Here is a 288358-nt window from a genome sequence, read left to right as displayed (position 1 = left end):
GCCCCGCTTTTTAGTGGTATCGGATGGAACTCTAAGAGTATTCATATTGAACAATACATTAGGTAATCACTCTTAATTGCGAGTCCTGGGCCACAATTTTATCAAACATGAAAGAATTTGACTACATGACTTAATTATAAATTTCAACCCTAGGACTCAATGGAAGAAATCTCCACATTGATTCATGTCATCTTATTTAATATCTACACAACTCATCTCATAGGATTACCATACTGGCAACGAAGAAGACACAGGAAGTTAGGCAAAACAGGTACAAATGGTCAATTCACAGATAGGTTGGGTGGTAGAAATACTGTTTCAGGTTGAAACAAGAAGTACTTGTTTCAAGATCATTTCAGTACCTAGAACAATGTCATAAATTGTTATTAAATTTTAAAATTAAAATGTTTGTAGGTGGGCTACTTGATAAAAATGAGAAAGACCTAGTAAGCCAGCCTCCAGCAAGGGCTCTGCAGTGGTAGCCATCCATGCAGGCTACTGCAAGCCCATCACAGGTGAGGGTCATGGAAAGACAGGCAAGCCGAGGCAAACCACAGTCTCTGATGCAGGAAGACGCCTTTGATTTCTTGACAGGATAATGACACAGCATGGGCTAATTTCCCTTGGGAATGATAACCAGATGTGTGTTTGAGTGTCAGACCTAAACCCCGTGTGAGATATGATTGATAAGTTTATTCTAAACACCAAAGAAGCTAATGAAGTGGGGTAACGTTCAGTCCTCCCCCCAGCTCCCAACTCACCTCCTCCCAACTTGTTCCAATCACAATTCTCCGTTTTAGACATCTGTATTTCTCCACCAGGAGATTAAAACAAACAAACAAAAAACTTTCAAAGGTAGTCCCTTCTATCCAACCTCTATAATAGAGAAGAAACTTGATTTTGATCTGAATCTCTTCACTTGGCCCAAAGGACCTGGAGGGTTCGTGATCCCTGGTGCTTCTTCTAGTAACTGGAGCTGCCTCTCTCCCCTCTTCTTAACGGTTTCTTCCCGTCAGAATAAAGCTCAGTGACCTGGGGAAAGTTCCACCTTCTCCAAGGAACCACTCCTCCTTATTTGAGGAATACTTATAAGCATAATGTTTTACACCGAGGATACTTGAACTATGCCAGTTGCAAAACATAGTAAGATTTTATTCTTGTGATGGTGATGGCTATAATGGTCTGTGTGTGTGTTCAAGTGACAAATCTCTGCTATGAATTTTTCTTGTGATTTACCTCTCTTCTAGAAAAATCAAAAATTGAATGCAGAGATTCTGGTTGTTGTATGTTTCAGATTCCTATACTGTTTTATTTCATCTTACACCAAATTTACTGCAAACTAACTAATCAAGGTTATAAATTGAGACATGTTGTTACTAAGATGTGATATCAGTCTTTTCTCTACCCTGTGGGAGCCTGGTTTGGGTACACATTCTATGAAAGCTGAATAAGGTGACCTGAGGGCAGAACTGAGCAGATTGTGATTGTCTTTATAAGTAATGTCAGTACCTAGAACAATCCTGGAAGAAGGAAAAATTAACAATTTCTCTTTCTCAATGAATTCTGCTACGCATGTGTCTCCATAATGATTAAAACAATGTACAGTGTCTGCCGGTCAGACTTATGATTTTAATTAAAGCAAGAGAACAAAGAAAGAAATAAAATTCTCTCTGAGTACCCAGAGGATAGGGAAACCATGCCAGTTTGATTTCGGTGTACTTAGCACATTTGAGAATACAAACGTGCCTTCCTATTTGGTTTCTCATATTTAAAACAATTTTACCTGGATAGCAATTATCTCTGCCTCTAATTTGAATCAGGAATTCAAATGAGATGATGTCACTAAACTAGTTTTAATAGGTAGGATATTGGCCTTTTATTAAAATGATTGTCTTTGCTAGTAATATTTCCACTCGAACATCTCTAAATGGAATCCATTCTGTTCTTCCTGCGCACTCCCGACACTCAAAAACTGTTCCTCCCGCCTGAACAGGTGGTGGCACAGTGGATGCCGAGGACCCAGTTTCGAAACCCTGAGGTCACCTGCTTGAGCGTGGGCTCATCCAGCTTGAGCACGGGCTCACCAGCTTTAGCACAGTGTCGCTGGCTTGAGTTTGGGATCATAGACATGACCCCATGGTCACTGGCTTGAGCCCAAATGTCACTGGCTTGAAGCCCAAGGTCGATGGCTTGAGGCCAAGGTCAGTGGCTTGAGCAAGGGGTTACTCAGTCTGCTGTAGCCCACCGGTCAAGGCACATATGAGAAAGCAATCAATGAACAACTAAGGAGACTAAGGAGCCGCAACAAAGAACTGATGCTTCTCATCTCTCTCCCTTCCTGTCTATCTGTCTCTATCTGTCACTCTCTCTGTCTCTGTAAGAAAAAACAAACAAACAACTGTTCCTCTCAATGTTCCTATTTTAATTAGTGACACTGCCATTGCCCAGGTGATAAGGCAAGAAACTTTATAGTCACCTTCGATCTCTCCATCTTAATTAGGAAGGTTTGGTGAGCAAAAGAACCATGTTCATTATTTACTCTCACAAACAAGCCATTCTTGATACATGTTGAAGTGATTTTGTGAAATGTTTAATGTGAAATGTGAAACGTTTAAGTCATTTTCCTGGGAATTAGCTCCCAGTAAAAGATATGATATACCTTGAGTACTACTGCATGAAATCACCTTCAGAAGTAGCACAAAAACCTTTTATTAAACTAATCTACCCATAGTTGCTTTTCTAAAGAGGATAAGAAGTTAATAATATACTGCATTACAGGAGTATATTTGTCTGCAGCTAGCTAAGCAAAATGTCAAAAATTCTTTCAAGTCTAACGCAGAATTATCACCCACTTCTGCTGAAATGCAACCCCTTCTAGGGTAAAATATCACAGTGCTTAAACATTTTATTATACTGTGTGCTGGGATTACAATTACCCATGAAATAACACTCAAAGGTGTTCTTTGTAGAAATTTTAATTTGTAGAAATCACAAAATATCCTTTTTGCCCTTTATTCAACTCACAATATCATATTATACTTCTAACATCAGGCTATATAGCAGCCTACTGTCTCATTACTAAAAGATGAAGAGTTCACATCCTATAAAGCACACCCTATAAAGCATGACCCTCGTGGAGAAATTTCTCAGTGATAATTTCAATTATTTCCAAGCAGATGGTGTCTCAAGGAAAAGAAGCAATCAGTATGCCCTAGTGTTTCTAGACTTGAAGATTTTAAGAACATACAGTCATATAGCTTTAATAAGTGCCTTCCCACTGTCAGTAAAATTATATTTTGTTTTTTCATTTGCTTAGAAAAACTAAAAATAGCATATACAATACTGTCAGTCTATTTATACTTAAAATCAAGTCGCCTTTTATGAGACTTAACGCTATCTTTTACCAAAGCATTCTTGAATTTGAGGGAAAGTGTAGAGCTAAAGACTGATGGAGGCTTCTTTTCAGGTGGCTATGCCCACACTGGGTAAGTACAGATGCCAGGGGGCCGCTCTTGAGGTCACTAAATGAGGGATATGCTCATATGTGCACAAAGAGAGGCCACTGCCCAAACACCAACCATCTGAAGCTTCCAAACCTGAAATGAATCATTTTAGATCCATCATTTAGGAATGAAAACAATAAAGACATTGACCCTGGAAGTACCTGGGAAAGCAGCCTCTTTCCTCCTGGTCATTCTGAGCCTCTGCCCTACAAACGTGTTTACATAAGGACCAGTTCTCCAGATGACTCTCTGGGATTTGATTTAGGAACTGAATAGGACTCCGCCACAAAGAGCCACAGGATCACAGACAGTGTGTTCTTTTAATTTACTTCCATAAACAGGCAAAAATTGAAATCAGCTGTCAGCAAAGAGCAAATTAAAGAGCTGAGTGTCAGAGTCACAGTTGAATCAAGATCATTTTTTTTTTTTTTTTGGTGGGGGTTGTGGGGGAGGTGGAGTAGATTTTTAAGCTTCCCAAGAAGATACGTTGTTAGGTACAAAGCTTAGACTTTCACTTCAACTGTGCTTTAGATGTACTCTTCATTGTTTACTTTTCAAAAATTAAATTTAGACTGAAACTAATATCGTTCCTAAAACCTTTCCTTACTTAAATGATGTACATAATCTCAAATATAATGCAATAAATGTGCAAACCATAACCATCCCTCATGTAATTAAAGCAAATATAGCTCAGTCTGCAAGTGCTTCTCTCAGTGATTTTAATGATTACTCGAATTCTGTCCCAGTCGGTTTTGCTCCTCTTGTTATCTCACAGTGACCTTGGTCCTGTGCTAGACTGCGGGGACAGAACATTGCACGTGTGATTGGGGAGGAAAGTAAGCACAGGCTCAAGCCTGGAACATCTGATAATTCAATCAATAGTACACACATTTATCATGTCTGTTACAGTAAGTGCAGACATCCGTGGCTACCTATGATGCCTTAAAATTTGGTGGACACAGGTATGCATTGTAATTGAGAGCAATATGGAATAGTGGTTAGAGTACTCTGGCTATGGAGTCAGATTTGGATCTAATTTTCCACTTGGCCATTTAATAAGAAATTAGATAGTTTCTTTGAATTTTAATGTTCTCATTTTTAAGATAAAGAAAATAATATTTTATAAGGTTGTTCTGAAATTATATATAGTAATATATTATATATATCATATATTATGCTTATATAATATATATATATTATGCTTACATAAATCCAGATATAAAGATGGCACCCTATAAAATAGTTGTCCTAATTATTTTTTTACTATCTCAATTCAGTGAATAGAATGTTAGGACCTGCACTGTGTCCAGAACTGGGGGATACAACAAAAATGTATAACATAGTGTTCCTGTCCTGAAGAAGCTTATGATCTAGGTATAGTTTTAATGGTGAAAATAAGGTATAGTGCCTGGAAAGAGTACTGTAGGGAAGTATCTAAGTGAGTGTATGTGGGGGGGGGGCAAGAGCTGCCAGGGATCAGAGAACGAAGGGGCCAGTGTGAGTTGAAAGTGTGGAGGAACATTGCATGGAAGATGTTGAAATTATGATGAGTCCTGAAGATTGGGCCTCCCACACATGGAGGGATTGAAAAGTATAGAAATGAGCACAGTCTCTTTAAGGAAAAAGAAGCTTCATCAAAGCAGTGTTGGTGCTGGGAGTAGGGAGGATCAGGTCCAAAGAGATTGCATTTTCCAAAATGTGTTCTAAGAAAGGGTCGTTTAGCAGGATAATCAAAGGTGTCTCATCTCTTTCTTTTTCTCTGTCTCTCTGTCTCTCTGTCACACACACACACACACACACACACACACACACACACACTGATAGTACTTTATTTCTTGATCAAATGATTGGAAAATGTTAGGCCAAACAAAGTGAAACACCCATCTCCCTTTCCTCCTTCTAGGTCTTCTCAGAGATTTTTAAATGCTAACATGTGTAATAGAAGTGTAACTCAAGCCTGCCCAGTGGTAGTGCAGTGGATAGAGCATTGGACTGGGACACAGAGGACCTAGGTTAGAAACCCCAAGGTCACCAGCTTGAGCGCAAGTTCATCAGCTTGAGTGCGGGGTCACTGGTTTAAGTGTGGGATAATAGACATGACCCCATGGTCACTGGTTTGAACCCAAAGGTCACTGGCTTGGAGCCCAAGGTTGCTGGCTTGAGCGAGGGGTCACTTGGTCTGCTGTAGCCCCCTAATCAAGGTACATATGAGAAAGCAATCAAGGAACAACTATGGAACTGCAACAAAGACTTGATGCTTCTCATCTTTCTCCCTTCCTGTCTGTCTATCTCTACCAGTCCCTCTCTCTGACTCAGGCTCTGTCTTTGTCAAAAAAAGAAAAAAATATAACTCGTGGTAGTATTGAAGTATATAGGTTCTAATTGGGTCCTAAGTGTCATAATTTCCATCATGATGAGATAGATGGTATATGCTTTTTTCTTGTCCTTGAAGGAAATATGAGACTCAGAAGAGAAGAACGGAAGTTAATGAAGTGCGGAAATGACTCTGAATATGCAGAGAGAAATTGTGTTTGAAATTTGGTGGCAAGGGTTGGAGAGGGCTGGTTTACTCTGAATGTCTTTGTTTAAAACTTTGCAGAATAAGAACAACATGCTCAGAAAGCTGAACTAACTCAGTAGAATAAAAACCTCTGAGCCAAGAGTGACCATGAGAATATAAGCCATTTGTGAAGTCATCAAACAGTTGGAGGGAGTATCAAGCTTCCTATAAGTCATGGGATGTGGTGCTGAACCAATTACTTAGCACGTAAGGGACTCTGACACCAAGTCAGAGGTACCTTAGAAAACGATATTATGAATGTCCAAAAAGTTGCTAGTTACTATAGGATATGGTGTGTTCCTGATTTATTTGACCGTAGAAAACTTCTCTCCTTCCTCTCTTCTTCCTCCCCTTCTTTTCATCCCCTTTCTTTTCTTCCCTCTCCTCTTTTCCTCTCCCTTCCCGTCTCTTCTCCCTGCTTTCACTTCTCATAAGACTAAGAAGTGGAAGTAGTATGGGAAAGGGCTTAGAATATTAAAATGAAGCATTTGACCCAAGCTTCTCGAGATTGGCCTGTTGTTGAAAGATGTGGGACACAAAGTTTACGATTGAGTTTGGAAGGATTTATCTTTGAACACTGTTGTTTTGTAGATCAGAAGGAAGTCCTTGTTATTGAAAGTGGGAAGCAAGTTACATTAGTAACTTCTAAGAGAATTAAGACTGATATAAAACTAAGGAACATCTGCCTTCTTGTATTCAGACACCCAAAACTGTAGGAATATGCTACAAAAATATGCAGAAGTAGGATGACAATTAGAGAGAATGAGGCGCCCTAGGGCAAAAGCCCTGAGTGAATGAGAGTCCAGGGGCCTCTCTGACCCGGTACTGGAAAGAGTGCATGCTGAAAACAGCAGGATTAGACTCAGCAACAAGAAATGTTTAGGCTCTCAGAACAGAGATTAGGAGTCAGCATGTTCCTTGTCTTTTACCCCTGAGAACTTCTGCTGTCTGCTTTCTTGAGTTATTTGTAGTTGCTAATAAATAGCTGAGTAAGGGATTCAGTTCTTCAGTCTTCTGACCAGGACTGTTGCCTCCCACGGCCCCTTGGAGCATTTCATCTGGTCTCCAAGTAGCTCATTGTCACCACAACACAAAACATTCAACAAATGCTTAGTGGCCTACTGCTCTGAGAACATCCATGTACTTAGATAATTTTCAAAGGGACTCACCTAATAACAGGCTCAAATCAGGCTTCATTTTGTAAGAATGTTTCCCATATCCTGTATGTTTTTTTCTAGACATCAGAAACATGAAGTAAAAGGTCAATTGGATCCAATTGATTCAGATATATATTTTTTAATGATAAATGAAAGAGTCTTTTAATTTGAGATTTCATAAATAGAAACAAGGAAAGTAGATAAGAATGACTAACCCCTCGCTATGGAATGGACTATACAGAGTTAAGTGAATAGTTAACATGAACACACATAGACACACATCAGAATAAGCAGTTGCAACTGCAGTGTAATGACTAATCCCAATTACCCATTTTTAGGATATTGGTGACTTTAAGCACTAGACGTTGTCTTCTCCAAAGCAGTGTACTTGATTGCTTTATTCCTGGTCCCTTACTTATCTTGGTTGGCATCCATCATTGGTCATTCTGTCTCTCATGATTACCCACACTGTTCCATAAAAAATCTTAAAGAAGAGTTGCACATAGGCAAGAATATAAGAAGACATTCTTAGTTGCTTTGTCCATACTCTTCAAACAAATAGAATCTATATCAACTTTTTTTTTTCCAGTACACACCATTTTGTTCCTATATTGCTATTATACAGACATGCACTGGAAACTCAAGCCCCATTCATTCTGCATGTTACATGTGTGGTGTCTAACCAACTGCTCTGAACTGGCCTGCTACAAAATGTCTTTACTTTAGTAAAAGAGTTTATAGACCATTCTGCATTTAGGCTGCAAAGACCCAAAAAAGAATTCTGTTGTGGGCACTGACTTCAAAAGTTTCTCTCACCTCATTTCCCCCTACATATGATATTTGTAATTCAGTTTCTTCATAGTTATTTTCCTACTGGAACTCTAAAACATACCCCATAACCTCTCCCCAAGCAACCACGGTTACAGGTTTAAAATAGCAATACACTGTGATCAAGTGTCACAGGAGCAGCTTTTTGGTCCCTTGCTCCCACAACATGGCCTTCAACTTTGGGGTTCTCTCGGGAACATCTGCACCTACTGCAGCCCCCAGAAGATTAGTATCCATTTCTTTACGATACGCAATTGTAGAAAGAAACCCAATTCTTTCCTGGAAGGTTTAAGAAATGATAAGAGAGCGCAATTTAATTTATTGTCAGTGTTGAGTTCTAAAGATGGGTTTGGAGGACTTGGGACAACATCTGCAACAGCAGTTTCTGCATTCAGCTTTTCTGCTCCGGCTAACAAAGGCTCCACTGGACTCTTTTGTGGTACTCAGAACAAACATTTTGGATTTGGTGCAGGTTTGGGCACAACTAGAACTAGTGCTGGTTCAGGTACTGGTTTGGGAACTGGACTGGGATTTGGAGGACTTCATACACAGCAGGAGGAGCAGCAACAACACACTATACAACATGTTCTCTGCCGTCAGCCTACGCAAGCTCCTGCCCAGTCCAACCAGCTGATCAACACTGCAAGTGCTCTTTCTGCTCCAGTGCTGTTAGGAGATGAGAGAGATGGTATTTTTGCAAAATGAAACCAACTGCAGGGCCTTTGGGGGAACAGGAAAAGGATATTTCAACAATAACATTCCACCAGTGGAATGCACACAAGAAAATCTCTTTTGCCAAGGGAAGGCAGTAGGTTGTAGAGGTATGCCCAATAATAAGATGAAGATTGGTTAGTGCTTTTAGTTTTCAACAACAACAAAGAAGAAACAGATATTTGAAGGCAGCAACAGCAATTGGTAGAATCATTGCATAAAATTTTGGGAGGAAACCAGACCCTTTCAGTAAATGTAGAGGGTATTAAAACCTTGTTAGATGACCAGACAGAAGTTGTCATTTATGTTACTGAGTGTTCTCCAAATGACATTTCAAAAATAATTCTAGCCTGAACAGGTGGTGGAGCAGTGGATAGAGCATTGGACTGGGACATGGAGGACCCAAGTGCAAAAACCTCAAGGTCGCCAGCTTGAGCGTAGGTTCATTTGGTTTGAGCAAGGCTCACCAGCTTGAGCCCAAGACCCCTGGCTTGAGCAAGAGTTCACTCCATCTGCTGTAGCCCCCAGTCAAGGCACATATAAGGAAGCAATCAATGAACAACTAAGGTGCCACAACGAAGAATTGATGCTTTGCATCTCTCTCCCTTCCTGCCTGTCTGTCCCTATCTTCCCCTCTCTCTGTCTCTGTTACACACACACACACACACACACAAACACACAAAAAGAATAATTCCAGCTACAACACTATATGTGTATTTTGAACAAACTAATATACAATCTCAACTGCAGCAACTTGGTTTAACCCTCTCTATCACTAGAACAGAACTTTCTCCTGCACAGATCAGTTTTTACAGAATTCTCCTGCTGGTATGTTTCTATACTCAAAGTATTGATGATATGAAAGACTTAGAAATTTATGCTTCTTATATTTTGGAAGGTGTTGGATGGTAATTAATGTTAATAAAACCATTGTTAGCCAAAAAACATAGATACATAGATTAGTTTTTTAATTATTTCATGTTTATTCTAGGTATTGCAGACATTTATATATATATATAGTTAATAAAAACCAATAATTAATAAGAGCAAACATTTATTGAGAGTCATCTGTGTTTCAGGAACTGTATTAAGAGCTAATTTAATATATACACCAAACTTAAAGTTCACTCCTTTAGAGTCATCTTGTAAAAGAGTAAATCTACCAATCAACCTGCTTAAAATAATTTCAGAATAAAATGTAACTTTGTTACCATGCTCTACAAAGTCGTCCATAATTTCCCTTTGCCCATCTCCCTAACTTTCTCCTATCCCTTGTTCATACTAGTGTTCTTTCCCTTTAACTTTCACCTGCGTTTGAATCTGACTTTCCATCACTCTGGAAATCTTTTCTCATAAGATTGCCTCCTTTGCATCATTTAGGTTTTTAGCTCGACTGTTATCTCTCTAGAGAGGCTATCTGAGACCACCATGCTATCTAGCTCTAACATATACCTTCTACCCATCACTGCTTTATGTGTAATACAATATAGGATTATTCATATGTGTATTTTGTTTTTTATTTGTTTGTATCATATTTTTAATTTTTATTTAGAAAATTAACTTTAACAGGGTGACATTGATCAATAAGAGTACATAGGTTTCAGGTAAACATTTCTACAGCAGATGAACTGTTTATTATGTTGTATACCCATCACCCAAAGTCAAATCATTCTCCATCACCTCATATTTCTCCCTCTTTACACACTTCTCCCCACCCCCTTTCCACATCCCCCTCCCTCACATCCCCTCCCCCTGGTAACCACATCACTTTTATCTGTTAATGAGTCTGAGTTTTATATCCCACCTATGTGCCTATGTGTAAAATTATATAGTTCTTAGCTTTCTCTGACTTATTTATTTCACTCAGTATAAAGTTCTCGAGGTCCATCCATGTTGTTGTAAATGGCAATATGTCATCATTTCTTATGACTGAGTAGTATTCCATTGTCTATATGTACCACATCTTCTTTATCAAATCCTCTATTGAGGGACACTTTGGTTCTTTCCATGTCTTGGCCACTGTGAACAATGCTGCAATGAACATAGGGGTGCATGTGTCTTTATGTACCAATGTTTTCAAGTTTTTTGAGTAGATACCCAGTAGAGGGATTGCTGGGTCATATGGTAATTCTATTCTTAAATTTTTGAGGAATCACCATAATTTCTTCCATAATGATTGTACTTATTTGCATTCCTGCCAGCAATGAATGAGGGTTCCTTTTTCTCCACATCCTCTCCAACACCTGTTATTACCTGTCTTGTTGATAATGTCAATATAACAGGTATAAGGTGATATCTCATTGTAGTTTTGATTTGCATTTCTCAAATAGCCAGTGAAGATGAGCATCTTTTTCTATACCTGTTGGCCATTTGAATGTCTTCTTGAGAGAAGTGTCTGTTCAGGTCCTCTCCCCATTTTTAATTAGATTATTTGCATGTTTGTCACTGAGCTTTGAGAGATCTTTATATATTTTAGATATTAAACCCTATTGGAGCTGTTGTTTGCAAATATCACCTCCCATTTAGTTGTCTGCTTATTTCTTTTGTTATCAGTTTCTTTTGCTTTGCAGAAGCTTTTCGGTTTTATATAGTTGCATTGATATATTTTTGCCTTTATATCCTTTGCCTTTGGGGTTAAATGCATAAATAATTCTCTAAGACCAAGGTCCCTGAACATAGTACCTATGTTTTCTTCTATGTAATTTATTGTTTCAGATCTTATATTTGATCTTTGATTGATTTTGAATTAATTTTCATGCAAGGGGACAAACTGTAGTTAAGTTTCATTCTTTTGCACGTGGCTTTCCAATTTTCCCAGGACCATCTATTGAAGAGGCTTTCTTGTCTCCGTTTTGTGTTTTTGGCTCCTTAGTCAAAGACAATTTGTCCATATATATGTTGCTTTATTTCTGAGCTCTTGGTTCTATTCCATTGGGCTATATGTTTGTTTTTCTGCCATTACCATGCTGTTTTGGTTATTGTTGCTCTGTAGTCTAAACTGAAGTCAGCTAGTGTGAGACCTCCGCCTTCATTCATTTTCTCAGGATTCCTTTGGTCACTGGGTTTTTTTTATGTTTCCATACAAACCTGGTGATTTTTTTTTCTATTTCTTTAAATAATGACATTGGGATTTTGATGGGGATTGTGTTAAACTTGTATATTGCTTTAGGTAATATGGCCATTTTAACTATGTTGATTCTTCTAATCCGTGAACATAGAATATTTTTCCATTTCGTTGTGTCTTTTTTTAATTTCTTTCAATAACATTTTGTAGTTTCTAGTATATAAGTCCTTCACATCCTTTGGTCAGTTTATTCCTAGGTATTTTATTTTTTTTAGTTGTTGCAGTTGTAAAAAAGAACTGTGTTTATTTTTTTAGTTCATTTTCCGAAGTTACATTGTTAGCATATAGGAAAGCAACAGACTTTTTGTATATTGATTTTGTATCTTCTTACTTTACTGCTTTGGTTTATTATTTCTAATCTTTTTTTGGTGGAGTCTTTGGGGTTTTCTATATACAGAATCATGTCATCTGCAAACAGTGATGCCTTTACTTCTTTTTTCCTGATATAGATGCCTTTTATTTTTTGTTCTTGCCAAATTACTCTGGCTAAAACTTCCAGAACTATGTTGAATGGAGTGGAGAGAGTGGGCAGCCTTGTCTTATTCTTGATTTTAGAGGAAAAGCCTTCACTTTTTCATCTTTTAGTATGATATTAGCTGATGATTTGTCATATATGGCCTTTATTATGTTCAGGTATTATCCTTCTCTTATTACTTTACTGAATATTTTAAACATAAAGGAATGCTGTATCTTATTGAATGTCTTTTCTGCGCCTTTTGATAGGATCTTATGGTTTTTTCTTTGTTTTCTTGATGTGGTATATTACATTGATTTTTTCTATATGTTGAAGCATCCTTGTGCTCCTTGTATTTTTTTTAATGTGTTGTTGTATTTGATTTGCTAGTATTTTGTTTAGGGTTTTTGCATCTGTATTCATAGAGATATTGGTCTGAAGTTTTCTTTTTTGTGTTGTTTTTGGCAGGTTTTGGTATGAAGGTTATGTTGGCCTCATAAAATTTGTTGGGGAATATTGCTTCTTCTACTTTTGGAAGACTTTGAGAAGAATAGGTACCAAATCTTCTTTAAATATTTGGTAGAAATCACTAGTGTAGCCATCCAGTCCTGGAATTCTGTGGAAATTTTTGATAGTTGTTTCTATTTCCTCCCTGCTTATAGGTCTAATTAGGTTTTCCACTTCTTTGTGACTCAGTCTAGGAAGATTGCCTAGTTCTACGAATTTATCCATTTCCTCTAAGTTGTTGAATTTGGTGGCATATCATCTTTCGTAATATTCTACTATGATCCTTTGTGTATCTATAATATCTGCGGTAATTTCTCCACTTTCATTTTGGATTTTGTTTATATGAGTCCTTCCTCGTTTTTTCTTAGTGAATCTAGCAGTCGTTTGTTGATTTTATTAATTTTTTCAAAGAACCAGCCCTTTGTTGTATTTATTTATTCTATAGATCTTTTGTTCTCTATTTCATTTAGGTCTGCTCTAATTTTTACTATTTTCTTTCTTCTACTAACTTTGGGTTGCCTTTGTTCTTCTTTCTCTAGTTACTTAAGGTGTAATGTTAGGTTGTTTACTTACGATCTCTTGTTTATTGTTATAAGCCTGTAATGATATAAACTTCCCTCTTATTACTGCTTCTGCCGCATGTGAGAAATTTTGATATGTCGTTTGTCATTTTCATTTGTCTGTATATAGCTTTTGATCTTTGCTTTTATTTCTTCTTTGACCCAGTCATTTTTAGAAGTATGTTGTTTAATTTCCACATTTTTGTGGGTTTCTTTCTTTCCTCTTTTGCAGTTGAATTTTAATTTCTAAGCCTTATAATCAGAAAATATGCTTGGTATAATTTTAATCTTCCAGAATTTGTTGATGTTAGTTTTGTGGCCTAACATATTGTCTATCCATGAGAATGTTCCATACACACCAGAGAAAAATGTATAATCTGAAGTTTTGGGATAAAATATTCTATAAATGTCTAATATATACATTTGATCTAAAGTATCATTTAAGGCCAATATTTCTTTATTTCTTTATTGATTTTCTGTTTGGATGATTTATCTAAAACCATCAATAGTGTGTTGATATTTCCAAGAACGATTGTATTTTTGTCTGCCTCTATTTTTAGATCAGTCTGTAGATGTCTTATATATGTTGGTGCTCTCTGGTTTGATATATATATAAAGTGTTATGTCTTCTTGCCTGACCAGGCAGTGGCACAGTGGATAGTGTGTTGGACTGGGACACAGAGGACCCAGGTTTGAGACCCCAAGGTTTCCAGCTTGACAGCGGGCTCATCTTGTTTGAGCAAGGCTCACCAGCTTGAGCCCAAAGTCAATGGCTCAAGCAAGGGGTCACTCAGTCTGCTCTAGCCCCACCAGGGTCAAGGCACATATGAGAAAGCAATCCATAAACAACTAAGGTGCTGCAACAAAGAATTGATGCTTCTCATCTCTCTCCCTTCCTGTTTGTCTGTCCCTATCTGTCCCTCTCTTTGACTCTCTCTGCCTCTGTTACACACACACACACACACACAAAAGAAGTAAGTGTTATGTCTTCTTGATACAATATCCCCTTTATCATTATGAAATATCCATCTGTGTCTCTGGTTACCTTTGTTGTCTTTTTCTTTTTCAATTCAGTGAGTGGGGGGAAGGCAGAGATAGACTCCCACTTGCACCCTGAGTGGGATCCTCCTGGCAAACCCACGAGGGAGAAATGCTCTGCCCACCTGGGGCATTGCTCTATTGCTCAGCAACTAATCTCTTCTTAGTGCTTGAGGCTGAGGCCATGAAGCCATCTTCAGTGCCTAGGGCCAACTTGCTGTAATTGAGCCATGGCTGCAGGAGGTAAAGAGAAAGAGAGGAAGACACAGAAATGAGAGGGGGAGGGGTAGAGAAGTACTTCTGTGTGCCCTGACCAGAAATTGAACCTGGGACATCCATATTCCAGGCCAACACTCTACCACTGAACTGACTGGCCAGAGCCACTTTTGTTGTATTGAAGTCTGCATTCTCAGATATGAGTATGGCTACACCTGCTTTTCTTTGGATGTTATTTTCTTGGAGAATCATTTTCCAACCTTTTACTTTATTTTTTTAATTTAATTAATTGTGTTTACATAGATTCTAGAGTCACCCCAAATGCATCCCCCTCCCCCATATCTCCCTCAACATCTCCCTTGCTCCCCTCTCTCTACAGCGCCCTCCCCCCTTCCCTTCAGGTTTATCCCATCCTATCATCCCCTTTCCCTCTGTCCTCTTTTCCTCTGGTCCCTTTGATCCCTCCTCTGTCTCAATTCCATTCCTCAGTTCTCATTATTCCTTGGATTCCTCAAATGAGTGAGGTCCTATGATATTTTTCTTTCTCTGTCTGGCTTATTTCACTCAACATAATAGTTTCCAGGTCCCTCCATATTGTTGCAAAAGGTAATATTTCCTTCTTTTTCATAGCCCCATAGTATTCCATTGTGTATAGGTATCACAGCTTTTTAATCCACTCATCCACTGATGGACACTTGGGCTGTTTCCATATCTTTGCTATTGTGAACAATGCTGCCATAAACATGAGGGTGCATTTCTTTTTTTCAGTTGGTGATATGGTGTCTTTGGGTTATATTCCTATAAGTGGGATGGCTGGGTCAAAGAGCAGTTCCATTTCTAATTTTTCTTTGCAGCTTTGATGTGTCTTTTTTTAAAAAATATATTTAGAGAATGAGAGGATGAGAGAGAGAGGAAAAGGAGGAGAGAAGGGGGGGAGGAGCAGGAAGCATTAACTCCTATATGTGCCTTGTCCAGGCAAGCCCAGGGTTTCAAAATGGCGACATAGGTATTCCAGAGCGAAGCTTTCTCCACCTTGCCACCACAGGCCAGGCTAGGTGTGTCTCTTGAAAGTAGCATATGGTTGGGTTTTACTTTTTGATCCAATCTGCAACTCTGTGCCTCTTTATTGGTGAGTTCAGTTCATTTACATTTAGGATAATTATTACACTTGAGGATGTCCTAGAGCCATTTTATATTTGTTTTCTGGTAGCTCTGTGTCTTGTTTCTTGGTTCTTCTCTTTTGTGTTTCAGTTGTGTTTGTTTGGTGGTATTCCATAATTCTTTCTCCTGTTTTGTTTTTTCAGCTGTGTGTTTCAGTAATGGATTTTTTATGAGTGGTTACCATTAGATTGTTAAGAGAAAAGTTGTCATATGTAGAAGAGTTCTTTCTCTTATGAGTGCTTCTGCACTCCATCCTTCTTTGCTACTGCAGATCTTTATCCTCTCCTCTTTTATGTTATTGTTGTCACAGGTCATCTTTTCTTTTATTGTAACCTTTTACTTGTAGATTTGATTTGTTCTTTGAATCTGGTCAAACAACCCCCTTGAGTATATCCTGTAGTTGGGGGTTTCTGGTGATAAATTTCCTCAGCTTCTATATGTCTAGAAAAACATTTATTTCTCCTTCATATTAGAAAGATAACCTTGATGGATATACATAGTATTCTTGACTGGCAATTCCTCTCTTTCAGTACTTTGAATGTTTGGGTCCACTCTCTTCTGATTTGTAGATTTTTCTGCTGAAAAGTCTGATGATAACCTAAAGGGCTTTTCTTTATATGCTATGCCCTTCTTTTCCCTAGCTGCCTTAAGGATTCTTTCTCTGTCATTGATTTTTGACAATTTTATTATTATGAGCCTTGGAGTAGGTCGGTTTGGGTTTTGGTAACTTGGCATTCTGTTTGCTTCTCTGATTTGAGGTTCTATCTCTTTCTATAGGGTTGGGAAATTCTCATTAATTATTTGTTTGAATAGGCTCTCCATTCCGTTCTCCTTCTCTTCTTCTCCTGATATACCCATTATTCTTATATTGCTCTTTCTGATGGAGTCAGACAATACTTATAGAGCTCTCTCAGTTTTTTTTAATTTGTGAGTCTCTCTTCTCTTCTCTCTGTAGCATCTCTAGCTGCCTGTCTTCAATGTCACTGATTCTTTCCTCTATCTGGCTTGTTATATTAGCTAAACATGCTATCCCATTTTTCAATTTATGTATTGAGTTCTTCATCTCTGTTTTTAAAGTTTCAATCTCATTGGTGAGTTATTTATTTTGTTTATTAATCGATTTTCTGAGCTCATTAAGCTGCCTATTGGTATATTCTTACATCTTGTTATTTTCAGAACTTCAATTTTGAATTCTTTATTTAACACCAAAGTTTCCATGTGATTGAGATCTTTTTCTGGAGATTTTTTTTATTTTCTTTCAGAACTATGTCTCTGTCTTGTGTAGCCATGGTATTCTATTCCTTCCTCCTTGATGGCATTTGAAAGTGGTATTGTTAAGAATCCTAACAAAAATAAAGTAAAAAAATAATAAATTAAAATAAAAAGTACAAAATAAAATATAAAAATTTTTAAAAATTATGACAAGAAAGAAAACCACAGAAAAAGAGTTTAAAGGCAAACAAGAAAATCAAACAAAAAACACCCACAAAAAAGAATAAAAATATAAAAAAATTAAATTCAAAAGAGAAAATGAGAAAAAAAAAGAATAAGAAGAAAAAAAGAGAAAAAGTACTTTTCAGTTTGAGAGGTTTCTTCCAGTAGGTGTCATTGTATTACAACTTTTAGCTCTGTGAAATTCCTGGGCTGCCCTCTGCGGAAATGTTGCTGTGAAAATGATATACATGGGGCCACAGTTACTCTGAGTTTCCCTCTCTTACCCCTCAGGCAAAATCCAGAGAACCAGAGCTTCCCTCCTCCCATAGTCCAGCAGAGAAAATAAACCCAGTCACTCCAGGTTTGTCTTCTCTCCTTTCCAAAGCCCACCGTGAATGCATTTTATCTTACTACCCCCTTTTCATCCCATCCCACCTTTAGTTCATTCTGTGTGTGGATCTTTCAGGGATACCTCCTAGCCCAGCTGGGGTTCCTTTGCTGTGTTATAGTTGTTTAGTTTGTTGAAATTTCAAGGAGAGAAATCAGGAATATTACTCATGCTGCCATTACTCTTATGTCATTCTGAGTGTATCTTTTGTATTCACTGACTGACTTGCTTCTCTCTGTCCCTTCCCATTCAAAGATTAAGCCCAATAAAGGGAGGATTTGTATCTGTCCTCTGTACCCAGAACAGTAAATATTGTTTTTATTAAACAAACACGAAGTGATGACAGTAAAATTGGTTTTCTTCTAATCATGTCTGTACTAAGTAAGTTCACCATAGTTACACAGATGATGAGTTTGATTTTGAGCAAGTCGTTAAGCCTCAATTTGAACTCAAGATTTCTCAAGTCCAAATCCTGTGCTTTTAACATCTATGCTCTCCTGTATGAAGTTTTAATACTTCTATCCTGTATATAAGCTGAACATTGATACCCCACTCTCCTTTCTGTAATGAATACATTGGTATAAAAGGAAGCTATTTTACTGCCATATCTTATTATGGGTCTGAAGAGAAGAGGATCCAAGTACTCTGGATGGTAATAAAACTTTGCTTTTATTCAGGGGAATCTGCCAGGAAGGCAGGAGAAGAGGGAAGAAAGCAGACTCAGATATTCTGAGCCCTTGCCATTTGTGGAGCATGTTGTATTATAATGATTAACACTAAGCTGTTTGTGACAAACACCACTGTATAGACCAGTGGTAGTCAACCTGGTCCCTACTGCCCACTAGTAGGCATTCCAGTTTTCATGGTGGGCAGTAGCAGAGCAACCAAAGTATAAATAAAAAGATAGATTTAACTATAGTAAGTTGTTTTATAAAGATTTATTCTGCCAAACTTAGCAAAAATCCGACATAAAGCACTTGGTAAGTAATTATTATTATATGCTTTAACTTGCTGTAACTCTGCTTTATAAATTTTATAAAGTAAAATTACTTCCCTACTTTATAAATCACCATTACTGTGGAACCAGTGGGCGGTTAGAAAATTTTACTACTAACAGAGATACAAAAGTGGACAGTAGGTATAAAAAGGTTGACTACCCCTGGTATAGAGGAAGAAATGCTGATTTGGAGAGTTAAGAAATACACGCAACTTGTAATAGTAGAATATGAATGTTGTTCTATATAAATCCAAAGTCCATAAATTTTCTATTGCATTACTGTCTTAATGAGTGGTAGCAGTATTCTTAAAAGTAAAATGTGAAGACTTTTACTGTTAACACCACCTACATTTCTTCTTTTTCACTGACATTTTAATAGTCCTAGAATATAATACGATATTTCTTTATCAAAACCCTGACTTCCCTCTTGTTTAGTAAAAACAGAAAGTTATGCCAAATTAAATAAAGCCACATTACTTAAACAGGCTCACCAGAAACAAGCCAAAAGGCTGGACAATGCTCAGCAGTAGATGCAATTTTGAATCTCCAAGGCAACTGAGGAATTTATTTTTCCCCGAGGCGATATAAAACATGAGCTGTCTTCTCTTATAAAATGAATCAAGCCAGATCTATGTGGCAATTTTACCTAGAACACAACAGCTGGTCCCAAATCAGTCAAGTACCTTTTTAACTAAAGCCCAGATTTGAAGCTCCTCCTATTTTTACAGAATGTGGATCAAGAAACAATACGTGTGTCACGTGACCAGCCAAGAACAGTCAAAACTTGAAAATGACATGGAGGAAAATTCTAATTGAGGAAATACTTATATTTTTTTTCTGGTTTCTCAGGATCTTCCATGAAGTTTTCCCTGAATTTAGAGATAACTGAGCACAATTTGGCCTTCACAATGCCCAAGCTCCCCACAGAACCAGAGCTGTGGACAGTGGCAAGGTGAAAGTTATTTCAATAACTTTCCTTAGAATTGTTATCATTGGAAACAGGGTTGTATGAGAGGAATCGGCTTGCATTTGACAGCATCTCTCCCTGTCAGCAACTTCTCTTTTCCTGATGGAGCATCTGTTCGATCCTCCTTATGGGAGCAAGTCTCTTACTTCATCCACAAGGTCTATCTTTTGGCAACCTGCTCACCCTGGACTTAAACACTTTTGAAACTGTTTCCCTTCCTCCTCATATTTCCAAATGAAACAACTTCCCTGCAAGTGCTCTGCTGGCAGCTTTTCTCTCTTACTTTAGGAGACACATTTAGACACTCTGTTCCAGCCAGAAGGTCACCCGTGACAATAAACAGCAAACAAAACTCACATATGAAGGCACAGAGGAGTGATGAAACATGACGTTGTTGGCTGCCTCCTGCCAGAGCCGGCTGTTCCCTCCATACAATCCACAGCCACGCTGATAGCTAACAGAGAACTCTCCCGAGCACTCTGCCTAAAGCCAAGCTCAGGGTTGTCTGGTGCCACAGAGCAGCCAGCCCATCCATTAAAGCAGGATCGTTGCAGAAACAAAAAGATACCATATGCTCTCTGCTCCTTTCAATACAAGATTCTCCTTTCTGAGGTTCCTAATCAAACAAATTCTACAGTTGAGTTCTTAACAATCTTGCCTGATAGAAAAATTCATGGGTTTGGTGTCTGGAAAAGTGATAGGGCTCTGCTTGTGCCTCTATGAAATCTAGTCTTGATTCTTCTTATCAAGCATGGCTTCATTTTGATCATGACTTAAAAGAAAACCCCATGGTACTTAACCCCTTCATTACCATCCATTCCTGGTTATAAACTGAAAACTGTCCTCTGGGAGGCCAGACTCAGCTCCTGACTTCTGAACAACCTGAAAAGCACCTGGATCCCTTCTTCATGAACAAACGCCCATCTGACTCTATCACGCCCATCCCTCTGTTCCCCTCTCCTCCCTTGGCTTTGGAAAAAGGTGTCGGCCCTTGATTCATTCTCTCAAACATTTGCCCTACTCGGCGGAAGGCCATGGGCAGTTTGACCCTGAAAATGGCACAGCTCATCTCCAAACAAATTATGCTCTCTGTCTTCTTCTATAGTTTTTCTAAATTTAAAGTCTAAAGTATGTTGCTAGACCAGATTACCCAGATGTTGGATACTATGCAGTTGTTAAAAATTGTTTTCAGTCAACAGTGTGCGTGCTAGTGTAGAAACATGCCTGAGATAAATGAAGTTCAAAAAATAAAAGGAAGTTGAGAAAAAGGAAGTGGCTTATATTGTATTTTTATCTAATTTGTATTCAAAATATACACTTTTAATTATGAAATTGTGATGTTAATAAAAAAAATTAAAAACCACACTTCTTGGATGGTCATGGATGGCAGGGAAAATTTTACTTTTATTTTGCATAATTTTGTTTTTCTTGAATTTGTGTCATACACATGCATTTTAAAAAAAGAATTAGCAATAATAATAATAAATTGATGGGGAACTAGTCAGATGTCATTGTGGCGATGCTTATAGACTAAAGGAATTTTAGCTTTGTTTTTTCCTCGGCTAGTAGTTACATATTCTCTCAAAGTAGGCCCTTGTTGGTAAATGCCATCCCATGTGTGACCTTGATCTGCTGTGCACTTCGATCAACCACAGTGTTTCATTTCCCCTTCGGATTCTGTGATATAGCATTCATCGGCACCAAAGGTGCTGCCACACCACCTTTTCTCTGGCTGATTAGTCCAATTCCCTCTCCCTCTGCGCCATGAATGCGGACCATGCAAGTCAGTCTCTATCAACATCCTACTCTTGATCCAGGACCCCGTTTAGAAGGAGAACAAGCAGGGACCTTTTCTTCTTCTTGCCTTTCCTACTGTGTTATAAAGATCACACAGGCTGGTGAGACGGACCATTTAAAACCAGGCACCTCGTCTCTGCCATCAGGGAGAGGCAGCATCATGAGTGCAGGAGCTGTGGAGAGGAGTAAGCAAACAACAGGGTATCCAGAGCCACTGCTGATCGTGGACAGTGTGGGCGGTGAGTGAACTGAGAAGGGTGAGTTGTGCCAGAAAGTCAGGACCCAGGAAGACTGAAGTAGAGACTGAGCTCTGGCACAAGGTGCAGGGGCAAAATATAAAATAGGGCTCTGGCCCAGAAAATGTACCATTTCAGTTTATTATTATTATTATTTTAAAAAAAAGATATGGGTGAGGGCTCAGTTATCAGAAGAAGAGCACAAGCTCAAAGAAGCACAAATAAGCCTGACAGGTGCTGGTGCAGTGGGTAGAGCATCAGCCTGGGACACTGAGGTCCCAGGTTCGAAATCCTGAGTTCATCAGCTTAAGTGCAGGCTCACCAGCTTGAACATGGCATTGCCGGCTTGAGTGTGGGATCATAGACATGATCTCATGGTCTCTGGTTTGAGCCCAAAGGTTTCTGGCTTGAAGCCAAAGGTCTCTGGCTTAAGTAAGGGGTCACAAGATTGGCTGGAGCCCCCTCCCCCCGTCGAGGCACTTATGAGGAGCAATGAATAAACTAAAGTGCTCCAACTACAAGTTAATGCTTCTCATCGCTCACCCTTCTTCCTCTCTCACGTGCATGCTTAAAAAATGTATAAATAATAGAGCTGATTCATGCTAAGTTGCCTCATTGGCCAGACTCAGTCCCCTTTAAGTCCTTCCAACAGAGGAAAGATGGGTCCCTCCGCCTGAAGTGAGACATTCTATAGGTCAAGTGGGCCAAATTGAAAGGCAGGTTAGTCAATACCTCATAGCAACCAAGTAGAGGAAGCAGGCCTATTCAGGGTCATTTTCACACAGTGGGATCAAGGTGAGCCTGCTGCTGATATTAATTAAAAAGTTAGCAAAAGATAAACTCTATTCATTTCACCTGTCTTCTGCACATTCACTGGACATTGGGAACAGAAATCCAATGCATGTACTGAAAGGTTTAAGCTATGAAGCAAAACAAACAACCCGATACAACCAACTGAACCAATAAGTAAAAACACCAGGATGACAGTTTGTAATCTTTGATGGGAAAAGTGATGACATGTGTGGAGCCCACCATGAGGCCCATCCACAGCATTTAACTCTGGTTGCAATTTTCTCTTTATGTCTAGATTAGAGGAACACACCCATTTTCCTTAAATCGCATTTAATTTGTTTCTTGGAAATTCTAATGTGTTCCAAGAGAGCAACTTCTCCATTGCCAAACTCTCCTCTTGGCCTGATCTTTCTCGTCTCAGGTTTAGAGGCACTGTCCATTTCACATCTCACACAAGGTTACTCACTTCTGGCTCAGAAGGCCTGGATAAATTGCAATATTTTCCTATTTCAGGACTGAACTATTACAGTAGGCTGATTGCTGGAAAGGAAAGGGTGAAAATGTGAGGTGTGGGCAGTGGTGGGGTTCAAATAATTTAACAACAGGTTCTCTGCCCTAATGACCATCTTTTTTTGTTGTTGTTGTTTGTTTGTTTTTGTGACAGAGACAGAGAGAGGGACAGATAGGGACAGACAGACAGGAAGGGAGATGAGAATCATCAATTCTTCTTTGCAGCTCCTTAGTTGTTCATTGATTGCTTTCTCATATGTGCCTTGTCTGGGGGGCTACAGCAGACCGAGTCAACCCTTGCTCAAACCAGTGACCTTGGGCTCAAGCTGGTGGGCCTTGTTCAAACCAGATGAGCCCGCACTCAAGCCAGTGACCCCGGGGCTTTGAACTGGGTCCTCTGCAGGAGGATGCTCTGTCTGATCCTCTGTCCACTGCGCCACTGCCTGGTCAGGCCCTAATGACCATTTTAAGTATAAAAAAACAATATATCAAAAGGTAGTTTATTATTTCATGCATTTAATACTTATAATAAGAACAATAAAAGAAGTACACAAAAATAGATTATAAGAGTTTTAAAATATTAATGGAAATATTAAATAATACCTGACAAAAAACAATAAAACTGTTGTTTAAGATATTTCCATATTGCTTCTTGATGGGCATCCTCACTTGCTATTTTTTTCACCTATGGATGGAATGAACATTACTATGGGCACTTAGAATACTGTTGTGCAGATGAACATTAAAAAAGAGTAAGGAATGTAAATTTGTGATTTCCACAGTGGGCGACTGCCCAGGCAACCACCTTAGAGAGAACCTTGATTACAAGTGCCATTTTAACAACCAGATCACCAAACTCAACAAAAAATTAGGTATCAGTTCTGCTGCACTGGTGCAAACCAGCCGAATCCCACTACTGGGTGTGGGCAGAAGAAAGTTAAACCACTACATTCTCTCTGGTAGCTGCCAATAAAAAGTGTTGAACTATAGATGGTCCAATGGGGCCCTGTTAGAAGAGTTACACTCTGGGGCCACACCAAATGAAGTTCAAACTTTTGCTAATATTTATTTCAGTGATACAAATTGCAGGTGAAGAGACACAAAAAACAGCTTTGGACAAATTTAGTAAGCCACCTTTAGAGGTATTTTGAATTAAATACCCAGTGAATAGAAATGCTTCCAAATTTAGCCCATATTGGAATTTGGAATAAAACTACATTCATTTAGCAAGAGTGCCTAGTTCTAAAAGGCAATCTGCATTTCTGTTCAAAATCTGGATAAATACATTGAGGGCTCTCATTCCTAAGGTGTCCTTGGCTGAACTACTATTCTGACAGTACCTCCCAGGACTTTTTCCCAGTATATTTCCAAGGCTACAGATCTTCAAGAAAAATTCCCAAGATTTTTCTCCCAATCCTAATCTCATGAGTTAATATGGTTGATAAACACATGGTGGACTGACCCCTAGGCTACTTAATGAGCTTATTCTTCACTCGTTTTTGCTACTATCTAGTAAGCCATTTTATAACATTCATTTCATAAACACATATCAACTGCTTTGCATGGCATGTGCAATTATGATGCTTGGAGCCATGAAACCAAGATGAAAAAGACAAGAGTATTTTGTACAAGATAATCATAATAAATATCTAGTGAGTGAATAATTATAAATTAGGCAGATGAATATAGCACTTTCACTGGTAAGGCAAAATGAGAATAATCACCTCTATTTTAATGGGTAAAGAAAGTATTTAGAGATAAAATGCTTGAAAGTCTTGAAGGATACATGTGTTTGACAGACCTACTGGAAAGGTATTATCAACTGAATGTATTCTTCCAAATTTCATGTTGAAGCCATAACATTAACTCAATGGAGCGGGGAAGTAATTAGGTTTGGAAAAGGTGATGAGAGTGGGACTTCCAGGAGGGATTAGTGTCCTTATAAGAACAGGAAACATAGATTTTAAAGAGAACAGAGAGAGAAAGAGAGATGGGATAGGAGTGGGAAGCATCAACTTGTAATTGCTCCTCATATGTACCTTAACTGGGCAAGCCTGTGGTTTTGGAAGCTAAATTTGGAAGCATTTCTATTCACTGGGTATTTAATTCAAAATACCTCTAAAGGTGGCTTACTAAATTTGTCCAAAGCTGTTTTTTGTGTCTCTTCACCTGCAATTTGTATCACTGAAATAAATATTAGCAAAAGTTTGAACTTCATTTGGTGTGGCCCCAGAGTGTAACTCTTCTAACAGGGCCCTATTGGACCCTGAACTAGCAATCCCAGTGTTCCAGGTCTGTGCTTTATTCACTGGGCCACCAGAGGTCTGGATTAAAACAAAACAAAAAAAAAAAACTTTAAGAACAGGAAGGAATATAGCCCTGGCTGGCTGGCTCAGTGGTAGAGCATCAACCCAGCATGTGAAAGTCCTGGGTTCAATTCCCAGCCAAAGCACACAGGAGAAGTGCCCATCTGCTTCTCCACCCTTCCCCCTCTCTTTTCTCTCTATCTCTCTCTTCCCCTCCTGCAGTCAAGGCTCCATTGGAGCAAAGTTGGCCCAGGCACTGAGGATGGCTCCATGACCTCCACCTCAGGGTCTAGAATGGCTCTGGTTGCAACGGAGCAACACCCCAGATGGGCAGATCATCGTCCCCTAATGGGCATGCCAGGTGGATCCTGGTCGAGCGCATGCGGGAGTCTGTCTCTCTGCCTTCCTGTTTCTCACTTCAGAAAAATACAAAAAATATTTAAATAAATAATCAAACAAACAGGAAGGGATGGCAAAGTTCTCTATCTCTCCCTCATTGCTGTTTGAGGACACAGTAAGAGGGTGGCTAGCTGCAGGCCAGAAAGAGGACTCTCACCAGTAACTAAATCTGCCGGCGTCTTGATCTTTAACTTCCTGGCCTCCCTAACTGTGAGAAGTAGATTGCTGTTTTTTAAGCCACCCCATTGATAGCATTTTGTTAAGAAAGTCTGTGTTGACTGAGACAAAAGGTTAGGGGAAAGGCGTTCCCAACAGAGGGGACAGTTCAACTTTACAAGGTGCAGTGATTTGCAGTGGTGCCACCACACGGCCAGAGCACCCGAAGTCTCTCCAGCTGCAGTCTCAGGGGGCGTGAGGATATCAGAGGCCACTCTGCCCTCCAAATTCAATGAACAACGTCACAGGGGAAGCACAGCATTCAGCCTCCCCCAGCCATAATTAATTATGTGTCCTTACAGACGTGTGTCATACCCTTCAGATTAAAAAAATAAGGTGATTAATAAAAATAAAAGCAGAGTTTTCCACTTTAAAAGCAGTTTCTACACATTCGCTCATTTGATTTCTTGCTGCAACTCTGTGGTGATTGGAATTATCCCCATTTTTACAAGTGAGAAGGCTGAGGAGTTACGTGGCTGGCCCAAGGCCACGTGAGCACCGGTCCTTCCTCTCTACCGTGTTTATGAGGACTTGCTCCGCTATATGCGACTTCCCACGCTACTTCTTTCCTCACACAGAACACAGTCTGCCTCCCTGAGGGCCAGCACCATTTCCTATACTCCTTTTTATAGCCGGTACAGAGTTCTGTGACAGGCTCAAAAGAAGATGCTTAGTGAATTACTGTGAAGAGAAGACTGTCTTTTTATTCCAAATCCTATGTTTTTGCCACTGATTCTCTGGAGGGCTATCACACGTAAGTGAAGCCTGGCCTGCTTCCTGTGCTGCGCATGCGCGCTCCTGCGTACCTTGCCAGGACGGCCGCGTTCCATCACTAGTTGATTGATTTCTTCATATTTAGCATAGAAAGGAACTAGCAATCATTTATTAAAAAATTAAATTTGCTCTTTTTTATTTAATGACCAAAAGATAATGACTAATAAACCTTTTTATTTAATGACCAAAAAATAATGATAAATAAACCTTGACTAATACAGTTACTACATGTGTAGGTTTTGGGTGGAGCTGCCTGTGTGCTGTGTGACCACACTGCTTAGAGAGGGTCGCTGGGACCCTAGATACCAAGACAAGGTGACGTTGACGCCTTGCCGTGACCACACCTGGGAAAGCTTAGTCATACTGACTCGGAAATTCCGTGTGTATTCCCGGTTTCCATAATAGCACTCGCATGCCACTTAACATTTTATTACCGCCCCTTCTCTCAGCGCTCTTGATAATTCAAAATCATCTTACTCTGCATAATAGGCACCTTTCTGAGAATGTGTATGTAAACCAAATCTGAACTCTTGTTCTAAGAGAGAACACTTGATTTTAAACAATGTTCTAATAGATATAAGATAAAAATAGCTGAATTAAAATTTTCTAACATGTAAATTACCACTTATGATGGTAAACATGTTATTCAAATATTCAATATATTGAAATATATGTTATTATTAAATTTTATAGATTAAAACAAATTTTAAAAGAGGAAATTTATTAATTTTTAGCTTACATTTATAGATAAGAAGTCAAGTTCTGGAGGGGAAATAGGACAATACCTTAAGGTAAGAAGTATGTTTTTTTTTTTAGACTGGCAGTCTTAGAAACTTTTCCAAAAGCTATTTTTTCTACCTAGATTATGAAAAAGGGATGAAAAAAGGGCCCATCACACTTCCTTAGTAGGCTTAACATTTAACATACAGGTGACCAAAGTATGCAGAAAAATAATTTCTTTATTTTCTTTAACTAATATCATCTTGCTGATGACAGAAGAAAAAAACTCAAATTGACCACTTTAAGGCCACTCTCTCCGTTTAAATAGTTTCTTTTTTATTTAACTGTTTAGTTTTATTAAAATGCAGACAATTCAAATTTCAAACGTATAAGAACTGAACTAATATTTACAAGGTTAGAACCAATAATTATGCATAAATGATAAAAACAACACGGAAAACATTGGGACATGCCATGTGAAAATGGCCCTTTCTGACACAAGGACTCTCCCACATGGCCACACTTCCTCCTCCCAAGTCCAACGGAAGCCACTTCTGCATCCTTCCACTTCATTGGCTCTGGAATATGGATTCAAAATTCCAAGGTTCAAATCCTTCCGACTCATACATCTTACTAACAGGGCAACCTTAAGCAAAATTTTTCCACTCTCAGCTTCCTCAGTTGTAAAACGGTCAACTGTTTCATAGGAATTAGTGACAAGGGTAAAATTAGATCACACCCATAAGGGGCTTTGATTGCACTGATTTCACCAGCTATGGTGAAATTTTTAGGAACTTTGAAATTCCCAAGCTGTTGTGGGAGAGACTTTTTAAAATGCAATAAAATGAATTAGGCAACCCAAAGTCAGCAGGAGAAAGGAAATAGTAAAAATTAGAGCAAACCTAAATGAAATAGAGAACAAAAGATCTATAGAAAATTAATACAACAAAGAGCTGGTTCTTTGAAAAGATCAATAAAATCAACAAACCACTGGCTAGACTTACTAAGGAAAAAAGAGGAAGGACTTATATAAACAAAACCCAAAATTACCACAGACATCATAGATATACAAAGGATCATAGTACAATATTATGAAAAATTATATGCCACCAAATTCAACAACCTAGAGCAAATGGATAAATTCCTAGAACAATACAATCTTCCTAGACTGAGTCATGAAAAGTGAAAAACCTAAATAGACCTATAAGCAAGGAGGAAATAGAAACAACTATCAAAAACCTCCCCAAAAACAAATGTCCAGGACCAGATGGCTACACTGGTGAATTCTACCAAACATTCAAAGAAGATTTGGTACCTATTCTTCTCAAAGTCTTCCAAAAATAGAAGAAGCAATACTTCCCAACAAATTTTATGAGGTCAACATAACCTTCATACCAAAACCAGTCAAGGACAATACCTAAAAGAAAATTACAGATCAATATCTCTATGAATATAGCTGCAAAACTCTAAATAAAATACTAGCAAATGGAATACATTACACATTAAAAATATATATATCACAATAAAGTGGGATTCATTCCAGAAGCACAAGGATGCTTCAACATACAGAAATCTATCAATATAATAAACCACATAAACAAAACAAAACACAAAAATCATATGATCTTCTTATCAGTAGATGCAGAAAAGGTTTTCGATAAGATAAAACATCCCTTTATGTTTAAAACACTCAATAAAATGGGAATATAAGGAAAGTATCTCAACATAATAAAGGCCGTATATGACAAATCATCAGCTAATGTCATACTAAATGATGAAAAAGTGAAGGCTTTTCCCCTAAAATCAAAAACAAGACAAGGCTGCCCACTCTCTCCACTCTTACTCAAAATAGCTCTGGAAGTTTTAGCCAGAGCAATTGGCAAGAGCAAGAAATAAAAGGCATCTATATCAGGAAAGAAGAAATAAAAGCATCAGTTTTTGCAGATGACACGATCCTATATATAGAAAACCCCAAAGACTCCACCAAAAAAGTATTAGAAACAATAAACCAATACAGTAAAGTCACAGCATACAAAATCAATATACAAAAAGTCTATTGCTTTCCACAATAGACACAATGAAATAAAAAAATATTTCATGTTCATGGATTAGAAGAATCAACATAGTTAAAATGGCCATATTACCCAAAGCAATACACAAATTTAATGCAATCCCCATCAAAATCCCAATATCATTATTTAAAGAAATAGAACAAAAAATCACTAGGTTTATATGGAACCATAAAAAACTCCAATAGCCAAAGCAATCCTGAGAAAAAAGAATGAAGCCAGAGATAGCACACTACCTGACTTCAAATTATACCAGATCCATGATGTAATAGAGCCATGATAATCCAAACAGCATGGAATTGGCAGAAAAATAGAAATACCGAACAATGGAATAGAATCAGGAGCCCAGAAATAAAACCATATATATAGACAAATCATCTTCAACAAAGGTGCCAAACCACACAATAAAGAAAAGAAATCCTGTGCCCATTTGCTTCTCCACCCCCACCCCCTCCTTCCTCTCTGTCTCTCTCTTCCCCTCCCGCAGCCAAGGCTCCATTGGAGCAAGGATGGCCCGGGCGCTGGGGATGGCTCCTTGGCCTCTGCCCCAGGCGCTAGACTGGCTCTGGTCACGACAGAGCGACCCCCCAGAGGGGCAGAGCATAGCCCCCTGGTGGGCAGAGCGTCGCCCCTGGTGGGCGTGCAGGGTGGATCCCAGTCGGGCGCATACGGGAGTCTGTCTGACTGTCTCTCCCCCGTTTCCAGCTTCAGAAAAATAAAAAATAAATAAATAAATAAAAAGGCAAAGAAAAGAAATCCTCTTCAATAGATGGTCCTGGGAAAATTGGAAAACCACGTGCAAAAGAATGAAACTTAACTACAGTTTGTCCCCCTGCATGAACATTAATTCAAAATCAATCAAAGATCTAAATAGAAGATCTGAAACAATAAATTACATAGAAGGAAACATAGGTACTATGTTCAGGGACCTTGGCCATAGAGAACTGTTTATGAATTTGACCCCAAAGGTAAGGGAAATAAGGGCAAAAATAAATGCATGAGACTATATCAGACTAAAAAGCTTCTGCACAGCATAATAAACTGACAACAAAAGAAATAGGTAACCACTAAATGAGAGATGATATTTGCAAACAACAGCTCCAATAAGGGGTTAACATCCAAAATATTTATATATAAAGAACTCACAAAGCTCAGCAACAAACAAGCAAGCAATCCAATTAAAAAATTGGGACAGGACCTAAACAGAAACTTCTCCCAAGAGGACATACAAATGGGCAACAGGTATAGAAAAAGATGCTCATCTTCACTAGCTATTCGAGAAATGCAAATCAAAACTACAATGAGATATCACCTTACACCTGTTAGATTGGCTGTTATCAACAAGACAGAAAATAAGTGTTGGAGAGGCTGTGGAGAAAAATGAATCCTCATTTATTGCTAGTGAGAATGCAAATAAGTATAACCATACTTATTTGGAAGAAATTATGGTGATTCCTCAAAAATTTAAAAATAGAATTACCATATGACCCAGCAATCCCTTTACTGGGTATCTACCCAAACAACTTGAAAACATTGGTACGTAAAGACACATGCACCCCCATGTTCATCGCAGCATTATTCACAGTGGCCAAGACATGGAAACAACCAAAGTGTTCCTCGACAGAGGACTTGATAAAGAGATATGGTACATATAGACAATGAAATACTACACAACATAAGAAATGATGACATATTGCCATTTACGACAACATGGATGGACCTTGAGAACTTTATACTGAGTGAAATAAATAAGTCAGAGAAAGCTAAGAACTGTATAATTTTACACATAGGCACATAGGTGGGATATAAAACTCAGACTCATTAACAGATAAAAGTGATGTGGTTACTAGGGAGAGGGGGATGTGAGGGAAGGGGATGTGGAAAGGGGGTGGGGGAAAGTGTGTAAAGAGGGAGAAATATGAGGTGATGGAGAATGATTTGACTTTGGGTGCTATGTATACAACATACTCAACAGTTCAAATGCTATAGAAATGTTTACCTGAAACCTATGTACTCTTATTGATCAATGTTACTGTGTTAAATTAAATTTTCTAAATAATAAAAATTTGAAAAAAAGAAATCATATATGTACACACACCCATATGCATAAAGGCCACACACATACACACACACACATACATACAACACTTTTCTCTTTATTATATATAAAGGCAAATATATACACAGTCTAAGCTGAAATTACTACAAAAGTTTCTAGGCACTTTAACTTTTGTATATTTCTCTTCTTCAACACTTGCAGCAGTTGCATGCTCTGGTCTGCTGGCCACACTTTGAATAACACTGCTTTACACATGCCTCGCACAAACAAACACACAGTAAATGTTAGCTGTTATGATGTTTATTGAGCCCCAGTGGAAAGGAAGCAGATAGAGCTTCCAGTAGTGTGCACATTGACTCAAGGTCAGTGTCATCAGTTAATAAATAATCAGCATTCATTATAGATGGAACAAACATGACAACTTCCAAACTACAACCACATGCATAGTCTGTAACTATTGAATTTAATATAAGAAAAATTAAAATGCTTTAGACAATATTTCATTTTATAAATGAGAAAACTAAGACTTAAAACTAGTAAAGGTCTAGTCTGGCCTGTGGTGGCATAGTGGATAGAGCATCAATCTGGAATGCTGAGGCCACTGATTTGAACCCCAGGGGCTTGCCCAGTCAAGGCACGTGGGACAAGAAACCAAAGAACAATTAAAAGTGAAGCAGCTATGAATTGATACTTCTTGCTCCACCCTCTCTCTCTCTCCTCTCTCTGTAAAACCAATAAATAAATTAAAAAAAAAAAAAGGTAAAGGCACCTGAGAGAGCTTTTAAAAACTATTTTTGCCCAATAATTTTTCTTACTAGTTAAATCACAGCACTGGTGCTGGGACGTGGGCATGGAGATTTTTTAAAAGCTTTCTGTATAATTCTGACATGCAGGGAGGGAGGCTTGGTCAAGATTTCCTGATAGAACTAACGACTGGACAAGGCAGGACTCAGGGATCCCCACCTCCTGTCCACAACACTGCATCGCAGTTACATGGGCACCTTGCAAGCAGGGAGAGTGTCTGTCTTTCAGCAATTGAAATGAATACCTAATTTTGTGAAAATTAAATTTATGGTTGAGAGAGGTCTCTATTAAACAGCTGACTAATGAATCTAACGTATGACCAATGAAGGCACCTCATTTGGTTTCTCTAAATGCTGCCTGGGGTTGGTGTTTTGAGAACCTCCAGGGGAAAGATTGATAAGTCTGATTAGATGGGTGAGAGGGTGTACTCTGCATAACCTTTTAGATGCAGCAGGGTTTTCAAGGCACAACTTTTTAAAAATAAAATATCCTATTTCACCCCTATTTCCAGAATTGTAATCAGAACTCTGGCTTTTGTGATGTATTATTTTTCTCATTTGGTTTCCCCTGGAAGAGAATGGAAACTTTTGAGTCTTGGCCACTGTTCCATTACATTGTGATTTTCCCATTTACTGGGCCAGAGCGCTTCATGTACTCTTTAATATCAATGGAATTAAAAATTCATTCTGTGGAAAATGTACAATGGAGATTTATAGACTTGAGAAACATAATAAAAATTAAGCTAAATGTTGATGTTTTGTTAAAGGTAGAGGTGGTATATTTGATGTGCTTGCCAATGTTTAGCTTGGGGGAAAAGCATTGAAACTTTCCAAGGCTTCCTTTATTTTGTTTGCATTCAAAATATTGGTTGGTTCCTAGACCTCCCCTGCCGTGTAGAATTCGTTCTGAACTAGTTGGGAAGGTCTTCAGGGAGACAATAATGAGTGGGGCAGATTTGATCGCATCACCAGCAAAATTGTTTCTGTAACCGGCTAGCACAGAGGACGATAGCCCAAGGGAGAAGGACTCGCGCAGCAGTTCTGCTGCCCATTTCTTGCTCTGCCTACCCTGCATTGCTCATTCAGTCCTACCTTAAACTCACTGTTTTTTGAAAATTCTTTAGTAATTTTCCAAATTAGTTTGCATCTGTGTGTAATGCTATGTATTTTTAAAGAAAACTATTCTCAGACATGGCACTTATCGCAACTGTATTTGCTTAATGTATTTTCCCTGCTAGATTGTATCTTGTTCTATTCCCAGTACTCCAGTACCGAATACAGTGTGTGACATGGTAGTACTCAATAAATTTTATTGAATGAATGAATACGCCTCTTACCACAAACACCCTTTATACACACACACACACACACACACACACAGACTTAGTGATTTTAAGCATTTGCCAAAAGATTAGTGGAGAATATACTCATACTAAAACCTTTGTGAAGTCCTTAAGTTCTGCTTTATAAAACCCACAGACCACTTAAACTTTCTCCATTGTTACAAAATCAGAAACCGCTTTTTAAGATGGTTATAGATGGGCTGGAACCGTAAACTTGGAATCAGACTTGGGCTCAAATCTTGAATCTGCCACTTGCTAGCAATCTACCTTATTTCACAAAGCCTCAGTTTTCACGTACATAAAGTGGCAAGCAGTAATGACAATAATGAATAACATACTGCAGACCATGGTTGTGAGGATGGAATAAGATAATGTATCATTTAAAAGCTACCAGAGTTTCTGGCTAAGGGTACATCCTCAGTTAATGCTTGTTGAATCTGAATTTCAAAAAAAAAAAAAACAAAAAAAAAAAACCTGGGCAATTGTGGATAGAAGGTTTCCAGGTGGAGCAGGCTGCTAAAAGGTGGAGAAGGCTCTGAGAGTCGTTTCTCACGACTGCTTCCTCAGGCTCCTGAGCCACAGTTACTGCAGCACCATCCTTCATTCTACCTGTGGTTTCTGGAGTTACATCAGAGGTTTGGGGTCATTTAAATTAATATTCCCTCTATAATAATATCAGGTAATCGGAAACTTCTATATTTTTTTGTCCTGATTATTTTTAAAAAATAAGCCTCAAAATTATTCTGGGAACTACCATGTAAAATAATACATCGGTATACCGACTGTTTTTTAAATTGGTCCTAAAATGTTTACCAATTATTTTACTTAGGAACTCACAAACTTTGGTTTACGTGGATCACACAGCAGTGTGTTGACAATCTTTAAGGCACGAAGAAAAAATAAAACCTCTCTGCTGTGAAACCAACATTAACAGTGCCATATAAGCCGCTCAGGCAATGTCTCAGGACTTCGACCCACCACAAAGTCAAGTTGATCATGCTGGGTGCACTTAGTTTTCCCTGGGGTGGGGATGTTCCTAGGTAAGGGTTGTGAAGCCAGAGTGCCTAACTTTATTCAGGGCTTCCTATAACCTGTCACGCTAAGTTTATAGCTAGCACCCAGCAGTAAGTTGGAGGGAACTCAGCTGTATTGGAAATATCTCGCTTACATATTTTAAATACTTATATTACTCAGGAGTCTGAGAGAGATTACTGCAGGCCATCGCACCCTGGTTCCTCACCAACTGATCCCTCTTAAAGTGCAACATAGCCCTGGGTCAATCAGAGGTTTGTCAAGAATAGAATATAAGAGGAGCTGCAAAAGAAAGTCATAAGTATATAAAAGAATAAAAACACAGGTTAGCCTGACCTGTGGTGGTGCAGTGGATAAAGCGTTGACCTGAAACTCTGAGGTCACCGGTTCAAAACTCTGGACTTGCCCATTCGAGGCACATATGGGAGTTGATGCTTCTATGCTTCCTGCTCCTCCCCCTTCTCTCTCTCTTTCTTTTTCTCTCTCTCTCTCTCCCTTCCTAAAAAAAATCAACTAATAAGGTCTCAAAAGGAAAAACAGGTTAGGTAGATAAAATTGCTTGAAACAATCCTCTTTCATGCTAGGTTGGCCTAGGAAATCATAAAATTTAAACTCGGCAAAATACACACATTTTTATAACACAAATATCAAACAGCCTGACTCTCATAGTGAATAATTTCTATTCATTTATTCTTCCTATCCTCAGGAAGAGATTTTCTTCTTACATAAAAGTATCTTTGTTCTTATCTGAATTGACTGTAATTTGTTTAGACACAAGCAAGTGAAGAGAAAATATAAGACACACGCTGAGCTTTCTTCAGCTCCTGAGGTTGCTCTATATTTGAGTAAAAAAAAAAAAATAGGAGGCACATTTCATTTGTATTTTTCATCCCTAACTGAGGAACGAGTTTCTAATGGAAGAACATGAAGCTGAAAAGGCGCCAATGAAATAGCAGGGTTTCATGAGCCACGGGACTGCTTTCTCGGTACAAATAGATTTGTGGTTTCAAACAGAAAGTCTCTGTGGCTGGGATAAGAGAACAGCAACTCCATTCAAACTACATGTAGCTGTTCTGATGAGCAGAAAATGTCTAAATATTTTCAAAACCACCCAAGACTGTCAGGTAAGGGGATTGCCATGCTTCTATTTTGCCACAGAGTGTCCCCATCTTCATTCCTTATTTACCTGGTCAGTTTCCTCAATTCAGACTGTAGTCATCTTTCATCCTAGGACAAACCTTCATTTGACATGTTATGCAAATTATAATAAATCACACATATACACAAACCAAAAAAAATTATTAGGCAGCCCCATTCCTAATCTGAGCTATTACTTTGCCTTTCAGCTCACTGAAAAGACCTTTAAAAGATAAAAAAGTAAAATGAAAGAAAAGAAGGAAGGAAACGAGAGGAGAAGGAAGGAAAGAAATGAAGAATGGATGAAAATGGAAGGAAGAAAGGAAGAAAGGAAGGAGAAAGATAAGAAAAAAATGGGGTCTTCAATGAGATGGTAAACAGAAGTATTAGGCCACCCTACAGAATATCCTTCTATGTGCCTCAAGTGTGCTCATTGTATTAAAGACAGACTAATTTTGTGACAGACAAGCCAATACTGATTCCCAAGTTTCAGCTTTGGGACTCTTCTTGCTCCTAGCCATCTCCCGCTGGACCATACAAAGCAGAAAAAGTGCTCATTTATTGCTTTATTATGACTGAAACCAGCACTGTTTGGCAGTTACTCTCCAAAAAATTTAATGTCAAAATTTCAATTTCTTGAAACAACAGGTTTGGTTAAGGCCAAATGCTTTGAGAGTAACTTTTTTTCCCTCATGGTATTTCCATTGCTCGTACCAGCCAAAACTCAAACGACATGCCCAGATGAAAATAAACATAAATCAAGAAACCTCAGAAATAGTCTGAGCTTAGTGTGAAGAGTAAGGACTTCGGTTAGTTTGAATTTTATCTGAGCTAGATCCTTGATTTGTTTTTGAACAAATCAGTACAAATAGATTTGTGGTTTCAAACAGAAAGTCTAAAGGTTAGATCAGGATTTCTTTTTATTGTTTATTAGTTGAGATTCTTGATTTTTACATGAATAAAACTGTTATTATACAGGTAAAATGAAAGACCACCCCCAAGAAATATCCAGAATTCAACCCACTCTATTAAGTATTAGGCAAATTCCTGTGACTGATGATATATTATGTTTATTTCCTCAGTTATTCCTGGTAAGTGGTCCAGCTAGGAATTGAATTTTCTCTATAAAATACAACAGAAGGAAACCTTGAGTCTCTGACTCCTCCACTCATTCGTCCTAAAGGGAAAATGGTAACACCTTTTGTGAATGAAATTTTAATGTTAGAAGTAACCTTAATGTTAGTTATTACCAATTTATTTTTTGGTGCACTCCGTGTTCTTTTTTTCTCTAATATGGACAGGATGAAGCACATAAAAGCATTTATTAAAGGACATATTTTTGCCTGAAAACAAGCCCTGTTTCTGCCCCCACAGGATATTGGTGCTCTCCACAGAGCTCGTGTTGATTACCCTCTGTGGGAAGTAGCGGTCAACTCTAATTAACTAATTTACTTTCAACAAGTGTTTAATTAGGGCCTTTGCCCATATGTTGAGCTCTTTTGAAGATTCTGTGCAATGTAGGAACTTTATTAAAAGACAAAGAATTAATCTGGTTCTCTGACATGTGAGGCCTTCGAGCACATAGAAAATAATCTGAAACAGTTGACAACTATTAAACTCGATAAATATATATTGAACAACTTAGAAAGGGCATTGAGCCAACTACCATGGGGATACAATACTGTGCCTTCAGAGGCGAGCACTAAAGAGGAGGACATGTAAACCAAGTGCAATATTCAAAAGAGGGAAAATTATCATCACTGATGGGAGATTGAGAATAATAAATTTTTTGACTGTTAACTGTGTGTTAGATGCTTTCTGCACTCTATTCCATTTAGTATGCACAAGAATTCTACAATACAATCTAAATCATCCTTATTTTGTAGGTGAGGCAACTGAGACAGAGAGGAGTTAAAGATCTGGCCAAGGTGACAGCCGGCAGGTTGCAGACTTGGGATTCAATCCAGGAAAGTCTTAGGAAATTGCAGAGATACCTGAAAGAGGTATTTCCCAAACTTTGATGTCCGTAGGAATCCCCAGGTCATCTGGTTATGCTGCAGATTCTAAATCAATGAGTTATGGATAGGATTTGAGATTCTGATTTCTAACAAGCTCCAAGTAAAGCGCACATTACTGATCATCCAACCGCACTTTGAGTAGCAAGGATTTGAAGGGACAGTGTGGATTTCAACAAATTAAAAATGTGGTAGAGAACATGCTAGAAGCTATTGAGAGTCAGAAAGGGTCAGCAAATTAATCAATGACATAGAGTTGGTAAAATTATGGAGGCAATTCTTAAGCCCATGTTCCAGGGCCAGTCACTGTGATTCTAAACCCCTTACCTTTTGTCCCTTGAGCACTAAGACAATATAATTATAAAATGTGGATATAGAGGAGGTAATGATTACAACTGGAGTTAAACAATTAACTGCCTCTTCTTGGAGTCATGGTCTCATTCCGGCTAAAACTGATTCCATACCACATTGAATGCCATCCTTGAAGACCAGAGCATAGGACTCTTCTTTTTTCTTTCTTTTTTTTTTTTGTGACAGAGAGAGAGGCAGACAGAGAAAAGGACAGATAAGGACAGACAGACAGGGAGGGAGAGAGATGAGAAGCATCAATTCTACGTTGCGGCACCTTAGTTGTTCATGGATTACTTTCTCATATGTGCCTTGACTGGAAGGCTACAGCAGACTGAGTGACCTTGGGCTCAAGCTAGTGAACCTTGCTCAAACCAGACAAGCCCGCACTCAAAATGGCAACCTCAGCATTTCAAACCTGGGTCCTCCGTGTCCCAGTCCGACGCTCTATCCACTACACCACTGCATGGTCAGACTAGCATAGGACTCTTAAACCCTGCAGTTGTAAAATATTCACCCTATTAGCAGGGCTGAATAGGAAGCATCACTGAGATAGGCTGGTATGCTCCTTCCACAGAGGAGGCAGCACAGGAGCTGAGTACAGAGTCAGACCCTCAGGTTTGAATCCCAGCATCACCCACTAGCTGTTTGATCTAGGCTGAGTAACTTAACTGTCCTGTGCTTCTGTTTATCTGTACATGAGCATGATAACAGCACTAGCTCTGAAGATTTTTCTAAGTATTAAATGCGATATCATTCAAAAGTGCTTGAAACAGGTTCTAGCATGTCATAATGGCTAGGTATTCCTCTTAGTCAATCTAAATTTGTTCTGGTTTGTTGAACACAGAATTAGCTCTGACACAGCAGTAGAAAAGTCACAATGGCAAAAATGAACCACACTGAGGATAGAGAGAATATCACTGAAACTCAGCTCTGACACCAATTTGCTAACATTGGGCAATTCAATAGATTTCCCCAAGTCTCAGTTTTTGGTTTGTTTTTTTTTACCTGTAAAGAAAAGGAGTTGAGTGAACTGGGTAATTTTAAACACTTTCCCCAGATTTAATAAAGTAAGCATTTATGATTCCATTATTGAATGGGAAAAGAGGGGAGGGACATGAGAATAAGGATCACCTGCAGAGCTTTTAATACGGCGGCCTGATCTCGCTTCCCAGACTCCTAGGCACCCCCGCCAATTTATTAAGTATAAGAAGACACATAAACATCTGCATTTTAACAAGTACATTGTATGATTGTGATGTACGTGGTTCCCAGTCTTTGAGAAACACGTTCTAGGTAATAGATAAAAAAATCGAGTCTAGAATCACAGTTTTTTCATAAATAACCTTTATATATGTGATCCAGATATGTATATACAGAAGATAATACCCAAAGTAACAGCAGCTCCTATTTACTGAGTGCACACTCTGTCACACATGCAATAAATTACATAGTTTATGTATGTGTATGTATATGAAATACCTAGTTTTCACAAAATCCCTGCAGACATTTTTGAGCTGAACTTCAAGTTATGTAAGCCTATTAATTTCCATTTCACTTAAGCCATGCTGAGTTGGGGTTTTGGTTCCTCAAAGTCAAAAATACCCTAGCCAGTTTACATATTCTCCTCCAGGTACTGTGGATTTAAAATAAGCTTCCCCAAAAGCTCAATGACTTGTGCTAGGGGGGAAAGGGTGTTAGACTAGTAAAGTTGTGATATGTTTCCAAACAGATTGACTTAAATGCTATAGAACCACTGGGGAGGGAGAGCAAAGCTTTAAGAAAGGAGAGAGAGCCTGAACTAATTCCTAAAAAAATGAGCCAACAAAATGGGTGAGGAGGGCATTAGAGGCAAGGCACAGACATAGGAGAGAAGGGGTAATGGGGGACTCAGCCCGAAGCTGGTCTTACCTGCCAGGCTAAGTGGTATACGTAGATTATCAGCAGGTCTGTGCAGGCAACACAGAACGGTTTCATCTCCTCGGAGTCCGGTGTGGAAGAATGTCTGCGATGCTTCTACCCTGAATCTGACAGAACTGGCTTCCATCTCAACTTTGCCCTTGGTTAGCTGTGTAATCCTAAATTATTTAAACCCTCCAAGCCTCCATTTCCTACTCTGAAAAGTGGGGTTAATGACATCTAATTTGAAAGTTGTTTAAAGTTGGAACATAATAAGTATGATGTGCCTGCAACAAAATTTTTATTGTTACTTCAATTATGATGACTATGTGCTAAAAATGCAGAGAAAAAGACATCATCTCTATCCTTGAGATGCCTAATAATATAAAAGCAAATAGTTTCCTGAGAATGGGAATGTACAGGGTAATATGAGAAGCATACGTTTTAAAACTTAATTTGATAAATTTTAATTTGAAATTGATATAAATGAGTGATCCGGTTTCTTTTACGATCATGATTTCCATTGCTGCATGCAGACTTGATTGTAAGGCCAGGCAGTGGGAATGGTTCAGAGACTGTTACAGGTGACGAGAGAGGGTGAGCTGGGACACAGCAGCTGCTTGAAAAAAAAGTAGGTGGATCTGTGAGATATTTAGGAGTAGAATTGACTAGATTCGGCTCTCGTGCCTCAGCTACAAGTCCAGGGTGATGCTCACATTTCTAGTTTAAGAATATTTAGCTAGGACGTCAGAGTAATGGCGGGGTAGGAAGCGATACCGATAAATCTCCCCCAAAACTCAACAAGATCTTCAACCAGAAACAGAAAAACCTATACTTGGAGCTTCCAGATGCTTCGCAATACACCCAAAGGTATGATTGAGTGAAAAATTGGCTAAATATATAACCAAACCCCGAAGGAAATAGGGAGTAAGAAATGCTCCGCCTTCCTCACTAACCTAAACAGGGCGGCTTTCTCTGGTAACTGTGAATATAGAAACTGAGGCGGGCAAAGGGGGTGAATAGATCCAGGCCGCCGCGGCACAAACGGCCGAACCAGGCTGTAGCATAGAGATCCAAGCCGAGGAAAATCTGATCCTGTGGCAACCTGAGCAATACAAGCTAACACTTGCGCCAAACCCAAACAAAGAAAGAAAAGCAGAGCGGCCATTTTATCCGGTCTCCTGGTCGGTGCGCAGTTAGTGGGCGAGAATTTCTTCCTGGGAAAGCCACGCATGGGAGGGAGTGAGAACTAATTCCAACGGTGGAGATTTTCCGTGCTGGAGGGTGTTTCACTCAGAGGGAACCGCGGCCGGCCTCATATCCTGGTTTGTGCACGCAGATAAGGAGTGAGCGATTCCTCCGAGTGCCTCGGCAGTGCGCGCCCGTGTTATCGCACAGAGGGGCAGAGTCAGGGGCCTTTGTGTGGGCCAAAGCGGAATCTCGAGCCGCCCCAGCGCCTTGCAAAAGCCGCGCACGGGGACGGAGTGAGACTCAATTCCAACGCTACAACTTTTCCCTGCGGTTGGGGGTTTCACTCAGAGCGTGAGACTGCTGGCCGGATATCCTGGTCGCAGACAGTGAGTGAGAGTTTCCTCCAAGCGCCTCGGAAGTGGGCGCCCGCTTGTGTTACCGGACAGAGTGGCAGAGCCAGAGGTCTTTGAGTGGGCAGAAAGCCCGCCTGATTATGCTAGCAGCTCTGACTGACTGAGCCTTACCCAGAGCCCTGTGCTGAGTGGAAATAGAGTGGGGAGTTGCCAGCTCTTTGAGCCTCTTACTATCCAGGCAGAGGCAGCAGCAACCCCATAGCTGGATTATCAGGCTACTAATTAAGGAAGGAAAGACTAGGAGAAAGGCTCCAGGAACACGGACTCTCTCACTGTCGGAGCCTATAAATGCTATTGAGCTTCGACTGCCAACGAGACTAAAGCACAATACATGACATTGCCATAGAGACTTATCAACTGCAAACCTCTACCTGAGCGTGCCAAAGGGGCAGAACCCGGTGTACAGAGTCACCAACCAGGAAGAGGGAGAGAAAAGAAAAAGCAAGAAGATAACCTCTCAAAATCAAGAATAATCTGCAGACTTTATAACCTATCTCATTTTATTATATTTGTTCGTTTGTTTCTCTTATCTTCATTCTTGATACTTTTTTTTCCTCCTCCAATTTGGCCGATTAACTCTCTACCGGTCTTACTCTCTCCTCTCCTTGAACTACACTACCCATAAGTGTTACATCTCCCATTATCTTTTCTCTTCTCTTCTCTTCCTTTCTCTCTATGAGGGTTGCACTCCAAAACCCTTAACTCTCTCTCTCTCACTCTCCTTTCTTTTTTCTTCTTTTAGTGGTTACCTCTTTTTTTTCTCTCTCTTTCTTTTCTCCCTCTATATTAGTTTCTTCCTTTCTCCTTTACATCTCCTCTCATTCAAACCTCAATAACAAACAAATTATCTTATCTGGGACTCAAACCTATGTTTGTGGCATTTTGGGGGGTTTTTACTTCACCTTTTTAACTCACTAGCAGTGCTCTCATCCCTGGCTCTCCATATTATCTAGTTCTTGTTCCACTAAATACAATAGTAATTTTTTAATTTGTCCCCCCATTTTTCCGTTTTCCTCTTATTCCTCTCATCATAACTCTTAGACAACCAACACCTAAAAGCAAATCATTTCATTCTTGACCCAAATTTTTTCCTTATTTGCTTTTTGTGGGTCCATACGCTCTTTTTTTTCTTTTTTCTTTCCTTTTTTTTTTTTTTTTTTCTTTTTTTTTTTTTTGCCCCTTTATTACTTTTCCCCAATTCAGGCCCTCCATTACAGGCATTGTTTGTTATAATTCACAGTCCACCACAAGATTTTCTCAAAAAAGAGGGGAGAGGAGAGGAGAGGAAAAAAGGAGGGGGGGAATAATTTCTTTTTTTAATTTTTATTTTATTTTTCTTTATTTCATTATTAATTTTATTTAAAAAAAACAACTCTTTTCGATTTTTTATTTTTTTATTGTTATTTTTTTTAACTTTTTATTCTTTATTAAATCTCATTAATACTATCAACAAAACCACCCTCAGATGCCATTAAGGAAGAGAAAATCGAATATCATGGATACAAAAGAAAGAGAGGTAACACAGCTAGATGAGGAAAAATCTATGGAGAAAAAATTTAATATATTGGAAACCTTGGAGCGAAATGACGGAGAATTCAAGATAGAAATACTAAAAATCCTCCGAGATATACAAGAAAACACAGAAAGGCAATTTAGGGAGCTCAGAAAACAACTCAATGAACACAAAGAATATATGTCCAAGGAAATTGAAACTATAAAAACAAATCAAACAGAGATGAAAAACTCAATTCACGAGCTGAAAAACGAAATAACAAGCTTAGCTAATAGAACAGGTCAGATAGAAGAGAGGATTACTGAAATAGAAGACAAGCAACTTGAGGCACAACAGAGAGAAGAAGAAAGAGACTCAAAAATTTAAAAAAATGAGATAGCCCTACAAGAATTATCTGACTCCATCAAAAAGAATAACATAAGAATAATAGGTATATCAGAGGGAGAAGAGAGAGAAAATGGAATGGAGAACATACTCAAACAAATAATAGATGAGAACTTCCCAAGCCTGTGGAAAGAACTAAAGCCTCAAGTTCAAGAAGCAAACAGAACTCCGAGTTTTCTTAACCCCAACAAACCTACTCCAAGGCATATCATAATGAAATTGACACAAACAAACAGCAAAGAAAAAATTCTCAAGGCAGCCAGGGAAAAGAAGAATACAACATATAAAGGAAGGCCCATTAGATTATCATCAGATTTCTCAGCAGAAACTCTACAAGCTAGAAGAGAGTGGACCCCAATATTTAAAGTCCTGAAAGAGAGGAACTTTCAGCCACGAATACTATACCCATCAAAGCTATCATTCAAATACGAAGGAGAAATAAAAACATTCACAGATACAGAAAAGATGAGGGAATTTATCATCAGAAAACCCCCACTCCAGGAATTACTAAAGGGGGTTCTCCAATCAGATACAAAGAACAAAAAAAAAACAGAGCCACAAGTAAAAGCTCCAAGAAGAACACAATAAAACCAAATTTAAACTGTGACAACAACAAAAAGAAAGAGGGGGAGAAGATGGAGATTAACAGTAGCAAAGGACGATGGAGTGCAAAAGTACTCACAAAATAGTTCGCTACAATGAACAGGGTAGGGACCCTTTTCATTACTCAAAGGTAACCACCATTGAAAAAACCACCACAGAAGCACATGAGATAAAAAAGATAGCAACAGAGGAAAGATGTATGGAATACAACCAAATAAAAACAAAAGATAGAAAAACGAAAGAGAAGGATCAAACAAGACACAAAACTAACAGAAAGCAAGATATAAAATGGCAATAGGGAACTCACAAGTATCAATAATTACACTAAATGTAAACGGATTAAACTCACCAATAAAAAGGCACAGAGTAGCAGAATGGATTAAAAAAGAAAATCCAACTGTATGCTGCCTACAGGAAACTCATCTAAGTAACAAGGATAAAAACAAATTCAAAGTGAAAGGCTGGAAAACAATACTCCAAGCAAATAACATCCAAAAAAAAGCAGGTGTAGCAATACTCATATCAGATAATGCTGACTACAAGACAGGAAAAGTACTCAGAGACAAAAATGGCCATTTCATAATGGCTAAGGGGACACTGAATCAAGAAGACATAACAATTCTTAATATATATGCACCAAACCAAGGAGCACCAAAATATATAAGACAGCTACTTATTGATCTTAAAACAAAAACTGACAAAAATACAATCATACTTGGAGACCTCAATACACCGCTGACGGCTCTAGATCGGTCATCCAAACAGAGAATCAACAAAGACATAGTGGCCTTAAACAAAACACTAGAGCATCTCGATATGATAGACATCTACAGGACATTTTTTCCCAAAGTGACTGAGTATACATTTTTCTCCAGTGTACATGGATCATTCTCAAGAATTGACCATATGTTGGGCCACAAAAACAACATCAGCAAATTCAGAAAAATTGAAGTTGTACCAAGCATATTTTCTGATCATAAAGCCTTGAAACTAGAATTCAACTGCAAAAAAGAGGAAAAAAATCCCACAAAAATGTGGAAACTAAACAACATACTTTTAAAAAATGAATGGGTCAAAGAAGAAATAAGTGCAGAGATCAAAAGATATATACAGACTAATGAAAATGACAATACGACATATCAGAATCTATGGGATGCAGCAAAAGCAGTGATAAGAGGGAAGTTCATATCGCTTCAGGCATATATGAACAAACAAGAGAGAGCCCAAGTGAACCACTTAACTTCCCACCTTAAGGAACTAGAAAAAGAAGAACAAAGACAACCCAAAACCAGCCGAAAAAAGGAGATAATAAAAATCAGAGCAGAAATAAATGAATTAGAGAACAGAAAAACTATAGAAAAAATTAATAGAACAAGGAGCAGGTTCTTTGAAAAGATCAACAAAATTGACAAACCCTTGGCAAGACTTACCAAGGAAAAAAGAGAAAGAACTCATATAAACAAAATCCAAAATGAAAGAGGAGAAATCACCACGGACACCGTAGATATACAAAGAATTATTGTAGAATACTATGAAAAACTTTATGCCACTAAATTCAACAACCTAGAAGAAATGGATAAATTCCTAGAAAAATACAACCTTCCTAGACTGAGTCAAGAAGAAGCAGAAAGCCTAAACAGACCTATCAGTAGAGAAGAAATAGAAAAAACCATTAAAAACCTCCCCAAAAATAAAAGTCCAGGCCCTGACGGCTATACCAGCGAATTTTATCAAACATTCAAAGAAGACTTGGTTCCTATTCTACTCAAAGTCTTCCAAAAAATTGAAGAAGAAGCAATACTTCCAAACACATTTTATGAGGCCAACATAACCCTCATCCCAAAACCAGGCAAGGATGGCACAAAAAAAGAAAACTACAGACCAATATCTCTAATGAATACAGATGCTAAAATACTAAACAAAATACTAGCAAATCGAATACAACAACATATTAAAAAAATAATACATCATGATCAAGTGGGATTCATCACAGAATCTCAAGGATGGTTCAACATACGTAAAACGGTTAACGTAATACACCATATCAACAAAACAAAGAACAAAAACCACATGATCTTATCAATAGATGCAGAAAAGGCTTTCGATAAAATACAACACAATTTTATGTTTAAGACTCTCAACAAAATGGGTATAGAAGGAAAATATCTCAACATGATAAAGGCCATATATGATAAACCATCAGCTAACATCATATTAAATGGCACTAAACTGAAGGCTTTCCCCCTTAAATCAGGAACAAGACAGGGTTGTCCACTCTCTCCACTCTTATTTAATGTGGTACTAGAGGTTCTCGCCACAGCAATCAGACAAGACAAAGAAATAAAAGGCATCCATATCGGAAAAGAAGAAGTAAAGGTATCACTTTTTGCAGATGATATGATCCTATACATCGAAAACCCCAAAGAATCCACAAAAAGACTACTAGAAACAATAAGCCAATACAGTAAGGTCGCAGGATACAAAATTAACATTCAGAAGTCAATAGCCTTTCTATATGCCAACAATGAAACAATTGAGAAGGAACTCAAAAGAATAATCCCCTTCACGATTGCAACAAAAAAAATAAAATACTTAGGAATAAACATAACAAAGAATGTAAAGGACTTATATAATGAAAACTATAAACCATTGTTAAGGGAAATTGAAAAAGATATAATGAGATGGAAGAATATACCTTGTTCTTGGCTAGGAAGAATAAATATAATCAAGATGGCTATATTACCCAAAGCAATATACAAATTTAATGCAATTCCCATCAAACTTCCAATGACATTTTTTAAAGAAATAGAGCAAAAAATCATCAGATTTATATGGAACTATAAAAAACCCCGAATAGCCAAAGCAATCCTAAAGAAAAAGAATGAAGCTGGGAGCATAACAATACCTGACTTCAAACTCTATTATAGGGCCACGACAATCAAAACAGCATGGTATTGGCAGAAAAATAGACACTCAGACCAATGGAACAGAATAGAAAGTCCAGAAATAAAACCACATATATATAGTCAAATAATTTTTGATAAAGGGGCCAACAACACACAATGGAGAAAAGAAAGCCTCTTCAATAAATGGTGCTGGGAAAACTGGAAAGCCACATGCAAAAGAATGAAACTGGACTACAGTCTCTCCCCCTGTACAAAAATTAACTCAAAATGGATCAAAGATCTAAACATAAGACCTGAAACAATTAAGTACATAGAAGAAGACATAGGTACTCAACTCATGGACCTGGGTTTTAAAGAGCATTTTATGAATTTGACTCCAATGGCAAGAGAAGTGAAGGCAAAAATTAATGAATGGGACTACATCAGACTAAGAAGTTTTTGCTCAGCAAGAGAAACTGATAACAAAATAAACAGAAAGCCAACTAAATGGGAAATGATATTTTCAAACAACAGCTCAGATAAGGGCCTAATATCCAAAATATACAAAGAACTCATAAAACTCAACAACAAACAAACAAACAATCCAATAAAAAAATGGGAAGAGGATATGAATAGACACTTCTCCCAGGAAGAAATACAAATGGCCAACAGATATATGAAAAGATGCTCATCTTCTTTAGCTATTAGAGAAATGCAAATCAAAACGGCAATGAGATACCACCTCACACCTGTTCGATTAGCTGTTATTAGCAAGTCAGGTAATAGCAAATGTTGGAGAGGCTGTGGAGAAAAAGGAACCCTCATCCACTGTTGGTGGGAATGTAAAGTAGTACAACCATTATGAAAGAAAGTATGGTGGTTCCTCAAAAAACTGAAAATAGAACTACCTTATGACCCAGCAATTCCTCTACTGGGTATATATCCCCAAAACTCAGAAACATTGATACGTAAAGACACATGCAGCCCCATGTTTATTGCAGCATTGTTCACAGTGGCCAGGACATGGAAACAACCAAAAAGCCCATCAATAGATGACTGGATAAAGAAGATGTGGCACATATACACTATGGAATACTACTCAGCCATAAGAAATGATGACATCGGAACATTTACAGCAAAATGGTGGGATCTTGATAACATGATATGAAGCGAAATAAGTAAATCAGAAAAAAACAGGAACTGTATTATTCCATACGTAGGTGGGACATAATAGTGAAACTAAGAGACATTGATAAGCGTGTGGTGGTTACGGGGGGCAGGGGGGAATGGGGGAGGGAAAGGGGGAGGGGGAGGGGCACAGAGAGAACAAGATAGAGGGTGACGGAGGACAATCTGACTTTGGGTGGTGGGTATGCAACATAATTGAACGACAAGATAACCTGGACTTGTTATCTTTGAATATATGTATCCTGATTTATTGATGTCACCCCATTAAAAAAATAAAATTATAAAGAAAAAAAAAGAATATTTAATAGTGATGTCATTTTTCAGAATCTGGAATGGGAGAGGTCGAACTAGATTTTCATCAGTTTTCCCATTCTCTTTTCCCTCACCTGATCAATCCAATGCTTGGCCAACAATTCATTATTCCTTCCCCCGAAATCTGTGTTATCAATACAGGCATACCTTGTTTTATTGCACTTTGCTTTATTGACTTCACAGGTGTTGCTTTTTTTTTACAAAGTGAAGACAAGACCCTCCACCCATAAAAAGAGTATGACTTGCTTTATTGCGATACTTGTTTCAGTAGGGTGGTCTGGAACCAAGACCCTGTTACTTTTGAGGGATGCCTGGATGCAACTTTATACCTGCCACTAATGTCTAAACTTTTCTCTGTGCAGCGCTTCTCAAAGTTCAGTCCGTAAACTAGTAACATCAGTATCATATGAGGACTTGTTAGAAATGCAAATTGTTGGACTCAGTGCCAGATGGACTGAATCAGAAAGTCTGAGATTCAGCTGTCTGTGATTGAAGAGCCTGCAGGTGATTCCGATGCACGCTATAGAAACATGAGTTCACACTAACCTTAAATGCACCAGGTGTTTTGGAACATTCTGGTTTGCTTAAGAGGAAACAGCCCCAGCAACCTTCTGCCCATCCCAGGAAGAAGAACCATGGCTTCCCACGGAGGGCAGTGTGGCCCTCAGGATGGAGCAACCTACCAGCCCTCATCACAAATACAGGTGAGATCCAACTGGGAGAATTACAGTGACTTTGGGCAGCTATTTAGCTGATTTGGTAAAAGCTGGGTGTTCTTTCCAAGTCAAATTGCAGTGGTCGAGTAGCCATGGTATATACAGCAAAACTACCTAAGGATTAGTCCCATATCAAAGCTACCAATCCCACTAGAAGAACTGGGCCTAGTGGAACATGTGAGATGTAATTAGAAGAAAAACTACCCCTCAGACATGTTCCTCCTGCATACAGGGCCATTCCACTGCTCTCACAGACAAGGCCACTCAAACTCCAAGAGACAAAAATGCTCATCATGCCAGGTCAGTAGGTAGAATTTCAAGGGTCAACAAGCCATAGTCCTAAGGGCTCCAATTACAACTAGCCCACCAGACAGATGCTCAATTGTCTACTGGCCTCTGTGGCACAACTCAATGCTTCTTGGGGAGAAGGGGGAGGGGACCTTGACTCTTTCTCAGGGAAAGGGAATTAATCCTATCATGACCCCTAGGTCTCAGCCTCCAAATGCCCATTAACTGTCTGACTAAATGGCATCCCTGGGTGGGCTGCAAAGTTTGAGAATTGCTATAGAATAACTTCCCGACAGTTTTCAGAATGAAATCCTATGTATAGAAATCTTTTTTTTTTTTTTCTCATGAAATCATTTATTACCTTACCCAGTGAGCTCTTTTATGGAAGTATTGTTGAAAATTTAATTTAAACTGTCCCATCCCTGATAATAGAAAAACTACAGTTCCAAGATCTTCTTTGTCTCATGACGAGTGGCTGTGCTGGACTATCTAGCTAAATATCTGCAGCTGCTGACATCAGAACTGCTTAGTTTCTTATAGTTCATCTCCTCCCTGACCCACTGAAGCTAATTACACTCCCAGTCCTGCTCACAGTCATCCAAGGGCAAGATCTAGATATGCAGGACTCCCCAGAGGTCAGATGGGAGACTTTTAATCTGTTTGCTTTTCTCCAGTTTTAAAAGGAATTAAGTGCACATAGCAAGACAGGAAAGGCCCCACAACCTCAGCTTATTCTCACTGGGCCCTTTGGGACCCGCACAGCATTGTCCTCTATTCTGTTGTCTTCTCTTCAACACTGTTGCCATCAAGACCTCTGGATGCTCAAAATATATTAAGCTCTAAGTGACTTTGGGCAAAGTTTTCATCTCTGCACCCCTCACTTTCCTATCTGGAAAATGGGGTAGTTGTGAAGATAGAATAAGAGACGCATGTAAAAGCAGTGTTGGATCTAGTGTGCGGTGCTGAATAAATGCCAGTGTGAAGAAATGATGGTGATGATGATGATAGTGGACAATTTTAGTGTGCCTGCCAGATACCCTGGGATCCCTCTATAACCATTTCTCTGTGCTTCCCCCAGAGGCTTTAAACCAGTGACTATTGGGTGTAGGACTACGAAAACCCCAGGAGCCATTTGGGACCACAAGGGTGCTCAAACAAAAACAGAACTGAGAGAAAAGATCCTCGTTGCTTTGACAGGTGGCTTTGGCATACTTGTCTGTTGATGCTCTTTGACTTGTAATCATTAGCAGTGTCCACGCTAATAGCCATGCAAGTGCCAGAGCACCAGCTTCACCTCGCGAAGGAAGCCGCAGGCCCAGGAGTGGGCTGGTGGCCTCAGGAGCCTTGTGGGGATGATAGAAAGGTAAACCACTGACCGCTACAGGCAGTGTGAACAGTTGGTAGAAGTTCAGAGGACTATATCTGTGAACTCGGTAGATTCTTCCAGAATAACTAGGGAGGTTTTTTTTTTGTTTTTTGTTGTTGTTTTTTTTTGTATTTTTCTGAAGCTGAAAACGGGGAGAGACAGCCAGACAGACTCCTGCATGCGCCCAACCAGGATCTACCCGGCACGCCCACCAGGGGCGACGCTCTGCCCACCAGGGGGCGATGCTCTGCCCCTCCGGGGCATCCCTCTGCTGCAACCAGAGCCACTCTAGCGCCTGGGGCAGAGGCCAAGGAGCCATCCCCAGCGCCCGGGCCATGTTTGCTCCAATGGAGCCTTGGCTGCGGGAGGGGAAGAGAGAGACAGAGAGGAAGGAGGGGGTGGGGGGTGGAGAAGCAAATGGGCGCTTCTCCTATGTGCCCTGGCCGGGAATCGATCCCGGGTCCCCCGCACGCCAGGCCAACGCTCTACCGCTGAGCCAACTGCCAGGGCACTAGGGAGGTTTTGAGGTGAGCTAAAAGTCCATTAATAGTAAGCAAAAGAAAAACAAAACACGATTAATGTAATATGTAACATACTACTGAATCAGTATGCATTTTCTTCATGACTTTGAAAGTATAAGAATGGCAGCTATAGAGCTTCCTACTTCCCACATCTCCCTCAACCCCCAGGACCACAGGTGAGAAGCAGAAGGAAAGGCTAGGACTCCTGGGTGGGCTGGCCAGAGGAGAACTGTGAGTTCCTTGCCTGGTTCACATTCTTCCTGTCCAGCGTAACTTAATGGACCAGGCATTGGTCACCAACAGCCTCTGGTCTGAATTCGGCCCCTCTGCAGCCTGTCTTTACATCTGATACTTTCATCTTTCTCCCTACTTCCTGTCCCTCATCCCCCATTGTAGAATACTTGTGTGTGAATCATCAAGCCCACGAGTATATGATATTAGAGAGTTTGCCATAAATTATTTATTCTAATACTTTATTTTTCTAAATCAATTCGCTCGAATTCATCCCTGTACAACTTGTGGAAAATATAACTGGTTATTTTTGATGAATCCCTTCCCTTCCTATGGTGTCCTGGCCCCTTCCTGGTAAAGAAGTCTCCAAGCCTATGGAGACTGTCCATAGGCTTCTGCCAGTCATGATTGATCAGGCCCTTGTGGCTCACTTGAGGGCACTTTGCTACAGCAAACCTAGACTCCAGGACCACCAACCAAGCTCCCAAAGCCATGGTACCCAATGCCACGGTACATTTCTTTTCCTTTTTAATTTTTTTAAGTGAGAGGAAGGGAGATAGACAAACTCCTGCATGCACCTTGACCGGGATCTACCCAGCAACTGCCGTCTGGGGCCAATACTCAAATCAACTGAGCTATATCCTCAGTGCCTGAGGCTGGCACTTGAACCAATGGAGCCACTGGCTGCGAGAAGGGAAGAGAGAGAGAAGGAGAAGAGGGAGGGGGAGAGAAGCAGATGGTCACTTCCTATGCATGCCCTGACTGGGGATCAAACCTGGGACGTCGACACACCAGGCGGACGCTCTGTTCACTGAGCCAACAAGCCAGGGTGCCACAATTCTAATACTAGTCACTAAGCACTCACATGGTTACCTCATCTGAATTCCTGTCATCTTCAGGTACCATGTTCTCGCTCTCTTTCCTGCAAGAGTCAAAAAATTTCATTCACCCTTAAATCGAACCATTCTCTGTCAACCCTCTAGACCGCCTAATCTAGGAAAATCCAGGTCTAATGTTTAACAATAATAGCAACAACAACTTTATTAAACATTTTCAGTACTGTAGTAGAAACAAAAATTATAACCATGAACAGAGCATTACTATAAAAACAGAAAAATATGGAAAGAATTATACACATAGTGCTAAGTTCTGTGATGGTAAAAATTAATATAGCAAAAGAACTATCATGTCCATTTATTGAGAATTTACTGTCTACTACGGATTGTGCCACGCATTTCCACTTATTTCCTAGTTATTCTGGGAGAACCTACAGAGTTCACAAATACAGTATTGCTTGTTAGGTCATTTTGTTTATTAGATTCCAAGTATAAGTGAAATCATATGCTACTTATCTTTCTCTGATGGCTTATTTCATTTAGCATTATACTCTCCAGGTCCATCCATGTTGTCACAAAAGGTAAGGTTTCTTTCTTTTTTATGGCTGTGTAGTATTTTGTTGTGTAAATGTACCGCAGATTTTTTAGCACTTTGGCTGCTTCCAAATATTTCTATAAGACATGTCTGAGGTTTTAGACAAGTCTTTAATTTATTTTGAGTTTATTCTTGTGTGTGGTATAAGAAAGTGGTCCAGTTTCATTTTTTTACATGTATCTATCCAATTTTTCCAACACCATCCATTAAATGAACTATCTTTACCCCATAGTATGTTCTTTTCCCCTTTCTTAAATATTCATTTACTATAGAAGTGTGGATTTATTTCTGGGATCTCTACTCTGTTTCATTGATCTGTACGTATGTTTTTATGCCAGTACTGTGCTGTTTTGATTACTACGGTCTTGTAGTACAGTTTGGTATCAAGTAACATGATTCCTCCAACTTTGTTCTTTCTCAAGATTGCTGTAGCTATTCATAGTTTTCTGTGGTGCCACATAAGTTTTGGGGATATTTGTTCTAGTTCTTTGAAATACACCATTGGTATCTTGATAAGAATTGCATTGAATCTATAGATTGCTTTGAGTAGTATGAATATCTTAATAATATTCGTTCTTCTGATCCATAAAGAATATATATACACTTCTACTTATTTCTGTCTTCAATTTTTTTCTTCAATATCTTACTTTCTGAGTACAGGTCTTTTGCATTTGTTGTTGAATTTATTCCTAGGTGTTTTATTCTTTTTTAAACAATTGTGATTGAGATTGTTTTTTTAGTTTCTCTTTCTAATAGTTCATTATTGGTGTATAAAAATGCAACTGATTTCTGGGTATTTATTTTGTATCTTGATACTTTACTGAATTCATTTATCAGTTTAGTAGTTTTTTTGGTGGAGTCTATAGGATTCTCTATATTCAATATCATGTCATCTGCAAATAATGACATCTTTACTTCTTTCCAATGTGAATGCCTTTTATTTCTTCTTTTTGTCTGATTGCTGTGGCTAGGACTTCCAGTACTATGTTGAATAGGAGTGGTAAAGCAGATGTCCCTATCTTGTTCTTGATCTTAAAGAAAATGTGTGTAGATTTTGCCCATTGAGTATAATGTTGGCTGTGGGTTTGTCAAATATGGCCTTTATTATGTTGAGGTATGTTCCCTCTATTTCCACTTTGCTAAGAGTTTTTATCATAAATGGGTGCTGTATTATTAAATGTTTTTTCTGTATCTATTGACATGATCATGTAGTTTTTGTCCTTCATTTTGTTAATGCAGTGTATCACATTAATTGATTTGTAGATTTTGTATCAACTTTGCATTCCTAGAATAAATCCCACTTGATTATGCTGTGTGATCTTTTTAATGTATTGCTGTATCCAGTTTGCTAATATTTTGTTGAGGATTTTAGAATCTATGTTCATTAGGGATATTGGTCTGTAATTTTCTTTATAGTGTTTTCATCTGATATTGGAATTAGAATAATGGTGATCTCATGAAATAAGTTTAGGAGTCTTCCCTCCATTTAAATTTTTTGGAAAAGTTTGAGAAGGATTGGTGTTAGTTCTTTTTTGTTTGGTAGAATTCACCTGTGAAGCCATCTGGTCCAGGACTTTTGTTTGTTGGGAGTTGTTATTCTTTTTATTTATTTTTATTTATTATTATTATTATTATTTGTATTTTTCTGAAGTGAGAAGCAGGGAGAAGTAAGACAGACAGACTCCCACATGTGCCCGATTGGGATCCACCCATCATACCCACCAGGGGGCAATGCTCAACCTCTCTGGGGCATTGCTCCGTTGCAAACAGAGCCATTTCAGTGCCTGAGGCGAGGGCCATGGAGCCATCCTCAGCACCCGGGCCAACTTTGCTCCAATGGAACCTTGGCTATGGCAGGAAAAGAGAGAGAAAAAGGAGAGGGAAAAGAGTGGAGAAGCAGATGGGTGCTTCTCTTATATGCCCTGGCCGGTAATCAAACCCGGGACTTCCACATGCTGGGCCAATGTTCTACAGCTGAGCCAACCAGTCAGGGCCCATGCTGAGAGTTTTTAAAGTTAAATTTATTGTGGTGACATTGGTTAATAACATTTTAAGTTTCAATTATATAATCCTTTAATACACCATCTGTATATTGCATTGTGTGCTCACCACCCAAAGTCTAGTCTTCTGTAACCATATAGTTGACTCCTTTTACCCTTTTCATCCTCCCCTCTACCTTTCTTCACCTCTGGTAACCACCGTACTGTTGTGTCTATGAGTTTTTTTGTTTGTCCTTTTTGTTTTATATCCCACATAGAATGAAATCATACGGTTCTTGGTTTTTCCCATTTGACTTATTTCACTTAGCATCATATTCTCAGGTTCTATCCATGTTGTGGAAAATGGCTGTATTTTATCATTTTTATAGAGGAGTAGTATTCCATTGTATGTATATGTATACCACATCTTCTTTATTCAGTCATCAGGTAAAGAAAACTTAGGTTGCTGCCCTGTCTTGGATATTGTAAATAATGCTGTGATAATCATAGCAATACACAAATCTTAAAAGCTATGGTACATATATATATAATGGAATACTATGGGGCCATGAAAAAGAAGGAAATCTTACCTTTTGTAACAACATAGATGGACCTGGAAACTATTATGTTAAGTGAAATAAGCCAGGTAGAAAAATAAAAATATCATATGACCTCACTCATTTGAGGAATCCAATGAACAACGTGAACTGAAGAACAAAATTGGACAGAGGAGAGATCAAAGGAACCAGAGGAAAAGAGGACAGAGGGAAAGAGGATGATAGGATGGGATAAACCTGGAGGGAAGGGGGGAAGGCACTATGCAGAGGGGGGCAAGGGAGATGTTGAGAGTAATACAGGGGAGGGGGGATGCATTCAGAGCAACACTAGAATCTATGTAAACACAATAAATTAAAATCAATTAAAAATTAATTAAAATAGAAATAAATGTGCCCTGGCTGGTTGGCTCAGTGGTAGAGCATCGGCCTGGTGTGCGGGAGTCCCGGGTTCAATTCCCGGCCAGGGCACACAGGAGAAGCGCCCATCTGCTTCTCCACCCCACACCATCTCCTTCCTCTCTGTCTCTCTCTTCCCCTCCTGCAGCCAAGGCTCCATTGGAGCAGCATTTGCCCAGGTGCTGAGGATGGCTCTGTGGCCTCTGCCTCAGGCGCTAGAATGGCTCTGATTGTGGCAGAGCAATGCCCCAAGATGGGCATGGCATCGCCCCCTGGTGGGCATGCCAGGTGGATCCCGGTCGGGTGCATGCGGGAGTCTGTCTGACTGCCTCCCCAGTTCCAACTTCAGAGAAATACAAAAAAGAAAAAAAAAGAAAAATATATATATATAGAAATAAATGCTTTTAAATTTTGAGGGTTGATACCTAGAAAAGGGATTCTTGGGTCATATGGTAGCTCAATTATCAATTTTTAGAATGGAAAGTAATCTTAATAATGCAAAAAATTATAGTTGTTCTCAACCTTTAAAAATTGTCAAACATTAAAAATCCTCTTACTGCTTAATATGGATGTTTAGGATAACAAAAACAGTAAAACGAATACCTATTTAATACACTATAACTTAAAACAGAAACATTGAGAATAAAAATGTTTTATTTATTTGTTAAAAAAAATGCCCAAGAATAATTTGAACAGTTATTGCCTCCTTGTTGTGTAACTTACAAAATTGATAGAGCATCTTTTCTATGCTTTGGTGAGTTTCCATATTCCCATTTATCCTTTTTACATTTTATCCTTTGTACTTAGAGTGTAATAAAATCTCTGAGGGTTCTTTCAATGCAATGCATTTCAATCCTTTTACAGTTGAGGATCAGTGAAAATATAATTATTTTGGGATCCACTAAATCAGAAATCAACTTGAACATAAGCAAATTCAACTAAAATCATTGGGTCTACCATCTTCATACAATATCAGGGAGGTTAACTGTTTCACATACCAGCACAAAATTTCTGGTAGACAGGTGCATGGACTGGCGGTTGAAAAACACTGCTTTAACATGATTGGGGGGAGGAGGGTTAGCATCACTTTCTCTGGAATTTCTTCTTCCTGTCACAACTGCTTCCCTCATTTATGGGAATGAGTTTTCCTGCAGTAAGTTCCTCCTACTACATATCTAGAATCTCTCAAATAGCAAAAAAAAAAAAAAAGGTCAGCTATTTTTTCTATCACTGAATTTCACTTCTAGAAGTTAGCAGGTTTTGTTTCTTTGTTCTGTATCCATCTTTGTGGACCAATTCCACTTTTGTAAGAAGTCATGGGGATTTATCACTGAAAGACAAGGAGGCAACAAATGACATATTTTGTGTGAATGGAATAACAGATGAACAGTGACCAATCACTGACAGACTGAAAGAAGTTACCTGATTAGGCACTGATCATTATGAACATCTATTACTTACATTGTGATTTGTGGACAGAAGAGCCAGCAGTAGAGCCTGTACTTCCTGCAATCTCTCATAGTTAATACACTATAGCAACTGAAATTTGAATAGTTGTTGAGGGACTTTGTATTTCAAGTGTGATAACTGAAATTCTTGCATATCAGAATCATGCAAAGTGACTGATAATAACGTTTTTGTTAACTTTGCCTGGAAGCACAGATAGTGTAAGGTATAGGTCTAGTCTGATTTTTAGGTGTGGTTTGGCCATTTGGTCAAAGACAAAGAAGAAAGAATTTTTGCAGATTAGTGACAAAAGTTTGGGGAAGAGTTATGTGGATGGTCCACTCGGAATGGGCCAGAGTGTTAAAATAATTTATCTGAATGTTCACTAACAGTCCCCTTTAAAGAAGAGACTCTCAATAATAACATGAAAAAATGATACACCCTGTGTATCTCAAGTCAACCGAATTGCTAGTCCCTATAATGTTTGATCAGTGAACTCATGAACAATGTTCCATTATGGCAGGGATGTATTTTATGCATAATCAATAGCATAGACTACTCACACCAATCCTGGTCAGTTTACCACCAATTCTGGGTACACAGTGTTCTAAAGACACCAATACCGAGTCCCTGAAGATCCAGCTAGGTGTCTGGTTATGTTGCAGCCCTGCCCTCACTGGGTTAGTCTTTCTGAGCTGCTATACCATAATACCACAGACTTGGCAGTTTATAGACTATAAATATACTTCTCACAGTTCTGGAGGCTGAAAGACCTAAATCAGGGTGCCAGCTTGGTTGGATAAGGCCCCTCTTCTGAATTGCAGGTTTCTTGCTGTGTCTTATGGTGAAGAAGTCTAGGGGATTCTGTGTGTTCTTTTAAGAGTTTTTTTTTTTTTAATTTTATTTATTCGTTTTAGAGAGGAGAGAGAAAGGGAGAGAGAGAGAGACAGAGAGGGAGAGAGAGAGGAGAGAGAGAGACAGAGAGAGAAGGTGGGGAGGAGCTGGAAGCATCAACTCCCATATGTGCCTTGACCAGGCAAGCCCAGGGTTTCGAACCGGCGACCTCAGCATTTCCAGGTCAAAGCTTTATCCACTGCACCACCACAGGTCAGGCTGTGTGTTCTTTTATAAGAGGCCAAACCATGTCCTAAAGGTCCCACCTCCTGATACTATCACGTTGGAGATCAGGATTTCAACATATGAATTTTAAGGGGACACAACCTTTCTAACCACAGCAATCATGGAAAAGACAGTGATTTGTCTTTAAAAAATACATATCCCTGGATTTGGATTTGCTCTCCTTCCCCCCCCCCACACACACACTCGTCATGCTTCTGGTACAAATAACATCCTGTACAGTTTTCTATATGGCATAGCTTGACCAAGTAACATATTTTTCAGCCAAAAAAGTGAACCAGTGGGCTGAGCCTCACAAAGCTCACTAGTTTTACCATGTACCTCATTAACCATATTAAATACAGTTGATCAAAGATTCAATTACAGATTCAGTTGGCAGTTACCACCTTGCAAGTTTGGGTTGCAGCATACACTCTGAGCCAGTGAGATGCTATTTCTTCCAAAGTTAAAACTCATGGGTCTGAAAACCCAGGTGTGGATGTAGGCTTGACTTCTCCCATTATTAGACCTTATTATTCACTTACAAAAAATGTTCTCCCTATGTCCAAAATGCTGGATTTGGCTGGCTGAAGAATTTAACACCCAAGAGAGAAATGCTTTCACAATGAGGCATAGCAACTGTTGTATGGAATTGGAAGCTGACCTTTTGCCATTTTGGACTTCTTGACAAATAGGGAGAAAAAGGTATCTCTGTGCTTCTTGGGTGATTGATTCCGATCAGGCGAACTCTTTCCATAAAGGTATAGATAATATATACATATTTGGCTGTGTGGACCATGTGTTTTCTGTCACAATTATTTAACTCAGCTGGTATGGTATGAAAGCAGTCACACTCAGTACTTGAACGAGTGGTCATGGCCATATTCTTGCCAGGTATTATCAAGGCACTGAACCAAAAAACAATAGGGTTTCTTCCTCCTCCTGAGTCACCCCCATTCAATACATAAAAGTGTAAGAGCAGATACCTTTTCAAATTTTTCATGTTCCTGCCTGTGCCAATAAAAAACAGAATTCCTACCCTGTGAGAAGTATTGGGGAAATTTTTCTATTTCTTTACCTACTTTTTTATTTATACTTTTCTTTAGATTTGAGGAATAACATGACTGTCATCTCTTCTGGGTTCTCTCCCTCATTGGGGGAGTTGTACACCTATATATCCTTCCATGTTCAGTCTTTATTTCTCTGATCTCCTCTCTGTAGTAAGTTCAGTGAAGTCAGCAAGGACAGATAGTTGTGAAAGTGGGGAAGTCTGCACTTTTGCAGCTGCTTTAGCCTGTAACTGGTGAGTAAGCTTAGCCTTTTCTCTAATATCATCAATTCTTATATAAGCATCCCTGTTTTATCCATGGATTTCCCTCCAAAACCTCAAGGCATTCCAGAATACCCAAGAACAAATTTAAGACTTCTTGAATGACCATTTTCTACGATACATATCTGAAAAGTCTTAATATTCTGAATAACAGTGTCTATAATGTCTAAACCTCAAGGTCATGAGCATCCCTTAGAGTGAGAATGGGAGAATATAAATTTAAAAAAAGAAGGTCAGGGATTCTGGAAGGCCAGGGACCCAATAGCAATTTTCAATATTGTTCTAGCTATTGAGCTAGGCACTTCAGATATATTACCTCATTTAATCCTTTCACAGCCGTTTAAACTATAACAACCTAAATATTATTTCCCAATTTAAATGAAAAATGGGTAACCAGAGATTTGAAGTAATTTGGTATTGCTTATATAAACTAGCAAGCAAGAAAACAAGAATTTATTTATTTATTTATTTATTTATTTATTTATTTATTTTCATTTTTCTGAAGCTGGAAACAGGGAGAGACAGTCTGACAGACTCCCGCATGCGCCCGACCGGGATCCACCCGGCATGCCCACCAGGGGCGACGCTCTGCCCACCAGGGGGCGATGCTCTGCCCATCCTGGGCGTTGCCATGTTGCGACCAGAGCCACTCCAGCGCCTGAGGCAGAGGCCACAGAGCCGTCCCCAGCGCCCTGGCCATCTTTGCTCCAATGGAGCCTTGGCTGCGGGAGGTGAAGAGAGAGACAGAGAGGAAAGCGCGGCGGAGGGGTGGAGAAGCAAATGGGCGCTTCTTCTGTGTGCCCTGGCCGGAATCGAACCCGGGTCCTCCACACACTAGGCCGACGCTCTACCGCTGAGCCAACCGGCCAGGGCGAAAACAAGAATTTAAACAGAGGTGTCTTAGACTACCAAATACATGCTTTTAATCACTGTGCTATATTAATGATTAGTAGAGTGAAACTCAAACAATAAGCCATAATTGTTTGTTGACTACCTTTCCCAAGACAGGAAATAATGCTGAGTAGCAAAATCTACACAAGAAAGAGAGGTAGCTTATCTGTGGCCATTACTAATTTAAGATTGAATTTTACATTAATCAGTCATCTTCTAGCTTTTAGAGATCTGAACTTGGGTGTATCCTAATTCATGATTCCTTATCAGAAGTGCAGTTCCTATTCTTACCCACTAATGTGTTCTATTCAGGGATAGTAGAACCCATTGATGAACTGACAGAATAATAATAATAATAATAATAATAATAATAATAACAACATAGAATTTTGATGTAAAGAAATCCAAGAATGGAGAACTTTCATGGTCCAACACGTCAGGGTTACCTTTTACACTCTCTCTACTTTGTCTGCTTAATTAAAGCAATATTCTCAGGGTTCCTTTTCTCTACAATTTCCATAATGATATTTTTCTGAAAAAAATTATAGAACCTTCATAGTCTACTGAAAATTCATGGTATATAGATTTTAATTGATATTCCAAGACTTTTTTACACATCTTTTACTAGTTCTTAAGAATCCTCCTCCACAGCCATTATACACAACTTTTAATCTCCTCAAATATTTCCACTCAGAACAAATAATTCCACCTACTTTTTTTGAGAAGAAAGCCATGTGAGGCCCTGGATGTTGGTTCAGCAGTAGAGCATTGGCCCAGCATGTGAAGTCCTGGGTTCAATTCCAGTTCAGGGAATATAGAGAAGTGACCATCTGATTCTTCACACCACCCACTCTCTTTCCCTCCTGCAGCCATCACTCAAATGGTTCAAGCAAAGTTGGCCCCTGGCACTGAGGATGGCTCCATGGCATCACCTCAGGCACTAAAATAGCTCTGTTGCCAAGCAACTGAGCAGTGGCCCAGCCAGGCAGAGCATCACCTGGTAGAGGGCTTGCCGGGTGGATCCTGGTCAGTTGGGGTGCATGTGGGAGTCTGTCTCTACTTCCTTGCCTCTCAGTTAGTTAAAATGAGAGAGAGAGAGAAGAAAGACATGTGACACCTTTCCTCATTTATCTTTTTCAAAATGTCTCTGTCTAGATATTATATACTAAGAGGATTTTCTTTGTAAATGCAAGATATTTACCTTAGAAAATAAAAAGACAGGTAGAGCTACACAACAGACAATGATGATGATTAAAATTACTGTAGTTTATATAGCTAAAAATTCATGTAACTGTCTGCCATCTGGCTTACACATGGAAGACAGTAGACTTAATGAATCTGCTGAGAACACAAGAATAAGCATCTAATCATCTAACAACCATCACTTGAGTGCCTATTCTGTGCCAGGAACTGTAACCAAGATCGAAGATCTTGGTTTGGTCACATGGGGCTCAACACAACAAAGGCTTTTTCCGTTTGAATGTCCAAGGAATAGGCTATCTTGAAAACCTATAAATACTCCATTTTTCAACCAGATACCTACTGACCACATCAGATATTATAAAAAGTTTTTCTTCCCACTGCAGAAGAGATTAAAATAATTGAATTACTTTTAACTCAGTGCTTGTATGGTATGACAGTCCTGGGTTCCTTTCTCCAGTATTCATTTTCTACTCAGCATTGTTTTTATTTCCCAGTTCCTTCAAAAATGTATCTATTCTGATTCAAATTTTTGCTGATGACTCACAAGTGGTTTCTTCTAGTCCTGATGACTCCTCTAAGCATCAGTCATGCTTAGCCTTACCTACTGCACATTTCCAGTTGAATGTCTTACTGTCTGTCCAAAATAAAAGTATTTAATCAAACTTATCCTTAACTGAAAACTAAGTACACATTTCTATCAATAGCACCATTTTATTCTTTTAGTAATTTTGGCACAAAAGTTTTATAGTCACCATTGATGTACTTATGTCTCGTAGGTTTTAGAATTCATTGATCATCAATCATGTTGGCTCAATATTTCCAACGTTCTCTAGTCCCCATTTTTTTTCATTCCATATACCCTTTATGACTTGATTCCTAAGAGTGCCTAAGGAATATGGTACAGTATCCCTAACTCTGTCTTACTTGACATTTCTCAAAATAAGCACACGTACGTTTTTTATTTTAAAGTTTTGCTGTGTTTTAATAATAGTGTTTATCAAAATGTAAAATGATTTGAACCATATTTCTGAACAGCTACTGTGAGAGAAACTCATTTATTCCTCTGCATTTTGAGTAGCAAAAAATATTTGTAGATAGTTGATAAAATGGAAGAATTAAACTAAAATACTCCAGTTATTTCCAATTCAAAAAAAATTTTAGATAGTGTGTCCTATTTTGTTGCTTCTTGTTTTCACACATGACAAGAAAAGTTAGGCCAATCTCTATAATGTTATTCTGCCTGTGGAATGCCTTTAAATGCTCTGGCCCTGCAAAAGATGGGCCATGCCTTACCTGCACATACAATCCCCACTTCTAAGATGTGTAGTAGACTAACATGTAGCTAATAGTAATCCTATTTCCATGCATTGGGCAATGGTAGTCCTTCATTATACTAAATAGTTAAGCAGCCTGAAGTCAGGGACATTGTTTTCAAGTAAGCATCTGAATCTTTGATCCTAGCAAAGAGTGTTGCATTTAGTGAATTTGTTCAATAAAGGAAGCCTGATTTTTTGCTCATCAAAGATATTATTAAATGAAAAGACAAGCCATAGACTGGGGAAATCAGTGGCAAATGAAATATCTCAGAGTTTGTATTCAGAAAATATGGACTCCTAAAACTTAAACCCGAACAATCCATTAAAAAAATAGGTAAAATATTTGAAAGGGCATTTTACCAAAGAAGATATAATAATAGCATATTTTCTAAGTACAAGAAAATATGCTAACAGCACACACATTAAAACACAATGATGTACTTTTACATACCTATTAGAATATCAAAAATGAAAAAGACTGACCATATCAAGTATTGGTAAGGATGTGAATCAACAGGATCTATACATTTCTTTTAAGAATATAAAATGCTAAAATCACTTTAGAAAATAGTTGGTCAGTGTTTTAAAATCTTAAATATTTTCCTATCATATGACCCAGCTATTTCATTCCTAGGCATCTACTCCAGCGAAAAGAAAGTATTTGTCCTCACACAGATTTACACATGAATTAATGTTTGTGGCAGATTTTTTGTAATAGCCTCAAACTAGAAAAACCCCAAATGCCGATCACATGGTGAATAGATAAATAAATTATGGTATACTCATACAATGAAATACTCCTCAGCAATAAAAACGGATAAACAAATATGGCAACATAAATGTCTCAAAATAATTATGCTGAGCAAAAGAATCCAGGCATAAAAAGAATACATTCTGTATTATTCATTCATATAAAATTCTAGAAAACTTAACCAAGTCTATAGTGACAAAAAAGTCATTGATTACCTGTGGACAGATGGGTGCAAAGAGATGTTACAAAGTGTCACAAGAAAACTTTTAGAGGTAATGAATTATAGTTATGATTTTGAGGGTGTTTGCCTATGTCAAACTTTACCAAATTGTATGTCATTTATACCTTAAAAAATCTGTAAAAAAATAAAAAAGAAGAAAATGCTTTCCATTTGAAGGCATTAATCATATGGATAAATACAGTTGCAGAGGAAGACTTGCATTTTTAAAATGAAAATCTGGCTGAGGATTATAGCTGCAAATGTAAGATGGACTCAATCATTAATTCACTCACTCAATGAATACTTACTTAGGACTTATTCTCTTATAGGCATCTTTCTGGGCACTAGGGATATATATCTGTGGACAACATAGGTGACATTCTTGTCCTCTCAGAGGTTCCACTTTATGGGGGAGAAGGGGACGAAGTGCTTATCGCAGCCGAATATATTCTATGTCATTGTCAGGCAGAATCAAGCAGAGAAAGGAGATAGACAGGAATGTGGGGAAAGAGGCTGCTACTTTGAATGGTCAGGAAAGATCTGACAGATAACATTTGAGAAGAAACCCCTTTTCCTAATATTAATTCATAAATATTCATAATTTCTTATTTTATACTATTTTTTTGAGATTTTTGATAGTAAAATAATGTTCTGGATAGTAACTTGTAATTCTTTATGTGATTCACCTCCTCAATGGAGGGGGTGAGCTCTAGAGAGTTAAACATAATATATATAAATTAAAGGCCTGTGTGATTTCTAAAAGCTGAACACCAATTAGGAAACCAGTTTCAAATTAGAATCATCTCCCTAATTACCACTTTGAAGGGAATTACCTTGGCCCCATAATAGAACATGCAGCTCCCTTTCATTTTGTGGCTGAGCCTAAGCATTTTGTTTTTGATTTACCTTTTCTTGTCTGTACTGCCTTTTACATGTTGAAATCAATACATTCAAAGCAATGAATGATGAACTGTCTCTGTATGATCACACTGACCTGTCGATGGTATTATCTATCATTCACCCACCCATCTGGTGTGCACTAAGTACCTACTATGCTCTGTACACTGACTACAGCATGAAGGTATGGCAATGAATGAGGCGTAGACCTGGCACTTGAATAGCTCATTGTCAACTAGTAGACACATGTAAATGAGAGAGGAAATTATCAGAGGTGTTGACTTATAAAGCAGAAGGAGGAAGGAGCTTGTCAGTCTCACTCTTATGGGGTGTCTTCAGTCATCTGTATGTAAACTGGAGCTTTTCCTCTCTTCCTAACATGTCCTATATCTAATGCTTTGAAGCCAACTAGATGTGGTCAGATCTCATTTTCTCTCTCTTTTTAGGGAGACAGACAGACAAACAGGCAGGAAGAGAAAGAGCAGAGAAGCATCAACTTGTAGTTGCAGCACCTTAATTGTTCATTGATTGCTTCTCATATTGACCAGGGGCTCCAGCTGAGTCAGTGACCCCTTGTTCAAGCCAGTGACCTTGGGCTTCAAGCCAGTGACATTTGGGCTCAAGCCAGCGACCATGGGATCATGTCAATTATCTGACACTCAAGTCAGCAACCCTATGCTCTAGCCAGTGACCTTGGGGTTTTCAACATGGGACCTCAACATTCCAGGTTAATGCTCTATCCACAGCACCACCTTTGGTCAGACTCATATCTCTTATATTCTTAAATATCTTTCATGTACTTAAAATTCTTCCATCTGGGCCCTGGCTGGTTGGCTCAATGGTAGAGCGTCAGCCTGGCGTGTGGGAGTCCCGGGTTCAATTCCTGGCCAGGGCACACAGGAGAAGTGCCCATCTGCTTCTCCACCCCTCCCCCTCTTCTTCCTCTCTGTCTCTCTCTTCCCCTCCCTCAGCCAATGCTCCATTGGAGCAAAGTTGGCCCAGGTGCTGAGGATGGCTCTGTTGCCTCTGTCTCAGGCACTAGAATGGCTCTGGTTGCAACAGAGTGACATCCCAGATGGGCAGAGCATCGCCCCCTGGTGGGCATGCCAGGTGTATCCCGGTTGGGTGCATGTGGGAGTCTGTCTGACTGCCTCCCCGTTTCCAACTTCAGAAAAATACAAAAAAAAACAAAACTCTTCCATCTGTTCACCTATAAAATGGGGAAAATAGCAATGATGATTAAAGGGTAGAACAAATATAAGGTGTCTAACAGATTAAATGTCCAATTAATGTTAGTTCCTTTTCTTCATGCTTACTCACCCTAGAAATCAAGTGTGATTTTATACTTCAAAGGCTAAAAAATTATTATGAAATATTTTCAGATACAAAGGGGTTTAAGGAATAAATGAATAAACAGCTTCAGAAACAAGACATTCTCAACAGAGTTAACTTTGAGATACCTGACTCTCTTATCTCTCTCCCAGCAGTAGCCCTTACCAAAAGGAATAAGTTCTGTCCTGAATTCACTATCTGTCAACCCCATGTATTTCTTTATATTTTTTATACATTTGTACACATATATATTACCTGTGTATATGATGTTGTTCTGTGTGTTTTTAAATGGCATAATAGTCTAGATATTCTGAAAATCAGATTTTCCTGCAAATGTGTTTTATAAGGTGCATCTTTACTGATATGCTTAGAGCTAGTTCAATTCCTTCTCTGGCCATACTTTTCCATGTACATATTTCATGACTTATTTATGCTGTACTTGGCAGACATTTAAAAATGCTGCTTCAACAGAGCTGCCACAAACGTTCCTATTCAAGGTGCCATTTGCAAATGTGCGAGAGTTTCTTGGGGGTATATATGCAAGTAAAATTGTTGGTCATTGAATACACAAAATTTCCATGTTATGGATGTTACCAAATCACCCCCAAAATGTTGTAGTAATGCAGATTTCCACTAGCAGTATATGAATTACTAATTTTCTGCATTCTCATTACATCCTGGCATAGCCATACATAAGAATGTTTTCAAATGAAAGGGCATGAAATAGTACTTCAGTGTGGTTTCAATTCACGTTTTCTTTTCTACCAGAGAAGTTGAGCATCTTTTCACGTGCTTAGTGGTCATTTGGGATTTCTCTTCGATGAGTAATTTTTGCTTATTTCCTATACCCATAGCAGGATAACTCACATTTGTTATTTTCTCCAGCTTTAAATTCATTAAAGTCTTGATAAAATGCATTTAAACCTATTGAAAAATAAAAAACACAAACATAAAGATTCTCCTTACTAACCTTGTCCCCAGTCACCCAGTTTTTTCTCTTTGTAATTAACTTTTCTTCAAATTTGAAGTCTAGAAGCAGTGTATCGAGCAGTGATGGGCAATCTTTTGAACTTGGTGTGTCAAAATTCGCCAAAAAACCGAGCATAACTTGGGTGGTTGTCACTTCGAGAAAAAACCCATAATTTTGCGGTATTTATAGTTTAAATAACAAAAATATATAACTGTAATATATAATATAACTGTATTTAATAAATCAAAAACTAATTATTTAACTTACCTGCTTAGTGACTTCTTTGTTCATCTGTCAGTTGGTTTCTTTTGTTGGTCTTGATATTATTTAACTTGTGTGGGGTGCTGTGAACTAAGATAAGTGAGGGGGAGGGAGAATTCTTTAACTAACATGCCTATTAGTGACTTTTTTGTTGCTGAATTTCATTGGCTAAATCTTCAATTGAAGTTTGGTATTTTGTACACTTCAAGCCCAAGCAAGCGCTCTTAACTTCATGTCAATCTGTTTCTTTTGTTGGTTTTGATATTATTTAACGCTGAGAATAAGGTCTCACAAAAGTACATAGAGGGAAAAATTGTGAGTAAAGCCATTGCTATATTTTTTAGGGTGCTAAAAGTGTCTGGTAATCGGTTCCAGGCACTCCACATTTCCTGTTTGTAGTGGCATTCCTCTTGATTCTCCAAGCAGCACCTTTCCAGATTCTCAAGCTTTGACCTCAAGTCGACAAGCACCTGAGCCCAGATGCTCAGTCTTGAAATTCTGCAAATTGCATCTTATATAAATTAAGATGGCCACCGCTATTTCTAATGGCGGGAAATGGCACCCATAGCACAGACCCTCGCCTCTCCTAGCCTCCTCCTCACTTATCTCAGTAATGATGGTCAATTAGAAATCCACGACACCCCAGAACAGTAGATTGGATGATGGTTGCTGTGGTTATGTGGTTGCTGGTAATGGCGATCACAGGACCCCCAGAGATGCATACCCCGTGGCTTTCTGCTGCTCCCTGCTCCGCCGGCCGGAAGTGAGGTAAAAGATCCCCTAACAAACTACCTGGAAGTCCCAGAACTAGACGCTCTGTGCTGGAGTTCTGATGTTTTGGCCTACAGATCTCCAGCACAGAGTGTCTACACTACAGCAAATGTTTTATTCTCGGCTACTGCACCTGGCCATGCAGGTGCCAAGGATGAAACATCCTTCTCGGCATGTGGCCCCATACTTCTCTGGTATGCGGCTGCATGTGGCCGCATGTCATCGAAAATGGCTATGCGTGTCAGTGCTGACACACTTGTCATAGGTTCGCCATCACAGGTACAGAGAGTGGTATTTTCTTAACTCTGTCTGTGCCTTGAGGTGAAGTATATTAAGTAGAGTAAAACAGAGGGTCTTATGGCAATTCTTAAAGAACTAGAGAAACTAAAACAGTCGCAGGCGTCCCCAAACTACAGCCCGCGGGCCGCATGCAGCCCCCTGAGGCCATTTATCGGGCTCCCCACCGCACTTCCAGAAGGGCCACCTCTTTCACTGGTGGTCAGTGAGAGGAGCACTGTATGTGGCGGCCCTCCAATGGTCTGAGGGACAGTGAACTGGCCCTCTGGGTAAAAAGTTTGGGGACCCCTGGAGGCTTTTATTACCCCTGCACAGAGAGATTAAATGAAGAAAAGATAAGAATCACTGATGTTTGAGGGTCACAGAAACTCGAGGATGAAGTCTCATACCAGCAGAGGCTCAGCCTAGGGCTGCCCTTCACTACAGCAGTCCCAGGAACCACTGGCTTATGTATAAACCTGTCTGTGCCCATACAGGGTAGTGAACACTGAGTTGTATGGAGATGAGGGAGTCAGCACCCGCTAACAGAAGGGTCTTTATGAAGGCTGTTGAGTCATACGTAATGCTGGATGTTGCTTCAATGTTCTCGGACATTCTAATGAATAATATGCCTACGGTTTGTATTTGTTGTTTGTTTTACAGGAAATGCTTTACACACTAGTTTAGTAGATTTCTGCATACTCCTAACAAGTTGTTAAACCATCTCACAGATAAAGAAACTGAGGTTTCTCCTGGGGAATAATTGACCCATAGTCACAGTTGATATGTTACAGGTCATAGGTAGTGCATGCCTTGTGATAAAGTCTGTAGACTTACTTGAAATTGATGGGAAGGAGAATTTTCTTATGTAAACTCAAGTTCAAATTGTATAATTATACTCCTGGAGTTGAACATTGCCAATTTATTTAGATATATCCAAGTTATTTTATACCTCCCTTCACATGATATTTCTTTATAATGAAGTTATCATGTGTTCTGAGTATATAAATCTCTGAAAGGCATATGCCAGGTCACTACTGAGAAAGACCTGACTGGAAACACAAGCAATTGGGCATTTCTAAATATGCAGTTTCTCTTCCCTATTGCTGTCATCCTCAACTATCTTTCCCTAGATATTGGTAGGGAGAATATGCCGCTCTTATGTAGCAACTCATAAAAATTTATCATAAAAATTACACAGCCTCAGCTTGATTAGTGGTGGTGCAGTAGATAGAGTGTTGACCTGGGATACTGAGGTCCTGCGTTTGAAACCCAGAGGTCGCTAGCTTGAGCAAGACATCACTGGCTCAGCTGGAGTCCCCCAGTCAAGGCACATATGAGGAAGCAATCAATGAAAAACTAAGGTGCCGCAACTACAAGTTGATGATTTTTATCTCTCTCCCTTCCTGTCTGTCTCTGTCTCCCTCTCTTTCTCGCAAAAATAAAAAATAAATTATATAGGCTCAGATTTAGGCAATTTGTGAGCCATTTCTGCAGGGGGAAAAAAACGAGCTCTAGGATCCCAAGCTTTCATATACTAGCCAAAATGGACGCCTCCAGGATTTTCTTCCAGAGCTCCCTAAAACAATTGCAACTTTCCCGAGGTCTCTATTTTCAGAGACTGTGAGCAGTAGTCCAATATGAGATTGAGGGGACTAACTGCTGGCGCTGAAAGGCAAGTTGTTACTTGGAGATGTTTCCCAGATGAAAAAACTCAGTGTATTTTATAAAGAAATTAAACATGTATTTTAAAAGGTGATGTGTTCCCCTTGAAACTCTTTGTGCTTTCAGCACAGTTCATCCAAGCCAATTTTGGGGGTTTTATTCAGCCTTAAAAGTACGGCCACTAATCCACAGAAGCTGCTTGCTTCTTTGAAGTTTCCTCTCGCTCTAAACTGACAGGGTTTTAGCCAAGCTTGGCTTCAGGAGACCTGCCGAGGTTGTTCTCTGCCCAGGTTGTGTCCTTTCTGTATGGTGGTTGAGTCCTTGGCTTCAATTTCCTAAAGAGGACCAAGTTGCTCAAGTACAAGGCAGAGCAGATAAATGTTTCCAGCCCAGGGAGAGGTCTGTGAGGAGTGTGTGCAGGGGAGCGTGTATGGAGTGGGTTTGGGTGTGGAGTGGGTGTGGGTAGGTTTTGCTGAAATGAACCCACGATATGTATATTGAAAAGTAAAGTAAAGTGTATACATTTACATTTATCAGATCTAGAAATAACTTTGGTAATGACTATACAATGGTTTTTCTCTCCATATCATTATTTTCCCAGGTAATTATTAGCTAACGAGATAATGAAGACATATTCTTGGTAAATGGGCTAATAAAAACTAGTGTCGTGTCAAATTGACCATGAGCAGCAATGAAAAAGTAGCACATGAAAGTGTTAAGTGTATTACCCAAAGTTCCCATTACTGTATTCAGCCATCTCGCCTTACGATGTACTAATATTTCTCTTAAAATAGGGTCATGGATCATTAATTCCCTGGCCTTGAAATCTCATTATTAAAAGTGTTACTTAGCAACTTTTAGACATCGAAGTTAATCCAAATAAGAAAAGCCAAAAGGTCTGTTGGTCTGTTCACCCTTATTGTAAAAAAAAACGATTGATGTCTTAAACTGGAATATTTTTCATTTGCTTTCTTAGAATCATATTGTCTTGACTGGGTTAGGGGAAAAAAAGTAAAATGTGCGTTTTCTTGGCTCCTATATCAGGAACAAAATCACAAACATATTTGGTGTTCATATTTTTCACACATGAAAATGAATCGCTTCTCTCCTCCAAATGTTGGATTCAGTATTAAAACAACAATGCTGTCTAATATTGAATTAGGTGATGCAGCTGGCCCAAATATGTCTATTTTTTTCCCTGAACATTTGAATCATTGTCTGCATTTTTCTTTTTTTTTTTTGCTAAAAACAGTCATGTTTATTTTGATTACTGCATGCTCATTGATGGAGCTACTAGAACTGTCTAGAATGAGACCGCTACCTCCATTGTGTTCCTGCTCTGCTTCTGCATACACTTGAATTTACGCACTGACCATCCCATACCAGACACTTAGGCTTATATGCAGGACTGACTTTGCAGGTATGTGACCTGTATAATCATGCATGGACCAAACTTATCAGGCCCTACTCATGGTTTAATGCTGCCCTGTGGCTCTCTTGAAATTCTTGCTTTTTGAAGAAGAGGCTCTGAATTTTTATTTTGTTCTAGAATCTGTACATTTTGTAGCTAATCCTATGTCCATGTCTATCTAATCTTCTGCAGATAGCTACTTGAAGGCAAGGATTATATTTTCTGGTCCAGTTAAATGCATGTTGCATGGATTAAGTTCCATGGAAAGTTTAAAGTTTTGATTTCTCATAATACAACCTTAAAATACATTATTATTTTGTTTCAACCTTTGGATGGAAACTTTTTTTTCTTTTTTTTTTAAGTGAGAAGAGGGGAGATAGTGAGACCTACTCCCACATGCACACTGACAGGGGTCCACCCAGCATCCTTGTCTGGGGCCAATGCTCATTCAATGGAGCTATTTTTAGCACCTGAGGCAGAAATACTGGGACCAAACAAGATATTCTCAGTGCCTGGAGCTAACACTCAAACTATTGACCCACACTGGTTGTGGGAGGTGAAGAGGGAAAGAAGGGGGAGTTGGAGAGGGAGAGAAGCAAATGGTTGCTTCTCCTGTGTGCCATGACCAGGAATCAAACCTGGGATGTTCATATACCCAGTGTTATAACCAGAACAGAGAGGGCCAGAAACTTCTTTTTTCAAGCTGGAGTTTATGTCTACATAATTCAGTCAGTGCATTTGTTTCTTTTTTTTTTTTTACTGAATTTATTGGGGATGGGTCAGTGTATTTTAAGTATTTAAGTTAATGTCCTTAGAATGCTTTAGCATGAAAAATTAAGTATCAAAACAGTTGTTCCAAGAAGGGGCTTAGAGCTAAGTGTGATAATAATGAGAGAGTAGAAAATATATTATTATTATTTATTTTGTTTTTAGAGCAAGAGAGACTAACAGAAAGAGAGAAAAGGGGAGGAGAGAAATGAGAAGCATCAACTCATAGCTCTTTTACTTTAGTTATTTTTATTTGATTGCTTCTCACATGTGCCTTGACTCAAGCCGAGCCAGCAACCTTGGGCTCAAACCAGTGACCTTAAACTTCAAGCCAGGATCCTTGGGATCATGTTATTGATCCTGCACTCAAGTTGGCAAGCCTATGCTCAAGCTGACAGGCCCACACTCTAGCTGATGACCTTAGGGTGCTCAGTCCACTGCTCCACCACAGTGTTTTGTCAGGCAAAACATCATATTATTAAATTTTTTAAAATATCATATAGTTATTCAATTCAAATAATTCTAGTAAACAGTGTCCATAAGCTACCATCACTCTATTCTCTGTATTCTACTTATGTAATCATACTTGTTTTTGTTCATTCTTTTCCCTTTCAATTAGATCTCAGAATCTATTTTCAGGGCATTTTCAAGAACTACTAATAAGAATAGAAATTATGATAAATTTTTATAAGGTAATTTGGATTCACAATAAAAAAATCCTAAAAATATGCAGATCTACTTACCCAATGTTATCTTCTGAAGTATTTTGCACCTATAACAGTAAAACAGTGGAATTAGTGTCTAATAAATCAATTGTTTTAAAATGATATATTATTATATAACTATAATTATACAGAAAAAGACTGATATAGTATATTTTTTAAATAATTACATTTAAGTCAGTATGATTCCAATTTTTAAAAATATATAAATGCATTAAGAACTAAAAATGAACGTCAAAATGTTAAAGTGATGTTCCTTTGGAAGGAGAAACTATAGATCATTTTCATCTTTTTTATATTTCTATACCTTAAAATGATTTTAAAATAATTTAAAAATACCAAGTTTTGAATATTTGAGAATACTACCATCTTTCTTAAAGATAATAATCTAAAATTGCATACATATATATTAAAGATTAGATATGGACTATCAAAACCATTAAATTGTATTTAAATTTTCAAAGAAGATGTGTCAATTCCAGTGAATCCTTAAAAGTGATGATGTTGAACATGAAAAGTGTTCCCTTAGCCCAGTGTTTCAAAAAGTATCACTTGGGAATCAGCTTTATGGGCAGACACACAACCGTCCAACTTCACAAACATACTGCACCACGTTGGGGTGCAGGATACAAACAAATCATTCCTGGAAGTGGGGGAGGAATTTGGAGTAGCAAGTCCCAAAGTAAATGCTTAAGACTGGCACTACTGAGTTTACAAGAACAGGTCTCATTAGAAATGGTGGCAGAGTCGTTCCATGCTTGAGCAGAATACTTTCATAGCTCAGCTTTAACACCTGTATTCAAAGTGCCTGATTGTTTCTTTGCAGCTGTTTCCATTACTAAATTCCATGCTGTCTGAAGGCAAAGAGCATGCATTTTGTGTGTGTGTGTCCTCCCTCCCAGTGTGTAGTACAGGACCTAGTATATAGTTAGACAACATAAATGCTTTGAGAATAATGAAGAAGGTGCAAAGTCAGATCTTATTTCTCTTAACATGGGTCATATTGTGTGACATTCAATGTTAAATATGCTTGATAAGTGCTTCAATGAAATTATTTGAATTAAATAGAACCAAGTTTGGAATCAAAACCTTGAGATGATGGAAACATGCCTTCAACTTGGTTATGACAGCCATTTAGTCTGAGAGGACACACCTTTGTCAGATATTTTCACAGAACATTTGGCTGACAATTTTAGATTCCATTATTACTGAATAAGTGTCATTTGGTAGCTGGTACCAAAAGAACTGTAGGGCTTGGGTAAATTCACTTAGACTCGCGTTAATGTTCTTTCAAATGAGAATATAACTACTTACTTGCCATACCTCACAGTTTTGGTAGGGGCCTAATTTATTTATACATAGATATACTAAGTCACTGTAGAAATCCTAGATATTGTATGCAAAGGGCTTGCTAAGTGATCTGGAAACCAGTGGTTTAAACCCAAGAGCCTTGTCTCCAGGGAATTTATAGTCTAATTACAAGTATGAATTGTTCAATTTAGCAATAGGAGTAACCAATGGTTGTTTGGGTCACAGAGCAGAAGCACCACCATGACGAATTCATCAAGCTTCCCATTCATATTGTAGACTTTAGGAACCTGAACTTTTTGCTGCTCAGACTTTCAGATAGTTTGAAACCTTAATTTTGGTCAATTTTCACATTTGAAACAGCGACAAGGGACAAGGATTCTTATTGTTCTTTTTGTGTTTGTTCTGCTTTGAATAACATATAATTTCCAACAAAAATCATGGAACATAACTTTCCCTGAATTGTATTTCTCAAGTTGAGACAGATTATGGGAAAAACAGAGCAGGAAGGAGGCAGAAAAACAGAAGTACTGATAGTGACAGATAAAGAATATGAAGATCAGGGAGGGAGGAAAGCTGGGATGGACAGAGGATAGAGTCAGGATCCTGCAGGAAGTTCCATCAGCATCTCATCTTCCCTTGTCTTCTAGGCTTGTAAAAATATTTGCTACTCAATATAGTTCCTGGGTGAGGACACATGTTAAAGATTTTAATATCTTTGTATAAAAGGTTTAAAAATTAAACTCTCCCCCAAATCATCACTACCACCAATCATAAGCTAGAGAGAGATTATATTTAAGAACTAAATCCATACAGTAATATACAACTGGCACCCTTAAGAACTTCTGCCACTTTGGGTAAACTCAGGTATGGCCAAGATGTGAATCAAATCTGCCTTTAACTTGGACAGTGTGGAAGAGCACAGAAGAAATTGCTTAAGTAACAATAGCCCAGTGGTATATGCAAAGCAGATGTGGATGGGATGGGAGTAAACCAATCCTGTCCCTCTTATCTGGGCCCTGATTTCATATAACTCCATTGTCTAAGGAGTCCAAGTCAAATTTTGGACTTGCTATAAACTTTACCCAATCTTGGAACTATACAATTTTTATGTAGTTTTATATTTAATCATCCAAGGCCCTCACAGAATCATAGGGTGAGTTTGCGGTAGCTTTCCCCCAAAATTATTCTGGGATGTGTTTGGATTGGCATTTGAGCACCAGTTTTATTTGTCCCAGAGTGTAAGTCAAAGAAACAATCATTTCTGGGTAGATTCAGACCCAAATATCTCCAATATAGCCCAACTATGTATCCAGCAGTAGAATGTTTTATATTTTCGTTCATTATAAAATACTGTTTGTACATCAAGAAAATGTTTTAAAATAAATCCTGTTTCAGACTCTGGACTGTGGAGTTAAAAAAAATCATATAATCTGGGAATATATATTTAATAATTGGTGCCAATTTTTAGATGGTGGTCTTTTGAATTTTCTAAATTTCCTAATTAGGGTGTAGCAAATTTAATGACAAAGAACTACACACAAGCAGCTAATTACAGTGGAACACCACTGATATTGAGGAGCTAAAGAAAGGGTAACTAACATACCATCCACTTTGCTTGTTGCTATTCCACAAAAACACATCAGAGTTCAAAACTATAAGATGAAACACATTCAGCCAGCCTATTTTCCAAAGCTCAAAAGTCTGTGTTTTTGAAATGCACTAATTTAAATTTAAAGACACATATTTAATGTTCCCCTTTGTAGGTTTTCAGCAGCAAACACATATGGAGGCACCATCTGTTTTTAGCCTGGTTCATTACCAATTCATGCCCTGTGCTGTATTATCAGATCAAGAGGGTGGACATAAACATGGCCACCTGGGCACTAGTGTCATTAACGTGCACCCAGCCACACACTCATAAAGTGGTTTTGCTTGGAGCTGTAACTTCGTGGTGCTTCCTTTTTCCATTTGATCAATGTTGAGTTTTGCTCAGTAAGCTCTTAATAATGTAATTTTAGAAGAAAAAAAAAACTGGAGAACACCAAGAACTTTCAGGGGTATTTTGCCTGCAAATCCAGGAGAAAATGATTTGTGTTCTCAGGGATGGACACAAACTGACAGAACCAAGCTGGCAGAGGTAGAGTGAGAAGAGAGGAGAAGAGGAAGGCAGGAAAAGAAATGTAAAGACACACACACACAGAGAAGAGCACATAAGGTCCTTCCCCTTTTTTACTTCCATGAGTATGTCCATGTATAGAAGAGCTCAGAATGTTTTAATACGATTCAGAGTATGGCTCATGATTGAAAATGGGTGAGCCCACATTTTCTTTGTTGTGAAGGAAACCCCGAGCCATTCATCTCAAATCACTTAGTTCATCACAAAATAAAGTTGTCATATTTAAAACAGATGTTTTACTTCACTAATTAAAACTTGAACCAACCATCACTTTGCAAACTACACTGAATTGAGAACTAAAATGATAAATTATGAAGTCAATTAAACAGTTAAATTGTCCTGATTTTTTTCTACCCCTAAACATTGAGCAAAAGCACAGAAACACACTTATCTGAGAAATATTACCTGAAGCAATTTATAATATAATCATCACATTTTGTAGAAATTTAAAATTATACTTGAAAAATCTTATAAATAATATTAACAATCTCACCCTGGACTCATAAATTTTCTTCTTGAGATTCTGGGCTGATTCTGATTTTAATAATAAAAAAGGAAATATTGGACCATTAATAGAATCCTCTGCTGAATAGCTACTGTATATGCAGTTGTAAGGAATAAAAAGATGAGACACAGAGTATGAACTCTCATCTCAAGGGATTTACAATCCAGTTGGTGAGATAAAAACAATTATTCAGTTGTTGAGTAAAATTTAAAGCATTTTATTTAAAAGCTTGATTAAGTCTCAGAGTATATTAACTGTAAATATTCAAAGAAGTAAGACTACTTGGAGAGGTAATAAAAAAAGGGGATTGTTGTGAAGAATGGTATATTAGCCTTCTAGGGCTTCCATAACAAAATACAAGAGATCTGGTGGTTTAAACATCAGAAATATTTCATTGTGTATACCACACTCTGATCTATTTATCCATTGATGGACACTTAGGTTGTTTCCATACCTTGGCTATTGTGAATAGTACTGCAATGAAAATGGGAATACTAACATCTCTTCGAGATAATGATTTCCTTTCCTATAGCTATATATCTAGAAGTGGGGTTGCTGGATCATATGGTAGCTCTATTTTTAATTTCTTGAGGAGCATCCAGGCTTTTTTTAAATAGTTACTGAACTAGTTTACATTCCAACCAAAAGTGTATGAGTTTCTTTTTCTCCATATTCTCACTAGTATTTGTAATGGTTTGTCTTTCTAGTATTAGCCACCTAAACAGTGTGAGTTGATGTCTCATTGTGGTTTTCAGTTGCATTTCTCTGATGATTAAACATGGTGAGCACCTTTTTATGTGCACGTTTCACAGTTTTTGATGGCCGTTTGTATATTCATTTTCTGGGAAAATGTTCAGGTTCTTTGTTCATTTTTAAATCAGATTATTTGTCTTTTTGCTATTGAGTTTATGTGCTTTTTATACATGGTGGATATTAACCCCTTATCAGATATGTGATTTGCAAATATTTTATCTCATTCCATAAGTTGCCTTTTTATTTTCTTGATAGTTTCCTTTAATGTGCAGAGGTATCTGGATTGATATAGTACCATTTGTTTATTTTTATTTCCATTGCTTTTGCTTTTGTTATCAAATCCAAGAAAGTATTGCAAAGACCAGTGTCAAGTTAGTTTACCCCATTTGTTTTCCTAATTTGTTTTTTGTTGTTTTAATTTTATTTTTAAATTATTAAATTTTTAAACTTATTATGTTAACATGGATTCAAGGGTCCCACTCAATATAACACCCTCACCACCCAACAACATGCTCCCCATTATACCCCCTTGCCCCCCTCCCTTAACCCCCCATTCCCTCTGAGATTTGCTATCCTGATATCTATATCTGTTATGTATACATAATTTCACTAATCCCTTTACCTTCTCTGATCCCATCACTTCATTCCCCTTCCCTCTGACAGCTGTCCCTCTGCTCCCTGTAACCCTGTCTCTGCCTCTATTCTGTTCCTCAGTTTACTGTTATTCATTAGATTCCATATATAAGTGAGATCATATGATATTTTTCTTTCTCTGCCTGGTTTATTTCACTTAGCTTAATAATCTCCAGGTCCATCTACATCATCACAAAAAGTAAGATTTTTCTTTTTCACAGCTGCATAGTATTCCATTGTGTATATGTATCACAGCTTTTTTATTCATTCATCCACTGTCGGACGCTTGGCCTGTTTCCAGATCTTGGCTATTGTAAACAATGCTGCAATAAACATGGGGGGTACATATCTTCTTTTGAACCAGTGTTTTGGGATTCTTAGGATATATTTCTAAAAGTGGGAGAGCTGGGTCAAAAGGCAGTTCCATTTTTAAATTTTTGAGGAAATGCCATACTTCCTTCCACAGTGGCTGTACAAGTCTGCATTCCCACCAGCAGTGCAGGAGGATTCCCTTTTCTTCACACCCTCACCAGCACTTATTGTGTGTTGTTTTGTTAATGAGCACATTCTGACTGGTGTGAGGTGGTATCTCATTGTGGTTTTAATTTGCATTTCTCTGATGATTAGTGACATTGAACATTTTTTTATAGGTCTTTTGGCCATCTGTATGTCCTCTTTGGAGAAATGTCTATTCAGGTCCTTCGTCTATTTTTTAATTGGATTGATTACCTTCCTGGTGTTGAGTTTTAGAAGTTCTTTATAAATTTTGGTTATTAACCCCTTATCAGGTGCTCTGGCAAATATGTTCTTCCATTATGTGGGTTGTCTTTTTATTTTGTTAATGGTGTCTTTAGCTGTGCAAAAGCTTTTTAGTTTGATATAGTACCATTTGTTTATTTTGTCCTTTATTTCACTTGCCTATAAAGATATATCAGCAAAAACACTGCTATGAAAGATATCAGAGAGTTTACTACCTATGTTTTCTTCCAATGTTTTTATAGTTTTGCAACTTTCATTTAAATCTTTTTTTCCATTTTGAGTTAATTTTTGTGAATGGTATAACTTTGTGGTCTAGTTTCATTTTTTTGCATGCACCTGTCCAATTTTCCCAACACCATTTATTAAAGAGACTGTCTTTACTCCATTGTATACTCTTTCTTCTTTTGTCAAATATCAATTGACCATAACAATAAACAGTGTGGGTTTATTCCTGGGTTCTATGTTCTGTCTTATTAACTATATGCCTGTTCTTATGCCAATACCAAGCTGTTTTGATTATAATGGCCTTATAGTATAACTTGATATCAAAAAGTGTGATACCTCCCACTTTGTTCTTCATTTTCAAGATTGCTGAGGCTATTCAGGTTCTTTTTTGTTCTATATAAATTTTTGGAATATTTGTTCTAGATCTGTGAAGTATGCCATTGGTATTTTAATAGGAATTGCATTGAACTTATAGATTTCTTTGAGTAGTATAGACATTTTAATGATATTTATTCCTCCTATCCGTCAACACAATATATGCTTCTTGTCGGATTGCTGTGGCTAGGACTTCCAGAACTACGTTGAATAAAAGTGGTGAAAGGGGACACCCCTGTCTTACTCCTGATCTTAAGGGGATTGCTTTCAATTTCTGCCCATAATATGAGTTTGAGAGTCTCCCTCCCTCCTGAATTTTCAGGTTGTTTTTTGAATATTTAGGTGTTAATTATTCTTTGAATATTTGGTAAAATTTCACCTATGTAGCCATCTGGTACAAGACATGGTATGAAGTTTTTCTTTAATTACTAATCTTATTTTTTTATTTTCTAAGAGTTATTGATTTGAAAGAGAGAAGAAGGAAGAGGGAGAGAGAGTGATTTGTTGTTCCACTTAAGCATTCATTGGTTGATTCTTGTATGTGTTCTGAGTGGGGATCAAACCTGCAACCTTGGCATATTGAGACAATGCTCCAACCAACTTAACTACCTGGCCAGGGCTCCTGATTTGATTTTTTCATTCAAATTTTCTGTTTCTTTTACATTTAGTCTTGGAAAAATTGTGTGTTTCTAAGAATTTACCCATTTCTTCTAAGTTGTCTATTTTGTTGGCATATAATTATTCATTGTATTTTCTTATCCTTTGTGTTTCTATGGTATCAGTTCTCACTTCTCCTTTTTCGTTTCTAATTTTATTTATTTATTTTTTTGTGACAGAGACAAAGAGAGGGACAGATAAGACAGACAGGCAGGAAGAAGAGAGATGAGAAGCATCAATTCTTTATTGCAGCTCCTTCATTGTTCATTGATTTTCTTATACATTCCTTGACTGAGGGGCTACAGCAGAGTAGAGTGACCCCTTGCTCAAGCCAGCAACCTTGGGCTCAAGCTAGTGACCATGGGGTCATGTCTGTGACCCCACACTCAAGCCAGCGACCCCATCCTCAGCTGGTGAGTCCACACTCAGGCTGGTGACATCAGGGTTTTGAACCTGGGTCCTCTGCATCCCAGTCGGACACTCTATCTACTGCGCCACTGCTTGGTCAGGCTCATTTCTAATTTTATTAATTGAGTCTACTCTCTTTTCTTGATGTGTCTGGTTAAAGGTTTATCAATTTTGGTTATCTTTTCAAAAAATCCAGCTCTTGGTTTCATTAATCTTTATTTTTTTAATTCTATTTAATTTATTTCTACTCTAATCTTTATTATTTCCTTCTTCACACTTTGAACTTTGCTTTTTGTTTTTGTTTGTTTTTTAGTTCATGTCATAGTCAGATTAGATGGTTTATTTGGAATTTTTCTTGTTTCTTGAGGTAGAGATGTATTGGTAAGCACTTCCATATTAGAACTGCTTTGGCTATGTCCTGTAGATTCTGTGTAGTGTTTTCGTTTGTCTCAAGGTATCTTTTAATTTCTTCCTTTATCTCACTGTTAACCCATTCATTGTTTAGTATTATTTGGCCTCTATGTGTTTGTATGTTTTTTCAGTTTTCTTCTTATAATTAATTTCTAGTTTTATACCATTGTGAACAGAGAATATGTTTGATATACTGTATTTCAATCTTTCTAATTCTATTGAGACTCATTTTGTGGCGTAGCATATGGTCTATAATGAAAAATGTTTCTTGTGCACTTGAAAAGAATTCTTCTGCTTTGAGGTAAAATGTTCTAAAAATATCAATTACTGGTAAGTCCATTTGGTCTTATGTGCCATTTAAGGTTGCTGTTTCCTTGTTTATTTTCTGTCTGAATCATCTATCCATTGATGTCAGTGGGGTATAAAAATGACCTCTCTATCCACTGATGTCAGTGGGGTGTACAAATGAACTACTATGACTGTATTACTGTTGATCTCTCCTTTTATGTCAGTCAATATTTGTTTGATATATTTAGGTGCTTCTACATTAGGTGCATAAATGTTAACAAGGGTAGTGTCCTCTTTTTGGATCCATCCCTTTATTATTATGACATGTTCTTCTTTGTCTCTTGTTATAGCCTTGGTTTGAAGTCTATTTTTTGTCATCTTTAACTATTGCTACAGCAGCTTTTTATTGTTGTTCCCACTTGCATGAAATATCTTTTCTCTTCTCTTTACTTTCAGTCTGTGTTTCTTTTGATCTGAAATGGGTCTGTTGTAGGAAGGACAAGTCTTGTTTTCTTATCCATTCAGCCACCCTTCATCTTTTGATAGGATCATTTAATCTGTTTACATTTAAAATAATTATTGATTGATATGAAGTTATTGCCATTTTATTATTTTCTGATTGTTTTTGTAGTTCTTAACTGTTTCTTTCTTAATCTCTTGCTCACTTTGCTTGTACGTTCATGATTTTCTGTAGTGTTGTGTTTAGATTTTTTTCTCTTTATGTCTTCAATATCTCTAGTAGGTTTTTTTATTTGTTGTTATCATGTGCTTCCTATATACCAAGCTATGGTTATGGCAGTCTGTTTTAAGAAGATGGTTGCTCAAGTTTGAACACTTTTTAAAATTACTGTTTTTACCCCTTCATGTTTACATGCTTGTCATTATTTTTTATTTCTTTTGTGTAAGTTTGTATTTATCCCTTAGGTTACTGTTATAATTAACTATGATCTTCCTACTTTTAGCTTTTTTTAAAAAAAAGATTTTATTTATTGATTTTAAAGAGAAGATAGAGAAAGAAACAGAGGGAAGAGCGGGAAGCATCAAATTGTAGTAGTTGCTTCTCATATGTGCCTGATTGGGCAAGCCTGGGGTTTTAAATCAGTGACTTCAGCATTCCAAATCGATACTTTGTCCACTGCGCCACCACAGGTCAGGCCCTACTTTTGCCTTTTAACCTTTGCACTAACTTGATAGTGGCTCTGACCAGTGTTTTAAACTCTATATTGAGTATGTTGTTCTCCTCCATTTTGTTTGTTCTTTTTTTGGAGTTTTATCCTGTTGTTTCATTTGGGATATGTTTCTTCATCTTCTCATTTTGACTGCCTCCTTGTATTTTTTTTTCTATGCATTAAGTTGATCTGCTGTGTCTCCCAGTCTTGGCAGAGTAACCTTATATATCAGGTGTCCTGTAGGGTTCAATGGTGCAATCTCCCTGATCATCTGAGCTGGATACCACAGGGCTGTCTCCTATGTGGGTTGTGCAAGTCCTCTGGTGTCCTGGAGCCTTGATTGATGTTGGCACTTCAGTGGGTGGCATTGGACCCTCAGGATGACTGACTGTGAGGACTTGCTGTGGTAACCAATGATGAACTGTTGTGTGAGGGCTGACCCCACGGAGCAGGATTTACTTTAGCAGGCCTCTGGTGCCTTCTGAGTGCACCCTTTAGGTGTGTCATTTGTGGCACTAATTGAGTGGTGCTCCCAGGTGATCTGAAGCCAGCCACCAGGTTTGTTTCTTCTGGGACCCCTTGGGAGGGGCTCCAGTGCAGGCCAAGGTCAGCTGCTGCCTGTGACTGGCCTGGGGCCACATGGTAGGAGCTAAAGCGTGATCTGTCCTGGGTTTGGAGGTACCTGGAAGAGGCTATCCTTTCAATTTAGGCAGGCTCCATTAGTGCTGGTCTTGGGGTTGCTTAACAAGAGATACAGGGCATGCTGAGGTCTGCTGCTGCTTGTTTGGGATTTGTGGACTTTTGAGAGATTTTAGGACACTCTGCAGCTTGGGCCAAGGTAGGCTGCTTGTGAGAAATAGCCACTGAAAGAGGTTCCTGCCCACTATGCAAGTTGGGTGAGGCAGAGTCTAATGGAATTACCAGGGGGAGGTGAGGTGACTGCTTGTTAGACAGGTTGATGGACACTCAGATTGGGCATTTGCCTACCCTTGCTATCTGTGTGTGATGAAGGCTCAACAAAGGAACAGTGGTGCTTGCCAGCACTTCCATCCTGTAGAGAGCTGACCCTCCAGTACTCATCTTGAAGGCAGACAATTCATTTCCTCCCCATATATCCCTCTTGCTTTCCAAGCTGCCCAGTGTGGGTCTGGGACTCCTAACCACTCAGGGTGTACTTCTGCAGCCAAGATGTCCTTCTCAACTAACTAATACATGTGGGTAGGGGACTAGCTTGTTTTGTGTCTCCATCCCTCCTACCAGTTTCAATGTGGCTTCTTCCTTTATAGTCTTAATTATAGGAGTTCTGTTCATCTAGTCTTCAGATAGTTCTCTGCGGTGGTTGGTCTGTGATTTAGTTGTGATTCTGATATGGTCATGGGAGGAGGCAAGTTCAGCACCTACCTACTTTGCCATCTTAAGAAGTGACTCTATATGTTTTATTCTAGGAGTTTTATGATTTGGGGTCTTACATTCAAGTCTTGAATCTATTTGAAGTTTATTTTTGTGTATGGTATGAGATGGGGTTTAGTTTTATTTTTTTGCATGTGGCAACACATTATCACACCACCATTATTGAAGAGACTATCTTATGCCCCTGACTTGGCTCCTTCGTTGTAAATTTATTGACCACATATGCATGGGTGTATTTCTGAGCTCTCCTTTGTTTTGTTGATTTGTGTGTATATTTCTGTGCTGGTACCATACTCTTTTGATTACTGTAGCTTTATAGTATAGTTTGAATCAAAGAGTGATGATTCCCACTTTGTTTCTTTTTTCTCATGAATGTCTTAGCTATTCAGGGTCTTTTATGGTTCCTCAAAAACTTCAGAATTGTTATTCTATTTCTGTGAAAAAGGCCATAGAAATTTTGATAAGGATAGTATTGCATCTATAGATGGCCTTGGCCAGAATTACATGATATTCATTCTTCCAGTCCATGAGCATGGAGTGTTTTTCCATTTATTTGCATCTTCCATTTTCATCAATATCTTAGAGTTTTAGTGTATGATTAAATTTATTCCTAAGTATTTTATTTTTTTCTGTTACTATTACAAATGAGGTTTTCTTTATTTCTCTTTCTGACCCTTTGTTAGTATATAGAAATGTGACTGATCTTTGCATTTTTGAATTCTGCAACTTTACTGAATTTATTTGTTCTAACATGTTTTTGGTGGAGTCTTTGTGGTTTTCTATCTGCAATATTATGTCATCTGCGAAGAAAGACAATTTTACTTCTCCCTGTGCAATATGTTTGCCTTTTGTTTCTTTCCCTTAACTAATTGATCTGGCTAAAACATTCAGTAGTATGTTGAGTAGCACTGGTAAGAGTGGCATATTTGTCTTGTTCCTAATCTTAGAGGAAAAGCTTTCTGTTTTCCATCATGGAGTAGGATGTTAACTGTGAACTTGTCATAGATGGTCTTGTTTATGTTATGGTATGTTCCCTCTATACCCACTTTGTTGAGAGTTTTTACCAGGAAGTGATGTTGAATTTTGTTAAATGCTTTTCTTTTTCATCTATTGAGATTATTATTATTTTTAGCCTTCATTTTGTGAATATAAAGCATCACATTGATTGATATGTGGATGTTGAACAATTTTGCATCCTGAAATAAATCCCACTTGATCATGATGCATGATCCTTTTAATGTATTATTGCATCCGGTTTGCTAATGTTGCATTGAGGACTTTTGCCTCAATGCTCCTCAGGGACATTGCCCTGTAATCTTCTTGTTTCATAGTGTCCTTTTCTGGCTTTGGTCACAGGGTAATGCTGACCTTAGATAATGAGTTTGAGAAGGATTGTATTCTTCAGCTCTATGATTTCTCTTTGGCATTTTTTTTATTTTCTACCTCCTTGTTGAAATTCTTACTTTGTCTCACATTGTTCTGACCTCAGTAAGCATTTTTATGATAGCTATTTAGAACTCTCAGGTAAATAGTTCAGCTCTATTTTATTAAAGTCTTTCTGGAGATTTATTTTGTTCTTTTGTTTAGAATATATTGTTTTGTTTCTCTATTTTCCTTGACTCTCTGTGTTGGCATCTGCACATTCAGATAAAACAGCCACCTATCCCAGTTTGACAGAGTGGTCTTTTATAGATGTCCACCATCAATCTGTTTGGCCTGAGCTCTTGTTTGTCTCTCAAAACCTTGTGATTGTCCAAGCTGACTTCTTCATTCTTACAGTAGTAGAGAGTGTGACCTATGAGAGTACCTAAGGGAAGGGTCACATTTGGCTCCTTGATGCAAACTGATTGGAAGCCAGACCCTCAGGAGGCAGCTTAGAGAGTATATAGTTAAGCCCCTTCCAGGGAGAAACTGAAAGGAGGATATTTTTGCCTGTTCTCTCTGTGCTGCTGGGTATATAGCTGGTGGGGGTTGCTTCTAAGGTGGTTAAGAACTGCTTTGTTTGATGCAGTTCTGTGGGACTTGTGAATGCTAGCTGCTTTGGCTCTCAGAGCCAGGCAATTGAAGGCCCATCCCTCCACAGCAGTTATGAAAGCTGGGGCATGAGATATAGGTAAAAACTCCTTCCAGGGAGATACTGGTAACTTGTGGTGGGCTACAGGGAGAAGATGGGGGAGGGTTCTGCCTGTTTCCTGGTCTCTGGGGAAGATCACAGACAGCCCCTAAATGTGCTAAATTAGAAGCCTGAACCTCAGGCAGCAGATTTCAAAGTATGCACCTGGAGGCTTTAGGAAAAGACTGGAAGATGGGCAGGTTGCAGTTCCCTCTCCACTTACCCTTGGGGCATAACCATGGGAATGCTCCCATTCATTAACTGGTTCTTATTCTATTTTCTTTTTTAAGTTAGTCTTATGAGTCTCCTGGATGCAAGCCTTATTGGCTGTCAAAGCTAGGTATTTGGAGGTCTCTTCTCTCAGGTGATATTTGGAGGTCTCTTCTCTCAGGTGAGAGTCTTAAAGTTGGAGTGCTAAATGTGAAGCAATAATCTTTTCCTCCCCAGGGAGAAGCTGGCAGTTGGGAGTTTCCTCTCTATTGGCACTGTGCCGGGGAGGGGGGGTGGAGATTAGGTGAGAGCGTGTCTGTCTTTGCTACCCATTCAATGTGGGTATTTTGCTCATACACCCAATATGTAGGAGTTACACAGCAGGTTTCTGGATCTCACCCAGTGGTAATTGCTCCCTGTGTCACTGTACAGTCATGTGTCTGTGGAGGGGAGGGAAGGGGAAGAATCTTCATCTTGGTTGACTTCCCATTAATAGCATTCTATAGGTTGCCTACACTTGCTCATAGGGTAAGTGTGTGGAGAAAACCTATGAAGATTATGTGTACTTTGGCCATCTGACAACACTATAGAAATCTTTGAAAAAGTTTGATAATAAATTATTTTACCACTATTATCAGAATGCCAATTTCTTTAATCCAGATGTGAGAGGTGCTTCATTAAGAGTAGATGCCATTGTTCTAATTCTAAACCTATGCAAATTAATTATTCCCGTTAAATATCACTTTGAGTTTTCTGCTTTTCTTTATCTATTGCTCGTGTTTCAACTAATAAGTAATATACTTTCTTGATCCCAATAAAAAGCAAACTGATAAACTATATTACAGAGTAATGTCAGGCTATGTTAGGGTAACAATAACCCTGGAATCTCAGTGGCCTAATAAAATGAAGGTTTATTTCTTGCTCATGCAAAGTCTAATTTAGGTTGGACAACCACCCAGGGTGACTCTTTTCCATGCACTGACTCAGATCCAGGCTGCTTTCAACTTGTCACTCTACTTTTATGGTCCCAGCCAAATAGAAACAGAAATTGTTTAGAACATACTCATGCTCTTAAGTGTCCCAGCCGTGCAGTTTCACACAATTTCTTTTGTTAAACCACAAGGCTTCATCTAACTACAAGAAAATTTAGAAATGGGATGGTGTTTGGTGGTCAGAAAGGAAAGAAGTACATGTAACTAAACACTCTTGTTTCCAGGTGGTAGATGTAGGAAGCAGAACTTGGGAGAAGCATGTGTGATGGAAAAGAAAAAAAAAAAGATTAAGGAAATAATTTACTTAACTGAAAGCTTAAATACAAGTACCTAAAGTGTTAGTTATCCTATTTTACACAGTAAACTCTGAAAAAATACTTTTAACACTTACCTTGCTTGTCAGTTAAATACCATGATTGTATTTGTCTCTGTTCAAACATGTGTGCTCTGACATCAGAGGGCTGCTACCAAAGTATGTCAATAATTACAAGTTTTAAAAATCATTATTGTTGTAAATTATAAACCCAAGGACCCATAATTCACAGAATGCTAGTTTTGTTGTTCACTTGATATATTTTATTAAATTTGAAAGAAATCAAGGGAAATTCTTGTAGGGTCATTGAGATAATTATTTCATCATAAATGTAGATAAAATTAGTAGGTGATATGGTAACCTGAAATTAAGTATCATTATCACATTTATGTGAAGAGTAGTTTCCAAAGTTTTTAAGCATTGACTTATTTAATGTTCTTTTTACATCAAAACCATTTTAAAGGAGCTTTTAAAAAGTATTGGTAAGTTTCACTCTTTTAGTGTACAATAAGGAAGAATATTTGAGAAGTCTAAACTCCTTAATTATTGCAATTTTTTCTTAATTGTTCTTCAATTATTCTGATATTTTTATTCTCAAACAAGGGGCAAGAGAACTATGTAAGCCCTGAATCCCAGCTCTTGGTCACTCTTAGTGACTACTTGTTCCTGGTTTTGCTACCTGGACACTTTGTCATAGTCTCTTTACTAGTGCCTCCCACTCTGACCAACATCTAAAGATTAGTGCCTCTAAGGTTCTTTTCTCCCTGTGTATATTCCCTCTCTGGGTCAGGCCATCAAGATCCTTGATACTAAGTGTCATCTATATGTTGATCTCCCACAAGTAGTATATCTCTAACTCTCACCTTTTTCCTAACATCCAGATCCAGTTGCCTGAATTTCCACATCAATCTATACAGGCATCTTTAACTTAGCATATGGAAAATGGCTTATTTTTATTTTCTAGCTTTCCCCATCATTCTTATATGTTCTGTTGCTTAGGGCAAGAAACCTAGAACACATACTGGTTTCCTTTTTTTCCTTCACCACCACCCACTACATCCAACTCATCTGCAAGTCTTTAGGCTCTTCTGCCAAACTATATCCCGAATCTGAACTACCATGCACCAGCCCAAGTCACATTAATTCTCATCTGATTACAACAATAATGTGGTCTCTCTGCCTTCATTCTGAAAATCCACCTCCCACAAAGCAGCCCAAGTGAATAGGACAAAAGAATCAGATCACATCACTAATCTCTGCTTAAATCCTCCATTGATTTTTGAAGCACTTAGTAGATTAAATCCAAGTTTTCAACTTCGTTGTTCTTCATGACTTTGTCTTTGAACACTTCTGACCTCATATTGGTTCTATGGTCCTTCTGCCTACACATGAGCAACTCTTCCCTTTTGTCTGTGCTTTGATCATATTGACCCTGTTTGTACTCAAGACCTTTGTACTGCTTGTTTCCAGTGTCTGGGCTACTTCTCTCCCTAATCTTCATATACCTATCATTCAGGCTTTCTGCTAAAGGCCACCTCCTTGAAATGGCTTCCACAACACTCCTGCCATCATCATATAACCTGTTCTACTATATACTATCTCCATGCTCAAAATGATATAAAACATTGGCCTAAAATTTTTCTTGCAACAAAAATGAACAATTCAGAGAACAAGGGCACTGCAGTAATCATCTACAGGGTTTTATTCTTAGAAGGCATTCAGAAAAAACTGAGTTTTTATAGGTTAAGACAGAAAATGGAGTCCAAACTCTAATGGAAGGGAAATGGACTAAATAATGGGGACCAACTAAAGAATTATGAATCCCAGAAGTAAAAAACTCAGTAAGGGTAATCAAATAATCATTTTAAAACATTTTCTTGACTTTTAGAATGAGTCATTGCAGTGATTCATGTAGATTAGGACAATGGAAGAGTATACCAGTAACACATATTACAGAAAAGGGATGTGGAGGTCTTGATGTTGAAGATAGAGAGGAGAAGGGGGGGGAGTATCAGATTCTCTGAGAATGTAGGGACGTTGGTATGATAAAATAAAGTGGTGCTGCTTATAAAGAAGTTAGAAAGGAAAGAATTTACACAGAGGAAAGTAGTTATGCTTTTAGAGTTTTTACATTTTCACCTTTAGGTTCAGGCCACAAATAAATGTAATATCCTAATGTATATAGATTTATTTGGGTAATATTGGTTAATAACATAGGTTTCAGGTATACAATTTTATAATACGTCATCTGCATATTCCATCACGTGCCTACCTCCTAAAGTCTAGTTGCCTTCAGTCACCATATATTGGATCCCTTTTGCCCTTTTCATCCTTTCCCCTACTGACCTTTCCCTTTGGAACCATCATGCTGTCTATGTCTATGAGTGAGATTGTTTTTTGTTCATTTGTTGCTGTTTTACATCCCACATATGAGCAAAATATGATTCTTGTTCTTTTCTGACTTATTTCACTTAGCATGATACTCTCAAGATGGATGCATGTTGTAACAAATGGCAGTATTTCACCTCTTTATGTCTGAGTAGTATTCCATTATGTATATATACCGCTTCTCCTTTACCCAATCATCACTCAAATAACACTTAGGCTGTTTCTACATCTTGGCTATTGTGAATAATGTTGCAGTGAACATAGGGGTACATATATCTTTATGAATAGGTGTCTTGAAAATTTGGGGTAGATATCCAGAAGGGATGGCTGGGTCACATGGTAGCTTGATTCTTAATTTTTTGAGCAACCTCCATACTGTTTCCACAGAGGCTGTACCAATTTACATTCCCATCAGAAGTCTATGGAGTTTCTGCCTCCACCTTCTCTCCAACACTTGTTATTTCCTATCTTATTGATAATAGCCACTCTAACAGGTGTGAGGTGATATCTCATTATGGTTTTTATTTGCATTTCCATTATACCTAGTAAAGTCGAGCATCTTTTTATATATCTGTGGGCTGTGTCATCTTGGGAAAAGTGTCTGTTCAGACTTTCCAGCCATTTTAATTGGGTTATTGGGGGGGAGTGGTTGGTGTTGAATTGTATGAGTCTTTATGTATTTTGGATATTAGTCCCTTATCAAGGTATTGCTTGCAAATTCTCTCCCATTCAGTGAGTTGCCTTTTTGTTTTGCTGCTGTTTTCTTTTGCCATGCAGAAGCTTTTTAGTTTGATTAGTCTCATTTTCTTATTTTTGCTTTTACATCCCTTGCCTTTGATGTCAAGTTCATTAAAAAAAATGCTCTGAGATAAAGTTTAGTACCTATATTTTCTCCTATATATTGTCAATAAATGGTATTGGGAAAATTGGAAAGCCATATGCAAAAGAATGAAACTAGACTTTCTGAGACCATATACAAAAATTAACTCAAAATATCTAAATCTTTAATCCACACCTTTTCAGACTATTGAACCTCTTAATCAGATTTAATGTTTACCATCTAATTTCAAAGGCATAGTTGCCATTACATCTCTGTTTTCATGATTCAAGGGATTTCAACTAATATGTTTACCAAAGGAACCCTTGGATATTTTATAATGATGATAATCCCAGTTCATTCAGGTTTTTCTTGAACTTACAAGATACATAGGTAAAGAGGAAATTAAAAGAGCACTGTTTTCCATGTGAAAATGTTTAATATTGTCTTCCACAAGGAATAGGATGGTATTTAAACAGGAAACTAGCAGAACAAATATATTAATAAAAAAATTAATGGAAAAGTAAAATGAAAAATTGGAGTGAGTAAAACTGGGAAAAGAATATGTAGGATAATAATGAAACAGTTCAGAAGAGAGAAAAAGAGGGCCAAGCAGGCTTAGGACAAAGCAAGTAAAAGGTAGAAAGAAATTCAACAGTTGCCTGAGGTAGACACACTAGAATCTAGTAATAGTTTAGATGTAGGGAACAATGAGAACAGATAATGATCTAAGGGTCTTTGCTTAACCAACTAAGTGGGGAAGGCAGGGAGAGAACTTGTTTGAGGGCAAATGTCTGATTATGCTGATCATTTGCTTCTTTGCTCTGGGATCAAATCTGCATTTCTCCTGTGCTTCTCAGCAGTACAAAGAACTACATTACCCAGGCTCCCTAGTTTCTAGGCAGGTTTGAGCAATGTCAAGTGCTGGTGGGACTCTGGAGGTTGGACTCTACAGAGAAATAATACTATTTCTTTCTCTCTCACTTTGCCTTGGGCAACATTTCTCATGGTGACCAGATCTCTTCCAGAATTTCAGCTCCTACCAGACAAGCTTTATGTCTTTGGTGCCAGTTTCCTCAGCGGTCATAGCTCTAGCCCCAGCTATTGTTCTAGCTCTACTCAGGTGGTCTTGCCCTCTGGATTCTGGACAACCTCACATCTTCCTGTTATTCTTGCCCTACGGGTGATAGGCTTCCTGCTGTTGCTAATCTCTGGGTTGTCTTATTCTCATGATAGCTTCTTGTCTGGTTTATCACCTATATAATCAATTCCAAGTATTAAATTCCCTGTTTGAAATACCTAGACTAGTATATTTCCTTGAATAGACCCTGAATGATACAGCAATAAATTCAGTTTTAGATACATCGAGGTTGAGATAAGTGTGGTGTTTCCTGGGCAAGATATTTAGAAGCAGCTTAGAAACAGCTACCAAAGACCCGGCTTAGAAGTCAACAACATGCAGATGATATTTGAAACCATAAGGTTAGACTTCCCAGGTGGAATGAGGAACTGAAAAGATTAACCCAAGATTAAATAGAGAGCTAACCCCTGAAATGTCACTATTTTGAATTTAGGCTCAGAAATAACTTGACAGCTGAAAAAGGAATATCCATCCAGAGAAGTGGAAAATCCATAGTAGAAATGTCACAGAAGCCAAATGAAAAAATTCCTAACAGAAAGGGAAGAGTAGAGTCAAACTCGTGGAAATAGCAGATAGGACACATACAAAAGGACCTAGGCAATTAGACAAACATTTTTCTTGAATTTTAAAAGGGGAATGTCACTGCTACTTTTGTCAGAACAATTACAATACAGCTGTGGGGAAGAAATAAGATCAGGAAGAGTTAAGGTGAGAATGGGAGAAGGTGGAAGACATCAATAAATGCCAGCTACTTTTTCAGGATATTGGACAATGAAGACCTTGAAAGAAAGAGTACCTGAAGTTGAAGGGAGAGGAAGGGCTGAAGAAACGAAAGGCATGGAAACTGAAAACCCCACAAAAGTAAGAGGGAATGGGATCAAATGTAAAAGTGCAATGCATGGTTATTCCTTCTGAAAGGACAGGGAGGATGATGAGGTTGGTTAAGACAGAGATATACTCACAGAGTTACTAACTCTGCCTTTTCCAACCTGGTATTATCAAGCAGTATTCACTGTGCACAAACTTCTCTAATATGAACAGAAGTATTATATATCTTGCTTATATCAAAACAAAAAAGTTGGAGAAGAAAACACATCACCTTTATATGAACCACATGTTTACTTGAGACTATTAACTCTTCTCCAAAAGTCTCAAGCAAAACATGAAAATTCCATGTTTACAATGATTCATTAATTAGCATCTTGAAAAAAAACAAAGACATTTATAAAATTTGCTCTTCTTAAGTGCTGATCTGTCAAATTTTCTTTTCTCATGATGAGGATATTTAAAATGTATAACCTTAGCAACTTTCATATATGTAATTACTATGTATTCGCTATAGACACCATGTTGTACATTAGACATTTATTTTATAACTGAAGCTTTGTACCTTTTGATCACCTTCTCTCCTTTCACTCATCCCCAGCTCAAACTTCTTGAGAAAACTGCAATCCCATCTTTGACTTTCACGGATGCTAATCCACCTGGAAATATTGGGAAGAAAAGCAGTTTCATATATTCTACTTACATACTTTGTATGCAGTATAGGAACAGTGCTATCTGTTTGTGGAAAACTCATATTCTGAAGCTCTAAATTACACTGTAGTGTGTGTTATGGCTATAAGTTAATTCCTATACAAATAAAAGGTTGGGCAAATAAAATCCAGGCACCAAGAAGTAAATTGAAGGGAACTGATTGATGCTTTCATACACATTCGATTTTTTTGATAAGGAGAAATGCATATTTTTGAAATAGTTTAACTAGCCAAGGAGAAGGGTAATTAAAGGATAACAGGTAACAATTTGTGAAGTTCTTAGTATATATCATGCTGTGCTGACATACCTTATACACTTTACCTGATTTTATCCTCCAAACACAATCCATCCCTTTAAAACACAGTCCTGCAGGTAGGTTATATTACCTCCATTTCACAGATGAGGCAGGAGACCTGGAGAGATGAAATAATTTGCCCCAGGCTATTCCCAGTCTAGACTGGAACTCGGGCAGTCTGGCTCTAAAATCCCTACTCTTAATCACTCCACCATCATGTAATTTATTGAAATCCCTACTCTTAACCACTCTACCATCATGGAATTTATAGCTAACCTGGTTAACATCTTGGATGTAGTTACTAACGGGCTTTAAAATTTTTTATCTGCTTTTCTTTTTAAAAAAACCATCATTTTGGGATAGAGTTTTAAAGTGTTGGATGTTTTTCCTAAATACATCTCTAAAGAAAGAAAAATATCCACAAATACTTTTGAAGTTTTTTAATGCATGAAAAGAACATCCCAGAAACAGAACAGGTATTGACGTATTAATGCTGAAGCACTATATAAGAGCCCCCTCCCTGCTTAGTAATAGGACTATAGTGTAAATAGGTGTGAAAGGAGGTGAACACTTTAGGATGAAATGCAAATCCTAAAGTTTTATACAAACATTCATATATGGCTTATCTCACAGCAATAATATTTTCATAACGATGTATATGACATTTATACTTATTGGTAAGCTGCTTTTGACTCAAAAGTTAACCAAAATGCTGAAGAGGTAGTTCTGCCAATGCAAGGCGAGAGAAAGGCTTTAACCTTGCTTTGTTTTTGTTTTTTGTTTGTTTTCCCCTCAAAAATCTGCAACCATTTCTTTTTTTGTTCTAATTTTCTTCTGGATCAGCCAGGAAGATAATGATGTTTTTAGAAGTAGCCAATTCAAAACCCTTTAAGAGTTGATTTCCCCAAGAGGACAAGAGCATTTTTGAAACCGCTGCTCTGAACGTCCTCCCCTGGGAAGCTTCCACGGTGTTCCTCCCTGTCTTGGAGAGGATTCCCACTCCAAGGAGACCTGTTAAGATCTGACCAGTGTTTGTAGGAATTCATACTGTTTTCTCCTCAGATTATATGAACAGTCTCGTGATGGTAACTGTGGCCCGAGAATATTGGTAGGTGCCCTGTCACTGTAAGTCAGGTGCTGCTTTCAATGATCCACGGACGTATAGCACATTGGGGAGACTTTTCTAGCTGGCCTGCGACATGGCATGATGAATACTGCCAAGTGCCTGCACGGAATCCCTCATATGTTTTCAGTTGTTTCATAAAGTCATCACATCTTAGACTCAAAGGGAGTTCTGGCTTCCGACTGCCACATGCTGCTCTATCTGTGAGGAGATACTCAAACTCTTTGTCATTGGTCATTTGACCCTATGTACAAACTAGCTTATCCTATCCTTACACTGAGAAATAAGCCCACAAAGAAAAAGAAAAAAGGTAAGTTCCAAGGGGCAACAAAACATTTGTCAGTTCGCAAAACTAGAACAGCCATTTACCAGACAATGGTTAGGAACCACTAAGGACAAAGTGACATCTATTAATCAGGTGTGACTTGTTACACATAAGAGAGCATAAATATACAGTAAATGAGAGGTTTATGCGAAGCCCCAGCAGAATATGTACATATTAGAGCTGCTGCGAAATTGAGCAGTTTGAAGGGAACAGACGCTGAGAACCACATGTGGTAACACTAAGCAGATATCCACATGCATTGATCCTTGACACCGCACAAGGTGAGACATGAAATGCACAAGTGGAACAGCACTCTGCCTGCTGGTCTTCCTTCCCATAAATATGCACAAGTCCGTTCTCCGGTGGTGGTCTGCAGCCTCACACCTCCCGCCTCCTCGGGGCGCTGCCAGGGTCTCGGGGCACGCACTGAGCCAAGTCCCACCCTGGACGCTCACCGCTGCTTCCTCCAATTCAGGTCAGGAGCTCCCACCTTCCATCTCCAGCTGCAGATCAAAGCATAAATAACACGGAGAGCACACCGTGGCTTCTCCTTGCACAATGTCACTGGGAACAGATAGTGGCTGGAGCAGCGCAAACACCGCACACCAGTGTCCGGGAGTGGAGAGGAGCTTTGTGCACTTTTGCAAAGAACAAAAAACCCTCAGAAATCCACCCGATGTTGTCTCTGATTTTACTGGTTAGCCCTGTCTGTAGCTAGGAAAACACTGTGCTGCTCTTGGGCTCTTTCTATCAGCTTCCTCTTCTTCTTCTTGTTCTTCTTCTCCTTGGCCTTCGGCGCTCTCTTTCCTACAACGGGGCAGAGGGAAAGAAAGGAAGACGTGTCAGAAAAGGCTCTTTCTCTAGGAAAGAAAACGTAAAGCATTAAGAGTTTTACACAAAGCCCATCTGGAAAACATCACCTATGGAAAAAGCAGCCTCAAAGAGAAAATTGTTCACATTAATTTTGACGGAATAATAATAATTTACTAAATTGGATATGCTGTCTAAAACAGAGACTGATCTTCCTGTTACAGGGAACTGGCATATTTAAACACCTCCCAGCGGCCTGATCAGTCTTGCAAATATCATCCTGCCACAAAAATTCCACTTATCCCCTCCTACTTTTAACAATGCTACCCTTTACTAGACATCTTTACATCTTTCTACTACTCATGTCAGGGGGTCAAAACAAAATAAGCATCTATCTACAGAAAATATACCAGAAATTTCAAACTCCCCTCACCCTGCCCCATGGGAGAAACAAATGTCTTGCTTTTAACATTATTCTCTCCATGTTCTCCAAAGGCCAATATCTGAAGTGACATATGTGGAATACTTCTTTTACTTTCTATAAAAATTCATGAAGCCATCATTCATTATGTGGCTTATGGCTTCTTAGAGAAATCCCATTGACAAGTTGTTCTTATTCACTGAGAGCAAGAAAACTGCTTCTTTCTGAAGAACTGGTCATATGCATCCTCCAACCAGAAAAATCACACCATGTCATCCTATTTGTCCTCTCTGCCTTAGTCACTAGGAAGCTCGGACCACAAGCTGACTAGCTGAGGTTTTCCTCCATCAGGAGTTACTGGATGCAGTTTTCCCTTCTCCTCTGCTGTAGTTTACTTCTTGCACCTTGTGGTTCTATGCATCACAGTCTTTATAAGGTCTCGGCATTTCTCTGCAAGTATGTATACATAAGGTCACAAGAAAAAAAGAGTAAGGAACATAGACATTCATGTTAAGTCCACTGCTCTCTTTGGGTTCTAAACACCTAGTAATCGTGGGATTTTTAGAGTAGAAAATAGCTTTAAGCCCTGGCCGGTTGGCTCAGCGGTAGAGCGTCGGCCTAGCGTGCGGAGGACCCGGGTTCGATTCCCGGCCAGGGCACACAGGAGAAGCGCCCATTTGCTTCTCCACCCCTCCACCGCGCTTTCCTCTCTGTCTCTCTCTTCCCCTCCCGCAGCCAAGGCTCCATTGGAGCAAAAATGGCCCGGGCGCTGGGGTTGGCTCTGTGGCCTCTGCCTCAGGCGCTAGAGTGGCTCTGGTCGCAACATGGCGACGCCCAGGATGGGCAGAGCATCGCCCCCTGGTGGGCAGAGCATCGCCCCTGGTGGGCGTGCCAGGTGGATCCCGGTCGGGCGCATGTGGGAGTCTGTCTGACTGTCTCTCCCTGTTTCCAGCTTCAGAAAAATGAAAAAAAAAAGAAAAGAAAAGAAAAGAAAATAGCTTTAAATGTTACCTGCATTTTACAGAAATAAGTCATCACTATACATCTTCAGTACGGAAAGTATCCCTTGCCAGTTCTCCTACCCGCCCTACATTCATTTCTGTTGTGTTGTGCTACAAAACTTTTCTCTTCCTGTAAGACACCATCAATCAGTATTACAACTAGAACATCCGGTTAAAATCCATGCTTTCCAACTTCCCACACCTAAAAAACTCAATATCCCAGACCTTTTCATGACAGGGATATAGGTGTCCAGTTCTCAGTGTAGGCAGTGGAGAAGGTGGCTGATGTAAGAAACGAAGAAGAAACAAACCAGAGGTTAGAGAGGCAGAAATGTGCCTTAGGCAGCCAGAATCATGTAAGACTGAGAGGCCATGAGAGTTCTGCATGAGGGAAGGGTTTCTCATTTCTGCTCTTTCTATTCAGAAAGGGTCTATTTTATTTGAGAATGGAAAACAGTCTCACTGGTAAGACTAGCACGTGGTTGCCACATACTCAATATACAACAAGTGTTTTCTGAGTAAAACTTATCACAGGAAAAAGATTTAAATAAAAGAATAACTTACTTTTAATAGGACACTGCAGTAAAATAATCAGAATATGATCATACCCTCATATTAAATTATAAAGGTCCTTGAAGTTAACTTCTGGTTCTCATTAAATTCTGGCACTAATGTTCTAATGGCATTTTGCCATCTTAAAACATAGTTAATCCTACCCAATGAAACTTTAGTCCAAGCCATCATTAATCAAAAAAAAAAAACTGTAAAGTTACAACTATTTAGTAGCAATGTATCTAATAATGAGACTTTCACCTAGTAAGGGCAAAGAGATAAAATATTTAACATAAGATAGCATGTCTAAAAAGAAACTTCAATTGTCAAGTTTTATGAAAGTTCTTCTTAGTTCTATATTTTATCTAAGCAAACAAAAATCCTTTAAAAATCATTGCTGACTACATTGTAAAAATTCAGTTTATGTTTCATTCCTTTAAAGGCTGGAGTTTTCTTTAAAAGCAAATCAAAATTACATGAATGGAAAATAATGCCAACATTCCTTGATTTTAAAATGTATTCTATTAAGATAAAAATATAAAGAATATATGTTATTTAAAAAAAGCTTTCCATGGTCACCATTTTAATTCTGCTTATAAATGATTAAGTGAAAATCAAATGTGCACTATTTTCACTAACAGCAAATCTAAGCTAAATTACCGGAAACTCATTTTAAGAGAGGGTCAATTTCATGTCATTTACCTAATATATTCTTCTGATGTAATTGTCAACATCAAATGGTCTTTGGGGTTTGTTGGCTGATATAATATTGTGTGATAGGGAAGTTATTCAATATTTGCATAAAACCGTTCATATCGTGGCCAAAACTTCAGCAATGCTTCTAAAAACATATCATTTTTCAAAATGTACGACTATTCTACTGGCCATAAGTCACATGGTACCAGTTCCAACTAGAGATGTTTTGGGAGACCTAATTACAATTCTAAAATTTTCCTCAACAATCTCTTCTGAATGACGCGTCTGCGCTATTGCTTCATTGCTTGGGTTTGTTCTTGGTCGGTCCCATTTCTCATATAAGACATATTGCAAGTACCAAGGAATTAAGATGGTTAGCCGGGATCTTACCATGGATAAGCCCAAATTAACTGAAAATATTTTGTGGTCCATAGGTGGTTGTTTTGACTTGAAGCCCAACTCAAAAGAATATTAAAACATATCCTAACTTAAGGAATCAAAGAGCCTGCACATATTTTCTTCTGAACTCTTCTAAGATGTAACAAAAGAAATTGGTAAGATTAAATTCAACACAAATATATATCTCTGTTCTTATTTATATATTTGAAAATAACATATTGAACATAGAAGCATGCTAATTTGTTTTAATGTAACTTCTTTACCTCTGTAGCTATGAGATTAGACTGAGAATTACTTTTAAGACTTTCAGATTGTTTCACATTTTTAAGGCTATTCACTCTGTACAAGGAAGTATTTAAAGGCCAGTTTGATGTCAGTCACCCAAAGAGTAATTCATCTTACGGGTTTAACTTTCTTGCTTTTTAGTTCATAAAAGAGGACTTGGAAAAAATACTCCCCATGACCAGCAGAAAATGACTGAGTTTTATGAGGAAATTGTCAGCCTGCAGGTGTGTCCAACATTAATGACAGATTATGTATCTCTTCGTCCTGAGCGCTTGAAGACTGCAGTTACCTTGAAAGATCACTACTGAGTGAACCTCTTCAGGATGAGGGAGAGTCTGGGGTTCAGAGCAGATCTTCTCAGCACTGTTGCATGAACGCAAGAAGACAGCCAGCCCAGCTATTGCAGCTTTGAAAGAAAGCATATGGTTTCATAGAGAAAGGCCTCCTTTGGGAGGAAGGAAACCTGGCAGGTGGCACTGTCCTGTAACAGAGGTGTCTGTCAATGTTATATTTGTAACTCTCGGTGTCCATATTTATAGAAAGAAGATGCTATAGTCATCTTTCCCTAGAAAGTTATAAGACACTATGTGCACAGACTGTGTTCCTGGGATGAAAGGAAGATGTGTGAAATACCACCGGCAAGACAAGATGATCATCAAAGTGAACAGAGTTAGAAAGGTATTATCAAAGCCACACTCTAGCCAACATAATTACATTGATTTGCACACATGTGGAAATGGTCCAACAGGATAACCTATCAACTCTTCTACAGAGAAAGGTGAACAGTGCCTTATGGAAGTACTCCTAACGTCCAGCTGTAGATTACTGCTATTAGAATCAGAAAGAGGATAGATTATTTTGAACCAAGATATCAGGCAGCCTCACAAATTACATGAAGCTGTGAAAATACTGACTCCTGTGCCAGTCAGACATGAATTTCATTCTTTCTTAAGCTCCCAAATGCAAGGAAGGTCTTCGGGTGTTTTCTTTTCCTCTTAATTAGGTTTTGATACAAGTCTTCTCCTCATTGGAAAGATAGTTCTTGTGCACCCATCAATGAAGCACAAAAGTTGTGAAGAGTTTCCCTAATGATTACTAAGTGTTTTGAGGAAGACTTTCTAATGGTAAATACAATGAAAAAAAAACTGAAGAAAGAACTCAGTAGCTGTGACTAGCAATAAAGGTAAAAGCTTCTCTTTCCATATATATACACACACACAGGGGGCAGTGAGCCACAACTATGACAAATACAGTTAACTGTAATTACCACTGTTAGAGCCACAACTAGGATGACAAAGGCTTTCACCGGAAATGAGGACCAATTTCTATTAAATTTGAATAAGTTTGTGATGTTAACCTGAAACCTGGGCTTCCTAGTATTTGGTGAAATTCACCATGGAGACTTGGGGATCACCTCAAAGAGACTGTCATCCTTCAAAGCAGCTAAAATTTAGAGACAAGAAGCCTGTGTAAGCACCAATCGGTGAATCTTGTCATGCTTCAGAGGACACAGTGTAGGCAGAGCAGAAAAGGTTGCTTCCATATCTAACCTCACAGTAGACGATGAATAGCAATTGGGCTGTCCCTTTCACTTGTATAGGCAACTTGAGTTTGCCCAAGAATGAGTAGCAACAGGAATTTATTTATTTAAGAGTGATTGATGATTCTCTGGGGGAAAAAAAAATGCCAGCTAGTTCCTAAAATATTTTAAAAGCTCATATAAAAATAGACAAAGGACCTAAATACAATTCAGAAAAGAAATAAAAGTAACTAATAAATATATTTAGACAATCGAATCTCACAATTAAAACTGCCAAATAAAACGAGTTGCCACTGCCAAGATTCTTAACAGGGATAGGATCGCAAGCTAGTGAGAGGGTGAGGGGACAGGCATCAGGATACAGTGTGAGAATATAAAACTGACACGGACAACCTTTCTGAAAAGCCATTTGGCAAGTGTAAAAGAGCATTAAAAATGTTCATAACTTTTGACTCAGACCTAGGAATCTATCCTAGGAAAACAATCTGAATTTGGACAGAGATTTTTGCATGAAGATGGTTTACCATAACTCTGAAAAACCTGTAAATTACTTAAATGCCCTTCCACAATTTTTATGACCTCTTCTTTTTTTTATGATTACTGACGCAATAAAGTGTTTTCCACTATGAAAAAGCATTTTGTAATCTAAGGCCACACAGCAATTCAATTTATTTCCAGGAAAAACTGAATGTCCGTAAAACTTATCGTCAGTAGGTATAAGGAAAAGCCTATGATACAAAAGCATCCCTACTGCACTGGTAAGCAGGTTCTCTAATGGAGCAGCCAGTCATAAATGAATCCAAGGTATAAAATTTTAAAAACTACTGACCTAAACACTCAGGCATGAAGAAGACGAAAACAATCTCACAGAAACAGAGACGAAAGCCGGAGGGGGAGGGGGAGGGGTGAAAAGGGGAAGGGGAATATAGTCAATACTATTGTGATAAGTTTGCACGGTGACACATGGTTACTAGAATTAGTGGGATGATCACACTCTAAGGCAGTGGTTCTCAGCCACCACGAGTCCACGGACCGGTGCCTGCCAGAAATTTCCTGCTGGTCTGCAAAAGAGTGAACATTACAATCTTCATACAACATCAGGGTGGTTAACTCTTTCGCAGACCGGTGGGTGCAAGCCACTGCTGTAAGGCGTAAAAATGTGAACTCTCTATATTGTACACCTGAAACTATATAACTAATATAATGTTATACACCAAATGTATTTAAGTTTTTAAAAAAGACTAGGTCCTGGCCAGGCAGGTCAGCTGGTTGGAGCATCATCCCGACATGCTGAGGTTGCGGGTTCAATCCCCGGTCAGCGGACACACGTGATTCAACCAATGACAGTATAAATAAGTAGAGCAACAAATTGATGTTTTTCTCTCCCCATCTCCTGCCCTTCCTCCCTCTAGAAATCAGTAAAAGAAAAAAAAAAGTTTAATTAAAAAAAAGAAAGAATAGATGTTAGTTTAGGAAGTTTCTAGAATGGAGTTGAAGTAGGCAAGAACGAAGAACATGACTGGCATCTGCCACAGACTATTCCACACACTAAGATAAAATCTTCCCACTGTCCATAGGAGTTCAGGACAGAAGATCTTCCCGGTTATTTATTTGCATTAGCTGAAAGTCAGAGAAGAGCTTTAGCTAGAACTCTGAGGAAAGCAAATGAATCATTTTTGGCTCCCTATTTATAGTAAGCACAAAGTTCCTTGTCATTTTTAGTAAAATGTGTCTTTTTTTTTTTTTAAGAAGTAACAATCTTTTGACTAAAAACATTTCATAGGTAGACAGATGTCTTTAGAAAGGACTGGCAAATACTTCAATGGTTTTATAACTGTGATCAAGTTTTCTTTCAGGAAAAAAATAATCTAGAGACAAAATAATCTATTTTAAAGGGCTGAAAAATAGCAAGCTACTACAAAGACAACTTTACTGGGCATGTTGAATTTCCAGTCATAACCTGAAAAGCTTTTCCAAGCGGTCACTTAGTTATTTTAAACTATCTTTATAAAGGTGCATATGGGCTTCAATAATCTACATACACTCTGGACATAACTTACAAGTAGTTGTTTGTTTACAAGGCTATTGGTGAAAGGTAACAACCATCCAAATTAAAAATAACTGACAAAATGCACTTTTCTAAACACACAAACATGAAAATCATCCAAAATTCAGGATAATTACTACTATTCAGATTTATACTAATTTGTAAAAATGAATTCAATAATCCAAAATTCTGTGTCTTACTGTTCTATCTGTATAACTTTGCCATATTTTTATTGTAAAAAAAAAATAGCATTAAATCGCTCTCTTTGTCTTTAAGACCACTCAAGTTATATAACACATTTTATTAGGCGTGAGGTCTGTAACCTATTTTGTTGAAAGGAAGTCAGTTTGGTTTTAACATCTTGTTTCATGTTCAAAACAATGAAGCTGGAGAAAAAGCTAATTCTGAAGATCACCTGAACCTTTGTAAGTTAATTATACCACCACTGAGATTTCCTGTACAAGAAAATTATTGTTCTTTGGGTATATAACAAGACTTCTAGAGAGGCAGTAAGATATTCCCAAGCCCTTCCCAACTCAGGTGACTTGGTAAAGGCTACAGAAAAGTAATTTCAATGATATTTGTGCTTGTTCCATATAATGTTGGTCACTCCTGTGATTGTTAACATAAACTCTTAGATATCTGGTAACTGAGAGGGGAAAAACATTTCAAAGACAAAATTCTATGGAGTTTAAAATAAGTGAAAATAATGAACTAAAAGACGTTGTTTCAAAAAATATCCAAAGTTCTTTTTATAAACACTTCAGGTTCATTGTAAAGGACAAGGAGTTTCAGAGTAGTGAAGACTACTCAGGTTCACTTGTGAGAATAAATATACAACTCCACCACAAGGGGGCAATAACTCGCTTTTACTGTAAGAGGTTTTTATTTATTTATTTATTTTTAATGTATCAATACATGTGAAGCTTTGGGGCTCTAACTTCTTACATACTTTAACCTCAGTTGGAGGCTTTTTATTTTTTTATTTTTCTTTCTTTCTGGCCAAAGTTAAGCTCTGTAGTAAACTAAAGAATAGTAGCAAGACCTAAGTGCAGCACAGGGAAAAACATAATTGCAAACTGCTGTTAAAGATGTTTGAGAGTAAAGGCAGGGAATAATGAGAGAAAAGACGAAAAGTACGATGAATCTGCTAGTCAGTGATTTAAGGAAAAACACATTATTATAAACCAAGGTTGCATTTTCTTATGGGGAAGGTAACATAAACTATCTGTAAGTTCTTTCCTTGGGTCTCTTATTTGTAAGAATAAAATTGTAACCATAAAAATGATATTCACTATTATCTAGTCTAGGGAGGGCAGTTAGATTTGATATCAAGTATGAAAGCTGATTGTTAGGTAGTGATTCCTGACAAAGGTTTCTAATCAAGTGGGCTTCCCAGCACCAAAATCAGTTGGCGTGTTGAAGAAGGTAGAGAGACAGAGAATATGCCAGACATTTCCTACCCCTGCTCTAGTGCACTCTGCTAAATGATCTGGATATGAATCAGTGATGCACAGAAAACTAGAGCAACCTACCCAAGTTCCTACAGCTAATTAGCGGCAGACCTGGGCTTGGAATTAGGTATCAATGTCTCTTTCTTAGATACTTTTATAGTTTTAAAAGTCCCTGGATAAAGGCACAGTTATAAAGTGGTTTTTTCAGAAAGGCAAAAAGACATTAGAAGACATACTAGTACTCTGACCAAATTCTAGAGGAAAAGTCACTAGCCTCATCATAACTGTGAAAAAAACATAAATAACTTATCTGTACCTTAGACGTTCTGTAACCTTACACTGTATTGATTCATTGCTTATTCTTTTTTCTTACCTTTTAGCAAGATGCAGTCTATAAAGTTTCCTAGGTTGGGTAACTGAGAAGGTGGGCATTCCTACTATGGACCATGCACTCACTGTAAGTGCCTTATACACATTCTCATGTAATTGAATATAATGAAAAAAAAACTTAAGTACTCCAACCATCGGCCAGAATGTCGTGCAGTTATGCATCCTAAAATTACTCAAGATAAATAAAATTTGCAGAAAACCATCAGGCTCATTTGACACTCCTAAACTAAGTCAGAAAAACATCAGGTTTAGCAGAGAAAATGATACAACTGTGTTCATTTGATTAGGGCTGATGGAATAATCAGAGAACAACTTCAAATTTCTCTATAGCTGACTTCATTCTATAACAGTAGATACCTTTTAGGGTAATTCCATTAGAATAAGAGGATTTAATACCTTCTCCTTGGTCTTCAATCAATAACCATTAACTAAATAACAAAAAAAGTCCAAGAAATTATATTTAGGGCTATAATCATATTTAATTTGGATTCAACACAATCTCGATGGAACCTGAAGACACACAAGTGAAAAGAAAAACAAATGGTTTCTCCAAGACAGTGATGTCAGGGCATGGGTCTTTAGTCCAAGCCTACAGCTCACCTAAGTGGCAGGCCTTGCATGAAGAGAGTCAACACAGAATAGCATAAAGGGATGCATGTTCCATGAAGGATCACAAATTCATTCCTTCTTCTCTGCCTGTGGAGTGCTTAAACCTCCCTTACTAAAAAAAAAAAAAAAAAGTACCATCCTCTGTTCTAATGTTATGTTTGGTGACATATCATGCAATGAATATATTTGTGAATAATTACTCCTAGCTACAATTAAGGCCAATGTATGCCACAGAGTCCTATAAAGAGTCTTTCCAAAGATCAAGCTACAGATATTCACTGAGACTTAACAAGGGGAGTCAGAACAAAGCTATATGGGCTAGCTGGAGACACTGAATGTGGTCAGAAACCAAAGCCATATCTTGTCGCCCGTCATAAAATGAACTTTCTTGTTCTTCCTGGGTGCCACATGTTTTCTGTCCTCAACTTCAACTTACAAACGGTCTATGGAAGTGAAAGTGATCCTGGCTCTGAGTAAACGCCATGACCTTTCATCTTACCTCCCTCCTTCATCAGAGCCTCATTCTCTTTTGCCTTCATTGCATATTCCTAAGAAGGGAATTCCACGTGCCTTGGCCCCCTTACGAGTTAACCCACACAGTTGTGGATGGCCTGGCCAGCCCAGGGACAGGTCACTCCCAGGTCTATCATAAAGAAATGGGAGAGTCATGTGATACTGGATGGTAGGCCTCTAGGACACATGGCTGAGAACATGGGCTTGGGAATCAGACAGCCCTAGATTCAAAGCAGACCTCTGCCTCTTAGAAGCTAATGATCTTGGACCAGTTATTTACTTTTTCTGAGGTTTGGTTTTCTTATTTCTACACGGATAACATCAATAGTGCACACCTCAGCATTTCTGTGAGGGGTAAAGACAATGTGCTTAAAGTTCCAGATACTACACCTGGCACATACATGCTACATGAATTCTAGCACCAAATGAGGTACCTCACATGCATTATTTTTAATCCTTATGATGATCTGCAAGGTAAGCATTATTTCCATTTTGCCAATGAGGAAATAAGTTTAGAGAAGTTAAGTAAATAACTCAAAATCACATAGCTCGGCATAGATTCAAACCAACATCTGGCAGATTCTAAAACCTGTACTTTTTGGATCCCTTGTGCCCAGCAAAACCTCTTTGATCTCATAATCATTTAAATGGCTGCTAAACAAACAAATTAATAATACTAGGCTGAAGAAAGGCATCAACCTCTCCACCCACTGCCCAGTGATATCGGGGCTCCCTTGGGCCACATTAGCTCCCCAAAGAGCCTGGCCTACAACCTATATTCTTCATATTAATTATTCAGTGGGGTTAAGGCATTCAAAGCATCGGTATCCTGAGGTCAAGCCATACATTTAGCATTTCCAACTCAGTATCCACGGTGAGCCCTTAGCCAAACCCAAGGGAAGAAAACAGAGGATGCTTCCTTTTCAGCTGGGACTTGGGAGAAGTTTAGAACTGTGATTCCGAAAGCCAGTTCATGGACCAGAAATAGTAGAAGCTTCCAGGGAGCTTTATCCAAACATAGGTTCCCTAGCCCTACACTGACTCCTGAATGAAACTTTCAGGTGGGAAAATCCAGTTTTTTTTCTTTTAACTTCAGAGATAATTCAGTGCAAAGTTAAGAGGACATGGACCTCTCTATTGAGGTGACAATGGACAACAAAATTATACAGGTTTCACGTGCACAGTTCTACAACACACCATCTATAAACTGTATTGTGTGTTCACCACCCATATCAGGTCTCCTTCTGTCACTATTTATCCCCCTGCACTGTCCTCCACCTTCCTCAAGCAATTAACACATTGTTGTCCATGAGGTTTATTTGGGGAGGGTGGGGGGTCTGTTCTTTGTTCAATCCCTCCACCCCCTCACGCCACCAACAACTGTCCCAAAAATAAATAAATAGAAAAAAAAAGATGACGACATGGAAGTCTAGAGCATAACACTCTTCTGAAAAAGGTGTAGGCAAGAGAGAGAAGGGGAGGAAGTTCTGGGTGAGAGCACTTCAGAATGAATTGTAACCTCCTGCCCAGTTGAGCTGAGAAGTAGCTTCCAAATTGTGAAATGTGGCAAACCTCTTTGTGCCTGGGCTCCCTTCCCCAGCTTGGTGGCGGTGATGCCCCACGTAAGCAGCAGGGACCAGGTTGCCCTGGGTCCAGAGGAACATGCATCCCCAGGAAGAGGGCCCTTCTCCTCATGCGCAAGCGCAGGAGTTGTAGATCACCCGTGTGACAGCAGATCACTTCCTCCTGTGCTTAGATTCCAGAACTAGGTTTACTGTTCAGAACCTATCAGTTCATTCAATTAACAGGTTCTGTTTTGACAGACAATCTAGTTGGTTTGCAGAAATTCTAAAGCAGACCAAAAAATAAAAAAATAAATAAATAAATATATTTGCAGCTGAAAAGAAAATTGTTACCAAGTTTGGCGTTTCTTTGTAACTAGGATATAGAGTTTGGCTCTTCGAAAATTGGAAAGACAAAAAAACTACCCCTCGGACCAGATGACACAAACACCAGAGGCATTAAGGTGGTATTAGTTGTATTACAAACAGAGGGAGCATATTGCAGGGCCTTTTTCCTTCTCTCAAAAAGGTGCTAGGAGTTTCTTCTAAATTATGAAATCATCTGTGTGCCAGGCTCTAAGTTAACTAATTTCATACTAAAAAATATGCCTATGAAATAGAATCGTCAGCCCCACTTCCCCGGAGAGGAACACAGCTCAGAGAAGGAAGGAAACCTGAGATGATGTGGCCAGTGTGTGCAGAATTCAGATTTGAACTCAGTAGTCTGGTCCCGTGACTCAACCTCTTACCCACCACCTGTGTTGTAACCTAAATGTGATCCTCTTAGAGAGAGAAGAGGGAGGAGGCCAGTGTTACACTCTTTCCTTTAACCACAGACTCCCACAAACCCTAGAAATGAGACCTCATTCATTTGGTTCAACTGCTGGACCATTAAGTTCATCAAATGGAAGCTGGATGTGATGTAAGACCAGGATGATCCAGGGCATATTTTCTCTATTATTCTTGCAGAACAAGGAAACTAGACATTTTCCAAAATAGTCTCTATCCACAAGAGCAGATGAACATTTTGGTTTGTGTAGAACCTTCTATCAACTACCCAAATAGCAGCAATGGATTTCAATCAGAGGAAAAGTATTTGACAAGGGACTCTAAAGAACACATTCAACACACCAATGATTCCTAGAGACCTCACATTTCTAAGGCTTCAAAAAGACTAAAACCTTTCTGAGTCATCTTGAAACCTAATCTTAGTCTGTGATCACCAGATATTAAAAGGGCAGAACCAATCCTGACTGGGTGGTGGCACAGTGGATAGAGCGTCAGACTGGGACGTGGAGGTTCCAGGTTTGAAACCCCAAGGTTGCCAGCTTGAGAGCAGGCTCATCTCATTTAAGCAAGGCTCACCAGCTTGAGCCCAAGGTCACTGGCTTGAGCAAGGGGTCACTTGGTCTGCTGTGGTCCCCCAGTCAAGGCACATGTGAGAAAGCAATCAATGAACAACTAAGGTGTTGCAACAAAGAATTGATGCTTCTCTCCCTTCCTGTCTGTCAGTCCCTATCTGTCCCTCTCTCTGTCACACACACACACACACACACACACACACACACAAAGCAGAACATGGCTTCTTTTTTTTTTTTTTTTACAAAATATCCTAATGTTTCATAATATGGATTTATTTTCCCTATTAAACCCATTAAATTATGGAGAGTAATATTTTATTAAAATAGAAAGAAAAATATATGAGCTCACTCATTTGAGGAATCTAATGAACAATGTGAACTGAGGAACGGAATAGAGGCAGAGGCGAGATCAGAGGGACCAGAGGGAAAGCGGACAGAGGGAAAGGGGATGAGAGGATGGGATCAAGAAGGGAAAGAGACTGGTGAATTATATACACATAACACAGCGTTAAAGAGAGCAGGAAAGCAAACCCTGGAGGGAAGAGGGGGGAAGGTGTCGGGGGGAAGGGAGCAAGGGGGATGTCGAGGGGAACACAGGGGTGGGGGAGATATATTCTGTGGGACATCTGAATGTATGTAAACACAATAAGTTAAAATTAATAAAAAAAATAATTTCACTTTCCAAAATAAGTATACAGACTATTAAACATACAAACTAAAATCAAAGGAAGCTACTACACATGTGTGCGCACACACACACACACACACACATATATAATACATATACATAGACCTTCCCAGGCATTGCTGATTGCCATTTTGTATCACTATGTTCTAATTAGTTTTATTTAATTGAGGTGTTAAAGGAAAAGATGAGAAACCAAAAGTTTACAAATAATATAAAAAAAATTAAGACGTAATGAAAATGATTTAAAATAAATCATCGCTGAATCAGGCATCTAAGAGAAGAGTCTCACTCTAAGTTCCTGTGATTTCAGTGAAGGCGTCGCCTGGTGTTGGATGAGAACACTGCACAACGAACATCAGTGAACTGTAGGTTTATATGATATAAAACGACAAATCTCACTATCTTAGCCAGGCAGGCTCAGGGGTCTGTGCTTTAACTGAACAGAACCGTGCAATCGCGTTATAAATTAAAAACGCCTAATAAGAACCATCTGATTTCACTCATCTGTGAGATATAAAACAAAGCAACAAAAGAGCAAGACAAACAAATAACCTCATAGAAACAGGCAAAAGTGTGGTGGTTACCCGAGGGAAGGGGGGCAGTAGTAAAGGGTAAAAAGGGTGAAAAATATGGTGATGGAGAAGACTGGACTTTGGGTGGTAGACACAATGCAATAGACAGATGATATGGTACAGAACTGTGCATTTGAAATCTATAGAATCTTATTAACCAATGTCACCCCCATAAGTTTAATATTTTTTTAATGCCTGATAACAGTGAATGAGCAGGAAGTCAGGGACAGGGCAGAGGAAGTAAGCTGTGGAAAGCACTGTCTGTTTACTGTACTTGAATACCGCGTCCTACTTGGCTTTCAACAATTTGGGCCAGCATGAACATACAAGGCTACCAAAAATGAAAATGTGAATCAAAAGAGAAAAGAAAAACACCTTTGAGGAAAAACTACCAAGAATGCTTTTCCAAGCAACAACAACAACACAAAGATGTCAATGCTCACAGAATATCTTAAAAGTTATACTTTAAAAATAGAGCCTGACTAGGCGGTGGCACAATGGGTAGAACATCAACCTGGGACACTGAAGACACAGGTTCAAAACCCCGAGGTTGCTGGTTTGAGTGCGGGCTCATCCAATTTGAGTGCAGGCTTACTGGCTTGAGCATGGAATCATAAACATGACCCCAAGGTCACTGGCTTGAGCAAGGGCTCACTGGCTCAGCTGGAGCCCCCAGTCAAGGCATGTATGAGAAAGCAATCAATGAATAACTAAGGTGCCACAACTTACTAGTTGATACTTCTCATCTCTCTCACTCCTGTCTCTCTCTCTCTCTAAACAAAACAAAACCAAACAAAACCTGCTTTCGACCTTTTGTTATGTTGCTAATTAAAAACAAAATTTAAGCTACAAAGCTCTGTAATACAGCCCTAATAACGCTTTGATCTAGAGGAGTTATAATCTGAGCTACTGAGAATAGACATGATAAAGCTTTCCTGCTTTATCATTTTCAAAAATTAGATAACCACTTTTCTGACAGTAGCTTGAGTAGAACTCAGAAGACAAGGAATACACTAAGAAACTTCTGGAAATTGCTTCTAATCAGTTTAATTACAGTACAAAACAGATAGAATGTGTGGGTGATGTTGAAGATTCTTATATTTTAGTACTTTTTTAGAAGTGATAAATATATTTTCAAACTACCTTAAATTAATGTGTTTTCCAAGTCTTCCTATAAAAAAATTTTTAAATGCTACCAAAATAAATGCCCAGGGATCAACATCTAAATGCTTTATTAAAAGTTAATTGATTATAATATAAATCAAGTCTTTCTTTGAAGGACAACTACAGTTTTAAATTGTAATGATCATTCATTTAATCTTAAATTCTGGGTCACTGACATTTTCAGTAACATTGAAACAGGCCATCCGACAAATGGCTGTACACAATTTGTCTGAGATGTGTATTTGCAAGAGCATGGGTGGCTCCATAGACTACCTCAGGTCATACTGATTGAGAGGACAGTTTACTTTCACAAAAATATATGTGTTTATCTTATAGCATTATATTTTTTAGGACTATAACCAAGGATTATGACCAACAAATTACAAGTTTCTTTATAAATAAGACTAAAAATTCTGGGGAATTAAAAATTGTAAATTCCAGAAGAGTTATGCCTGATCAGGCAGGGGCACAGTGGATAGAGCGTCGGACTGGGACGCACAGGACCCAGGTTAGAAACCTCCGGTTTGAGTGCAGGCTCACCAGCTTGAACGCAGGGTTGCTGACTGGAGCATGGAATCATAGACATGACCCCATGGTCGCTGGCTTGAGCAAGGGGTCACTCACCCTGCTGTAGCCCTCCTGTCAAAGCACATGTGAGAAAGCAATCAACGAACAACTAAGGTGCTGCAATGAAGAATTTATGCTTCTCATCTCTCTTCCTTTCTGTCTGTCTGTCCCTATCTGTCTCTCTCTCTGTCAAAAAATAAAAATAAAAGTTGCAAAATACCTATGACAAAAATAACTTAGTCATTACTAATCAATGCTATTTTTCTGTTCTGACAAAAACATTTTGCACTAAACAGAGTTCTTTAATAAGAGTTCAGTTTTTACATCATAAAATACAGGAAAATAATTCCTATTAACTAAGAGAAGAACATGAATTAATATCTCTCTCATATTTACTGTCTTTATAAATAAAAGTTGAAAATAACAAAAAATCTGGTTGAGGGTAAGCTGTGTGGTGATTAAGAAGGAGGAAGGAAAGGGAGGGATGGAAAGAGAAATGATTAATTATTATGGTTACCACTCAGCTCAACTGCAAGTTGGTCTAGGGGACTATTTTATAAATATCTGCTTATTTAGAACTCAATCACTGAGGTCACCCAAATACAGGTAAACATTTTATTCATGCTAGGATTTGATATTCAAAGTCTTGCTAATAACACTACTTATTAGATATTATAAACTAATATAAAGATCTCAGCCACAGACCACATCCTAAGAGTTTGCATTATAGAAACACCAAAGTAAGTCATCAAGTTCTAAAAACATGATCCTCTAGGGAAGTCCGCCATAGAGATGTTACAAAAACAAAATAGGAACGTTTGGCTCATAAGCCATTTTGACATAAACATTAAAAGTTAAGGTAAAAAAAAGACAGTATGGTGACTACAGTCAATAATTTTGTATTCAATACTGGGAATTTGCTAAAAGAACGGATTCCAGGTGCTCTCATCACACACACAACACAGGTAATTATATGAGATGTCTTAATTAGTTTGACTAGTGATTGTTTCACTATGTATATGTACATCAAATCGGCATGCTATACACCTTAAATGCACACAATTTTTACTTAAAAACTGAAATGAAAGGGCCATTTAATTGAGTGGGCAGGACATCATCAATGACTTTGAAGAGAAAAGCTCAGTATTGCAGAGACAACAGGAACGAGCCTGCGGGCAGAGTGAAGGCTCCGGCAGAGCCAGCTGCTCCTAGAGACCACGGGGGAGAGAAAGGGATGACTGAGGATGGGAGATCGAGGTTATGAAGGTGGAGGAGGAGAACCAAACAGAAGATGAGAGATGACTTGCACTGGAACTGAACTGTGTCTGGCCACATTCACACAACCAAAGGAATCAAGAGAAAAAACAAAGAGAAGGGATTTTCTTAAGGCAAGAATATGTATATTAGCAGCTTATCTGGTAACACTAGATTCAGGCAATCTAAACTAGTTAATTCTTGTTGGACTCATTCTGCATCCAAAGTGCATGGACATCAGAAGCCACAGACGTGTTCCATAAACTTCCTTGATTCCTTATTCCTTTCTCGTACTATCTTTCCTGGAGCTCTTCACATGGAAAAGGCAAAAAAATTAATGCTCTTTCCAGCAGGAAAAATTAGATAAATGCATTTATTCACTGTGCCAAACTTTGATAATAAAATAAATAGTTAAAATGAAAAGTATGGGTATAAATCCTTTCCAAATTCATTCCACAAATTGAGTGCACCGGTTTCCTGAAATATTCAGTCTTTCCTTCTGAGTAATGAATGTTCCCCAGTGCCAGTAAGATCGTTTTAGTGTAGAAATTAGATCAGTCCCCCATTAAGGGTATCTGAGTGCATTCTGTTATGTGGGAATAGAGTTCTTTCCCCAAGTGCTACTGCATGTGAATTTTATACACTGTCTACTACAACTGTTATACACCTGTGCGTGGAAACATTCAAAATTAAGTGTGATAAGTTACAACATGAAGTAGATGAAAAAATAATGAATTACTTACATATCTGTCTGGTTTAAGTGCAAAGCAGTGTAACCTTTCTGAAAGGAGTTTTTTCCCTAAATTTTCTAGTTTCTAGTTTTTTCACTTCAGTCTTTAATGTATTTTGAGTTCGTGTTTGGATAGGGGTCCCAATTTGTTTCTTTGCATGTGGATATTCCATTCTCCTGACACCATTTATTGAGGAGACTAGCCTTTCCCTATTGAGTATTTTTACATCTCTTGTCATATATTAGTTGATCATATAGGAGTGAGTTTATTTTGGGCTCTGAATTCTATCTAATTGGTCTATGGGTCTGTTTTTATCCCAGTACCATACTATTTTGATTACTGTACCCTTGTAGTATAGTTTAAAATCAAAAAGTGTCATGCCTCCAGCTTCGTTCTTTCTCAAAACTGCTTCGGCTGTTTGAGGTCTTTTGTGATTCCACACAATTTTAGAATTGTTTTTATCTATTTATGTGGAAAATGCAATTGGAATTTTAATAGAGAGTACATTGGATCTTCAGGTGTCTTCGGGTAGAACGGACATTTTAGCAATATAAACTCTTCAATCCCTGAGCATGAGATATCTTTCCATTCCTTTATGTCCAATTTCTTTCTCATCAATATCTTATAGTTAGTGTATGTAGGTTGCTCACTTCCTTGGTTAAATTTATTCTCTAAGTATTTTATTGTTTCTGATGCTTTTATATGTGGAATTATTTTCTTTATTTCTCTGCCGACAGGCCTGTTGTGTGCACACACTGGGCTGCAGGGAGCCAGCGGCAGGTGCCTAGGTGGTGGGCCAGTTCCAAGCACACAGGTAGTAGTGGAACCAGGGCAAGCAGCAAGAGCTAGAGCCAACTACAGGTGCAGTGGCAGCAACAGGGGCCCCAGCTGCCCGGGTGCACTGTGCTGTCTTCTGGTGTTCTTGTCACGGGAGCACCGCAGTGAAGGTCAGTGTCAGGAGCCAGGCCAGGGGCATGCAGATATACAGCTGGAGGGGTCAGCAGCTAGTGAGCACAGTGGTACAGGCCGGTGACAGGAGACAGGGCCGTGTCCAGGTCCACAAGCAGCTTTGGGGATCCTGGCTATTGGTGTGCCTTCCTGTGGCTGCACGGAGCCCAGTGACAGAGGTCGGGCTCGAGGCACGCAAGTGTGCAGCTGGAGGGGCTAGCCCCAAAACCATACGCAGCAGGGAGGGCCACCAAGGCGGCAGGTGTCTAGACTGACATCTTGTATGCTCACACAGCCACAGAGGCCTGGACTGGCTGCTAGTGTGGGTCCTGGGCTTTGGCAAGGTGGGGGCGGGGGGGGGGAGGCTGGAGTGGGGAGGAATTCAGGCAACTGGCATCAGAAAACATGAATAGTTGGGGGGTCACACCGGTAAAATCTGCAGGGGTCTGCGCTGGCCCTTGGCTTCTTCAGTGGTGAAAGCTACTGGTGTCATCTGCAGAGAACGTCACTGGCAACTGAGGCTGCTCCCACTGTGTGGCAGATACTGGTAGCCCCTGCTTTTCTTCCTAGCCGTCTTGATGTTTCAGCTCTGCTGGTCTCTGGATGGGTGACCAAGGTGGGTCCTTCGTGCAGTGCCTCTCCAGGCTGGGGAAGCCTGCCCCATGGGAGAGGAAGTCCTTCCCACCAGAGAGCTCGTTCTCAGCTCTGAGCAAGGCTGACTCGGAGGACGGGCTGACGCAGGCACAATGAAGCTGTTCTTCGCTTCCTTTTGTGCGGTTACCGTCCAGCTTTTTGTTCCACTGGGTTGCTGAGATTTCTTAAGTAGACTCCAGAGCACTCCCAGAGCTGTTCTTGTTTGTAGATAGCTAATTATTGATCTTTGTGTCAAGATGGTGGCTGGGCTCTCCAACTCTGCTGTGTTGGTGACATGACCAATAACGATCTACTTTATAAACTGAATGGTAGGAATAGACACAATTTTTTTTTATTATTGTTCTTTAAACTATACATTTAAATTATATGTACTTTTTGGTAGGTATGATTTTTCTTTAAAAAATTAACATAAAATTACCGTAAAATACTTAAGAAAAAAATACAGAAAAACTATCCCTGGAAATAACCATTTTTAACCAGATAGATGATAGATAATAGACAGATAGATAGATAGATAGATAGATGGATGGATAATCTTTGAAACAAAAATGTTACTAAATCATAAATGCTAATAAATTACTTGGTTTCTTCATTAAGATATTTTGCAAAGTGTTTTTCAAGGAATGACTACATTGGCATTACACTGAAATTGTTGTATATTTAAGTATCTTTTTGTCCTTTCATTACAGGAACCCTCATTATCTGAATTTAATTTGTTCCTGGAAACATGCTGGGTCGCAAATTTTTGAATAGTCATGCCTTGTCTTCCATTTTTGAAATGGAAAAGGTAACTTATTTCTAGTTTATGAAAATACCCCAACTTATTTCCCAGAATGTCTCTAAAATACTTGAAAACGTCTATGTGATGACCCAACCAAGGGTTTCTGACTCAATCAACTCTTTGATCAGTGTGTTCGCGTTAACCAAGCAATGGTAGCTTACAGGATTGGAAACCTACCTTCGGAAGTGAAGTAAGCAGCACAGGACACTGAGGAAGCCTGACAGCTGCCGTCACTGTCGTCCCTCCCTGTCCCCGTATGCTGTCCTCTCACCCAGAGGCCAATCCCTCACCTCATTCCTCGGCTCCCTGCATCTGGGCTGGCCTCACCAACCTGCATGACAGCAATCATCTTCCAGGACTTCTTCCATAAGAAGCCTTGCAGCTTCATCTGAGTCTCCCAGGCTGTGAGAAAACCCATGCTAACCCCACGGAGAGAGACTCTGTGAATAGAGACATGCTCCACCAGCACTGAGCGTTCCTGCCATGCCAGCCCAGGAGCCAAATACGGGAGTGGGAAGTCTGCCGATGAATCCATCCTTCAGCAGTTAACTGACAAAAGAATGCGTGCCCCCAAGATACAGCCTCCCAGCTGCATCCTGTCAACTCTCACATCCATGTGGAACGATAATAAAATTCTTGATTTTGAACTACTTCATTTTGGAATGTTTGTCATGAACAGCAGATAACCAGAACATACGCTATCCTACTGGGAGGACTACTGAAGAAGGACTGAAATGCTCTGCATGTCCTTCTTGCTTAGACTCACGTCCTAGTTAAATGTGTTTGCTGGCAAGTGCGTGTAAACCCATCCTAGTGGGCTGGATTTCTAAGTTTGGAGTAAAATTGTTTGAAACTGTTACCGCAGATAGTGACAAGTCAGGTGGCATTGTACATTATACAGTTACATTCGTCATCTCCCAAAACTTCGTTGCTATTCCACTACCCCCCTTTTTTGGACCTCAAAACTAGAAGTCTGAGGACAGCTTGATTTTGATTTTTTGTTGTTTGAATATAAAGTGCTTTTCTTATGGATGCATCTAGAATTGTCCTTATCCCTTTTTTTCCTAATGTTTTTGCCAGGCTATGATTCTATGGATGCATCTAGAATTGTCCTTATCCCTTTTTTTCCTAATGTTTTTGCCAGGCTATGATTCTATGGATGCATCTAGAATTGTCCTTATCTCTTTTTTTCCTAATGTTTTTGCCAGGCTATGATTCTATGGATGCATCTAGAATTGTCCTTATCCTTTTTTTTTTTTCCTAATGTTTTTGCCAGGCTGTGACTCTATGTTGATCTCTCACATGTTGACTTGTTTGGCTCTATAAACCCAGACCATCTTTTGAATTCAAGTGTTTTTTTTTATTGTTAATATTTATCTCCTTTTCTATCATCAGTTGCAATTTTCCTGATCTTCTAAAATTCTACTAGTTTCTCAAGTTTTTCCTCAGTAGCATTATTCTAGTTTCCAAATAATGAATTCTGTACTTGACAGTCTCTGGGGAAAGTTTTCACTGTGTTTAGGTTGCCTTCAATTCTGTCTCTCAGCTGAACTCTCTTAACCTGGTGACGATGTCCCTTTATCTGAGCCTATGCATTATTGCATTTTAACCTATACTTTCAATAATATGTCTTCCCTGCATCCTATGGAGGATAAAAATTTTTCCTGAATTTTTCTTCTGTTCTTAAAATCCAACAACATCAGGAGTCAGCTCTGAACTTTGCTGAGTTTTAGATGATTTCTCTCTTACTCAATAAATAATTATTCTATAAATTAATTTTTTTCCTCAATAAAAGAAATTTACTCAGATCAAACAGATGAATTGTAGGGACTGCCTTTGGAACCCCTCTCTGGCCACCTGGGTGTGACTAAATTCTATTTTCATTCCTACACATGAATAGGACTTGATTTGCTCACCGCCCCCAACCTAATCCAATGCTTAGGTGACTCTGCTATGATGATACTGAACTAAAATGGAGCCTTCTCTTAGCTACTGTCTGGATTTCTAAGACAGTGAAGGGGAAAATATTCAATTATAATCTTTAACAGTCATTCCCAGCTCTGGCCGGTTTGCTGAGTGGTAGACCATCAGCCTGGTGTATGGATGTCCCAGGTTCAATTCCCAGTCAGGGCACACAGGAGAAGTACCCATCTACTTCTCCACTCCTCTCCCTCTCGCTTGGAGTGAGTTGGCCCCATGAGCTGAGGATGACTCCATGGCCTCTGCCTCAGATGCTAAGAAGAGCTCAGTTGCTGAGCAATGGAGCAATGCCCCAGATGGGCAGAGCATCACCGCCTAGTGGACTTTCCAGGTCGATCCCAGTCAGGGTGCATGCAGGAGTCTGTCTCTGCTTCCCCTCCTCTTATGGGAACTACATTTTCCGGGACACAATATACAACCTTTTTCTAATGTGTTTGTTTTCTGGGTGTTGGTGAATATTTATAGAAAGAGCCATATGAATAGGCTTTGGAGAGAGATTTAAGAAAGAGAAATCTGGCTAAATAGACAGTTTATCCTTGTCATTAAGAACACAAGTCCTGAGGCCAGTCTGAATTCAAATCCTGGCTTCATTACTTAACTTGCTCAAACCACACAGAAAATATTATCTCTATGGTTCTATTTCCTCATCTGGAAATTGGACATAATAACAGTACCTGCCCTAGATAATAATTATAATAATTAAATGGATTAATATACTGAATACAATATCTGAAATCTAAGTATCCACTGTCAGTTATATTTATCATTCTATTTTGTTATAAAGTATAGGCCATACAACAAAAGGACATCTACCCAGGTTTCTAATAGACACAGAACTTTCATTTCTGAATAAGGAGCCAGCTGGCCGGGATCAGGGGAAGTCAGTTCTACCTTTCAGGTAGATAGTTATCAGTGGCTTAATGTTAATGATTCTCCACTTACTTTTTTCAACTCAGTGCTTTTGATTTTTAGTTGTTGGAACTTCCTTGTGGATTCTGATGACAGCTTGCCTGTTGGTTTCAGTTGACAGCGTTATCCACCTTGTCCTTATACGTATGTTAGGGAGAAGTCAGGAGAGTTGGTGGCAAGGGCAAGTCCATCTAGATACCATTCTAAAACTAATGGTTATTAATCCTCAGTATGTTAAAAATGTTTGTATTAGAAAGAAGAAACGCAACTAATGTTTATATGACTAAAGACAGTTCCCAAGTCTGGTTCTGTTTTCTTTACACCAATGGAAAATGGCAGATTCTAAAAATCTCCTGACTAATCAGAATGATTAAATATGGGCCAAGAAAGAAAATCACCATGTTGGGCATGACTTGGAGGGCTCATCAACTCCATCCACCTACCTTAACATGTGTCTATGTCCATTTATCCTAGAAAAAGTATCTGACAGACCCAAGAGATTACTTTAGTAATCTTAAGTATGAAGGAGCTCTTTATTCTTTGAACCCCAAACCTTCTTCTGTGGTTATTTAAGTACAGTTTCTTGGGGAGAGAAAAATAGTTGGCCACCAGGTACTACGTAATCTTTATGTTCTTTAAACCTTATTATATCACCCTTTACTACGCTTTAAAAGTATATATAGTTGACAGATGTACCGCTTATCTAAGTTTGCATCAATAATAAACTTTACATAAACACACACTGCCTATTCTTCTTTTGAAATGTCATATTTATTTTAAACAAAAACTAAAAATTTAATCTTGCCAAATCATGTAAAGATTTCTCCAACGCTGCTTCTAGCCTAACCTTTTGACTCCCTTTACTGAAGGTACTTATATTATATACAAGTAAAGGAACTGGGAGAAATGCCATTCCAAATTTTTATGTATGGAACATTTAAAAGTGGTGAGTTCCTAAAGCGAATACTTTCCAGTAATCATCTTGGCTCAGGAGAGCAACACGGCATCGAAGGTAAGAACATCTCTTTGGGGACGGACAGCTTTAGTGGAAATCTTAGCTCTTCCTCTGTACCTCTTCCAAGGTCTTGTAGCCTCAAGTTCTCATCTATAAAATGTTCCTACCAGATAAAGTTGGTGTTATGATTAAACAAGAAAAATCAAGTAAACGTTTAGCCTAGTTCATGTCACCTAGTAAGCAATGATATATGTCAGTCATGGTGTTAGAAATGGTGGTAATGGTGGTGGTGGTGATAATGATAATGATAACAAAAGAGACTATCAATGAGACCAAGCGAGCAAGAATAGATCTTCTTTGCCTTCCTCAGACCAACCTCATGAAACAGTCTAACTCAGAACCCCAGGGCAGGCTGGAGTGCATGCCCTGACACTGTTGTAAGCCCAAGTATGGCTGTGCCGGCCCAGCTCAGTTGCGATGCAGACTGCTCGTTTTCTGACTTGTTTTAGAAGTGGCTCTTCCCAGCTCAGATGAAGGGTAAATGTTGGTTTGGATGGGATTGACTTTCTATCCTCTGACTTGAAAAGCTTCACAAAAGTAATTTTTCATTTTTCTCAAAGGATGAGTAACATTACAGAAGGACTCGTGTCCAACAGAACGAGGATCACACAACAAAAGGAGAATAAATGCGTAGAGGAGATAAATTCATTTTGGGATGGATGTTTACCAGAAAGTAATTACATCCACAGTTCTCTCAGCTGGGGACCAATGGCAGCTACATGCCCCCTGTGTAGCAGCTGAACGTCAGCCAGGCCCTGTGGCTTGGCTCCTTCATAGGCTTGAAAGACATGAACTTGCAGAACAGCACCCAAGTAAGCAAGTAATTGCAAACTGCTCTCAGTAAGAATGGGGGGAGAGGAGACAAGGTTTTCAGTAACTACAAGTTTGAAGAGATTATACAGATAAATGGATTCAGCCCTTCTTAAATTGAGAACATTCAGTTAAGTTTTCAAAATCTCTGAAGGACACTTTAAATCAGGGGCCCCCAAACTACGGCCCGCGGGCAACATGCAGCCCCCTGAGGCCATTTATCCGGCCCCCACCGCACACCCGGAAGGGGCACCTCTTTCATTGGTGGTCAGTGGGAGGAACATAGTTCCCATTGAAATACTGGTCAGTTTGTTGATTTAAATTTACTTGTTCTTTATTTTAAATATTGTATTTGTTCCTGTTTTGTTTTTTTACTTTAAAATAAAATATGTGCAGTGTGCATAGGGATTTGTTCATAGTTTTTTTTATAGTCCGGCCCTCCAGTGATCTGAGGGACAGTGAACTGGCCCCCTGTGTAAAAAGTTTGGGGACCCCTGCTTTAAATCAATCAGTCTCTCTCTTTCCCCCTCTCTTCTTCCCTCACCCCCATTCTCTCATATTATAGCTATGTAGGATGAGTTGTAGGAAACTGAGACACAAATTTTATCTTTTCAATAGTTTCTTCTCTTCCTATATTTTTCTGTCTACCCAAATAGATGTCCCGTTACGAAGATTAATGCAAAGCAATTCTGTCAAGACTATTAACTCTGATTTTTTTTTTAAAGAGCTTTAAGACAATATATCTGCTGCAGAGGAAAAATGTTGCCAACAGGGATTCCAAGGCCCCAGCTCTGCTATAGTGGTCATAAAAGGAATCTATAGAGCTATCCATTCTTCTACCTATATTAAGTCTTTTGGGTGATTCTGATGATTTTGGTTTGGCTCAGTACTATGATAATTGCTTTATCTATACTCTTCAAGTCAACTAACACTATCAACATTATTATTAGTTACAATTTAATATTACTATACCAGGCTTCGCACATGTTGTGACTCATTTAGTATTCATTACTTTTGAGGTAAGTATTTATTATCATTTCACAAATGAGAGTGGGTGAAGTGAAGTAACTGTAAATATCGCAAAGCTACTAAGGAAAGGAGCCAAGCTGCAAATGCCAAGGCTGTTACTCTTAAGCAGTATGTTGTATTGTCTGGTTATGGAAGAGCTTTGAGTGTTAGAAACACAGTAGGAGTGGAATATAGGAACCTGGCTTTGAAAGGAGAATGAAGATAAAAGAAAATTTAAACTTTGTGGGTTCTGTCAGCCAGAGCTCCGGCACGCTCACTGCAATACTTTCCCATGCCACCCCCCCCCCCCCAGTTCTGACGTAGCATGGATCCTTCAACAGCTAAGTTACAGTTGATGAATGGTGGTGTCCCTCATCATCTGACCTAGTAAACGTCCTGCATTACACCATCTTGCCACCAGGATTTCTTATGATATGCCAGTGCAGTCTGAACCACAAAGTTGAATAACAGACCCACCAGTGCACTAAATTTATACAGCCTTAGTTTTGTAGTGATTTCAAAGTATGTTGCTTCATCCCTAAATAAATTCTCCAACTCATGACGGATACTCAACAGAACCTTATTAAATATACAACTCTGCTCTCACATGTGGAGAAAACGGGATTGTTGTCAGAAGGGCACATAAACCATCCCCTAGGTAATAGTAGAGCCAGGCACTGAGGTTGGTCCTACTACCAGACACTTGGCTTGACCACCATGTGTCATTTTTCTACCTATGACTGTATGATATGGCTCAAATCCTAACTTAACTAATTGACAAGCTAAACTACCCAGTAGGATTTTATAATCCAATTTGTTTCTCATCATGTAGGCAGCTGTTTTAACCAAACTGTGGTAATTTGTTTCAGGACATACATAAAACCCAGCATTCCTCTACCCAGGCTGGAAACATAATAGCACTTTGCCAGTGAATAAAACAGTCTAGATGGCTCCCATAAAAACCTGTGACATGAAATTAAGCTAATTACAAGACACAAACTTAAAGTTTAAACTACTTAATAATTCTTATTAATCTTGCACTAAAAACTGAAACCAACAATGGACAAGAGTTACTTTGTGTAACTAACTCTCTTCAAATTAATGTTATTTCCTTTATAGTAAAAAGAAATGTTCCTATAAAGTGGGTCTTTATTCTTCACATATCCTCCAAATCATAGCTTTGCAGTACTTATGGCTCCAAGATAGCCAAAGTCCAGTAATGCCCTTGGTAATTTGAGATCTGCAGTACACTTTTGACACAAGCCTCCTTTATTTTCCCTTTAAATGCTATCAAAACACATGAATACTATCACTCTGCATAACTCTATATTCAGATGCTTGGCTCTCACCAAATTAACCGGATGATTTGTTTGTATCAAATCACAGAAATAAATATTGTACTAAATATAGAAAAGTAAAATAGAAAAAAAACTTTTTTGCAGAAGCCCAGTTACACAAAAGTGGGAGCTAACAACTAATATGAAACAAACATTTGGCTGATAATTTAAAGTAAGGTAATCAGGTTAATAAATGCAACACTGTTAAAAACAAAGAACTGTATCATTTAATAACAATTAACCTAGAAATTTCAGTTCATTTAATGAAGATGTATATTTGTTTCTATCAAAGTAATACTTAGATGAAATAAAAGATTGTAGTCTTACATACTAAATGGGTACTCTCCCAGAGTTGGTCTTGAAAAAGTAAAGAGAGGAAAAGACCAGTCAGACCACTAAAGTCATCACGGTGGGCAAAAAGAAGCCAGAGCAGGGCTGAGTAAGGACAGGGCACCGGCCACAGTACATGGGTCACTTGGAAGTGATATCACGGTAGAATCAAGTGGAATTGGTGACCAAATGGATACAGAAAATAAAAATAGAGGAGTTTGGAACATTGCTAAATTATGGCCAAAATGAGTAGGTAGGAGATGCCATCCTCTGAAACAGGGCATAGTAGTAAAAAAGCTTGTTTAAAAGGAGAATTTGAAGTCATTTCAGAAATTTTTCATTCGTCTTACATGTGAGATAACCAGGTGAAACGTGATGGTCAGGGGCTGGGATAATGAAGGCATTAGATGGAGCTAGTAGAGAAGAGGAGGAAAATATAATAAAGTAAAGGTCATAAATGATGAATAAAGTCCTCTTGGAGAATAGCTAAGACTCGGGAATACCAAGGTAGCCATGAAAGAGAAAGGCCTATCTATTCCATGAGAAAATACAAGTAGGTACAGTGTTTGAAAGGAGATGGGAAGAAAGGGGAGGGAGTTTATTTCAATTGTCCACCCTATGGAGATGGCAACATTTCTGAGAACAAGCAAGGTTAGAACAACTACTGTGCCAAATGAGAAAGAGAGCTGAGGGAGAAAGGAGGGAGAGGAAGAAAAGAACAGGGTGGGGGAGAGGAGAGGAGGAGAAAGAGAGGAAGGGGGAAAAGGAAAGAGAGGAAGAGGAAAGAGGAAGAGGGGAAAGGGGAAGAGAGGAAAGGGGAAAGGGGAAGAGAGGAAGGGGAGAGGGGAAGAGAGGAAGAGGGAGAGGGGAAGAGAGGAAAGGGGAAAAGGGAAGAGAGGAAGGGGAAAAGGAAAGAGGAAGTGGAGGGGGAAAGAGAGGAAGGGGGAGAGAGAAAGAGAGGAAGGGGGAGGGGGAAAGAGAGGAAGGGGAGAGGGAAAGAGAGGAAGGGGGAGAGGGAAAGAGAGAAAGGGGGAGGGGGAAAGAGAGAAAGGGGAGAGGGAAAGAGAGGAAGGGGGAGGGGGAAAGAGGAAGGGGAGAGGGAAAGAGAGGAAGGGGGAGGGGGAAAGAGAGGAAGGGGGAGGGGGAAAGAGAGGAAGGGGGAGGGGGAAAGAGAGGAAGGGGAAAAGGAAAGAGGAAGGGGGAGGAAGAAGAGAAGAAGGGGGAAAGGGGAAAAAAGGAAGGGGAAAGGAGAAGAAAGGAAGGGGGAAAGGACACAGAAGAAGATGCAGAGAAAGCGACAACAGGATTTTCAAGCTGGACTGAGGAATTAGCTAGGATTCTGAGGACATCTGTCCACTGAGTCGGTGCTTTCTTCAACCTTAGACTGAATCAAGTTTGGGGTATTTTGAAGCACTAGAAGATTAGCTGAAGTTCCAGCCTGTCTACCTGAGCATCTGTATATTGTTAAATCACAAAAATATTAACAGCCATGACGCAACCTCCTCGTGAACACTTCCTAAGGAAGTCACTTACATGTACAAACACCTCTCTGAGCTGATGCTGACTTTAAATGAACTATATCACACTATCAACATCAAAAATCAGATGGCATAAATTTCCATCTTATAACCTAGTTCATGTACTTGTTGGGCTTGCTATGAAAGTAAATATAAGTTCACATAAAACAGTCAACTTTTGACAAGAAATTGGCCAAAGAAATTGCATATATTCTTATGAAATACACATGTATTTAAATTATCCATTCTCTTTCATTTACTTCTATGCTTATAAAAATGCTGGTCTTGGCCCTGGCCAGTTGGCTCAGCAGTAGAGCATCAGCCTAGAATGTGGATGTCCCAGGTTTGATTCCTGGTCAAGACACACAGGAAAAGAAACCATCTCTTTCTCCACCCCGCCCCCTCTCCCTTCTTCCTCTCCCACAGCTATGGTTCAATTGGAGCAAGTTGGCCCTGGGCACTGAGGATGGCTCCATGGCCTCACTTCAGGCACTAAAATAGCTCAGTTGCTGAGCAACGGCCCTAAATGAGCAGAGCATAAAACCCCATAGGGGGCTTGCCAGGTGGGTCCCATTTGGGGTGCATGCGAGAGTCTGTCTCTCTACCTCCCTGGTTTTCACTTAAAAAAATTTAAATGCTAGTCTTGAATTTGTCACCTATATAAAAATATCTATATCCATATATATACCTCTCACAAAAATTAGGGAATATTTTATAGATATATAGATACATATGATATCTGGGTGAGCACATATGCCAAGTTCTACCTTAAAGGAAGATTTTAAAATTTCTTTTCATATGACATTTTTCAAAAAGAAGCTAATCCTATTTGTCCTGCTAATGCCCTAATTCTATTCATCTTAGTTGGCATCATTTGATACTTAGAAAGCAAGAACAGAAGCTAAAACTATCATTGTACAGGTTATAAATTCAGCATTTTTACTACAACTTTGAACTCATTTCAATCCATCTAAAAATTAAAGACCTTGTACTTGGACATGATAATCTAGTCATAAGTATCCAACTGTGATAATTTCAAAACTCTTTGCCATTGTGTAAGTCTTGGACCCTCATCTTAAAAAATAAAACTACCACATAATTTTTATATTCCATTTCTCTAAGTTTTTAAAGGTTGCACATATTCTTTGCCTACCATAGGCAAAGGTTACAAAGGCAACTCACAAAAGAGAAAATGTGACTGGTAAACAAAGAAACGGAAGAGGGATCCCCCTCATTAACAAACAAGTACAATTGAAAACAGATGACATTTTTTTAAAACATAATAATATTATGTTTTTTAAAATATAAAACATAGTTCTGGCAAGATGTGGTAAGGCTGATACTCATACTTTGCTGGTAGCACAATGATACAAGTCTTTTGGAAAACCATCTGGCAATATAAAAGTTGGCAAAAAAATTATTTTCTTTTATGCGGTAATTCTACTACCCAATCTATTCTAAGAAAATAAAATACAGAGAATTATATTCAAATAATAGTCACAAAAAATATTTTCTTGTAAAATAACTTCAGGGCTTTTTCCTGATTGTAATACCATATTAATTGTGAAAAAAATTAAAATTGCAAGAAGTATAAAGGAAGAACATTTTCACACATCCATATTTATTCACATATCTACTGATTACCTCCCTGTACGCAAGGAACTATTAAACACTGAAGTTGAGTGGTGGATGTGGTAGTCCTTTCCATCAAAACCGTAATTCTACCACCAAGAAACAGCCATAGTTAATATCTTGGTGACATCCAGTTTATTTTTCTGCTCAAATACATTTATGACATATTTTAATTGGCTGATACCAATGACTAGATATGCTATTGATATCTTTCATCCTGATCATTTTTTTATTTGTTCAGAAATCTTGCTGACAAAAGGAAAAAACACCCCCCCAAATGCAAAAAAAAATCTTAAGTTTTCAACTTCATAACTTAAGAATGGTGAAAAAAAAATCATAGACTTATTACATGCAAAGAATCTTCCAATTTCTATAAAATGATTATATATGATATAATATATTTAGTAGTAGCATGTAATATATGAGGATTATATATATAAATTTAACATATTTCACATATTACTCAGACTTGAATATGTATAAAAAAGGTCCAGATATGCAAAAATTACGGGCTACTGCAAATCTTTCAGATAATAATTTTAAAGGTTGTTTCAGAAAATATATATTAATAATACAAAAGATACTCATTATGAGATAAGGCTCAAAATGGATACAATCTAAATATTCACCTTTGAGTTTTGCAATATCAAGGCTTCCTACTGGCCCTGGGCAGTTGGCTCAGTGGTAGAATGTCAGTCTAGCATGTGGATGTCCTGGGTTCAATTCTGGTCAGGGCACACAGAAGTGACCATCTGCTTCTCTTCCCCTCCCGCTCTCCTTTCTCTCTTTCTCTCCCCCTACTGTAGCCATGGCTTGACTGGTTCGAGCGCATCGCCCTGGGCACTGAGGATGGCTCTGTGGAGCCTCCACCTCAGGCACTAAAAATAGTTCAGTTGCGAGCATGGCCCAAAATGGGCAGAGTATTGGCCCCATATGGTGGTTGTTATGGGGATCTGGTCGGGGCGCATGCAAAAGTCTATCTCCCCTCCTCTCATTTGGAAAAGAAAGGGAAAAAAAAGACTTTCTACTGGGTCCTATATTTATGAGAAATCCTTATCCTCCTGGGAGGATTGTCAAGATTTAGGGACACCATGACCAGGTCTCCAGATACAGAAATTAGAGACAATTGGCCAAGCAGGTGGGTGGAATCAAAAGACACAAAGGTGTAGGACTAATATTCCAGGGCCACAAAACAGTGCTCTACTAAATGACAGAGTGGTGCCCTTTGACCCTCATGAATAAAGGTCCTAGTATTTAAAAGGAGCTAGGAATCTGAAACAATACTGCTGCTTTCTGGAACTTGAAGTGCTTTAGTGCCATCCAGGAAGGAGTCAGTACACTCACACTTACAAATAGCCAGAAGAAGCCAGGAAATGTTCGCTGTGTGCAGACTCTCTGTGTTCTTCTTTAAGCCTCACAAGCCAGCATTTGTCCCCACTTTTCAGAAAAGGAAAACAGTATCAGAGATGTGACAAGGGCAAATAGTTAATGGGCAGCAGCCCTGGGGGAGACTATTTCAGGTCTGTTCACTGCAAAACCTTTGCTCTCCTTACTTTCCTATTCTGCCTTCCATCAGATAAAGGCTGAAGAAAAATAAAAAGGGAAGGGAAAGGAAAGGAAGGGAAAGGAAGAGAAGGGGAGGGGAGGGCAGGGGAGAGGGGAGAAGAGGGAGAAGAGAAGAGAAGAGAAGAGAAGAGAAGAGAAGAGAAGAGAAGAGAAGAGAAGAGAAGAGAAGAGAAGAGAAGAGAAGAGAAGAGAAAGAGCTGGCAGTGGAGTCCTGGGAGCTGGCAGCATAGACGTTGGAATTGGTTGACATCAAGGGGAGATGCCGGGTCAGGAAGGAACTGAAGGCAACTCACAGGTGAGACCCAAATGTTTATCCCGAGGTGTCTAACCTTGCAAGACTCCATCATGACTTTTCCGTAAGGTTATTCCTGTGAAGCTGTTTAGTAACCGAGTATTTAGACAAATGGATTTGCTCCGTGTCATAGGGAGAGCTTCTCCTCTGCATTTTCAGCAAACCAATGAAGAAAATATACACTTTGGTCATACACACACATACAGAGAGAATATGAATAAATGAGGTATGTAAGACTGGTATTTCTTGTATGTCTACATAAAATCCCGAAGCTGCACACAAGACACTTGAAATGAAAGTGATATATCAGAAAACATTTTCATAACAAAAATAGAGTGTCCTTCAATGTTTAAATTTCAAGTTAGAAGAAATAAAACATTTCATAATACTCAGGAGTTTTATTGCCACTCATAAAAATTTTAGCTTTGCTACATCTCTCGGCATGTTTATTATATCAAAGCTTTTGCTTCTGTTTATAGTAAAGCCTTTATAAATTCTGAGCTTGAAAAATATTCAGAAGAAATTAAAATTAAATCAGAAATATTCAAATCATTTCATCCCCGGGACAATTTACAATTGCCTACCATCTTCCTAGGCAAATACTGCAGGGCCCCTCCTTAAAATGTAATATACATTATCTTAAACCTTTCCTTTAAGAATTCCCACAAAATTACTAAGCATATCAAAAGGAAAGGATTTCTTTTCAAAATGCACAGTCTCTCTGCCTACAACACTATCAGCACAAAAGGTCATTTACTAAAACGATAACATCCCACTCACTTAATGAAAATAAACAAATACAATAAAGCAGACCGCATCTCCCCAGCCCCGTCAATGAAATAAATTAAAAACCAAACGCCTCACCTGATAGTGGCTACAGAAATGTGACAAGTATTTGGAAGCTAAACACAAAGCAGAGACTCAGGAAAAAGGAGTCCCTCCCAAGAGACAGATAACCTTTGAGGAGACAGGTGACAGACGTGCCTATGGGCTGAAATAAAATAAAGATCTGGCCAACCAAACCGGGAAGGAATTTAAACACAACAAAACCTCATGTTAGCACATGTTGGTGCCAAATGTACCCCGCGATCTGTGGGAGGAAGGCATTCTGAGGGACTGAGGCAGGACGCCGCGGAGCTGAAATGGAAGCTTTCCAACCACTGCTCTCTGACCCGCCGCCACAAATGCTCCCCGCACTCCACAGCACAGGCTCGCGCTGTGCTTTGGCAATGGATTTGCGATTCTCTTGTTATTATGTTTTTAATTAATGGTAAGAATCAAAACAAAAGCTTTGAATCAGCACAAAATCCATATTAGAACATCTCTCCAAGAATGAAGCCAGGTCGGTCCCGGGGCAGCCCAACGTGTCTACAAGAGGACGACAGGGATCGTGGAGAAAGGAAACATGTTTGTGAGCAGAAACAAGATTATAAGGCGTGCTGTTATTAACTCTGGCCAAGCCTAAACAAACATTTTTCTTCTCCCAGTTATTATTGAGTCATATGGCCACTGGCAGGAACTGTTATCACTTCATTTTCTGCAGAATGTTTCAGAAACTTGAAACCTCCCACACTTGCCCCATGTGAATACTCTGGATTTTTAAACAACCATGAAGTGTTTGTTTCCAAAATTGAATACATTTGATGGCTTAGTAGTAAGGCTGATCCATCACAAACTGTTTAGCAGAGAGAGTTGGGGATAAAACTAAAAAAAGATACTAAACCAAAGGGTTCAATGATTAAAAAGTTATCATCATAGGACAGCTACACAGAATAGCAATTTCAGTTAAGTGGGCATTAGCACTGAAGCCGTCTCTATTGAGCCTTTGCCTCTGTTTGCTGTTTAATCACTCAATACAGAGAACACTGGCAAGGATAACGCCGGAAATGCTTGCAACTAAAGAAGTAAGATTTCAAAAACCTGCTGTAATCTTCTTTGTGTAACTGACCCCCGTGAGGCACCTGCTCAGCTGTACAGAAACTCAAGGTAAAAGATGCCAAATTAACTGTCAAGTATGTTGCTCACGTTATATCAACATAAAAAGAACAAAAAAAAACTGTCTAGAATCTAAAGTCTGGTGTGTGCTACAAGCTTGGTAGTCAATAAATTCTTGACTTTTCTGTGGCTGTTTTACAAATAAAATGCCTATTTCAAGTAAGTGGTTTTTTCTCTAAATGGTATGTCTGCTAAAAGAAAAAAACAAACAAACTACAGTTGCTTAATATGGTCTTTGACCCAAAGATAGCCTAAGGAAATCTCTAACACCAAGAGATCCAAACTGACCCCTGGGACATCAACACATAGTTATAACTTGTAGCCACACTAGCACCTTGTGGTTGTGCTATCGTAACACCATCTTTGACTTCACCTACAAACAATTTAAAAGGGGTTTTGCCTTTTGCCTCTGAACAGGCAAAAAAAGCAAGAGCTTTGTCCTGAGTGGATTTCCTCTCCTGCTAGTCTACTCCTTCCTACACTCAAAGCTCATTCTGAAATTTTCACAGAGGTGGTCATTTCTGCTCAGCAGATAAAGTGTTGGATTTTGCCTAAAAGGAACTTGAAATGTGAAACACCAGGTTTCCCAGCTCAAGCCAAGTTAAGTTATGTGTGTTTTATAACAGACACAAGCCAGAAATGCAAATGATTTCTACAAACTTCTAATCCCGTTATCAATCCCTGGAGACACAGCCCTTACCCTTCAGTTCTCCCCTGGCTGCGGCTCTACATTTTTATTGCATGTTTTCAAAAAGAAAAACACTAGTAAAGATACCCCAGATTTTGGTTTAGGAGTCCCAAGAGGTGACACTGAGGTGTGGGCTTGAGCAGTTTTCTAATTAAAAAGTCAGATAGTCTGTTTCTCTTAAGAAACTCCCAGTGTCTGCTGAGCAGATGCCTTGCTCACAGTTTCTCGGCCTGAGGTCATTCGGGAGCTGTCTGGGAAACCCCTTTTAGAAAGCAATGGAAAGTTGATATCAGAGAAGCAAGGACTCGTGCATCTTCAATATGTTCCATTTTACTAAAAAATAAGTTTTCAAAGGACTTTTAAATCTGAAGGACACAAGCACAATTTCAAAAGAAAAATCGGTATATAGAAAAGCAATTTCAAAATTTTCAATAAATTGGCCCTGGCCGGTTGGCTCAGTGGTAGAGCATGGGCCTGGCGTCCAGAAGTCACGGGTTCGATTCCTGGCCAGGGCACACAGGAGAGGCGACGATCTGCTTCTCCACCCCTCCCCCTCTCCTTCCTCTTTGTCTCTCTCTTCCCCTCCCGCAGCCGAGGCTCCATTGGAGCAAAGATGGCTCGGGCGCTGGGGATGGCTACTTGGCCTCTGCCCCAGGTGCTAGAGTGGCTCTGGTCGCAACAGAGAGACGCCCCGGAGGGGCAGAGCATCGCCCCCTGGTGGGCAGAGCGTCGCCCCCTGGTGGGCGTGCCGGGTAGATCCCGGTCGGGCGCATGCGGGAGTCTGTCTGTCTCTCCCCGTTTCTAGATTCAGAAAAATACAAAAAAAAATTTTTTTTTCAACAAATTGATAAATGAGGAAGACCCATGGAACTGTTTGGCCATGGATGAAACGCTAGTCACAGCTCCTTTCTGATAAAGCTTTATTCAATATTGAGGCTCGGTATAGCTCTGTTATGAACTTCTCAAGCAGTTGGCACCAACATTTTTCTATGGCAGGGGTCGGAAACCTTTTTGGCTGAGAGAGCCATGAAAGTCACATATTTTAAAATGTAATTTTGTGAGAGCCATACAATGACCTGTGTACGTTATGTATTATCCAATAAAAATTTGGTGTTGTCCCAGAGGACAGCTGTGATTGGTTCCAGCCACCCACAACCATGAACATGAGCGGTAGAAAATGAATGGATTGTAATACATGAGAATGTTTTATATTTTTAACGTTATTATTTTTTTTTTATTAAAGATTTGTCTGTGAGCCAGATGCAGCCATCAAAAGAGCCACATCTGGCTCCCAAGCCATAGGTTCCCGACCCCTGTTCTATGGTGTCTGCGTTCCCTGCTGTCAGTATTTGCTTCTTGCTTTAATTTCACCTGTGGCAGCTTTTAAACTTTTCAAATCTTGAATCACTTCATCACCACAGCCTGTGGTTGGGAAAACACCTATTATATGAAAAGCCATACACCTCACCTGAAAAGTGCATATTTTATCCATTTCTTTCAAACCTGTGGGTCAAGGATTGATATTCCTGCTGTAAGGGATATCGATTACCAAGACGACAATTAAACCCAGACCCTGGAATAACCATTTGCAATTCATCTGAGTCTGTGACATAGATTGCAGTCAGAACCCAAAAACAAACAGGCCAGGAACAGAACCATTAGAAGTCACTCTCTTATAGTCTTCATCTAGAGATTACCTTCTGTGGTAGCCTTACTCTAAATCCAAGTGCATGAAATTCTAGGAACTTGGCTATATAAAGCCCTCACAAGATCCTTGGTCTAGACAATGATAATAACAGCTACAACAGCCTAATAAGCAGAAGAATAATTACTATAACGAGTAGATACTGAAGTTACTTATGTAGAGGTAATTTCTGAACACTCAACATAATAAATGTGTACCATTTTTTAAAATTTTTGTGTTTTGGGCTTCGTCTGTAAAATGCATTAAGAGCCCTTGCCAGATATTTCATGGATCACTTAAAATAGAAAATGCAATGAAATTTACATCACCACAAGATACCACTCTGATAAATGTTCATTTCAACTGGATATGGGCGTCAGTCAGACCACGAATAAACTTAACCAGTGAGGAGTCGGCTGTTCGCAGGCAGAAAGCTGCTCTGTTTCATTGTGAAGAGAACCCAGTAATGCTAGGATTCTAAAGTAGTATTTAACTGAACACTCTATAAACAATGTAGTAAAACTAAGAAGTGAACTCTTTATAGTTAGTGATTAATAAGTCAGGTAGGGTACAGTCACTAGAAACTGACCAAGGAAAAAAGAAAATGTCTTTAAACTGGGTTATACAAAGTCATAAAAACACATGACTTTGAAGAAATGTAACGTATAGAACTTTCTACTAGGGTCACGCAACTGCCTCCCATGATCTGCCATCATTATCTGCCTTCAATTTAACGGCCACCACGTGCACAAGTGTTAGAGTAGAGATGCTCTGTGCCAACCTTTGGAGATCAAACTTCTGTAGGAACTTAAAGGAATTGTCTGAAATGAGAAAACAAGAGAGAAGTAGAGGATCATTTCTAAGGGTCCAGAGAAAAGTCCTGGTCTCCCCGAGAACTTCTGAGGGTGGGTGACCTGGCCACAGTGACTGAATGAAAAGCAGCCTGGCTCTTCCATCTCAAACCCAGTGCACGTCTGATTTCGAGAGCCTGGGGGCAGCCAGAGGCTGCTGGCCTCTTATGTTAGGAAGAAAAACCGTACTGATGAACATTCTGAAAATCTTCCTGCAGTGCCGTGACCTCACGCCCAAACCTCCTGGAATTCAGGCATCATAATGATCTAAGAGATACAACAAAGTCCTTACATAATTTAATTAGGTATGATTTCAGCAAGTTTAATTTCCTCTACTTCATCAGCATCAGAAATTAAGATCTAAAATTGGGAGTCTTTTGACTTCAAAATTCTCTGACCCCTTTTACAGCACTGGCTTTGTAGCCTAAAACACCCATGCGATTTAAAAAGTCAACACTTCCTCTGTTGATAAAATGAGATTCTTGTACTTGTAATAATAAATATTTTTGGCCCCCAACTTAGGAAAATCCAGGCAAAGACACCGAAGTATTTATGCTGGACAACAGGAATTATATATTTTTTTCCTCCAGTTTGGATGGGAAGGTAGTTTTGGCTAAAAGCTAATTCCGAAATTTGTTGTTAAAAGGAACAGATGCTAAAACATACCCCTCCCCCCAAAAAAGTATAGATTCGTGGACAAGTTAGTTTGGAAACATTGGAAACAAAGCTCTAAAATGAACTTAAACTGTGTTTGCCTTCTGTATTTGAGCTATCTTTGTTTCTTAGTGGGTTTCCATCTCCAGTAGCAGACAAATGCACTAATTTTCTCAATATGGAAAAAGCCAGCATTAAAGCCAAATAATGTTGGGGTTAAGATAATTACACTAGATTTCATCAAAGTAACTTGGCAGTCATCAAAATTCAATCCCAGTTAGTTGATGAGATTTCATCAGGCTGCTTAAGAAGCAGGGGAATAAACAAAGTGGGGAGACAATGAAAACAATGTGACAACCGTCAAACAAAATGCCGAGCACAACATTGAACATTTCCCTAAATGCAGCGCTGAGACCACTAATCCTCATCTTCTATACACGCACACACACACATGTACAAGGATCAATGGCTACATAGTTTGAATTTTCAATCATCTTTAATTGTGCATTCATTGCATAATATTGATTGTGGAATCATTTGTTACTAAGTACTTAAAGATAAATAAAAGGTGAATAATTTTTGAGAGCTGTATGGTTTTTTAAAAAGTTTTCAAATATGGGTGCTTAAGAGGTCACCACCCTTGTTTGAACTCCTTTAAGCAAGTTCTTAATAAATGTAAGCTATTATAAAAGGAATGGTTCAAATTAGGCTACTACCGATGTTATAGTTTTGCAACTAGATATGCTCACATGTCATCCACCTGGTGGAAAACTTCCCATAGTGGTTCTCGGGATATACAGGACTTATGTTTCTGATAAAGCCGAAGCAGAATGGGCCCAGCAACGCAGAGTGCACTGCTTCAAACAGAGCTGCAGAAGCTAGCCAAATGACTCTTAATTCAAAGCATGTTTGATGACGGTATTAGGTCAATCTGTGCACTTGGATTTGACAATTATACCAAAGAGAGGAAGACCTGAAATGCAGCAGACACTTGACATTTGAGGCAGAAATTACCTTAAATTACTCAAGTTAGCAATACCACTCTCAACATGAGAATAAGAATACTACAAGAAATCGTTGCTCACATGCAAGACATGCATGTGGTTTCCTCCTATAGACTTTGACATAAGATGAGAAGAGGGGTGTTGGGCAGGTAAAACATATTGTGCTCGCTTTGTTAAAGATGGTGCTGCCCACGTGGAAGCCCATCGCCCAGGTGATATTAATGTGTGTTGGGGGCAGGCTGTGGGCAGGCAGGATCCTTGTAGCCTGGGGCTTGGTTTTAGGACTAAGCCTTTCCCACCCTTTTTGATGTGGGGTGGTACAATCCCATTATGCCTCAGATAAGTGACTTTGTATCAGAGACTTTCCTATTTTGTATATTGGATTAAAGGTTTGGATTTCTGCACTATAAAGTGGGGCAGACCAAGAGCTTGCTCTCTCGGTTCCTGAGATTAGCATTAGAGAGGAGAGCAGAGAAAGGCCACGTGGAGGAGGCCAGGAGAAGTAGCCATGATGGTGGAATGCTGAAAGAAAAGCCAGTTAGTGCAGTTTGTGCAGAGAGAAGGAGATGGGAACAAAGGAGAATGAGGCTGGTGAGGTAGACACCTTTGATTCTATGAAACTCGGATAAGTCAGTGGCTTTGGGAGCCCTGAATGAAAAGGAAAGTATTTTCCCACTGTGTGTATTGCTTGCCCATGGGGTGCAAGCTAGGATTAAAGGTAATGGCCCACCAATTATTGGCTCCATTGTTTCATTACTATCTGTCTGAATCTAATGCAAACCTGCATGTGAATGGCCACGATGGTGGCTCCTGGCCTTACAAGGGGGAAAGGGATGGAAGCCTACACAATATTCCTCTTCCAGGGAGTAGCCTTCACATTCTTTTCTTCATTTCATTCCAGCAAAGGTTCATTTGCTTTAGAATTATCAAGAAACAGGTAGTTTGGAAAACAGATTCTTCTCCATATAGGTATTTTAGAAGACAGACTCTTCATATCAGCCAAAACCTACGACATATGTTCTGTTTATAAGTTCAAGATAATAACCAAAGACTTATTATTAACTCAAGTTTCTAGCTTTTTGTTATCTTGAACTAAACATTCTCATAATTAAATTAAGACTGTGTTGATGACTAAAAGTGACCATAGGTTAACAAATCTATGACACAAAAAAGAGAGCAGAAAAGATGTCTGACCTGCCAGAATTTTTTTCCTAGGAACACAGGAAGATAACACCGACTGAATAAAATGCTAAAGAGGCAACTTAAGGTAAAATAAAGTTGTGTTTGGAGCATACAATGTGCTTTTCTACCTTATACCGTATTTAACTGCTAATAATCTGTATATCCAAATAAAAACCAGTAAAATTAGTTAAAGGGAGGATTTTTTTTAAAGTTGGCCCATCATAGAATCTTGCAGGGTCCACCATAAAAAGTAGATGCATTACTGAATTCAGTCTATGCTAAATTTCATACAACTATTTGAAGAGAAAACAATACAAAAATAAAAGGTCAGTCGCCATAAGATATGTATACAGTAGCGTGAACCATCATCATTGCATTACCCCTGAGGAATTCCAAGGGATTGGAGGATAAACAGACTATCTGGGAGAAAGCTCTTAGATTTGATGTCTAAACCCCAAGCTTTGCCTTGAGCATCTAACATCACCATGGGGAATGCTCTCAGCCTCTTTGTCCCTTAGCTTCCAACGTGTGAAAGAAGGAAAGTAAATGAGTACAACTTAAACTTTTTTATTTAAAGCCAAACAAAGGCAGAATACCCAAAATGTAAACTAGAAAAAAGTAAAGCCATTCTTATTCCATCAGGGTGAGAGGCCAGATCCTCACCTGCTGGCCCTCCCAGTGAGCTGTGAGAAAACCCATACTCCAGGGCATCCTGCTAGAACTTAATTTGACCACTCCTAAATCTCAGACTAGAGCTTTCTTCTATGAATCCTTGTCTTTTCTCAAGTTTAAATTACTGATAAGTGAAGGGTAGAAGAAATTTAATTTGCATAGCAAAAATCTCTTTAGGTACAGTGAAGCAACACCCATTACTGAATTTGTTATATATCTGTACCCATATTCCTTACTTTGGGCTCATCACTTACGATGTAGTTGGCTATTTTGCTTGTCACAAACTATGTATCACTGTCATATCCATGCTTTAATTTTTATTTAAATATTCACACACCCAACCTTGAGGTTTGTAAATGAATCACCCCAAATGGACAGAGACTGCCTCTTCCCTGGGTTAATTCTTCAGTCAATCTCAAATTTTTCTACACTGGTCAATCCATGGGGTTCACTTTGGTAATCAACTCTTATTGACTTCAGCATTTGCTGAGTTCATTCCTTCTTCTTATTTCAACTCTTCTCACCCAGAGTTTCCCCATTTTACTTCCTATGTTGTTTCAAACAGATTCTCCGTGCTCACCTATACACCTAATCCTGTTAATTTTTCATACTTTTGCTCATTTGATCTTTTCCCTCACCCTCTCATAATTTTCACTTATTCAAAATACATGATTCCAGGTCTATATTTTGAAGGCTCACCTCTTCAGCCACCACTAACTTGTCCCAGTCATTCTGCAACCTTCCTGCCTTTCAATAATTGAGCTTGCTCTGCACCAGGCCCTATGTTAATCAGGATACTTAACCATCCCAGTCATTTTTAGAACTTACTGTGTCAGACTTACCACCTAGATTACACTGTGAATGAGGTGAAATGAATTCAACTTTGAATATGCTGACATCTGTTAGCTGCATGGCAAATTAACCCGCACTCCTTCAGCCTATCAAAGCTTAGTGCAATCTTCTAGGTGAAGGGAATTAAAAAGATTTTTAAGTCAAGTAAGGCAATAGAAATGAAGATGAATGGATAGTGGGGAAACTAGACTGGGTGAATGGTTTCTAAAAAAAAAAAAGTAAGAACAACAGCCCACATGTTCTGATCCTTGATGCTGTGCAAGGCAAAGTATGAATGATGTTTATTTAATCCACGTAACAATCCTATGAAACAGGTATCAGTTATCCCCCTAATACAGACACTGACACTGAAGCTTAGAGAGATGAGGCTGCCCACCAAGAGCCAGACCTGTGAGACTGGGGCTCACATGGAAGATGATTTACATCTGAATGAAGCCATAAAGTGGGGGGGGGGGGGAAAGCAAGGAGACAAGAGTAAGCCTGTCATGGAAAGAATGGATGATATAGCAGAATTAACAACAAAATTACAAGACAATGCAGCACAATAATGTAATTGTACCTATTTGCATACATGCAAATTGCTTATTTACTCCTCATAACAATCCTGTGACATATCTGCCTTTCATAAACCTTTGGAAATGAAGTAATTTTCTCAATGTTTTCAACCAATAATTGACCAAGACATGTATGCAACAAATTTACAACTTTTTACACTATTTTTCCAATATACAGTCATCCAACATCACTGAAGGTATAAAATAGAAGCCAATGACTGTTTTCCAAATACATTCAAGTGTGTATTGGGAGGTGGAGGGAGTGGCTTGGAGGGAAGGCGGGAGAAAGAGTCACATGAATAGAAGAGGTGGAAGGATTAGAATTAATGGGGAACAAATACATGATAAACATTGCTTTCACCCAATGCTGCCAACAATACAAATTGATAACTATACACTTTTTTTGGAAGACAGCATTTAACACAGAATCCTTCTCAACCCAATATGCCAGGCAGCTACTATTAAACAACATGCTACAAACAAACCCACCTGAGATATACGATTAAAATTGGACCCTGTAGAAACATTTCATTGTTGATCTGAATAAGATTTGTGTGCTTTAAATTTTCACAGTACTCCAAACTGACTGATAAAAAAACAACAACCATTTTAAAAGTTAACATTGTAAGCTAGAAAATAGGAAATAATACATCTCTGAGTCTTGGTAAATGGCGTATGGAAATAGTTGTTAGGAAGCAAATCTAGTTCAGTTAGGATAAATGCAAAATGTGCCTCAATATAAAAAATAAATAAATGAACTGCACTAGTAAAACTGGGGTTTGGCTTGGCTTAGAAAGTTGGCAGAAAAAAGGATACAAGGGTCATAGTGGACTGCAAGTCAAGGCAAAATTTTGTACTCTTCAGACAAGCAAGCATAACAGAAATATGCATAAACATCAGAATGTGTCAGTATTCTTTGGTAATTCTCCCAAACTCAGCCTCTGCTTAAAGAGCTGCCCCTAACCTTCTTATACCTTACCACCACTACCTCAGTCACTTTTATCTTCAATCAGCATTCTACTAAAATATCGCCATGCTCAGAAGTCCCCTAACAGATGTCAGCATATTCAAAGTTGAATTCATTTCGCTTCATTTACAGTGTAATCTAGGTGGTAAATCTGACACAGTAAGTTCTAAAAATGACTGGGATGGTAAACTATCCTGATTAACATAGGGCCTAGTACGGAGCAAGCTCAATTGTTGAAAGGCAGGAAGGTTGTAGAATGACTGAGCCAGGTTAATGGTGGCTGAATAGGTGAGTTTACTGTAGCTGTCCACAGTGTACAAGGTAAAATTCAAAATCCTCTCCACAGAAGCACTTCACAGTGTGCAACTTCTATTTTTGCTGTGAGCTTCTTCGACAGTCATTCACAAACTCTGAGTTTCCAATGGGCTCTCTACTCACCCGTCTGGGACACGAAGAGCATGTTTTGACATCTACACCTTTCCCCACAATATTCTTTCTAAAAAAATCTTCTCCATTTTTTTTTTGTGTGTGTGTGTGTATGTGTGTGTGACAGGGTCAGAGAGAGACAGAGAAAGAAAGAGTCAGATAGAGACAGACAGACAGGAACGAAGAGAGATAAGAAGCATCAGTTCTTCGCTGCAGCACCTTAGTTTCTCATTGATTGCTTCCTCATATGTACCTTGACCTGGGGGCTATAGCAGACAAAGTGACCCCTTGCTCAAGCCAGCGACGTTGGGCTCAAGCTGGTGAGCCTTGCTCAAACCAGATGAGCCTATGCTCAAGCTGGCAACCTCGGGGTTTCGAACCTGGGTCCTCTGTGTCTCAGTTTGACACTCTATCCACTGCACCACTACTTGGTCAGGCAAATCTTCTCCATTTCTTAAACATGTTTTGCTCCTATAAGTTTTGCTCTTCAGGAAGTTTTCCTCAGCCACAACAACTAAAAACAATACTTTCCCCTATAATCTCAGTACCTGTTACAATACTTATTCACATTTACAAATACAATTCTGCTTCTTTAATTCTGTAATGCCCATTTTCTCCTTCCCTATTAGACTACAAACTTTGTCTATATCTTCTCCGCTCCCAATTAGCCTATGCCTTTAGAACACAAGAATTAATAGATGTTAAATAATTGGTTTGATAAACCTACAGACATGGCAGTGGGAATATTATGGATTGCATTGGAAATTCAGCTCTAATATTTACTACCTGAATTGTATTGGACAGGTAGGTTCAAAAAAGGAATTAACACCTTATAATATATATTTAGTAAAGTCAATTCAACTCAGTATTTCCTCAAAATCATGTGGTTCTCATATTGAATAGTTTTTCCAGATTAAATACTTAAAGGCCAGTCTTGGAGCAGAAACAAAAATCACAAAAGGTTATTTAAAATATTACTGCTGGACTTGAAATAATCACCAGAAATAACTCTGCATCTAAACATGTGACTCCTGATCATACTTAAGAACAGTACTATGTAGAAAAGACACCACAAGTTCAAAGGGTAACTGACCCTCAGTACAAATGTACATTTTCTAGATTTGCTAGAGAGCAGGCAGTTCTACATTCACTAAGAGAATCAAAAAGTAAGTCAAAGGTAAGTCGAAACGTCCTGATTCCATGTTGCCCAACCCTCTATCAATCAAGCCATGTTCACAATTATACCTTCAGCTTTCATTGAGGGAGAAGCCCTCCCAAGCTGCCTTCTGCCGCTGGAAACATGCATTTATTATACAGATGTTGCTGAAGATACTGTCCCCCATATTTCTCATAGCTCCCCATCTGAGAAATATGTTTAGAATGTGTCTCCCTAAGGAACTAGAATGTTTTCTTTTCTCTGAGAATTATCATGAATTTCCTCAGTTGTATGATGTAGAACCCATCACTCCCACACACATTCAAACACTTGAATGTGTCTGAAATTGGAATGAGTATTAATATATGTCCTGTGTATATGTGTGTTACGCATTTACGTGTGTATATAGTCACATATTTGTTTATACGTATATATGTGCTGTGTGTATATAGGTACACATGCATATGGTGATTTTTTCCTTTAAAAGCTGTTATAAAATTGTTATTCTATTTCATAATTAATCACTTATTACAAGTAAGAAGAGAAAAAACCATATCTACTCTCCCCTTTGCCTGGTAAGGAGTCCAAGTCCAAATTTTTAGCCCAATTATTTCAACCAACACATATTCGTATGCTCTATTTTGTCATTTCTGAGTCTAAGTTTTTCCTAGTTCTAATCTTTTAAATTTGTTTGTTTTTTCACATGTTATTAAATATCTTTTTATATTCAGTTATTAAATCTGAGTATTGGGTAGAATATAAGGGCATAACAACAATTATTAAATATCTGTAAAATAATACAGACACACAGATACATTAGGTCCAAGTATTATATATATATATATATATATAAACAGGTCAGTGGCAAAGCGAAATCTATTGCCTTTTTATTCTTAGTTTCAATTAATTGTAATAACTTTTGCCATCTGAACCTTTTTGGCCCTCTCTAATGCACAAATAACTTTATCATCCTAAGCACTTCTGTATGATGACAACATAAATCACACTGGGATTTTAGTAAAAGTTGGTCATTATTTCCATGAAAACGGTCTTTTCCTGCCTCCTGGTCCTGGAGGCCATCCACACGTACTGCTCTAGGTCATTCCAGTAGCTGGAGAAAAATTTACAGGAAATCTCAATGAGCAAACTGCTGCGCCTTTTATCAACACCAGTGAAAGTCCCAGAGATGTGTCTGACGAGAAAAATAAGTTGTTCTAAGAAATCATTAGGGAATTTCTATTTGAAACTCTCTTATCTCATAAGAAAAAAAAAAAAAGTCCCCTGTAAATGAGGGGGTAAAATCCACCCCTGAAACCATGTGTGTCCTATTAAAGTTGTTTTTATTTTAGAGTATTGTAAAAATTGTTTTATATATTTTACATTAAGATCAGAGTAGCGTACTGCTGTGTAAAATTCATAAAAGAAAGGGCCCTCTGGAATTTTCCTGTCCTTGCCTTGTTGCACGCAGAATGACAGGCCTTCGGTGGCATATGCAGTTGAGAAATCCTTTTACAAGTACCCATAAAAGAGACGAGGACACGCTGCCCCAGACTGTAATTAAACGGGCCTCGCAGAGACTCCAGATGGAGTGGTAGAGAATGGCACAAAGGTGTGGCATCTTTCACTTGCTTGCTCTCTGGCCCCTCCGGCAAGCTGGGCTGGCACCAGGACAGGCTCAAAATGAAACAGGGAAGCGGTGGTCCTTCAGCCGCCCTTGGCCTCCATGTGATGGGTGCTTCGCACGCCCCAAGATTTCCACGTCTAAGTCCAAGGCTGCACTTAGCTTTGCCCTCCCTGCACATTTCATGATCTCCCATGCACGCCACATCAGAGCCCACTTTTCTGCTCCTCCATTTCCTCAGACCCTGACCCCTAGGAAATGTGACAACTGGTAGATCTGAAAGAAATCACTGCTAAAATAAAAACCCAGAAAAACAAAACAGCAAAACATCACCACTGCCAAGTATGAGTAGTTATCACCTATCCTCTTTCCAGCAAACAAGTGAAAAAAATTAAATGTAGTGGGTAGGGGGCACAGAGAGGTTGGGCATACTTTCCCAGACGCTGTCTAAAGTTGGGTTAAGATCATTGAAGAAGGAATTTTGGACACTTTAGCCACCGAAAGAAATGTTTACAGGCAGGTGGATCTTTGCTAAACATCAATTTAATATACTAACTTTACATTAGCATTTAAAATGTGGCTGCTTATGGGTGACTCTCAGTTTATAATCATTATAAAATAAACGTTACTATTAGTTGCCATGTAGCCAGAGTACCTGAGAAATAGTACAATTTGCTTAAAGTGACTAACACAAATCACTGATTTTAAAAATAATGAAATGTTTAGCATAGCAAACAGAAGGGCTACACAAATTTCCTTTTTTTAGATGTTGTCTTCTTCATATAAAAATTTTAGTAGTGCCTGACCAGGCAGCAGTGCCGTGGACAGAGCATCAACCTGGGACACTAAGGATCCAGGTTCAAAGCCCCAAGGTATCCGGCTTGAGCATAGGGTTGCTGGCTTGAAACAGAGGTCACTGGCCTGAAGCTCAAGGTCTCTAACTGTAGCCCCCTAGTCAAGGCACATATGAGAAAGCTATCAATGAACAACTAAGGTGCCCCAACAAGTTGATGCTTCTCATCTTTCTCCCTTCCTGTCTGTCTATCTGTCTCTCTCTCTCTCGCTAAAAAAAATGAAGAAGAATTTCAATATTTACATTCCTGACAACTCTGAAAATTTCAAAAGAAAAGAGCTTTTACTCTTATCCTGTCTAAACTATTCTTGAGGTTGGCATGTATAAAACAGGCCTCATAAATTGCAACTCAAATGTAAACAAAATGTACAGAAATAAAGAACATATGTCTAAAGCATATTTTCTTGACCCTTATCCTACTGGAAATGTGCTTATTTCCTACTCTGTTTAATCCATCACAATCTACAACCATCTTACATTATCTAATACCTAGTCCACATGTTGCTGTCAATTTATACACAGAAAACAAAGATTACAGAGGTCTTGTTACTATTGTCTATTAAAAAGCAGATGTTTGCAGAAATATAGGGTCTAAGTTGCTAAATAATACATATTTTCTTTTGTTTCTTATCCAATTAAAAGCCACTTTAAAAAAATAGATAATGGTTAAACAAGGTCTCATATTAAAACAGTGTGTGGTAGGAGATTACATATTTAAATTTTAGCACACTCCTGAGAAAATACGATTAGGGCTTAAGGAATTGTGCTATATTATTACTAACAACTGCGGTACGATGAATTTAAGCAGCCATGAGCCAAAGGGACGAAAAGCTATCTGAGCATATGCCAAAGCATCACCTAAATTACTTCAACAGTCTGAGTGCTTCAATGTGTCAGAAAGAGGAAAACCATGCTGGGCACAGAGCTACTAGATGTGGGGGTGGGCTCGGATCCCAGCGTTCTCTTGCAGACCAGGGAGGCAGGGAACAGAGATGAATGCTGGATGTGACTCAATACCAGGCAGCCTCAGCTAGAGGGGGAATTTGAAAGACTAAGGATGGAAAGAACAATTTGAAGTCACTCTTTTATTTTTCCCAAAAAAACTAAGGACCAATGACATTAAATTATAGAAGAAGGGTCTTAGAAGGGGCAACTGAACCAAAGCAAAGCCAGTGAGTGGCTCAACACTTTGGCATTTCTGAAATGACCTTTGGGGTATGTTCCACTAGCTCTTTCAAGTTAGAAGAAGTTGGGAGGGGGTGGTGATGACAGGGTGCCACGTTTTCTAAAAGTTTTTGTAGAGCAAAAGTAAAATGATGTGTTTTTTGGAAGGAGAAACAGTTTAAAGTTGGCTACTTCAATGATAGACACCATGGCTTTATCTTTGATTTTTATTATAAGGAACAAGGAAAAGGCACAGGAAAAGCTGTGTTTCCTAGGTAGCAAAACATTGGTCCTACTCTTGGCTCTTCTACTAGAAACTTGCTATGTATCACCTTGGATCAGTCAGAGCCTTCCTAAACCTCAGCTCCTTCCTCCTCTCTAATGTACAGTGGGAAGATGAAGAGAGTCACAAAACATAGCCATTGAGTCAGTACCTAAACAGTTTCCTTTCAGGCCTATCAAAATATCTCCTTCATTCAGATCTCTTATCAAATGTTACTCCCTCAACTCCCCTGAATACCTTACATAAAACAAACACTCCCAACCAACTTTTTCACTGGCTCCTTACCCTGCTTTATTTTTCTTCATAGCCTCTATCTCCACATGAAACTCTGCACTCATATAATTCATTATTGCCATTAGAAAAAACCTCTATATGCCCTGGCCAGTTGGCTCAATGGTAGAGCATCAGCATAGCATGTGGAAGTCCCGGGTTCAATTCTCGGTCAGGGCACACAGGAGAAGTGACCATCTGCTTCTCCACTCCTGTCCCACTTCTCTCTCTTTCTCTCTCTTTTCCCTTCCCACACCCATGGCTCAAATGGTTTGAGCAAATTGGCACCAGGCGCTGAGGATGGCTCCATGGCCTTGCTTCAGGCACTGAAATAGCTTGGTTGCCAAGCAATGGAACAGCAGCCCAGATGCACAGAGCATCACCCTGTAGGGAGCTTGCCCAGGTGGATCCTGGTTGCAGTGCATGCAGGAGTCTGTCTCCCTGCCTCCCTGCCTCTCACTTAATAAAATAAAATAAATTTAAAAACCTCTATAAGGACTCAATATTATGCCTAGACTAAATGATTGGTACATAGCCATACTCAAGGAATATCTAATGAATAAATTAAAAGTACTTGTCATGAGACCTTACAAAGCAATGAGTCCCATGTGGACAAGACAGACTATTTCAGGTCAAGGTTGTGTTGGCCAATCCTGTGAAAGAGTGAAAGATTACAACCACTTCAAAGGTCAACATTTTCCCCTGTACAATGAGTGTCTTCCAACTTTGCACCTCCACAAATATGATTTTGTTCTTCTAATGTCATTTAAATATATAATAGTAGCATGTCTGTATTTTCCTGTTACTATATTGCCTAATATACACCCTCGTTCAGACTTGAAATTCCTTTCATTTAAAGATGCAGATTATATATTAATAGAATAAATAGAATAAATTAGTCCCAACATTGTGAGTTCTAGTACTTGATGTGCTCAGGGTGGATGGAAGGGAAGACATTATACCTGCAGTGAGTACAGCCTTCATTTTTAAGTAGTCCATTCTTTTCCCCCTTGTTTCCTATATTCACTGTTTGGTATAATTTTTCTCTCACTCACTATCCATCTTTCTCTCTTTTTCTTTTTTTTCATGGTCATTTAAGCTCTTCTCTTTTTCCTCTTTCTTTGTCTCCCTGCTCTCTTGGCAGGTAAACCACAGGTCATATGTGGATTTAAAGAGTCTTGCATAGCCTTTGAAGGCTGACTACCTGTGAGAAGGGAAGAGAAGGAAGAGAACGGGTGGGAGCTGCCAGATGTGAAAGGCTTAGCAAAGGCCCAGTGCAGCTACTGAAAAAGTGTTCAGTTCTTTGGTTCTAAAATTGTGCTCGGGATTATGTGTCTCTTCTTCACCCTTCATGTGACAACCACAGAACTTATTCATATCTTCTGACAATTAATTTCAGGCTCACTGGATTTTGGAAGTGGACTGGATCTTAGAGCTCATCTACCCTAATACCGTCCAATTTACAAATGAGGAAATAGCAGCCAAAAGAGGTTAAGTGTCTTGCCAAGGGTCACAGAATGAATGACTTGACAGGGTACAGAGACTCAACTCTCCTGATCACCAGAACAGAATCCTGAAAATGACTGTCAGAAAAACCCAAGAAACTCTACAGGTTATTGTCATCAGAAATGAAAGAAAAGATAACTAAAAAGAAAAATTTGGGAAGAAACACCAAGTCACTTCAAGTGTAAATCAATCCACGACTTAGATTATTTTCAGATAATCTTTCTTTTTTTAAAAAGCAAATAAGCATGTGACCATTAAGGGGAAAATAGGATGAAGCATTACACTGTGTTTTATTATTTTTTTAATATTGCATTCATTTATTTTCTTATTTCTAATAGTTTTTCATGTAATATCTTCTACACTTTGTGACTATTCCATTCTGCTGACCTCTAACTCCTGCCTTCCAGTAATTAAAAGCAGCTGATTTTCATGTGCTGGTGCTTTAGTGTGAAGGAGGTTGAGGCTGTGTGTGTGTGCAATCAGGTTAAGACTGGCTCCAACAGGAGAAAAATCCATACATATGTTGGAAAGATCTGAAAAATGCCTGTATTCCCAACCTGATTACGACTTACATTTTTGCATGGCTTGTCAAAGCAGATCACTAAAATCAAATCAAGATGTAAAGTGGGATGAAGTGGTTTTCTTCTCCATTCTCCCATTAATCACCGTGACCTACTGAAGAAAGGAACGTTTTGCTCTCTCACCTGAGGCAAGGTGAGATACTCCACTGGAAGTTATGCCAATTTTTGTCAATTGGTGCTCAAGTTCCAAAATTAATTTTCTAGTTTTAATTTCTTACATTTTTTAAATAGAAGTTATTTTATTGCAGAGTAATTTTCCATCTCTAATCAACAATTCTATTGTAGCTTTCTTTCTATAAAACATAAAACAAATTTCCATCTAACTTTTTAGACTTACTAACTTTAAAGGCAATCTAAAAACTGAACTTATTTAACTGAAAAATGTAAATTTGGGGATTAGAACAATAGCCAGTTTCTCCTAGTAAATAATATTTGATTAAACCTAGATATGAATTAAATTAGAGTTCATTCCTGGTTATCAAAAAGAGAATATTAACAGATAACACATAAGCATTTGCTTGGCATAATTTGAATTGCTGACAGTGTCAGGCTGAACTCTATAAGACAGCATACTTTTGTTGGTAGCACAAAGAATATGAATGCAATAAACATTCCAGGCTAACAATCTAGCTGTTATCTACAAAATTCTCAAGCAAGACTAGGGCTAGGTCAAAATCATTTGGGAGGAGAGAGGAATATTCTGGCTTTTGTTACACATAAGCATGTTTGTTATAGGAGCATTTTCAGGTTAATTTTTTGCTATTAACGTAAACCACAATTGGGGGACCATATTGCTGGAAGAGAAATGGGGGGAGGGGAGTTATATAAACAATATACAACAAAGGAAGTCTTTATTTCCAATACCTGAATACATCAGGTTTGTTTTTAGGTACAAGGTTGCAGGTTAAATGCTCTCAGCTATCCAAGAAGTGGCTTATTAGTTTTGTAAGAAAATATTTTCTTATATTTTGACTGAAAAATACCCAGTTTAAGTGAACAAAACCATCCTTGTTAGTGAAAAGCGAATCCAAAAAACTTTGTTTCAAAGACCCAGCAAAGCAAAGCAAAACTAATTCAAGAGGAAAAGCTGCTTTCCTAATAGTAGCTTCTGAATCTGGATCTAATAGTTCTCAAAGGCCGACTGGAGTCTTCGAGTCTTAAACGTTTGTCTCCCTCCACGGATCATAGACATTCTCTATGAGGCAGCATAATACGGATATAAATCCATTTTAAGCAGAGATATATTCTCTCTCTGGCCTATAACCACAAAGCTGAAAAACTATGCACCACCACAGCAAAAATAAAGGCATACAAAAGTTCTGATTATTTTCTAGGGCAATTTTCCAAATGCAGCTTTCTTTTTTGCTTTTCTATGTTGTGGACTAGAAACACTCCAGCTTCATCTCTGGTAACGCGGCATCCGTCAGCGAGAAAATAAACCGTAACAAGCGACTGTGCTTTAAGAGCCACGGGGACGGCGCTGAGAACTACATTTCAAACAGACTGACTCTGCTTCAGCCAGCACCTGAGCTCTGGACGCGTCCCCTAATTTGTAAATGGGCCTAATCCTGTTATTACAGAATAATTACTGCAAATCAGCACAATTACTACAAAGACATGAATAAACACACACATACCAGTAGCTGTTTGCTACAAATTATTATCAAAACAAAGAGAACCGGCTAATTGTGGTAACATTAAGACAGCGTTTATTCCTCCCAATTTTTGGGCAAGTTTATTTTAAGTTGTCATCTCCAACTAGTAATGATGCAGAGGATTTTACAGATTCCATAAACCTTTCTAATCTAAACTCTTCTCAACTGAAAGCTGGCTGCTTCCCTCAGAGCAGCATCTGCAAAAGCCTGATTTCATAAGACCCACTTTAACGGCACATTCTCTCTCTCTCTCTCTCTCTCTCTCTCTCTCTCTCTCTCACACACACACACACACACACACACACACACACACACACACACCACTGTTAGAAATCTCAATTTAGAAAGCTCATCTGAATGTAAAGATATCATGAAAGCAAACGAAATATCCACTTTATATTCTTCACAATTTAGCCATCCATCTCTAAATCAGTACAACATGGAACTTTGCCCTCTGACCCATTTCATTAGCAGGCTTCCTTCATGGATCCTGACTGTGTTGGGAGGGAGGTGGTTAGGGAAGAGGCTAATGCAGAAAGCCCATAGCCTGCGGTAGTGATGATTCAAACTCACCTCCAGGACAGTGCCTCATGGCCATCTTACATCTCCTGGATTCAGCAATGGTTGGACATGGTATTGTGTCTTTTGCTGGTTTTTTAACAATTTGCCGTGTTCTGGTTTCCAGACCCCATTTAAATCCACATGTGCGATTATTTCTGCTACAAGTTCCCCATTCACTCCAATGGCCAACTTCACATCCTTCTAATAAAGATTAAAAAAAAAATACAAACACAGATAATAATTTGGTATCCACTTGCTCCACTGTCATTAAATTTATATAGGAGTGTTTCACCCACTCTCTCCACCTCCAGATACCAAAAATTAATTTGTACAACCCTCAAAGACCTATATTCACCTTTCAGGACCTTTAATTCTTTGACGCATAGGGTTAATTTTATTTACAACAATTGCCCCATAAGTAATTTAAAAACTATTACTTTTTATTTGTCTTAGTTTGTTTTTTGAAGAGATGCTACTGGTCCATTCTTCAAAACACCAGATTATATAATCTCTAAAAGATTCAACAACTAAAACCTACCACAGAAGATAGTATTTCCATACATGACAGAAGACAAAATTTTACAGGTTCATTCCAAATGCTCCCACTGAAATTCATGAGTGTATTAGTTTTTTTTTTTTTTTTTGAAAGTAAGTACTTGGTAAAAAAGATAAGATGGTTGTTTTGCATTTTCAGATTATCTCACTTATTTCTATAGTTGTCTGGGAACCACAATATGTATTTACAATTCCCTAAAATGGTGCTATACATTATTATAATTTGAAAAGTAAACAAGTATGATCAGATATTTGAAAAATGTATGATTTTCCTAGATTATATATCAACTCTTAGCATCCCCTTTTGGAAAATTCATAAAGTGAGTTTACACTATCCTCAAATTCATGGAGTGAGGATGAAAAATAAATGATAAAAAATAGGAAAAGTTAAACTTCCTCAGCAAATTCACCATTAAAAACCCCCTTCACACAACCAGGTCAAGACTCAGGCCCAGGGTCCACACACAATGTTTCAGCATTTCAGCTCTTAGCAGGCATTATGTATGGTTACTCTTAGATTTTTCAGAGCTATTCCAGATTTGTATTCAGGTGGAAAAAAAAAGATTTGTATTCAGGGAAATGCATAGGACTTGATTTGTAATTTGTTTATATTTAAGGGTTTCATAAGAGTTTCCACTGACCGTTTGAAATGGGCGTGGGTTGTGCCTCTCAAAAGCAAACTCAACATTCTCAATATGCTCTTCTAGTGACTTTCTTATTTTTAATAGGGTGTTGCCCGTATGAATGTATTCACTCACATATAAATAGGAACATAAGTACACATTTTTTCATAAGCCTCTTATTGAAATGTGTGTTCTCTGCAAGCTTTCAAATATATAATTATAAACCTTTTTAGCAATATTTCTGCAGGAAAATGTTCTCAATTTTCTTTTAAGTTTCCATTTCAAGGAAATGGAAAGTCTCACTTATACTACAAAGCTCTGTTGTACATCATATCAATGTATAACATGTCAAATAAAAGTCAGGGGTAGGGGTAGAGGAATGGGAGCAGTGAAAACGCCTAGCATCTAGAATACATTCAGGCATATCAAAATGTATGTACTGACAGATCTTTACCTTTCAATCAGTAGTATAAAAAACAAAACCATATAAAAACAGTGAAAAGGTAGTATAAGCAAGTGTTTTTCAAACACTCAAAAATGTGAAATTTATAAAATGTATATTCATTATTACTTACAAATGGTATCTACAGTTATATTAAATTATGCATTCTTGCTACCTAAATTTAATAAAATTATTTTAGCGCACTTTCCAATATGCAGTCAATAATCTAGATATGTTTTGCACAACACTTTCTTTCCACTGATTTTTTAAAACACAAATGGCTAAGAAGATAATATACATAACAAAAGTGAAAGAATCATTAAGTACAGGGTGCTGCTTGAAAACTGTTTTTGTTTTAAACAATTCGTTTTTCCTTAACAGATACTAATATCATTTATTAAGATAATTAAGAAATAGTTGTATTACTCATATGATAAAAGTACTATCAGCCTTTAAATAGTTGAATCTAGCAAATGTTCAACTAGCAAAATTTGCAGCAAGATGTAATAATATATGAGACTACCCAATGTCATTATGCCCAAAGAATTCAAAGTCAGCAAAAAATTTAATTTTCAGTTCTAATTAACGAGAGACCCAATTTTTTAAGTGAAATATATCCAGCCATTTTTTTTTAAAGAAACAGGTGTTAAAAGTTGTAGTTTGAAAGTTACACGAAAAACTACTCACCCACACATTCCATGGTTTCATCTAATGGTGCAAAACCATCTGGACATTCATCAAAGCAACGGCCTCTATGCAAATAAAAGCCTACTTTGCACTTGGTACAAAAGTCTTTGCTAAAGCAAGAATCACAGTTTTCTATTCTGCATCCTAAAAACAATTTTAAAGAGAAAAAGAGAAAAGTTCAGTCAGAGACATGCACTTGTTTTGCAAATAAAACTTTCACAAACTCATCGGTCAGCTCAATAGAAATTCTAGTGGTCAGAGAAATATGTGTTCAACTCATTTGTTCCCTGATGGCCTCTCATTCTAAATCACTCCTACAGCTTACCACATCAATAAACCCAGACACAATTCCAGCTCTGGGCCCTAGGCAGCATGGGACCCTTCAGAAATGTTTGCAACTCCAAATGGGATTAAAAATGATTTAAAAGAAAAAGAAAACACCCCCACTACAAATTACATTGCTGCTGGGATTGAAATCTGTTCTGTTCATCAAAAGACCTACAGTGGAAAATACAAAGGGAATACTCTAATCAGTATCTTCTGTTCCAGGACAGTAAATTAAAATTCTGTTTATGTTGGTCAGTGCTGGCATTTACTTTCATCAGAGGGTTTCTTAATTTGGAGGGGAGGTTTAGATCTTTAAAAAAAAACACAATGTGCCAAAGGCTTTGCTTTACTTTACTTTATTTTACATGCATCTTCATTTACTCTTCAAAATAAACCTACAATGCAGACAGTACTATCCCTATTTTGCAAATAAGGAACCTGAGGCTAAGAGAGATTAAGTCATACAGGCAGTAGTGGCTGAGTGGGTTCTGAAAGCCCCCCAAACAGATTGCCTCCTACATCTGTTCTCCTTTTTCTCTAACCCGCTAACTGAATTTCACTAGGAGCAGGTTGTGAAACAGGACTTTCAGGCCTCCTGCATCCGGGTTGGAACACCAGATATGCCCTTACCAGCTCTGTGACTCTGGACAACTGCGTGCCTCTCTGAGCCTCTATTTCCTTCTGTGTAAAGCAAAGATGTCACTGACATTACAAGGCTGTTATAAGAACTTCTAATAATATACATAAATTGGCCTGACCAGGAGGTGGCGCAGTAGATAGAGCGTCAGACTGGGATCTGGAGGACCCAGGTTCAAAACCTCAAGGTTGCCGGCTTGAGCGTGGACTTGTCTGGTTTGAGCAAAGCTCACCAGCTTGATCCCAAGGTCGCTGGCTTGGAGCAAGGGGTCATTCGGTCTGCTGTAGCCCCCCCGGGTCAAGTTACATAGAGAAAGCAATCAATGAACAACTAAGGTGCTGCAACAAAGAATTTATGCTTCTCATCTCTCTCCCTTTCTGTCTGTCTGTCCCTATCTGTCTCTCTCTTTCTCTGTCACACACACAAAAAAAAGTGTGTATATACACACACATACACACACACATACATAAATTGACTGGCTCATAATCAGCAGTTCCCACAGAAAAGCAATAATGAATTAGAAGCATGTATTTTTCAACTAAACAACACATATTACAACAAGGTGGAAAGAAAAGCAATAATTTCTTTTGGTTTCTAGGTCAGATTTCCTGATAGGTCAGAGATAACTGATTGCACAGTGAAAATAAATATACTCTAAACCAGTGGTTTTCAACTTTTTTACACTTTTGTGGACTGGTAAAAACAGGAGAATAATTTTGGGGACAGCTGAGGCAGAAATCACATTGAGCGTAAGTGAATTCAACTAAGATCACTGGGTCTGTAATCTTCACACATCAGAGTGGTTAACTCTTTCGTGGACCAGCACGAAATTTCTGCCAGACCCGATCTGTGGACCGGCAGTTGAAAAACACAGCTCTAAACCACTCTTCAAAGAGAGGAAAGGAGAGAAGGTTAGAGGATTGGTTAATCGAAAGGTCATGTTTTCAACAGATTATAGTATATTATTACTTGCAGCAGATTTAATTGATGGTAATTAGCAGCATATAACGCTCTATGAAAACTCCATGGCATTGCTTTTGTTCATTTAACAAGCCTCTGAGTGCCAGTACTATATTTGGAGCTTTAATGATTCAGAAAAGCTTTAAAATATATAGTTCCTGCAATCAAAGAAATAACGAATAGAACATAGTAACCAAAACATGAAATCACTGAATATTAAAATTTTGAAAATTATGAAATATAAAACCAGAAAGTAGAATTAAAGGCTAAAAAAATATACATTTTACTAAAATAAATTGTATTACAAATAATGACAGTTTCTGGACCTATAAAAAGAAAATGGCAACTCTTTACAATTGAATATTGAGTCTAAATGGGTCTTCATGTACGAAATGACCACCATGAAGCAGTTAATTCAACTTCTAAAATGTTACCATATTTACAATGGGAAAACCAAGCCATGTGTGGGTGAAAGCCCATAGTCAAATTATAGTATTGCTCCTTTTGGGGAGGATGGTGGGCACAGGACACTATATCAAACCCTTTAAAAGATTTATTTGTAGTCTTAAATGCTAGAACGTGTATTTTAACAAAACAGTGGTCAGAACCTTCTTAATCATGGTGAAAATATATGACCATCAAGTCCACAAACTGTTGGTTTTCTTGCTACTTTTTTTTAAAAGCAAGCAGCACTTCCTGTTTGCAAAATTATTTCCAAAGAAATAATGATAAAAATTCCAAAGATAAAACAGAACTAAAGGATGAAAAGAACAAAGTATCTATATTTTTTTAAAAATAGGACTATACACTTCATAAATCAATTGTTATCTAGAAAGTCTGACTTTTCTTTAAAACATGACCTGCACCAACAAGCTTTGCAGCCAAAAAGTTATAGCAATCAGCATTTGGAATTAATTTGACAAGGTCCTTTGCTGATCTTTATTGTTACCCGTAACCCCCTCTCCTTATTGGGCACCATGCTCCTAATACCAGTTCACAGAGTACGGAACTTCTGAAATGCTTGTCATTCTCTGTAAAGTCCCTTAGGACTTCTTTAGGCATAAATCCTGCTAGAAAAAAGCTTATCTGTCTTCAAAGTTAAGTAGAATAAAAATCTGATGCATTCAAATTACAGAATACTATCCCCATGAAAAACCATGAGGTGTCATACACTGTTGGTGGGAATGTAAAGTAGTACAACCATTATGGAAGAAAGTATGGTGGTTCCTCAAAAAACTGAAAATAGAACTACCTTATGACCCAGCAATCCCTCTACTGGGTATATACCCTCAAAACTCAGAAACATTGATACATAAAGACACATGCAGCCCCATGTTCATTGCAGCATTGTTCACAGTGGCCAGGACATGGAAACAACAAAAAGCCCATCAATAGATGACTGGATAAAGAAGATGTGGCACATATACACTATGGAATACTACTCAGCCATAAGAAATGATGACATCAGATCATTTACAGCAAAATGGTGGGATCTTGATAACATTTTACAAAGTGAAATAAGTAAATCAGAAAAAACCAGGAACTGCATTATTCCATACGTAGGTGGGACATAAAAGTGAAACTAAGAGACATTGATAAGAATGTGGTGGTTACGGGGGGAGGGGGGAAAGGGGGAGGGGGAGGGGCACAAAGAAAACTAGATAGAAGGTGACAGAGGACAATCTGACTTTGGGTGATGGGTATGCAACAAATTGAAAGACAAGATAACCTGGACTTGTTATCTTTGAATATATGTATCCTGATTTATTGATGTCACCCCATTAAAAAAATAAAATTAAAAAAAAAAAGAAAAGAAAAACCATGAGGTGAATTATAAGCAATGACTGAAAATAAGCATGAACACCCACAGGTAAGTGAAAGAAGGCAGTTGCAGGGTAGCTAGGAAAGGACATAATAAAACCACATTTGCACGTGTATATGTGTACATGAAGTAGCTCGGGGATGTAAATTTGAGAAAGACGTTAAAAAATATCTATTTCTGAATTATATAAAATATTTTATCATTTTAATGCATTCAGTATTAAAGTAACAGTTATTGCAGTATACATTTGTGGCTTACTTGAATTTACAGAAAATAAAACTTGATTAACATTCTAAAATAAATTATTTTGATTTTAAGGCACTAAAGAATAAAGGAATATTATCCTATTCCAAATATCTCTAAATTTGGGTGCATGAAGATACAGTGTGTCCGTAAATTCATGGTGCACTTTTGACCGGTCACAGGAAAGCAACAAAAGATGCTAGAAATGTGAAATCTGCACCAAATAAAAGGAAAACTCTCCCAGTTTCATACCTATTCAGTGCAGTTTGATGTGGGCTCATGCACAGATTTTTTAGGGCTCCTTAGGTAGCTATCCCATATAGCCTCTACAGACTCATCACTGACTGATGGCCTACCAGAACGGGGTTTCTCCACCAAACTGCCGGTTTCCTTCAACTGCTTATCCAACCGAGTAATGTTATTCCTATGTGGTGGCGCTTCGTTATAAACACGCCGATATTCATGTTGCACTTTAATCACGGATTCGAATTTAGTGAGCCACAGAACACACTGAACTTTCCTCTGTACCATCCACATCTCGACTGGCATGGCCGTGGGCTTCTCTGCTGTATACACGGTGTTACATCATCATCTGTGCATGCACACATGCTGCCACATCATCCTACAGAAACTGGGAGGGTTTTCCTTTTATTTGGTGCAGATTTCACATTTCTATCATCTTTTGTTGCTTTCCTGTGACCAGTCAAAAGTGCACCATGACTTTACAGACACACTGTTTTCCCCTTACTTCACAATGCCGAAGGTGCTTCTGCCTTCACCTTACACAGTCATTTGACCATCTCTTAACAGTATCCTTTGCTTTCATATGTTCAGTAGCACTTTTCTTTCACTCAGATCATAAGGGGGAAAACTAAATTATTTTTTATTCAATAAAGCATTTAAGCAGAAGCTTTGATTGGTGCCTGTCCCAACATCTTCAGAGGCTCCGCTGACCTTCCTGGTCTCAGTCACTTTTTGCTACAACATAAAACCAACGCCCACAGCCATACATTCAGCTGCCTGAACTGACACGACTCATCTTTTCACAGACATCTATGAACTGAAAGCTTTTTAAAATTAGCACCTTCACGAACCACCTACCCCAGAAATCTACATCTGGACATGCTCCCACACCTGGAATCCTGTCCTCGCTGGCTCCAGGTCCTTCCACAACCCCTGCCCTCTGCTGCCATTTCTCCTGAAACTACCTCTGCTGCTTTGGAGAAAACCACTATTGGTGAGTCCTCATCATCCTATGCTTCCCAGCCTATAGCCCAAAACTTCTTAAGCACATTACCCTTAAATAATTGTAATTTACATCATCTTGATTCATTTTAATACAAAAGTAAAATAGTCTCATTATGACTAAGAGATATTGACAAGAGTGTGGTGGTTGGGGGGGGAGGGAGAGGGGAAGGAGGAGGGGGAGGGGGAGGGGCACAAAGAAAACTAGATAGAAGGTGACGGAGGACAACCTGACTTTGGGTGATGGGTATGCAACATAATTGATAGACAAGATAACCTAGACATGTTTTCTTTGAACATATGTACCCTGATTTATTGATGTCACCCTAGTAAAATTAATAAAAAAATAGTCTCATTATAAATAAAAATTTGAAATCAGGCAGAAGTTTTAAAAGAAAATACAGAAATACCATTCCTTACTTTAATGGTATGTCAGGTATGACTATTTCTACTTCTCAGAAATAGTCACTGTATTACAGTTCAGGAAAATCTCAATTTCAATTTTATAAATAAATGAATGTTAAAATATAAATGGGATCATTTACTAGACTGATAAACCTTAGAAAGCTTTATATTGTGTAAGAAAACAGGTATATCAAAATTTACTAAACATAAGTCTTTTCTATAAAAATCTGGACTTTTAAGTCCTCGCTCAGAAATATAAGACCCTGGTTTAGCCAACTTACATGCTTCTAAATTACTTGCCTCCTCAAAAACACAATCCAGAAACGAGGACTGCCAATATCGGTTTAAGTAAAATTACTGTCCAAGTAAAACTACCTCCAAATGCAGTTTGCCGGGGCTGTCATTTGGCAAGAGGGGCTTACTCTGGCCAAGAGGAAAAAAATAGGCTGGGTACATCTTCTCCTGCCCTCCCACAATACCCATGCAGGCTCCATTATAACATTTCCAAATTATACTGTAGTGCAGTTCAACAGTTCATTCCAAACGTTCTCCAGAAATGTAGTATTGTGCCAGACCCTGAGAACATAATATTATAATACCCTTTCCCTGTGCCGGAGGTGCGAACGCCAAAGAGAGGGCCCACGTGCATTTACACGGCATTGCAACATAGCACAGTAGTTATGTACTGGGTACCTTAGAGGCAGACAAGACAGATTCATTTATCTCCTATCATTATAGTTTTATTTTGTTTCCATCTGTGAATTCCTTATTGCTAACACAGAGCTGGACACGTGGTATAGTTTTAATGCTTGCCAAGTGAACTCACATGAATGCCACTTAAAAAATCAATTCCTTTATATTAAAAAACTCATATGACTGCTTAGCTTGAGACTGCTTACTCGTACACTATAAATATCTCTATTATAAAAAGTTGGTTGGTTACTGTAAATTTTATTGGAGAGACAAATAGTTAAAACACCTATTTAAAAAGAGAAAACACCTAAATAGAGAACAATTACAACAGAGAACATAAATATTGAAGAGTGGCAGGTAATATGTACTATGGAAGTTGAAACCTCAGCTGAGCAGGTTTTAGAAAGACAGAAGGAAGAATAGAGTTCTGGCCATAACAACTCCATTCATAATAAGGCAACAAAGGAAATTCACAGGTCATGTGATGGACCCCAAGCAGAGTGTCTTGAATGAACCAGAGGTTAGCTGGAGAGGATAGTTACTTAGGCTTAGATTGTTCTGGGCTGGAAATTTTACTTTGTATGTTACTTGGTTTTGAAAAAGGAGTGAAAATGATAAATTATTTGTACTTTGTATGGTTTTAAGTATCTAAGTAACAATTAAAGTTAATTAAAACGAAGTTAGTTTCAAGAGGAAGGCTTCCTCTGACTGTGATAAGATTCTTGAACCTGAGAGCAACATGACAAAGATGGTACCTGGTTTGTTCCCTCACTTCGACAGGTAGAAGTCACGAGGAGCCAGGCATTGTGGTGGCTGCCTAAAGGCACCAGTGAGAAAGTTCTCCGGGATCTTCGGTCTGCTAAAAGGAAAGCTACCCGGGCAGGCAGTGAGGTAGTAATGTCAGTGCATGGAAGTATGTGCACAGTGAGCTGAGGAGTCTATATTTTTCAAGAAATTAAGCTTCCTGGAAGCAGGACAAGAGTGGAGGTAAGAAAAAAACCCGAAGAGCCTCAACACTCTACGAGTAACAGTCATGGGAAAAGTTGTTACATGAATCAACAGAGCTGACAAACTGAGTTGAGAAGATGGAAACTGGGAAAAGCCAAAGACCCACTGTCACCCCTTCTGCCCTCTCTGTGGGTCTTGGCACAAAGGTGGTTAGTTTTGTTTATCTTACCAGCAAAATCTAGATGACAAGCGCCATCTCTTAATGAAATATCCCAGCATGGCCAATCATACAAACAAAAAAATCAAAACCTTGAACTGAAAGCAGAGAAAAATCAACCTTTGTTAAACTCAGTTGTGGAAGGGGCGGGGGAGGGGGGATTCAATTCTATATATAACAGTCATTTATTGGAGAAAGGGAAGAACTCATGAGGGGAGAGGACCTGGGATGCACACTGACCATCAGGGTTGGGGGCTCAGGTGGCATTAGCACAGCATGAAAGTCTGACTGCTTATTGACCCTCAGCTGCCCTTTACCGCCAGACAACCAGCACATCTCCATTTAGAATGAGGCAGATGCTGACACCCACTAGGGGCATTTGGTCTTCAGACTGCAGTTACAAGAATCCAAAAAAATCAAGACCATCTCTGGAAAACTCTACATGTTTCTCTGCTTGGTGTTTACTAAAATTTTAACAGAAATTAAGGCGACAGGTTGTTCCAAAAGACATTTGAAATTAGCAATTTTTTTCAAATGGAAAGTACTAGACTCTACAACTTAATATGAGATTTTGTAAAACTGTTTAAATATTTTTAGGTTTCTCTAACAACTTCAAATAATGCTGTTTAACATTCCTTCTCAAAACTTGCAATGGTTTATAAACACTCTGAAATAAAGTTTTTTAAGTTTTATGTTAACAAAATCAGGTATTCCTTATATGTACTATTACAGTGATCCCATTAGAATAGGGACTATTGAAAACTAGGATCTAAAATCTAAAATTATATTCTTTGTAGTATAATCTAGTTATGCACAGCTCATTAGTAGCTTTGTTATATTTCAACCTAAAGAAAAAAAGGACAGATTCAATTATTGGAACTCAATGCTTCATATTTACAACTAAACTATTTGAGTTATGAGGCAGAAAACCAGCATAACTATGTTAACAGAAGATCCAATGTAGAAGTCTCTGTAAAACTCTTTGGAATGGTTTAAGTCAAAATTGCCTATTCTCTACTGAAGGACACTTTGGTTATTTCCATGCCTGGCCTCCATGAATAATTCTGCAATAAACACAGGGATGCATATTCTTTGCATACAAATCTTTTTGAGTTTTTCAGGTAGATGCCCAGTAGACGGATTGTTGGGTCATATAGTAACTCCATTCTTAGTTCCTCTGAGGAACCATCAGACTGATTTCCACAGTGGCTGTACCAGTTTACATTTCCACCAGCAGTGAATGAGGATTCCTTTTTCTCCATAAGTGCTGCCTTTACTCCCTACCATATCCAAACCCCTCCCCCCTCTGGTAACTACCACACTATTGTCTATGCCTATAAATCTCAGTTCTATATCCCACATATGGTGTCAAATCATATAATTTAGATTTTTCTGACTGACTTATTTTGCTTAGCATAATATTCTCAAGGTCTATCCATGTTGTCACAAACGATAGTATTGTATTTTCCTCACGGTTGAGCAATATTCCATTGTATATATCTACCACATCTTTATCCAATTAACCAATGTCACCCCATTACATTTAATAATAAATAAATAAATTGATTTATTAGTTAGGAACATTATTAGCACAGGATGAAGTTTAACTATTTCAAGTGCAGTATGTTATACTCAGAACAAGAGCCAAAGGCAGAAAATAAAAACTGTGTTGAGAAAATAGTGGCCTCTCAAACAGCACAGTGGTTAGCTGATAGGTAAAATCTTAGTTGGCTTTATCTCGAGTTTCCTCATCTATGAAAAAGAGGTAATACCAGTCCCTATATCCTAGAGCTGTTGAGAAGATTCAGAAGCTTAATAAAGATGTTGGCACAGTATCTGCTGTATAATTAATGATAAAAGAATGTGAACCACTATGAGAGTAAAAATTTACCAATAGGACAGCCCAAGATGGCAGACGGAAGGAAGCTCAAACAAGATGCAGGATACTCCATGTGAAGGACATATGCCTGTGTACCATATATGTTATAATTTTAATAAATAAATTTTAATTATATACATATTAATATAATTAGCACAATAATAAAACATTTCATTGTATTAAATATATACATATATAGCTCTCTCAAATAAAAAGCACTAGCTATAGTCAATTATCTCTACCTCTGTTTAGGTCATATAGCTAAACAAAGTAAATACAATCACGAAAAATCATCTACTTCAAACATTAGGAGTCAGGATTTAGGAAAAATGAGATCTAAATGCAATTTTGACCTGGGGAAAGGGTGGAAGTAGAGGAATTATATCCTCTTTGTTTCCTAGTCCCTTCACTGTCAGAGAGGAGGGGGAAACACCTGACATACCGAAATCAGATGAATGTTGAGAGTATCAAGTTAAAGATGAGAACAGAAGGATAGGTAAAAGGTACCACATACAATGTGTATCACTCCTTAGAGCCAAATAAGCCTACCCTCAACAGATACCATTTGAAATGTGCAGTGCCCCTTTCTGAGCCCGGAGAGGCTGTTCAATTTATGAAGTGCTCTAAAGATGGTCTATCACAGCCATTAGGGCAGTGACCACATGGATAGTAAAATCCTGGCCTTGGCAGTAATTTTAATCTCCAAATTGCAATTAGGCAAGATGACTGGAGTCCATCCAGAAATTTATATATTGTTTTCCAGATAGCTATAAAGTTCTATCTTATATGCCAAATGTGCCCTTTATTCCAACCTCTGAGGATATATATGCTGTCAAAACTAATTTTTTCCTCTTGACTCATTTTAACTTAGAGTTACAACAGTTCATTAAAATAAAAACCTAAAAATTAAATTTGTGAAATATGTTGCTGGTAGCCTCACTGTAATATCTGAATCTTTAAAAATTACACTTGCCCACCCACACCAAAGACATCTGAAGAAATATTGAGGCTTGTGTAAAATCATGTGGTGAAATAAAGAGAAGCTATAAAAATGTTGGCTTCATTTCTCATATATTCAAGTGATACATATTTGAAATTATTCTCAAAACAACTGAAATTAAAACTTGGACACATTTTTCTGGGAATACGAAGGTAGGTGTTTTAAAAAAATTTTTTTCCATTTAAAGGAGGTAAAAGGAGGGCAAGTCCCTCAAAATAAAGTAGGAAAGGAATGTGATAGCAATGAAAAATGTTTTAAAAATTATACACAAAAGAAAGGGGGAAGAAAGAAACTGATACACATAGCAGTGCAGTTTTCGCCGGGGAGAGAGAAAGAGGGGCGAAGAGGAGGGTGGGGCGGTAAATGGTGAGGGACAAAGACTTGGCTGGGGGGGAGTGGGGGGGATAAATAGTGAGGGACAAAGACTTGGCTGGAGGGAGTGGGGGGATAAATGTTGAGGGACAAAGACTTGGCTAGGGGGGAGTGGAGGGGATAAATGGTGAGGGACAAAGACTTGGCTGGGGGGGACTGGGGGGGATAAATGGTGAGGGACAAAGACTTGGCTGGGGGGGGAGTGGGGGGATAAATGGTGATGGACAAAGACTTGGCTGGGGGGGCGTGGGGGGATAAATGGTGATGGACAAAGACTTGGCTGGGGGGGTGTGGGGGGATAAATGGTGATGGACAAAGACTTGGCTGGGGGGGAGTGAGTGGGATAAATGGTGAGGGACAAAGACTGGCTGGGGGGGGCGTGGGGGGGATAAATGGTGAGGGACAAAGACTTGGCTGGGGGGGCGTGGGGGGATAAATGGTGATGGACAAAGACTTGGCTGGGGGGGAGTGGAGGAATAAATGGTGAGGGACAAAGACTTGGCTGGGGGGGCGTGGGGGGATAAATGGTGAGGGACAAAGACTTGGCTGGGGGGGAGTGTAGGGGATAAATGGTGAGGGACAAAGACTTGGCTGGGGGGGTGTGGGGGGGATAAATGGTGATGGACAAAGACTTGGCTGGGGGGAGTGGGGGGGATAAGTGGTGAGGGACAAAGACTTGGCTGGGGGGGAGTGAGGGGATAAATGATGATGGACAAAGACTTGGCTGGGGGGGAGTGGGGGGGGATAAATGGTGAGGGACAAACACTTGGCTCGGGGGAGTGGGGGGGATAAATGGTGAGGGACAAAGACTTGGCTGGGGGGAGTGGGGGGGATAAATGGTGAGGGACAATGACTTGGCTGGGGGGGAGTGGAGGGGATAAATGGTGAGGGACAAAGACTTGGCTGGGGGGGAGTGGAGGGGATAAATGGTGATGGACAAAGACTTGACTGGGGGTGTGTGGGGGGGATAAATGGTGATGGACAAAGATTTGGCTTGCGGGGGTGGGGGGATAAATGGTGAGGGACAAAGACTTGGCTGGGGGGGAGTGGAGGGGATAAATGGTGAGGGACAAAGACTTGACTGGGGGTGTGTGGGGGGATAAATGGTGATGGACAAAGATTTGGCTTGCGGGGGTGGGGGGATAAATGGTGATGGACAAAGACTTGGCTGGGGGGGAGTGGAGGGGATAAATGGTGAGGGACAAAGACTTGGCTGGGGGGGCGTGGGGGGGATAAATAGTGAGGGACAAAGACTTGGCTGGGGAGAGTGGGGGGATAATGGTGATGGACAAAGACTTTGCTGGGGGGAGTGGGGGGGATAAATGGTGAGGGACAAAGACTTGGCTGGGGGGGCGTGGGGGAGATAAATGGTGAGGGACAAAAACTTGGCTGGGGGGGTGTGGGGGGGATAAATGGTGATGGACAAAGATTTGGCTGGGGGGAGTGGGGGGATAAATGGTGATGGACAAAGACTTGGCTGGGGGGGAGTGGGGGGATAAATGGTGAGGGACAAAGACTTGGCTGGGGGGGAGGGGGGTGGATAAATGGTGAGGGACAAAGACTTGGCTGGGGGGGAGTGGGGTGGATAAATGATGATGAACAAAGACTTGGCTGGGGGTGTGTGGTGGGATAAATGGTGAGGGACAAAGACTTGGCTGGGGGTGTGTGGTGGGATAAATGGTGAGGGACAAAGACTTGGCTGGGGGGGAGGGGGGGGGATAAATGGTGAGGGACAAAGACTTGGCTGGGGGGGAGTGGGGTGGATAAATGGTGATGAACAAAGACTTGGCTGGGGGTGTGTGGTGGGATAAATGGTGAGGGACAAAGACTTGGCTTGCGGGGAGTGAGAGGATAAATGGTGAGGGACAAAGACTTGGCTGGGGGGTGGAGGGGGTAATGGTCATGGACAAAGACTTGGCTGGGGGGAGTGGGGGGATAAATGGTGATGGATAAAGACTTGGCTGGGGGGAGTGGGAGGGTAAATGGTGAGGGACAAAGACTTGGCTTTAGGGGAGTGAACACACAACATGGTGGACAGAGATGTATTATAGAATTGAGCACCTGAAAGCTGTATAATTATGTTAACCACCGTCACCTCAAAATATTATAAACCAAATTAATATCGCTTATCAGAGTTTTAATTCCTGCCAGTAGCTGCTCTTTCGTCTTGGTTACTCCTTTAGCTTTTCCTTCTTTGGTGACTGTCACCCTTGCATATTAGGTGGAGCCAGAGCAGTTTAATAAACTTCAAACCCAAGTCTTAGTTGAATTTTTTCAAACATTGAAAAAGGCAGATCTCTCCACCCAACTACACGGAAAAGCATATGTAAGCTAATATATGTCTTGCCCTCCATGAAACCTCCATCCAAGGAAAACAAAAAGAGCCTCTTAAACCCTTCACACTCCAAACAGGCTAAAGCAGAAATCAGCAAACTTTTCCCATAAAAGACCAGGGAGTAAATCTTCTAGACTTTGTAGACCACATAATCTTCGTCTAAACTACTCAGCTCTGTTGTAGAACAAAAGCAGCAACAGACAACGTAAAGATGGTTACATGTGGCTATTTCCAATAAAACTTTATTTATGAACACTGAATTTTAAAGTCAATATCATTTTTATGCATTACAAAGTATTGTTCTTTTGATTTTTTTCCCCCAACAACTTAAAACCTAAAATCTATTCTTAGCTCCAAGGCCCTACACAAAGGTGGCAAGCCAGCTATGCCACACTGGTCTTGGTTTGCTGACCCCGAGACTAGAGAATGATTAAAACCCATGAGGCATTTTGAATGGAGAGGGGGAAAAAGGGGGTTTATTTTTAAAACATAAAATGGTAGTATTTCAGCTTAGGGAGGCTTGGTAATGTTTTATTTATACATACCACCTAGCTGTGGGCATAAAACAAATATCAAATGAACATAAGGTTATCTCAACATGGACTCATCAGCTGTCAGCAGGTCAATATGCTATCCTATCTTTTAAGCTTTTCATTTCTCTATTATATATGGTATTGACTTGTCAATGAAGGTTGTGGATGCAGAGAAAGAAGGAAGATAGTAGTTTTACAAAACAATGCGTTTCAGCTGAAATCTGCACAACATTGATGCCTAGTTCAATGGTCTGATGTCCTTCCCCAGCTCTATTTGTGAAGGCAACTTTGTCATGTCTGCCCACCTAGTTGGATAATAAAGTAGATGCAGTTTCACCTGTGCCATGCGGGCAGCCAACCCTCAGGCTTGTCAGTAGACTTTTCAGAACATGTGGTATCTGCTCTGTAAGTGGAGATAATACTATAGGATTGCCAGGAGCCAATGAAAGGATGTACTTTAAAATGAAAGTACTTTAAAAAACTAAAATGCAAATTCCTCCTGACCAGGAGGTGGCACAGTGGATAGAGAGTCAGCCTGGGACACAGAGGTCCTAGGTTCAAATCCCTGAGGTTGCTGGCTTGAGCACCGGCTCACCAGCGTGACCATGGGGTCACTGGCTTAAGCCCAAAAGTCACTAACTTGAAACCCAAAGTCACTGGCTTGAGCAAGGGGTCAATGGCTCAGCTGTATCCCCCTGGTCAAGGCACATATGAGAAAGTAATCAGTGAACAACTAAGGTGCTACAATAAAGAATTGATGCTTCTCATCTCTCTCCCCTCCTGTCTGTCCATCCCTATCTGTCCCTCTCTCTTTTTTCCTCTCTCTCTTTGTAAAAATAAAATAAGCTAAAATAAAAAAGTACAAATTAGATGTCTACTTGCACAAAGGGAAACAGAGTACAAGGTAGCATCTGCCTTTGAAACAATATGATGCTGTCCAATGTGGGTCTACTCTGTAATAATAGGCTTCTTCAAGAGAACTACCAAGCCCATAAAAAAATTACACTTAAGCTTGAGATATAAGATTTCCTTTATTAACTATCAGGATAGGCTTTTTACTTTCCAACCAGTGGTGTTATAATTAAAAATAAAGCCTTTTGTAAAGATTATTGAGCCCAACTAGGTGATGGCTTGGTGAATAGAATGTCAGACTGGGACACAGAGGACCCAGTTTCTAAACCTTGAGGTTGCTGGCTTGAGCACAGGCTTACCCAGCACAGGGTCTCTGGCTTGAGCATGGGATCATAGATATGACCCCATGGTCGCTAGCTTGGGCCCAAAGGTTGCTGGCTTGAAGCCCAAGGTCGCTGGCTTGAGCAAGGGGTCCCTCACTCTGCTGGAGCCCCTTGATCAAGGCACATATGAGAAACCAATCAACAAACAACTAAGGAGGCTAAGGAGTCAAAACAAAGAATTGATGCTTTTCATCTCTCTCCCTTCCTGTCTATCTGCCCATATCTGTCCTCCTCTCTGTCTCTGTCACACAAAAAAAGAACGAAAGAAAAAAAAGAATGTTGAAAACTATGTAGTAATGTTTGTCATAGATTAAATATTTGGTCTAGCTCTTAGGATATCTATTTGATATCATTTGTCTTCCATATCAAAGAGTAGAAAGAGTGCCCTTTGAGTTTTCTATGGAGGTTTATGTAGTACAATGAAAGCAGGCTCTATCTTGCAATAAGCAGTTACTATACTCCTACTGTGGGCCAGCACATTGAAACCTGCAGGGTGCAGGTAAATAACCATTACTGAAGTTGTTCATAGCACCTCCCATATGGCCTAATTCCTACATGCCAGATGGGTTAGCCATAATGGCACTATGGATCCCAGTTGATCAAACTAAGATAGCTCTGCTGCCCCTACATGAGGACCATTCCATCTTTCAAAAGCACAGATTAGTCTTGTCATTTCCCTGCTTTAAAATCCTTCAGTGGCTCTCCTTCACTTCCTAATTCAGTTCAAACCCTTGATTTTAAAACAGAAGATCCTTCTTCTTAGACACACCCATCAACTTCCTTAGCTTCATCTACCTGTGTACCTTGCATCCTACCCACGCTCAAGTTCCCTCTGACCTTCTCATGACCTCCAGCACCAAGATGCTGTAACAATTCTTCTCTCGTTGTTACTACGTTCATCATAGTCCCCCCATTAAGTGGGGGCCCCATGAGGAAAACAGAGCATGTCTTCTATTCTGTAGCCACAGGACATACCTTAAGTTCTTCACCCAGATGATGATCTAGCTGCAGAATGACTAACAGATTTAATACTTAAATTCCTATCAGTTTAGAAAAAAGACTGAAACAATCTACTTTGTATATTTTAATGCAACTGCATGATTTTGTTACAAACAAAAATATTTTAGATTATAAATAGCTCTATTTCCAGATTAGGCACCAATTTATTATTATACTACATTAAAGTTCTTCTGTCTCATTTCTCAGCTTTTTCTAAGAAACAAAAAAATATGCAGATTACTTAACCGTGAGGCAAGCAGAGATGAGGTCTGGAGGGAGAGACTGAACACTACAGAAACTATACTTAAAAAACCATATAAAGTCACAAAGAGATCAATATTAAAAAGGTAACTGCCAACAGCAGATATTACTCTCTAGGGATTTTTTTTTTTTATAGACAGATTCATTAGTTACTAGAAGGCTATTATTCCAGTGTATGTTAGGTAATTTTTCTAAGCTCACAAAGCTAGTTACTGTCAGAGTTCAAATCAGAACCCAGTCTGGCGTGTGGTGGCACAGTGGATAAAGCATTGACCTGGAATGCTGAGGTTGCCATTTTGAAACCCAGGGCTTGCCTGGGCAAGGCACATATGGGAGTTGATGCTTCCTGCTCCTCCCCCTCTTCTCTCTCCCTTCTCTCTCTCTCTCAAAATGAATAAATTTTAAAAAATATATAAATCAGAGCCCTAAACTCTTTCCAACCAAGTGTTCTTTTAAAGATGTAATCTACCATAAATTGATTTTTTGAAGATAAAATCTGTCTTAAACTCCTTAGTGGGATTTAAAATACTTAAACTAACTACTTAAGAAAAAATAGTCAAAAAAACTTGAGATTTGTCTAATACTCAGGTTTGTAATTGTGCATAATAATTTTGTCTGCATCACATGGTTTCTTTTTTAAGTAATAGTATAATGAAAAGAATATTCTATTAGAGTCAGTATCTCAGACATCAAGGCCACACTGCTACTGACTCATTGTGTGACTTTGGGGAAGTATTTCCTTTATAAACCTCAATATGCACATTTATTGGGGGTGGGAAGAGAGGGGAAAGAGAGGGGGGAAATAGGAACAATTAGGTCTCTTCCAGATCCAGGTGTATAATTGTTTTTACTAGTTTAAGGAAACTTTTACATGTGTGAGAGAAGACTTGCAAGGTGTAGACACACACACACACACACACACACACAAACATTGGAAGGTTAAAGGGTAAATTAATTGAACGAAACATCTCCTTTAAGAACTATCTGAAATACATTTTCTTAATAGTTCATAATATTTCTAAGTCAATAATTGAAGAGAATCACCCAATTACTTTCATCACCATCTATGCTAGCTCACTAAAATAATAATCATTTCATGGGACATGGTTGTCACATGATCAATAGGGACCTATCTGTCTGCTCCACTGTACTACTACCTACAGAATCATATTTAGCATCTCATCAAGAAATCAGGTTCTTTATCTTTACATGGCTTTAAATGCTAAAGGTAGTTAATAGGAATGTCTTCATTAGATGCAAAAATTGTTTCAATTTTTAGCTGATGTATTCCACAAATTTATAAAGCAACCCCTCTTTGGAATAAACTGAAAAGCATTTCAGGAAAAAGACAGTCTAGCAATAGAGAATGCACATGGGCTGGTATCACTCAGACACAAATTCTAGTTATCAACTCTTCTGTATACTAGTTTGTGATTTGAACAAGCTATGTACCTACTGCATAAGCTATTGAAAGGATTTAGCCAAAAAAAAAAAAGTGCTAAATCATTGTTCATTTTTAGTAGTAAGCCCATGGTGTCTTTCATAGAAGAGCAGTGAATATTACTGAGCACCCCTACCCCCGACTCTCAGAGACCTGAGTCACCTAGGACATTTCAATCATTCAATTTATACAAACTGAGCACCTATTAGATGCCAAGATTTTGACTGGCTGACCTCAGTCAATTACACTGTGGCTCTGGTGAGACCAGACTTTTGGACACAATCCCCTAAAACTAAAACCGAGTGACAAATGTTTTGTTTTATTCCAGTACCAGTACAATCACAAATACTGAGGTATATCCATCAACATATTTCTTAGATGTGTGTGCCTGCATCTTTACACACACATTATATAGACTTTGTGGTCCTCAGAGTAATTATATGTGTCTCATTGATTATAGTCCACAGTTGTCTAGATTTGATTTAAAACATTTAAATCATATTTCTGTTAACTTTAAATAGCTAGGTCTTTTATTTTTCAAATGCATCATTAAATGGCATGGTTTAAGAATGGCAGGTATTTCTAAAAGCACTCAGACTTGACATGTAGATATTTTTTAAAAACACCTATACACTGGCCTTGAAGTCTACAAATTAATGGATAGTTATACTTAACTGTGGATTTTCTTTTAATTTATTTATTTTAGATAGAGAAGAAGGAGGAGGGAAAGAAACAGAGAAGGAGGAAAGGAGGGAATGAGAGAGAGGGGGAGAGGGGGAGAGGGAGAGAGGGGGAGAGAAGGGGGAGGGGCATAGGGGGGAGAGGGAGAGATTTGTTGTTCCACTTATTTACACATTCATTGGTTGATTCTTGTATGTGCCCTGACCATGAATCAAACCTGCAACCTTGGTGTATTGGAATGATGCTCTAATCAACTGGGCTACCCAGCCAGGGCCTGAATTTTCTTATAAGTTCAAAATTACAAGTTTTTAAACCTATATCATTTCATTTCAAAAAATGTTAACTATAGCATTCTAGCCTAAAACACATCATTCACAAAATTCCATAACAAAAGTAAAGCCGTAAAATACAGAAGAGTTAAAACAAAAGTAGTCAATTGACTGGATATAGAATTACAAAATACCTCATTTCTATATTAATTTGCTTTAAAATGATTTTTGAAGATACACTCCTTTCTATAAGAAAAGTATGTGTATTATTTTCTTTTACATGACAAATTTACTAGTGCATTTTCCTTCACTTCAGCATATTCTTACATGAGATAGATAGCTTATTAAGCAAGTGTTCTGTCCAAGGCTAATTCCCCACTTAGGTTTTGCATCCTGTGTTCTCTATTTAGTGATATTGTTTCCTTAATTACCCCCTCTTTCTCCACTTCAACTGTCTCTTTCCCACTCAAGTCTCCTTCCACGTGACATGCACACACTGCTACTTCCTAATCCAGATGCTGCCTAACTACCATCAACTCCTGTTCAACAAGCTTAGCAGTGAAGGGAAAGAAGGGACAGAGTGTCGACAATCATGGTGGCTACTTCTCTAAGACTACATGTACTCCCAAAAGCCACAGCCATCCGGAGAGTGCTCCAATAATCACAACAACACAACTCTCATTAAGGTTAACACCCATTATTTACAGAGTGAGACTCTGATATAACCACCTGCTACGTCTCAAGCCCTCCTGCTTGCTTCTGCTTCTGGGGCATCATTCTCTGAATTTCTTTCTATTTTCCTAGGAACTCAGTCACAGCCTCTTCCACAGGCTTTTCTGTGCTTGCTGTTAAATGTCAACATTTTTCAGGCTTTCATCCTCAGAATTCTTTTTTTCCCCCACTCAGCTGATATTCTCTTCTTCCTGCCAATAATTCCAGTCAGACCTCCCTTGAGGTCTCTGGGCCCATATATCTAACTGCTCATTGGGCACCCTCCCTAGGATGTCTCATACCACGTCTAGCTCAACCTGTCTCAAACCAACCAGTCACTACACCATGATCCTTCTCTCCAGAAAATATGCTCCTCCTGTATTCTGTACCTTGATCAAGTCCACTCCCCAGACCAGTATCATAAGATTAATCTCATTTTCACCTTTATCCACATCTTCCAACTCATTATCAAGTTCTACTAATTATTCCTCAATATCTCTCTGCATTTCTCCATCTTCACTGTAACTACCTTTATTCATTCAACAAACACTATTGAGCACCCACTGTGTGTCAGACACTATTCTGCATAATCCAAGCCTGAACAAAAGAGATCAAAGTCCCTTCCCTCCATAACTTACATTCTAGTGTGAGTGGTAGAGAAAACAGATAAATAAAATACATAGTATATAAATTGCTCATAAGTACTAGGGAAAGAAGGGAGGAAAGAAGTGAATGAAAGAGCGAAGAAAGGAGGGGGGAAAAGGAGAACTAAAGAAGAGAAGGAAAAAAGGAAATATTGGGTTGGGGAAGGTTAAAATTTTAGGTAGACTGGCCGGGGAAAATCTAATGAGGAGACGATTGTTCTCATTTTATTTTTTTAACCTAGATTATTGACCTTGCTGCCTTCACTGTTGACTCCCTAGAGCTCACTTTTCATGCTGCCAAAAGAAGAATATTACCAAAAACCATAACCTTATCATTCTCTTACTTAAAATGCTTCATTGACTATTTGTGGCTTTCAAATACATGCTTATACTGCCTGAATTCCACACAGAGGGCCTTTTATCATCTAGTCCCCCACCAGCCAATTAGCATCATTTCTGGTTATACAATGGAGCTGTACTCAGCCATCTACATTTTACTTCAAAATGGATGACTTTTGTGTCTGTGTCCCTGTGCCTTCACATGTATTTTTCCTTTTTTTCTACCTGTAACACTTTCTCCTGGTAATTCTGAAAAATGCCCAAGTCTTTCCAGCCTTTAGAAAGTGTATTTTACTTGATTTAAGTAACTTCATCCATAAAATAGAAATACCATAACCTACTTTGCACACTTGTTTAAAAAATAAAATGAGAAAAAGTACTTCTAATAGAGTTGGCACAGCATGGAAGCTAAATAATTAGCAGCCTTTAACATATAATACACTGAATTGTCTCATCTTTTCCACTAGATCAAGCTTTCTCAACCTCAACACTGCTGCATTTTAGGTCAGATAATTCTTTACTGAAGGAGGCTTTCCTGTGCCTTGTAGAATGTTTAGCAGTATCCTCTATCCATTACCACCCTTCCTGTTGTAATAACCAAAAATGTCTCCAAACCTTACTAAATGTCCCTTAAGGAGCAAAATTACCCCTGGGTGAGAACCACTGCTTTGTACCATAAGCAACTCAAGGGCACTAACAAATTATTACTCATTATTGTATCTCTAGGCATTTAGTACCAAAGACAGCACACAGTAGGTATTTAATAAATATATACCAGTAATGACCAAATCTTGCTTTCTAGCAACACAGGTTAATTTTCCCTATTTTTTGTAGGTAATGTATATCTTATTTTTATGGCTCATTACATTTAATATTATTTTGTAAGGTTCATTTATTTTGCTGCATATTGCAGGATGTTGTTCATTTCTGCTTCTATATATTCATTTTATAATGTACTATACTTTTAAAGATACTCTACTGTTTGGACATTTGGGTTGTTTCCAAATTGTAGCTAATATGACTAGTATTGTCATGAAAAATCTTGTATATGCATTTTAGTTACAACTCAAGATAATAGTTTTGTTTAAAAAGGGTGGGGGGTAGAGGGGGGCAATTAGGAAGATATACAGTTAGGATTCTACGGGTGCTGCTAACATTCCCCCTCGACCTGCGTGCTGATTACATATGTGTGTCCACTTTTTGATAATTCATTAAACTCTCCATTTATGATCTGTTAACATAGAATTCTGTGTACTTCATTTAAAGTTTTTATATTGCTAAGAATAAAACAGTTGTGCAAATAGAGAAAAAAAAAGGCCAGAGATTCTGGTAAACACCCTAAAATGGCAATATCTATGTCAAAGCTATGTTTATATTTATTTTTATCAAGAAAAAGCATATTAAAACAAAAAATGCATTTTTATAATTTTTTTCAATAATGCCCAGTGTTGGTTAGATGCAATGGAAATGTCTGCTATCAGTGAAGATGTGAATAGGTACAACTTTCTGGAAGTCCATTTGGCAATATATAGCAAAAGTCTCTAAGATATGTATTATGGCTACATGTCAATTATATCTTAATAAAACTGGAAAAATGTATTATGTCTCAAAGTTTATAAAAATAAATTAGACAAATGTATAAAATTATGTATGTTTATGAGAGAAACAATCTATATATAAGGATGTTCTTTATATAACTGCTTATAATGGTGAAAAACTGAAAGCAAAGTTTCATAGGTAACTAGCTAAATATTTTAGGGTATATCCATTGAAGAGAATGTATGCAGCTATATTTAAAGGTATGAGAAAAGTATTCCTGATCATTAAGTTTAAACAAGTTTTTAACAGAAAATGACACATTTGTATGAAGAGAAATATATATGCACAGAAACAAAATGTCAAGCATAGAAGCCAAAATGTTAACTTTTATTATATTTGAGCAGTGGTTTTTTATTTTTGCTTTTTACTTTTTTTTAAGGTCTACTACATTCTAAGCTTTCTACACAGAATATTTATAATAATTTTCAGAATTTTTTCATGCAAATGAGTTTATCAATGAATGAGAAATTTTAAAAATATTAGATAAAAATCACCTAATAGTATCGGAGACAATGGCCACTCTTAGCATCCATTAGTGTGTATATATTTTTTCACAATATGCCTCAAAATGATTACTAAATTGGTTTGTTTGTTTTTTTAATATATATATATATTTTTTTTTCATTTTTCCGAAGCTGGAAACAGGGAGGCAGTCAGACAGACTCCCGCATGCACCCGACCGGGATCCACCCGGCATGCCCACCAGGGGGCGATGCTTTGCCCATCTGGGGCGTCGCTCTGGTGTGTCCAGAGCCATTCTAGTGCCTGAGGCAGAGGCCACAGAGCCATCCCCAGCGCCCGGGCCATCTTTGCTCCAATGGAGCCTCGCTGCGGGAGGGGAAGAGAGAGACAGAGAGGAAGGAGAGGGGAAGGGGTGGAGAAGCAAATGGGCGCCTCTCCTGTGTGCCCTGGCCGGGAATCAAACCCGGGACTCCTGCACGCCAGGCCGACGCTCTACCGCTGAGCCAACCAGCCAGGGTCACTAAATTGGTTTTTATAAGCATGTTTGAATTTCATAAGTTCCACACAGTATGAATCAAGACACCAACCTCAGGCAACATTTCAAAGAACAAGTCTTCCTTTTGAAGAAACACACTGCTTTACAATTGGTATCTTTACTCTAGTGATTAGGAAATAGATAAGCAAGTTTCACTCAAGATATTTTTAAAGTTACTGTTGCTGGAAGTATAATTTTCTTCTCTACTGTTAAGAAATAATCTCTTAAGAAAACAAAAGTGGATATGATTTCAGATTCTCACACTGTGACAGCATTTCCAATTTAAATCTGCCTCATGCTCTGAATAGAATACAAATAATAATTGCAGTACACGCAAAGTATCTATGAAACATAATTCTTAGTATGAAAGAACAATGGTCAGTCAGGTCATCTCAAGTCATATACTGAGAATTAAAGAATCATTTTCCACTTCCACCTGGCTTCCCAGGAGTTTAGTTAATAACACTTCCCGCTTGTACCAGTATGTAACGATTTCCTATAGGTCAGCAAACTACCACATTAATTGCATTCACTTACAATAAGTGTAACCACAGCAAACCCATTCTCACATACAGATTCTCTTTTCAAGGCTGATTTAAAGTCACTGTTCCCTCTCCATTTCTGAGAATAGAGATCTACTTAGCCAAAATGTGCATGTTAACCTCTACCTGGGAGCATCTCTCTCTAAGGAAGATTCCCTGATACACTAGGAGGTATCACTGAGTGACCATCCATATCCAGTTTTCCCAGACAGTTCTGATTTGTCCCCTATGTCCCTGTATTCTCATTAACAGCAGTCCCTTGCATCCTCCACTGTCCCAGGTTGAGTGACACATTAGATGCTCACCCTATTATCCATATGCAGTATGTATAATCCTAGGCCTAGAATTTGAGATAAGTTCCTGAAGCCATCTGCAGTATGCCTTATCTTCCTTGTGCACTGAGAGACTGGAATGGAACACCACATAGACTATTCATGGACTCAAATCCCCTCATAGATGGTCTAAAGTAGTCTGAGTAAGGATTTATTTTAAGATGGATCCATCCTCTTAGGAAGTTCAAAAACTATAAAAGACAAATTATTAGGTAGCCCAAATTATGTACCATAAGGATATATAATATTTTTATAAAAATTAGCCAGTCTGTTAGTAATTGTTGGAAGTTGTGCCCCTCTACATATTAATCTAAAAAAATTCCATAAAATGGAATAGATCCAAATTTCTTCTAAGCCTATGTATTTCTATCTGTGCTGATGGCAAACTCTTCACTCAGGCACCGTAGCTAGAAACCATAGGATCAAATTTGATTCTCTCTTCACTATGTCGAATTAGTTACTAAGTCCCACTATTCTTAGAGTCTCTGGAATTCATTACCCACAAACCTTTCATCAGAACACTTTCCAATTCTCAGTTGTTACATAGCCTTCCTCTACTTTCTAGTCTTCTCCAATTCACCTCCCTCACTTCTGCCAGAATTATCTTAAAGCAAATCCTTTAGTACACGGCCTGTTCAAAACCCTCAGATAATACGCAGATTTCTTTGCATAATACTCAAGACCCTTATCGACTGCATTCAAGCCTCCCTTTCCATCCCCAGTTCCAACCACACTTCCCATTAATCACATACTACTCAATGGTTCTCATCCAGACATGGTACTGCTCTCCTAGGAGGTGTCTGGAAATGTTTGGGGTGATTTTTGCATGTCACAGTGATTTAAAGGCACAAAGGACATTTAATGAATAGGGACTAAGGACAATAAAGGTCTAGCAATGTAGGACAACATGTCCCTCCAAAATGCCAAGAGCACCCTAGATGAGACTTTTTCCCCAAACACAACATTTTTACGTTTGATTCCTCCTTTCTAGAATCTATTTAACCTCCCTCCAGTAGTTCTGCCTCCTTCCAAAATAATATTGTAGTTGGATGATACAATTCAAACTCTCTTCTTATCCAAAGATCTCTCAACTGATTTAATAGTCATATGCACAGTGTGTTAGTGGAAAATAATTAAATCATTCCCATTACACACTAGTTGCCTGCTGATCAATACCTAGTGTTTAAATTGTGACTAAACTTCTTACTCACTTGTCATTTCACTCGTGATTCCCTTTTCCTTACCCCCTCTATTCCCTAAAATTTGAACTCCTTAAAGAAATAGATGAAACTTGGTATCTCACTGATTTTGTAAAACTCTAATTTCTTGTTTTTGTAGTATTATATGAATTATTTTTTAATTAAAAATGAAATGTTGTACCTTCATTCCTATGTATGTATATATGTATATATGTATGTGTTCCTTAATAAACATTTTTATAGTTGTTAAACTTAGAAATCAGCATATTTTCAAGTAAACTAAATATTTAGTTAAACCTCTTATTAGTAACAGTGCTTTACAGAATTCTAAAATGAATGTATTAAATCATATACTAGACTAGGCCCTGTCCAGTTGGCTCAGTGGTAGAGCCTCACTGGGTGTGTGGATGTCCCAGGTTTGATTCCCAGTCAGGGCACACAGGAGAAGCAACCATCTGCTTCTCCACCCCTCCCCTCCCACTTCTCTCTTTCTCTCTTCTCTTCTCCTCCTGCAGCCATGGCTCAATTGGAGCAAGTTGGCCCCAGGGTGCTGAGAATGGCTCCATGGCCTCAGCCTCAGATGCTAAAAAAAAAAAAAATAGCTCCCATTGCAACGGAGCAAGGACCCCAGATGGGCAAAGCATCACCCTTAGTGGGCTTGCCCAGTGGATCCTGGTCGTGGCATATGCAGGAATCTGTCTCTGCCTCCCCTCCTCTAAAATAAAAATAAATAAATTACTAGACTAAATAATATATTACAAACTCAGATGTTAAGAAAAGGAAAAATAAGCTATAGATACTGTGGTAAACTGCAGGAAATGTTCCCAGTAAAAATGTATTTCAATTCCTTTTTTTTTTCTGTAAGTGCTGAGTACACCTTACAAAGACCCACCTAATAAGCTTGTCTGTTGAGATACTTGTTATAAAAAATAATAGTAAATCTTTAAAAAGAGCATGTGTGTGGCGGCAAGATGGTGATGGAGTAGGCAGATGTGCCAACTTCCACCTCCCAGAACCAAAGTGGATTACAACCTAATTTTAAGAACAATCATCTGAAAAAAACAACTTTGGACTAAACTAAGAGGACTCTTTAACCAAGGATCACTGAAGAAGCCACACTGAGACTGACAGGAAAAGCAGAAATGCAGAGAGGGATGGCCAGCTCCCAGGAGCAAGTGGCAGCCTAAAGGGACTCATGTGGTGGGAGCAATACCAGCAAAGGGAAACAGGTCACCAGCCAAACAGAAGCTTTCCTGCTGCAGTCAGAGCAAAAAATCGCTTAGAAGCAGGGAGCCATCAGGGATATAGTATTGACTGCTAAGGTCTGAGCTGCATTGCCAACCCCACACTGCTGAGTGCTCAGTGGCGGCAGAATGCAGAAGTACGGTACCATCGGGAGGGGCAGAAGCTGGGGGCTGGCTGCAGCTGAGGCTCAGCGTGAGAGCAGTCCTGCCCGTGGCAGGAAAGCCAGGGGTGGCTGCAGTGGCAGAAGAGGCACACAAAAGCAGTCTGACCTGCAGCTGCGGGCCAGGCACATGAGAGCAGTCCTGCCTGCAGTCCTACCAGCAGGGGTAAGGTGAATGCTGGGGAACTGGCTGAGCCTTGCGGCTGGGTGCAGAAGCGCAGCCCCACCTACAGGGCCAAGGCTTGCAGCCCCAGTGCACCTATGGGAGCAGGGTGAAGGCTGGGGGCTGGCCAGGGCTGCAGCCCAAGCACATGAGCGCAGTCCTGCTCTTGGGTGGTGCGGAGGCCAGGCTGGCCATGGCTTGCAGCACAGGCACATGAACACAGTCTCGCTCACGGAGACGAGGCAGAAGCTGCAGCAACCACCACAGTGGGCCAGCACCAGCAATGCCCCTGCCCAAATGCCCGAGGCAGCGGCAGAGGGGGTGGTGGGCCTGCAGACAGACTACACCTAGGAACCACAGAGGCTACACCCATCGCACTCCTGTGGCCACACCCTTCTTATACACAGACAAAATTGGAAGGCAGAGAAATGCAACCCAAATGAATTAACAAGAGAAATCCCCAGAAAAAGATTTGAATGAGATAGAAATAACCAAATTACTGGATACAGAGTTTAAAATAATGATTATTAGGATGTTCAAAGATCTTAGAGCAACAATGGGTAGACATAATGAGCACCGAAATAAAGATATAGCAAGTATAAAAAAGGACATTGAAATAAAAAAGAATCAGTCAGAAATGACAAATACAATATCAGAAATGAAGACCACACTAGAAGGAATTAAAAGCAGGACAGATGAAGCTGAGGACTGAATCAGCAAGTTAGAGGACAAGATAAACAAAAGCACAGAAGCAGAGAAGCAAAAAAGAAAGTAGGCTCCAAAACTCTGAGGAAACTCTAAGAGGGCTCTGTGACAACATGAAGAGAAATATCAACTACATCATAGAGGTTCCTGAAAAAGAAGAGAAAGAACAAGGGATAGAGAATCTGATTAAGAAATCATAGCTGAAAACTTCCCTAAATTGATGAAGGGAAAAGTCACACAAGTTCAAGAAGCACAGAGGATGAACCCAAAAAGGCCAACACCAAGACACATCATAATTAAAATACAAAAATTAAGAAATTAAAAAAAAAATACTAAAAGCTGTAAGAGAAAAGCAGTCTATTACCAACAGAGGAGTCCCCATAGGGATGACATTTGACTTCTCAACAGAAACATTAGAGGCCAGAAGGGAATGGAAAGAAATATTCAAAGTAATACAAAACAAGAGCCTACAGCCAAGACTTCTCTATCCAGCAAGGCTATCGTTTAAAATTGAAGGAGAAATAAAAAGCTTCCCAAACAAAAAGAAACTCAAGGAATTCATTACAAACAAACCAATGCTACAAGAAATGTTAAGGGGCCTGCTGTAAACAAAACAAAGGGGGGAAATATCTAGTAAAAGAGGAATGTAGATTTAAAGAATAAAATGGCAATAAACAACTACATATCAATAATAACCTTATGTGTAAATGGATTAAATGCTCCAATCAAAAGACATAGAGTAGCTGCATGGATAAGAAAACAGGACCCATACATATGCTGTCTACAAGAGACACACTTCAAAACAAAAGATACACATAGACTGAAAGTAAAGGGATGGAAAAAAATATTTCATGCAAATAAAAATGGAAAAAAAGCTGGAGCATCAACATTTATATCAGACAAAATAGACTTTAAAACAAAGGCTATAGTAAGGGAAAAAGAAGGTCACCACATAATGATAAAGGGAGCAATCCAACAGCAAGATATAACCATTATAAATATCTATGCACCCAATATAGGAGTAACTAAATATATAAAGCAGATTTTGATCAGCATAAAGGGTGAGATCAACAGCAATACTATAATAGTAGGGGATTTTAATACCCCACTAACATCACTAGATAGATCCTCAAGAAAGAAAATTAACAAAGAAACATCAGACTTAAAGGACACACTAGAACTAGATCAACTGGATTTAATAGATAACTTCAGAACCTTTCACCCTAAAGCAGCAGAATATACATTCCTTTCCAGAACTCATGGTACATTCTCTAGGATAGACCACATGCTAGCACACAAAACAAGTCTCAACAAATTTAAGAAAACTGAAATCATATCAAGTATCTTCTCAGATCAGAATGGCATGAAACTAGAAATCAACTACAATAAAAAAAACTAAAAAACACTCAAATACTTGGAAACTAAATAGCATGTTATTAATTAATGAATGCGTTAACAATGAGATCAAGGAAGAAATGAAAAATTTTCTTGAATCAAATGAAAACAAACATACAACAACTCAAAATTTATGCCTGACCTGTGGTGGCAGAGTGGGATAAGGCTTCGACCTGGAACACTGAGGTCGCTGGTTCGAAACCTTGGGCTTGCATGGTCAGGGCACATGTGGGAGTTGATGCTTCCTGCTCTTCCCCCCTTCTCTCTCTATTTCTCTCTCTCTCACTCCTCTCTCTCTCTAAAAATCAATAAATAAAATACTTTAAAAAAAAAATTTATGAGACACAGCAAAAGCAGTCTTGAGAGGGAAGTTCATAGCACTTCAGGCATACCTTAAGAAGCTAGAAAAAACTCAAATAAACAATTTAACCCTGCATCTAAAAGAACTGGAAAAAGAATAGCAACTTAAACCCAGAGGAAGTAGAAGGATGGAAATAATAAAGATCAGAGCAGAAATAAATGACATAGAGGCTAAAATAACAATACAGAGGATCAATGAAACCAAGAGCTGGTTCTTTGAAAAGGTAAACAAGATCCATGAACCTTTAACCAGACTCACCAAGAAAAAAAGAGAGAGGACTCAAATAAATAAAATTAGAAATGAGAGAGGAGAAGTAACAACTGACATAGCAGAAATACAAAACATTGTAAAATACTATGAAGAACTGTATGCCAAAAAATTAGACAACCTAGGCAAAATAGACAATTCCTCTTAACATATAATCTTTCAAAAATCAATATAGAAGAATAAGAAAACCTAAACAGACCAATTTCATCAAATGAAATTAAAACAGTTATCAAAAAACTCCCAACAAACAAAAGTCCTGGGCCAGATGGCTTCACCAGAAAATTTTACCAAATATTCAAAGAACTAATTCCTATCCTTCTCAAGCTATTTCAAAAAATTCAAGAGGAGGGAAGACTTCCAAACTCCTTTTATGAGGTGAGCATAATACTGATTCCAAAAACAGGCAAAGATACTACAAAGAAAGAAAACTATAGACCAATATCCCTGATGAACTTAGATGCTAAAATTCTCAACAAAATATTAGCAAACCAGATCCAGCAATGAAAAAAATCATACATCATGATCAATGGGATTTACTCTAGGGAGACAGGGCTGGTACAATATCCATAAATCAGTCAATGTGATTCAACACATAAACAAAAGAAAGGATAAAAATCACATGATAATATCAATAGATATAGAAAAAGCATTTGATAAAATCCAGCACCCATTTATGATCAAAACTTTCAGCAAAGTGGGGATCCAGGAATCATACCTCAACATGATAAAGGCCATCTATGACAAACCCAAAGCCAACATCATAATCAATGGGCAAAAATTAAAAGAAATCCCCTTAAAATCAGGAACAAAGTAGGGGTGCCCTCTTTCACCACTCCTATTCAACATAGCTCTGGAAGTCCTAGCCACAACAATCAGACAAGAGATAAAAGGCATCCAAATTGAAAAAGAAGTAAAACTATCATTATTTGCTGATGATATGGTCTTGTACATAGAAAACCCTAAAGTCTCAGTCAAAAAACAACTGAACCTGATAAATGAATTCAGCAAGGTGGCAAGATATAAATCAATATTCAGAAATCAGTGGCATTTTTATACACCAACAATGAACTGTCTGAAAGAGAAATTAAGAAAACAATCCCCACCATGGACACCGTAGATATACAAAGAATTATTGTAGAATACTATGAAAAACTTTATGCCACTAAATTCAACAACCTAGAAGAAATGGATAAATTCCTAGAAAAATACAACCTTCCTAGACTGAGTCAAGAAGAAGCAGAAAGCCTAAACAGACCTATCAGTAGAGAAGAAATAGAAAAAACCATTAAAAACCTCCCCAAAAATAAAAGTCCAGGCCCTGACGGCTATACCAGCGAATTTTATCAAACATTCAAAGAAGACTTGGTTCCTATTCTACTCAAAGTCTTCCAAAAAATTGAAGAAGAAGCAATACTTCCAAACACATTTTATGAGGCCAACATAACCCTCATCCCAAAACCAGGCAAGGATGGCACAAAGAAAGAAAACTACAGACCAATATCTCTAATGAATACAGATGCTAAAATACTAAACAAAATACTAGCAAATCGAATACAACAACATATTAAAAAAATAATACATCATGATCAAGTGGGATTCATCCCAGAATCTCAAGGATGGTTCAACATACGTAAAACGGTTAACGTAATACACCATATCAACAAAACAAAGAATAAAAACCACATGATCTTATCAATAGATGCAGAAAAGGCTTTCGATAAAATACAACACAATTTTATGTTTAAGACTCTCAACAAAATGGGTATAGAAGGAAAATATCTCAACATGATAAAGGCCATATATGATAAACCATCAGCTAACATCATATTAAATGGCACTAAACTGAAGGCTTTCCCCCTTAAATCAGGAACAAGACAGGGTTGTCCACTCTCTCCACTCTTATTTAATGTGGTACTAGAGGTTCTCGCCACAGCAATCAGACAAGACAAAGAAATAAAAGGCATCCATATCGGAAAAGAAGAAGTAAAGGTATCACTTTTTGCAGATGATATGATCCTATACATCGAAAACCCCAAAGAATCCACAAAAAGACTACTAGAAACAATAAGCCAATACAGTAAGGTCGCAGGATACAAAATTAACATACAGAAGTCAATAGCCTTTCTATATGCCAACAATGAAACAACTGAGAAGGAACTCAAAAGAATAATCCCCTTCACGATTGCCACAAAAAAAATAAAATACTTAGGAATAAACATAACAAAGAATGTAAAGGACTTATATAATGAAAACTATAAACCATTGTTAAGGGAAATTGAAAAAGATATAATGAGATGGAAGAATATACCTTGTTCTTGGCTAGGAAGAATAAATATAACCAAGATGGCTATATTACCCAAAGCAATATACAAATTCAATGCAATTCCCATCAAACTTCCAATGACGTTTTTTAAAGAAATAGAGCAAAAAATCATCAGATTTATATGGAACTATAAAAAACCCCGAATAGCCAAAGCAATCCTAAAGAAAAAGAATGAAGCTGGGGGCATTACAATACCTGACTTCAAACTCTATTATAGGGCCACGGCAATCAAAACAGCATGGTATTGGCAGAAAAATAGACACTCAGACCAATGGAACAGAATAGAAAGTCCAGAAATAAAACCACATATATATAGTCAAATAATTTTTGATAAAGGGGCCAACAACACACAATGGAGAAAAGAAAGCCTCTTCAATAAATGGTGCTGGGAAAACTGGAAAGCCACATGCAAAAGAATGAAACTGGACTACAGTTTGTCCCCCTGTACAAAAATTAACTCAAAATGGATCAAAGATCTAAACATAAGACCTGAAACAATTAAGTACATAGAAGAAGACATAGGTACTCAACTCATGGACCTGGGTTTTAAAGAGCATTTTATGAATTTGACTCCAATGGCAAGAGAAGTGAAGGCAAAAATTAATGAATAGGACTACATCAGACTAAGAAGTTTTTGCTCAGCAAGAGAAACTGATAACAAAATAAACAGAAAGCCAACTAAATGGGAAATGATATTTTCAAACAACAGCTCAGATAAGGGCCTAATATCCAAAATATACAAAGAACTCATAAAACTCAACAACAAACAAACAAACAATCCCATAAAAAAATGGGAAGAGGATATGAACAGACACTTCTCCCAGGAAGAAATACAAATGGCCAACAGATATATGAAAAGATGCTCATCTTCTTTAGCTATTAGAGAAATGCAAATCAAAACAGCAATGAGATACCACCTCACACCTGTTCGATTAGCTATTATTAGCAAGACAGGTAATAGCAAATGTTGGAGAGGCTGTGGAGAAAAAGGAACCCTCATACACTGTTGGTGGGAATGTAAAGTAGTACAACCATTATGGAAGAAAGTATGGTGGTTCCTCAAAAAACTGAAAATAGAACTACCTTATGACCCAGCAATCCCTCTACTGGGTATATACCCCAAAAACTCAGAAACATTGATACGTAAAGACACATGCAGCCCCATGTTTATTGCAGCATTGTTCACAGTGGCCAGGACATGGAAACAACCAAAAAGCCCGTCAATAGATGACTGGATAAAGAAGATGTGGCACATATACACTATGGAATACTACTCAGCCATAAGAAATGATGACATCGGAACATTTACAGCAAAATGGTGGGATCTAGATAACATGATACGAAGCGAAATAAGTAAATCAGAAAAAACCAGGAACTGCATTATTCCATACGTAGGTGGGACATAAAAGTGAAACTAAGAGACATTGATAAGAGTGTGGTGGTTACGGGGGGGAGGGGGGAATGGGAGAGGGAAAGGGGGAGGGGGAGGGGCACAAAGAAAACAAGATAGAAGGTGACAGAGGACAATCTGACTTTGGGTGACGGGTATGCATCATAATTGAACGACAAGATACCCTGGTCTTGTTATCTTTAAATATATGTATCCTGATTTATTGATGTCACCCCATTAAAAAAATAAAATTATTTAATAAAAAAAAAAAAAAGAAAACAATCCCCTTCACTATTGCAACAACAAAAAAATAAAGTACCTAGGAGTATATTTAAACAAAGAGGTTAAAGACTTGTACTCAGAAAATTATAAAACATTGATAAAGGAAATCAAGGAAGATACAAAGAAGCGGAAGTATATACCGTGTTCATGGATAGAAAGAATAAACATCATTAAAATGTCTATACTACCCAAAGCAATCTATAAATTCAATGCAGTTCTTATTAAAATACCAATGGCATACTTCAAAGATATAGAACAAATATTCCAAAAATCTAAATGGAACCAAAAAGAACACAAATAGCCTCAACAATCCTGAAAAAGAATAAAGTGGGAGGTATCACACTTCCTGATATCAAGTTATACTACAAGGCCATCGTACTCAAAACAGCTTGGTACTGGCATAAGAACAGGCATACAGATCAATGGAACAGAAGAGAGAACCCAGAAATAAACCCACACCTATATGGACAATTGATATTTGACAAAGGAGGTAAGAGCATACAATGGAGTAAAGACAATCTCTTTAACAAATGATGTTGGGAAAATTGCACAGGTACTTGCAAAAAATGAAACTGGATCACCAACTTATAAAATTCACAAAAATAAACTCAAAACGGATGAAAGACTTAAATATAAGTCATGAAACTATAAACATGTTGGAAGAAAACATAGGCAGTAAACTCTCTAATATCTCTCATAATAATATTTTTTCTGATTTATCTCCATGGGCAAGTGAAATAAAGGACAGGATAAACAAATTGGACTAGATGAAACTAAAAAGGTTTTGCACAGCAAAAGACACCATTAACAATATAAAAAGACAAACCACACAATGGGAGAACATATTTCCAATACGTCTGATAATGGTTAATAAGCAAAATTTATAAAGAACCTGTAAAACTCAACATCAGGAAGGTAAACAATCCAATCAAAAAATGGGTAAAGAAATGAATAGACACTTCTCCAAAGAGGACATACAGATGGCCAATAGGCAGATGAGAAATGTTCAACATCATTAATCATTAGAGAAATGCAAATTAAAACCACAATGAGATACCACCTCACACCTGTCAGAATGGTGTTTATTAACAAAACAACACATAATAAGTGCTGGAGAGGATGTGGAGAAAAGGGAACTCTCCTGCACTGCTGGTGGGAATGCAGACTGGTGCAGCCACTGTAGAAAACAGTATGAAGATTCCTCAAAGAACTAAAAATGGAACTGCTCTTTGACCCAGCCATCCCACTTTGAGGAATATATCCTATGAATAGCAAATCACTGATTCAAAAAAAGATATGCACCCCCATATTTATTGCAGCATTGTTTACAACAGCCAAGATCTGGAAACCACCCAAGTGTCCGTCAGTGGACGAGTGTATTAAAAACTGTGGTACATATACACAATGGAATACTATGAGGCCATGAGGAAGAAGGAAATCTTACCTTTCGAGACAACATGGATGGACCTGGAAACTTATCATGCTAAGTGAAATAAGCCAGGCAGAGAAAGAAAAATATCATATGACCTCATCATTTGAGGAATCCAATGAACAATGTGAACTGAGCAATGGAACAGAGGCAGAGGCAGGATCAAAGAAACCAGAGGGAAAGCAGTCAGAGGAAAAGTAGAAGAGAAAATGGGATCAGAGAAAGGAAATAGATTAATGAAAATATATATACATAACACAGCATTACAGAGAACAGGACAGCAAGTCCTGGAGGGGAGGGAGGAAAGAACTGGGGGGGAGGGGCATGGGGGGTCAAGGGGAATAAGGGGGTGGGGGAGATATATTTGGTGAGACACTTGAATCGATGTAAACACAAATTAAAATCATAAATAAAAATAAAAAATAAATAAAAGAACTTGTTAAGAATAAAATATTTTGATCTAAAAAACACTAACCAAAAAAAGAGCATGTGTGTGCAATATATTTCTACACAAAAGATTAGTGTTCTTATCCCACCCCACTCAATTTTTTTAAGTTTCAGCTTTGACTATTTCTGTAGTATATTAACGATGTTCCTTTGATCTATCTATTTATTTATTTAGTCAAAAATTTCAACTTAGCTCCTCCTAAGTTGCATGAACAGTAAAAGGAGAGACAAAAGTGAACTGCTCACGTGCACATCTGTTCATGTCTGGGGCCCGGTGTCCGTAGTAGCCTGATGGGCAGGAGTGCAGACACTCTCCGTACTGGCGCATGCCTTCTCTTCGAAGAAAGAAGAACAACTTCTGTTGACATCGGCTGCACCCATTGTCCTTTGAACAAGACAAGCAACCCTTGCAAATGGGATTTGATACATAACTAGCTGTAAAAGAAAAAAAAAAGTATGTTTAAATATGAATGTGATTAGACTTCTGGTCAATATGACATGCTGTGAATACAACTATCTCTTGTTCTTTTATTTTAATCACATAGAAAATCTAAACAAAATATCCTCTGCAACCCTTGAGAAAAATGATCACTATACAGCCAAATTTAGAAACAAAGAGGAAATTTAGAGTCAGAGTTGAGGCCAGAATATCAAACTGAAGGGCTCGTGAAGATGGTATATCAGACACAGGTAGACCTCATGGCAGGGTCCTGAATCTAGAAATAGCTGTGTAGCCTGACTTGCAGTGGCGCAGTAGATTAAGCAGCGTGCTGGAATGCTGAGGTTGCCGGTTCGAAAGCCTGGTCAAGGCACATATGGGAGTTGATGCTTCCTGCACCTCCCCCCCCCCTTCTTTCTGTCTCTCTCTCTCCCCCCTCTCTAAAAAAATGAATAAATATTTTTTTTAAAAAAAAGTAAAGAAATAGTTACATAAAGAGCTGACACTTGGCTCTCTTTACATTCACTGGAGTTGTGAGGGCTGTCTGTCCATGAAATAAGCGTTAGAAACCCACTCCAACTGGCCAGAGAAGATGATTCCAACCCTGGATTAGGGGTATGAAGGAGGTGAGTGGAGGAGAGACAAAATATAACCCATGAGAAATAAGAATGCCACATCTGCCAGACATCCAAGAGTGGGATCCAAGCCTAAATTATCAATGTAATATGGAGTCCTTAGGTCAAAAGATTAGCATAAAAGCTTGTCCAAATCCAGGAAAATCTAACAAGGAAAAAAAATCTGAAACTACTCTAAATTTTTCGTAATCCTGAGAGCTCAGACTTTCATGGAAAACTACCTTAACATCAAAATGAACAAGTCACATGTACAGGCAAACCACTGTGAGGAAGAGTCGTCATCAGTCTCATCTAAAGAATCAGAAATGGCCTGACCTGTGGTGGTGCCATGGATAAAGCCACAAGTTGGAATGCTGAGGCTGCCAGTTCAAATCCCTGGGCTTGCCCAGTCAAGGGACATGCAAAAAGCAACAAGTTAATGCTTCCCGCTCCTCCCCCTTGCCTTTCTCTCTCTCTCTCTCTCTCTCTCTCTCTCTCTCTCTCTGAAATCAATAAATAAAATCTTTTTTAAAAAAGAATAATAACAGAGGAATCTAAAAAAGTGGGTTTAAATGAGTATCTTTAGAATGTCTGAAGAAATAAAATAAGGACTAGAAATCACATAAGAACAATATTATAAAAATAATGTGCAAAAAGTGAAAAAGAAATGAACACTCTAAACCTGACAAGTTAAAAGGTAAACTAGGAGAGAGGGAGTTAACTGGAAACTAGGTTTACAGAACTATAGTACAAAACAATATAAAGATGAAAATGTAAAAAGGGTAAGAAGCATGAAATAAAAAATTGAAGAAGTTCTAGTACATGATTATTAGGTGTTGCAGAACCAAATAAAAACAATGAGTAAGACATAATATTCGAAGTGAACATGGTTAATTCATTTCCAGAATTAAAGAAAGACATCAGCTCCTAAATGAAAAATTTAGAGACCTGAATAGATCAGTAAAAAGTTAGCATCTGAACACAGCATAATTATAACTAAAGAAGGAAGTCAAACTAGAGGGGCACAGCAGATGACCTAGAAAAGAACACAAATCTGACTTTCAGCAGACTTCTCAGAAACCATGTTAAGTAGCTGGGGAAAAGTTATCGAACCGTAGTTCTATAACCAATTAAATGATAGTTGGAAAATGAAGACAAAATATATTTTTAGACAAAATAAAGGCAAAGAACTTATTAATCAGAAACACTTACTTAAAGAACTAATAGACTATGTATGTATGTATGTATGTATGTATGTATGTGTGTGTATGTATGTATGTGTGTATGTGTGTATTGGGGAAAATAGAATGAAACCCAGAAGGAAGCAGAATGCAATAAAGAATAGTGATTAAACCACTTGAGAAATATGTTGTTATACCTATGAAAATATAAAAATAGTAATTTAAAAATGAGTAAGTCTCAGGATTTTAAAATAATTCATATTTTATATCCAACAGCAAAAACATGAGGCTTGAGGAAAGCCAAAGTTAAAGTATTTAAAGTTCCTGTATTATGAGTGAGGAAGATTAAATGCACCTGCTAAAACTCTCGATAGCAACTACAAAAAGAGTAATACATAACTTCTAAACCAGTGACAGCTAAAACAGATATACTGTAGTAACTGTATAAAATATGAGTGCTTTTCTCGCTCAGACCTATTTATGGCAACTCAGCTCTCACCCACATCTCTCTACTTCATTCTACCACTTATTGTTGAGTCAATTTCCCTGCTTTTATACTGATTGTAGGATTCTGTTATACCTTACTTTGATAATTATGACTTACAGAGTATTTTCACATAGATGACTGCAAATAAGCCTGTAATATATACGATTTACAATTTCCCCAGCCACCTCAAGAGGTTTTATTCTGATATTGCTATTGGTGTTTTGAGAAGGATGCAAGGAGTGAGCATGTAAGTTTGAGAGACTGGGATACAGTTTAACTTCTCTGTGTAAGGGTGGGGGGGCGTTAGGGAAAGGGGTGGGGAGGGTACAGAAAGCTGAGTGGGAGGAACAGAATTGGGGCTATGCAGTGGCTGTATGCTGGTTGAAATGGCTTTGGCAGAAGAGGTGGTCCCTGGGAAGAACCCAGCTCATTTTAATTTTTAAGGTTGTCTATGAACAGATCCCACCTTAAGCATGAGGACCCCATGGCATGATATTTGGAGAAGCAATTTATGACTCTTGTGAAAGAACAAGCCTTTAAATAGGAGCATGTCTAAGGGGAATTTGCTGGCTGCCTTCTGATCTTCAATTTAACTAAAGATTTGAAAAGGTAATACCCCAACTTAGTTCCTAAGTAAAAAGAGAATCTGGAAGGTTTACATACAGAGCAGTATGGTTTAAAGAGAAGGCTCTCTGTACCAGTCATCACAAACTGAAGCTGAAGCTATACTTACTTTCAGTTCAAAAGTTAAACCAAGTGTTCTTTATCACCCTAAATCACACTCTGTTGTAAAAAGTAGGGAAAAAAGAGAATTACAGAACTAAGAGAATCAACATAAATTAAAGGCTTTTTGCTTTTGTTCTGTTTTTATGTATCAGATGCCAACTTTCATCTTGGCCACAAAGATTTCAGAGTCAACAAATTATTCTCCATGTATTTTTAAAGGTATTATTAAAACCCTTGAACTCATTGTTCTATTTACTTGAATCTTGATTGGCTTAATGAAAACAAATTAGGGAATGCTTACCAGAGTCTATATCTTAGATATCTTTATCACCCTGCACATGAGGAATTCTCTTAAACAAAAGTGATGTGAGCCACACCTAACCTAAGTGTTCGTTCTTCCTTTCCTCCAACCTTCTTTAGTCATTAATAGTACTCCTTAATGCTGAAGGGCAAGGGCACATACAGTGTTTGCAATTTGAAGCTTCGTGCCCCAAACCTCAAACAGACTTTTAGTTTAATTAGCCAGTTTCCAGTGTCTACTAGCCTAGTAGCCTCTACCTTGTAAATCAATAGCTTAACAATTTAACCAAAGCTTCTCCATCTGTTATATGATGATTTCACCAATCTCTGTATCTAACATCAGGCAAAAAGAAACTTTTAAACATGACTAAAGTAATTTATTTTGTCAGGATCTTAATAAGTCAAATGGCTCTGCCTATTGCTTTGAGATTTAATTCAAGTATGCAGGTGAATAAACAGATCTTAATTCCCAGTGCTGAGGACCATGTTTATTTGCTCTCTCTGTAAGCTCCAACTTTTCCTACCCTAAAGCCTGCTGAGACCCAGAGCCTTATCACTCCAACTAAAACACTTTCCTAAAACTAGACCCACCTCAAACTCTAAAGATGAAATATATCACTTAGAACATGAAAAATCCTCAAAACAAAGTGTTAATGGTATTAACACAAATCCACACATATCTCAAAAAGAATATGTGGATATTAAAAAACAAAAAAAAAGCAAAAAAACAAGAAGACAAACCATGAGGCAGAAACCAGGCAACAATACCGATGTCACTAACAAGCACAATATATCAAGAGAGAAAAACAGCATAAGTAGAACTCTTTACTTTTGGTTCTAATTATTTGATTTGTGTTCCTTTTCAATTTTTTTTGCAACTTAAGTTTTGTTTTTAATGAATCTTGGTATTTTAAATTTGATCCTTTGTTAAATCAAATTTAGTTCTTCACATTTTATCCCATAGAGCATTTTGTGTAGGTGTTGAATGCCCATCTGTTTCCAATACACTCCTAACACTTTTTTAAAGTGCTCCCCTGTTTCTGGAGTTAGTCCTTGCCAAGCAAGAGGAAATCTAAATTCCTTCTAAGTGAAGGCATCCATTCCTGACAAATGGTACAGATTTCTAATTTTGAAAATAATGGGACTGAACAATGGGCTGTTGGCATCTTAGCCTCACTCCATATTTTCTGATTAAATAATGTTACAAGTTCAATAGATTTGTAAGAAATGAATAATTAGTCTAAACTTAACTGATCAAGCTTATCATAAAATTGCTAATTTATCTCTGTCCAACTCCAAATTCAAGACATATATTTAAAAACAAAAACCCTATGTCAGGCACCAAAAACAGGAACTTCCATGTTGGATCTTATACAAATCATGTTGGGCATAGATCCTCCCACTAGAGCTTGGCAACACTAGGTTAAAAAAAAAAATCCTGTAATCATGTGCACTACTTTGCTCCTACTCAACTAAGCAATCAAGGTCATGAGTTGACCCACAAAAGATTTGACTGAAATGAGAAATGCCTATCTTGGGACACTTTGCTTAGTTTCATATTAAACTGTAAGTATTTTTAGAAAATATCACCATAAAATATGTAATCTGATCTTTGATACAAAGACAAAGAATTTTAACACTCTAGATGTTCACCATTATAATCATCGTGCCCTAGACAGAGACTGTTAAAATTAATAATGTTAATAAAGCTTAGAGATACATTTGCACACATCCATTAAAGTATTAGAGGGCTAAATTAACATGAATTTAATCTAGAGAAAATTTCAAGCATCATAATAAAGAGCAAAAGGGCCAATATATTCCAAAATATAAGAGCCTCTAATAATTAAACCATTATTTTCTCAATCTCTTTTTATCTTGTCATAAATTCTTCAATAGATAATATTTTGAGGTAAAAGCCTTACAAAATTAACTTCTCAAAGTATTAGCTTTGAGAAATCCATATTAATTGGCTGCTTGAAAATGTTATTCTTATTTTTAGTGTTTTTTTCTTATTTATTTATTCATTTTAGAGAGGAGAAAGAGAGAGAGGCAGGGAGGAGCAAGAAGCATCAACTCCCATATGTGCTTGACCAGGCAAGCCCAGAGCTTCCATCTGGCGACCTCAGCATTCCAGGTTGACGCTTTACCCCCTGCGCCACCACAAGCCAGATGAAAATGTTATTTGATAGTTAATAGTACCATTTTATCAACCTAAACATGTTAATTAGAAATGAAAGACCAGATATATCTTTATTTATAGATGTATTTCTTGGGAAAATACTATTTCTAAAAATTTATAAGCCCCCCCCAAAAAAATATGAAAATCATCTCTAGTGATGAATACTTTTAATGACAACAGGATTAAAGGTCTTTTATCAGATGATTTTGCTTTTTCTACCAAAACTCAAAGCTACGAGGAGATTTTAAAATATGAAGAAAAAGAGCTAACAGAGCCACAGGTTTATTTTTTTAACACATGAAGTGCTATTTTTAAAAACAAAACATAAAGAAAATTTTCACAATTATAAGCTTCTACTTACCCTTCAGCACCAGCACCGTTTGAGCCATAATCCTCATAGGCTGGCGCTTCCGAAGTACATTTAGAATTACAATTAACAATGGCCACAGTGTGATTCACTGGGCAGGATGTTTTTTACACTGCACTGGAGAGCAGAAAGCTTCAAGTTTGTTTTAATTAAAATGTCACAGGGAGGCCCAGAATGCTCAATAACTATAGGTCAAGAAAAAAGGATGAACCCAGGTATAGTTGCAATAGAAATGTTTTACATGAGGCTGTTTGAAAGCACAACAGAACTATCCGGAACATGATAGACACATTCTGCTTTTCATTTAACAAGTCACAGACATCATTAATTCAAGACAGTCTGAGAGGTGGAGGAAGGTAGAGGAGGGTAAAGGGGGATAAATGGTGATGGATAGTGACTCGACTTGTGGTGGTGAACACAATATAATGTACAGATGATGTGTTGGAGCACTCTGCACCTAAAACTTGAATAATTTTTTTAACCAGTGTCACCCCAATAAACTTAATAATAAAAGAACATTCAAAACAGCCTTGGCTTGATAGCTCAGTTGGTTAGAGCAGTGGTCCCCAACCCCCAGGCCGCGGACCGGTACCGGTCCGCAGAGAAAAAGTAAATAACTTACATTATTTCCGTTTTATTTATATTTAAGTCTGAACGATGTTTTATTTTTTAAAAATGACCAGATTCCCTCTGTTACATCCAAGACTCACTCTTGACGCTTATCTTGGTCACGTGATACATTTATCCGTCCCACCCTAAAGGCCGGTCCATGAAAATATTTTCTGACATTAAACTGGTCCGTGGCCCAAAAAAGTTTGGGAACCACTGGGTTAGAGAATAATCCCGAAGCACTGAGGTTGCCAGTTTGATCCCTGGTCAAAGCACATACAGGAACAGATCTATGTTCCTCTCTCTCTCTCTCTTTCTCCACCCTTCCTCTCCCTCTAAAATCAATCAATCAAAAAATTTTTTAAAAAAAACAGTCTGCAAAACTGTAGGAGATTGCGTGTATGTTGCCAGGTGGGCACTGGAGCTATCAAGAGAATACTTTGTGAAGTACATGATTGTCTAGCCACTATGTTGTGTACACCTGAATATAATACAATATAATATTGAATGCAAACTGCAATAGGAAAATAAGATAAAATAAAAATTCAAGGTAAAAACCTAAAAAAAAACCCAAAAAGTTGAAAGAGATTGAAAGCATATACCAAAGCAAACAATCGCTACAGTCATCAGAGGAAAAATAACTTTGGTTCAACACATTTTACCTTGAGACAAAGCAGTACTCCTTCAACATATTTCTCCCAAAACGTAAGCAGCTAAAGCAGATGTGGGCTGCACATCTGGTGGGGAAAGCCACAATTTCCCAAAAGAGCTTCTGAACACACATCAATTGCAATGCAAGGTACTTTAGAGCTTTGTATCAGCATCCATCAGGTCCTGATCCTCAGGGCTCAGGGCCAGAGAGAAGCTCCAGGAATGCTGGAACTGGCACTGCAGCCTGCCACCTCTCCGCACTGATCAAATCAGTCACATCCCAGCCTGGGCCACAGACAACAGAATTTAAATGAATTAAATGAGATTTCAGAAACATGTTTCCAAAACAGCCACTAATACCCAAATTCAAGTAGAAAGACACATATACAAAAAAAAAAAAAAAAAAAAAGTAGCTGTCTAGATCTTGATTTAAAAAATTAAAATCATGAGCTCTCAGTTTAGCATATACAATTTCCTAAATGATGAATTTTTCCTAATTAGCACTCACTTTGGAAGCCAAGCGCTGTAAGAATTATTCCCTTCCCCACCTCCTACAAACTCTTTAACACAAAAATAATTCTTAGTGCATTTCTCTACACTAGATGTTAATTCTCACAAATAATAAGAGGGGGGGTTGAGGGGGGTATAATGAAGGATCAGAACACTCTCCTCACAAAACTAAGCTATTAAAGCAGACAAAATATGCCACCTGAATCATGAGCTCTTCAGCTTCTACAACTCTACCACAAATAACGTCGATTAGTTGACAAAGTGAGAAAAAAATATAAGATGATTGAAGACTGCTCATTTTCCCAAAGATATACATATGATGCTTTGAAACAAGGGGAAAATTATATCTTATTTTGTATGAAATAAGCCACCTGTTTACATCGGTGAAAGAGAAAAAAAAATTTACTCCATAAAACTATTCTAATGCCAAAAGAAAAGTAAACTTTACAGTTAGCACATGTCTCATCCTATAAGCCATAGCTGAAAATTGCTGTGTCGCATAGACCGCTCATGCCAAGGGTTGGCTTGGGCTTTCCTAACATACTTAAAGGACCTTGTGGAAATGCTGACAGACTGTTGGTGCTAATGGTAACTCCAACATGGGCCTACCGAAATATCTATATTCATGAAGACTGTGAAACTACCACATTCAAAAGGCTCCATGTTTACATAAGGAGATAATCCAATTATTTTAATATAAAGAACCAACTATTCTCAGAGCTAGATTTTTATCCCATAAAGTACTTAAATACTTCCTATACTAACACTGTTTCAAAATAGTTTTGCATACTTCCTAAATACTGTACCGTAAGTGCCATAGTATCTGACCTATCCAACTGCCTGCAGGAAAAAATCTCTCCCTCTTGCCTACCCAAAGATTAATTTGTTTAATGAAAGAGGGACAGGATGGAGTCTATCTAACATGTATTCCCCTCATGTGCACGTTGTTCGACTGCTCCTCATGTACCACCTGCTTCCTAGAGTAGAAATTAGTTTGCCAACCCCTGCTTATTACTCCATTTTCATTTAAAACAATAAATGGAAAGGAAACTGGATGGCTTATTTGGTGTCATAAACACAGCCCTGGAGAAGAATCAGTGTCATAACTAACCAGATGAAAGACTCCATGTGTTTTAGATGTGGAAACTTCCATGGGTTAGACCACTGTGTTTTAAAATTGAGAATCAGCACTCTGTTCACTACTTTCTAGAGAAATGGTTCTTCAAACAAAGATAATAAATTTTTTTAAGTTGCCTTAATGAAAAACACAATTAACAAACCCTTAGGGTTGACAAACATTATTATGCAAGAATTATTCAGGAATAGACTCTAGTGCAAAAAAATAAAAAAGTGAAAGCTTTATTATATTTATATAAGTCACTGTTGGTAAAAAATATCACATACGTTAACAAAATCAGAATGATTCACTCCTAAATCTTGAGACCAACACAGGATTTAGTTCTCAATAATTTTTTTAATTAATTGTTTGCATCTAACATTAATAAACAGTTTGTTTTAACATGTTTTTGTTGATTTGCTAACTTCATATCCTCCCTACCTAAGACCCAGTTTGACATCTCGCTTCTTAATCATTCTTATTCTAAGAAAATTCCGCCCATTCAGAAGCAGAAAAGAAGAAGAGGAGGGTAAACAGGAGGAGGAAAAGAAATGAAAACACACTTGAGGAACAGATTACATGACAAATTGCAGGCTACATGCTCTCATACTTTCTTAAAGTAATGCTTATTATCACAATTTCTGTTTATCAAAATAAATAAACAGATCAGAGAGTTTAAGAAAACCTCCCAAAGTCCTACAGTTAATTGTTAGTGACCAAGTTGAACCTAGCTCCAACCCGATTTCAAAAGCCATGCTATTTCTCCATTAGAAGCACTGGCGGGGGGAGAGGGGGAGGCCCTATAACGTGAGTAAAACTGTGAGAACTTTTTTTCATTAGGCTGTACCCTCATAATTTACTCACTGCCCCTTTGTTCTGTGTTGAGCTACAGCAAAATAATCAGTTACTTTTGTGATCCTATAACTCACTAAGAGCACTAGACTGACTCTCTCCTAACATAGCTAGGACTACATTAGGTCTCATAAACCAACAAAATTAAGATGTCGTCCACAAAAGCAAACTTCAAAATAAAAACTGTTATGTAATTAAAAAAAAAAAAAGGTAACAGGGGAAACTGAGTTACAGGTTTCTTCTGCTAGGAGTTAAAAAAAAAAGGCTTCAGAATTAAACATGAAAAGTCTAACTATTGGAGCATACAGCAAAAAGTCAGCACTTATTAAATAAGGATCTCCACTTGACAAGTTCAAAGTAGAAAAAAAAAATCACCCCCAAACCATGCAATTTCCTGCAAATGGGCCACTCTCCTCACTGTCTTTGAAGACAGATCCTGTCCTGGCCAAGGGGCCTTTGAAGTAGCACAGCAAGCATACCTATATAATTAGAAAGGCTGGGCAAGTCCTACAAATGATCAGAACTAGACTTTAAAGATGCGCAAAAAAGAGGGAGGGAGGGAGGGAGAGAGGGAGGGAGGGAGGGAGGGAGGACAGACTGACACAAAGAAGAGATACCTCTGTACTGGTTCTCCCCAACTCCCTCCGAGCCTTGGAAGACACAGGCAAACTACATAAATGTTAATGAAACACTAAATAGTATTTGGTCACTTTCAAAAAAACATAGATGTGTATATAAACATAATTATGTGTGTATACATAGATCTGTGTATAGACATTATGTGTGGATACAAATATAGGCATACACTATTTTTCTGAATCGTTTGAATGTTAAGTCACAGAGACTATGCCCTGTTGCCTTTAAATTCATTCGTGTTCACTCTGTATCTCTGAAAAACAAAGACGTTTGTCTTATATCAAGCATATTGACATAACACTATTTTCTAATCCATGGTCCATGTTCAATTCTTACAATAACATTCTTTACATCTCTTTTTCTCCAAGACTAGAATCGCATCCAAGATTACATATTGCATTAGGTTGTCCTGTCCTTTTAGCCTGGGACAATTCCTCTTTCGTGAGCTTGACATTTTGGAAGAGAACAGGTCAGTGATTTGGAGAATGTCCATTTGAGTTTGTCTAATGTTCCCTCATGATTAGTCATGCACTTTGGGTAAAGTGTATAAAATGATGTTAAATCCTTTCCTTGTGCATGTCAGGTGGCACAAGATGAATTTGGTTACATTACTTGTGATGTTAACTTTTGATCTCTTGGTTAAGATAGTGTCTGTCAGGTTTCTACATTTTAAAGGCACTATTTCTCTCTATAATCAGTAATTTTTGAGGACATACAGGAAGACTGTATACGTATCCTGTTCTTCATCAAATTTCCACACTTGTTTTGGCATCCACTGATGATTCTTGCCTAAATCAACCATTATTCCGATGATTATCAAAGGTGGTTCTCTAACACCATCATTTCTTTTCCATTCATTAGGGGGGATTCTAGCTTTAGAGCTCCCCTTTACCCTCAATTACTTGTTTACTTAACTGTTTATATCTGTAGGGAATCATGGATTTTATTCAGTGGACTATAATCTGTTACTGTATTAACACTCAACTTCTGCTATATTTGTCTAGTGAGAATCCTTCAAGGGGCTGTGGTTTTGAAATTGTATTTTATGTACATGGCACCAAGAGCTTGGAGTAGGGAGGCTAGAGATTTAATTTATCCTGGGAGAGCAGAGAATAGGTGGTAATATGAGTTGGATCTTAAAGAGAAAGCAGCAGTTTGCCAGTTGGAGAAGAATATCACAAGGAGAAAAACTAGTACAGTATGTGCATTGATGTATGCATAGTATCAGGGAATATACAGACAAAAAGTTCAGTATGCTGATAAAGCTTGGCCAAGCTTATCAACAATGTATCTTCCAGACAACTGCAGAAATGACAGAAGGAGCCACTCAAGACTTAAGTTGAATACAGAAAGAATTTGTTGAAAATATGACAATATGCTGTTAACCATGGGGTTTTTAACAGTGGACTACAGAGACTGTGACCCTAGAAATACAATTGAAAACTTTAAAACTGTGTATTTTCAAAAGTTTGAAAGAAAACAGGTTTGGGTTCATCGCTAATGTTTCTAAATTAAAATACAAGAATAAGTCATATAAAAATCTCATTATTGTTAAAAGGATAATTTCCCCTGTTTTTTCTCTGTATATATCAATTTCTATATCATTGTCTCTATCTATATACACTTAGATCTATAGATAAAAAGATATGGAAATATACATGCATACATTTTGGGTACATTATTTGAAAGTAAATCATAGACATCACAATACTTCACACTCTATGCTTCATCATACACCTTCTGAGAATAAGGACATTTTCCTACATAATTACAATGCCACTGCCAGACCTCAAAAATTGACATAAGATAATATTACTAATATTATGTCCATATTCTTACTTGCTCAGCTATCCTAAAAATGTTCTATTTTTCATCTATCCAGAAACCAACCAAGAATTGTGCATTGTAATTGGTTTGTTTCTTCAGTCCTTTTAATTTGGAATACCTCGCCCACTTTTTTTGGTCTATGCATGGAGACCTTTAGAGTCCAGCCAGTTGTCTTATAGAATATCATACAATGTGCACTTAAGTGACTTTAGCCACATTTTGCCATCATTAATATGATAATTTAGGCCCTCGCTGGTTTGCTCAGTTGTAGAGCATTGCTGGTTTGCTCAGTTGTAGAGCATTGCTGGTTTGCTCAGTTGTAGAGTATCAGCCCAGCATATTAATGTTCTGGATTTCATTACTAGTCAGGGCACACAGGAGAGGCACCCATCTGCTTCTCTTCTTTCTCCCTCTCACCTCTCTCTCTCTCTCTTTCTTTTCTCCTCCTGCAGCCATTGCTTGATTGGTTTGAGTGAGTTTGTCCCGGACACTGAGGATGGCTCCATGGCCTCTGTCTCAGATGCTAAGAAGAGCTCAGTTGCTGAGCAATTGGAGCAACACCTCAGATGGGCAGAGTGTTGCCCCCTGGTGGGTTTGCCAGGTGGATCTTGGTTGGGGTGCATGCGAGAGTCTGTCTCTGCCTCCCTTCCTCTCACTAAATTAATATATATATATATATTTTTTTTTAATTCAGGCAAGTATAAATATTATCATTATCCTAATACCATTACGTGAAAGTGTATTGGGCAAAAATATCACCCAAAATATTACCTATTAATTCCAAAAGGGGCAGTTGCCTTTATATGATTAGGAGTGTGGGCCAAATTTACATTAACTGAGTGATCAAACTGAACATCACCGAGAATGGGTCCAACTGAATCAGGAGCCTCCTAATGTGATGAAACAGGGAGCACATACCTGTATATAATTCTTGTCAATAGATAGAGCTAGTAGACAGAGATTGCAAGGTGTTTTGTATTTGCTCAATATAAGAGCCAATCACTAGGCTCAGACTTTCATGTGTGTACACACATATTCCCCAAGAGAGTGAAGGAGAAATTAGATATATTCTGCAACGAAGTTCATCATTGTGCTATATAAGCATTTCTAGGGCCACAACATATGGTTATGCAGTATACAGCCCGAAGGGGCATTGTTCTCTTAGGTAGAGTACCTCTGCCTAGAAAGAATATAGGCCAAAGGTTTCCAATCAATGATCATGAACCCTAATGCAGTCTGTAGGAGCATTTTGTTTTCTCCACACCATATTTTTCCTCTAAATTTTAATAGAAATCAGACTTCTCACTTTTTCTTGAACAGTCATATGGTATGACCACATTTCTGTGTGACAACCACTGACCTGAGCTGTACAGCAGCTGCCCCCAGTAAGCAGGAATACTGTTTCTATTTCAGCTTATCACTCTCCATGCTCAAGCCATGAACTACGTCACTCACAGAAGCAGCCACCCGACCTTTGAGGATCACCTTCTACAAAGGAGACAAGACACTAGAGTCCATGCTGTCATGGACATTTTCTGAACATCCAGGTCACTTATTAACTGAGAGGTTTACATCATCCTACAAACCAATGCAATCTTTCTCCCTATGAATAATTACGGGACAATCTCTTTTGCACTATAGCCTAGTAGAGACCAATTGGCATAAAGAGAATCAGATGTTATCATATAAGTAATATCAATAAAAAACAAAATTAGATTCAAGTGTTCAATGATTATAAACATATTTAAATGTACTCCAATTTCATGCATATATAATACAAAAATCACTTTGTAAAATGGTTTGCCCATTTTAAAGTCTATGTTTATGGAACAATTAAAAAGAACCTTCTGAAAGGCTGTGTGACAGTGGGAAGCTCCAAAAAACAAACTTTATTTTTTTTTTAATTTTACTTAGAAAATTACATTTAACAGAGCAACATTGATCCATAAGAGTACATAAGTTTCAAGTAAACATTTCTATAGCATTTGAACTATTGATTATGTTGTGTACCCATCATCCAAAGTCAAATCATTTTCCATCACGTTATAGTTGTCCCTCTTTACACCCGTCCCTCCACCCCCTAAAAAATTTTATTAAACAAAAAAACAAACTGGAAAAAATTTATAGCAACATAAAAGAAAGAGTAGATGCTTTAATATAATGAATACTTGAAAAATCAACATAGAGAAAAGTCCTTCTAGAAAAGAAAATAGGGAATATAAATAAACTATTAAAAATAGAAATGACCAACAAATAAATGAAAAGATATACACAAAAATGTTCAACCTCACTAGTGACAAAAAATGCAAATTAAAGTAAAAATGATAAGGGTTGGGGGACTGGATGAAACAGGTGAAGGGATTAAGCAAAGAAAGAAAAGGTATAGACACAGACAACTGTGGGGATTGTAGGAAAAAAAGGGGGTGGAGAGCAATGAGGAGGATAGAGAGGGGTTAGATGCTGAGGGAGGACACTCAACTTGGGGTGTTGAACACACAATTCAATATACAGAGGTTGTATTATAGAACTGTGCACCTGAAACCTGTATACTTTTATTAACAAATGCCACCCCAATAAACTCAATAAATTAAAATATATAATCAACATTATTATATATTAAAGTTTAAGACATTGACAATTAAAAACTACTGGTAAGCATTTAGGAAATGGTCATCTCATAGACTGCTGATGCTAATGTAAAGTAGTAGAACCACCTCCTTTGACCCAGTAATGTCACTCTCAGTAGTCCTGAAGAAAGAACTGGACAAATACATGAAGATATATAACTTACATCAAAGAATTAGTTTTAATAGTAAAAAGATACTAAAAAGCCAATGTCCATCTGTAGAATACTGAATAATTTATGTTAGAACTAAAATATTGACTTTATAGGTCATTAATTATACATAGCAATGTTAGTTAACATGTAAATAAGGCTCTTATAGAACAATGTATAGGAAGGAAGGCAGATTATAAAAATCAATGTAGTACTCTATTTCTATTTTTTTAAAAAACACATACAGATTATGGGGAATGATATGATATTCTGAAGTAATAACTAATTTTTTCTTTTATATGCATTTTTAGCCCTTAGCTTTTTCTTCATTCAAATATACTGAGGAAAGGGTTCTCAAAGAAGTACTAATGCTCAAATTTTGAGTTTCCAAATAATATTTTATAACTTTTGAAAGAGACAAAAAACCTTCCCTATCCTTAAGTTTACTGCTTTAGAAGACACTGAGTTGTGTTTTTCCTTTTAAGTATCAAAAACCAGTGACACAAAGACACAGAACAAAAAACATTTGTCCTAAATAATCATAAAGGACTGTGCAATCTATCCAAGACAGTTATCTGGTTAGACAAGATAAAGACCCCATGATTTGGGAGGGAGGGAGCCGAGACCTCAATTATGTTGAGTGGGTCTCTAAAAAAGGACCTGTGCCCTAAGCTTAGGGGAATGTAGGACAAAAGATATTCATATCCTGTCCTCAGAAAGTTCAGGTTCAGACCAGAAGATCTCTGCAAAACCTAAGGAAGTAGGAGCATCCAGGTGAGCTCCTCTGACCAGGACACCCACAGCAGGAGGGGAGACATGGGGCCCGAGAGGGCCTGACCAGTCCCCACAGGGCCAGAGCAGACCTGCCAGAAGAACCCCACGTTCCAAAGGGCTCAGAAGAGGCTGAGAGCGATCACAGAGCAGGGATGGCCTCCAACTCAGGACGGAAGACACAGAGCACATGGACAAACAGAGCCTCCGTGAATTCCCGCCATGGCAGGGGGTGTGCAGGGCTAGATGTGGAAGAGTCAAGGTCAGCAACAGAGTGCAGCAGTGACAAGGGGCATTGGTGGGACAGAGGGCCTCCCCCCTTCCCTCCCCGGACAAACCTGAGGCAAACCTCACTGAGAAGGGAGTGGGAGGAGAAAAGGCGGGCAGAGCTCATCTGGGATGAAAATGGAAAAACAATTTGCGGAGTACATGAATTTACCAGGATTAATTTTCCACTACTCAGAGGAACAAGGCCTCAAGATAGACACTAAATTCAAGTTTAGAAAATAAAATGGCTTTGTTGCACCCCTGGATATGTGTTTTAGAAAATTTCCACCTCCTACATATTAACAGAAAAGTACCTTAGAAAAAGAAACAAAGAAATGTTAACAGTGGTTAATGTAAGAATGTAAAGTGAGTTGATCTTTTTCTTTATACAGTTCAGCACTTCATCAATGTCTTGCAATGAGCCCATACTACTTCTTCTTTTATATAGAAAACAAGGCTGTTTTGGATATAAAAGGTAAATGACAATTATTCTGCCTTAAAATGTTTTTTTTTTAATATTTTTAAAGATTTTTTTTTCTATTTATTCATTTTAGAAAGAGAGGGTAGGGAGGAGCAGGAAGTATCAACTCCCATGTGTGCCCTGACCAGGCAAGCCCAGGGTTTCCAACCAGCGACCTCAACGTTCCAGGTCAACACTATATCCACTATATCCACAAACAGGTCAGGCAATGCCTTAAAATGTTTTAAAGAAACTAAAAAATAATTTTATTTTAAAAATAATTTTGGTACCATTATACAGTGGACCATTTCTCACTTTTTACTTTAGGTTATCCAGAGTTTAACATATAAAATTGGGGGGTGGTAGGGTCCTTAAGTTACATCAATGATTCACCTGTAAGAACAAGGTAGGACATGTGCAGCTTAAACCATATGCACTAATGCATGTGTTTCTCCACGCAGAGGAAATCACTGGGCAGGGAAGAGTTACTGTCTCTTTAAAAAACACATAAAATCCTAATTTGCTTAAAATACACACAGGAACCCAAAGGCCTTAATAACCTTAATTACAATTTCCTCCAAGTAGAAGATTCATAAGCCTTAAATCCCTTTACTGAGTTTTATTGCCAGTTATTAGACAAAGTACACAGAACTGAAAGAGGGTGTGTGCATGTGTATGTGTGTGTTTCACGTTAATATAAATCAGGAAATATTTGTGTCACTCCTTCCATGGCATTATGGAATCGGAATATTTAAGAAAGAAAAGGGAAAGAGATAGAAGAATTTAGAATAGATAGAAAGATGAAATTTCTAGATTAGCTCAACATCTAAATTAATATAGCATTTGGATCCTGTTTATATACATTATTTGTTTTAACTGTTTCTTAAACTTTCCAAAAACGTATTAGTCGGAAAGCTGAAACCAAGATGAGTTTTTCAAACTGAAGCGCTGCATTAACAAAGAGCACACATGGGCAATACGGAAAACACAGCCCGCAGCCCGCAGCCCACAGCAGCAGCCTCCCTGGTGCGATCTGCGGCCTCACCCTACACCTACTGAATCCGAATCCGTAGTATAATATAATCTGCAGCCAATTCCTACATATCGGTTAAGGACATGTAGATCAAAGTTTTAAATCTAGTGCCATCCACCCCTCAAAAAATTGGAAAATAAATCTCTGTATTTAAAAAGACTAAAATGCCTTTTATGCCTTCCTATACATAGCCTAAGATCAATTCAAAGGGGAAATTTATACATTTTTCTATTTTAAAAAAGACCTAATTTAACTAGATTCTTTCTATTTTATTCTCTATCTTTTAAACTGTAAATTGAAATGGGTTGATATGCAAAAGAAATGCCAAGGTTAGAAGATTAATTTCCCAGAGTTATGGTTTGACTCTATTCAATATACAGTAAGGGTCATAAAGCACCATTATAGTCAAGTGCAGGCTATATGATAACAAGATCATCCCAAAAGTTGAAAATGAGTACACTATATAAAGAAGAATTAACAAAGATTAGGAAGTATAAAAGTTAAGGTTTTCATTCATGAGATTTACAACAACTCTCATACTAAAATTTACCCAAATCGGCAACCCACATAAATCTGGCACAGATCAAAGTCTAATGGGTCTTGCCATTTTGGGTCAGACTCATGACTCTTCTAGTCCAGGATTCTAATGATGGCACCAATGGTCATGCTGTGGGAAGAATGACTGTACTTTGATGTCAACCTCAAAGGTTAGGAGTGTACCCAAAACATCCTAGTTCACTGTAATAACTTATTATGAATCTGTCATCTACAACTTACATAAATCATTTCTGAGGTTATTTATACTTTCCACCCCTACTTCCTCTTAGAGTAATCAATTCCATAAGTTTATAAATAATTGGGCAAGGTGATATTTTTTAATCCCAATGATCACCAAATCTTGGAATAAGGCAGTTGTTACGGCAATACCATTTATATCATCCATGACCATAAAAAAATGCCCATATCTCCTCACATTTGTGTCTATAGGTACTTACTGGTTTTCTTTATTTCTCATGGACATGAACCTCCTATCTTGACCATTTTAGTATGATTCTTGTATCCTCTCCAATTTTACTGTACATCTTCCAGGAGAATTATCAATCTATCACAAGGTGTAGGTAGAGCGCAGAGCTCATTCCTAGCAGCTGTGGCTGATGCAATGCTGTGAGAACACTCCAGCACCTGAAACCCTCCTAGGCACACCCAGGAGGGAGCTCGCCCACTATAAGGAAGTGACTAACCGCCAACCAGTCAACTCCCTGACTTTTTCAGACATTGGCTTTGAAGAACACGCTTTAACACCCTATAGGCTGAACCTGTGTATATAAACTAGCTTACTTCCTGAATAAAGTGGATCTGCATCACTGAACCGGGTCTCCGTAGTTGGGTCTTTGCATCTCCGTTGTCCTCACCCCCAGCAGGCCTTGTCCACACAAGGAGTGGGTATACTACTAATTTGTTCAAAGGTAAGAAAATGTACTCTTGATATCAAAATTTACTTCCTGATGATTTAAGACCTCAATCAAAATTTTTGGGGGGTCCAAAACTCCTCATCAATACTAGTAACTATAACATAAACTATATGCTTACCTTTCCACACTTAAAATTCACCTCCCTTGTGCCTTTTTCTGTTTGTTTTTTGTCTTGTTTTGCCTTCACCATTATACTTGTTCATTGTTGTAAAGAAATTCAACTGCATATTTCTATTTCTGCACACTCAGGTAAGCTTAAGAGCTTGCCCTAAAAGTCCTGTACTTTGGCTTGGCCTTCTACTACCCAGTAGAGATTAGTATTGGCAGCCAAAAGTACTGTAGTATACTCTTTCAAGATAACAATTAATTTAAGACTACATCGATCATTAATCTCTAAAATGCCCAGCTTGCTACATATTGCTTTTGTAGAAAAATGTCCCACATTACTGTGATTTCTAGGCCTACGTTAGTTTGTTAACCATAGTAGAAACAGCAAAAGTACACTCGCCAAGTATATGGTGACAAAGCTTTTTAGAAAAAGTTATGTCACATTTTTCTGATATACATACATATTTGGATTAAATTCTTCAATGTGGCTAATAACCGAGCATGATTAATTAGCCTAAGAAAACTTATTATCCCCAGCAGGTAACTTGATGGCTGTGATACTGCCCTTTATTTCACATTCTAATAATTTGTCACAAAAAAATAAGTGAGCCTGAGCAGGTGGTGGCGCAGTGGATAGAGCGTCGAACTGGGATGCGGAGGACTCAGGTTCAAGACCCCAAGGTCGCCAGCTTGAGTGCAGGCTCATCTGGTTTGAGCAAAGCTCACCAGCTTGGACCCAAGGTCACTGGCTCAAGCAAGGACTTACTCGGTCTGCTGAAGGCCTGCGATCAAGGCACATATGAGAGAGCAATCAATGAACAACTAAGGTGTCACAAAAAAACCCCTGATGATTGATGCTTCTCATCTCTCTCTCTGTTCCTGTCTGTCTGTCTCTATCTATCCCTCTCTCTGACTCTCTCTCTGTCTCTGTAAATAAATAAATAAATAAATAAAGAAAGAAAGAAAGAAAGAAAGAAAGAAAGAAAGAAAGAAAGAAAGAAAGAAAGAAAGTGACACCACTCATGAGAGGTGTTACAAGAATTATGTTGAGAAATGTTTTTTGTTTGTTTTTTAGAGAAAGAGGCAGATAGGAAAGTAGAGAAACGAGAAGCATCAACTCAGAGTTGCAGCACCTTAGTTGTTCAATGATTGCTTTCTCATATGTGTCTTGACCAGGGGTGCTCCAGGAGAGCCAGTGACCCCTTGCTTAAACCAGTGACCTTGGGCTTAAGCTAGTGACCATGGGGTCATGTCTACAATCCCATGCTTAAGCAGGCAATTCCTCACTCAAGCTGGTGAGCCCACACTTAAGCCTGATGAGCCCACGCTCAAGCCAGAGACCTCCAGGTTTTGAATCTGGGTCCTCAGCATCCCAGGCCAATGCTCTATCTACTGCACCAGTGTCCGGCCAGGCAAGAAATTGTTTATTCTCTAATATTTAATGCATGTGGTAAAGTCACAAGAACTTCAACCATGACAAAGGTTCTCCTGTGGGCCAACCTCTAGTAGGCTTCTCTAAGCCCTCTTCTCTACTAGCTTTGACTGGGCCTACATAGCCCAGTGGTAGCAAATATACTGCTAAATCAGTTCAGATATCGGATCACCCTCAATATCCAATCACACTCCTCGTCCCCACCCTTGATATCTGATCACCATGGCCTGCCTTCTGCAAGAATCCTCCAAGTCAGTTTAGCAACAATTCCCCTACTTATATTGCATCCACCAACTCCTCCCTGACCCTAATCCCTCACTGTAAATCCCTACTTTTTCTTGCTATATTTGGAATTGAGCCTAGCTCTATTCCTAGATTTCTTTTCTGCCATTGCAATAGCTCCTGAATAAAATCTGCTTTTACCACTTTATGGTCCAGCTCTAGTTCTCCTTGATAACTCCAAAGTAAAATACAATACCAACTATCAGCTCCTATGATGACTTTTGAAAGTGAGGATGCAGAAAGGTAAAGCACACATGCTCCTAACTTCTACCACCCACTTGGGTGCCGAAGAAGAACTGGGGACGAGATTAAGAGAGTGAGATGTGGGCTCATCCTAAGGTTGAAACCTAGGAGTAAGAAGATGGCTACAGAAAATCTCCAGAAAGTATCCAGAACCACCCAAAATAGTCAATTATGAAGCAGAATAAAGATGTTTTCTGACATGTAGAGTCTTAAATATATATCCTGTATACCAGTGATTTTCAACCTTTTTTGAGCTGCGGCACATTTTTTACATTTACAAAATCCTGGGGCACACCATCTACCAAAATGACACAAAATGACACTCTAACTGTTAGAGTTTATTTAAAGTTTAAATAAATTACATTTATTAAAAAAAGTTAAATAAAAAAGGATAACCCCCTCATATATACAGTCCCATGTAACATCCCTCATATATACAGTCCCACATAACATCCCCTCATATACAGTCCCATGTAACCCCTCATATATACAGTCCCATGTAACCTCATATATACAGTCCCATGTATCCTCTCATATATACAGTCCCTCTAGTAGATGCTGGAGCTTTCATCAAGGTTGTGGGTTCAAATCAATTTGGCAAATACTCTCTATATATAGAGACTGGACAAAATCAACTTTAGAAAATGTTGGGTCTTTGTGTAACATCATAAATCCTCAGAGCATCTCTACTGTCAGATTAAGAAGTTTGCTTTCTAGGTAAGAATTCTGATAAGTACTAGAGTTCTCCCTGAGGTTGTGGGTTCAAATCCCATGGTCAGCTGGGTGTATGTTGTCATAAATGTCATTATGTCATCAGTTCTTACGACTGAGTAGTATGCCATCGTATATATGTACCACATCTTTATCCAATCCTCTATCAAGGGATACTTTGGTTGTTTCCATGTCTTGGCCACTGTGAATAATGCTGCAATGAACACGGGGGTACATGTGTCTTTACATACCAATGTTTTCAAGTTTGGGGGGTAGATACCCAGTAGAGAAATTGATGGGTCATATGTTAATTCTATTCTTAATTTTTTGAGGAACCACTATACTTTCTTCCATAATGGTTGTACTAATTTGCATTCCCACCAGCAGTGAATGAGGGTTCTGTTTTCTCCACAGCTTCTCCAACACTTGTTATTACCAGTCTTGCTGATAACAGCCAATCTAACAGGTATGAGGTGGTATCTCATTGTAGTTTTGATTTGCATTTCTCTAATAGCTAATGAAGATGAGCATCTTTTCATATCTCTGATGGTCAATTGTACGTCCTCTTGGGAGAAGTGTCTGTTCATGTCCTCTCCCCATTTTTAATTGGATAGTTTGCTTGTTTGTTGCTGAGCTTTATAAGTTCTTTATATATTTTGGCTATTAACCCCTTATTGGAACTGTTGTTTGCAATAATCAGCTCCCATTTTAGTTGGCTGCCTATTTGTTTTGTTGTCAGTTTCTTTTGCTATGCAGAGCTTTTTTAGTTTGATATAGTCGCATGCATTTATTTTTGCCTTTACTTTCCTTGCCTTTGGGGTCAAATTCATAAATTGTTCTCTACAGCCAAGGTCCATGAGTTTAGTACCTATGTTTTCTTTTATGTAATTTACAGTTTCTGATCTTATATTTAGGTCTTTGATCCATTTTGAATTAATTTTTGTATAGGGGGACTAACTGTAGTCAAGTTTCATTCTTTTGCATGTGACTTTCCAATTTTCCCAGCATCATTTATTGAAGAGGCTTTCTTTTCTCCATATGTATTTTTGGCTCCTTTGTTAAAGATGATTTGCCCATATATATGTGGTTTTATTTCTGCATCTCAATTCTACTCCATTGGTCTATACATCTGCTTTTCCACCAATACCATGCTGTTTTATTATCATGACTCTATAGTATAATTTGAAGTCAGGTAGTAAGAAACCTCTGGCTTCATTTTTTTCCTCAGGATTTCTCATCCTATTCAGGGTTTTTTATGGTTCCATACAAACTTTATAATATTTGGTTTTATTTCTTTAAAAAATGACATTGGGATTTTGATGGGGATTGCTTTAAATTTGTATATTGCATTGGGTAAAATGGCCATTTTAACTATCTTGATTCTTCTAATCCATGAACATGGAATATTTTTTCCATTTCATTGTATCTTTCAATTTCTTACAATAATGCATTGTAGTTTTCAGTATATAGGTCCTTCACATCATTTGTTAAGTTTATTCCCATGTACTTTATTCTTGTTGTTGTTGTAATTGTAAAAGGAGTTGGGTTTTTTTATTTCATTTTCAGAAGTTTCATGTTTGGCATATAGAAAATCAGTAGACTTTTGTATATTGATTTTGTATCTTGGATTTTACTGTATTGATTTATTATTTCTAGTAGTTCTTTGGTGAAGTCTTTGGAGTTTTCTATATACAGGATCATATCATTTGCAAAAAATGATACCTCTACTTTCCTGATATGGATGCCTTTTACTTCTTTCTCTTGCCTGATTGCTCTGGCTAAAACTTCCAGACCTATGATGAATATAAGTTGAGGTGTGGGCAGCCTTGTCTTGTTCCTGATTTTAGAGGAAAAGCCTTAATTTTTTCACCATTTAGTATGATTTTAGCTGATGGTTTGTCTTATATGATGTTTATTATGTTGAGGTACTTTCCTTCTTTTCAAATTTTATTTATATTGAGTGTTTTAAACATAAAGGGATGCTGTATCTTATCGAATGCCTTTTCTGCATCTACTGATAGGATCATTTAATTTTTATTCTTTGTTTTATTGATGTGCTGTATACATTGATCAATTTCCATATGTTGAACCATCCTTGTGCTCCTGGAATGAATCTCACTTGATTGTGATGTATTATCTTTTTAATGTGTTGTTGTATTCCATTTGCTTGTATTTTGTTTAGGATTTTTGCATCTGTATTTATTAGAGATATTGGTCTGAGGTTTTCCTTTTTGTATTGTCCTTGCTAGGTTTTGATATGAGGGTTATGTTGACTTCATAAATGTGTTTGGGAGTATTGCTTCTATTTTTTGGAAGACTTTGAGAAGAAGAGATACCAAATCTTCTTTGAATGTTTCGTAGAATTCACTAGTATAGCCATCTGGTCCTGCACTTTTGTTTTGGGGGAGATTTTTGATGGTTGTTTCTATTTCCTCCCTGCTTATAGGTCTATTTAGGTTTTCCACTTTAGGACTCAGTCTACGAAAATTGTGTAGTTCTAGGAATTTATCCATTTCCATTAGGTTGTTGAATTTGGAAGCATTTAATCTTTCATAATATTCTACTATGATCTTTTGTATATCTATGATATCTGTGGTAATTTCTCCACTTTCTTTTTACATTTTGTTTATATGAGTTCTCTTCTTTTTTCTTTAGTGAGTCTAGCCAGTGGTTTGTCAATTTTATTGATCTTTCAAAGGACCAGCTCTTTGTTACAGTAATTTTTTCTATAGTTTTGTTCTCTATTTCATTTAGGTCTGCTCTAATATTTACTATTTCCTTTCTTCTGCTGACTTTGGGTTGCCTTAATTCTTCTTTTTCTAGTTCCTTAAGGTGTGATGTTAGGGTGTTTACTTGGGATCTCTTATTTCCTGTTGTAAGCCTGCAATGATATAAACTTCCCTCTTATTACTGCTTTCGCCGCAACCCAGAAATTTTGATATGTCGTGTTGTCATTTTCATTTGTCTGTATATATCTTTTAGATATCTGCTTTTATTTCTTCTTTGACCCAGTCATTTTTTAGAAGTATGTTAATTTCCACATTTTTGGGGCATTTCTTTACTTTCATTTTACAGTTGAATTCTAATTTCAAATATTTCTTATGATCAGAAAATATGCTTGGTATAATTTCAATCTTCCTAAATTTGATGCTAGTTTTATGGCCCAACATATGGTCTATCTTAAGAATATTCCATGCACACTGGAGAAGAATGTATAATCTGATGTTTTGGGATGAGATGTGCTATAAACGTCTATTATGTCTATTTGGTCCAGAGTCATTTAAGACCGATATTTCTTTATTGATTTTCTGTTTGGATGATCCATCTAAAGCCATCAATGGTGTGTTGAAATCTCCAAGTATGATTGTGTTTTTGTCTGCCTCTACTTTAGATCAGTCAGTAGATATTTTATATATTTTGATACTCTCTGGTTTGGTGCATATATATTAAGAAGTGTTATGTCTTCTTGATACAATGTCCTCTTTATCATTATGAAATGTCCATCTTTGTCTCTGGTTACCTTTGTTGTCTTTTTTATTTTTTATTCAGTGAGAGGAGGGGAGGCACAGATAGACTCCTGCATGTACCCCAACTGGGATCCTCCCAGAAAACCCCTAGGGGGCGATGCTCTGCCCATCTGGGGCACTGATCCATTGCTCAGCAACCAAGCTCTTCTTAGTGCTAGAGGTGGATGCCATGGAGCCATCCTTGGCATCCAGGATCAACTCACTCCAATTGAGCCATGGCTGCAGGAGGGGAAGAAAGGGAGAGAGAGAGAGAGAGAGAGAGAGAGAGAGAGAGAGGGAGAGAGAGAGAAAAGCAAGAGGGGGAAGAGTGGAGAAGCACTTCTCCTGTGTGCCCTGACCAGAAATTGAACCTGGGACATCCACATTCCAGGTTGATGCTTTACCACTCGGCTGATCTACCAGAACCACTTTTGTTGTCTTGAAGACAGCACTGTCAGATATGAGTACAGCTACAACTGCTTTTCTTTGGATATTATTTACTTGGAGAATCATTTTCCAACCTTTCACTTTGAATCTATTTTTGTCCTTGCAGCTTAGATGTGTCTCTTGAAGGCAGCATATGGTTGGGTTTTGCTTTTTGATCCAATCTGCTACTCTGTGCCTTTTTATTGGTGAGATCAGACCATTTACATTTTGGATAATTATTGACATTTGAGGATTTCCTGTAGCCATTTTATGTTTTGTTTTCAGATAGCTTTGTGTCTTGTTTGGTTCTTCTCTTTTGTGTTTCTGTCAGTGTTTTTTGTTTTTTGTTTGTTTGTTTGTTTTGGTGGTACTTCATACTTCTATCTCTTGTGTCTTCTTTCTTAAGTTGTGTTTCTTCAGTAGTGGCTTTTTCATAGGTGGTTACCATTAAGTTAAGAACAAAATGTTCATATGTACATGAGTTCTTTGTTTTATGAGTACTTTTGCACTTCATTCTTTTTTGCTACTGCAAATCTTTATCCTCTCTCCTTTTATGTTATTGTTGTCATGGATTATCACTGTTTTCATTGTGACCTGGTTATAGCTTACTTGTAGTTTTGATTTGTTTTGTTCTTTGTGTCTGGTTGAATAACCCCCTTGAGTATTTCCTGTTGTAGGGGTTTTCTGGTAATAAATTCCCTCAGCTTGTGTATGTCTGTAAAAGCTTTTATTTCTCTTTCATATTTGAAGGATAACTTTGATGGATATAGTATTCTTGGCTGGTAATTCCTCTCTTTTAATACTTTGAGTGTTTGGGTTCACTCTTTTCTGGCTTGTAGAGTTTCTGCTGAGAAGTCAGATGATAACCTAATGGGCTTTCCTTTATATACTATGTTCTTCTTGTCCCTGACTGCCTTGAGGATTCTTTGTCACTGATTTTTGACAATTTTATTATGATATGCCTTGGAATAGGTCTGTTTGGTTTGAGGTAACTTGGCATTCTGTTTGCTTCTTAGATTCAAGGCTGTCTTTCCATAGGCTTGAGAAATTCTTGTCAATTATTTGTTTAAATAGGCTCTTCATTCCCTTCTCCCTCTCTTTTTCTTTGATGTACTTATTATTCTTATATAGCTCTTTCTGATGGAGTCAGACAATTCTTGTAGAGCTCTTCCAGTTTTTTTTTAAATTTGTGAGTCTCTCTTTTCTTTATAGTATCTCTAGTTGCCTGTCTTCAGTGTCATTGATTCTTTCCTCTATCTGGCCTGTTGTATTAGCTAAACTTGCCACCTCATTTTTTAATTCATGTATTGAATTCATTTATTTTTAAAATTTCTATCTCCTTTTTGTTTATTAATTTTATTTTGTTCATTAGTTTGTTTTCTGAGCTCATTAAGTTGCCTATTGGTGTCTTCTCACATCTCACTGAGTGTTTTCAGAACTTTAACTTTGAATTGTCTATCATTTACCTCTAAGGTTTCCATGTGATTGAGATTTTTTTTTGGAGATTTTTTTTCTCTCTCTAAACTATGTCTCTGTCTTGTGTAGCCATGGTATTTGATTTCTTCTTTCTTGATGGCATTTGAGAGTGGTCTTATTAAGAACTCTAAAAACAAAACAAAAAAACTTAAAAAAATTGAAAAAACAATTTTTTTAAAAAATTATGACAAGTAAAAAAGAAAAACCACAGGGAAAAAAATCAAAAGTAAACAAAAATATCAAAAACAAAACAACCACAAAACAATAAAAATAAAATATATAAAAATAAAGAAAATGAAATTCAAATATGGAAAAGAGGAAAACAGAATAAGAAGAAAAAAATGGAAAAAAAAGGAAATATAAATTCTGATTTTGAGAGGTTTCTTCCAGTAGATGTCACTGTATTACAACTTTTAGTTCTGTGAAGCTCCAGGGCTGTCCACTGAGATGTTGCTGTGGCAAGATGTAGGCAAGGCTGCAGTCACATTGGTGGACGGGCGTATAGTAAGGGCTTTATGGCTTTGGCCATAAGGCTTCAGTTTTACTGCATCTACTTTCCTGCTTTATGGCTTTAGTAAAGTGACAAATTTTTTTGCAATGAAAAGGAGGAAAAAAATAAATTGGAGAAAATATTATTATAAGTAAAAGAAACATTTTATTCATTGCAACAATAATACACTATAATATGATAAATTCATAATAAAATATTTGTAATATTTTATATTGTAATTATGCTTACATGCCTATTAATTTTTAATAAGAATTGTGAGAAAAAAGTACTCATTTAGATATAAATACGTCATATCATACACAATGGATTGACTCTGCATTGATCGAATATGGACATTTACAGATTAGTCTTCCAATATCAAAAAGGAGGACATGTAGGAGGACACTTTTCCAGGGAGAACAGAACTTACTAAAGGAGGACAATTGGTCACCTTACGTTTAGCAACGGAGATCTTCGGCTTCCAGGTGCTCCTTCCTATGTCTCAACAGACCTGGGGACCGGAAGTGAAGCACCTCTGGTCTTCAAAGGAGAGAGCGGCTCTTGAGAGCTAGGTGTGGGGTTTGTCTCTGCCACTCTCCATACTGCGAGGTGAGGGAGGCGGGATCTGGGAGAGCGGGGCTGCACTTTAGCTTTCTCTGTCTCTGTCGAGTTCGGGCTGCAGGCAGACTGCAGGAACACTGGCTGTGACCCCATGGTCTGGCCATTTTGTTTATCTCCCTCTCTGCCCGTCTATGTCACCACTCTTTCAGGCATAAGGAGACCCAGTCACTCTGAGTTTCCCTCTCTGTACCCATCTGACAAAATACAGAGAGCTCAAGCTTCCCTCCTCCCCATAGTTAAACAGAGAAAAAAAAACTCAGTCACTCCAAGTTTGTCTCTTCTCCAAAGCCCACTACAAATTTGTTTTATCTACTGCCCCGCTTTTCACCCCATCCCACCTTTAGTTCATTGGGTGCATGGATCTTTCAGGTGCACACCTGCAAGCCCAGCTGGATTTCTTTGCTGCATTATGGTTGTTCAATTTGTTGAAATTTCAAGGGAGAGATCAGGAGTATCTCTCACACCGCCATTACTCTGACATCGTTGGATGTATTGTTTTCTTGTAATATTAGTATGTATGCTTTATCTATACTCAGGAAAGTTTCAATTTTATGGAATTAAATTAGAAGAAATTCCAAACTAAAGGATTCAGTAAAATAGCACTTACAAAGTCAAATGAGAGAAATACATAGCTGAATATAAGTAACACATATTAGAATATCCAAATTCCCATATTTTTTTCTTGTTTAATCCATCAGAAAAGTAATTTTAAAAAACCTTTAGAATCTGATCTCATTCTAAGTATTTTGCTTTATTTATCAATTAAAACTTCCTTGATGTAGAGAAAAATGAAACATTATTTGCTATAATGTTTTTATTTACTTAATTCTGAATAAACTATACCCTTAATTCATATTTATATTTCCTTACTAAAAGGGAACTTCCCTCAAATCTTGGCAGAAAGCAAGAGTTTCAAGATAGACACATGGCTCACCTCAGTCTCTGATGAACCCTTTTAGAGGGATCTCTTACTTGGGTAAAATGAGAGAATTAATAGAAGTTATCATGTATTCTTATATAAAATATTGTGTTTACAAGGAAAGAATGCCTATTTTAATAATACATGGCATTTTTAATAAATCCTTCTCACACTGTACTATATTAACCAGTATTTCCCAAACCTCCCTTAGGTCAACATAAGAGTCTTCAAGCAGCCAACCAGATTAAATCGGACCACATCAAGTAAAACCAGGCCACACAGAAGTACTTTCCTACATAAGAGACAAAACAATACATGGAAGATTTCAATAGTTTCTTAAGCTGTTCCAGTGTTGGCTACAACTTACATCTTTCCAGACTTAGCAAAAATACAGACATTATCCAGACCTAAGGAGTTTCATATTCAGTAAGAATTAAAACTCTTTGTTCCTCTTTGCCAAGATGTCTCAAATTCTTAAATAGGAATGGAAAGGGCGTAGGGACATGATAGAAAGTCCAGATAAAGCATTAAAAATGAATCATGTATCACCAAACGTGAAGATTTTTTTTCCCCCCATAAAACATGCAGAATCTGAAAATGCCAGTACTCTAAACCTCATGCCTTCATGGCCTTTTAGTGAATTTGGCTTTTATATTTAACAATTCATACTTTAAGAAAACAGATTTCATGCCAACCCAAGAAATACACATAAGTTACCACATATATGTTTAAAATAATTTTGAAAACTGACATATGGTGGTATATTTAGGTAACCAATACAATATAGATTTAAAATATAAATACAAAAGAGATGTATACAAAAGCAAACCTGGTAGATTTGTTATTTTATTTCTGTTCTGTAGACATCATAGTCTCTACTGTTTTCAAACCCAACAAATTGAATTTAATTCAAAATGGTACAGTGAACTACCCAACATTGATTCTTATTTTTAAAAAAAAGATACAACCCGTTCCACTCTTTCTCTCTTCTCTCTTTATCACATGGGCTGCGAAGCTGACCCCCACTGTATGGTAGCCGTTTCCATTTGTGCGTTTCCCTCAGCCTTTTGGTCTGAACCACATTATAGTCGCATGTTTACATGCTGCTCCTCAGCTTTCTTTTGATGGTTTCTTTTCCTTTTTTTTTTTTTTTTTTTTTTTTTTTTACTTTTCATTCAAATCAAGTGGAGTGAGAAAGAACAAAATTTCCTCCTTTCTTTTTCGTTTCTTTTATCTTTTTTTGTTATTATGTGTGATTAGAACAATAATTAGTCTAAAGCCCTTGCTGATGGAGTGCATGGGAAAGATATGACAGCTACATTGTTTTCGCAAATAGAATAATCACCCAAGTTCTTGCAAATATGCTTGCGTCATAATGTTCTTAAAAAGAATAGACTTTGTGCTCTTTGTTTAATACTAGCGTAGGAAGACTAATGGCAACTTACCATGTAGCAGACATTACTAGTTGCCCACCCTTCTTTCAGGATCCCAATTCTCTTCAGGGATGCCATCTGTTTGGCTAAACAATTTGTTTCCCAGTCCCTCTGGGAAATTTAGGAGGCATTCAGTGCATGCACTCTAGTCAGGGACAAGAGGCTCTCTTGTTTTTTATAAGAATCTAAAAGCTTTTCCAGATGCCCTGTCGGAAGACTTCTGCTTATATTTGAGAGACCAAATCCTTCCCTCCATCCTAGACCTCAGCACAGTCAGTTACCAATTCCTACCAATCTTCCCTCTCAAAGGAGTCTTTTGCTACAAGAACTTCTCTGCATTTCTATAACCACATTTCTCACTGCAGAACTTCGGCTATTCCACCAGCCTACACACTTTCAAGTGTCCAACTCTCAACTCTGTCTAATCCTTTCTCCACTAAACTTTCAGACGAATTTAAAAGTTAATTAAAAATCCTATCATCCTCCACTGAAAAATCCATGATAGTCTCCCTACCTGAAGAAATAAGTGCAGTCTTATTTCCAAGCTGTTTCATCCCTACACAAAACACCAACCACAAACTCTTAAGTTTCTGCTTCTGCTCTTCACCATCCACCCCCAACAGCCCTTACTTTTCCAGTTACTTTGTAATTTAAGGCTCATATCAGATTCTATTTCATTCGTTCATTCCAACATTTATTTTTTATGTCCTACACACTAGGGACCAAAGAATAAGCAAAATGACATAATGTCTTAAGAAGCAACATGGAGCCCTGGACAGTTGGCTCAATGGATAGATCATTGGCCTGGCAATATGGACATCCTGGGCACACAAGAGAAGTGACCATCTGCTTCTCTCCCCTTCCCTCTCCCTCATCCCCTCCCATAGCCATTGGCTCAACTGGTTTGAGCGTCTGCCTCAGGTGCTGAGGATAGCTCAAGTTGGCCTGAGTATCATCCCCAGACAAGGCTGCCAGGTGGATTCCGGTTGGGGTGCATGCAGGAGTCTATCTCTCTATCTCCCCTTCTCTCACTTAAAAAAAATAGAGAGGAACATGCACAGATGATGTATAGAATTGTACACCTGAAACCTACATAATTTATTAGTGAATGTCACCCCAATAAATTAACTAAAAAAAATTTTTTTTTAAAGGAATATGCAATCCCCTCCAGGAAGCCTTCTATAATATGCTAATCACTTTTAAGGGCTTACAGGCCAGGACAGTATGCTTCTGAGACAGGCTGGACTGTCTTCTCATATTGTATTTGTCACATAATGATAAAATTACCCAGTAGACAATGAGCTCCTCAATGGCAGGTGTCACCACAAACCTATACATTCTGATGCACCCAGAATCCACCTCAGTGCTTCACACCTAGTACAGGTGTTTGCTATTAACAAAATAAATTGCTAAAATGCAGTGTGTTTCTATTAACAAGTTCTAATGCACACATCTTTTACTTGGCTAGTTAGAAAATAAAATAAGGCTTCTAGTCTTCAAAAACATAAAGTCTAACTTTACAAGATATGACAAATTTATGCAACATTAAATAATAAAGAGGAACATCTATCTCTAAGGTTTGGTCTCAATCATTTTGTTTGAAAGACAAAGCAATTTTATTTCTTTGCCAAACCATTAACCATTTGCTACGAGAGTCTGACTCACTAAGATGCTTAAATAGACTGATTCCCCAACCAAAGCCTGCCTCCTTTCCTGCTATGCTGCACCCACTTCCTGCTTGGATGTCAGCTCCTTACACATACATACTGAGCAGATTCCATGAATGAAAGCAAGTTAAACTTTATGACAGTAGCTCTCCTTGCATATTTAAGGCATGTTTCTTTTTATTTTAAATCGCCTATTTAAATTGAATTTTTCCCCTTCCCACACACTGGCAGGAAAAGTCTAATTTTGCAACAGCTTGGAGTAGATAGGAGCTGGATATATTAACTTTCTAGTACGCTACAGAGGGGAAAAGACCATGTCTTCCACTTAAAAGATGAGGTTTCATCCCTTTTTTTAGTTGACCATAATGGTCTCCTGGCCAGTGGGCCCAGAAAGGAAAAATGATGACTTCAATACCTTTATCATCAAAAGGAAAAGTTGTTGGGGAGGCTGACATCCATCTCAACTTGCCCAGGCTTTGGGAGTTACTTTAAACATCTCACCCCATCCTCCAGCAAAGACCACATTTGCACTGTATCCCCAGATACAAGCTTTAGTTAGTCCCCTCTCTGTGATGCTACGAAGGTCCCATCAAGAGCATAATCCCTGATCTCATTCACCCTGTAGTCAAACATTCGGGCTCTGTCTTTAATGCTTCTAGAGCCAGTTAGATGTCATGATCCACTTTCTCTTCAAATAGCACAGCTAGAGCAGTCTACTGCCTGGGCAGGTTTCCAACAATGGAAGGACCGGCCACCTCCCCATCCTGTCAACAGTAACAAAATTGAGAAGTGACTTTGTTTAAGTCCCCACCCTTATCTTTGGGGAGGAGAAAGACTTGCCCTTCATCCCAAAGCTTTCAAACATGTATGAGAGTTTATGTATGTGAGAGTCTAAACCAGGGGCAGTCAACCTTTTTATACCTACCACCCACTTTTGTATCTCTGTTAGTAGTAAAATTTTCTAACCGCCCACTGGTTCTACAATAATGGTGATTTATAAAGTAGGAAAGTAACTTTATTTTATAAAATTTATAAAGTAGAGTTACAGCAAGTTAAAGCATATAATAATAATTACTTACGAAGTACTTTACGTCAGATTTTTGCTAAATTTGGGAGAATAAATCTTTATAAAACAATTTACTATAGTTAAATCTATCTTTTTACTTATACTTTGGTTGTTCCACTATCGCCCACCATGAAAGCTGGAACGCCCACTAGTGGGCGGTAGGGACCAGGTTGACTACCACTGGTCTAAACACACAGACAGTATTCGAAATTGATATAACAGTAGTTTAGTTGTATATAGAGAAGGTTAATTAAAGGGGAAATGCAAAACATGCTTTTTAATTTTTTTACAGTGATATTTGTGTATAATGAGTGTGACTAAAATAAGAACAAAAGGAGAGATTGAGGGAAAGAGGAAATGGAGATGGTAGACTAACTGACATTTTTTATAATTAAATGACTCAATCATCAAGTCTTCAAATTGAACTCCCTTGGTATTCAGATTGCTATCATAATTTACTCTTCAGATACAGTGAGAACAACCTCTTTTCAAGGGTACGACAAAGGAATAAAGTTACATCTCTTAAACCAAAAGCAATAAATTCAGAATTGAGAAAAATGTCATAGGACTTAAGCATCCCCAAGAAGCATGCCACATTGCCCCCAGAGACCATTCGAAAATGAAGCTTCTTAGCAAGCACCAGCTTCTGGTTAAAGTCAATCACCCCAGAAACAACAGGGCCTTTGTCAAGAAAACTCGAGTTCAAGTGCATGAGAATCAGATAAAACACAACACATGGCATCTGTACTCAAATGATATGCTTTGATTTTAGATTAGAAGTTAAGAAACAAGCAGAATGCAAACACTTAAGAGAAAGGATGTACAAATAAAATTAAGATTGGCTTCCTCCTAGGTGGTGACAGTTAAACAGAAAAATGGTTACAGTAAAGGTGTTGCCAAGCAACCCTATAAAACATTATTATTCATAAATCCACGATACATATGGTTCTATTTAATAAGACATCGTGTTATGGTCACCGATAACAGATATTAGATAAACAAGTGTTTAGAAAATACACTGGTTAGGAGGCTACTGATAATAAAAGAACAACTATTAACTCAGAGAAGCACATGGCCCTCCTTGTGGTCTGTTGAGCCTGTACTCTGCACAGGGAGGAGGAAGTGGTGGATGGAAAGGGTTATGCGGAGCTGTGTCTCAATTACGGCTATAAAACCAGTTACCCAAATTCTTTTAGAACCTCTCGTTAGACGCTGCTCAGATTACCTAAGATAATAAAAAGCCAGGAAGCATAAGGGCTCTTTTGACCACACATTAAACATGAATTAAATTACTGAAATTTCATGGTGTGTAGTCCCAATGTGGTACGTTTGTGTGTTTTTTTTTAAGTAAAAGAATTTAACAATTTTATACACTGAGGATACTTCCGAAAAAAGAAAAACAAGTTGACACAAAACTCTAAAATACTCTTCATCAAAGACAACTTGGAGAAAACTTGGATTATGTTGCTTTAATGGAATAAGACTTATATTAATCTGAAAATACATTTGCACTGTTTGTCCCTGCAAAATACTGGGAGCAACCTAAACGTCCATACACAGGAAAGTAAGCGGATAACTGGAACCACCACACAACAGGTTACAATGCAGCCATAAAAAAAGACAAAGTGTAAAAGAATATCTAATGTATGTTACCTATGATATAAAAAAGGTGGGGGGTAAGAAAATACAAATGTCTGCTCATTTGTTTAACAAGATACATAACCCGAAGTTAGTGAGATGAGCTGCCTGCAGTAGGCAGGTGAAATGAAGTAGGAAAGGCAGGGAAAGGTGAACAGGATACAAAGAATAGCATGTGGAAAGTACACATACCTCTTTTGTCCTGTTCTGACCTTCAAAATCATGGTAATATTCAACATCCTTAAAAATAAATAAGTGAAAACAACAAGGATGGGGAAGAGGAAAACCAGAATAGACAATAAAAAGAACAAATCCAACCAACTGAATTTCAAATGAATAACAGAACTACACTGAAGTGGGAGGAAAGCTAACCTAAAATTTTTTTATTTCTTTTTTATTGAATTTATTGAGGTGACATTGGTTAATAAAATCGTATAAGTTTCAGGTGTTCTGGGGTTTTTTTAGATTAATTCATTTTTAGAGAGAGAGGAGGGGAGGAGCAGGAAGCATCAACTCCCATATACTGTATATCTTCACCAGGCAAGCCCAGGTTTCGAACCAGTGACCTCAGCATTCCAGGTTGATGCTTTATCCACTGTACCACCACAGGCCAGGCCAGGTGTACAATTCTATAATACATCATCTGAATATTGGGTTCAATGTTTTGACTATGTACTCTTAAGCTAAAGAAAATGAGCACTGTAAACACTGATTCACAGGTTTTTCTCAGTGGTATGGATTAGTATTTCTAAAAGTATTTATGCATATTTTAGAATTGTGCAAATATTGTAGATAAGAGGTTTCTCATTGTTAGAAAAAAGTTAAAAACTTGGATTAGATCCGAAACAATTTTTTTTTCACATCAAAACACAGTAGTAGGACAATTGAGAAAATTTATGTGCTAGAGATAACAGTTTTATATCAATGTTAGTTTCCTTATTTTAATTGTGGTTATAAATTAAAATTTTTATTTTAGGAAATATATACTGATGTCCTTAAGGAGAATTATGTCTCCAAATTACTTATAAAATTTCAGGAAAATAGAGACAGACAGACAATGGGATAGAGCAGCTATGAAGAGTGGCAATTCTTTTTTCGTTCTGCTGTTCTCATTGAGTGTTTCTACCTTGTCTTCGAAAACTTTTCTTAAGTTTAAAATTACTTCAAAATATAAAGTTATAAACTTCAAAATTTAAACAATATAGCAATCCAATATGTGGCTTCAATTATAACAATTCATTCCAAATGACCATTATTCAGTAGAGTCTTTTTTATGGAGATAGAAATGACATTTAATGTTGTAAAAGTTTAAGATGGACAACATGCTGACATCATATTTTTATATATTGCATTATGATTACCACCAGAGTGTTAGCTAACACCTCCATTACATCACATAAATCACTCTTCATTAAAATGGACAGATTGGAATGGATATAATAGTTTTGGAAAGTGAATTCTAAGTAGCTCTCTGCAGAGCCTAATAGGAACAATAAAAAGGGACTACATTTCTTTCTTTTAGGATTTCATCATTCTCAAACATAAGCCCTCCTTGTTGTTTTCATTTACTCCCTGATATGTTCTCATCTGTAGTTCTATATTCAACAGTTCCCAAGCTCCTTTCTACACCTTTAGTTACTCTGCAATTCAGTGGAAACCTCACAACCTTCAAAAATTCTTAAGTGGCTCCCAATGGCTCCTGACAACCTTTGGCCTGTCCTCCTTTATTTCCAGCCTAGTGGAAGTAATTACATATACCACGAGTGCAATGACCTGCCATATAGGTAGTCATTCTATACATATATTCGACTGTCCAACAAATTCAAGTTTTGAGTTCCTAGCCTGACACTCAAGAGACCAATCATCCAGCCTGTCCAGGACAGAGGGTTTTCCTGGAATGCAAGGCTTCCAGACAAATCAAGACATTTGGTCACCCTGGCACTGTGACCTAGCAACTGACTTCTTGACCTCCTGAACATACCTTCCCTTCTGATATTCACTTTCTCTGCCTCATCCTGCCCCTGTTATCTCCACATATCCAGGTGAAAACTCTTCAAGGCCTTGTCTAAATGCCATGTTCTCTGTCAAATGTTTCCTTTTGTCCATTCCTGGAATTTCTCTTTACCTGTAAATTCCAAAGCAATTCAACTGAGTCAGTCCTTCTCTGATGGGCAGAAATAGGGGGACACTTACCCCCTATTCCTGACATTTCCTTCTTCATATGTGTGGGGGTGGGGTGGGGACATCTCTATTTCCATCCTATGCACATTCTCCTCCCTTTCACTGACTCCCAATAAAGGGGAAAGGAGTTCTCTGTATGGAGAATTTGGGACAAGGTACTATGCATTGCAGACAAGTGCCCTCCTCCTTGTCCTCTGTGCTTGCCTCCCCAAGTTATTTCAGAAGCAGGCCTCCAACATGGAGTCCGGCAGTTGTCCACACCATCTGTGCCTGCCTAGCTGCATGGCTCGGCCTGAATCCAAAGTATGTGGTCAGGAGGCTCATTTTTGCTGTACATCAGAGCCATGTTCTCTAGTGCCGGCTTTATCAGTAACAAGAATATTTATGTTTTCATCTGAAAACCTTGATTTGTTATCATTAACAGCTAGACCTGGGCATGTAACAAGGATGCTATTTATCAACTACCTCCCAGTCCATACTGGAGGGTCCTATAACTAAACCTGTATCACCTCCACAGCACACAGTACAGTGCCCTGAGGGTAGCAGACACTTCTATCTGAGCAAGCAGATACAAATATCTTACTACTGAGACTCTTTTTGAATCATGACAGAGTGGAGCCAGTTCAAACCCTGGGGTTGGTCTTTAAGCAAGGTGATCCTGCACAAGTCCCAACCTCTGAATCCAAATTTTTTCCCAGTTGAGGAGTTGCTATAGAGACTTATGATTCACATAACCTCAAATATTTACTCTCTGGCCCTTTGCAGATAAAGTTTGCTGATCCCTCCTCTAAGGATAATTGTGAAGATTACAGATCAGATGTTATTTATTGCTAGGGCCTAGCATATTAGTGGCTGTTACCAATTTAAATACCACAGTAATATTTTAATAGAAAGTTCCTATGAGCATACAAAATTAACAGCCAAAACACCCTCTTCTCAAATATTCCACACCTAAAACAGAGGAGGAAAGCCCACAAGAACCATCATTTTTAATTTGCCACAAATTTGCAGGCTCAGGAAGCATTACCTACCACAAACCTCTTACACTGCAAAGCATCCCAAGAACAGTGATGACTCAAGGGAAATAAAAAATACACCTTTTTTTCCCACTAAAAGGAATCTTGAAATAGAACTTGAGCAGCAAGTATATTTACATCCTTAATATTCTTTAATGGATGAGAAACAGAGAGTACCAGTGGGAGTTATTTCAACTTGAAAAGAGTTGTGAAAACTATTAAGTCTGAGACAGTATAATAACTCTTCCTCCAATTAACTTTGACTCTTTTAACATTGTGTTCAGCATCAAGGATCCAAGATAAAGACAGTCCCTTGTCCTTGCAGAGGTCAGAGTCCAGTAAGAAACACAAACATGCATTTAACAGAATCATCTGAATTCTTCTAACTGGAGTTCAAGCACTTTTTAGGAGAAATGACCCTTCTCTCAGCTTCATGTCATTTCTGTTCAGCCAGAGATGGAGGGGAGAGTCAAAACAGCTCGTCTTGTGATGTTGGCCAGCTCCTTGGTCAAAAGTTAAAAGGATGAGGAGTCGTACCTGGATGAGCTGGTTGAGGAGACTGTGGAGACCCAAGTAGTATCCATTCATAGGACCAAAATACACCTTAAAATTCAGGAGGGTCTCTACCTCTGCATGTAAGCCAGCATGACCCAAACCCTACAGATTGGCAACTTGAGAAGTTTCAGAAGCAAGAGTCTGTTCCTGCCTGGTATCTGCTCTCTCATGAGCAGTGGTCATGGAGAGGCTCCCCCAGATGACCTCCTGAGCCACAGACATTGAGTAGTGGCCATCTAAGTGAGGAGGAAGGCCATGATGGATGCCATATGGTGACTGCATGTGATGCCCAGAAATAACTGGAGAAATTGACTGGGAGTGGAACCCACAGTCCTTTAATCATTCCTCTGCTGGCTTTACAATGCTCTACTCATTTAGGATACATATGAAAATCAAGCCAGTACAATATAGTAAGTGCTGTACTAGAGGTACGCACAAGTTCCTATGGGATCCAGAGAAGGGGCCCTGAATCCAGCCAGCTCAAGCAAGTCAGAAAGAACTCTGAGGAAGACCAGTTATGTTTGTTTTTAGGAATGTATCAAGGAAAGCCATTCCTTGTTATGGAATTTCTCTTTTACATTGCTTTCAACTCTTCAGCTTTCCTCTTTCTGAAGGTGCAGTATAACAACAGGATACATTTCATCAGATGTTTCTAACGTTCACTGAAATCACTGCATGGGGTAGCTGAAGATCTGGTAGGTGTTTTGCTCCTGATGATTACACTCCTGTGTTAATAGTCCTGAAGGATCAAGGTGACTTTTTTTATGCTGCCAGAGAGTAGTGTCTCCCATTTAGTGAGTTTTTTCAGGCTCAACCAATTCCATTGTTAAATTATTCTTGTATCTCACAGGACATGCATCTAAGTTACATTTTCAAACTGAAACAGACATAACTTGAACCAGTCTATTTAAAAGTCATGGTATTGAAACGACCACCAGATTCATATTTCTCCAAATAATGGCTATAAAGAGGCTACTTTAAAGATCCCAAAGATCTTGCATCACTAATGGATCACCGTTACATAGTGCAGAAAACTTGACTCAGGAAGTTGTAAGAGTAAACAGATGAAGTCCATTATAAGCTTTCCTTTCTTGTGGTATAACTAAATTGCCTTATTATGCTACCAACTTTACAAAAATAAATTGCAATGTTTATTACCGATTATTAAAAACACTATGCATCTCGTGCACTTTGAAAAATACAGATTAGACTGTGAATCTATATTTTTTTTAAAAGAGACCAAACCTTCTATATTTGCAGAAGCCCTTTCAGAACAAGAAGACTACAAGTATTAAGTGTCATCTGGATGAGAATAAGAAATGACATAAAAATCAGAATAACAACAACAAAGCCACCATAATTTTGTACATTGAAAATTCAAGATGGACCATGAATAAAAATGTAAAAACAATATTTACTGACACTGGAATGCCAGATTGATGCTTTGGTTACTGGACTTTCAGGTTTCTTTTATTTTTCTTCCTTTCTTTCTTTCTTCCTGTTCATGGAAGAGGAGGAGAGAAAAAAGGGACTTTGAACCAGGCGATATACAAAGTGGCTGAGGTTATCTGGATCCTTTGGAGACAGTGACTAGCTTCCTCCATCTCTAGCACAGTAGAAAGAAAGAAAATAGGTGATGGAAGAGAAGGTTAACAAGTGATAAAAATAGAACAGGATTGGTGCCCTACACCTTGCTCATAACACAACTGGCCCAGTAGCTACAATGGTGGCTTAGATTGGCAGAAAGCAATGAGGGAGAGGTCAAATGGGCTGTCATCCCATATAGCAACACATAGCTTATTCGGGTGTTAGCCTTTGACCAGGAATTATGACTAGACCACAGGCATATAGAACAAATACAAGTTCTGACCCAGATCCTGCTTCTTCAGCTCAGCAACTTCAGCAAATCACCTTCACACTCTCGCCCTGGCTGGATATCTTAGCTGGTTAGAGCATCGTCCCTAAGCACAGATGTTGCTGGTTTCTACAAGAACTGGTCCATGTTCCCGTCTCTGTCTCTCTCTCTCTCTCTCTCTCTCTCTCTCCTTCCCTCTCCCCTCCCTCTCTCACTAAATTATCAATAAATAAACTTTTAAATCACCTTGCATATTCTTGTCCTATTTCAAAAATTATATATTTTTATTTTATCTACTTGTATTAATTAACTTCAGCTTTACTGACATATGAAAATTTAAGATATTTAAAGTGCACATTGTCACGATTCGATATACGTATACATTGTGAAAGGCTTTCCCACAATAGTTAATTGACATATCCATCACCTCACAGATTTATCTTTTCTTTAATTGAATTTATTGGGGGTGATACTGTTTAACAAAACTATACAGGTTTCAGGTACCCAATCCTAAAACACATCTCTGTGCACCATATTGTGTGTCCACCCTCCAAGTCAAGTCTTCGTCCACACCATTTATTCCCCCATATCCACCTCCATATCCCCCCAACCCAGCAATAACCACACTGTTGTCCATATCCATGAGTTTTCTTTTTCTTTTTCTTTTTTTTTTGCTCAATTCCTCCTCTTCCTTCATTTAACTCCCTCATAACAACTATCAGCCTGCTATCTATTTATGAGTCTGTCTCTATATTGCTTGTTAGGTCATTGTGTTTATTAGATTCGACATATAAGTAAAATCATATGGTACTTGTCTTTCTTTGACTGGCTTATTTTACTTAGCATAATGCTCTCCAGGTCCATCAATGCAGTCATAAAAGGTAAGATATCCTTCTTTTTTATGGCTGTGTAGTATTTTATTGTGTAAATGCACCACAGCTTTTTTATCTACTCATCTACTGATGGGTACTTGAGCTGCTTCCAAATCTTGGCTATTGTACATAATACATAATGCTGCAATAGACATAGGGGTGTATATATTCTTTTGAATTAGAGTTTTGAGACTTATATTTGGACATTTATAAGACACTAAAGAAAGAAATTGAAGAGGATACAAGTAAGTGGAAGTATATACAATGTTCATGGGTAGAAAAAATTAACATCATTAAAATGTCCGTACTACCTAAACCAATCTATGGATTCAGTGCAATCCTATCAAGATACAAATGGCATATTTCACAGAACTAGAACAAATATTCTAAAAATTTACATGGACTCATGAAATAACCCGAAATAGCCACAGCAAGCTTGAGAAAGAAAAACAAAGTTGGAAGAATCATGCTACCTGATATCAAACTATACTACAAGGCCATAGGAATTAAAACAGCATGGTACTGGCATAAAAACAGACATATAGATTATGGGATCAGAATAGAAAGCCAAAAAATCAACCCACACCAATATGGTCAATTAATATTTGACAAGGAGGCAAAAGCATAAAATGGGGTAAAGACAGTCTATCTACCCAATAAATGCTGTTAAAAAAATTAGACAGATTATATGCAAAAAAAATGAAACTAGACCATCTTCTTACACCATACACAAGAATAAATTCAAAATTTATTAAAGACATAAATATTAGACTCAAAACCATAAAAATCCTAGAAGAAAACATAAGCAGTAAAGTCTCAAATATTTCTTATAGCAATATTTTTCTGATATTATCTCCTTTGGCAAAAAAAAGCACACACACAAAAGAATAAACAAACAAATGGGACTATGTCAAACTAAAAAGATTTTTTTCACAGCAAAAGAAACCATCCACAAAATGAAAAGACAATCCACTGAATGGGAGAACATAGTCACTGATTCATCTGATAAGGAATTAATATTCAAAATTTATAAAGAACTTACAAAATTCAACACCAAAGAAACAAACAATTCAATTTAAAAATGGGCAAAGGAACTGAATAGACATTTCTCCAAAGAAGACAGACAGATGGCCAATAGACATGAAAAGATGTTCCAATGTCACTAGTCATCAGAGAAATGAAAATTAAAACCACTGAGATCTTACCTCACATCTGCCAGAATGGATATCATTAATAAATCAACAAACAAGTGTTGGCAAGGGTGTGAAGAAAAGGGAACACTCATTGGTGAAAATGCAGATTGGTGCAGTCACTGTGATAAGTAGTATAGAATTGATGTCAAAAAATTAAAAGTTGCCTGACCTGTGGTGGCGCAGTGGATAAAGCGTCAACCTGGAAACACTGAGGTTGCCGGTTCAAAACCCTGGCTTGCCTGGTCAAGGCACATATGGGAGTTGATGCTTCCTGCTCCTCCCCCTTCTCTCTCTCTCTCTCTCTCTCTCTCTCTCTCCCCCCCTTAAAATAAATTAATTAATTAATTTTAAAAAAATAAACACCTTAAAAAAAATTAAAAGTGGAACTGCCTTATGACCCAGTGACTCTACTTCTGGAAATTCATATGAAGAAAACCTAAAATTATATTCTTTTAAAAAAAGGAAAACAAGAATAGGAACAGAAAGAAGACAGAAAGATACCCTCCAAAATCCATTGGTTTTACCAAATTTGCATAATATTGTGTTAATTATACATAATTATAGGCATTTAATAATATGCATAGTTCACATACAGTCCATCCTTCTGAGAACCTACTGCTTTACCTTCTTTCCCACTAAATGATGAGCTCCTTGAGGACAGATGCTCTTAAGATTTTATCACTAGTACATGAGGGTCAATGTATTTTATATAGATGAATAAATGGTTTTGTTATATTCTAAATCAACAATATTCATTTCTCTTCTGTATCCTGGCTACATAAACGAGATATTTAGTGAACATTTCCCTCTTAGTTGCCCATGATTTCAAAGTGAAGATATTGAAATTTCAAAATAAACCTCCCTCTACTAATGTCTCTTTAAAAATAATAATAATAAGTATCTCTTATTTTGTATTGCAACACAAATATTTGGTCAGCACCTTCTTAAGTCACCAAGTTAAGAGGCTATTTCCAAACTTTTCTAGCATCTCTTCTTGTCGCCTAATCTTAGGATCCTAGTCCGCCAGCTAATGAACTTGTGTCCGGGTTACTGCAAGAACTTCTAAGTAGCTACCCTGATTCCAGCTTCTTCCTCTCCAAACCACTAATCTTCCCCATGCCCCTCTGTTATCCCCTTCACAAGATAGGCATGCCTGGAAGGCAAGTGCCCTGTCTTATTCAATTCAAAGTGTCCATTCACATGTTTGCAATAAAACCATTCAACTACCTCACAGACTGAGGTGCCACATGAACATCAACTTATGTTCAAATTAGACTTCTTTGTACTCTCTGGATTATTTTTCTTTAAATATAACCCATGAATCTTTGTAATCACAAGAGAATGGATAGCTTGCTTCTTCTTAAGAGAAAGAGCTTGCTATAGGAAGTTTCACAATTCACCTGTGAACTGTGCTTCCCAGACCCTGTTCATCTTTTTTTGAAAAAGTACGTAGTGAGATAAAAGGAGTCCCGTGCACTTGGTGCTGATGGTGGTGTGCAGAAAAAAGGCCTCGCAGTGGGGAGGGGGGCAAAAAAGTGCAACATCAAGCTGTACATTCTTTATGTAATTCCTTAAAAACTACAGCTCACTGGCATCACCCTTTGCTGAGTCACTGTATCCTTTGTGTGCATTTTTCTAAGAGCAATCAAAACGGTAATTGCAGGACTAACTTTAGAACATGAAATCACCGTATCTGCACTGGCAAGGAATGCAATGTGAAAAATAATCTCTCATTAAACCAGAAACTGTGGTTTACATTGTTTAAAAAGTGCATCGGATCGTTCATTCTCAAGGGATAGATCATAGTGCGCCTTAAGGACAGAAAATTGAGAAAAAGTATTAGTTCCTTCCATAAAATACTTATGAAACCCCATGAGCTTCTGGGGTCCCCCCCAGCCCCATTTTTTCTAATTATATCAGAAATAAAGTGTTCTTTAAGTGTGTCTTTAATAATGTCCTTTTCCAAAACTAGGATCCCAAGTCAAATAAACAAAGCATAAAAAGCCATTTTTGAGACAATTTGAGAAAGTTGGTTGTGGCAGGTATTAAATGATGCTGAGAAATTATTGTTAACTTGGTTAAATGTGGTAGTGGTATGGTGGTTATAAAAAATGACATTTTATAGATAGATAATGAAGTATGTCACAGTAAAATCCAGGATATCTGAAATTTGCTTTAAAATACTTTAGCAGGAACAAATGAAAAAGACAAATGAAGCAGACACAGAATCCATTTTAAAATGTTGAATCTGTGTAATGCATTTAGGGGGGTTTCCTCTATTTGTAGTTTGATTAACATTTTTCATAATAAAGATATTTATAATGTCTACTTTGTCACCTTTAACTAGGATTCAGAATAATGATTGCAGTGGCCAAGCTGAGGTCTGAGGCCACAGTAATATCAAAGTAGAGAAAGATTTGCTGTGACCAGGCTATGGTCAAAGCTTTTGAAGATCAGCCCAGGAAGCATCCGAAATATAAGATCTAGAAAAATGTGCATAAGTACACCTTGTTAAGAACACGCAACAATCTTGTGATAACCTCACATGACCAAGCACACTCCTATGTTTTATTTCTGTTTTGACTAAAGTTACCAACTTTTCCCCTAAAGGTGGTTTTTCTCCCCCCCCACACACACACGCACCACCACCATCACACATGTTTTACATTAAATAATTAAAACTTACTGAAAACTCCCTCCAGGTAAACACACCTTGCAAGTCTTGACTGTTATTCGATAGAGAGAGGAAAAACTATTATACAAGGAGCTGGGAACAAGAAGATGGCAGCCTTTTCCAAGAAAACAATATAACGGAGACAAAAGATCAAATGATTACCCGAATTTCTAGCAGTAGCATCAGAACTGGAGAAATCTAAATGTTTTCTGAATTATATTATCTTCAAATTACTGCCTCTCATAGCTACTTCTTAATATAATTTAGCAGATAAATCCAAGTCAAAATTTGATGACACTTCCTACGGACTTTCAACTTACGCGTGTGTGTGTGTGTGTGTGTGTGTGTGTGTCTGTTACAGTGTTTCATAAAAGCATGAATTAGTATCACAGACACAGCCAGTGGTTTCTATATCAACAGTACAAGCTTCCAGTAAGCAGCGGTTTCTTCCGCAGTCTTTAAACATCTGTGGTTCCTGGACATAGCATCCGAGCTTCCTTTCAGACCGTCTGTTTCAGTTTATCTGGAGTGGGGCCCAGCTCCCACGTCATTTAATGCTCCCCCAGGTTATTCCCCCTGTTAGCATGCTCAGGAACCACAGTCTAGCTACATCCTGGCTAATGTGAGCATTCTCTTGACTTTATTAGATACATTACAAAGATACGAGACACAGAGGCATCCTGTGAATCTGTGTCTACTGTCCCCCAAGGATTAAAGGGCAACTTTCGGAGAAGTTTTAAAATCTAAAGTACTTTATGAAAAATAACAAAACAGCCTGACCTGTGGTGGCGCAGTGGATAAAGCGTCGACCTGGAACGCTGAGGTCGCCGGTTCAAAACCCTGGGCTCGCCTGATCAAGGCACATATGGGAGTTGATGCTTCCTGCTCCTTCCTCCTTTCTTTCTTTCTTTCTTTCTCTCTCTCTCTCTCTCTCTCTCTCTCTCTCTCTCTCTCTCTCCCTCCCTCCCCTGTCTCTCTAAAAATGAATAAATAAAATCTAAAAAACAAAAAAATTTTTAAAAATAAGAAAACAAAACACTTGGTACAATAGCACTCCGTCATACCAAGTAAACCATCACTGGCACTTTGCTGTTCTCACAGATGTTAGTGAAGCAAACAAAACAAAACCCACTTCACATTATTAAAATGTACTAAAGCAGTGGTCCCCAACCTTTTTTGGGCCACGAACTGGTTTAATGTCAGAAAATATTTTCACGGACCCACCTTTACGGTGGGACGAATAAATGTATCACGTGACCGAGACAAGCGTCAAGAGTGAGTCTTAGACAGATGTAACAGAGGGAAGCCTGTGTGTGGTGCATCACGTTACCTGTGGTGACAGCACTTCCCTGTGTTGGGCTGCAAGTCTCTGCCAGTTATCCCAGGACTCTGAGCACCCCCCCCAAACACACACCATGCATTACTCATCTTCATATGAAGCAGTATCTAGGAATCATTTGATAAGTGCTTTGTTCAGTATCTATTAGGTATCACACCAGAAATCAACCATATTCTTAAATGGCTTAGTAATTAAGTCAAAGTATATGAGAAAACAAATATGAAGATCAATTCCAAAATTTCCCTGACATTTCCATTAATTATTTTCATTATGCTCCATGGTAAGTGTTTCTAGATCTTACTGCTTCTTGTCCTCATTTAAATCATAGTACTTTAATAATCTGGAAAGTCAATTAGAAACTCAAGTTCTACTATCTGCCCTTTTTCTTGTAGTAATTCCTTATATTTAGTAACAGTAATATAATTGCCAGCATTTGGGAATGCACGATATGCCATACTGTTTAATAGGCTATACATGTATTAACCCAGCTCATATTTATAAAAACCTTATAGGTACCATTATTATTTGGAATTATACAAAGGGCAAAATGAAGCACAGAGAGATAATGGATTTTGCCCAAGGTCATCCAGTCACCCAGCTACTTACTAAGTGACAAAGCCAGGATTGAAACCCAGGCAGTCTGGCTTTAGTGCTTAGAGCAAGATAGCATCAAGTGTGTTTTCCTATATGTTCAAAGCAAAGGAAGGAAGGAAGGAAGGAAGGAAGGAAGGAAGGAAGGAGGGAGAAAGGAAAGGAGGGAGGGAGGAATGGATGGAGGGAGGAACAGAGGGAGAGAGGGAGGGAGGGAGGGAGGGACAGAGGGAGAGAGGGAGGAACAGAGGGAGGGAGGGAGGAAGGGAGGGAGGGAGGGAGGGAGGGAGGGAGGGAGGGAGGGAGGGAGGAAGAAAAAGGCCATTTGAAAGATGGTTTATTACAAAGTTCCTTTCAAAAGGGAAAAAAGAGCTGGATAATCAAGAGGCATGAGCTCACCATCCAGCCTCTACAACCTACCCCCAACCTTAGGAGAGTCCCAGTGTCTACTGAGATGAGCTGCCATGCAACTCACCCTTTCTCATTGTTGGCCAAATAATAAATGGTATAAACAAAGGATTAATTAAAATAATAATAATAAGGGCCTGACTAGGCGGTGGCACAGTGGATAGAGCAGGGGTTGGAAACCTATGGCTCGCGAGCCAGATGTGGCTCTTTTGATGGCTGCATCCGGCTCGCAGACAAATCTTTAATAAAAAAATAATAACATTAAAAATATAAAACATTCTCATGTATTACAATCCATTCATTTCCTACTGCTTATGTTCATGTTTGCGGGTGGCTGGAGCCAATCACAGTTGTCCTCCGAGACAATGCCAAATTTTTATTAGATAATGTGTAACATACACAGGTCGTTGTATGGCTCTCACGGAATTACATTTTTTTTTTTTCGGAATTACATTTTTAAATATGTGGCGTTCATGGCTCTCTCAGCCAAAAAGGTTCCTGACCCCTGAGATAGAGCATCAGCCTAGAACGCAGAGGACCCAAGTTCAAAATTCCAAGGTTACCTGCTTGAGCACAGGCTCGCCAGCTTGAGCATGGGATCATAGACATGACCCATGGTCACTGGTTTGAGACCAAAGGTCACTGGCTTGAAGCCTAAGGTTGCTGGTTTGAGCAAGGGGTCACTGGCTCAGTTGGAGCCCGTTCGGTCAAGGAACATGTAAGAAAGCAATCAATGAACAACTAAGGTGTCACAACAAAGAATTGATGCATCTTATCTTTCTCCCTTCCTCTCTGTCTGTCCCTATCTGTCTCTCTGTCTGTCTCTGTCTGTCTCTCTAGCTATATAAATAAAATAATAATAATAATAATAATAATAATAAGCACCTCTTGGTAAAAAGCTCTGAGGAAACAGAAATAAAAGACATAAAGTCCACTAAAAATTATATAGTTTTCAGGTGCACAATTCTACAATACATCATCTGTACACTGCATTGTATGTTCATATGTTCACCGTCCAAGTCAAGTCTCCCTCTATTCAATAAAAATTTTAAAAATAAAAGATAAAGTCCTTTAAGAAGATTCAGTCAGGAGGGCTATATGAACAGGCATTAAACACCTACACTAACAGGCAGGGTAAGTGTTGAAACTTCCTGCTTTAATCCACTAACTTCTCAACTGGGTGATCACTGAACGCAGTTGAACTGGGTATGATGGGCTAGAATTCAAACAGAAAGAAGGCTTAGGGTAGTTGTAGTCAACCTGGTCCCTACTGCCCACTAGTGGGTGTTCCAGCTTTCATGGTGTGTGGTAGCAGAGCAACCAAAGTATAAATAAAAAGATAGATTTAACTATAGTAAGCTGTTTTATAAAGATTTATTCTGCCAAACTTAGCGAAAATCCAACATAAAGTACTTGGTAAGTAATTATTAGTATATGCTTTAACTTGCTGTAATTCTGCTTTATAAATTTCATAAAGTAAAGTTACTTCCCTACTTTAGAAATCACCATTATTGTGGAACTGGTGGGCGGTTAGAAAATTTTACTACTAACAGAGATACAAAAGTGGGTCGTAGGTATAAAAAGTTGACTACCCTGGCTTAGGGGAAGTACAGGCATTTTAGACAGGAATAAAACCCATGTGAGCAAATGCTTGAGAACAATACAGGTTGCAGTTCAGCTCGGGCACAGAGCAAAAGCTTGATGGTCTCAGAAGACAGCAGAAAGGTGTGGTGGATCCAGGCCAAACAGAACATGGACTATCATATGGAGTAACAAAATTAGCTTCTGCCAGGTACTGCCAAGTTCCTAAAATCTAAGCAGAGAATGACATGACCAAAAAGTAATAATAGGAAGACTAATCCAGTGTGATATATATGACTAATGGAGGGAGAAAGATGATTAATTAAATAGAAAAATCAGTTAAGAGATTTTTACAATAATCGTGACTGGAATATTGATCTGGGCCAAAGCATTGGCAAGAGGAATCATGAACCCAAAAACTACCAAGTGTTGACAATAGAATGTAGGGATCTGAAGAATGGAGATTATTTGGAGACATAGTGAAAATTTCCCAACCTGGGGGAGAGAACTGGGGTATCACTAAAATCAATAGCAATGTCAATGTTGAACAAGATGACAGCGTGAAGTTATGGGTTTCATTTGTTTAATTATAGCTGGGGGTGGGGGGGAGCCTACAGAGAATCTGCTTTGAGGATGAGTTCACTTGGCCAAGAAAGTGGAGCTCTCCTGCATAGGAATGGAAATGCAGGGCCTACCTACAGAGAGCTTTGAAAGTAAACAATTTAGGAGAGCCCCAAAACATGGACTAAAATCAGGTTTCTTCTCCTTGCAACATTCTGGAAGAAGTTAAAGAATGAACTGTGCATGCCAAGAAAAAAGAATTCTATGGAGATTGCAAATGATTTTCCCCTCAAGAAGTTGGATAATGACAGGGATGGCAAGAGCAAAAATATTACCTCTTTAGGGTTGCAGAGTCGAAGGACACTTTTATTTTATAGGTAACACTGCAGATAACATAAAAATTGTTCAAAGTCAAAGGGCACAGTGCTGGGAATGAGAGGAAGAAGATGCAAACAGAACAGATCATACCTGAACAAGCCCCAGTATAGGAGACGGGCCCAAAGTACACACAGAAACAATAGAACCCGCTTCTTTTGAAACAGGAGGAAAAACTAAACTTCAGGGAATGTGTGACTGAATAAAGAAGGTTTTTTTGTTTTTTAATTTTTTTTTTTTTTTTTTGTATTTTTCTGAAGCTGGAAATGGGGAGAGACAGTCAGACAGACTCCTGCATGCGCCCGACCGGGATCCACCCGGCACGCCCACCAGGGGGCGACGCTCTGCCCACCAGGGGGCGATGCTCTGCCCCTCCGGGGCGTCGCTCTTTTGTGACCAGAGCCACTCCAGCGCCTGGGGCAGAGGCCAAGGAGCCATCCCCAGTGCCCGGGCCATCTTTGCTCCAATGGAGCCTCGCTGCGGAAGGGGAAGAGAGAGACAGAGAGGAAGGAGAGGGGGAGGGGTGGAGAAGCAGATGGGCGCTTCTCCTGTGTGCCTGGCCGGGAATCGAACCAGGGACTTCTGCATGCCAGGCCGACGCTGTACCACTGAGCCAACCGGCCAGGGCCTAAAGAAGTTTTTAAGAAGAGTAGGGTATGGAAACAGGGAAGTACAAGTGTGGTGAGAGTAAGAAGAAAGCTTAGTGAGCCTCTGTAGATAGCTTTCTTCTTCAGTAAATTACGTGGCAAGATTGTTGTTGAAGTGATAAGAGACAGTATGGAACAGAGACTGAGACTACAGACCACCATCTGGAAGAGCCACTGCAAAAAAGATTCCAAAACCAATGACGACAAGGTTTTTCACGGAGTAATAAATCCCACCTGTGGACCAAGAACACACCGAGTACCCCTCAGCAGCTTGAGCTCTGCATCACAGAAGGTCCTAGGGGAAAGCACTTGGATAAAAAGCCAGCAGCCTGGAAGACTGGACTGAATGTTTTTGTGCCCCCAGAACTCCTATGTGGAAACTCTAATCCCAGGGTGGCACTATTTGGAGCTGGGGCCTCTGAGCAGTAATTAGGTGGTGAGGTGGAACTCTCATGAATATAACTAGTGCCTTTGAAAAGTCCAGAAGTCTAGCTAGCCCTCTCTCCACCGTGTGCGGATACAAGAAAACAGCTGCCTGCGACATGAAAGATCCTTGCTAGACTCAGCCATGCTGCACCCTGATCTCAGACCATCAGCCTCCAGAACTGTGAGAAATAAAATTCTGCTGTTTCCGCGCCACGCAGTCTATGCCACTGTGATACATCAACCCGAGACACGACCACAGGTCCAGTCAGAATCCGGAGTCTAACAATAGGCTGAAAGTAAAAAATAAATGAAATGAAATGAAATGTAGAGATCTGTGCTTTCCAAAAAGTCAAAAACTAAGTTGAAGTGATGGCAAAGAAAGGTTGAGCAACATAATGAGACTGAGGACAACTCATGAGTTACCACATGGTACCTATCGGTTGTGAGTTCAGAGAAACCTTAGGACCCAAGTGTGGCAAAGCTAATGTAGGATTGTGAAGGGAGGTCCTGAGGTCCATGGGTGTGTGGGGAAAACAGCAGAAATGAGTGCAGAATACAAACAAAAGGAAATTGTTAAATAACAATAGTGGGCAATAATGGCTAAGATGGGTACAGAGAAATCAGGAGTCCTTCCTCTTCCAAGGAAATCTGGAAACATGAGGGGAGCATGTCTCCTACCAAGAGGAAGGTTCTAGAAAAGAGGCCTTCTGGGCCGTAACCCAGATTTTATTACAGCTCAATACTGCTGCTCATTAAATGCTGAGTTAATAAATGGCAAGAAGACGGAAGGAGTGATCATAAAGAAGAAGAAGCAATTTTGTCATTAACATGCTTTCTCCGGTCAACCACGGAACCTAAGTGACAAAGGGGGGAGCATGGGCAAGCAAGAGGCTGAGTTTTTAAAGATGGTTACAGACTGGCCGTAGGTGCGTCTGGGGCAACATGATGGGTGATGATGGAGAAAGCGTGAGACTGGAGGGCTGGGGAGCAGTTCTGAGGGGCCAAGGCTGTGCTTGCAGTCAAGCCCAGCTCTAAATCCTCGTCCCATCCCATGCTAGCTTTAAGAACTCGCCTCGCCTCCTTGTTCTTTTGTTTTGTTTTGTTTTTATGACAGACAGAGAGAGGGACAGATAGGGATGGGCAGGCAGGAAGGGGAGAGATGAGAAGCATCAATTCTTTGTTGCGGCACCTTAGTTTCTCATTGATTGCTTTCTCATATGTGCCTTGACCAGGGGGGTCCAGTAGAGCAAGTGACCCCTTGCTCAAGCCAGCAACCTTGGGCTCAAGCCAGCGACCTTGGGCTTCAATCCAGTGACCTTGGGCTTCAAGCCAGCGACCGTGTGATCATGTCTATGATCCCACGCTCAAGCCAGCAACCCTGCAATCAAGCTGGTGAGCCTGTGATCAAGCCAGTGACCGGATCCTCTGTGTCCCAGTCTGACACTCTATCCACTGCACCACTGCCTAGTCAGGCCTCTTTGTTCTCTTAAACTCCTCACCTGTGAGCTTCCCAAATCCATCCCAACCAGATATGGTTGCTGCAGTGAATAAATTAAATAATGAATACTTACAGAGCACGTGGTTGAAACATCCTACATATACAAAACGCCACCAAAAATAAGTGAGAGCTATTGTTCCTAGAAGGGAGGAGGTACCGACCAGTCTCAGACAGAGGCTATGAAAAGTGGAGGCAGCCTTGGGCAGCGTGTGGGTGAAGGACACGGGAAGCGAAGGCCAAGGGTAGAGCAGCAAGTGTCCTGATCAATGGGACTGTGAAAGCTTAAGTGTGCACACTTGTAGTGGGAAGTCTGTTTTGATTAAAACGCTTGCTCCATTTATGTGTTATGTTAATGCTTTGTCATTTGCAAACCCGTACTTTAAAACCAGAAAGATGGAGGCAGGGGGTACATTGGGAAGCACTGGCCGGCCCCTAGAGAGGCCTGCACCACGGTTGCTCTTTAACACGGTAAAGCTTTCTTTGATCTGATTTGTTTCACTAATAGTACCAAAGAAGTGGTATTTGGTTCCTTAGTAAGGAACAAAGGAAAACAAAGTATGTCTAAAGTTCTGTCTAAAACATTCTATGACTGGACTTGCTACATTGCTACAGGAGAAGGTTGTTTTCATTCAGTTATACTTTTAACAAATATACTTTGAAAAAAAGTGCCTTGGGGGGAAAAAAAAACAAAAGTCTTAGTACCTCTTTCCCTGAAGCACGCTAACATTCTCTCGCTCAGTGTTTAATCTGAAAGAAAACTGAAGAGATACCCATAACAACTTGGCTGAACTTTGTGATTGTGATGACCCATCAATAAGCGAGAGAGTGTGCGAACTCTGCCGGGCTCTCCAGGTGGGGACTAGGAGGGTGAGGAGACTCCGAAGAGCCGTATAATAATGAGCCACCTGTGCAAAGCGTTATCTCAATAACCAGGATTTTGAAGGGACATCACATGGATAAAACTGCATTTGACTTAGCAATAGCAAGTTTAGAGAAAGAAAGTGCTGTTTTCCACTAAAAAAAAAGCTTTTACTGTCTTACAAATAATAATCACTTCTAGCACAATGCCTGATACCCAGTAGGCCGTCCAGAAACCTTTGCTCAATGAATCCATGTCCCACAAGTAGCTGATATGTCCCAATGATTATACCACAATTCTTAATTGTAGTCATCAGATGTCACTGATTCTGTGGACCAGAAGGCAAGCTATGAATATTCAGGAAGTTATCAAAAAGGGGCAAGTTCTGGTTTTAGAGGTCAAGAAGTAACACTAATATATCTATGCATCTTAGAAAAGCTCCTAAAACCTCTTTAAAAAAAAACTAGTATCTATACTTGCTCAATAAAACTATTAAGAATTTTTAAGATTTTTGTCAATCTGATGAATATATTATGATCCAGTAATTCCTCTCCTAGAATTTAACCCAAGAAATCAAAAAAGAGTACTTTGAAAAGATAGATGTTCATTGAAGCATTATTAAAATTTAAATTTACCTGACTGGTGGTAGCTCAGTGAATAGACAGCATTGACCTGGGACACTGAGGTCCCAGGTTCAAGGCCCTGAGGTCGCTGGCACAGGATCATTCCAATTCAACTTAGACACGCCTGCTTGAACATGGGATCACGGATGTGAGCCCAAGGTCACTGGCTTGAGCCCAAGGCCGCTGGCTTGAGCAAGGGGTCACTGGCTTGGCTTGAGACCCTGGTCAAAGCATGCACGAGAAGCCATCAATGAACAACTAAAGTGATGTAACTACTACAAGTTGATGCTTCTTATCTCTATCCTTCCCACTCTCTCTCCCCGCTTCTGCCTCTCTCTCTCTCTTCCTTCTGTTTCTCTAAAAAAAATTTCAAAAAGCTAAATTTAATTTTAAACATAAAAGTTTCTTTCTTTATTATTAAACCCATGTTTTAATTATTTTTTTTAATTTGTCCATTGATTTAAGAGACGTTTGGCGGGAGGAAGAAAGGAAACATGCATTTGTTCCGCCTAGTTGTTCTATTTAGTTGTGCACTCTTGATTGCTTCTCATATGTGTCCTGACTGGGGGTCGAACCTGCAACCTCTGGTGCACCGGGTCAATGCTTTATACACTGAGTCACCAGCTGGGGCACAAAGCCCATGTTTTAAAAACCTGGATTCAAATCCAAATGCTCTCAGAACATTTACTGCTTTCTCCTTTTAGGTATCTAACACGATGCATTCAAGATCATAAAGAAGTACATTTCACTCACTATTCACAAATACCGATACTCACAAGTATTAAAGCTTGTGGGGAAAGAAATGTCTGTTCCATGTGTAGCTACAACACAAGCTTGGCTGATTTACCTTTTCTACACATTGAGAGATAGCCATCTTGTCTGTATATGTTACACTGATCTATACATCTTTAACAGTAAGAGACTCTTTCCTACATTGACCTAAGTGAGTTACAGGGCAAAACATGTGAACAATTTGCTCGCTATTTACTCCATTCAGACTACCATAGAGTCAGCACTCCAGGTTAAATACATATATGGTTGGAATTAAACTGTGTAATATAAAACACAACTACATTTGAAATCTCTCCTTCCTGCCTCGCCATCTTTGTTCACTGATGTGGAGAATCCCTGCGTCTCAGGTTCACATAGGTAAATATTCAGTGAAACATGAAATACTTCCTACCTTGGAGAGGCAACAAGCCAAGACAGATAGAGTTCAACGCTAACTGACTCCTGTTCCGACAGTGCCAGCCACGGTCGCCTCTGCTGGGAGAAGGCTCGCCCGCACACGTTTCACAGAACATGGAAACCATTTGTTAATGAGCAGCCATAATTTTGGCCTAGGGCCTTTTGAAAAGAAAACGTTTATACATTTGCAGAACAGTATAATAAGATTTCACAAATGCAAAAATAAAATGTGTTATCATTTATCGTGGAGTATAATATCTAGGGTTTGAATGTCTTGTGAAATGTCCCAATCAAGAACAATTATAGATTTTTCTCACACCATATACACCAGGAAACATTTAACAAGTACGTCTTTTAGGCTATTCAAATGATTAGAAAGGAAGAAAATTGTCTATTCAGTGGTAGATAGAACCATTAAGATATGAATACGATATGCTATGTAGAGAGAGGGAAAAATAAAAAAAACTAAGGCTAGCAATGAAAATGGTCATTGGTCACTTTTGTAAACCATTAGCTTAGGGAAGGAACAATCTTACATCATATCTAGCCATGTAACTGTTCTCTTGGGTTAAAATTGACACCTTGAGACAAAGCATCATTTGTAATCTCCTCCTCTCTTAACTGTGCGACACATCAGTGGTCTAAAACTGCATGCTTCCAGTCCATAACTCAGTCTGGCCCAGTGCATTGATGCAATTCTGCCAGTATACATATAAAAAGTATACATGAGCCTGACCTGTGGTGGCGCAGTGGATAAAGCGTCGACCTGGAAATGCTGAGGTCGCCGGTTCGAAACCCTGGGCTTGCCTGGTCAAGGCACATATGGGAGTTGATGCTTCTAGCTCCTCCCCCCTGTCTCTCTCTCTCTCTCTCTCTCTCTCTCTCTCTGTCTCTCTCTCTCATCTCTAAAATGAATAAATAAAATTAAAAAAAATTAAATAAAGGAGTGACATATAAAAAAAAAAGATTAAAAAAAAAGTATACATGAAATGGACAAGAATTTCAGTGTTCATCCTATGATCTCTTTCCCTATACAAACTGTCAAAGGGCAATCCACAGCATTTCCTAAGCACTCCCTAGGACCAAGGTTGATTCCAAGTGTTTGGACAGAAACAAATCAATAAAGGTAAAAAAAAATTAAAAAAAATAAAAAAGACAAGAGGGAAAGGCGAAAAGAGCAAAAATGGATACTGGAAGCCACATGAGTCAGAATCAGAACGTAGCACCTGGAGACAGGAGTGTTTAGCAGAACTCAGCACCAGAATGTCATTTCTCACCAGAGGTCACCCCATGGATGTAGCGTAGTAATTGGTAAGATTTTCATCACCTTCCTCAGTTAATATAACCTATGGGCTTATCTAGAACAGTAGTTTTCAACCTGGTGAAAATATGTAGGATAATTATTTCAGGGATCACTAAGGCAGAAATCACCCTGAACATAAGTAAATGGTTCATTGCCTCTATAATCTTCACACATCGGGGTGGTTAACTCTTTTGTGGACTGGCATGAAATTTCTGGCAGGCTGGTCCATAGACTAGTTGTTGAAAAACACTGATCCAGAAAATGAAATATCATTAATGCATATGAAATTTAATCATGTACCAGAAATAATGTTTTATTTAAAGCTTTCAATCAGTATAAATATTTAAACTGTAGTCTTTAATACTGCTTAGATCAGAGGTCATGTCAGGCATATGAAGGGGAACTTTGGGGAATCTGTGACCTCATATCTCATCAGAAAAGTGCTATCTTCTGATAGTGGTGAAGAATTTGCATACTTCATCATACATACTCTTCTGAACACCTCGGGAAAGTTCCTGAAAGGTTGCTGGACAATGTGCTTCCTCTCACTCAGTAAATAACTTGGTAAAATAAAAAACAAATTCAATGAAAGAAGAAGCTTATAGTCCACTGCTTATAATACTCACCCAAAGTAATGGGACAAGTTAAGGGATTGACACTACCAAGATTTTTCTTTATTATAAAGAGAAAATAATTTATATAAGGGATCTGTGTTTGTATATTTGCTAAATAATTCTGTAGAAAAGAGCAGCTTAAATTCTTTTGTCCTTACTAATGTGCCAGGTACAATGTTAAGCACTTTTTAGGTATTGCTATTTAATCCTCACAATTACCCTCAGGAGGCAGGTACTACTAGCATCCATTTAAGAGATGGGAAATCTGCCTGGCCAGGTAGTGGCATGGTTAGAACATCTCCCTGGGACTCCAAGGACCCGGGTTCAAAACCCTGAGGTTGCCCTGGCCGGTTTGTTCAGTGGTAGAGCATCAGCCCGGCATGTGGAAGTTCCCTGCTTGATCCCCAGTCAGGGCACATAGAAGAAGTGACCATCTGCTTCTTCATCTCTCCCCTTCCCTTCTCTCTTTGTCTCTCTTTCTCTCTCTCTCTCTCTCTCTCTCTTTTTGTCTTCCCACAGCCATAGCTCCATTGGCTCGAGTGAGTTGACCTCAGGAGCTGAGAATGGCTCTGTGGCTTCCACCTCAGACACTAAAAAATGGCTCGGCTGCTGAGCCAAGGCACCGGATGGACAGAGCATTACCCCCGGCATGCCAGGTGGATCCCAGTCAGAGCGCATGCAGGAGTCTGTCTTTCTGCCTCCCTTCCTCTTACTTAAAAATAAATAAATAAATAAATAAATAAATAAATAATAAATAAATAAATAAATAAAACCCCAAGGTTGCTGCTTGAGCATGGGCTCATCCAGCTTGAGCATGAGATCATAGACATGACCCCATGGTCTCTTGTTTGAGCCTAAGGTCGCTGGCTTGAGCAAGGGGTCACTGGCTTAGCTGGAGCTCCGTGGTCAAGGCCCATATAAGAAATCAATGAACAACTCAAGTGCCACAACTATGAGTTGATGCTTCTCATCTCTCTCCCTTCCTGTCTGTCTCTCTCTCATGGACATGCTAAAATAAATAAATAAATAAATAAATAAATAAATAAATAAATAAATAAATAAAATAGAGAGTGAGAGAGATGGAAAACCTGAGGCTAAGAGCAGTTGAGCAGCTTGCTGAAAACACACAGCTTAGACTGACGGTACCATCCATTAAGTACCTACCTCTGTCTATATGCTTCATGTAAACCTCTGAAAAAGAAACACTTGAGAAAGTAAATTCCCTGAGGGACTTTAAGAAAGTGAATCCCAGGGTCACTGGAAGGGGAGTGGCGCTAATCTGTCATCCGTTGTCCTTTACACCCCACGTTAGGCTGCGCGATAATGCGATCGTTAAAATTAAAGAAAACAAAGCTGCAAAGAAACAGTGAACTTACAGAAACTCTACTGAAACTGGGAAAACATATATATTTAAGAAAAAAAACTTCCATTTCTCTAAGTTCCAACACTTAAAATAATCATTGTCATTTACCTGGAATCTTGGATTTCCAAAATGACTCATTCTCTACAGTTATAAATAGTCTACACTTTACTACTGTACTTTTAAAACCATAGTATTTAGAAAGAAAAAAATATCCCATTTATCTTTCTTTTTACCCCCTCCCCGAATTCTATCTTGTACATATTTTAATAGTCTCAGAGGAAAAAAACAAAACACTAAACTATTCACTGCTCTACTTTTTCCACTACAGTTAGTCAACACTGGAAAATCTTCATTACCTTCCAAACCACGTGAGTTTCCAGGATCTATTTTATATTTACTGAGTTTTCAAACAAAATTTCCACAGCTCAGAAAAAGCCTCGCAATGGAAGCAAATTACTTTTTACTTATATGTACTTAAGAGCTAGAATGTTTGCTTTCATAAGATTCTGGACTTGAGGTACGGATCAGTTGATTATAGTAATTAACATAATTTTTTAAAAAGCTTATTCAAAAGTGAAACTTATCTTTCTGGAAAATTTCTCACTTTTCTCACAGGATTATCCCTACTAAATAACTATAGTTTATCTGTTTAAAATGAGTAACAGACCCAGGCTAGTTGGCTCAGCAGGACAGCGTGTGCCCAGCATGTGGAAGTCCCAGGTTTGATTCCCAGTCAGGGCACACAGGAGAAGCAACCATCTGCTTCTCCACACTCCCTCCCTCCATCCCTTACCACCCTATCTCTCTCTCTCTCTTTTCCTCTCCGGCAAAGTTGGCCCCAGGCGCTGACGATGGGTCAATGGCATTACCTCAGGCACTAAAATAGTCCAGCTGCTGAGCAACAGAGCAGCGGCCCAAAGAGCAGCGCATCACTCTAGGGGGCTGGCCAGGTAGACCCTGGCCAGGGCGCATGCGGGAGTCTGTCTCTGCCTCCCCACTTCTTACTTAATGTAAAAAAAAAAAAAAAGTGACAAAATGTGTATATAGATTGATGGAGCGAACAGGGCAAAGTGCTAACTTTTATTCTATCCTCTGGGTCTGTGGATATTTCTTTTGCTATCCTTTTATGCTTCCAATTATTTCCAGTTTATCAAAATGAGAAGTGAAAGCATTTTTTTTAAAAGACAATAGGAGGTGAGGTGGCATTAATCAAGTCCCGTTTGAGAAAGAACAAAGCCAAAAAGTAAATTGTAAGCCTGAATGAGTGACTGCAGCCACTCCTTGGGAAACGGTCAACGGGCCCTGAAACCTGGCAGCTGGGCCGCCTGCTCCCGTCTCACCACCCTCTGCACTAAACCAAAACAAACAGACAAAACAGCACAATATGCTCAGTGAGATCAGGACCTAAGTTAACTACATCTCCAAGGACAGAAGAATCACCTGGGGAGGGGGGCGGGGTACGACGCTGGATGGCTTTTTCCTGGTTTCCCTTTTACTGACTTGAACCTTCAGATGTCTTCCTGGGAGACTAATTACAGTGAGGGCTACAGCACCATACCGCAAAGGAATCCAGAAGTGAAGAACCCTCTTTCACAATAAAATCAAAACCACATGGAAGGACGTGTACAAGAGGCCGTGTGCTGAAGGAGCTGCGCGCTTTCAACGGCGAGCACAGCTTCTCCGCCCCGCAGCACCTCCACCCGCCGGCGACTCGTCTGCTGGAGAAAGTGAAAAACTCACTCCAATGTGAAGGGAGAGAATAAAAACCGGCAGCCGGTTGTTTTCAAGCTCACCTAAATATTAAAATAGGATGCCTAGGACTATAAAGAAATGTAGACAGGTGTCACTGGCAGTCCCCAAGCTGAGAGCAATGGCTGCAGAAGTAGCTTGGGCAGGGACCATAATCAGACTCCGAACTTAGCACGAAGTTTGGGGCTGGGGCTCCATCAGCAGAGAAAAAAGGTGGCAAAGAAACTTCATTTTTCTGTGGAACTGTCTTATTCTTGCACCGTCCAGAAAATCTGGGTACTAAGAAATGTCAGATGACTTAAAAAGACATTTTAAGAATACTGCTTATGGCTTTAAAAGTCACATCCATAAAAATGACGCATAGGGAAGACGCACGAGAAGAGGAGAGGTCTGGGTCTCACCAGGATTTGGAAGGACAGGGGGAGCAGGTGGACAAAATGATTTGGAGTATCATCCCAGTTTATAAAGAAGGAAGACAAGTTAGTCTCTATAGACAGAGGGGGGAGTAAGAATTATAATCAAGTTCATTCTTCTAACAGAAGGCTCAGGGACACTCCAGGACCACGGTCACAAGGGAGCGGTGGCCATTTCCAGAAGGAACTCCAGCCCGGGCTGCCTGCCTCTGATGTCGTCAGCATTTTCTCCAAAACGAAGAACTCGAACCACATGCACATAAATAAGTTCTGGAATTCTACTATTGTTAGCCTTGTGCCAAGGTTAACAATACTGCATCGCATCCTTAAAATTTGCTAAGAGGGTCAATCTTGTGTCAAGTTTTTACCACAATAAATAAATAATTATACTAAAGAGAAGGAGGGTACTTTGGGAAGTGTCAGATCTGTCTCTGGCTTTGAGGGTGATGGTAGTTTCATGGGTGTATACTTATCCCCACACTCATCAAATTGCATATATGAAATATGTACAGATTTTGATATATCAGTTATTATCTCCATAAAATATATTTTTAGTTACATAAGCAAACAGGGTTAAGTAAATTTAAGTTTGTTTTCCTCAAGTGTTTTCTTTGGGCATTCCTTCTTAAGTTCCTTTGTAACTTATACCAAACTAAGCAAATGTACATGTTGACATATTGGTTTGCATGTATACTTTTCAAGAAGTATGAAAACAAAAACTTTAGCTTTTTTAACTGGTAGAGTAATTCTGTTGTGACTCATCCTAACAGTGAGATAAACCTATTTATATAAAAGTGGATCATGCTGGCACTAGACCACACAGAATGCCCCAAACCTGAACATAAGCCACTTAGATTTCTAAATTATTATATAAACTCATCACTTTTTGTAAGGTTTATGTTGGACCTTAGCTAGCAATGTTTGGTTATCTCTAAGCATAAATATTTTCTGTTTTTCACCAAAAGCAGCCAGTTTAAGTGAAAAGGCTCCCTCTTTTGAGAAATCTGAACTTAATCTATGATTTTGAACAAATTTTGGACAGGGATGTATTCCTCAGCACCATACTCAACAATGACAGATTAATAAATCTGTACCTTTTCTCTAATTTCTATGTAGTTTAGAAGTACTTTAGAGGTTTTTTAGAATTAGAATAAATATTTTAAATTCACCATTTCAGAGAATTTTTCAAAACCATGTGTGGACAGTTTATTAGAAATCTGGTGTGGGAGCAAATATGAGTAAGACGACGTCCATAGCGTAAGCAAGTGGAAAATTTAATTAGCAGCAAATAGTCATGGCACATCCACTCAGTGCCAGATGCTCTTCCAAAACTTTGACGTGAACCCTCTACGTAATTCTCATAACAAAATCAGAAGTTAGTAATATTTTTTTTTTTTTTTCTGAAGCTGGAAACGGGGAGAGACAGTCAGACAGACTCCCGCATGCACTTGGCCGGGATCCACCCGGCACACCCACCAGGGGCGACGCTCTGCCCACCAGGGGGCGATGCTCTGCCCCTCCGGGGGTCACTCTGCCACGACCAGAGCCACTCTAGCACCTGGGGCAGAGGCCAAGGAGCCATCCCCAGCACCCGAGCCATCTTTGCTCCAATGGAGCATTGGCTGCGGGAGGGGAAGAGAGACAGAGAGGAAGGAGGGGGGGGTGGAGAAGCAAATGGGCACTTCTCCTATGTGCCCTGGCCAGGAATCGAACCCGGGTCCCCCGCACGCCAGGCCGACGCTCTACCGCTGAGCCAACGGGCCAGGGCCATTAATATTATTAATGCCTCTTAACAACTAGTAAAATTGAGACATAGTGAAATCATCTGATCAATGCTGCAGAGTAATTTAAAGAGTTGGAAGAATTGGGGGTGTAAAATTTTTGAACAAATAAGGAATAGAAATATGAGTTTTATTGTTGATAGGGCTCTTGGGACCAGTTAGTACAAAACCTTTATTTTAAATAAGTAGATGTCTGGTCAGTAAGGTAAACTTAAGTTCTCTCTCTCTTTCTCTCTCTCTCACACATACACACACAGTCTGTAGCAGAGCTAGTGGGGAGTTCTTTACCAGGGCTAATGTAGGAAGCACAGAGAGTCACGAAACTTGCCTGGGGGTTTAGAATACAAAGAGAAACAAAGCCTCAGAGTTTACATATTCTAGGTCTTCACTGCGTTCTGAACCTATATATCTAGATCCTCTCATAGACTGTAAAACCTGGTCATCAGCTGCCACCAATCCATCCTGTTCTGAAATGGCCTGCAGGGTGGTCCTCTTGGAACAAAGGTACCCAGGGTCAGCAGAAGCACATGTCCCCACCCCTCCCCCAACCTGCCTGGAACGTTTATTAGCGGCAGAAATCCATGCCCAAAATCTCAAGATTCCCAAGACAGTAAAAACAGGTTCTCTTCTTATAAGGGTTAAAAAACTTTAGTTCTTCCCATCATTAACAATGCCCTCTTCTTACAGCCTAGAGATATTTCTAGAATGTCAACAGATCCTAGCCCCAAACTAATGTTTTAATCACAAGGTAAGCAAAATAATCTTTGAATCTTGGACATCAGGCCCTGGCTGGTTGGCTCAGTGGATAGAGCATCAGTTCTGCATATGAATGGCTGGGTTTCATCTCTGGTCAGGGCACACAAAAAAAGTGACCATCTGCTTCTTGCCCCCTCCCTGTCCCCCTTCTCTCCCTCTTCCCCTCCCGCAGCCATCATTGGCCCCAGATGAGGTTTGCAGGGGCATTAGAGGGGCTTGCCAGTCAGGGCACATGTGGGAGTCTGTCTTTCTATCTCCGTTCCTCTCACTTGGAAAAGAAAAAGAAAAAAGAAATTCTTAAATGTTCAAATACATATCGCCCATAATCAATAAGAAATAAAGGTAAAACATTTTCAGTATTTTCTAGTTATAGACATGTAACTATAAAAATAGTTGGATATAGTCTAATATGTAAACTGTTACTAAATTTTATACTTTTAGTGTGAAATCACTATGCTTTGGTATAGATTTTCAAAACATCTGTGACTAAGAAATTTATACAGACCACTTCATAAATAGTGACTAGCTTATATTTAAAAGTTAAGTCTGCATTTTCATGCTAGCTTTTCCTAGAGCACCGTTGCTCTTTCCCCTCTAACCCCAAAAAACATTTCCATTCTTCAGCATTTCCTCTTGAATTGTTTATATATTGCTATTGATATTCTACATTTATCCATTCCAATAAGTATTTCAATGTGAACAAGGTCCCTACCCTCTTGGAGAATTTGTTCTAAAACCTCTGGTGGGATAAGAGAGCTTGTAATGGCTAGGGCAAGCAATGCTATTGTTTTTTTTCTTCCAAGCTTTACTGAGGTATACTTGACAAATAGGCCCATAATATATTTAAAGTATACAATGTGATAATTTGATACATTTATACATTGTGAAAGGATTCTCTCATTAACACCTCCATCACTTCACATATTACCTTTGTTTTGTTTTGTTTCTTTCCCCTGGAGGGCAGGGGTAAAATCATTTAAGTTTTTCTCTCTTAGCAAATTTCAATTCTTCAATACAGTGTTATCAACTATAGTCACCATGTTCTACATTAGATCTTCAGGCCTTGTACATCTGACAACTGAAAGCTTGTACCTTTTTACCAGCCTCTCCCTATTTCCCCAGCTCCAGCCCTTGGCAACCACTTTTCTACCCTGTTCTTATGAGTTTGATGTGTTTTTTTTTTTTAATCCCACACGTAAGTAATACGGTGCAATATTTGTCTCTCCCTGTCTGGCTTATTTCACTTATCATAATGCCATCCAGCTTCATCCATGTTGTTGCAAATATCAAAGTCTCAGTGGCTTAAACATAAAAAGTCTGTTTCTTGCTTACACAGGATCCAGGCAGACAGCAGTGGGACTTCCACAGGGTCATTCAGGCACACACGCTCACCTGGAGGTCCTGTTGTCCCCAGGGCCTCGCAAACAGGGGCTAGGTCCTCTGACCCAAGCTGACTGACTCAGGAAGAGAGCAGCACTTCCAGTGGAGGCTCACTGGGGCCAAGTCTGAAGGCAGTGAATACCAGGCCCGTGGCCACACCTAGCTCCGAGAGAGGCTAGGAAACAGTCCAGCTACATGACCAAGAGGCAAAAGAAATGGGTTGTGATGAACATAGTGACCTCTGCCTCAGGAACAAAGAGAAAATTCCAGCATGTTCAAGAAATAAACAGTTGCTCTGACAGACCAAGGTTGGGACTAGAATGACCTGAAGAAGGCTCCTGTGGTACAAAATGCAAAAAGTCGCTCACTCACAGGTTGAGGCAAAGAGGTAGATGCCATCGCCGCCCCAGCCCTTTCCTCACCCTGCCCCAGACCATTTAACTGCAGAAAATGAAGGAAGAGAACTCTGCTGCCCTAGATACAGAGCAAGCAGCAAATGCAAAGGTCCTGAGGCAGCAACAAGTTTAGTGCTTGAGAAACAGAAAGAGGTCAATAGGAAATAAGCAGTGACCAGGTCACACAGAATCTTCCAGACTGAGCAAGGAGCATGGGCTTGATTTCAGGTCTAAAGGAAGTCCACTATAGCACTGAAGTAGTGACATCAAATGCTCTAACTTCTGTTTTATAAACAACTGCTCTGGTTGTTCTGTGGAGAATGGGTCACAGGACGAGCAGCTGGAAGGCTACCAAGGCAGTTCAGGAGGGAAATGGTGAGAACTTGTTCTGCAAAATGGAAACAGACTTAGAAGGGTCACTCAAGATATATGGAGAGGCGGTACAGAAATAACAAGCACTGCTGCGAAAACAAGGAATAAAGGGTTGAGCAACTAAGTAGATATTAATGTTACCTGGAGCCAGGAAAAGTAGGAGAGAATGTTTTGTCTCTCTAGTTAAATAGTGAGCTTCTTGGGGACAAAGGAGATGCTTCTTTTGTAGTCATAACAAAAATAATTCAACCAGATTTTTTAATATATATATTCAGTATATATATTTTAATATATATACATCTTTTTTTTTTTTTTTGTATTTTTCTGAAGCTGGAAACAAGGAGAGACAGTCAGACAGACTCCTGCATGCGCCCAACTGGGATCCACCTGGCACGCCCACCAGGGGCGAGGCTCTGCCCACCAGGGGGTGATGCTCAGCCCCTCCGGGGCATCGCTCTGCTGCGACCAGAGCCACTCTAGCGCCTGGGGCAGAGGCCAAGGAGCCTTCCCCAGCCCCCGGGCCATCTTTGCTCCAATGGAGCCTTGGCTGCGGGAGGGGAAGAGAAAGACAGAGAGGAAGGAGGGGGGGTGGAGAAGCAAATGGGCGCTTCTCCTATGTGCCCTGGCTGGGAATCGAACCCGGGTCCCCCGCACGCCAGGCTGACGCTCTACCGCTGAGCCAACCAGCCAGGGCTATATACATCATTTTTAATATCTATATATATATATTCAAAGGCTCAAGACAACACACACACCATCTCTCATCTACAGAATAAATCAGTATAATATTCTCAAGGAAAATGGACAAAAAGATCAAAAGCCTTACCTTTCCTTCTTGGTGGCTGAGACCATGGCTGAGTCAAAATGCCTAGACTGAAATTCTAGCTCTTGCTAGTTCTGTGACCTCTGGCAAATGCTTTACTCTCCTGTGCCCTAAGCTTCATCTATAAAAGGAGGGGAGAACTAGAGCCCAACTCACAAGGTTATTTGGGGATTAAACAACATCATACATAGCCTGAAGAACTATGCCTGGCACATAGTAATGTACTGATTATAGTGTAATAATTGTGATATCAGTGCTGCCAATGACTCCTAAGGAAAAAGATACACAAGAATGTTCATAGGAGCTTTAGCAATAATACTAAAATTTAATACCGAGATGTGTAACTGTCCAACAACAAGGAAATGGATTGATAATTACATGGTTAACAATAACTTATGATCTGGGCATTATAAATATCATCAACATAGTTAAGACTATGCGCTTATGATATATTGTTTTAAATTCATATGTATATGTAGAAGAAAAGGAAACATCTGGAAAGATAAAAACGAAAATGTCAACTGGTTATCACTGAGTGGAAAGATGATCGCTAGTTTTGTTTTCTTCACTGTGTTTTGATTGCCAAATTTCCAACAATGAATAAATTTTGGTTTATAGTCATTTAAAAAACAACTCCTCAGCTAGAGGCTTTTTTTAACCAACTACTTCTATAAACATGATGTAAAGTCTTTAGCACCTGTTTCCAAGACAAAACACCTGAATGTCTCAATGATATGGGGGTTTATTACCAAATAACTTTCAAAATCAAATGAAAGAAAAATGGAGTATGAAGGACATGAACTACTAGCCCCTAATGGATGTAGCTCATCTGGTTTCTTAAATATTGAAGGGAAAAATTAATTCTCCAGAACCTTCCATTGGGAAAAGAAGCTATGTGCATTCCCAGCTCTGTCTCCCTGGCTTACACTCTAACCAGTTTCTTCTTTCTGTTCAATACTTTTTGCTCAAAAATACTGGGAAGGCATTTTTTTTTTCATAAATGTTGTATTTCTCCAAGAACAGGTTTGTTGGACTCATATATTAAATGTGTTTATATTCAAAATTTCTAATATGCTCTTCAATTTAATCTTCTTTATGGACATGTGTGTAAATTAAATGTTTAATTTCATGAAATAATGGAATTATTAAATGCATATATTATGGTATCTTTTAATGGATAATACAAAAACTACACTGATAGTAGCTTTATAAGTAGCAATAAGCTAAATTTTTAAATGAATAAAGGAAAGATTTCTGTAATTGAAAGAGCCAGTTACAGCTAAAAAGTAGGAGAAATGCTAATTTTTTTTTAATAATTTTACCATCGTCTGACCTGTGGTGGTACAATGGCTAAAGCTTCAATCTGGAATGGTGAGGTAGCTAGTTCAAAACCCTGGCCTTGCCCGATCAAAGCACGTACAAAAAGCAACTACTACAAGTTGATGCTTCCCGTTCCCCCCACCCACCTCTCTCTATCCTCTAAAATCAACTTACCCACTAAAAACATATATTATCTAGACCCTTCCTTCATACGCCTGCAAGTTAAAGATTGTTGTGCAATAAGACGAACCACCGGTGTGTTTGGAGAGCACATTCTCAGTGGCCAGCTGCCATTCAGGTCAAGCTGTGGGGAAACTGTAATCCTTCTCAGGTGACGTTGCTTGTACTCTACAACATCCAGTTGATCTCCTCAAATATTTTCCTTCCTTTCCTCTCTAAGCCTTCCAGAGAGTGTTTCAGTAGCACAAAGTACTGTTTTTCTACCCAATGAGCCTCAGATTACACCGGACTGAAGCTACTGTATGTTCACTCAGTAGCTTCTCTGAAAGCTGTTAACAGAAAACATTATCAGAAGATGTCTAATAGAAATCAGGTTTTCAGAAGGTTTGCATTTCATTCTAGTTAGCAGAAGCCAAAAAGATTTTTTGGATGTCATCCTCCCACTACTGTTTCAGTAAGCAGGAACTCACTGTTGGAAGACTTCACCTCCTCCATCTGACAGGCTATGGTTTGACACAAATCAAAGCATTTATTCACTTGTAGTGAAGTTGATCCTCTGGCCAACCAGACACAGATCAACTTCATACTCTAAAACTGGCAATTAAAGGGGAAGAATTAAGTGCACTGCCTAGTTTTCCTATAATAACTATGTTTCATAGTAACAAAACTTCTATGGCTGAAATGAGTTTTAATACAATTTCAGCTAATAAATGTAAAAGTAATAAAATTAGGGGAAAAAATCACTAGTTTGCAAATCCTAATGAAAACTGATGATTCAGAAAAAGATCATCAACAAAAGAAACCATTAGGTAGAAGGTTAATAGGAACCTTCAAGTGGAAGGATCAAGCTGTTACCACATACACCCCCTGGTTAATCTTAGCATCACTAAGAATGGCAATGGGTGGGGTGCTTCCTGGTGTAAAATGAAGCACACAGCCCCACCTGTGAGGTGTTCCAGCCCAAAAAGCTGAGCCCAAATCTAATTTAATCTTCAGGGATAGGTTCTAGTTTACAGAAAATACAAAGGTCATATTAAAAAAAAAGAAAAAAAAAGACAATGACCTCCTTGAGAAAGCAAACAGAAAACTCCAGAATTTCCATGACCAGCACAGGGATGTGAAGACCTGAGTAGGTGCGACGGGGGATGAAGGCAAACACAGAGACACAGCTCAAGTGTGGGCCAGGTGGGACACTGTGCTCTGATGGAGACACAATGACCCCAAGCCTGTTTTTAAGCTGGCGATCTCTTGGGGCTTCAAACCTGGGTCCTTTGTTATCCCAGTCCGACACTCTATCCATTGTCACCACTGGCCCTGCTTTTGGCGTCAGTGCCATGAATAGCCTTCAAGTTGTTTCAGTGAGCGCCTTGCCCTGCCAGGTCACTCAAGGCTGAGGCAGGCCCTTCCTCTGCTCTCAGATGCACGTGGGCTGGGCTCATTCAGACGCAGTGGCTCCCTACACAGAATGTTTGAGATTCTGCAGAAAACTGACTGGGTTGTTTTCAGTAAGTCAATGGCCCGGGAAGATGGGTGGGAAAGGCCTGCTTCTGAATCAAAGGATCTTAAAAGGCGCATCAACCAAGTGCCAGGAGTGCCTGCTACATGAAGACTGATTCACACTTCCCAGCTGTGTGAAGACATTTTTGAGGCAATTGATAAAGTTTGAGTATATACTGATTAAGATGTGTTACCAAGGAATCATCATATTTGCAAGAAATACATTCAGAAATACATCAGGTAAAAGCACCTGTGATTTGCTTTATAACAAAACAATACAACATAGAAAAGAAGATAAAGGACAAATGAGGCCCATGCTGCAAAGTCTCAATAGTTGATCAATCTGGGGGATGGATGTAGAGAAGTCACCATACTATTCCTCTTTGCTTTTTTGTATGTTTGACACTTTTCACATTTAAAATGTGAGAACATTTAAAAAGAATGTTCTTACTAGCCCTTTATAGATAGCACACAAGTATGACTAGATCAAGCTCCTAGGCAATGCCAATAGTATATGATATTCAAAATCAGAGAAAGCTAATGTAAGACAACTCTGCCACCAGAAGCAATGTGCAGGAGACAGTATTACCATCACAGTGATGTCCCATACAGGGTGCTGACAGCCGCTGGAGAACACTAAGTTTCAACAGGAAACAGACCGCTCAGCTTCAGCTGAACAAGAAGCCCTGTTGATTCGTGGTTTTAATTGAAGTGGTAATAAACATACTCCAGTGATTCTTCGGATTCACACAATGTCGTAGAACTTCGGGAACACAGAAAAGCTTGAAGTCTTCTTGTCCAAACCCTACTCACTTATAAACCATATCCAAAGCATCCCCACCCACAGAGCCACTGGGTACACAAGCCCAGGGGGCAGCATTAGCGCCATACTTTGCATCCAGTACAGTCTGTGTGGCTCTATGCAATGGTCCTTCTAATTATTTTACTTCTATTACCTTCACTACTACTTCTTTCACTACTTCTCCTAATTATTATTATAGTATAATAAAAAATAAAAATAATAATACTTATTCACAGGGTTGCTGTGAAAATAAAATGAGAACTTAAAGAAACTACAGGGTCTAATGCAGGTTGGGACTTGCTAGGGGTTGTACCATGTTCCCTGAAAATACATACTCAAGTCCAAACCTCTAGCCCCCGGGAATGTGACCTTATTTGAAAATAAGCCCTTTGCAAATGTAATCAAGTTAGCATGAGGTCATTACAGTGGGCCCTAACTGAATCTAACCGGTATCGTGATAAGGAAAGAGACCAACACAAAGAGAAGATAGCAAATGAAAATGAAGGCAGAGATTAGAGTTAGGCTGCCATATGCTAAGGACACCTGGGGCCACCGAAGCTGGAAGAGACAAGGAAAGACCCTCCACTCCAGTCTCAGAGGGAACATAGACCTGCCGACACCTTGATTTTGGACTTTTAGCCTCCAGAACTGTGAGAAAATTAACTGGTGCTTTCAGCCACCCAGCGTGTGGTAGTTTCTTACAGCAGCCTTAGGAAACCAACCCAACATTAGCACGTGTGCTGCGTATGCAATCTGAAAGCAATGACACCTAGAACAGAACACTAGTGTGGGCTGCGGATCTTCCTATGCCTCATTCTGGAGGCATGGTAAATACTTCTCTTAACGCTCCAATTTCTTTTTGTCACAACATCACATCATAACCCTCAGGATGTGTCAAAAATCAATGAAAATCCCTCATCTCAAACATCCTATTCTTCCAAAATTGGTTCCTTTTTTTTTTTTTTTTCATTTTTTAAATGAGAGGAGGGGAGACAGACAGACTCTTGCATGCACCCCAACTGGGATTCACAGGGCAACCCCTGTCTAGGACTGATGCTTAAATCACTGAGCTATTTTTAGCACCTGAGGCTGACACACTCAGACCAAACAAGCTATCCTCAGCACCTGGGGCTGTTACTCAAGCCAATCAAGCCACTGGCTATGGGAGAAGAGGAGAGAGAGAAGGGGGAAAGGGTGAGAGAGAGAAGCAGATGGTCGCTTTTCTGTGTGTCCTGATCAAACTGGCCAGGGCCCATAATTGGTTCCTTGATCCTAAGGGCTAAACTTTGCATTTTTCATTTATAAATTCATCCTGTTGTTCCCAGCCATCAAGATCTTTTTGTCACCAAACAATATTTTAAATGTCCTATTCAACTTCATAATATGCAAAAGTGTGGTTGGCAGGCCATCTGTCTTCAACCAAATCATTAAGAAAATAAATAGTGTTCCAAACAAGGCTGAAGAGAGAGTCCTTCACTGCACCAGAAGCTAACCTCAAAATTGACATCAGTCCATTACTCACCCCTCTCTAACAAACATAACTCAAGTAAATAGCATGCAATAATATACCTGCATTTCTCTACCTTGTCAAAACAGATTTTTCATGAGTGCTAGGTATTATTATTAATGGATTTTTGTAAAACGCTTCTTTATCTTCTAGCCTTGTAACCCCTTTTAAAAAGTAAAATATTGCCTGACCAGGCAGTGGCGCAGTGGATGGAGCGTCGGGCTGGGATGCGGAGGACGCAGGTTCGAGACCCCGAGGTCGCCAGCTTGAGCACAGAAAGCTCACTGGCTTGAGCCCAGGGTCGCTGGCTCAGCAAGGGGTTACTCGGTCTGCTGGGGTTACTCTGTCTGCTGAAGGCCCGCAGTCAAGGCATATGTGAGGGAGCAATCGATGAACAACTAAGGTGTTGCAACGCTCAACGAAAGACTGATGATTGATGCTTCTCATCTCTCCATTCCTGTCTGTCTATCCCTCTCTCTGACTCTCTGTCTCTGTAAAAATTATAAAAAATTTAAAAAAAAAAAGTAAAATATTTGTTTGACATAAGCCGTGGTGTTTATTGCACTGAAATCTCAGGCTTTATTACAATGAAACATTCTAGAAATTGACATCATGATCATGTAAGAATTTTTAAAGGCTTCTTTTCTTCATAAAATTTCAGATTAAGCATCAATATCTATAAATATTACTTATTACTAAAGTTTAAAATAACGACTCTCAGGCATGATATAGAATCCAAGCAATTTTGTTTAGTTTTTTTTATTGAGGAAGGCAAGACTCATATAATTTGAGACTGAATAGTTGTCAACAAGAATTGCTATTTAAATACCTATGAGATGCCAGATGTATTACAGATGTGCTCACTGTGGCTCTTACAGTGTGAATGGTCATTAGAGGTCCCTCTACGTTCAATAGTCACTGGCTTTACAAATTTCTTAGTTGATATCCTCTCCTGTGGGCAGACAATTTCCAAAGATTCAGGGCATCAAGAACAGGTCTTTTCCATTAATGGCTAGTTTCCTAAATATAAACTCTAATTTTCTATGAGCTTCCTTCATTTTGCCTTAATTCCAAAAGGTAGAATAAATCATATCCTTTTCCTATATGACAGGACTCTAGTCTAAAAAGGAATGACCCATGGCCCTGGCCGGTTGGCTCAGCGGTAGAGCGTTGGCCTGGCGTGCGGGGGACCCAGGTTCGATTCCCGGCCAGGGCACATAGGAGAAGCGCCCATTTGCTTCTCCACCCCCCCCCCTTCCTCTCTGTCTCTCTCTTCCCCTCCCGTAGCCAAGGCTCCATTGGAGCAAGGATGGCCCGGGCGCTGGGGATGGCTCCTTGGCCTCTGCCCCAGGCGCTAGAGTGGCTCTGGTCACGACAGAGCATCGCCTCCTGGTGGACAGAGCATCGCCCCCGGTGGGCGTGCCTGGTGGATCCCGGTCAGGCGCATGCGGGAGTCTGTCTGACTGTCTCTCCCAGTTTCCAGCTTCAGAAAAATACAAAAAAAAAAAAAAAAAAAAAAAAGGAATGACCTTGCTCCTTCTCTTTCTTCCCCCTTCAAGGTCCAGCCTGCACCATTTCTTCAAATCTTTCTCTGGAATTCAACACGAAGATGACTACTTGAAGCTTGCCAAAGCCTTTAGAACGGTTATTATTCACTTGAGCCACTTTCAAATCAAAATCATATTGAGATCACCCATAGTGGCTACAAATAACTATTTTTACTTCTGCATAAGGGAACAAATTACTGCAACAAATTCATAATTTGGGGCAATCCGTTTTCAAGGGACAATTTCCAAACCCTAGATCAATTTTCAGGATAGTATTATTTAAAAGGAAGGACAAAGAACTACTTCATAATTGACAGCATTCAGTCAAGAATCACACCAGCCACTGACTGCATGACTTACTGGCCACCCAGAGTGGTATGACTGGCTTCCCTAACTCTAGAACAAACTAACCTCAACCCACTAATGGTGCTTCTGGGAACCACCACTGTCCACTATCAAACAACATTTGGTTTTTCTAATTACTTAGTCTCTTGACCCTAACAAAGTTTCTCCACTACACTAAGTTGGTGGAAGGAGGGTGACCACAAAGTATCTTTCACCAATAGAGGGAATGCTATAGATAGGCCTGATTTCCCTCAAAGCATTAAACAGATGTCCAGATCTTTGGATAAATAAAAAAAATGTTTAAGCTAGTTTGCTCATTCCAATCATACAACCTACAGCTGTTTTGCTACTTCCTTATAAATACTTAGAGGAGCCTAGAACTAGCACCCAAGGGTCCCTTAAAATTCCTCTATAAACCTGGCCCTTAAACACACACATACTTTTCTATCTAAACAAAGTGAACCTCTAAAATATCAAGAAGCAATGTGTCATATTAGCATTAATTTTCACAAAGTAATCTTTCACCTACAAGAACCACCCAGAGGACATGATGAGTTAAAGACTAGAACTGCCTTAATTCATATTTAAGGATGGTCACCTGGGAGCCCCAGTACAGCCCTTCCTGATCCTCTAGGCTGCCAAGTTTTCTCATTCAGTGGAGAGTCTTCAAAGACCAATTATGACAGTGGGAGAGCTGAGAAAACAAACACCACAAATACCACAGTTACCCACCCAAAGGTCTATATTTATGGGGGTGATGGACATAGGATATGTCACATGGTCATCGGAACACTAACTCAACTGTGATTCAACTACACTGAAACCTGGTCTTGAAAATAAAGCAGTATGATACACTAGATGCAAGTTAAAGATGATATGGCTCAGATCTCCCAGTACTAAAAACCAGCTTTGACAAGAAGAGGCATCCAAAAACAGCATACACGGGACCAGAGAATTTTTAAATGTCAGACTTTATTACATGAGTGGGGAGAAAAACTTAAAAAAAAAAATTGCCTGGCCAGACGGTGGCGCAATGGATAGAGCGTCTGACTGGAATGCGGAGGACCCAGGTTCGAGACCCCGAGGTCGCCAGCTTGAGCGCGGGCTCATCTGGTTTGAGCAAAAGTTCACCAGCTTGGACCCAAGGTCGCTGGCTCGAGCAAGGGGTTACTCGGTCTGCTGAAGGCCCACGGTCAAGGCACATATGAGAAAGCAATCAATGACTAAAGGTGTTGCAACGAAAAACTGATAATTGATGCTTCTCATCTCTCTCCATTCCTGTCTGTCCCTATCTATCCCTCTCTCTGACTCTCGCTGTCTCTGTAAAAAAAATTAAAAAAAAATAAACTCTGGATTTTTTAAATAAAGTCAGACAATTTTCCCCATTCTCAAAGAGCTAAACAGTGATTTGTGGAAAGAAATATTTTTCCATAAAGATTAAAGAATTTGGCAAACAATTGGGAAGTATGAAATTGAAATTGTTGGGCAACTCCAAAATTTTATCAGTTGCTTAATTTTTTAGGCATGCATTTTTATGGGGGGGGGAATTCTTTAAAAAAAAAAACAACTAATGTTTTCTAATTGGCTACAGAAGCTGGACTCCATCTCGAAGTTAATGCAATTTCTAGCTTTACTATCTGCCTTCCAGATATTAAAACTGAGAGATTGGTCAAATTTGCCTTCTGATGAGAGGGTCTTATTAAAAAAGATTAGGGACCAACACCTGAATTGCACAGTCAGACTGAATCTTTCACTGTCAGTGAGGATATCAAGATGATGGGGACATCATTTTTACCAGAGAAAGCAGAGCAGATTTGCCACCTGGACCTACAGGGCAAAGCAAAGTAAGCACAGATCCTACAGAGCTCCAGAGAACAAAGCACAAGGAAAAGAATGCAGAGTGCGCCCTCTATCGGTCTGAGCATTTCAACTGCGGAGCGGCTGCGTGGCAAGCTGCCTCCAGCAATAGGTAAGAGGTAAGGCCCTCACTACTGAAAAATCTCACTGGGCTGACCCAGCAGTTCTAGTGGAAGCCCACTTGGCCAGAAGTGAATAGTGCTCAGCCTGGTTCTGAGCAGTCTATGAACTGGCATTGTGAAACACACAAGTCACACCAATGCCAGCACCATATGGCATCAGCTGGAAGGTTGCAACAGAGATTTCTAAAACTCTATATTATAGTTTTGTTAATGAGATATAAATTAGACCATATGAGAAGTTTTAACAGACCCCTTATTCTGTCTATTTATTTTGTACTTTTATAAACTTTTTAGGGAAATGGAGAGTTTAACAACTATTGTCTTTGAGGAAGGAGTATTAGCCAAGTAAGTATTTACTAAAATAAATCTCAGGATAGTGCTTTCAATGTGTCCTTAGATTGCGAAGTATACACATGGCAAATGGCTAGAAAACCACACTCAGAAAATAAATTTAGAGAACTTCTGTGTCAACATGAAGCAGCCATTGGCAGTCATGCAAATTAAGGTTACCTCCTATTTCTTTAACCAATGCTTCTTAACCTGTTGAAGGAATGAAATGAACCATGGGCCACTTTGATAATTCAGTAAAAGTTCTAGATCCTTTCTCTATTCCCCTACCCCCCTAAAGAAAATAGCAGAAAGGATTTTACTTCTAATTTCAGGAGACACAAAAACCCTGCCTGCACCTCTGGAGCCCAAGTTAGGAAAGCTTCCTCGCAAGAGCTGTGCTGAGCAAACCTAACTCTGTTTTATAAGTGCACTGAATATCCTCAAGCAGGTGATGAAAATTGAAAGGTTTTAAGTAAATTGCAAAGGCTCTCCCAAAACAACTACATAGGGGGGAAAGATACCTATAATTAGTTTCTCTATGCTAGAGTAAATATAATAAATATTTAGCTCTGGCCAGCTGACTCAGTGGTTGAGCGTCGGCCCGGCATGTGGAAGTCTCTGGTTCGATTCCCAGCCAGGGCACAAAGGAGAAGCACCCATCTGCTTCTCCACCTCTCCCCCTCTTCTTTCTCTCTATCTCTCTCTTACCCTCCCACAGCCAAGGCTCTATTGGAGCAAAGTTGGCCCGGGTACTGAGGATGGCTCCATGGCCTCTGCCTCAGGTGCTAGAATGGCTCCAGTTGCAACAGAGCATCGCCCCCTAGTGGGCATGTCGGGTGCATCCAGTCAGGCACATGAGGGAGTCCGTCTCTCTGCCTCCCCGTTTCTCACTTCAGAAAAATACAGAAAACAAAACATAAGTGAAATATTTAATAGCTTTCTTCTATTCTTGATTGGTTATTTTCATCATATTCTGATGGTTAAAATAAACATAGGTGTGTTTACATAAAATACTATCTAGATAGATAGATAGATAGATAGATAGATACCTAGATAGATAGATATATAAATATATATATACACACACACAACCTGCATGAGCATGCATCCACAGACACACACACATTTGCTCTGGCTACTGGAATACCAGAATAAAAGAGGTTCCTTGAATTTATATAAAAAATAATTTTTTAAAAAAAAATAAAAAATTTAGCAATATTGATATGCAAATTTACCAGATCATACTTATGGTCATACACCTCAATTAAACCACCCTCCCAGCCCTCAGTTACTAAATATCAGTTATATTATTAGCATAATTGTAAATTGTACTTAGTTCCAAGGCTGAATAAAAGTCTGGACCAAAGAACTTTTGAATGGATACAAAGGTGATTTCTTTCCTTTTTTTTTTTTTTAAGATTTTATTTATTCATTTTAGAGAGGGGAAAGAGAGAAAGAGAGAAAGAGAGAGAGAGAGAGAAGGGGGAGGTGCATCAACTCCCATATGTGCCTTAACCAGGCAAGTCCAGGGTTTCGAACTAGTGACCTCGGTGTTTCCAGGTCGACACTTTATCTATTGCACCACCACAGATCAGGCTCTTTCCTTTTTAAAAAAATAATATTTATGTTGAAACTGTGCAAGAAAACCCCCAAAATTTAGGAAGATAGAATTCTAGTTCTACGTCTCTTCAAATTAACTGTTCGTTTTTAAAATTATTAATTTCAGTAAGCAGCTCATCTTTCTTATACATCTCAGTTCTTTCAAAGCATAATTAAATGTCAGTGCTCTCCTGGAAGGCACAACACAGAAAACTATGTAGTCTACTCACACCTACAGAAGAACGTGTTCTAAAATACACATGCACACACTTACACACACACAACTGTGCCTTTCACAGATATCTCTACATAGCTAATTTCTACTAAAGTCATAAACATAAAAATACAGATTGAACCTGACCAGGTGGTGATACAGTGGATAGAGAATACACCTGGGATGCTGAGGACTCAAAACCTGGAGGTTGCTGGCTTGAGCATGGGGTTGCTGGCTTAAGTATAGGATCATAGACATGACCTCATGCTCCCTGGCTTGAGCCCAAGGTCTCTAGCTTGAGCAAGGAGTCATTGGCTCAGCTGAAGCGCCCCGGTCAAGGCACATATGAGAAAGCAATCAATGAACAACTAAGGAACTGCAACAAAGAATTGATGCTTCTCATCTCTCTCCCTTCCTGTCTCTCTCTCTCTCTCTCTCAGAAAAATGCAGATTGAATATTTTTCTGCACTAATTTATCTGTTATTAAATATGATTGCCTTTTAAGAAGATAAATACCTCTTTTATTTTCCCCTAATATTTATAAGGGCAAAATATTTGGGGACTACCAAAAATCTCTTATTGATTCTTTCTCCAACAGAAGTGTTTTTAAAATATTGGTTACCCCCACAGAGTTTACCCTACCTTGCCCCAAATGCACCTGTCATTCGATATACTTTATCATTCAAATAATAAACATGTAGATAAAAGACTACATAACAGAAGCTGTAGGCATGCATGTATAGGAGCTGAGTAGGGCTGTGTAGGGTAGGGCATTGGGGACACCACTTATTCACAGGGTTGTCAGGAGTGGGAGCGACTCAACGGCATGTAACACACATACGGATACACAAATAGGCACTAATACTATGAAATTCTAAAGGTTATGAGGAGAGACTTCAAAATAAAGACTGGGCTGGGATGCTTTTATACCTCAGTGGATTTTTGTTATTGTCTTTAAACTCTAAAGAAGAATACTAAACTATGAGTTTATCCTATTATCTAACCACTCACTCAAAGTGCAACTATGTGCAAAGATATTCAATTTAAAAAAAATTGTTTTCATTAAGTCACCAAAATTACTTTAAGGGCAAACAACAAAATCTCACTGTCAATGACTTTTTGTTCAGCCACAATGTGTGGAGAAACCCCTCTTTAGGCCTGGTTTGGGGAGTATTAAAAAGGATATGCCAAATATTTTACCATACAGGATCTTAAAATATAGCAATAATAAGACATATTAATAATAATAAGACAATAAGGAAAAAATAACCAGGATAAAAGCAAAAATAAGAATTCTTTGAGAGTAGCAATAAAGCTAAGAAAAAACTGAGGGAATAATTAATTCTGACCTCAGAAAAATGGCGGAATATTCCAGAAAGGCTTCATGAGGCAGTGACATTTTAGGTGTGGACTACCACCTCTTCATCAACATGAGAACACATGGTGTGGTCGCAAATGAAGTAATTGGGTATAGCTTATGCATACAGTGCTTTCAGAGGTGGTAGGCAGTGAGAAACACCTGTGGTCAGATGGTGGGGAACCCCTGAATACAGGGCAAAAAGACTGGCCTTTCCTGTGCAGTCAATATGGAGGCCTGGGAAGTTTGGGTTTATCAGCAGAGAAAGAACATGATCAGATCTGCGGGTGAGAAAATGTCAACGTGGCAGCATTGTCAAGAATGGAGTGAGGAAGAAGTGGATGCTGGGAGGTGAGAACTCAGTGAGGGTCGGAGCTACAAAATAAGAACACAGGCAGAGACGTATTTGGGAGAGGGCATTCAAGGGGAAACAAGTTGTCAAGGTTGAGTGTGCATGACATGGGCTATCTATCCATTTATGAAGATGCAGAGAATATCAGTCCACGTGACAGAAGTGGGAAGTCAGAGGCTAATATATTCTGAAGCTCAAAGAAAATCATTCATTCCAAAAAAAAAGAAAAAGTTGGAGCTTGAGTTGAAGGACTCTACATGGAAAGAACAGCTCAGGGTATAGGGCTGGGTAAAATTCCGAGGGAGAAAATAAAGAAATACAAGCCTATGCCTATTCCGAATGAGGGGACCTATGAAGAGAAGCAGGCAGAATGGAGGATGCCAAACGACAGAGTGGAGTCACCAGCCTAGGAAAGAGACTCCCTTTCTCTTTTATCTCCTGAGCAGGGAGTAAGGGATGCTGGACCGATGTCAATGGAGTTAGCAGGAGGTGAGTTTGGGGTATGGATGACCATAAAGAGAACACTTTCAGTAAAATGATGGAGGCAGAAGCAAGACTGACAGATCGAAATGTGAATGAGAGAGAATTATTAAGTAAGAGAAGGAGGGGTGGGGGGCGCCTCGTGGGAAGAGACTGGAAAACATGGGAAAGAAGAAAATTAAGAATTTTAGGACTGGGGACAGCGACAGGTGACTGATAAAGAAAGGTCCTAGAGGAAGGAAGAAGAGGGTTGGCCTTGGAAAAACTGGAAATGTCCTGTCTTTCCCTCCTCGTTGCCTCTCCTCTTCCTCCTGCCCCTGCCCGGTCCAGTCCTGTCTGTCATCCTGAGAGAAAGACGGAAAGAAAACAAGAACTGAGAAAGATCAGTGAAAATCCTTTTAGTTTCAAAAACCCAATCCCTTATAGTCGTATCATCCCCACCCCCTCTTCTCGACACACACCCCCACATCTAAAAATTCACACATATCTACATGCATGTATAGCTACATTCCCTATCACATATATAGTTCCATCTGTAACATGTGTACTTCAGTATTAATTAGCACCCTCCATCTCTAATCCAGCTAAAACAATGAAAACTTATAAAATATGGATATGGATCACTGTATTGACCTAGGGTCAGTCCTTGACTGATGCAGATCATAGGAAAAAATAATGAACATCGTGAGAGTCTGGGGAAAATATAGGAAGTTTACAACTTTATCTTCACCCCAGAATTTTACCACCTCCTTTCAGCAGAGTGGTTATCAAGTGATATATCAAATGATGTTTATCATCTATTTCCTGGCCTCAGGAAAGAAAAGAGTACTTATTTCCAGGAAGGAAAAAAGGATTAAAAGGCAGTTGGTTGGAAGGAAAGAAGTAAAAAGTAGACTAGACAAACCATAAACCGTCCAGTTAGTCTCTGACTAAATCAAGAGGTAGTTTTGCATCAAGGAGTTAGATGTGTCACTTCCAACTTGTGATTTCAGTAAATATTGGATTCTACCCAAGCTGGGTTTTAAGAGCAGCTAAAGAAAGCCAGGATTAAATGGAGGGCTGGGGGGAGTGTCACCTAGTGTGAATCACTTCCAAATTCCAGTAGCTAAATAAGATGTTGGTTGGGGGACAGCAACTTTCTGGCCTGTGTACACTGGTAAAACACCGGCCAGAAAAGGTCAAAATTATGCTGGAAGAAAAAGCAGCCCATTAACAAAAGAGAACAAAAGAAAAGAAAGAACATGTTTATGTTGCAAAATTAAACATCGCATCAGCTTTTCTGAAATATTCTGGAACTTAAAGAAAGTAAGCATACAAAATGTATTTTGAAGCTTTTACATTTAAGTGCAGGTTAATATGTTCCATGTGCCATTTTGTATTTTGAAAGAATACTGTGAGGAATAAGCGTCACTCAAAGTACTCATAAAACCAAATATCTTCAAATCTCATTCAAGTTTTAAAGATACAAATTAATTTAGCCCTATAAGGTTTAAGAGAAAAAGTTCTTTTGTTTTTTGTTTTGGGTTTTTTTTTTTTTTGTGGTTTTTTTTTACCAACCTCAATTGCCAGAAACACACCACACTGTTTGTGATAAATACTTCAGTTTCACAGAAGAAGCCAAATCTAATCTCAGGAAAATGAGATGTTCCACACTTCAGTAAGAAAAATACTACAGAAGGAAGCACTTGTCACACCATGTCCCCCCTACCATCAGACCACCAGAAACACCAATTATAGGTTTGGGGGCATGGCTACTTCTAAAAGTTTTATCAAGAAATTTTCAGAAAGCCCTGATTAAAATGTGACTGAAAATATAAATAGAATGAAAGAGCTGTTTTTTAGAAAAAATAAGTCACTATGTACCAAGCTGAAGAAATCCCAGGTGACTATAATAAAGTTGTGATTTGTCTATCCACTTTTTAGTAAATCATCCTAAAATGTGGCTTACAACCATTCCAAAAAAATAAAATAAAATGAATCAAGTATCCCAGTTTACCATACAAATAAGTCATGAGAGGTCCCAAGGCAGATCCAGGCAGCAGGGGTTAACAGTAGCTAATAATGACTATGCATGAAACAGGAGGTGGGTTAGGGGACCAATGAATTAGATGGTTAATATGTAGATAACATAAGAGTTGTCAATCAGCTTTTCAAAATGCTGACATGTGTCTCTCCTCAACAAGATATTCCTTCTCAGTATTGCGTTTGTGCCTAATTAACTTTAAAAATTATTGTTGGCAGACTCTATCAGTGTTTATCAAATGCACTTTTTTATGAATTTGTTTCTAACTAAGGGGAAGAAAGGTTAGTGGATGTCGCTTATGAGGGTCTGCCCCATACAAAGGTCTGTCCCAAAGTAGGAAGGTCAGCATTCTATTCTCTAAATCCTCTTAGCTCTATTTTGAAATAAAACACAGAGTTAAATGATATATTTGGTCTCTATTCCAGACTGGATGCAATGATTTTAACTGACTAAATGATCTGATCTCTGCCAAGAATTTTATTTCATTAAGAAAATGATATTATAGCGCATCTGAGATCATAAAGCAGACTAAACATAATGCCAAAGAAGTTCTGAGAATGCTCCACAGTGAAGGTTTGATTATTTGCAGATGGAATATGAAAAAAATATATATAAAAGTATCAGGTCCCAGGCATGAAGCTAACCAATCCTGGTATCGCTGCTGCCTACATCATAGCACAAAGCCAAGAATAGAACTGATCTTCTGAGCCACGACACCTTTTTTTTTTTTTTAAAGGTACTAATCACTTTTCTTCCTGGAAAGTAATATTTAACTGCCGGTATCAAAAACAAAGGGAAAAGGGGGAAAATGTTTGTACCACAATAGGCTCTAGAATGTCAACTGTCACTGCTGACATGACTTGGCTAGTAGTCAAGCATTCACCAAGGAACTAATTCAAATCAATCTCCTTGGGGAAAGCCAATTGTTTGGTATGCGCAACAATTGATGTAGGATCAATCAGTGGACATGAGATCAATTAAAACCAGCTTAAGTTTGTGAAGAGGAACAATTCACACAACCTGAGTTAGATCTCTATTCATTTCAATACTCTCACAATGCAATTCTTAAGCTTCCTTGCAAAGCAGAATAGCTACTATCACCCTACACTGTCTGGCCAGCCCTTTAAGTAGTTCCACTTTTAATTAAAAACACAGTACACCCTTTGTTGGCACAGATAGTGTGGTCACTTTTAAGGACCGCAGTTATTTTAGCCAGAAACTTGGGATTTGGGAGGGGACATCTGTTAAGAAAGGGGGGGAGGGTAACACTGATAGAATTTTTTTTTTCTTTACAACTTTACCAATTCACATGTACTTGAAGGCATTTGAATTTTATTAAATTGAAAAGTTGATTTAGCAAAAGTTACTATTGCACGCTTTACAACTGGTTTCTAAATGTGAGCACAGAGGAGGATGAAGAGAATATGAGATTTTGCTAAAGCAGCTTTGAAATAAATAGGTTTGCCTCAGATACCTAAGAAGGCATAGACAGAGCTTTAGAGATGGCACCAGGGAGTAAAGCATGCAGTATCGCTTCTGGCCGCAGGAGTGCTGTAATGTCATTCTCAACCAGACAGCATCTCCACATTAAGTTCTGCTGAAAAATTATGCTTGACTCTCCCCTGCTTAACCACAACCGGACAGGCAGAAAGACATCCCTGAATTAAACAGTCTGCTAACAAGAACTTGGCAATGGGTTTTTGATATATTGCTCAAAGTCTAAGCACTTGAGTTTTTTCAACCAACTAGACTGCAGCTTCTGCTTATAAGAGGAGGAAAAGCCTCTTTAAACACTGTTGACCACAGTGTAATCAAAAATTGCCAACTCAACCAAATAATACCTCGAAAGAAAACACTGGGGTGGAGGAAGGAACCAGTTGGGAGGAGTAGAGAGGAGGGAGACAGAAAGGGACGTTTCCAAGACTAATATCAATATCAAACTTTTGTGGCCTCTAGGAGAAATTTCTCCCTAGTATTTTTATGCAAAATAATTTCTGAAAATAAGCATTTTTCCAAATGTCAGTCATGAGAAAGAAAGAGGGCGAGAGAGAGAAAGGGGGGGGGGAATATCCTTACAAACCACAGACCTGCAGTGTCAATTGAACTGAGGCTGCTGAAGTTGCTCACCACCTTCATTTATCTCATCTCGAGCTCTGCCCTTGGGCAGGCCAAATTCCAGCCCTTTGGGGAGGTACAGCTCCACGACTTCCTAAAAAACTGAAAAATTAGGGCGCGAAGAGCTCTCTCCAAAATCTGGATGCAGGGCTGGAGGTTCCATAAAACGAGTTATAAACAAATCACATCACAGGTCGAGTGAGAAGTTTATAGCCCAGAAAACTCAAGATCTGTTCACCTCAACACAAATGCTAACTGCGCAAATGCCCAAATTGCTAGATAGTTCTGAGGGGCTGCTGTGCACCTTCCCTGAGTGGGTAATGCAAGGTGTAAAGGAGGTGGCGCGGGGGGTTGTTTAAATCCCGCAGAAGACTTAATTGTGTTTAGCGGCTCTTCCTGAAAAACGTAGTTGGATTAGCTACAGCCACAGCAGGGCTCAGAGTCAGAACTTGGCGCACGAAATCTGCAGGAAAGCTAGCTCTCTAAAACCTTTCTGGAGGCTTCCACTCGCCTTTTCCGCAGCGCACACAAGTGATGGAAAGGGAGGGAGCGGTTAAAAAGCCTCGAGTGAATTTCATTGCGAACAGAAACGTCTCACAGAAATAGCTGCTTTGCTGAGGGAAGTAAATGGAGAGGACAAAGTCCGGCCTGTCCCCAAAACATCACTCTGCAGGCGAGCGCTCCCCGGAGAAGCTGCTCCGGAGTTACTGCTCAATGCAGAAAGTTCAGTGACTCATCTAGTCGCAGGTTCCAGAAAAAGAGATCAATGATGCCCCTTTCCTGGAAATGCGGGTTCTCCATCTCAGCTTGGTACTCCTACGAGACGCTCTCCCGCGCCCTCTCGGTTACACACGCGCACACAGGCTGCTAGCAGGGCCGGGTTCAAAGCGCTCTGGGCTCACGGTTTGGGGCGCACGTGCGTGGGGAAGGTAGATGCCGATTAGCTAAAGGGGTGACGGCCAAAAAAATAAAAAGAAAGACAAAGAAAACAGAACAAGAAAACTGAGTGCCAGGTAATGTAAGAAATGAGACTGAAAGAATTCAGAGTGGAAGGACGGCAGCGAACGAGGGCACGGACCACACCACTTAGCCCCAGGCGCCCATCGAACGCCGGGCTCACCCGGCTCTCCGCGCGTCTCGCTCCGGTTCGCCGCACCTTCCGAGGACAGCAAAGACAGAGCTATCTGCAGGGTTCCGCGCCCGGAAAGTGGGGAGCGAGTGCGGGCTGGCGGGCACTGTCCTGCCCCCTCCGAGCCAGGGAGTGAGTGAGCGCCGCGACCAGCCCCCCGCGTCACGCACCTCCGGCGGAGTAGGACCCACCTCGCTTACTGCGTCTCCATCGGTTGCCTTGGCAGTGGCTGTAATCCATACAGTTCAGGATGATGAGGGCAAAGGAGAAGAGGCGAAACTGCATCTGGGCGGTCGGGCGGGGGAGGGAAGCCTCTCAAAGTCGGGGAACTGGAGGGCTCATCCGAGGAGCCGGCGCTGACCACTGCTGGGGAAGACGCCGGGGGAAAGTCGCCCGTAGCCGGGGGCCTGCACTGGTCAGTTACGCGCGGTCAGCATCTCCCCGCCTTGAACCTGAGAGACCAGAAGGAGAAACAGGATCGGTGGGAGTTGGAGAGAGCCCCGGGGAGGCAGCTGCCTCTCCGTGCGTCCCCACTTATGAAGGGGAGGGTGTGGGGAAGCGAACTCGCGCCTGGCAGAAGCCACGGCTCTGCCTAACCCCGAGAGCTCAGCTGTCGGCGACCTGGAGAGGGAGGTGATTACCATCAGTGAACTAGCAACCTTCGCGGTGCTGCCAGTTCCGACCCGGGGGAAAGGGCGTGTGCGGCGCTGCAGGGAAAGGAGAGAGCTCCAGAGGCACCAAGGGCGCGGAGGGAAAGGAGCGCTTTTCCGCCCATTGGTCCCGAGGTGGGACACCCCAGCGCCGCGGTCGCGGCGGTCGCCAGCCGTGAGCACTTACGTCTCCGCCGGTGCGGCGTGCCTAGGCGCGGCGCTCCATCCCGGGTCCCGGAATCCAGGCGCCTCGCCAGCACGTGGGCTCGGGGAAAGTTTGCCGAGCGCCGCCAGGAGCGCCTGGCAACTCCGGATTCCGGCAGCCACCGCGGGTTCGAAGTGCCTGGAGGGTCCTCTGGGCTGGCGGCGCCTGGCAGGAGCGCGGTGGATGCTGCGTCCCCGCCGGTAACTGGGATCCTCTGGCGAGGGGCACGCCCGCTCTCACTCTCTGCGTCCTTGTCCAATTGGGCGGTTTCCCGAGCTCTCTCCACAGCTACTTCACAGCTAAGCTGAGGGAGGGAGACAAAACGCTCACGGGAGGCCGAAGGGATGAGGCGAGCGCACTTTCCGAAGGAGATGCAGCAGGGCTGAGGCTCGGGATGCTTCTATAAGTAGGTGGTGCTGTGGTCCACGGCATCTCGGTCAAAGCTGCCTCGGAGTTCCTGGGTCCTAAAGCCAGAAACTCTCGGTTTCCCTGAGGTCCTAAAGAGCACTCACATAATCCTGCTAGCCTAACCCCAAGCGAGTCCTCTCCGGGCTTTCCTGGAGTGGGTGCCTAAACTGAAACGTGGCCGGGATGGGACGCCCCCTGACTGTGCGAGGCCCGGGAGCCTAGCTGACTTCACCCCTAAGGAGTCCTCTCGTGCGCTCTGGGGTCGCTTCCAACTTCAGCGCCAGTCTTCCTACGGGAGGATCTGACTGACTGATGGCTTCTCCGGGACCCAGACCTCCCTCCCCGACCTCCCGGACCGGGCCGCTGCTTCTGACAAGCGGAGTTTAAACTTGAACCGCATCCCGAAACTTGTCACACCCGGGCCACTTTTTAATTTACGCCTTAGCTTTGTTTTACAGGAAGAGCTGTTAGCACAGCTGAAATTAAAATGCGCCCTCAGTAAGGATATTTCCAATAGCTTTTGCTTATCCCCACAAGTGATATTTCTTAACTTAGTTTCTCCTCCAGAAAACTTAGAAAAACCTGTGATCCCTTGCTTGCAATACTCAAGAAATTGAGACCTTGCTTCTTTACAGAAAAGTTCACTTACCTTGAAGTATTTCTCATTCATAATCCTTCTCCTTACCCCCACCCTCAGCGTCTCCTGGGTTTGGGGGATACTCTAACAAAGTGTTACATTAAATACACTCGATGTTACCTACTTACATCCAAGTGAAGTCTGCTGTCCTGCATTTATCACTGTAAGAATGAATGAATGTGTTTACTCCTTAGGCAAAAGATAAGAATTTATACTGCTAACCATAGAAGTACAAATGTTTGTAGATATGACGAACCACAGACACTATGTTATTATGGTAGCATTTTCTTTCCTATGCTTCAGTTTCAGAAGATGTTCAGAAATTGGTGACTTGAAACAATCATCCAGTAACAATAAGAATATTAGAATAGCCATGTGTATTAATGATTGCATTATTGCCTATTCATAACTATTTTTTTTACCAATATCACTATTACACAGTGATATTTATGTGCTAACAATTTCAGAGTTGTTCCCTTTATGCATGCCTGAAAATCAATTAAAGCTAATTGAGGTCACTGGTCCCATTTCCTAGATAAGAAAAATCAGCCCTGAGACTGGCCCACAGGGCACAGAGTTGACAAAACATATTGTAGAAACAGTGGATGTTTCTCTGCCTTCAGAGTCTTTGATTTTTATCACAGAAGTTGGAAGCCATTGAAAACATTTCAGCTTAGGGAATCAGGGGCCCAAGCATGATGACTTGAATTTCCAGTGAATATCCTTCCATCATCATAAACACTACTTCCCCCAACTCTCACACATGCCCTTCTAAAGGAGTGAAATCTATGGGAGAATATTCTCTAGATAAGCCCTCTGTCTTTTCATACAGCTTTAATACCCATTCAATATCAGTGGTTATCAATGTCTTTAAAAAATATTTAAAAGTAAAAATAAACACAAGACCAAGTAGTTTTAGCTCTATCATTAACCAAGCTGGGTCACTTTGGGCATTTCTCTGGATCTCAGCTCCTTGACAATATTTTTAGGAAATTAGACCAAAATCTCTTTCACCTCTAGTATGTTCTGGTTGACAATCAGTTTTCTATTTCTATCAAGAAGTTTGCACCTCACCTGTGGTGGCTCAGTGGACAGAGCAGCAACCTGGAATGCTGAGGTCGTGGGTTCGAAACCCTAAGGTTGCCCAGTTAAGTCATATACGACAAACAAGCAATGAACAACTTAAGTAAAATAAAGCAATTATCAGTTGATACTTCTCATTTCCCACCACTTTCTCTCTGTAAAATCAATAAATATAATCTTTAAAAAAAATCTGTGCCTGTGTCCAAGGAAGGCCATGTTAAACCCCTTTTAAAAAAATCAGAAGTTTACTATGGAGTCTAACCAGTGTGAGGACAAACTCATCACTGATGGATTTTCAATGAGGAAAAATGTGTTAGCTACTGTCCTCCTTAATTAAATTTACAAACCACTTTCAACCTTCTGTCTTCAAAGATTACTTCCATAATAATTTTAATCATTTGGGTTTTACAGATGACATTTTTAAAACCAGAGATACTTTTTGGTTTAGTGAACTCCCAGATCATTTTATATATATATATATATAAAAGAATTTTAACAGCACCATTTCTGTTGAAGACTGGTTAATGTTCTTAATAAGATAAGGATGGGCTCTGGGAGAAAAGAGGATTCCTAATTCCTTTCTTGTGCTTCCTCCTGGTCTGTCTCTGCTTTCTAAAGGACATCACTGATCCTCGAATATCTGTCACACTTAATTCTTGAGGTTCTTAATCTCTTTGGAGCTAATTTGTTGATAATGCATATTTATTTATTTATTTATTTTGCCATTCACTGAATAATCTTCCTGATTTCAAGAAGCCGGGAATGTTCTCATGACTAAAAAAATACAACCCTAGTGGATTTTAAATTATTCACTTTAATTCTGTATTTCTGCCTCCTTTTATTTCTCAACTCTGAATGTGTTGTTGAGACTCAGAGCTCACAGTTTCTCCATCTTGAAGGCTCAATGGACTTTTCCTTCAAATTGAGTTTAGATAGTGGTTTCATTAAACTGGCTTTGTAAATAGACATGAGCCTGGTGTCTGTTTATAGAGAAGCATACTGATGAGGTAGACTTCGTAACACTCATGGGTAACAGAGAAGGTTAACTGAGGGCAGGGATGGGGGATGATGTTATAGATGGAAGGCAACTTGTGTACTTTACTTCTTGGACTTGTAATTCTTGCATGCATGCAGCTAAAATTCAATCTTTAATGAAGGACATATAGGGAAAAGGTTCTGCCCCAGCCAGCCAGTTCTCCTCAGAGACAACCAGTTATTCCTGATTACCTTCCGGGTTTTGAGTATACTTCCAGAGATATGTTGTGTTTATCAAGAAAATGTGTGTGTGTGTGCATGTTTGTGTATATACACAGTTATGCGTTGCTTGATGACAGGGATACCTTCTGAGAAGTGAGTCCTTAGGTGATTTTGTTGTCTTGCAAACATCAACTAGAACACTGTATTCACTTACCTGCAGCTCAAATTTTTTTTAATGCATCTTATAGTTCATTCAGCATCAATTCATATAGAACTTTCCTGTTCCGCATATTATTTTATTGTGTGGTTCTATTTATCCAGCTCCCTACTTATAGATATTTAAATGGTATTCATTTTCTGTTATAAGCAAGGCTTCAATTAACCTTTTCATGGGTCATTTTCCATTTTCATTATAAATTCCTGAAAGTGGAAAAATTGGATCAAACACTTGGGTGTATGTGTGTGCATTCATGTATATTCTTAAAATTACCTTGCACAGAGGTAAATTTATCAAATTACTATGTATGAGCCTGACCTGTGGTGGTGCAGTGGATGAAGCGTCGACCTGGAAATGCTGAGGTCGCTGGTTCAAAACCCTGGGCTTGCCTGGTCAGGGCACATATGGGAGTTGATGCTTCCAGCTCCTCCCCCCCCCCCTTCTCTCTCTCTGTCTCTGTCTCTTTCTCTCTCTGTCTCTCCCTCTCCTCTCTAAAATAAATAAATAAAAATTAAAAAAATTTAAAAAAAATTACTATGTATGAAAGTGTCCTTCTCCCTACACACCAACCAACATGTTTTGATCTTTGAAACACCTAGGCAAAAAAATAGTATCTCAGTAGTTTTCATTTTTATTTCTTTTAAATGGTGTGTCTTTAATATACTTGAGCAAGTTATATTTCCTTTTGCACAAACTTGGTTACTTATTTTTTATATGTTCTTTGTCATTTATGTTTTATAAAATATACATATGTAAATATATATCAGCTTTTGTGGTTTGAGTTTTATATATTTTTCCAAGTTTATCACTTGTCTCTTTGTTTTTTATGTATATTACTCTGTTAAAAAATTTAATATTTTTATGTAGTTAAATTTGTCAGTCTTATTTTGTATAGTGTCTGTGTTTGTGTCATACTTATAAAAGCTCTTCCTCATGCCAGTATTCTTAATTTTTCATTTGGCAGTTTCTGCATACTTTTTTAATGTTAAAACCCATTAGATATAAGTGATTTTATGGCTGCACAACATAGCTACCCTGGAATAGATTTTAATTCTTCTGAATCTTTCCTATATATTTTTCTTCACAGATTTGTTTGACTTTGACTCTCCCATTTTCATTAGCTAATTGATTTAGAAATCTCATCTTTTCTGTTATCAGACATTCACTTTCTCTCATTTAAAGTTTCCCACAATCTTATTCATTGTTGAAATTTGTTGATGTTGTGCTCACTTTCCTAGTCTAGAATTTATCCATTAATTACTTTGCAATAGATTATGGCATTTTTACCACTGTGTCATATTGGTAATATAATTTTCTCCAGTTAAAATATAAGCTGAATGTTCATTTTGCTAGTTGCATGTGATAGCTTATGTTCATTTGTTATATTTTGTATGAAATAATTAAATTAATTAATATAAAAGATCTTCAACAAGGTCACTGACCAGTCCTTATCCAGGCTAATTTGTTGTTTTTAAAAGCCTCATCACAATCACTTATTTAATATTTGAAAAATGTGTAAATATTTGACTCCTCTAAATGTTAATACAGTGTTCTGACACTTGAGAACCCTGTGTAGACTGATGTGATAAGGGCTATTTCTCATTTCTCTCCGCATCTGCATGGAAGAGGTCCAGGAGGCTGTTTAAAGGAAGTCCCCCTCAGACCAGCTCATAAGAGAAAACTCAAGATTTGACCTGAAGTTTTAAAATTACTTCCTTTATTTAATCTTCTGTGTTCTGAACTCTTTTGAACTAAGTAATGTGTGTCATTTCCATTCTTTTTTGTGTGTGAATATAATTTCTGGGATGAAGTATTACTATACCCAGTTAATAACAAGAGATACATAAAGATCTTCAGCTATTTTAAGAATTAGCCTCAACTTTCATTAAAGTGAAGAGAGACTATTTCTTTTCACCGTGATGCTAATTGAGGTGAACAATGAAACAAGAGCAGGAAATGCCCTCCCCAGCACTTTTTGCAATGCTAGTATTGAGAGAGAGAAAGTGAATGAAACAGAGACAGGAAGGGAAAGAGAGGATAAGAAGCATCAAGTCACAGTTGCTTTCACTTTAGTTGTACATTTAGCTTCTCCTATGTGCCTTGACTGGTGCTGTGCCCTTGCTCAAGCCAGCAACCTTGGGCTCTTCATGCCAGTGACCTTTGGGCTCAAGCTGGCGACCTTTGGGATCATGTGAACGATTCCTCTGCTCAAGCCAGCAATCCTAAACTGATGAGCTTGTGCTCAGAGCCAGCAACATCAGGGTTTCCAACCAGTGACCTCAGCGTTCGGGGTCAAGGCTTCGTCCACTGCACCCTGATCAGTCAGGCTCACCCATTTCTAAGGTATTCCACTTGGCAATATTATATGAGTCTTTGTAAGCCGCTTTAACTTTGATACAATATACACATTCAAAAATAATAATACATACATTATAATACATAAGGATACAAAAATATAAACAGAAAACCAGTCTAAGGGCTCTTCTTGTTACTGAGTACATCTACTCTATTCATTACAGAACCAAGGGAATAACCATGGTGTGAATTTGGTGATCCACTGGACACACTGGGAAACAGGCCCAAGCCAAAAGTCCATTAATTAACTAATCTTCACAAGTCCCTTCTTTTGACACTCTGGATGTCAAGAAATTAATAGTAGTTTTCAAAAGTCTGGTTATTTCCTTTTCCCCAAAACACGGTCATCTGAGTCAATGGCCCCAGGTCCTATTGGATGAGGCCAGGAGAAAGATTTACAGTGAGGGTCCTTGCTAAACAGACCTGATCCTCTTTATTCAAGGAGCTCTGGAGATGTGAACTGGCTCCCGTATGAGATTGGTTAAAGAGCTATCACTCTCTGTTGTGGTGACTCGAGTAATAGTTGCATAAGTCAGACTTAAAAAAGTTTTTAACTGTTATACAAACCAAGTAAGGCTTTGGGAGGCAGCCTATCTATTTCAGTTCTAAGGGAGAAGTTATAAACATCAGTAACAGTTATGTAATACAATTCTAAACATACAACATTGCTTGTATATTTGGTACCCCTTGCCTGTGTCATACTGTAATTTCTATGCTTTGGGATGGTAGAAATAAGTTAAGATTGGAAAGATATCCTGAAAACATACCATCGTCCAAAGGGAGCAAGATGACAGCATTTTCGAGAAATCAGAAGCACCCTATTTCATCTATCTCAAGAGACAAAGAAAGATGTGTAAACAAAGATTTTGAGAAGTTGATCCATAAAGTCACATCGAGAAACACAAATTTGGTGAAGCCTACCCACAAGCAGAGTACAATGAAAGAATACAAGCAGAAAACTAGGAGAAGGGACAACAGAAGAAAAGGGGTCAGGAATGGTGGAGCATAGACCAGGGTTTTCAGAGAACACTTTCAGTTCCCAGAAATGGCACGCTAGATTATTTGAACCAGGTCTGCTACTCAGAACAATTAAAAATGCTGATTATCCCTGGCCGGTTGGCTCAGTGGTAGAGCGTCGGCCTGGCGTGTGGGGGACCCAGGTTTGATTCCCCGCCAGGGCACACAGGAGAAGCGCCCATTTGCTTCTCCACCCCCCCCCCCCTTCCTCTCTGTCTCTCTCTTCCCCTCCCGCAGCCAAGGCTCCATTGGAGCAAAGATGGCCCGGGCACTGGGGATGGCTCCTTGGCCTCTGCCCCAAGCGCTAGAGTGGCTCTTGTCACAAAAGAGCGACGCCCCAGAGGGGCAGAGCATCGCCCCCTGGTGGGCGTGCCGGGTGGATCCCGGTCGGGCGCATGTGGGAGTCTGTCTGACTGTCTCTCCCTGTTTCCAGCTTCAGAAAAATACAAAAAAAAAAAAAAATGCTGATTATAATAGCATTCTTCCTATGGCCACAAAGAGCTAGTAAGATAGATAGTAAAGAAAAACAGGCCAAACAAGAACCCAAGATAATATGTGAGCACAAAAGCCATAAGAATTTGAATTTTTTTTCAGTTAAATAGGAGATCCTCCTTATAATAAGCTGGCTGGTATACTAGCTATAATACCCCTGAGTCAAGGTGGCTCAGTCGTAAACCAGCCCTCTCTACAGAATGCATATCAGAGTTATATCACCTGGGTGCTCTAGAGACACTACATTGGAATTAAGGTGATCCTGGACTGATAGTGCCCATAGGTGCTGGCAGAAGCAAATTCAAAACCTGCCTGGGAATAAAGTACCTTCATCCAGAACTCACATTATTTCTATAAATAACTTTTAACCTTTTGAGTAGTAAGTTTTTTTCATGCTCGCTCACTCCTGGGAGTGAGTTGTTTTTGTTTTTGTTTTTGTTTTTGTTTCAAAAGATAAAATTAGTACCAGTTATAGTTTTATTGACTTAAAATCATGTTTGTTTGATAACCAATTTATGGAAACAAGAAGAGCATACATTTGTCATTTTTTAATGTTGCCTTATACATGTACGACTGTACTCTGTATGGTCAGGAGGCATGAGGGCATACATAAACATTCGTACTACTCACAGGGCTAAAATACAATAGCCATCACAACATAAAAGATAACTACACACATATTCACAAAACAGTCACTGTGGACAACAATGGACAACCTAAACAGCTCACTAAGGTTCCATACATTGGTATTGTTGGGCAGATAAAATGTATTATGCTCACTTTGTTAAAGTGGCGCTGCCCACGTGGAGGCCGTCGCCCAGGTGATATTAATGTGTGTTGAGAATCCTTGTAGCCTGGGGCTTGGTTTTGGGATTAAGCCTTTCCCACCCTTTTTGATGTGGGGTGGTACAATCCAATCATGCCTCAGAGAAGTGACTTTGTATTAGAGACTTCCCTATTTTGTATATTGGATTAAGGGTTTGGATTTCTACACTATAAAATGGGGACAGAGCGGGAGCTTGCCCTCTTGGTTCCTGGGATGATTAGCATGAGAGAGCAGAGGGAGCAGAGCAGAGAGCAGCGGAAAGAGGCCATGTGGCCAGGAGAAGCAGCCAAGATGGCGGAGTGCTGAGTGAGATGCCAGTTTGTGTAGTTTGTGTAGAGAGAAGGAAGGAGATGGGAAACTGAGGAGAATAAGGCTGGTGAGCTAGAAACCTTTGATTCTAGGAAACTCGGATAAGTCAGTAGCTTTGTGAGCACTGAATGTGAGTGGGTTTTGGAGCCCAGTGTGTGTTTTTTTACTTGCCCGCCAGGTGCAAGCTAGAATTAAAGACTATGGCCCACCAGTTTTTGGCTCCATTGTTTCTTTACCGACTGTCCGAATCCAATGTGAACCTGCATGGGCCAGGAGGCTGCTGTGAAAGTGGCCCTGGCCGTGGCTGCTGGCTTTACAGGTATAACCAGGCAAACTACAAAATGACTATGCTGTAATGTATTTAAAGAAATAAACAAAACCTGACCAGATAGCTCAGTTGGTCATAGCATTATCCTCATACACAAAGGTTGCGAGTTCAATCCTGTTGGGCAGATAAAATGTATTATGCTCACTCTGTTAAAGATGATGCCGCCCACGTGGAGGCCGTAGCCCAGGTGATATTAATGTTTGTCTCTGTGGGCTAAAGGCAGGTAGAATCCTTGTAGCCTGGGGCTTGGTTTTGGGATTAAGCCTTTCCACCCTTTTTGCTGTGGGGTGGTACAATCTAATCAGGCCTCACAGAAGTGACTGTATTGGAGACTTCCCTATTTTGTATATTGGATTAGAGGTTGTGAAGCTACAATATAAAATGGGGGCAGAACAGAGTTTGGGCTCTTGGTTCCTGAGGTTAGCATGAGAGAGCAGAGAGAGTAGAGCCAGCAGCGGGAGGAGGCCACGTGGAGGAGGCCAGGAAAAGCAGCCAAGATGGCGGAGTGCTGAGTGAGATGCCAGTTTGTACAGAGTTTGTATCTGGGACAAGGAAGGAGATGGGGAACTGAGGAGAATAAGGCTGGTGAGCTAGAAACCTTTGATTCTAGGAAACTCGGATAAGTCAGTGGCTTTGTGAGCACTGAATGTGCCTGGGTTTTGGAGCCCAGTGTGTATTTTTACTTGCCTGCTGGGTGCAAGCTAGAATTAAAGACTATGGCCCATCAGTTTTTGGCTCTGCTGTTTCTTTACTGACTGTCCGAATCCAATGCGAACCTGCATGGGCCAGGCTGCTGTGTTAGTGGCCCTGGCCTTGACTGCTGGCTTTACAAATCCCCAGTCAGGGCACGAGCAGGAAAGATTGATGTCTCTCTCTCTCTCTCTCTCTCTCTCTCTAAAAATCAATATATAAAAACTTTTTAAAAAATCAAGCTTAACAATATCTTCAGGGGAGTAGTATTGATATTTAGTGAGATAGGGAGGAAAGGCTAAGATCAATAAAGTTTGGGGAAGAAAAAGGATTCTCTGCATCCATGCATGCCTATAAAATGAATAAAATCAATAACAACTTTATTTCTATCAAAATGCATTATTAAGAGCTTACTATGTAGCAGATATCTGTTATTTTTGCACGTCTATTTTCCATTCTCCCGCTCAAACAGCAATTTAATTTTTTTCTTAATAAGGAAACACACACACTATGTCCATTTACAAGGAAGTCTCACCTTCCTCCAGGCTCCAAGAGTGATAAGGTGACCCCAGCCTGACCAATTGAAGCATTCCATTCCCCTAGTTACTGTAATTGACTCAGCAATGGGACTGTTTCCCAACACAGACCAAAGAAAGTCAAACTTTTGCTGGAACTCCTGAGAGAACTGAGATTGCTGAGGTTGCTAAACAGGGCCGTCAGCTGGGTGGCTATCTTGACATGAGGAGGGAGACTGCCTGTGTATAAAGCCAACACCAGGAAAGGCAAAGCCAAAAAATAGAAATAGATTCTTGATGACATCCTTTAAATACCTTGATCCTGAGCCTGACATTTGTCCATTTTATGAGGCAGTACATTCCCTTTTATTACTTAAACCATTTTGAACTAGGTTTCTATAACTTGCCAACAGAAGAGTCCTGGTGTATAAGAACTGTAGTGAGAGCCCTGGGCTGGTCACCAAGGATAAAATGTCTGAAAGAGGGAGAAAGAATCAGTCAAGGAAGGGGAACAAAAATTTTAAAGGAGGAAATGACTAGAAAATCCAAATATAATACTGATCTATTGCCGGTCCATTCTAAAAATAAACTCCTCCTACTGAATTCCCATAACACCTTATCAATTACTATTTCCTGGCACTTAAAACATTTACCTTGTATTGTAGCTAACATTGTATATCTTTATCTTCCTACAAATCTCTATACCCTGAGGAGCAAATAATCAAAAGACTTCAGAGTCTTCAAGTGCTTTGGACAGACTTAGTAGGACTTCCTTATTTCATAAGTTGAGGTAGGGACCATATCTGTTTTATCTTGGTATCTTAGATATTCAGGGAGCAATACTGATTAATTAAAGGAATGAGTTAATGAAGTGAAAAGAGAAAAGGGAATCAGAAATAAAAAAAAAAGGGAAGAAAAGTGAGAGATATAATAAATAAAAATGATATATTTTGGGGAAGGGTGAAGTTGAAAGACAGAAGGAGAATGAAAAAGAATAAGAGCCGGTAGAAAAAATTAGAAGTAGCGCATAATATGATACTTGTGTGTATCTCTGGTTGTGGGCTACTTTACAATTTTCTTTTAGAACTTTGACCCTTCTAAATTTCCTCTGCTTGTGAAAATAATAAAATTTATTTTTTAGTATCCTGAGTGCATATCAAACAACAGGAGGAAGGCACTGGCGTGTGTTCTTGATGGCAGGGAGAGTCACGATTTCCAGGGGTGGATGGAGACTACTAGAAACAGCCTGGACAGACTGGTGATGGGTTTATGGAAAGCTTTTCTTGATCATCCTGGTAGATTGTATGTGGTTTTCAATTAACTACTTGAAAGGAAAAGGGAAGTAAATATTCATCTTACCCATGGTTACCCATGGCCATGGAACCTGCAGAGATTTCTGTGGGAGAAACACAATTCCCTACCCCATTGACATCAGTTTTGGCCATGCAGTTTGCTTTGGTCAATAGCATGTCTGAACCATAACACTTCTAAGCAGAAGCTTTAAGAGCCATGGTGAGTTTCTCTAGCTCTTTTTTCTTTAGGTGCAAAAATGACATGTTTCTAATAAGAGCTGCTCCTTTCTTCTGGGTCCTAGAATAAGAGGAGACATGCAACAGAGCCACAGCTGACCCTCAGATACTTTAGTTGTTCTAAGTTATTGACATGGAAAGATCATTTGTTACTGAAGCAGAGCTGACTTATACATCATTTCATTGTCTTTGATGCACAAAACACCAATTATTTTTTAAAAGTAAACTCCTGAGTTACTTTTTTTCCAGGGTTACATGCTCTGAAATAAAACTGACTCAGAAAAAAATACCATGTATGAAATATAATTTAATCTATGTTCATAATTTTTCTTTTTTATTTCTCAATAGTTATGTAGGACCTGAAGGAGAACCATAAAAATCAGTTCATGACCTATATAACTCATGTAAGTCGCAGCTTCACAATGTCTGAGAATGTAATAAGTGAGACTCTCCCCAAATTCTTCCAGCAGAGACTTACATTGCTTTGCTCTAATTGCAGAAAAAAAAAGACTTTACTTTGAAATGTTAAAAAAAAATTATAAGGCTGTCTGTGTGTATAGTGAAGACCACCCCTTTTCTCACCACTACCACCATAAAAATATTTACTGACTATAAATATCTTGGTTCCAGGACCTAACTGGTCATCTGATAGTTCAGTAATAGTCTCAGTGTAGAAAGAAAAATATGTTTCTTGGTTTTAGAGGAAGGAAAAGGAAAACAACTCCAATAGTTGCATTTTTAAATTCCAAGCTGCAAAGGAAATGTTTTCTTTCATGAAAAACCAGTGAAGCAAGACTCCCCAGAATTTTTATATAAAGCTCGCCCCACAAAAAAAGCAATGGACCATAAGCAAGGTGGGGTTTTCACTTTAAAAGGTGAGAATAATGAGCAGGAGTACTAGCAGCAACCCAGGATGTATGTGAGTATGTATAGATGTAGCCAACCTGCTACACAGTCCTCCCTCTCAAAAACATGTAAATTACTTTTCCTCTATACCTAAAGAAGAAAATTTCATTTTCTCCCTTTCTCTTCCAATCACAGGGGAAAAAAAAAGAAGGTAAGTGCTAGAGAGAAAGGAATCAAGGGATGGCTTTTATAAGTCATTTGAGTTTTAGTTTCAGAAACATTTTTCTATTTTTTTCCCCAAAAATCTAGATACACATAAAAATAATAAGAAAAATATGCTGTCCACTGCATCCTGAGTCCTCATCTTTCAAACTGGACCAGTTTGAGTGTCAGTTAGAGCCTGCCAAGTGTCGAAGCTGTATTCCTGCTAGAAAGTCCTAGGGACAGAATATCATATTTTTTCTGGAGAGCACCCATTGCAATTTGCTAATATTCTTAAGGTAAGAGGGCAAATTCAGTTTGTCAGCTATATCCACCAACTTGGTTTTGGAAGATATTTACTGTTGGGTGTTCAGAAAGAGAATTTTTTTTCTTTTCTTTTTTTAGATTTCAAATGTTTTCTGTTTGTTTTTGTTTGTTTGCTTTTTAAGAAAATACTCATCCATCAAATAAGTGGGTTAGATTTCCTTTCCTGTTTGGGAAAAACTCTGTTTTTTTCCATTTTTTTGGTGGCAATTAATTATTTTTACAAGATTAATCACTGGCCATAAATCTCATGTATCTAAGGTACTTGGCCTGCACTTTGCTGCATCACTATAAAATAGTAAATCTAATATAACAAATTGTGCCATCCAATGTATGTGTTTTTGAAAGTGGAAGCCAAAATGTAAGTAAATTGACTTGGCTGATTTCTAAGAACCAGAGAGCTCTATGAGGTAGTTTGGACTGAGGACAATCTCAGCCCACCTCCAGTTTGCTCTTCCTCCTTTCAGAAACCAAGTTAATTGCAAAGCTCTGACTGCCGAGAGACTAGTCTTTGTTGACCACGAAGGACCATTATGCAGCCTAATGAAATGGAATTTGGAATATTTCATTGCTTTTCCTCCATCTCTCCATGCACAGACAGTCGTATCAGCTTTGCCCTAAATGCAGCTGCTTTGCAGGTATGTGTTCCCTCCAATCCCATCAACCCAATCAGACTTCTCACAGAATGTTTTGGAGGAGGAAGGAGTATCCCCTTTTTCCTTGTGTGCCTTTTTTGTTTTTAACCAGACCATCACACGGTGCAGAGGTCACAAACTCAACCAGCTAATTGGGATCAAGTAGGTGACATAAATGAGTATGGAAGAAGGAGTGAGTTGAGAGTTCTTTGCTGAGGAGACTAACTGTAAACCATCGCAGTCTGTTCAGATAACTGATTGAAGGTTAGGAAATCTCTCAGAGCTGACATATCTGAAGGTTGGAGTCTGCTTCTTTGGTTGTTAGAGGAACTGAAACTAGCAAGTAATTTATAAACTAGAATTACTGTTTTCTGAAACAGGTGCCCACATATCCCTGCAGTGAAGTTATTCTCTGGGCCTTTAGTGAGAATCAGAACTTAAAGCTCAGAGTGTAGGAGTGAGGAGAAGCGGGGAGAGATGAAGTCATGTAGCTCCTGCTTATATTCATTCTCCTTGCTCTAATGTTAACTCTGGATGTGCATCAGCCAGAGAAAACAGGCCTTTCAATTGTAACAAGATCTTGGCCAGAGGAGACAGCGTAGGATTGATGATATACTTTTGGTTTGTTGTAGAATACATAACTTTGATTACTAAACTGGTGATGTCGAATTGTTATAAGAGCAACAAACTGAATTTGACATTTAACAGAAATTCTTTTATAAGCCTACTTTGTTAATACATTCTTGTTTAGCTCTATTTTTTAAATAATCAGATTCATATCAGTTAATTGATAATACAACATATTT

At 38.9% G+C, this 288358-nt stretch overlaps 1 protein-coding gene and 1 pseudogene across 1 annotated transcript; one reads left to right on the top strand and one right to left on the bottom strand.

Annotated features, from left to right (window-relative positions):
- The first annotated feature begins 8214 nt into the window (after positions 1–8214).
- Positions 8215–19594, top strand: LOC136329744 (nuclear pore complex protein Nup54-like; annotated as a pseudogene).
- A 75096-nt stretch (positions 19595–94690) lies between these two features.
- RSPO2 (R-spondin 2) lies at positions 94691–274291 on the bottom strand. The gene is made up of 6 exons (XM_066264630.1): positions 273926–274291; positions 273280–273540; positions 187873–188061; positions 152595–152738; positions 150300–150488; positions 94691–96520 (listed from the first exon to the last, which is right to left on the bottom strand). Exons 2-6 carry the CDS (start codon positions 273371–273373, stop codon positions 96405–96407), a joined length of 732 nt encoding a protein of 243 aa, XP_066120727.1. The 5' UTR covers positions 273374–273540; positions 273926–274291; the 3' UTR covers positions 94691–96404.
- Positions 274292–288358: the final 14067 nt, after the last annotated feature.

This window comes from Saccopteryx bilineata, chromosome 3, assembly GCF_036850765.1.
Source record: "Saccopteryx bilineata isolate mSacBil1 chromosome 3, mSacBil1_pri_phased_curated, whole genome shotgun sequence".
Taxonomy (NCBI): Eukaryota; Metazoa; Chordata; class Mammalia; order Chiroptera; family Emballonuridae; genus Saccopteryx; species Saccopteryx bilineata.
The sequence above is the reverse complement of the archived record's forward strand: the minus strand, read 5'-3'. Positions and strand labels throughout refer to the sequence as shown.

Coding starts and splice junctions, on each gene's coding strand:
- RSPO2 (XM_066264630.1), bottom strand. CDS start 273,373: ATGCAGTTTCGCCTCTTCTCCTTTGCCCTCATCATCCTGAACTGTATG. Junction 152,739..187,872: donor AGACATGAACAGATGTGCAC/GTGAGCAGTTCA, acceptor AATTGTTTTTAG/GATGCAGAATAGAAAACTGT. Junction 96,521..150,299: donor CATGAGGCACTGTCCTGGAG/GTGAGTTTGAAT, acceptor GCCCCGTTGTAG/GAAAGAGAGCGCCGAAGGCC.